The 288358-nt window shown below is 39.4% G+C and overlaps 4 protein-coding genes and 1 pseudogene across 6 annotated transcripts; 2 read left to right on the forward strand and 3 right to left on the reverse strand.

The window, feature by feature from the left end:
• Positions 1-43156: 43156 nt before the first annotated feature.
• LOC141498763 (protein regulator of cytokinesis 1-like) lies at positions 43157-68250 on the forward strand (annotated as a pseudogene).
• On the reverse strand, positions 44034-44227 carry LOC141500444 (large ribosomal subunit protein eL39). Its single transcript, XM_074203611.1, has one exon. It carries the CDS (start codon positions 44225-44227, stop codon positions 44072-44074), a length of 156 nt encoding a protein of 51 aa, XP_074059712.1. The 3' UTR covers positions 44034-44071.
• An 8981-nt stretch (positions 68251-77231) lies between the features above and the next one.
• LOC141500443 (protein regulator of cytokinesis 1-like) lies at positions 77232-119886 on the forward strand. Of its 3 annotated transcripts, none has more exons than XM_074203609.1 (13): positions 77232-77343; positions 90436-90556; positions 91745-91867; positions 92031-92264; positions 92809-92979; positions 93970-94119; positions 95037-95184; positions 100482-100618; positions 102396-102491; positions 103825-103971; positions 107203-107313; positions 111627-111785; positions 115477-119886. In XM_074203609.1, the coding sequence occupies exons 1-13, from the start codon at positions 77339-77341 to the stop codon at positions 115549-115551; spliced, it is 1677 nt and encodes a 558-aa protein (XP_074059710.1). In that variant the 5' UTR covers positions 77232-77338; the 3' UTR covers positions 115552-119886. The 3 variants fall into 3 exon arrangements, with proteins under 3 accessions (XP_074059710.1, XP_074059711.1, XP_074059709.1); XM_074203610.1 differs by having other exon boundaries at positions 115480-119886; XM_074203608.1 differs by lacking the exon at positions 115477-119886 and having other exon boundaries at positions 111627-112070.
• Positions 119887-130294: 10408 nt separating this feature from the next.
• On the reverse strand, positions 130295-151652 carry LOC141500445 (alpha-mannosidase 2x-like). The gene is given in 23 exon segments (XM_074203612.1): positions 130295-131289; positions 132066-132176; positions 132356-132550; positions 132954-133031; positions 133297-133430; positions 139103-139244; positions 140792-140925; positions 141358-141472; positions 142203-142325; positions 142608-142844; positions 143150-143315; positions 143503-143570; positions 144084-144198; positions 144327-144509; positions 144859-145061; positions 145392-145569; positions 146299-146485; positions 147356-147529; positions 148063-148190; positions 148768-148939; positions 149409-149553; positions 149630-149887; positions 150614-151652. Coding segments are annotated over 23 exon segments (3585 nt in total). The 5' UTR covers positions 150800-151652; the 3' UTR covers positions 130295-131136.
• A 4371-nt stretch (positions 151653-156023) lies between these two features.
• LOC141498764 (tyrosine-protein kinase Fes/Fps-like) lies at positions 156024-201341 on the reverse strand. Its single transcript, XM_074201889.1, is given in 18 exon segments — positions 156024-156576; positions 157341-157463; positions 157941-158098; positions 158249-158372; positions 159463-159557; positions 160137-160255; positions 162032-162085; positions 162396-162518; positions 163044-163253; positions 164426-164509; positions 164684-164850; positions 164853-164869; positions 164984-165057; positions 182368-182605; positions 182718-182892; positions 182982-183123; positions 195183-195374; positions 201195-201341. Coding segments are annotated over 18 exon segments (2385 nt in total). The 3' UTR covers positions 156024-156433.
• Between the last annotated feature and the right edge of the window lie 87017 nt (positions 201342-288358).

A 288358-nucleotide genomic window follows, 5' to 3' on the forward strand; every position in this document is an offset into this window, starting at 1 on the left:
AGTCCAGAGGAGATCAGGGATATGACCAAGGTCACACAGCCAGTAAGGGGCAGGCCCGGGCCTTGATCTTTGCCCTCTCTTGCCTACCAGGCTAGCTGACTTCTATTGTGAACCTTTCTTCCTCTGACAGCTAAACTTCATGATTTGATTACTCCTTGGGAGATACTTACAGGGAGTAGTTCTGGGGGGCTTCAGTTCAAAATGTGGGTCAAACTGACAACCTCTTCACCACCCCACCCCCAACTGCTCTAAAAACTTTGGGTCAGCCTGAGATGCATATGAAGAAGGGAGAGACTGAGCAAGTCCAATGACTTCCCTGAAAGGGTTTCTTCCTATTGTGAAATTAGGGCAATGATCCCTAGCTGCTTCACTCAGAGCTCTCCTTGAACAAGTTCCTGGGGCCTGGAGGTGTTAATTTGCATAAGGTGACTTGTTTCCAGCCTGTAGAGAACTGCTGGTTAAGGGGTTAATAGTGTGCACTGGAATAGAAACACTGAAACATATACAATTACTTCTACTTATGCCCTTCTGGTATAATAATTTCATTAAAATTATTTAATCTCTATGATTTGGTAATCCTGGTGAGGAGACAAAAGGGGATCTCTAAGGGTGTCTTCAAAAAGGTCTGATTGACCTGAGAAGTGGAGAGGTCACCCAGAGAAAGGCAAATGAGCTGAGAACCTTAAGGGAAGACTCCTGGAACAAGATGGTGAACCCTTTGGATGTAACTCCTTTTAGATGAGCATTCCTCTCTTCCTTGTCTATTTTGCCATGTATCAGTAATCACCTCTTTTCTCACTGCATCTATACCTTTGAGTGTTGATATGGCTACTTTATGTATGAATATTCCTCCTCCTTTGTTAGTGTTCACCTCTCAGTACTTATATATTCTCTCTCTAAATGAATCAATTCATATGTCTTCCTCGATATACTCTAGAGCATTATGTATATGTGTATATGTCTCCACATGTACATATAAATGAACAAACATATTCAGCATATATTAATATACAATCTTATTTCTTGTGACTTGGGAAATTATTCCTATATTTCTCTATGTTGGTCTATATGTGCATTCCTCAAGCCTTCCTGTATTCCTTTATGAGTGCTTCTTTTGTGAGTAATCATTCATTTCACATTTCTGTAATTATAAATACCCTTAATTACTGTCTATTTTCCAATACAAGATTATCTTACACTCTGTATGTAGAGAGGAAAAAAATTTATATATATTCTCTTAATGTGAGAGTCGTGGAATAATTTTAGAACTATAGTACGGCTATAGAAGAATTGATATATTTTAATAGAGATGACTACATATATACATATAAATAAAATCAAATGAATAGAGAAAATATGGGTAGAGACCTAATATGTGATTATTTATTATACAAAATAATGATTAGTAACCTGAAGAGATAAAATATGTTATATGAATGGATTGATAGAAAAATAAATGATTTTATATACATAATAATGAAGGACAAAAGCATTTATGAACATGAATATATTCTCTTATCTTCAAGTGTATGAATTATGTTATTGATATATTCATTTACACAAATATGAAGTAATATTTTATAGAAGAGCCTCTCAGTAGCTATATATAAACATAGATAAAGAATATAAATGAAATATATGAGTCCTTTTCTATAAAGAATATATATATAAATGAAATGCATGTGTTCTTTCCTATATATAGGATCATATAATCATAAGTATATACCTATATTAATTTATATATAAAGACACAATAACATATACATCATTATAAAGACAATTCCTCAAAAATCAAAAAGAGGGGCGTGGCTAGGTGGTGCAGTGGATAGAGCACCAGCCCTGGAGTCAGGAGTACCTTAGTTCAAATTTGTCCTCAGACACTTAATAATTACCTAGCTGTGTGGCCTTGGGCAAGCCACTTAACCCCATTGTCTTGCAAAAATCTAAAACACAATAATAATCAAAGAGAGGAGCAGAGAGAATGGAATGTTTTCCCCTTAGTGAAAATAGAGAAGAAACATTTGCACCCTCCTGGATATGAATATGCAAAGCAGAGTGGATTTGCAGAGGGGATGTGGGTCCTTCTGGACAGACACAGCAGGGTGCTGGACATCCATCCTGATACATAGGGTGCCCTTTATCCAGGCCCTGCTCTCAGAATGCCAACATGCAGGGGTAGCCTCAGTTGCTGCTCAAGCCACTTTGAGCTGCTGTGAGAGGACAGGGAGGGAGGAAAGAAGGAAATAGAAGGGGGTGAGAGAAGACATAAATGTCTTAGGGGAGGTAATAAGATGAGAGTGCCTGAGGGGAGGGGAGAGAAATGAGTCATAGAGTGGGGGTGGACATGGGAGGGACCTCCATCCTCAGGATGGTCAGAGCTGAAGTCATGGTGGTCCATTGACTCTCTGGAGAGGGGGAGGGGGCATGAAGCCCCAACTCAGCTTCCCTTGGTTGGTGGCTCCCTGAGGCCCCCGAGGGCTGGGAGGGAATATCTGAGAGGGCAAAGAGATGTCCAGGCCCCTCCCAAGGACCACCCGAGGCTCAGGTGCTTGAGGAGGGGAGATAAGAAGCTGCCGGGTTTTTATTTACAACGCCGGCTTCTTTATGCTAGTCCGTCCTCTTACTCACCAGTCCAACACGTGATGAGTCTTCGGGGTACCTCCGGCCCCCACTCTTTGATGGGGGAACTTGCCGGGTTTTTATTTACAACGCCGGCTTCTTTATGCTAGTCCGTCCTCTTACTCACCAGTCCAACGCGTGATGAGTCTTCGGGGTACCTCCGGCCCCCACTCTTTGATGGGGGAAGAACCAGACAGAGCGCCTGAGGTGGATAATGAGTCTTTATTCTTCTGTGATCACATTCCCGCTCCCCCCCCCACCTCTCAGCAGACACTTTTATCCCTTCTGTCCTCCCTCCCATGAACTCTTAAACAATGAGGGGCCGAGTTCTGTAACATTCCTTTATAAGGGGATTATTTTATCCCTTCTGTCCTCCCTCCCATGAACTCTTAAACAATGAGGGGCCGAGTTCTGTAACATTCCTTTATAAGGGGATTATGTTTCCCCCTCTAAGCGACCACCAAGCCTCTTCCCCCCGCCCCCAACATCTCCCCCTTTCTGTTTTACAAGGTTATCACTTGGTGTGACCTTAAGCGGTGCTGAGGTTAGTCTTAAGCGGTGTCATTTCTACTGGCCTCTGATAGCCGGGGGCGAGGAACCCTGTCTTAGGTCATCTCCTTCAACCCAGGACCTTGCCCGTCCTAGGCGCCCGACACCCTCAGGGCCTGTCTTAGGTGGCTGGGTTAGGAGAGGTTGCCCGTCTTGGGGTTTACCTCGTCTTACCCCTAGATGTCACATGTCATGCATGGCGGCTAGCCAGACTTGGGGATCCTCCCCCGTCTCCATGGCCATGAAGGCTTTCTGAGTAAGAAGCATATAGCCCCTCTGTCGCCTAGCTAGGCGGCAGAAACAGACAACAAGTAGGGTGATTCCCAGAATCAGCGTCCTTGTTCACCCTCAAGGGGGTACCCTCCCGCCATCTGGCAATCCCTCCATGGTATGGGATCCTCGATGTCTTCCCCTGTGGCCACACATGAGGGGCCCCACCGAGGAATCGTGAAGTCCTGTTGAGTTTGATTCACCAGGGGTCGCCAATCCAGAAGGCCTCGGAGCTGGGTCCCCTTTTTTGTCCCTGCTGGGCTGACAGTCGTCTGCGGGAAAAGGCCGACGCAGGGGTCAGTCGGGGCAGTGCTATAGTTAAAATCGTTCTGCCCTGTGGAGTTGAAGTTCCAGGACCGATTTTCTTCCCCGATGTCGAAACATAGGGAGTTGTTCAGGTCCCAGCAGAAGGAGTTCTGGACCGGTGCTTCAGCGGGGTCCATATATGCAGAAGGGAGCCCCATCGATGTATTGGTCACTAGCAGGCGAGGGTAGATCGGGGAGTTCCGTGCTACCGGAAGGGGAGAGGGAATAACTCGGAGTATTCCCCATGTCGGATTTCCTTCAGATGGAGCACCTCCAAGGATCCCTACGACGATCAGAAGGCCTGAAAAAGGAAGAAATTCCTCTCACCCCGTAGGGTTGGGCATTAATCAAGGTCTCTTTAACCTCGTTCACAAATGAGAGGGGTGTCTGATCTGCTCTCTGCTTCAGCCCAACCAACTTCTGTGTGGCTCTCCCCCCTTTCATGGCTCCAATCTTATCCCAAGCTGCAACATGTGTTTCTTTAACAGTCTCTAGCTCAAACTGGCCATACCGGGCCTGAACAGCAGGGTCAGTATAGGCTCCAGTTCCACACAGGAGGTCAATGGCTAAATCCAGGGGAGTATAACCCCGGGATTTTGCCAGCTTAGAGGCCTCTCTGCGGGCCTGAGCCTTAAAAGCTAAATATGAGGAGGCATCCAGGCACGCGGCTGCAATTTCGTCAAAGTCAGCAGGGGTCCAAGGGTGCGTAGCAAAGAGGTTTTGCATCAGTCTTTTTACATAAGGGGAGCTTGGGCCGTATTTAGTCACAGCCTCCTTAAGTTCCTCAAGCATCTTAAAAGGGACAGGGCGGTAGTCTTGGGCTCCGGTAAGGGGGTCCGTAAATACCGGGTAGAGGCCCCAGTCATCCCAGTCCACCTCCTCCCCTTTCTCTATTGCTATGGAGGCACTGGTGGCAAGTAGGCCGGATGGGCGGAGCCCTTGAGGGGATCTCTGAAGGGCGGACAAGGAACACGGGGGATTTTTTGCCTCTGTTTCCTGGCTGGGCCGCCAAGCCTGGGGTGCGGCAGCTGTCCAATCAGCGCGGACTTCTCCCTCCTCGTCAGCAGCCTCCCGGTCCCACCTACTCACGCTCCTCTTCCTGCCACCCCTGAGGACTGTTTGCACCCCTCCCTTCCCGCGCTCGAAAACTTCCGGCCCTGAATCTCTAAGTGTGTCACATTCATCGCCCTCCCCCTTTTCATTCTGTATCGGTAAGGAGGGGCATGCGGCATTTTCTTCTCCCTGGGGGCCCCTTGTTCCCCCATTGTTTCTTCTAAGTTCCTCCCATGGATACAGGGGAGGGGGTGGCCTTCCCTCTTCCTCTGGGCCCTCTGAATCCGATCCCGCCAACGAGCTACCCACCTGAGTGCTAATTGGTCGTGCCAAAGTCACCTTCTGGGGATGCAGGGCTGCATCCACTATCTTATACACTGTAAAATCCTCAGGGGTCAGTTTTCCCGGGCAGGTGTCATCATAGGAGGCCATCTGCTGCCCTACCACCTTCCATTTATCTGGTTGGATCCCACTATGTTGCACCCAAGGGCAGATGTTCCAGATATTCTCAACAAAAGCACGGCACGTCTTGATAGGTAATTTACAGCCATGCTTAGCGCAGAGTTTATAAAGCTGCCCTGCAACGACCTCTTTTTCCTCCGGCTCAAAGGCGGGAATACTATTCCGGCCCCCCATGCTGTCTACTAGCCGAGGCTGCAATCCTAACAGGTGGCAGAACTGGAAAGTTCCCGTTTGGCAAAAGAGAAGGAGGCAGCAGGGCACAATCAGACAGGCCAGCACGGCAAGGAGCGTGATTAGAGTAGAAGGAGAAAGGGAAGAGAAAGGAAGCATAGTCAACACAATAGGGATATGTCCCTCAGGCAATATCTGAGAGTAAACGCCCTCTCCTTCCTCCCGGTCGGAAACGACCGAGGCTGTCTGGAGAATCCGACCAGCGGATTCAGACGTTCCCTAGCAAAATCAGGTCCCTGTTCCGGGTGCCACTTGCCGGGTTTTTATTTACAACGCCGGCTTCTTTATGCTAGTCCGTCCTCTTACTCACCAGTCCAACACGTGATGAGTCTTCGGGGTACCTCCGGCCCCCACTCTTTGATGGGGGAAGAACCAGACAGAGCGCCTGAGGTGGATAATGAGTCTTTATTCTTCTGTGATCACATTCCCGCTCCCCCCCCACCTCTCAGCAGACACTTTTATCCCTTCTGTCCTCCCTCCCATGAACTCTTAAACAATGAGGGGCCGAGTTCTGTAACATTCCTTTATAAGGGGATTATGTTTCCCCCTCTAAGCGACCACCAAGCCTCTTCCCCCCGCCCCCAACAAGAAGCCAGGAAACAGAGGCTTCAGAGCACAGGGCTGCTGTCCATGGTAGGAAAATGGTCCCCTACCAGTCACTAGTGATTTTGTCTTTAAAGTCCCTGGCTCTGACTTCTGACAAACTCCTTGGTTGGGGGAGGAGCTCCTTTGGTCTGGAGGCAGGGCATGGAAAAAATCATGAACTTCAATTCAAGATTTAGGGTGAGAAATGGGAAGATATTTTTGATTGGGGGCTGTCCAAAAGGAAAGCATTTGACTTGCTGGTTTTTTTCAGCTGGGGGAGTGTTGGGGTAAATCTGCTAACTTTGAGGAGGTGATAAGGATGTATGGGTAGAATCTGAATGGGTTTGTAGGTTTGAAGGTTTTTTGAAGGTTAAAAGAGAACTCAGAGGTCATCTGGCCAAATCTCATCAGTACTCATATAGGAGAAGAGAGATTGGATGCTAATGTTGAAGCCCATCCTTTTAAATTTTTTTGTTATTCTTTTCTTCCTTCTTCCACCCATTTTTTGTTTCTTCCTTCCTTCCTGCTTCTCTCCTTCCTTCCTTCCTTCCTTCCTTCCTTCCTTCCTTCCTTCCTTCCTTCCTTCCTTCCTTCCTTCCTTCCTTTATTTCTTTCTTCGGTTTTTCCATCCTTTTTTCAATTATTATTTTTCTTTTACATCATGACTACTATGGATAAATGATTTGCATGACTACACATGTCTAACCTATATCAGACTGATTGCCTTCGAAATTAGGGTGCAATGAGGGTAGATAGGAGAGAATTTGGAACTCAAATTTTTAAACCTGAATGTTCAAAGCTGTTTTTACATGTAATTTGGTAAAAGATAAATGCTAAATATTTTCAAAAAGGAAGAGACCACCGAGTCGAGTAAGTACCAGCCAATAAACAAAAACATTATTCTCTTTTGTTTTTGCAAGGCAATGAAGTTAATTGTCTTGCCCAAGGCCACACAGCTATATAATTATTAAGTGTCTGAGGCCGCATTTGATCTCAGGTACTCCTGACTCCAGGGCTGGTGCTCTATCCACAGCACCACCTTGCTGTCCCCATCAAAAATATTATTCTCAAGATGATACTTGACAAAGCTTCTCAAATGAACTTGCCCTGAAAACCAAGACCAAAAGAAATGTAGTAAATTGGGAAACAATCTTTACAACCATTGATTCTGACAAAGGACTCATTTCTAAAATATACAGAGAACTGAGTCGTATTTTTAAAAACAAAAAGCCATTCCCCAATTGACAAACGGTCAAAGGACATGCAAAGGCAATTTACAGATGAGGAGACCAAAGCTATTCATAGCCATATGAAAAAAATGCTCTAAATTATTAATTATTAGAGAAATAAAAATTAAAGCTTCTCTGAGGTACCACTTCACACCTCTCAGATTGGCCAATATGACCAGGAAGGATAATGATCACTGTTGGAAGGGCTGTGGGAAATCTGGGACACTACTACACTCTTGGTGGAGCTGTGAACTCATCCAACCCTTCTGGAGAGCTATTTGGAACTATTCCCAAAGGACAACCAAAATGTGCATACCCTTTGACCCAGCAATACCACTACTGGGTCCATACCCTGAAGAGATGATGAAAAAGGGTAAAAACATTACTTGTACAAAAATATTTATAGCAGCCCTGTTTGTGGTGGCAAAGAATTGGAAATCAAGTAAATGTCCTTCAATTGGGGAATGGCTTAGCAAACTGTGGTATATGTATATCATGGAACACTATTGTTCTATTAGAAACCAGGAAGGACGGGATTTCAGGGAAGCCTGGAAGGATTTGCATGAACTGATGCTGTGTGAGATGAGCAGAACAATAAAAATACTGTACACCCTAACAGCAACATGGGAGTGATGTTCAACCTTGAAGGACTTGCTCATTCCATCAGTGCAACAATTGGGAACAAAAATGAGCTGTCTGCAAAGGAGAGTGCCATCTGTATCCAGAAAAGGAGCTGTGGAGTTTGAACAAAGTGCAAGGACTATTCCCTTTAATTTAGGGAAAAAAACAGATATCTTATAGTCTTGTTACCTCTTAGACTTCTCTTCTTTAAGGATATGATTTCTCTCTCATCACACCCAATTTGGATCAAGGTACAACATGGAAACAAAGTAAAGACTGACAGAGTGCTTTCCATGGGGGGGGGGGGGGGAAGCGAGATTGGGGAGAAAATTGTAAAACTGAAATAATATCTTTAATAAAAATAAATTTAAAAAGAATATTAGAAAAGTTGGTGACTAGGTGGCGCAGTGAATAGAGCACCAGCCTGGACTCACGAGTACTTGACACTTTAATAATTACCTAGATTTGTGGCCTTGGGCAGGCCACTTAACCCCATTTGCCTTGCAAACAATTAAAAAAAGAATATTAGAATAGAGAGTACAGCATGGGAAAGACTGGCACAGGACGGCCCTGACTGGCATGCCCTCCTCAGAGAGGCTGCTGTGCTCTATGAGGAAGGCAGACTGGTGGCTGCTCAAAGGAAACATGTGACATATATAAGTTTAGAGTGAACATTCCAGTTGTTTACATGGATTATTTTTGCCTGACCTCTGGTAGAACATTCAGAGCGCCTACTGGCCTGATTGGCCACAGTCAGGCACATTGTCATTTGTCTCCATGATAGTGATGAAATTTTGGTCTTCTTTGATAAAGAAGGACAAGAACCAACCAACCAAACAACCTCCCTGAGCTGCCCTCTGAAATCCTGGAGTAGTCTATTCACTCTCACCAGCTCCTGCTCAGCTTCCTCTACTAAAAGTTAACAATGGTTAACTTTTCTTTGAATCTCTTAATAAGCATGGGAGCTGAGTTCCATTGTTATCTTTCTTATATAGGTGAAGAAATTCAGGCAGATAAGAATTTACTGAATTGTGCAAGGTCAAACAAGTGTTTGATTAGTGGGTGTCTCAGTCTGGTTGAAAACTCAGTTCTCTTCCCTCCACCAGGTCTAGGGTTTTAGTCCTTGTATCACTTGACTAATTTTAAACACTGCCCCGACCCGCGGGGCAGAAAAGTGGGGTGTCGAGGAGGACCCAGCCTGAAATGGAATGGGTGAGAATAAGGAGAGTGAGACCCAAGGATGGTGGATAAGGTCTGAGTTTATTTTAGAAAAGGTACATGCTTATATTGTAGAGAAGGAACAAGGGGATTAGCTTAGGGGTGGAGTTGGTATGCCTTGGCCTGAGAGAAGGGATAGTCTGTGATCTGTTTGTTCTTGATAATGGAGGGTGAGGCCTCTTTTCTTTGTCTTGGCCCTTGGTATGCCTGGAATTTTGTTTGCTCCTTTTATCTTATCTGACAGGGGGCTTCTTGGCTCCTGGTATGTCTGGAATTTATTTGCTCTTTTTATGGGGGCTTCTTGGCCCCTGGCATGTCCCCCTTTTTTTATTTTAAATTTATGGGCAGGATCCCTGTCTTAGGCTGTGCAACTTGATTTTCATGCTTGGTATCCGTGACCAGGAGGGGACCTTAGCAAGGTCCTTGTTATCTCCTGTAGGATCTGATGTTCCCAAGTCATGGAGTTGCACTAAATCCCGTCATTGGGTATCACTGCAGCCCTTAGGGGGTGCCTTTCCTTGAGCAGATGCGCGCATACCAAGGTGGGCGAGGTATAAGAGCAGCGAACCTCAAGGGTTCCATTTGGGGGTCCTCACAGGACCCTTGGCTTTTCAATTGGTGATATAAGACCGAAACTGGTTTTCCAAGGGCTGAGTCAATTTGGGATTTGATAAAGTTGGTCAGTCTCCTGAAGGCCAATGGTCCAAAAGAAATTAGAATTAGGAAGCCAATTAATGGGCCTAGAAGGCTTGGGAGCAGAGTAGAGAGCCAGGGGGATGTGGAAAACCAATTTTTATACCATGCCTCACCTTTCTCTCTCTCCCTTTTTCTTTTTTCCAGGCTATCCTTAACCCTTTGCAGACTGTCTTCTACCAGGCCAAGTTTATCCTTAAAAATCAGCATTCTTCCTTTAGTGCCGCGCAGAGTCCCCCCTGTTGTAAAAATAACAAATCAAGACCGTGTCTATTTTGTAATGCTACTTCAGCTAGAGAGGCAACAGAATCTTTTAGGTGTTCTAACCCTGCTTGAAGTTCTGAGAGATCCTTATCAATAGCAGAGCTAAGCTGGGTGTACTGTGCATTGGAGGAGACTAAGGAGGCAATACCTGTACCAGAGCCAACAAACCCAAGTCCAATCAGGACTGCGAGTGTAACTGCTGTCAGGGGTTCTCTTTTGTCTCTGATAAGGGTACCCCTTCCATGTTCCCAAAATTGGAGGAATTCCTCCGGGTAGTGGACAGTTAGGTGAGGAAAAAGGGAGACAAGGACGCAATAGTCCTTTTTCTCAAGGAATTGTTTGGTGTCCACAAAGGTGGTTAGTCCTGATGAGCAGGCAAGATAGGTATTAGGAGGGGCTACAGCATATCTATAGGAAGTATTAATAAGGGTACTTTGGTTACATACTGTGTCTAGCTGAAGAGGGGGGAGCATTTGCGGGCCAAGGAGACAATTTCCCTGACCGGAGATTTTTGCAAGAGTGAGGCCTTGGGATTCCCCAGTGCCCCATCTGAGATCATCTGTTCTGTTGGAGTGTGTGATGTTCCCGAATTGAGCAATACCTTCATAGAAGGGAGGGGAAGAGGAATAGCAGATCCAGCATTCTTCCAATGAAGAATTCTGTATCTGGGTCAAAGCTTGCACAGAGGCATTAATGAGGGTAAGTATGATATGGGCAGTAGAGGGACCGCTAGCCTGGAGAGTGGGTCTATAAGGGACGGTGTCAAGGGAGACAGGGGTGCTGGGAGTAGGTTGGTCCAAGGGTCTGGTATTATAGATGTTAGCATTAGGCCCAATGGCCACCGGTTGGGAGGGTGTGGGGATGGTTTGGGTGAGTTTGATGGTGAATATAGTTCCAGGGTTATATTTAGACTTATATAATCAGAGTCCCCAGGTATATCCCTTTTCCCATCCGCGCGCCTCTTTCCCTTTCGCAGTAAACTGAATTTCCAGGGGGTTGCACCATTGGTTGTTAGTCTGGCAAGAATTCTGAGTGAGGCTATAGTTGGCGGCGACTGTTATAAAGTCTGTTTCTGAGTGTTTTATCCAGTACCCAGTACCTGTTGTTTCACAACCCCACTGTTTGCAGAAATAATCTTCCGGTCGGCCGCAACGTGGGTGGGTCTGTGCATATCTGGGGCATACATAGAAGGATAGGCTGGCAAGCTTTCCTCTTCGGTCTTTAGTGAGGCATCCAGTGGGTCCCGCATATGGGCCCCACATCACACTCCATCCTGAATCGTATTGCGAGAGTTGACAAAGGTCGGGGTATAGAGGGGGCCATGGGGTGGTTGAATCTACTTTAGATGTGCTCCAAACACGGGAGCCTCGGGAGTCTTCAACGGACCAGGTATAGTTGAGTAGTCTGTATGAGCAGGATAGCGGTAAGAGCAGGCATAAGACAAGGGCCTTCATGCTGGATCCCTTATCTACAAGAGAGCACAGAGGGAGATTTCTCAGGGGGTTCCCTGGGTGGATTATGTAGTTTTACTAGACACTCGGGCAGCCATCTAGCATTTTGAGCTGATGAATCGTAAATACAGGCATGTCCTTTACCCCAGATAAGTACTGGGTCAGGTCCTTGCCATTTGTTGGAGATGGGATCTCTCCACATGGCCTGTGCATAGTTGTGTTCACTAGTGGGGTGCCAAAGGCGATCTGCTGCAGATTTGGCATTAGCATCAAGGGAGAGGAAATTGAGGACAAAGAGGGCATGGTTAAGAATGGTTTTAGCATTATTAATCTTGGGGTAGAGTGTCTCTGACCCTTTCTGTAATTTAGTAATCATGTTTTTGAGCGTTTGGTGGGCTCTTTCTACAATGCCCTGTCCTTGAGGGTTATAAGGAATTCCTGTAATATGTTTGATACCTAAACTCTGACAGAAGTTACGGAAGGAGGTGCTTGCATATCCGGGGCCATTGTCTGTTTTAATGATCTTAGGGTTGGGGAGTGTAGCCAAGGTGGCCAGAACATGGTTAATAACATGGCGGGTAGCTTCACCGCTCTGGGGGGTGGCAAAAATAAACCCACTGAAGGTGTCGATAGAAACATGGATGTACTTAAGCTTTCCAAAAGGTGCATAGTGGGTGACATCCATCTGCCAGACTTCACCAGGAACCAACCCCCGGGGATTGATGCCGAGGTATGGCTCTGGGAGCAGGACAAGACACCCTGGGCACTGTTTGACAATTTGTCTTGCTTGTTCCCTGGTTATGCCAAATTTAAGCCTGAGTGTCTGTGAGTTTAGGTGGTGCAGCTTGTGGGCCCGCGTGGCAGCCTCTAGGGGACACAGCAACACAGGCTCATAAGCTACCCCACAGAAACCTGTTCCTTTTCCTAAAAATGGATCTTGAGTTGCCCGGTCCACTTGTGCATTCCCTTCTGTCAGGGGACCTGGGAGGTCAGAATGGGCACGAATATGACCAATGAAAAAGGGTTGACTTCTGGAAAGTATGAGCGACTGTAACTTGGCAAAGAGAGGGGAGGCATTGGTAGATGGTCGTATATAAGGGACAGTTTCTAAAAGGGGTACCGAGTGGACAACGTAGGCACTATCTGTGTACAGATTTAAAGGATCAGGGACTGCCTCAAAAGCCCAGATGATCGCAGCAAGCTCTACAAGTTGTGCTGAGGTGTATGGGAAGGTGAGGGAGGTGATCTTCCCATTTACACTCACTGCGGCTTTCCCAGATGCTGAGCCATCTGTGAAGATGAGATGGGCCTCCTTGAGGGGTGTCCTTTTAGTTATTTTGGGGAAGACTACAGGTGTTATTTGCAGGAACTGAATAAGTTTGTCAGGGGGGTAGTGATTGTCTATGACTCCCGGGAATGAGATACAGCTCACAGCCCAGTCATCATCGTTCAATAGGAGCCAATTTATTTGTGATGCTGTGTATGGGCAAATGATGCGATCAGGTTCTTTGCCAAAGAGTCTTACTGCAGCTTCTCTTCCTCCTTTAAGGAGGTCAGCAGTGAGGTGTGGGTATGATGGGAGAATTTTGGTGGGGGTGGCTGGCATGTGTATCCAGAAAAGTGGATGATTTTGCCAAAGCAGGCCAGTGGGAGAGAGATTTGTGGGAAAGAGCAAAAGCCAGAGAGGCTTTTCAGGGCTATAATATCCTATGTGTTGGTTTTTTATGGCTTGCTCGACTAGCATCAGGGCTGAGCGGGCTTCTGGTGTCAAGGAGCGTGGGGAGGTGGGCTCTGGGTCTCCCTTTAAGATGTCAAATAATGGCTTTAATTCCCCTGTTGTTAGTTTTAAATAGGGTCGGAGCCAATTGATGTCTCCTAGTAATTTCTGAAAATCATTGAGGGAATTCAAATGATCAATACGAATATGGGTTTTCTGGGTCAAGATTTTGTTAGTAAAAAGTTCAAATCCAAGAAATAACTGGGGGGGTCGGGTCTGAACTTTTTCCGGGGAGATCCGGAGTCCTCTTTTTTCTAGTGCCTCTATAAGTTTCTGAGAGATAGTTACCAATTCTTTTTCCGTAGGTCCCGCAAGGAGGATATCATCCATATAATGGATGATATAGAGTGAGGGATATTGTATCCTAAAGGGGTCAATAGTCTGGGCTATGTACTTTTGGCAGAGTGTAGGGCTATTGGTCATGCCCTGGGGTAAGACTTTCCATTGAAAGCGTGGGAATGGGCCACGGCAATTGGTGATGGGCAGGCTAAAGGCAAAGCGTTTACAGTCAGCGGGATGGAGAGGCATTGAGAAAAAACAATCTTTGAGGTCAATAACTACCTTGGTAAAACCTTCAGGGATGGCTACAGGCGAGGGAAGACCAGGTTGCATTGCCCCCATGGGGATCATAGTTTTATTAACCGCTCTGAGGTCATGTAAAAGTCGCCATTTACCTGAGCGTTTTCGGATGACAAAAAATGGGGGTGTTCCAGGGGGACACAGAAGGTTCGATGTGTCGTGCATCTAATTGTTCCTGCACTAATCTAAAGGCTGCATCCAATTTAGCCTTAGGAAGGGGCCACTGGTCAATCCAGACGGGATGGTTATCTTTCCATGATATTTTTTCCGCCTGTAGTGCAGGGGGACCAGTGGCCCTTATAAAAAATGGTTTTCAAACCCTAATCCCGAGCGCCCTGTTTTTCCTGTAATTTGCAAAGGGAGCGGTTGACCTTGCTTTTCTTTTCCAAGGCCTTGTCCAGGGAGAAATCCTTGAGCAAGCATCTGGCTGGTTACTGTAAAATTAGGGCTGAACATAATGACTCCCATTTGGGAGAGAATGTCTCTTCCCCAGAGGTTAACAGGGAGGCCAGGGACTACATAGGGTCGAACAGTACCTACATTTCCTTCCTCATCTTTCCAGGGGAGCCATTGAGAACTTTGTAGGGCATTTTGAGATTGTCCTATTCCTTGTAGGTGGGTCATAGAGGGCTGAAGAGGCCAGGAGGGTGGCCAACTTTCTTTGGAGAGGACTGTGGAGTCTGCCCCAGAATCTAGTATGCCGGAAAAGATCCGGCCCTGAATGGCCAACTTAAGTGTAGGGTGTTCCTGTGAAATGGTTGAGCCCAAAAAACATCTGAAGACCCTGGGTTGGAAGCTCCCCTCCTTTGTGTTACTGTTGAATATTGGGTTTGCAGGGGGAGCGGGAGTGCTTGGGCAAGGCGTTGTCCTTTCTGAATAGTGATGGAGTTATTAAGAGCGGACGCCATTATTCTAATTTCTCCCATATAATCATTGTCTACAAGAGAGGGGTGGACAATAAGGTCACCCAAGGTGGAGGAGGCGTGGCCAATTATAAGAAAAAGGAATCCCTGAGGGGGGGGGGGCATAGACGCCAGTGGGGATCATACTGGGACCATCCTCAGGGTTTAATATTGTACAGGAGGAGGAACACAAGTCCACCCCTGCGCTCCCTGTGGTGGCTCTGCGTAATGGTAGGTGGGCAAGCTGCTCCCTGAGGCTTGCGGGTTGGGGGTTGTTTGAGGGGCCCGGGGCTGGCCCCTCTTGCCATTTCCCAGAAACGGGACAATGGGTTGGCCTTCAGCGTTGGTGGTGGATCGACGGGTGTTGGCCTAGTGCTTTCCTTTCCTGCATCTGGGGCAGAGGGTCTGTGGTTGATTAGGTCTTTGGTAAGAACCTCCTATGTTGGTGTTGGTAATTGGGCATTGGTGGGCAAAGTGGCCTTCCTGGCCACACCTAAAACAGGTCTTAGATTGGTCAGAGTGCTGAAGGGCTGCCCCAACAGCTAAATGGACTGCCTGCGTAAGGGGGTCTATGTCTCTACAGAGCCTTATCATTTCATCTAAGGTTTTGTCTCTCCATTTTCCCCGTAAAATGGAGCGGCAAGTGGCATTGGCATTCTCGTAGGCTAAGCGTCTAACAAGCTGGTCATCAGCCGCTTCCTGCCCTAGGGTCCTCTCTGTGGCTTCCAGGAGCCTACTTACATATTCTGAGAATTCCTCCTGGTTTCCTTGGACGATTTTATTGAGGGGTGCAAAAGGGGAGCCAGTGTTGGGAAGGGCCCGCCAGGCAGAAATGGCAGCACTAGCTGCCTGAGCAAGCAATCCAATCGGGAGACGGGACTGCCGGGTTTCACTAGCGTACTTGCCCTGCCCTGTGAGTTTTTCATAAGCTCCCTTAGAAGTTTTATAGGTAGTTGAAGCAATGGTTTGACAACGATCAAAAAAATCAGCCTTCCAGGTGAGGAACTGTCCTCGTGTAAGTACTGCCTGGATGACCCTGAGCCACTCAGAGGGGAGAAGATGTCCCCCACGGGGGATGGCTTCTAGTGCGGAGAGAGTAAAGGGGGCATTAGGCCCATAGGTCTTAACAGCTGTATGTAAGTCTTTCAAACTTTTGAAGTGGATTTTTCTATAATTTAGTGATTTTTGTTCCCCTAGACTATCTGCCACTTCCCTTTCATCTTTCCTGTTCCTATTCTCCTCTTCCTCTTCTCCTTCGCTATGGGAAGACTCGGGGGGCTCAGCCTCTCCTGCATCGGGGTCACTATCATCTCGGCGGGATCTTGTCATGACAGGGAATGCCATCTGTTTTTTATAATTCATGGCAGCTCCTGCCTTAGAGTGTCTCTGTTTTGTTTTGCTTTCGCTTCTGGTTTTTGAATTAAACTGGTTTTTTAAGAGGGGGATTTTAAGGGACCTTTGTAATGAATCCTGTAGGGCAGACAACTCACCGGAGAGCTGCGCATATTGCGTTTGGAGATCTAAAACCTCACGGAGTTCTTTTACTTGCGCGGATAGTTGCTCCCGTGCCTTATTGAGTGTGATCATATTAGGTCCCAGGGGCAGGAAGGCAGGGGCAGTTAGGTATGGAGGGGGAGCGGAGGCTAGGGGCCAGTCTGGGTTATTATATCTAGCAGCTTCTTCCTCAAGTTCTGCCTCATTGCCTGGGTCTAGAGGCTCTGAATCTGGGTCCATCTCTGGACTGGGCTGGAGATTCTTATTTCTTGTAAACACTGGGCAGGTTATGGGCTCCTCTGCTGGTGTTATCTCAGAAGGGAGAGGAGGATAGAGGGATTTGCTTGGGGGGATTTCAATAGCTGCTGAGGGAGATCTAGCTGGAGTTTTAGGGGGTTTCGCTTCCTCTTCTTTCAAAGACTTTATAGAGGCTGTACGCGAAAGAGGGCGAAGGCAGGACTCTACAACTGAAAGAAGCTGTTTTTTTGTGGGGTCCCTGGTTGCGCTTTCCACTATGTCTCTTATAAGACCCCAGTAAGAAAGGGCTGAAACAGGGACGGCATCGGGTCCTTCTATTTTCAATTTCTGATTAAGATCTCTTCCTACTTTCTGCCATTTGCCTGGGTGGATCTCAGGTCCTGTTACCAGAAACCACGGGCATACTTCATCTATAAAAAGGAAGAATCTAACAAGATCCTTTTTCTTTACTTTAACTCCCCTGTCTTTAAGTGCCAGTTTAAGGTCCCGTATAAAGACCTGTTCTTTAGACAGCTTGGAACCCATGAGAAAAGAATGAGGCAGACGTCACTTACCTGTTCGTGGAGCTCTCTGGAGCGATCAGAGGGGGTCACGATCAGAGGGGGTCACGACGATTCTTCTTTACGGGGTCTGCCTGGCAAGAGTCCGTGCCTCGAGCCACACGATGGGCGCCACGTGCCCCGACCCACGGGGCAGAAAAGTGGGGTGTCGAGGAGGACCCAGCCTGAAATGGAATGGGTGAGAATAAGGAGAGTGAGACCCAAGGATGGTGGATAAGGTCTGAGTTTATTTTAGAAAAGGTACATGCTTATATTGTAGAGAAGGAACAAGGGGATTAGCTTAGGGGTGGAGTTGGTATGCCTTGGCCTGAGAGAAGGGATAGTCTGTGATCTGTTTGTTCTTGATAATGGAGGGTGAGGCCTCTTTTCTTTGTCTTGGCCCTTGGTATGCCTGGAATTTTGTTTGCTCCTTTTATCTTATCTGACAGGGGGCTTCTTGGCTCCTGGTATGTCTGGAATTTATTTGCTCTTTTTATGGGGGCTTCTTGGCCCCTGGCAAAACACATGTATTTTATGCAATTAAAACATGACCTGAGATTGGGTTGATGAGTATCACCAATCCTCTAAGGAGTCAGTGACACATCTGTGAAGAAGGAATCCTAAATCTATTACTTTAGGAGGAGTAGCTCATTACTGATTCTCTATCGTCAACATTCCCCACCAATCCTTGCAGATTTCCCATAGCATATTCATCCTGTCCCAAACAGGATGTATATTTTCTCTCCCCAAACTTTCTCAACTTCTTCCCATGGTACAGAAACAAACACTAGGCCTTCCTGTCACTCCAGTTTTTAATTTCCAAGTTATCATTGCCTCCTCTCTCAACCTGTTTTCCAATCAAATCCATGAATTATTCATTTGAGCAGTATCTCTTCCTTGTTTCTTGGTTTCTAGGCTCACAGAACCTCTAGCATAACATATATAGTCTTTAAATATCAAATGAATAATTTCAATACTGATTTCAATAATCTCCCAATAGGATTTCTGATCTGAAGTTTCTTCTTTGCTTAATCTATCCTGCCCATAGCAGTCAAATTCTATTTCTAAAGCATCCATTGGATTATTCCCTTGGTCAAGTGTGCCTCCTTAACACCTCTCAAAGAGTTCTTAAAACTCTTCTGTTTGATATTTGAAGCTTTTGGGAATCTGAATCAAAGTTCATTATAGCATAAACTCTGTGACCCAGTGGGAACCGGTTGGGTCTCTGGAAGTTATGAGCTCTTTCTCAATTCAGGTTTCTTTAAGAGGGAGGAGGAGGAGGAATAGAAGGCAAAGGACTTTCTACCTTCATCATAGTGCCTCTCCTATAATGATCAGCTAATATAAATTAGTCAACTAGAAATAATTACCTGTTAAGGTGGTAGACTAAGTTTGAGATACTTTCTCCATAAGTATATACAAAGGTAGACCAAGGGAAAGTCATCCCACATGTAGAGTGCATGAAAAAGGGGATAACTCACAGATCCTCCTGAATTCACTTTTCTGGAGTCCTCAAAAATATTCTCCTTAGGTAAAATGTGACTTTCTTCTGATGTTCCCAGGGAGTCCTGAATGGTCTTCCCCAATATAGAGACATTATCTTTGTTTATTAGTATTATGCTGCTGTCAGTAATCACTATGGTCTGGGGGTGCCAGGGAGGTTTGAGTTGTTGGACCCTCTGAACCTCACAAAGTCCTTCTCCTTTGAGGACAGAGAGGCAGAGACTCCCTCAAGCCCCCATCGATACATGTCCTTCTCACAGCGGATTCATTAGAACTCACTCCTCTCTGGAATCTGTTCTATCTTAACAACTGAAAGAGGTCGCCAAACCGCCTTGCTGTTTTATATTAAACCCATAGGACAAACTTGTTGTTTTCCTTCAGCCAATTATATTGTTCTGCAGTGATTGATTATCAAAATAACAACACTTGGGTCTCATTCATATTGAGGTGACATGTGTGAGTGAGTGAGTAAATAGTGAATCCCATGTGAGTCTAACTCCTAACAGGTCCATCAAGGTTGATTTTCCTCTTTTCCCAAGTACACTGACTTCCAGCCACACTTCTCTTTCACTGTTCTACCCACAGCTGGACCAGCTCCTGTCATTTTTACTTCAGATATTACCCCTTTTCACCTGTAAAATATGAAACATTTCTTCCTTCAAGGCTTGTGAAATTTTGCTCACGTGTGGCTTTTGCTTATCCTGAGTAGTTAGTCCTGCCACACCTAGGGAAATGCTTTGGAATTTCTTTGTAAAGGTTTGCCTTTGGTGACTTTGTGAGCATTTTTCCTCCAGTACACTTTAAGGTCCTTTTGGATAGAGATTCCTTTATATGCACCACCCAGGAAAAAATTACCTATACCTGAGAATTGTAGAATTGTTCTTTTCTCCAGTGATCTAAAACATTAGTATTTAATTTTCTTTCTTTCAATATTTTGCCTTTATTGTTTTAAATACAGACAAAAAGAAGCAACCTCTGAATTCCTAATGAATGGTGTCTTCATAAAATCTTTCTTCTACCCATTTGAAAGGTAGTTAGTTCTAGTGATCAGAAGGGAACTGAACTGCATTGAACTATTTCCAGGCAGCAATATCAACATTCCTATAAACTGATCTCCTTTTCTGCCTCCATTGACTGGCACCATATATGGAGTATCCCATAAGAACTCTATATTTCAGCTGTAAAAGTAATGCTTTATGAAATGAGTTTTCCTTCAGTTGCTAAGATTAGGCTTCCCTAAAGACCAATGGAAATCCAAATTGCTGCTTTACAGTTCAATAGGCTGATATTACTATGGATACTTGCACTCTTGTAAAGACATATTTAATGCAAAATATATGAGGAATTTTAGCTTCTGATGCCTAGAAAATGAAGATTTCCCCCCCAAAACAAAATTCTTATGTGATTTAAGGTTTAAAATTTAAGCTGTGTGACACATTAAGAACATCATTTGCATCTACTGTCCTTTACTAACAGAACTTTCACATGTGGCAGAACGACTGTCTCCAAGATAAGAACAGTTCAAAGATGAGAGATCATGGTTTTCTTAGGGTTTCCAAAACTGAATAGGGCAGAATTCTGTCACAGAATCTTGGAGTTGGCAAGAAACAGACAGAGAGAGAAGTTGGTACAAATGATATCACAATGAGGATTCCCTGTACAAAGTAACCATATTCTGTTTAAGATGAGAGTTCCAGAACAAAATAACTCAGTGAGGGTGACAGGCCAGTCCACGTTTAGGTAGCACTAATCATTCCAGATTAGCCCTTCACTCAAACCTAGGTTCATCATTATGTAACATTTCCCCACTTCTTCTACTTCTTGGTTTTGATTAGAACAGAACAGGTAGGCATAAGTCTCTGCACCTGACATTGAAGCTGCAAAGCTGTGAACACCAACGTGTGCTGTTAGTAGTTGGCTAGGACACACACAGGGTGCCTCCCCTCCCCTCCTTTCTGAAGTTAAACTGTCGAATATTCCAATACTACTGGAGAGAGCTCAATGACAATGGACTACCATGTTGTTAGAATGCCAGAAACACTCTTCCCAAAAAGACTATTTTATGGAGAACTCACACAGGGTACACATTCATAAGGCAGCATAAGCAATGCCTGGACACCCAAGGACTATCTTAAAAACATAAGAATTGTGTGTATAACATGTGAGACACTGACCCAGGACCTCCAAGCATGGTATACTCTCCTCAGAGATAGTGTTGTGCATTATGTTTTGGGCAGAAGGGCAGCAGCTCAAAGGAAACATGACATATATGTTCTAGGGGGAGTACCATGAATTTTCACATGGGTGATTTCTGCCTGAACTCTGGATGAGTATTCTGAGCTTCTATTGGTCTGATCAGCCATAATTGGACAGTCTGGGATCAGTCTCAAGTTTAATGAAATCTCTTTTTCTTCAATAATGAAGGACAAGGACCAACTGACCACTCAACCAACCTGCATTTCTCTGCAGCACTCTGTTGAGTTCTGCTGTTCCCTGCTGCCCTCTGCTGTTCCCTGTTCCTGCTTCCCTCTTCTGTCCTCTGCAGTACTCTGCAATCCTGTGCTGCCCTCTGCTATTTCTTGCTGCCCTCTGCAGTTCTCTAATCTTCTGCCTCCCTCTACTGCACTCTGCAGTTCTCTGCTGCTCTCTGCTGTTCCCTGCTGCTCTATCCCGTTCTCTATTGCCCTCTGCAGCTTGCTGTAGTCCCCTGATGGCCCTCTACTGCCCTCTGTTGTTCTCCTCTGTCTTCTGCTGGCCTCTGCTGTTCTCTGCAGGCCTCTACTGCCCTTTGCAGGCCCCTGCAGTCCTCTTCTGTCCTCTCCTGTTCCCTACAGCACTCTGATATTCCCTGCTGCTCCTGCCGTTCTCTGCTTTCCTGCCCTCTGCAGTCCTCTGCTCTTCTGCCTCCCTCTACTGCCCTCTACTATACTCTGTAGTACTCAGCTACCAACTGATGCCCTCTTTGTACACTCTGCTCATCTCTGCTGCTCTCTACTCTTTTGCTTTCTGGAGAGATGTAGAATTTCCTCGTGGAGAACTAGTGTGAGGGCTACTGAGCTCTTTCCAAGGCTATTTCCACCTTTGATGTCCACCTGAGTCACCTAACTCTCACCTGGGGCTCTAAGAAGTAGTGGGAGTCACAGTGGCCACTCTGGCAGTTTCAGCACTTGGGTTAAAACAATCTTAGGATAACCAAGGGTATCTCAGACTCTTTCTGGACTTTGGGAAGTTTGTCTAATCCAAGCTTATGAAATTTTCCACTAATGGAATGGGTGGATGAGTACACTTTGCTACACCAACCATGAAGCAGCCACCTGAAGCAGATATCAGGGAACACTTAGAGTTTGGTCAGACATCACTGCATCTAGAGCCATCCCTAGATGTCTTGACTCTGTCTTGCCACACTGAATCATGGGCACACATTCATAGACAACACAAGATCCCATAGATATATCTATATGTTTTACATCTCTAAGGGTAAAGGGAATAGATTGTTCTGTGACAATAACAGGGGTGGTTCTCTTTTAGTCATTGCTGGTAAGATTCTTGCCAGATTCCTTGTCATTGTGTTGATTCTTCACCAGGATGACAGACACCTACCTGAGAGCCAGTGTGGCTTCAGAAAGGGTGGAAGATCAGTAGACATGATGCTTGCTGCCCAACAACTCCAGGGGTCTGTATACAACATCTGTGGATCTGACCAAGACCTTTGATGTTGTCAGTCATTTGAGACCATCAGAGTTTAGGGAAGTGTATGCCAAAATTGGGTTCATCAGTATTGTCTGTCAGTGTCATGATGGCATGTGAATTCTGGACAGTCTCCCAGGCCCATGTCAGGAAACTGAAGCGCTTCCATTTAGAATGTCGTAGGAAGATTCTGAAGACCACGTCTTAGGAGAAGTGAAGAGACACTGAGATCCTTTCTCAGCTAAACTGCCAATGATAGAAATGTTACTAAAAATAGTACAGCTATGGTGAACTGGGCATGATGGTGGAATGCCAGAAATATACTTGCAAAAAAAGACTCTTTTAGAGAGAAATCACACAGGACAAGTACAGACAAGGGGGTAAGAAGCAACAATATTGGGATGCTTTGAAGGTCTCTCTTTTTGGTGTGATTAAAATGCAGTGTCTGCCATTTTACAAGACCTTTGACCGGAACAATTTCTGGTCCTCAGTTTTCCAATATGTAAAAACACAGAGGAGACCTAAGTGCCCTCAAGAGGTTTCTTCTCAATATATAAAATCTATAATCAAACCATAGGTGGGTCATATCGTTGTTCTGTGAAGCTGAAAAGAATATGATTGCAAGCAAAGGACTCTAATGCAGAACTGATGCTGAGTGAAGTGAGACTTACCAGGACTACACTGTACACAGCAACATGAACCTTGTGTGATGATCAACTATGATAAATTTAACTTTTCTTAGGAAGGCAGTGATCAACTTCAATTCTAAACTAACTGGGGATGGAAAATGTCATCCAAATACAGAGGATGATGGAGTTTGTATGCCGAGCAAAACGTGCTATAGTACGATTTAACACGTTTTTTAAAGTTTTATGTTTTGATTTAGTAAATGATTTTATTTACCCTTTTGTCCTGATTCTTATGTCACAACATAAGTTACATGGAAATGTGTTTAATACTGTACCTCAAGTATGTCTTATATCACTTGCTTTCAAGGGGAGGTAAGAGAGAAGTGAGGAAGGGAGAAAATGCGACATTCAAAATCTTCCAAAAGAGAATATTCAAAAACTATCCATCCATTGAATTGGTAAAGCAGACTTATTTAAAAAAGAGAAGGTGAAAATTATCTTGGCATGTAATTGGAAAGTAAAAGAAACAAGGCAAGAATAAAAAAAATGCAGCCAATCCCAAAAAGAGGGGCATCACAAAGGAACTCATGTAATTTACATTTGAAGTTTTAGAAAAAAAATTGACTATTTTAGTTAATAGTATGTTCTAGGAAAAGATAGGGTAGAAAAAGTAATAGGAAGAAGAAGGGTACACTAAAGAGTCATATACTCACTGATTTTAAAAATTAATCTCCTCCAGAGTTTTAAAAGGAAAATCCTTCTACCAGCAAGTCATTGGGTGTGATCAGCTGCTCCTATAGTTCCCAAATCATCAGGTCTCTCTGTCCCTAATATTTTTTCAGCTCCATTTTTCAGCCCAGAGAAATCACAGTAATCTCTCTATTTCAGCTTCTCAAAACTCATATTTGAAACTTAGCACAGCTCTCTGTTCAATACTGGTGAACCATGATGGTGGACTGGGGGTCATCACAGGCTAGGGAAAGCAAAAGTCCCCACCTCAACTTTTCATTGTATATCCCTTTGAAACAAAGAAGAGTAGCAGAGAGAAAGGTAAAGGGATTGGGAGAAGAAAAACTCAGAATTTTCTAAAGTTTCTGATATGTTAATAAGGTTCAAATAGAAGGCCTATTTCCTCTTCAGATAAAAGAAAAAGATGTCAACAGTTCCATCTTGTTGTTTGAGAAGATGGTGACCTAGAATACCAAGATGTCATAGAATGTTAGAATTCAAAGAGCCCTCATTGTTGCTTTAGAAATTGCAGTTCTACAATACACCCAAGTGATTACCACACTTTGCCTTATGGTTTGTGAGTGAGGAGTAATCAACTATTTATCCTGAGGGAGTAAACCCACCAATAGAACAGGAATAATTTTTGAGGTTGGTTTTGACTTCATAACCTTTTTCTCTTTGAAGGCTGCCCTTTTTTATTGTTTCTATTTTGTGTATTGGGTCCAAACACTGCCAAACACTCTTCCACATGCCAGCCTAGCAAACTACATAAAAATAGTTGTCACAAATTCTCCTGTATTCTCCAATCTAGACTCAATTTCTAAGATTCTTTCCTCTGACCATTAATGGTACATCCTCATGGACCACTTTGGGCTGGCCACATTGTTAGAGTTCCAGAAGTACACTTGCCAAAAAGACTATTTTATGGAGAGCTCACACAGGGAAAGAGCTCACAAGAGGGTCAGAAGGAGTAATTCCTGGATACCCTGAAGGTGTCTCTTAAGAATATTAGAAAATGGGGTGCCTAGGTGGTGTAGTGGATAGAGCACCATCCTGGACTCAGGAGTACCTGAGTACCAATCCAGCCTCAGATACTTAATAATTACCTAGATTTGTCACCTTGGGCAAGACACTTAACCCCATTTGCCTTGAAAAAAACTAAAAAAAAGAATATTGGAATAGAGTATACAGCATGGGAAAGATTGACACAGGATGGCACAACCTGACATGCCCTCATCAGAGAGGCTGCTTTGCTCTATGAGGAGGGCAGACTGATGGCAGCTCAAAAGCAATATGGGACATATATAATTTTAGAGTAAACATGCCACTTGTTTACATGGATTATTTTTACCTGACCTGTGATAAAACATTGAGTTCCTATTTGCCTGATCAGCCACAGTCAAACACACTGTCATTTGTCTCCAAGATAGTGATGAAATTTTGGTCTTTTTTGATAAAGAAGGACAAGAACCAACCACCCAACCAACCTCCCTGAGCTTCCCTCTGAAATCTTGGAATAGTCAATTCACTCTCACTAGCCCCTGCTCACCTTCCTCTACAGCCTGTACTCCATCCTTCCTTCATTCCTTCGTTCCTTCGTTCCTTCGTTCCTTTCTTCCTTATTTCCATTCTGTATTCACTTATTATTTTTTTTTGTATTTATTTAGTCTAGGTTTTCTTTTACATCAAGAATACTATGGGTAAATGATTTGCATGACTACACATGTCTAACTAATATCAGACTGAATGCCCTAGAAATGAGGGTGTGATGAGGGTAGGTAGGAGAGAATTTGGAAGTCAAATTTTTAAACTGAATGTTCAGAGCTGTTTTTACATGTAATTTGGTAAATAAAAAAAGATAAATATTTTTTTTCAAAAAGGAAGAGACCCCAGAGTAGAGTAAGTACCAGCCAAGACTCAAAAATATTATTCTCTGGTTTTTTTTGCAAGGCAATGAGGTTAAGTGACTTGCCCAAGGCCACACAGCTAGGTAAGTATTAATTGTCTGAGGCCTTATTTGAACTCAGGTATTGCTGAATCCAGAGCCTGTGCTCTATCCACTGCACCACCTTGCTGTCCCCAGCAAAAATATTATTCTCAAGTCGATACTTGACAAATTGTCATTCAAAGTTTGTATTTTAAAAAGTTCCATTAATTTAATCAACTTGATAATAAAATTAAAATTATGCATGAAAACAAAAATATAATTAAGATAGATTCCATAATTTAACAGGAAAACAGACTTTTTTGGCATCTTCTAAATGAGATAAAGAAAGCATTTACAAGTCTCTAAGCACAACATGAAAATTTTAAATTTATCTATGTATCTGTTCACAAAGATATTGCACACAGAGAATCAAGGAATAAATACTGAATCTATTCTTTTTAGATCCATAAAGCAATAAAATATTCATTAGTTCTAGGATTACATGCAAAAAATTAACCAAAATTAAGATTTAATAATGAAATAAAACACTAAAATTGGAATTTTTCAAAGTAAAGTAAGAGTAAGCAAGTTATTATTATGTGAAAGAAAGTGATAATGTTGATGACAAGATATAACCAAATATCTGGAATACTGTTAAAGTACTTTTAAGAAAGGAAATGATATTTCTACAAAAAACCATGGTCAAAATAGAATGAGAAAAGTCAGAGGACAGCATATGCAGGAAAACATTAAAATTAAATAAAAAATTGACCAAAATAAGCATAAGGGAATAACTTGAAATTAGAAGAAAATTAGGAAAATTCAGGGTTAAAATAAGCATCAAATGAAATTTAAGGCTGTTTCTTCAAAAAGACAGATAAAATTGACAAATCATTAACTGATCTGACATTTAAAAGGCAATAATTCATATCAGATAACAAATGAATGACCTGAAAATATAACAAAACTAGAAGAAAAAAGGATGATTATGGCATAATATAAACAGTTTCATGATAATACAACTACAAACTAAAAAAGAACTAAAGGAATCATTGTGAGGACATGAAATACCCAAATTATAAAAAGGCAAGACTGAAATAATAAAGAAATTTCAAAAATTTCAGAATTTCAGAAAGCAAAATATATCTAGCTATAAATTAACATTCACAAAAAAATTTCCAGGTCATGATGAATTCATAGAAGAGTTCTACCAATATTTTTTAAGTTTCTGCAAGGCAATGGGGTTAAGTGACTTGCCCAAGGCCCCACAGATAGGTAATTATTAAGTGTCTGAGGCTGAATTTGTACTCAGATACTCTTGACTCCAGAGATGGTGCTCTATCCACTTCACCACCTAGGTGCCCCTATAAAAATTTTTTTTAAAAAAATTTAAATCCCTTTGAAAAGACTTATATGAACTGAAGCAAATGGAAATGAGTAGACTAAAATAATACTGTTCACAGTAAGAGAAATATTGTATGATACTTAGCTGTCAATGACTTCGCTATTTTGAGCAATATAAAGATTCAAGACAACACTAAAGGACTTATGATGAAAAACATTATTCATCCCCAGAGAAAAAAACTGAATACAGATTGAAGCACATCTTTTTAAATTTTCTTGCTTATTCTTTTCTTCTTTCCTCCTTCCGTCCATTTTTTGTTTTTTCCTTCCTTCCTGCTTCTCTCCTTCCATCATCCCTCCCGCCTTCCTTGCCTCCCTCTCTTCCTCCCTTCCTCTCTTCCTTCCTCACTCTCTCCTTCTCTTCTTCCCTCCTTCCTCCATTCCTTCCTTCCTTCCTTCCTTTCTTTAGCATCAATGACATTTAAAGCTGTTTCTTCAAAAAGACAGATAAAATTAATAAATCATTGACTAATCTAACATTTAAAAGGCAGAAATTCATATCAAATAACAAATGAATAAACTGAAAATGTAACAAAACTAGAAGAAAAAGAATAAATACAGCATAATATATACATTTCATGATAACACAACCACGATCAAAAAAAAAATAAAGGAATAAATGTGAGGGTATGAAATACCCAAATTATAAAAAAGGCAAGTCTGAAATAATAAAGAAATTTCAACAATTTCTGAATTTCACAAAGCAAAATAGATCTAGCAATAAAGGAACTTTCAAAGAAAAATGTCCAGGTCCTGGTGAATTCACAAAAGAGTTCTACCAATGTTTATTAAGTTTTTGCAAGGCAAAGGGGTTAAGTGACTTTCCCAAGGCCACACAGCTAGGTAATTTTTCAGTGTCTGAGGCTGGATTTGAACTCAGATACTGATGACTCCAGAGCTGGTGCTCTATCCACTGTACCACATAGGTGCCCCAATAAATATTTTTTGCTAAAATATATTAAATCCAATTAAAAAGACTTATATGAACTGAAGTAAAGGGAAATGAGTAGACCAAAAGAATATAGTTCACAGTATGAGAAATATTGTATGATAAATGGCTGTGAATGACTTCGCTATTTTCAGCAATGTAAAGATACAAGACAACTCTAAAGGACTTATGATGAAAAATATTATCCATCACCAGAGAAAAAATTGAATACAGATTGAAGAGCAACTTTTTAAATTTTCTTTCTTATCCTTTTCTTCTTTCCTTCTTTCTTCCATTTTTTGTTTCTTGCTTCCTTCCTGCTTCTCTTCTTCAATCCTCCCTCCCTCCTTCCTTCCCTCCCTCTCTTCATGCCTTCCTCCCTTCTTTCCTCCCTCTCTCTTTCTGTCCTTCACTCCTTCCTTCCTTCATTCATTCCCTTCTTCCTTCCTTCCTTCCTTCCTTCCTTCCTTCCTTCCTTCCTTCCTTCCTTCCTTCCTTCCTTCCTTCCTTCCTTCATTCCTGCATTTCTTCATTTTCCATTCTGTATTCACTTATTATTTTTCTTCTATTTATTTAGTCTACATTTTCTTTTACATGATGACTACTATGGGTAAATGATTTGCATGACTACACATGTCTAACCTATATCAGACAGATTGCCTTCGAAATTACAGAACGATGACGGTAGGTAGGAGAGGGTTTGGAACTTAAATTTTTAACACTGAATGTTCAACACTCTTTTTACATTTAATTTGGTAAAAAATGAATGGTAAATAATTTTTTTCAGAAAGTAAGAGAACCCAAATTAGAGTAAGTACTACCCAAGACTCAAAAATATTATTCTCTTTTTTTATTTTTCAAGGCAATGAGGTCAAGTGACTTTCCCGAGGCCACACAGCTTAGGTAATCATTAAGTGTCTGAGGCCGGATTTGAACTCAGGTAACCCTGACTGCAGGGTCGCTGCTCTATCCACTGCGCCCCCTTGCTGTCCCCATCAAAAATATTATTCTCAAGATGATACTTGACAAGTTATCATTCAAACTTTGTATTTTAATAATTTCCCTTAATTTAATCAACTTGATGATAAAATTAAAATCATGCATGAAATAATAATAATAATAATTGTGATAAATTCCATAGTTTAAGAAGAAAACAGATGTTTTTGGCATCTTCTAAATGAGATAGATAAAGCATTTATAAGTTTCTTACCACAACATGAAAATTTTCAAATTATCTATGTATCTGTTCACAAAGATACTGCACAAAGAGAAACAAGTAACAAATACTTAATCCATCCTTTGTAGATCCATAAAGCAATAAAATATTCCTTACTTCAAGGATTACATGCAAAAAAATTAAAGAAAATTAAGATTTAATAATGAAATAAAACCCTAAAATTTAAATTTGTCAAAGTAATAGGAAGCAATTTATAATTATGTGAAAGAAAGTGATAACGTTGAAGAAATTATATGCCCAAATATCTGGAATACTGTTAAAGTAACCCTAAGAAAGGAAATGATATCACTACAAACAACCATGAACAAAATAGAATAAGAAAAGTCAAAGAACAGAATATGCAAGTAAAACATTAAAAAGACATAAAGAATTGACCTAAATAGAAGAAAAGTAGACAAATTCGTGGAAAAAATAAGCATTAAAAAATTTAAAGCTGTTTCATCAAAAAGATAAAATTGATAAATCGTTACCTAATCTAACATTTAAAAGGCAGAAATTCATATCAAATACCAAAAGAATGAACTAAAAATATCACTAAAGTAGAAGAAAAAGGAACAATTACAGCATAATATATACAGTTTCATGATCACACAACTACAAACAAAAAAAGAAATAAAGGAATCAATGTGAGGATATGAAATACCCAAATTGTAAAAAGAGGCAAGAATGAGATAATGAAGAAATTTCAAATATTTCAGAATTTCAGAAAACAAAATAAATCTACCTATAAAGGAATATTCAAAGAAAAATGTCCAGATCCTGATGAATTCATAGAAGAGTTCTACCAATTTTTTTAAAGTTTTTGCAAGGCAATGGGTTTAAGTGACTTGCCCAAGGCCACAACATCTATGTAATTAATGAGTGTCTGAGTCTGGATTTGAACTCAGACACTAATGACACCACAGCTGGTGCTCTATCCACTGCACCACCTAGATGCCCCAATAAATATTTTTTCAAATATAATTTTAAATCCCTTTAAAAAGACTTTTATGAACTGAAGCAAAGGGAAATGAGTAGACCAAAAGAATATTGTTCACAGTAAGCGAAATATGGTATAATAATTAGCTGTGAATGACTTCGGTATTTTCAGCAATATAAAGATTCAAGACAACTCTAAAGGACCTATGATGAAAAACATTATCCATCCCCAGAGAAAAAACTGAATACAGATTGAAGCACATCTTTTTCAATTTTCTTTCTTATCCTGTTATTTCCTTCTTTCATCCACTTTTGTTCCTTCCTTCCTGCTTCTCTCCTTCCTTCCTCCCTCCCTCCTTCCTTCCCTCCATCTATTCCTGCCTTTCTCCCTTCCTTCCTCCCTCTCTCCTTCATTCATTCCCTCCTTCCTTCCTTCCTTCCTACCTTCCTTCCTTCCTTCTATTCTGTATTCACTTATTATTTTTCTTCTGTTTATTTAGTCTAGGTATCCTTTTGCATCATCATGACTACTGTGGGTAAATGATTTGCATGACTACCCTTGTCTAACCTATATCAGACTGATTGCCTTCGAAATTAGGGTGCGATGATGGTAGGTAAGAGAGTGTTTGGAACTCAAATTTTTAACACTGAATGTTCGATCCCTTTTTTACAGCATAATATATGCAGTTTCATGATAACACAAAAACAAACAAAAAAAGAAATAAAGGAATTAAAGCGAGGTTGTGAAATACTGAAATTATAAAAAGGCAAGACTGAAATAATTTAGAAATTTCAAAAATTTCAGAATTCCAGAAAGCAAAATAGATCAAGATATAAAGGAACATTCCAAGAAAAATGTCCAGGTCCTGATGAATTCATAGAAATGTTCCACCATTTTTTTTAAGTTTTTGCAAGGCAATGGGGTTAAGTGACTTGCCCAAGGCCACAAAGCTAAGTAATTATTAAGTGTCTGAGGCTGGATTTGACCTCATATACTCCTGACTGCAGAGCTGGTGCTGTATCCACTGAACCACCTAGCTGTCCTAATGAATATTTTTTTAAAAAAATTTAAATCCCTTTAAAAGACTTATAGGAACTGAAGCAACCAGAAATGAGTAGACCAAAAGAATATTGTTCACAGTAAGAAAAATATTATGTGATAATTACTCATGACTGCTGTTTTTAGCAATATAAAGATTCAAGACAACTCTAAAGGACTTATAATGAAAAAGATTACGCATCCTCAGAAAAAAACTGTATACACATCCTTCTAAATTTTCTTTCTTCTTTTCTTCTTTACTTCTTCCATCCATTTTTTTGTTTCTTCCTTCCTCCCTGCTTCTCTCCTTCCTTCTGCCTTCCCTCCTTCCTTCCCTCCCTCACTTCCTCCCTTGCTCCCTTCCTCCATTTCTCCTTCCCTCCTTCCTTCCTAACTTCCTTCCTTCCCTCCTTCCTTCCTTCTTTCCATTTTGTATTCACTTATTAATTTTCTTGTATTTATTTAATCTAGGTTTTCTTGTACATCCTGAGTACTATGGGTAAATGATTTGCATGACTACACATGTCTAACCTATATCAGACTGATTGCCCTCGAAATGAGGGTGTGATTAGGGTAGGTAGGAGAGAATTTGGAACTCAAATTTTTAAAACTTAATGTTCATAGAAGTTTTTACATATAATTTGGTAAAAAAAATAAATGCTAAATAATTTTTTTTAAAAAAGGAAGAGAACTCAGAGTAGAGTAAGTACTAGCCAAGACTCAAAAACATTAATGTCTTTTTTTAAGACAATGAGGTTAAGGAGTTCCCCAAGGCCACACACCTAAGTAACTATTAAGTGTCTGAGTCCAGATTTGACCTCAGATTTTGACTCCAGGGCCCATGCTCTGTCCACTGCATCACCTAGCTGTCCCCATCAAAAATATTGTTCTCAAGATGATATTTGAGAAGTTATCATTCAAACTTTGTATTTTAAAAATTTCCAATAACTTAATCAACTTTATAATAAAATTAAACTCATGCATGAAACTAAAATAATAATTGTGATAAATTCAATAGTTTAACAGGAAAACAGAGTTTTGGCATCATCTATATGAGATAAAGCATTTACAAGTTTCTTTGCACCACATGAAAATTTTAAAATTATCTATGTATCTGTTCACAAAGATATTGCACAAAGAGAAATAGGGAACAAATACTTAATCCATCATTTGTAGATCCATAAAGCAATAAAATACTCGCTAATTCAAGGATTACATGCAAAAAACTTACCAAAAATTAAGATTTAGTAATGAAATAAAATCATAAAATTTGAATTTTTCAAAGTAAGGTAATAGGAAGCAAGTTGTAATTATGCGAATGAAAGTGATAATTTTGATGAAATGATATGCCAAAACATCTGGAATACTGTTAAAGTAATCCTAAGAAAGGAAATATTTCCACAAACAACCATGACCAAAATAGAATAAGAAATGTCAAAGAACAGAATATGCAAGTAAAACGTTGAAAATTAAATAAAGAATTGACCTAAATAAGCATAAGCGAATAATCTGAAATTAGAAGATTAGTAGACAAATTTGGGGAAAAACAAACACTGAATGAAATTTAAAACTGTTTCTTGAAAAGGACAGGTAAAATTGAGAAATCATTAACTAATCTAAGATTAAAAAGGCAGAAATTTATGTTAAATAACAAATGAATGAACCAAAAATAGAACAACCCTACAAGAAAAAAGAATGATTACAGCACAATATATACAATTTCATGATAACAGAACTATGAACAAAAAAAGAAATAAAGGAATCAACGTGAGGTTATGAAATACCCAAATTATAAAAAGGCAAGACTGAAATAATAAAGAAATTTTAAAAATTTCAGAATTTCAGAAAGCTAAATATATGTAGCTATAAACATTCAAAGAAAAATGTCCAGGCCTTGATGAATTCATAGAAGAGTTTTACCAATTTTTTTTTAAGTTTTTGCAAGGCAAAGGTGTTAAGTGACTTGCCCAAGGCCACACAGCTAGGTGATTATTAAGTGTCTGAGGCTGGATTTGAACTCAGATATTCCTGAATCAAAGCTGGTGCTCTATCCAATGCACCACCTCGCTACCCCAATAAATATTTTTTTAAAAAAATTTTAAATCCCTTTAAAAAGACTTTTATGAACTGAAGCAAAGGGAAATGAGTAGACCAAAAGAATATTGTTCACAGTAAGAGATATATTTTATGATAATTAGCTGTGACTGACTTAGCTATTTTCAGCAATATAAAGAGTCAAGACAACTCTAAATGACTTATGATGAAAAACATTTTTGCATCCCAGGAGAAAAAACTGAATACAGATTGAAGCACATTTTTAAAATTTTCTTTCTTATCATTTTCTTCTTTCCTTCTTCCATCAATTTTTTTTGTTTCTTCCTCCCTTGCTGCTTCTCTCCTTCCTTCCTTCCTTCCTTCCTTGCTTCCTTCGTTCTTTCCTTCCTTCCTTCGTTTCTTCCTTCTTTCCATTCTGTATTCATTTATTATTTTTCTTGTATTTATTTAGTCTAGGTTTTCTTTTACATAATGACTACTATGGGTAAATGATTTGCTTGACTACACATGTCTAACCTATATCAGACTGATTGCCCTCGAAATGCGGATGCAATGAGGGTAGGGAGGAGAAAATTTGGAACTCAAAATTTTAAAACTGAATGTTCAAAGCTGTTTCTACATGTAATTTAGTAAAAAAAATAAATGCTAAATATTTTTTTTCTAAAAGGAAGGGACCCCAAAGGAGAGTAAGTACTAGCCAAGACTCAAAAATTTTATAATCTTATTTTTTGCAAGGCAATGTGGTTAAGTGACTTGACTGAGGCCACACAGCTAGGTAAGTATTAAGTGTCTGAGGTCGGATTTGAACTCAGGTACTGCTGTATCCAGATCCTGTGCTCTATCCACTGCACCACCTTGCTGTCCCCCGCAAAAATATTATTCTCAAGTCGATACTTGATAAATTGTCATTCAAAGTTTGTATTTTATAAAGTTCCATCAATTTAATCAACTTGATAATAAAATTAAAATTATGCATGAAAACAAAATTATAATTGAGATAAATTCCATAGTTTAACAGGAAAACAGACTTTTTTGGCATCTTCTAAATAAGATAGATAAAGCATTTACAAGTTTCTAAGCACCACATGAAAATTTTAAATTTATGTATCTGTTCACAAAGATATTCCACACAGAGAATCAAGGAACAAATACTGAATCCATTCTTTTTTAGATCCATAAAGCAATAAAATATTCATTAGTTCTAGGATTACATACAAAAAAAAAATAACCAAAATTAAGATTTCATAATGAAATAAAACACTCATTCACAAAGTCTTATCTGCTAGTTAGGGTTTCTTATATTCAACTCATTGACTACTTCAGAAGGGAAAACCTGATTTGAGTCCTATGATCACAGGGAATCAAGAAAAGGCAATTGTCCCCACCCCCATCATATTGCTGTGAGACAGTACAAACACCAGATTGTATGCTACGCAGGACTAGGCTATAATTTGCTGTTATTTAGTCATCTTTCAGTTATATCTGACTCATCATGATCCCATTTGAGATTTTCTTGGCAAGACACTGGAGGGGTTTGCCATTTTCTTCTCCACCTTATTTTACAGATGAGGAAACTGAAGTGAACAGAGTGAAATGAAAACTATAGAACAATTTTGTGGTAGGGGAAGAGAATTTCTTAACTCCATCCATCTCCTAAGAAGCTATGTAATAATTATGGAGCAGCTGAATTTCATCAAGGCTTGCAAACCTATCCTATCAGGGACCAATTTAAATCAATTAGATCAAGTTAACTCCTCTTGTAGGTGTGTTAAAGCTGCAGATTCCCTTAAAGCAAAACTTTTAGTGATTGAAAAATGTTACTGTCCTAGAATTTTCAAAAGCATCACATAATTACAAGCATGACATGTTTTCTCAAAGAGTGAAGACATGGGCATGGACTTAACAATTTTTTAATAGTTCTATCATCTTTTTTGTACAATTAAAACCATAGGATTCCCTTATATTTATGACCGGTGGGTAGAGCTTTTTCTAAGGAAACATTAGATCTTTATGCAAAATATAATTTATTCTATGATATATTAATAGATTACTAGGTTAGAATTTATTTCATGTATAATGTTTTATACAGTATATAATTATTAGTTATACTTGTTTTAATATATCAGATATTATTACATGTTATATATAGCATAACATTATTATATGTTATATATACCATTTTCTTATCAGAATCAACCTACATACCAAATTTTACTTAGAATATGACATACTATTAAAGATTTTTTTGAGTTTTTCTTTTTTTCTTTTTTTTGTTTTTGCATGGCAGTGGGGTTAAGTGGCTTGCCCAAGGCCACACAGCTAGGTCATTATTAAGTTTCTGAGGCCGGATTTGAACTCAGGTGAGTTTTTAAAATATTTTCTTTTTTTCCAATGACACATAAAGGAAATTCTTAACATTGAATTATTAAATAAAATTTTGAGTTTCGAATTTTCTTCTCTCTCTCTGTCTCCTTCCCCATCCCTCCCCCAAGACAGCAAGCAATTTGATATGGGTTATATATGTGCAATCGTAAAACATTTTCATATCGTTATGTTGTGAAAGAAGAAACAGAACAAAAGGGGGGAGAAACATGAAAAAAATAAAGTGAAAATAGATTGCTTTGATCTACATGTCAGACTTGGAGGGAGGTAGCATTTTCCATCATGACGCTTTTGAGACGGGGTTGCATCACTGTAATGCTGAAGAGAGTTGTCGCCCTGGCTCTCTGAGCTGCAAGGAGGCGCTGCATGCATCCCAGCGGCCTTGACCGCGTGTGCAGTGTTCTTAGTTCTGCTCCCGCCTGAGCATCAGTGTGGTCCCCATTTTGTGAGTCAATCTGACAGGTTGTTTGCATTCTCAGCACACTCTTGAACAATGTGAAGCCGCCCCTCAGAACAGCTATAAGTTGTGTTTTTTTTTTTTTAGTTTGTCAAGGCAATGGGGTTAAGTGGCTTGCCCAAGGCCACACAGCTAGGTCATAGTGAAGGGAAAAATCAGTTTACCTATTTTATAAGATCATTTCAAATACTAACCATCCAAGGCCTGATTGACTGATCCATGAACTCTACTGATTATCGGCAGCTGTAATTCCAGGAACTAGCCATTCCAGGAGCTGTTTATCCTTGAAAGAAGTTGGCTACCTCCTTCAGGATAAACGATTTAATTAAGAATATGCCCTTTACGAGTACATGGCCTTCAGCAGGTCACACAATCTACAGATGGTTTTTTAAAATTTATTACTGAATACTGGAACTTAGCCCAAGCCTTGGCTTTATGCCTTCTTTGTCCTCTAATGTATAAAAATCACTTTTGGGTTGAAAAACACCGAAGCCTCTCCCATGGAGCTGACGAGTTGCCTGGGATTCTCCCCTTCGGTCTCATGCTGGACTGATCCAGGGCTTCCCCAGCATTGACTTGGAGAGACGGTGTTCCCCCGAAGTGGTGATGTTTTCTTTTTCTTTTTCTTTTTCCTCTATCTTAATAATTATTGTCATAGTTTGAATACTCTGTGTAATTTTGTATTGTTTGTGTCGGTGTCGTTCGTCTTATTGTCCTATGCCTTATTTAGTTTAATAAATCCCTATTAAAATTTGTTGTATGAGCGTGTCATTTTGTGGGAGCAGATCCATGAACACTTAAAATCACAATACAGTAACTTATAAATATGCAGTGAATGAATGTTGAAAAACTTTCTTAACATGGAATTGGGAAAATTTCTTAAATAAATATGCATAAAAAGACCTGACAGGCAACTAGTTCATAATTAGAATGTTTCCAGTTGAAGACATAATTCCATGATAGAAAAATGATTTTTGTCTGATCTATCAAATGGAAATTTTTAAAGTGGACAGTACATGAATTTATTTGTCAATATTTAAATAATGAAGTGCCTGGGTACAAGTCCTGCCTTTGATTATCACCTTTATGACCTTGGGCAAATCATTTAATTCCTGGTCTCCATTTTTTTCATGGGGAAAATGAGGGCTCTTTCCCACTCTAGATATGATTCCCATGCTAAATAAACATTCTAGGTAGGGGTCGCGTGATACAAAGTAATGAAGACATGGTTCCCATCCTCATTAAGATTTTGAACAATAAAGTTTGCTTTATGTAGATGGATGTATCTATAGACTAACTCAATGGGCTATTGGTTTGACAAAAAATCACAATTTGGAAATTAAGTGTTCGTCCATGTGTCTTTTTTTCTATGTGGATTGATAGACCAATCCTTACATTAAAATTAAAATATGCTTGGATCTGTCATTTCCTTTTCTCCTAATAGTATGTAACCCAGTAGTTAACATAGGCTTTGCACTGTGTTTAGGAGATGAATTTGGGTTTTGATATGTTGAAATTGAGGTGCTTGTAGACTAGCTAAGTCAAAATGGCCAGTAGTAGGAGTTGGAAATTTGGGGAGAAGAAAGCTATGAGTAATGAGGAAATGGAGATAGAAATGGTATCTTAAACAAAAGGAAGACCTGAATCTGTGAAGAGAAGGGAAAAGATCCAGTAAAATAGAATAAAAGCTATGAGAGTAAAGATGACTGGGCAGTTGGATAGCAAAAGTATTCAGTGAGGCAGGTAGGAGGGGGTTAGCTTTGGTAAGAGGGGATTTTGGCTCTGATAAAGGAAGAAAAGGATATGGGGGAGCATCTAAGAAGTTATTTCTTATCCTAAGCTGGGGAAGGAAAATTTTGAAGACATTGGCGAATTTTGAGGAGCAGAGTTTAGGGAAGCTCAGATTGCATGATCTTCTCTTTTTCTGAGTCTCTTGACTCAGGCAATGCCTTGTATAGGATTATGGAGAAGGGAAAAAACCTGATTTGTAACCTAGTTGTCAGAATTCTGGATCGATGTGGCTTTGCTTTACTGGTATTTCCTTGATTCCTCTCTTACCTCAGTCTACCGAGATCAGATTTGAAATTGAAAGTATAGAATTCTGTTACTCTGACAGATACCTATCTACATGACTGTGGATTCCTGTAATCTCTTCTGGGTGTCCCATCTATAAATTGGGGATAATATTTGCATTACCTTCCTCACAGATTTATGAGGAATAGTTGAGATAATTTAAATATTTTGGTAGTGGCTATTATGCATTTCTTTTCATTTTTAGGTTTTTTTTTTGTTTGTTTGTTTTGCAAGGCAATGGGGTTAAGTGGCTTGCCCAAGACCACACAGCTAGACAATTAAGTGTCTAAGGCTGGATTTGAACTCAGGTACTCCTGACTCCAGGGCTGGTGCTCTGCGCCACCTAGCTGCCTCCCTATTATGTGTTTCTTTAAAAAAAAAGATTAAGAATTGGAATATTCATTTTATTTGATTTTTATAAGTTGGTAAAAATAAAACAAGTGGATTAGTTTGGTATCCCAAAGAGATGATGAAAAAAATGGAAAAGGACTGATATGTACAAAAATATTAACAGCACCTCTTTTTGTGGTGGCAAAGAACTATAAGCTAAAGGGATGCCCATAAACTGGGAAATGGCTTAACAAGTTGTGGTATAATGGAATGGTATTCTATTAGAAATAATGGACAGATTTCAGAAAAACATGAAAAGATTCGCATGAACTGATGCTAAGTGAAATGAGCAGAGCTAGGGTAACATATACCATGTTAATAGCAACACTGTATGATGAATGACTTGGCTCTACTCAGCAATACAGTGATCAGTCAATTCTGAAAGATTTATAAATCGAAAATGCCATCCACATCCAGAGAAGGAACTGCAATCTGAATACAGATTGATGCATACTATTTCACTTTAGTTTTGTTTCACCTTTTTGTTCTAATTCTTTCACAATAGGATTATGGAAATAATGTTTGACATAATTGTACATGTATAACCTATGTCATATTGCTTGCCAACTTGGGAAGGGGGGGACAAGGAAAAAAATTTGGAACTTAAAATCTTTTCTCTACCCCCTTGCAGTCGTATTTATTCCAACTACATGTAGTAGCTTTCAATAATCATTTTTTTGTTAGTTTTGATTTACATTTTTCTCCCTTCCCCTGACAGAAAGCAGTCTAATAGGCTATAAATATATAACCATGCTAAATGTATATCCAATGAAATCAAAATGGGGAGGGGGGAGGGGGGAAATAACCCTCATAATACTTAAGACAGCTCTTTAAAAATTGAAGATTAGTAAGTTCTTGTCTGCATTTAAACTCCACAGTTCCTTATCTGGATATGGATGGTATTTTCTATCACAAGTCTTTTAAAATTATCTTTGATTATTGTATAAGTCCATCATAGTTCATCATCACCCAATGCTTATATGTGTACAATGTTCTTCTGGTTCTGTTCCCTTCACTCTCATCAGATGTTCCTGAAAGTCTTTCCAGGCTGCTCTGAAGTCCTGTCCCTTATGATTTCTTATAAAACATAGTATAGGAGCTTAAAATCTTACAAAAGTGAATATTGGGGCAGAGCCAAGATGGTGACATGAAGGGATCGAGTCTTAGGAGCTCTCTGATAAAAACTCATAAACTATAAGGACTCTAACTAAACTTTCGAGAGACAGAACCCACAAAGGGACCCAGTGAGGCAGTTCTCCTACTCAAGGTAACCTGGAAAAGAGCAGAAAGGCTCTGCTCCCGGGGTTGGAGGGCGGCAAGCCAGAGGGGTGGCCCGCCAGAGCCAAAGAACTTCAGCCTCCTGGAGGCAGCCCCACGGTGCTTGGGAGACGTGGCTCACAGCAGCGGGGGAGTCTCCTGAGCTGCACCCCAGGGAGCACCGGCACAAAGTGGGGGAACAGTGGGGGACCTCTGCTAGAGCAAGCAGGTGGAGCCCAGCCCTCAGGGCACACAGCAAGCATCTTGGTCTTTCTGCAGCCTAGACCTGGAAACAGAAGCAGGCGGAGCCTGTAAGCAGGAGCCCCCAGGGCATGAGCCCATTGAGCTGAGGGAGGGGAGTGAAGAGAAAGAGACTGCTGAGCTCTGTCCTCTGCCCCTGGAACAGGACTCTGGGGTTCTGATCACATTCAGATCCCGATCCCAGTCTACGCCCCCCCCATAGAACAACAGGGCCCCCCACCCCAGCCCCGTGGCAGAGGGGGGCGCTTATGTTCATTCACAGACCAGGAGAGAGGACAGAACCTCACACACTGAGACCCCTGTGGGAGTGTCCCAAAAGCGCAGGAAGCACCCCAAAAACCAGGCTTAGGCTGGGAAAATGAAGAAGCAAAGAAACCAGAGGAAGACCATTGAGAAATATTTTGCAAATGAGCCCAAGAAGGATCAAAATACTCAGTCTGAAGATGAGGAAGCACAAGCTCCTGCATCTAAAGACTCCAAGAAAAACAGAAATTGGGCTCAGGCTATGACAGAGCTCAAAAAGACTTTGAAAATCAAATGAGAGAGTTGGAAGAAAAACTGGGAAAAGAAAGGAGAGAGATGCAGGAAAAACATGAAAATGAAGTCAGCAGCTTAGTCAAGGAAATCCAAAAAAATGCTGAAGAAAATAGCATGCTAAAAAACAGCTTAGGTCAAATGGATAAAACAGTTCAAAAAGTTATTGAGGAGAAGAATGCTTTAAAAAGCAAAATTGGCCAGATGGAAAAAGAGATAAGAAAACTCTCTGAGGAGAACAAATCCTTCAGACAAAGAATAGAATTCAGGGAGATTGATGAATTTACCAGAAATCAGGAATCAATACTTCAAAACCAAAAACATGAAAAATTAGAAGAAAATGTGAAATATCTCATTGAAAAAACAACTGATATGGAAAACAGACTTAGGAAAGATAATTTGAAAATTATTGGAATACCTGAAAGTCATGATCAGGAAAATGGCCTTGACATCATTTTCAAAGAATTACTACAGGAAAATTGCCCTGATATTCTAGAAGCAGAGGGCAAAATAGAAATGGAGAGAATCCACCCATCCCCCCGAGAAAGAGATCCCAAAAAACCAAACCACAGGAATATTATAGCCAAGTTCCAGAACTCCCAAGTCAAAGAGAAAATATTACAAGCAGCCAGAAGGACACAGTTCAAATATTGTGGAGCTGCAGTCAGGATCACACAGGACTTAGCAGCAGCTACATTGGAAGCTCATAGGACTTGGAATACAATATACCAGAAGGCAAAAGAGCTTAGAATGCAGCCAAGAATGAACTACCCAACAAGGCTGAATGTCCTCTTCCAGAGAAAAAGATGGACTTTCAATGAACCAGGGGAATTTCAAAGGTTCCTTTTGGAATGGCCAGAGCTGAACAGAAGGTTTCATCTTCAGATACAGGACTCAGGTGAAGCATGGAGATTGGAGGAGAGGGGGGAAATATGAGGGATTTAATGAGGATGAACTGCATGTATAGAAAAATGATACTGATAATATTCATATGAACCATCTCAGTTAATAGAGCAGGTAGAGGGAGCTTTTATAGTTGAAGCACAGGAGAAAGCTGAATTTGAAGATAAAATATAGTGTAAAAATGGAGTCAATAGGATAAAAGGGAAATGGAATGGGAGAAAGAAAAAGGAGAGGGGGAATAGTCCAAGATATATCACATAATGATACTTTTTTATTACAATGAGCTATTGCAATGATATGGAAGGGGGGAGGCAAGGGGAAATGAGGGAACCTTTGCTCTCATCAGAGATGGCTAGGAGATGAAACAGCAAATATACTCAATGGGGTATAGACAACTGGAGTAAGAAGGGGGGGAGCAGGGGGAAGGTGTGGGGATGTGAATAAAGGAGGAGAGGATGGACCATGGGGGGAGAGTGGTCAGATATAACACATTTTCTTTTTTACTTCTTGCAAGGGGCTGGGATTGGATGGCCTGCCCAGGACCATAGGGCCAGGTGGATGTTGGGCCTAAGGGGTGGTATGGGGGCTCAGGGCTTCTTGGCCCCAGGACCAGGGATCTGTCTGCTGCGCCACTCAGCGACCCTACAGCAGAGTCAGAGTGAAAGGAGAGAGAAAATATAGTACATAGTAGTGGAGAAATAAGAAAGGAGGGAGTTGCGATCAGCAATGGCAACATTGGAAAAATATGGAAGTAACTTTTGTGATGGACTTATCATAAAGAATGTGATCCACTCATGACAGAGTTGATGGTGTTGGAACAAAGACTGAAGCACATTTTTTGTTATTATTATTTGGGGGAGGGTGCAGGGCAAGTGGGGCTGGGTGGCCTGCCTGGGGCCGCAGAGCAGGGTGATCTTTGGGTGTCTGGGGCCGGATTCGGACCCAGGTGCTCCTGGCTCAAGGGCCAATGCTCTGTCTGTCACCCAGCCACCCCTACTATTATTACTATTTTATTTTATTTGGGTCTTTTTTTTTTCTTCTTTTTGGTTTTTGCAGGGCAGTGGGGATCGGGTGGCTTGCATGTCACCTGGCTGGGTGATTATTGGGTTTACAAGGCTGGATATGGACTCGGGTGCTCATGGGTCCAGGGCTGGTGCTTCGTCCATTGCACCACCTGGCCATCCCTACAATTATTGCTATTATTTTTTTAATTTTAATTTTTTTTCTCTCCCCTTTACTTTTTTGCCCAAGCAAGTCTATGTATATTCATGGGAGGAGGGGTATTTTGTTTACTTGTAAACAAGTATATTTTATCAATGTAAAAAAAAACTTGTACAAAATGAGAATAAAAAATAAAAAAGCGAATATTGAAAACTGTCTTTACATGTGATTAGAAGAGAAATAAATTAAAATAAAATAAAAGTGAGTGGATTAAAAAAGATCAAATGTTTACTGGCTAAACACTGGTGGTACAAATACAAATTTACAAATGTAAACATGACTTTTAGTCTTGGAGTTTCTCAGATTTATGTCCTTTTTCTTGCAAGGCAGTGTGGTTAAATGACTTCCCCAAGGTCACACAGTCAGGGATTAAGTGCCTCAGGTCCTCCTGATTCCAGGGCTAGTACTGATTGATTTATGTCCTTCTTTAGTGAAGTGCTGGCCGAGGAATCAGTTGCATGTCTTCAAAAAGCCCTAAACCATCTTCAAAAAATCTGGGAAATAATTGGAATTCCAGAGGACCAGAGCCTCCAGAGGATGGAGGTTGTGAAGAAGTACATAAAGTTATGTAGCTTTGTTTTTATTTGTTCTTCTTTTTTATTTTTGTAGAAGCCCTTTATTAGCAAAATTGCATCTTCAGAAAATTATGAAGCCATTCACCTGGACCAGGTCTAGTTCCTAACAAAAAAGTTGGGCTTTCCCAAACACACAAATAACCGACAACTTTTAAGAAAGTTGCCAACACTTAATTTACCACCTCCCAACAAGGAACAAAGACGGCTTATTGCATGAAATAAGCAGGGGGTCAAACAGGCTACTTCTCTGACTGTGAGTTAGAGAAATGCACACAGTCAGCTGCGCATAATCTGGCTGAGACAGCTCCGGGTTAGCAGCACTGGAGGCTTCTGCTGAAGGCTTGCAAATCTTAGATCCCCACAACAACCCTATGAGGTAGGTGCTCTCTTCTAACTCCTTAGAACACAAAACAAAACGTAGAGAGGTTATTGTGAAGGCTTGTTTGAGGCAGGGCTTGAGCTTGGTTTTTCTTGACAGGAATAACTTGTTGCGGGATGATCTCTGCCTCTTAAGCATAACCTCAAACAGACAAATGCCACACAGAGATGGAGAGAACAGTAATTTAAACTATATCACAATACACAGTTTACTGAACGAATGGATGCAAGAGATGAAGACATTCAAGGGCAAGACAAGTCGAATACTTTGCTGGGGGTTTTCTTTGACATCTGCACTTTGGCAGACAGGTTTCCAAAATGGGAGGGGCAGCAGTAGTAATTACTTCTTATTGGGGGCAATGAGGCGATTTAAGTGATAGATGGCTGGATGGCTGGATGAATGAATGGGTGGATGTATGGGTGCAATGGTAGGGAGGGGTAGGTGGTCTTGGTGTAGAATGTCTTTCATTTCCCTGGCCATTCTTTATAACCCGAGCTTGGTCCTTCTCCAGTGTCTCCTCTTTGAGTTGTACCTGATCTTATTGCCAGTTTTCATCCGAATCCACTGGGGAATGGGACGATTCTGCTTCTGTTTCTTGGCCAGGAACCTCTTGATTCTAAATGTTTTATGAGAGGACATGATGAGATGACAGCCGAGCTTCCACCACAATGGCTGGACGGGCGAAAAAGGCTATTTGTTGTTCTTGTTGGTTATTTGTTGTCCTCTCATAAATGGTTGGGTGAACCTATTGTAGGGGACCTGCCAGCTCCCCTAATCCTTCTTTGGGTGACTCTTTTGCTCTAGGATCTATTGCACCTGATGATGGCAGAAGAAGAGAGTCTAAAGCAGAGGCTCTTAAAAAGGATCAGCTTTTGTCGAAAAGAGCTTGATACCCTGTGTGGGGAATTGAGCCGGGAAGCCTTTGAAGTAAGTTTTCTGAGCTTGTTCTGGAGAGCTGTTTGTCAGAAGTTGAGCCTCAGCTCTGAGAAGTGGCCACAGCTTGTAGAATGAGGGACAAAACAGTAATGGTCTGGGTGGGAGGAGTGTTAGACCATCTAGGAACCTGCCCATGGGACCCCTGCCAATAAACAGTTCACCCAGTACCCCTTCAAGCCAACAAAAAGACTACTAGTTCCCCTTGAGAAGCTCCCATTGGACTGAGTGGATATAGCTGAATGATAAAACCAGTTCTATGATAGAATCTTTGACTTTAGCCAAGTTGACCCTCATCCAGCAGACTAAACTGTGTGTTCCTCAAAATCTTGCTTGATTTTGAGGAAAGTCATTGGGGACCTTACACCTCTTTTGATGCAGGAGAAAGAAGAGAGCACCATCTTACAGCTGGAAAAGGATTTGTGCACTCAGGTTGAAGTCATGCTCAAGAAGAAGAAGGAGATAATGCAAGAATTGAAGCTGCTTCAAGAACGAGACCAAGACTTTTGTGAGTTTCTTTGTATGACACCCTATAGCATTGATGCTACTTGTGTCCCCAGCTTGGAGCAGCTGGACCAGTTCAGGCAGTACCTGAAGGCCCTGGCTGAAACGAAGGTACCACACCCTCCCCCCCCCCCCATCTGGCTGGGCAGCTCACCTGTGCACAGCCTCATTACTGCTTTACTTTTTCCTAGGCAAGCAGACAGGAGGAATTTATCAGCACAAAGAGGCAAATCATTCTCTGTATGGAAGAAGTAGACCACACCCCCGACACCAGCTTTGAGAGAGATGTGGTGTGTGAAGAGGAAGATGCATTCTGCCTGTCACTGGAGAACATTAGCTGCGCTCCAAACACTACTCTGACAGGTAAATAAGCTCCTTTGTGGATTGTATTTGGTTTCCCCCCATCCCAGTCAAATCTTCCACGATTTACTATACCTGAAAACAAGTAAAATAACAAAATTTTAATGTGTACATTATGCTAGGTTTTTTTGTCTGTTAAGAAAAGTCATGTTTGTTATTGGTTACATTATTGCCAATATTATTCAAGATTTTTATCTGACTTTTGTTGCCATTTAAAGTTACCTTGATTTACATAGCTGTTGCAATTACCTAGCTGTGCTATCAGGAGAGAGAAGGAGAATTTTGGTTCTTTTCTCCTCTGAATTATTTCATCTATGTCTCTAGAATTCTTTGGATTATTCGCTTTTGTTAGTCCCCTGTATTCATAATCAAAATGCATTAAGTTATTTCTCAATGGGTACACAGTTTGTTTCAATTTTTTCCCTACACAAGTAGCTAGGAATATTTTGGGGCAGGTGATAGTTCTTTTCTTATTGTGATTAATCTCTGAGAGACACACACCCAATAGAGTCCTACTGCAAAGGCCAGAACAATTTTATGACATTGCTCTTTGATTCCAAATTGCTTTCTGTAATGATTGGACCAATTTACAGCTTTAGTGATTCAGCAGTAAGTCTATTTTTCCTCATTGCCATCAACATTACATCTTTCCATTTTTACTAATTTTATGGGTGGGAGATGGTATATTGGCATTGTTCATTTACATCAAGTTGCTTTCAAATTGAGTATATAACATAAGTGCTGGAGGAGTTTATGGTCATTGGCTTTGAAACTTTTGTTTTTAGAATTAGGATTCTGAGCTCTGACTTGGGAAGTTCTTGATAAACTTGTACACTTCAGAAAATTCCCTTTTTTGATGTTTTTGTTTAAGGTTGCTAAGAAAATATGTAGGCAGTGGAAGAAGGAAAAGTTAAACAAAAGTAAACAAAACTATCAGTAACGTTTATATTCCAGTTTTCCAAAAATTGACTAAAACGTAAATATACAAATATGGAATTGAAAGTTGGAGTTCAAGAGGTGGAGCGAAGCTTGTGAAGTAAAGTTTGAGCTCTCCCCCCATATCCCCCCCCAATACCTTTAAATAATGACTCTAAAAATATTCTAAAGCAACAGAGCCCATAAAAAAGACAAGTGAAACAATTTTCCAAACCCAAGACAACAATGAGGTCTGCAAGAAATGCTGTTGCAGCCAGGTGAGAGAGTGGCACAGGCCTTGCCAGCCTGACAGGGCTCTGTCAGAGCAGGAGCAGCCTTGGGATGATTGAATTGGGCAGCAGTGACCTCTTAATCTAGAACACAGATCCAGATACAATTTAGAAGGTCAGCAGGAAAGAACTGTCTCGCCTGCGACCAGTGCAGACGGGCATTAGCAAATCCAGAGCAGGCTTTGAGAGCCACTGAATCATCTGAGGCCAAAGCTGCTTCCCAAGCTCTTAGCCCATAGAAAGTGAGGGGTTTAAACAACTGGTCAGAAGGAGATTATGGGAGAGGGAGTCCTCTTTGCTAGCTTTGAGGCAAAGGACTCTATTGCTTTGCCCATTCTCAGATCTTGGCTGTGGTCCTTGGGTGGCAATCCCAAGGTGGGGATGGGGGGAGCAATAGCAAACTTTTGACTAAGGGGAGTGGGGACCCTCCTTGCACTTAGAGTAGAACAGAGTGCTTGTGGTCACTCACAGCCCAGAGCATTGGCCAGGAAAGAAGTTAGCACCTCTCCTTAGATCCTACCACCTTGGAAGATCTGAGAACTTACAGATCCCTAGAAATGTTTCTGAAAACAGTGGCACAAAACTCCCTGAAGCTTGGGGCAATGGGCCTTCCACCCTGGAGACAGAGCCCTACTTTAACTTAAAGTCAAGTAATAGGCTGGAAAAATTAGCAAACAGAAAAAAAATCTGACCATAAAAAATTACTATGGTGACAAGATCAAAAGATAACAAAGTCAAAGCTCCTATAACTAAAGCCTCCAAGAAAAATATGAATTGGTGTCAGGCTGTGGAATAGTTCAAAAAAGATTTTAAGAGAAGTAGAGTAAAAATTGGGAAGAGAAAATGAGTGATGTCAAGAAAATAATGAAAGGTGAGTGAACAGCTTAGTAATTATTAAAGAAAATAACATCTCAAAAAAGATTCTGTAGTTTTTTTTTTCATTCACTATGTATAGTGTAATCCCTAATAGGTCTCCTAGGGTTATCCTAGCTCTCTGAACTGCTGAGAGGAAGGATCTGCATCTATCAAGGTTTATCAGCTCACAATGTTGTTAATGTTCTCTTGGATCTGCTCCCTTCACTCAATATCAGTTGGTGAATTCTTTCCATACTTCTCTAGAGTCTGACTACTTATAGAACAATAGCACTCCATAACATTCATGTACAGTTATTTGTTCACTCATTTCCCAATTGATGGGTATCCCCTCAATTTCCAATTCTTTGCCACTACAAAAAGAGCTGCTATAAGTATTTTTGGATCATGTAGGCCTTTTCCCATTTTTCATAATTTCTTCTGGATGTTGGCCTAATATTGGTATTGCTCAGTCGAAGGATATGATCATGATCAGTTTTATTGCTCTTTGGGCCTAGTTCCATATTGCTCTCCAGAAGGATTGGATTAGTTCCCAACTCCACCAACAGTGTATTAATGCCCCATTCTTTCCACAACTTCTGCAACATTGATCATTTTCCCTTTTTTGTCATTTTAGCCAATCTCTTAGGTGTGAGGTGGTATATCTCATGTTTTAATTTGCATTTTTCCAGTCAATAATGATTTGAAGCATTTTTTCATATGATTATATATAGCTTTCATTCCTTTGATGTAAAACTACCTGTTCATATCTATGATTATTTATCAAGTGGGGAACAACTTTGTAACCTTATAAATTTGATTCAATTCTCTATTTTAGAAACGAGATCTTTATCAGAGACACTGATTTTCTTCTAATCTTGAAATCATTGGTTTTATTAGTGCAAAAATTTTTTAATTAATATAGGAAAAATCATCCATTTTGCAATTTATAACATACTCTTATTTCTTGTACTCATAAATTTCTCCCCCTTCCATAGATCTGATAGAGTATTTCTTGATTTGTTAATTGGTCTATGGTATTTCCCTTTATATATAAATCCTGTACCACTTTTGACCTTATTTTGGTAAAGCATTATGAGATGGGGTCTATGCCTTATTTTTACCATATTATTTTCAGTTTTCCCAACAAATTTTGTCAATGGTGAGTTCTTGTCCCAGAAGCTAATGATCTTGGATCTGTCAAACAGTAGATCATTGTTTCTTTTGTGCACCTTTAACTTTCAAAAAAATAACTTGGGACTATATGACTCAATCAGCTTAATAAGATGTATTTGAAAGTTGAAATACAATATTATAAGTTGTTTTTCTTTGGGAAGGTGTAAGACTTAGGTGGCTTTGCTTTGTATCATTTTTTACTTTTTCCTGCTTTAGTTGGAAATGCAGAAAGCTCAGAATGAAACCCTGTGTGAGGGCCTGCGATCTCGAATCAGAGAACTCTGGGACCGGTTACAGATACCCCCTGTGGAGAGAGAAGCACTGCCCATGTTCATGACCAGGTCAAAGGCTAATATAAGGAAATCGGTAAGGGGGAGTTAGACACCTCTTAAAAATGATGTGCTGAGGGTGACATAGTGGGGCTGAGCTATTTTCTCAGAAAATAGTGGTCATTCCAAGTGTTGGTGTGGGTGTACGCATGAGTATGCTGTGGATTTTCAAAATCACATTTAACTTTCATAGATTTTGAATCCTCATCCCAGAATATAAAACTCCATTACTGTTAAAGCTATTTTAGACACGTCTGTAATTCCTTAATAGCATGTGCAAGATGTAGGGAATATCCTTCACACCTTCATCGTGGAAATTCCCACCGTGCATTCTGGCTCTCCTCCCTGGGTGTGGTGTGGCTGCTGCCCTCTGCTCAATGCGCTGCTGCTGTTCAGGCAGGACCTTGGGTGTATAGGAAGGCAAAGGATGCTTAGAGATGGCAACACAGTGCTGCCAGACGCTGGAGGTGCTGGGTGCATTGCCGGATGCTGGGAGGCAATGGGCTCTTGGTGAGTGGAGGAGGGGTCCCCTTGTGCTCCAAATTAAGGTGAGCATTTTCTGGTATTTCTTCCTTTTGCAGCTGCAATCAGAAGTGGATCGATTGGAGGAGCTAAGGATGCAGAACATGAAAAAAGTGGTTGAAGCAGTCTGCGTGGAACTGGCTCTCTATTGGGAAAAAGTGCTTCTATAGCCAGGAGTAGAGAAAAGCCTTTGCTCCCTAATTGATGGTTGCTATGGGGCACATAATTTTGTAGATAAGCATGAGAAACTTGGATGCTCAGTATTTTTACAGTATTTTTAAAAAATACCCTTTACAAAGCATTAATCTTTTTTTAATTGCTGCTTTTTGACACTGCCTCTTCCAAAGAGTCATCCCATATGACAACTTTTTTTTTTTTTACAAAAGAGGAAAATAAAAAAATCTACAAAATTGTTCAATGCGTTCTTTTTTTTAGGGTTTTTTTTTGCAAGGCAAATGGAGTTAAGTGGCTTGCCCAAGGCCACCCAGCTAGGTAATTATTAAGTGTCTGTGGCCAGATTTGAACTCAGGTACTCCTAACTCCTAGCTCTATCCATTGTGCCAACCAGCCGCCCCTGTTCAATGCATTCAAAAAATATAATCTGACTCTATGCAGGGTTCCATACCTGTAAGACCAGTCCACCACCACTGCTACAGAAGAATGCAGGGAGGTGACAAAAGTATTTAAAAAAATATTTTGTTGGGGCATTGGAGTCAGGAGAACCCAAATGCAAATCCAGCTTCAGACATTTACTGGCTGTGGCCTTGGGCATAACACTTGACCTTGATTGCCTCCAAAAAAATTTCAAATTAATCAAAAATAACTTTTTATTTGATGTATTTTTGGCTTTTTTACAGTCTTTCCTTGTCAGAGAGCCAGCCTATGTAACAAATAACATTTTTGAAAGGGTTTCAAAAATATTCTTAAAGACAAAAGTAGATACAATTAGAGTTTAAGGTTTTCTTTTCTTTTTTCCTTTTTTTTAATTTAAGGCAGTGGGGTTTAGTGACTTGCCCAAGGCCCCACAGCTAGGTAATTGTTAAGTGTCTGAGGCCAGCTTTGAACTCAGGTACTCCTGACTCCAGGGCAGATGCTCTATCTACTGTGCCACCTAGCTGCCCCTACAATTAGAGTGTAAATATGACATAAGTAAGGCATATCCTGCTCTTAGTTTAGTAGGGAAGATGTAACATTATTTACAAATAATAAATATATACATTTGTGTGTGTGTTATGGTACAGAGTGCTTTGTGAGGTCTGAAATGTGATATTACTACTGTACAATATTATGTCTCTATTAGAGAGATCAAGAAAGATTTTCTTTAAAAAAAATGACAATTGATTGGACTTTTTTTCACTATTACAGTGAATTTCTGGGAATTTCTAAGCACAGGGAATGAGCCAGGATAGACACACAGGGAATGAGCTAGGGTACTAGTCCACTTTGTCTGGAACATAAAGTAGAAAGATGAGACTGGAATAGAGTGGTTGGTACCACATTGTAGAGAGCCTTTAAACACAGACCAAGGAGAACAAGCTCCTAAGAGGATGACAGGAGAAAGTTAAAGTGAAGGGTTTGGAGCAGAGTATTGATGGAATAACCAAATCTGGGTTGAAGAAGTTTGAAATGTTAGCAGTGTGAAGACTTGGCCATCTGTTTCTCATCCATCTTTGCAGTCACTTTAAGCAGCCACTTTTCCTTATATCCTACCTTCCATCATCTCTGCCTCTGCATCTGTGTGTCTTCATCCTCTTTCCTGTAAAGCTCAGAGCAGGTTCCACCTCTTCCCTAACATCTTCACTGGCTTTTTGAAATAGCTTCATGGCTATTTCTTTGTTTATACTTCCCTTTCTCCCATCCCCAGAATAACTTCAGAAACAAACAACTTGTTCCCAGAGTTCACACAGGACATTGGCACAGTTTGAGGGTTGGCAGAAGGGTGGAAAAGCAGGCAGGTCCTGAGTTATTTCATTCATTTGGGGGAGCTTCATGAACTAGAAAATTTTCCTTCTCCCCCTTGCAATATTTTTGCCACTTAGTCAGAATTGCCTGGATCATCATCCAGTTTATGTCTGAAGAAGGGCTTGTGAATCCAGGTCGTTTCCTTTGAATCTGGGTCTCTGTGCCTCTTATAGTAGGAGGTCGTGTTTCTTGCACATAGTAGGTGCTTGATAAACATTTGTTGAATTGTTGAACCTGTTTGGAAGCTGTTGTAGTTCAGATATTTTAAGTGAGGATTTGTACTAAGGAGATAGCAAGAGTGATGAATAGCGAGAAGAGATGACAGAGATGTGACAGGGTGCTCTCCAATAGGTTTTGCTAATTAGATAGGTGAGAACCTGTTAACCCTAATTCCAACATGAGATGAGGCAAATGGTAGTGTCATTAATAGAAAAGATGGACCCAAGTAAAGGAGCAGGTTTTGGAGGAGAAAGTAAGTTAAAGCTGAAGGTATATATGTCCTGTAGGCCACTGAAGAGAAGGTAGAGCTGAAAATAGGGAGTTAAGGTATGGAAGAGATTCCTGAAACTATCCATGTGAAGGGCAAGACCATAAAGGAAGGTACTTCTCTTCAGAGATTGAGGAGCTGGCAGCAGAGAATGAATATTTGGGGGGGGAGAAGAACCAAGAAAACAATTTAAAATGTCTGGTAAGCCCCTGAAGCTGAGAAGAGAGAGAATCGCAAAAGATTTGGTAAGCGCTGAGATGTCAAGGACCTTCATAAGAGGAGAGGTGGGAAGTGTACCCCGAGTGAGCAGATAAGGAAAGGCATAGAAGACTCTTTTAGGGTTTGGGAGGCCTTGGTGCATTTGTAGGGCAATACCAAAGAAATAGTGAAGGAGTGATTAAAGATGAATGAGAGACAAGGAATGATAAGAGCAAGACCTTAAAGAAAGATGTAGGAGTCATTGGCATCAAGGTTAAAGTTGGAAGGATTACCCATAACAAGGAGCAAGGCTATTGTCCTTCAAATGGAGGAAAGATGATGCAAAAATGCTGTTGAAGATTGTCAGATGTTCTGAATCTCCTTGGTGAAATGACCAAGTCATCATAGGAAAAGGAAAGGGGTGTGATTAGAGGCATGAAATGAGCATAGTTTCTGAGGAATGAAAAAGGAAATTGCACACATTTTCTAGTTTTAACAAATATTTTGTATTGATTACTTTTCCTTTTTTCACATTAATACATAGTTATTAAATAAAACATTTCCATAACAGTATGATAAGAAAGATGCTTCTGTATGAATCTTAAGATCTATGAACAATTTGCTATTTCTTTCAAACATAAACACAATTATGTAATTTTTTTCTATCTTCTCCCCTATCCTAGAAATTGACAAATATGTGTGTATGCATATAAAATTCTTTTTCTGCGGATAGAATCTGTCTTCATATGTTCTTTATAGTTAATTTGGGTTCATATAAGTAATTAAAATAACTTAGTCAAAGTTGTTCTTAAAATAATATTGCTCTTACTATATACAATGTGTTTTTCATTCTCTGTTCAGTTGCTCTTCGTTATTTCATATGCAACTTTCTCATTTTTCCAAGAACACTTATCTCATCATTCTTATAGCACAGTAGTATTTCATCATATACAACTTATTCAGTCATTCCCCAATTGATGCATATTCCTGCAATTTCCAGTTCTTTGCCAGAAAAGAGAGCTACTAAAAAGATTTTAAAACATAAAGATTATTGGTATTGCTGGGTCAGGGTATATATAGGCAGTTTATAATAACTCTTTGGGAAAAATTCCAAATCACTCTCCAAAACGATTGGATCAGTTAAAAATTCCATCATAATGAATTAGTGTCCCAATTTTTCCATGATCTCTCCAACATTTATTACTTTCCCATTCAATCATTTTAGCCAAGATGTAAAACAATATATTGAGGTGGTTTGAATTTTTTTTCTCTAAGGATTTAGAACATTTTTTCATATGAATATAAATTGTTTTCATTTCTGAGTTGCAAAATTGCCTGTTTAGATCTTTTGACCACTTATCAAATGGGAATGGCTTATATTCTAATAGATTTCAGTACTTTATGTATTTTTGTTGTGAGATCTTTATCTCATACTCTTGTGGCTTGCTTCCTTGGGTCCCACAGTGGTGACCTCCCTCCAGTAGGGGAGCTGAGAATAAGGAGTCAAGCCACTACTGCCTTATGCCTCCAGTTCAATTTTATTATTGCTTAGCTATTACATATATACTGTTAAGTCTTCAGGGGTAGAGCAAAGAAAAATGAGGTAGTTTGGGGGAAGTGCAAGAGGTGTGTACATGCAGCTTCTTGCATTACAAGATGGGGGGTACTTTAGGGAGATGATAAGGCACAGCTGTGTCTAGTGCCCTTGGTCAGTGGGACGGAATGTCTAGCTACCAAGGACTCTGGCTCACCTTATCTCTCAGGGCTGCAAGCCAACTCCTGAGACTGTCCAGGTGGCGGTTTATTTGGAGATGATTTGTGTCATGGCTGTTAGAATAGCCTGTGTACCCACATCTCCCCCCCCCCATTTTTCATTTAGGACCTGGAGGGCCTGGATAGTCATGACACAGCCGATGAGGGCTTTTACAGCTCCGCGCCGGTTAATCAAAGAACAGAGAAGGAGTAATAGACAAATAATAATGAGAACCCCAAGAATAATTTTGGTTTGGGAAGTCCAGCTAAAAAAATCATGCAAGAGCATGTCTACGGAAACACTATCTAGTCGTGGTCGGATGACCATGTCATTGAAGTCCAGGACCTTATATGCCACGTTGGGAAGCAGGGATTGCAAGTGGGAGTCCCAGTGGGAGGAAGGCTGCCTATTGAGAGTTTGAGCATGGGAAAGGTTTTTTACAAGGAATGGTGTCACACAAAAGGAGGTATATCTTCGATCACACATGGTCCTAATTTGCTGTTCCACAAAAGAGATTTGCTAATAAATGAGGGCTAGCTGTTGGTTTAGGTTAAGGATAGCTCCTCTCAGGAGATTACTAACCTCATTTTGCTGGTGAAAGATTCTAGCCATTTGTCTGACCATGTGCTCTATATCCTCCGGCCGTGGGGTGGTGGCAAGGGTGGTGGCTGCAGAAGCTATAAATGTAATAAGTGATGTTATGAGCAGGGCAAGTAGACCAATGGCTTGGGATTCCCTGTGATAGATTGTAACTTGCTGACTCCACCCATCAGTGGTCACAGGTATCCATAGATACCTGAGTGTATGGACCAGGACATGTGTGTCAGCATCAGGCAGGGTGCAGGAGGTAAGATAGCAAGAATTATTACTGGAGCAGTTCAGGATATCAGAGTGGTCAGGGGTCAGATTGGTAGCTACCCAGAAAAATGGGGGTGTGAGACAGACCTGACTGTGTAAAATATACTTATTTTTCTGGCTGTATTTTAGGTTCAACCAGTGCTAGCTTGGACCGCCTAGGGTCCATTTTCCCCCAAGTTCCATTATACCAGACAAGCCCTCTCATGAAAAAAGAGGTCTAATGTCTGTGCAGGCTGAAGGGCAGCACAGAGGGGCCTGAGACAGGGCGGTGTATTTTGTATATGAGGGGGTCTATATCTGAATGGGGGTGCCCCACCCTCATCTAAATCAGAATAGATACTGAGCTGGGAATGGATGCAGAAGGCAAAGGGGCCCATGGGGCCCGGGGGATCTGTGGAGACCAGAACCGGGGGGAATGTCCAATGTTAGGGAGAAAAGGGCAGGGAGGAGAGTGTGGAATTTGGGGTGGTCTAGTATTCTCAGGTCCATAGTACAATATTCTAAAATCCTTGGGCCAGCACACACCAGTATCATTGTATCCCCATAGACTTCCAGATAGGAATCTTATGTCAGAAGAGTCAAAGGCAAAAAAGTCCCCTTGAAATGAGCGGGTGAGCGGGACCCATTATGGGTGTGCAAAGGACCAGTTAAAGGTGAAACCAACAGAATTGGAAATGTTAAGAGTCCCGGGAAATGGTGTGGCTGCTTGTTCTTCTTGTGAGAGTGTGGGGAGACCCACAGTTCCACCACTGGCAAAGAGCACAGGGAAGAGAGATGCATCATAACCTACAGGTGAAAAGAAATGGGGGGGGGGAATAAGTGCCCATCAGGGGGTGGCCTGTACTTTGGGGGGTATTCAGCATGAACAACATAGTAATGAGGAATTGGTGAAGATACAAGTGTCCTCTGGGTTTAACGTTCATTGCTCTTTTTGCCAAGGTGAGCTGGTGCTGGAGCACTGTGGGAGGTTGGGGAAATTGCCTCCTCCCCCTCGGTCCTCTGCATCTTGGGTCTCATCTACTGTTGTTCTGCAACATTCTCTGCATCTCTGGTGAGGGCTGCGATGTGGGGCGTCATCTCGAGAGGCAAGCCGGATCAAAGGCTTGGGAATCCACAGCAGGTCAGTGCAATCTGTGGGAAAAACACAAGCAAACCCTCTCCCTTTTGTTAGAGTAGGGTCAGGTCCCCTCCATTTGTTAGAAATAGGATCCTTCCAGTGAACCATGGGCAAAGGCGTGGCCAGGAAAAGGGCCCCCCAGTGTTTAAAGGTGGGGGAAAACCCTTCAGAATCAAAAGTCAGGAAGTTCATAGTAAAGAGGGTCCCGTGCAGGGCAATTGTTGGGCCACACCAGGTGTGGGCATCACTGTCTTTTTGTTTTAGGAGAGTGTTTTTAACATGCCGTGAATCCGTTCAAGAACTGCCTGGCCTTGTGGGTTGTGAGGGATTCCCGTGACATGTTTAATTCTCCACTGGGAACAAAATGTGGCAAAGGGGGAAGAGGTAAAGCAGGGGCCATTATCTATTTTTATAGTGTGAGGGACCGCTAGGGTGCAGAAGGCGGCCATCAAAGCAGTGACAACTGCTCTGGAAGTTTTAGAAGTCATGTCTTCAGGAAAAAGAAAGTGAGAAAAAGTGTCAATACAAGTAAATATGTATTTGTGCCAGCCAAAAGGCACAAAATGAGTGACATCAGCCTGCCACAAAGAGGTGGGTCTGAGCCCGTGAGGGTTGACTCCTGTCCTAGTGAGTGGGCTGAGGGGTAAAAAGGGTGCACACTTACTGCACTGTCGAGAGAGGTGTTTGCATGCTTCAATGGTTAAATCAGGGTAAAGACAGTGTAGGGATGCTGGGGAGAAATGAAACCTGCGGTGGAGCTCCTTTGCCTGCTGTAGAGGGTCAGAGGGGGCAGTTAACAAGATAAGACTGTCCAGGAGACATTTGCCTGCAGACAAGGGGCCTGGCAGCCAGGTATGTAAGCGGATGTGGGAAAGGAACCATGGTGCTGCTCTGCTGTGTAGAAGTGACTGGCAGTAATGCATCAGAGTGGAGATAAGGTTGGCCTATTCTGGGGGCAGGGATGCAAAGGGGAGGCTAGAAAGCGTCTGCACAGCGTAAGCACTGTCACTGAAAATATTGATGGGATCAGAGGGGAACCAGGCAAGGACCAAGGCTAGGGCCTGCAGTTCTCCCCAGTGCACCAACTGGCTGTGAGCGCTCTTAGGAGTGAACAAAACAGAGCAATTTTTGTAGATGACATAGCTTGGGTGCTTTCTGTTTGCATCTGTAAAGACTACATAAGCCTATGCAATGGGTTGAGAGGAGGGAAATGAGAAGGGGAGTGTGCTGATGGGGAGTGCTGAAATCCCCTTGAGACGGGCAGGTGGGTAATGGTTACCAACAGAGCCTTCAAAGCCCAGGAGTGCCAAGGCAAGATTAGGGGAGTCAGAAAAGCAGTGACGGATATGGTGAAGGGGTATGGGGAGGACAAGTTCGTCAGGGTCGGTTGAAATGAACTTTGGCAGCCTTCCGACCCTTTAGGATGAGATGAGCCAAGGACAACACCAGTGAGGCTATACTGGGAAGGGAGGACCGTGATAGGTGTACCCAAAGCAGGGGTGCACTCTGCCAGAGGAGGGCAACGTGTGGAAAGACAATCAGGGAGAAGGGTTTGTGAGGGTCCCTATGGGAGATGGTAGCTAGGCGTAAAGCCGAGTTAACTTTGTCAATGGCTGCCACGACATCGCTGATTAGCACAAGGGGGCTAAAGGGATCAGGGGAGCCTCTAAGGCAGTTAAAAAGAGGCTGCAAATCTTTAGTGGAGACAGGCGGGGAGGGGCAAAGCCAGTAAATGTTCCCACAAATCTCCTGGAGGGAAGTAAGAGTGAGGGTCTTTGGAATGGTAATGACTGGCTGGCCTAAGAGGGCTGAGGAAGAATGCACCATAAAGCCCAGGTAGGTAAATGGGGGGAGGTGCCTCTGAATCTTATTCGGAGCTATTTTCAGGCCAAAATTAGAAAGGCTCTCTATAACCCAGGTGTCTATGGTCTTAAGGGTAGCCGGAGAGGGGTGGGAAAATAATATATCATCCATGTAGTGGATGCAGGTTAGATGTGGGTAGGCACGGATGGGTTTGAGGGCTGCAGCAAAGTAAGTCTGACAAAGGATGGGGCTATTTGCCATGCCCTGAAGCAGAACCACCCAATGAAAGCGGTCATTTGAAGATTCATAGTATCTACCAGGAATGGAAAAAGCAAAGCAGGGAGCATCCTGAGGATGCAGGGTAATGCTGTAAAAGCAGTCTTTAATGTCTCTTACAAAAATGGTTTGGTTTTTGGGTATAGCCAATGGGTGAGGGAGACCTGGCTGTAATGGGCCCGTGGGTATGAGCCGGCTGTTGGGTCCCCGGAGGTCATGTAAGAGACAGTATTTTCCAGGTGTCTCTTTTGGAATAACAAAAATCGGGGAGTTCCAGGGACTGGTGGAATGAACAATGTGTCCCAAGGAAAGCTGCTCCGAGACAAGGAAGCGAAGAGTAGTCAATTTAATAGTAGATAAAGGCCACTGATCTGTCCATAAAAGGGTCTCAACCTTCCATTGCATTGGGGTAGGCAAGGGGCAAGGAGGGAAGGACGGCAGGGGCAGAGCAGTGGCCTCTAGAATTGGGGGTGACCGGTAGAGACATCAGTGGATATGTGGAGACCCATCTGTTTCTAGAGGTCCCTTCCCCAAAGGACATGGGGAGCACCTGGTACCAGGAGGGGTCGGATGGATCCTAAATGACCTTCCCAGTCCTCCCATCGGAGTTCTCTGGATAGCATGCGAGTGGATGTTTCCCCACAGACCCCCATGATGGTGGGTCCTTTTTCAGTGGGCCATTCACTGGGGGCCTGATTGGCAGGGATAATGGTGGTGTCAGCTCCTGTGTCAATGACCCCAGTCCAGCCTGACCCAGCCAATTTTAGGGACATTCTGGGCTGCCCAAGTTGAATGGGTGCTGTCCAGAGGATGTCCTTCCCTCTTAGGTGCAGGGCTGAGGGTTGCCCCACATCCCGTTTCCCGAGGGGGAAGGAGGAGGGAGAGCGAGATCCAAACGACAGTCTTTAGCCCAATGAAGGCCTTTCTTACATTTGAGGCAGGGTGTCCGTGGCTTCCTTGTCTGTGAGGGCTGGGGCCCATGGCTGGGGGCAGCACCAGGGAATTGGCGCTGCCGATTAGCACATTCTCCTGCTAGGTGGCCAGTTCCCCCATATGCATAACATTTCCTGTCTTGGTTCCCTGTCTTTGCACTCTGAACTTGTATCTGCAAGGTCTCTAGGGCTTGGGTTAGGGCAGAGGCTTGATGGGTCATAGACCCCACATCCAGGCAGGCTAAAACCCAATCTTCTAAGTGAGTGGATTTAGAAAGATCAATCAGCCTCCAGCATTCCTGGGAGCAGCCTTCCTTAATGAGTTCTTTAGTAAGGGCATTGGCTGCTCCTGTATGAGTGACTTTAAATTCAACAGCCTCTTGAACCAGAGCAAGGAAATCAGAAAAGGGCTCTGTCCGTCCTTGGATGAGTTTGCACAAGGGCTCTTTAGAGGGGCCTGATCGTGGTGTGCGACTCCAGGCCCATAGTGCACAGAGCCTGACCTGATCAAAGTCCTTGGGGTGGGGGGGCTGGGACTGGATGTTCGTAGTACTAAAGGTCCCTTCCCCTGCCAGCATGTTAAAGGTTAGCTGGACACCAGTGCAACTATTGCGCTCGGCCTGTTCACATTCATCATAAAAGGCTGCATTCCACATGAGAAAGTCCCCAGGGGTTAAAAGGGTCCACATGAGTTGTTTATAGTCCCCTGGGCAATTAAGGTCAATGCTCCAAGTGTCTAACATGCTTTGCAAGTAGGGGCTATTAAGGCCTTCTTCCCTGGTGACCTTCCTTATTCTTTCCAGGACCTTAGCATCTGTGGGATAGCACCTTAAGTGTCTTTGTGGGGTAGGGTTAATGTTAACTGGGAAAGCCTGAGCAAAAGGTCCTGGCTTGGGGGAAAATGCACCCCAGCAGGAATCTCTCATCTGGCTGGCTTCTGTGAAGTCATTTGTAGGTGGTGAGGGGGCAGGGGAAGCATCTTGAAGTTTCAGGCCCCAGGGATTATCATCCATGGGCTTGTCAGGGATTTTACTGTGTGTCCAGGGTGGCTCTGGGGGACAGTGTTGGGGGAGTTGGATCCAGTCATCTCCCCGAGGCAACTCAGGGTAGAGACGAGGAGGCTTTGGGGGGGGTTTGTCTGTCAGAGCATCTGGGGAGGGCTTAGGAGGAGGGGGGCAAGTGGATTTCTCATCAGTTTGAGTGCCCTAATCTCGGACCTCAGTGAGGTGGCACGGGCTCTCTGCTCCGGCCTTTTCTGCATCTAAAGCTGCCTGTAAGTTATCTTGAGGCTTTTTCTCTCTCCCTGAAAGGCAGGCATGTATTGCAGTGACAATAGGATAGAAGGGCAGCGGGGGAGAAAAGTCACCACGAACATCAGCTCTGCAAGCAAGTGTCAAAACACGCCCCCAAACATCAGGATCCAGGATGTGACCAGCTTCAATCCAGGGGGCCAAAGCAAAAACCACCTGGAGCGTTATCTTACATTCTTTTTCAGTGCATTTCAGGGGACAGGAACTTAGGAGTTGCTTAAGAACCCGTACTTGCGTATCTTGGGAAGAAGGGGGAAGATTTTCCCATTAGGATAAGGTACTACAAGGGGCTCTAATAGCCGTGGGGCCACTGGGGCAGTGGGGGCCATCGAGAGACAGGCCCAAATGGGGCACTTACCTTGGCCAGCAAGGAGGAGTTCGAGTCTGAAGAGCCCTTCAGTGGGGGATCCCGGGTTTCGGCACCATTTGTTGTGGCTTGCTTCCTTGGGGCCCACAGTGGTGACCTCCCTCCAGGAGGGGAGCTGAGAATAAGGAGTCAAGCCACTGCTCCCAAGGACTCCGGCTCACCTTATCTCTCAGGGCAGCAAGCCAGCTCCTGAGACTGTCCAGGTGGCGGTTTACTTGGAGATGATTTGTCTCATGGCTTTTAGAATAGCCTGTGTACCCACATCAAACCATCTGCTTTCCTCCTCATATTGGCTATATTTATTTGTACAAATTTTTTTTTATCTTTTTAAACTTAAATACAAAGTAAGAAAAGTTGTCATGCAAGCAAAACAAGAGATGATCCAAAGTATAAACAATGAATTTACATTTCAAGAACGCCTATCTAATACTACAATACTGGTTCAAAACTGTCCATCTTTTCTTTCCTTCCTTGTTTTCTTTTGTTCTCCACTGGACACTGTTTCCTGAACCCCCCCCCCCCCCGCCAGATCTGCTTATCATGATTACAATTAAGGTTAGATATGCACACACACATACATGCATTTATGTGTGTGTGTATTATATATATATATATATATATGTAATCTATAATCTTATGCATATATACCCTTATACATTTATAGACAAATGTAAAGACTGTACTATGTTTATTTCCACTTATTCTCAGTTTCTCTGAAGTTCGATAGCATCCTTCGTAAGTTAAAATATTTTCACATTTTTCTAAATCTACCAGCATAGCAATGTTTCTAATTATTTTAAAGTCTAAAACAATGATTGATATTGCTGACATATAGTATAGTTTTCCTATTTTTCTCTTTTGAGTAACTCTGGTTAGCCTTTTATGTTTCTAAGCTATAATAATTACTATTTCCCTTTTTTAACATAATTTTACACTTGATCTATATCTCTGATTTTTATAACATTTCTTGAAAGCAACAACCTCACTCCTGCTTTACTTCTTCTTGGTACCTTGCCCTCCTATTCCTTAATTGACCACCGTTCCAAGAATTCCTTCTCTAATTCAGTACCTTCCCTTATCTCCTCTTATTTCTTTCTGAATTTAAAAAGTCTCTTATAACCTTCTAGATTTTATATAGATGTGTGTGTATGTGTTTATAGTTACCTCTTTAATCCCAATGAGAGTAGGTTTCTAAAACTACCAACACTACTTCCCTATCTATTTACTCCTTATCAATTCTTTTTTCCACCTCTTTTGTAATAGAAATTTTTTTCTTTTCCCACATCATTATACTTTTTAGAGTTTCATCCTACTCGGCTTTACCCCTGTCTTAACTTCGAACTAACTAATTACTAATAATAACTTGGACATATGGCTTACATTTCCAATATAAAGAGTAGATTTGTCTTTATTGAGTGCCATGGCATTAATTTTTTATTGTCTACCTAATCTTTGTTTCGTATCCTTTATTTTCTATGAAGTATATATAGGTCTTTTTGCAATAAAAAATTCTGAAAGTCTGGCTGTTCATTTTGTTGTTGTTTATGATTATTCTTAACTTTGCTAGGTATGATAGGCTGCAACTCCATTTCTTTTGCTCTATAACACATAGTATTCGAAGACTAATGGTCTTTTTTGGGGGGAACGGGTTTGCAAGGCAGTGGGATTAAGTTACTTACCCAAGATCACACAGCTAGGTGATTATTAAGTTTCTGAGGGTGGATTTGAAAACTCAGGTCCTTCTGCCTCCAGAGCTATGATCTATCCAACTGTGCCACCTAGCTGCCCCCTGCTAATGGTCTTTTAATGTAGCCATTGATAGATCTTGAAATTCTAATTGTGACTCCACCATATGTGAATTTTTTTTTCTTGTTACTCTGAATATTTTATCCTTAAACTGGAGGTTTTAGAATGTAACTATGACATTCCTGTTAGTTTTCCTCCTAGGATCCCTCATATGAATGATGGGTGAATTTTTTTCTATTTCTACTTTTTTTGTTATAAATCAGGACAATTTTCTTTAATTAATTACTGTATTATTGTAACAATATTCCTTTCTTGAGCATAGTTTTCAGGTAGTTCAATTATTTTCGATTTCTCTTCTTGATCTTGCTTTTCTTTTGAGATGTTTCACATTTTCTTCTTTCTTTATTCTTTATATTTTGTTTTATCATTTCTTGGTCTCATAACTTGCCCAATTATAATTTTCAAGGAATCCTTATCTAAGCCTTGGGGGCTCTCCTATTTTGTCAACTGTCTGTTAGACAATTTAAAGTGCATATTCCAGATGCCTCTCCATCTAAACATATCCATTCCCATCATCCTCCTTATTTTTGTCAAAAGCTTCCTCTTCTCCTGGGTGTGTCATCTCGACACATTACCCTTGAATTCTCTCAGTCTTGCAGACCCCTTTCTTCCTCATTCATTCCACTCTGTCTCCTAGCTCTGGGGTTTTTGTATTTGACTCTCCTTGAGACATAGCTCAAGCTTCCTTCCAGATGATGTGTCCAGATCCTTCCCAGCTGCTGGGCCTCTCTCCCTCCCTCAAGTTCTGTTTGAGTTTATTCTGTTGATGCTCATTGCTCCAGGGCTCTTTCATCTGATGCAAATATAGATTGACATTATTTGTAGTACATAGGGACACATAGCCTGAGCACCCATAGTAAGCCCTTAGTAAATGCTTATTGATGAATTAAAAGTGAGGAATGGAAGCCATTGAATTCTTTTAGATTGTTTTAGTAGATGGAGGCCAGATGCCAGCGAGTCAAGGAAGAAATAGGCTTTATTTATTATGGGATGAATGGAAAGGCATAAATTGTTTTCAGAAATGGTGACTTTATTGTAATCCTATTGAAATGGTAAAGAGAATGATGGCACTTGGTTACTTTGACCTTTTTCCCAATGGCAGAGGATTATACAGAGACCCTTCTCCAACTCCATGATGTCGAACTTGTGTGATTGAAACATTACTACGAGGTCCACAAAGAACTGTTTGAAGGTGTTCAGAAGTGGGAAGAGAGCTGGAAGCTTTTCTTAGAGTTTAAGGTCATTTTTCAGATGAAGGGAGATTGAGCTTCCTACAAACTGAGTCTCCCCACTCCTGGGGGCCTGCTGGGCTTCCGAACCAGCCTGGCTAAGGGATCTGCCAGAATGGGGAATACTTTACATTTCTTTTCTTACAGATAACTTTAGTATGGGGAAAGAGCCTCATTGGCCCTTCTTTTCTGTCTTCTGAAGAGTATGGTTTGGAAGGATCAAAGAGCTTTTGAGAAATGACTTCTTGCTGTGCTGGCTAGTAACTGACCCCAGCTTCTAACAGAAGTCTTTTGTCCTCAGAGAAAAGCTTCAGACCCAAGCTGGTTTACAGACAGAGGTGGAAATCTCCTGAAGGAAGAAAAGCAAAGAGCCAAGCTCCCAAAAAACTCTCCCTAAGGTATGTAGGCTTCTTGGGTCTTCAGCGAAAATCGTGGAGTAGATTCTTCCTGCCAGAAAACTGGCCACTGGACTCTCTTTGTCCAAGAATTAACTCACTTCATGCAAATGCCCTACCTAGGGAGAGCTGGTAGAATGCGAATTTTTTTGTTTTAAATAATTGGATTCATTAATAAATCTTAACTGAACCATGTCCAACCTAATGGAAAACTTGTTTAGCTTTATTCCTCTGGAATTAACTGGTTGCAAGCCCACAAAGTTTGCCTAATAACCCTTCCTTCACCAGAGACAGCCTGTTCTGTTGTTCCTGGGGCAGCGCCAACCCAGACCTTGGTTGCTTTACCAAGGCTGACTTGCATCACCATACACCTCCCAAATGGAGCCAGGGAGGAGACTGGGGGTCTTGTTGATCCAACCCTTCTTCCTCAGATGTAAATGAAGCGATGAGGGCTCTGGGTCCCTCAGGAAGGCAGGGCTGACACCCACTGCAATGTGGCTCTTGTACAGCCAGACTGCTCACTTGGGGTCTCCATTATGGGAGAGAGGCTGGAGAGCAATCCTGGGGTCTGTCTCTGTGGTCCCAGCTGGAAGAAGAGCTGAAGGCCCGGAATGAACTGTGCGAACAAGAGCAGTCAAAGACCTTTGTGGTGAGTGGGCAAAACTTCATGGAGTATGTGATGGTAGCAGTAGGAGCTGCATCATCTGGAGAAGGAGAATGCAAAACAGGAAAGAGTAAGTGAAGAAGGAGAAGGAGGGCAGTACTAGTGGTTATCCCTGGTCTGCCCTCTGTGATGCGAGATTTCTACTGACCTGTGGCCCATCTGTCCATCCCCTCCCCGTGCCTGCCCACCCCATGGGGTCAGTGGAGCTGACCACTTGTTTTGATGACTTTCATGCAGCAACTCAAGAAAACCAAGCAAAAAGAAACTGAGATGCTCTACGGCAGTACCTGCAGGACACCCAACAAGAGACGTGTCCTGGGCTCCAACATGCCGGGCAAAGTCCGCAAGGTAAGAGGAGACTGCTTTCTGTGAGGGTGGGGGTAGACTCCCTAAATTTCTTGAAAGGTGAATTGCTTTCCCAGATTTGATTCAGAATTGTTTTTCTTCACTTGGTCATAACTTGCAGTTGCTCTGTGCTAGCCGAACATTAGGCCTTGCAGAATCCCCAGGTGATTGAGCTATGGTCCTTCATTAGACCTCACCTGCTCCTCTGGAGAGAGGAGACTGATGTCCAGAAATGTTGGTGGGGGTTAATGCATTGCGGCCCTAGATGTGCCACTAACCAACCTCCCTGCTCTTGCCTTTCAGCTTAAGTCCACCGTAGTCTGCACCGCCACCCCCAATAGCACCAGGGGCTCTGCCTTCCCTGGGACTGTCTACCACTCCCCAGGGTCCCACCCTCCCCTTGCTGGAGGAAAGGTCAGTCACTGTTAATGCAGGAACCTATGCGACAGCCTAACTCCCTGATGTTCCAGTTGTCAAAATAGTGACTCCTACAATTGTTCACTTTGAATCAAGATGCTGATGGAGTGTAGCCAGACTGAACTGGACCCTTACTGTGGTGACCCCAGGAGGGTGGTGCCGTGCCTGGGTGATGAGGGTGATAAGGTTTTGGGGATGTTATCTCAGGGGATTCTGGGAGCAGAGCTTGTTCTGGGATGTTCCAAGGGTCCTTTCATTCCCAGCTTTGAGTCCTCAAGGGGAGAAGGATTGGGAAGGAGAGCTTGTCAGATATTTGTGGAATGCTCTGCAGAGCACATTCAGTAAGCACTCCCCATCTGAATAAATGACTCTCCAGAACATTCCTGCTCCAGGGGGCCTTGGGCTAAAGGAATACAAGTCTGGCAAAGTGGTTAGGCAACTCTCAGAGGACATCCAGTAAGTTATAGAAGGGCTGCAATCTGTATTAGTGGGAGAACCCACCAATGAAATCATAGATCCTCAAAATATTTTAGTATAAGATCACAATATCTAGAATATATGACAATCACCTTGAACTTTTTTGATGACTTTAGACATTGTAACATTAATAGTTTTTTCACTTAACTTCCTTTTTTTTCTTTCTTTTTACTTACTTTGGCCAGCCATCCAAGAGAACATTGAGTTGAGTGGCAGCATTCTGACTGGTGGGTGTCCCAACTCAGCCCCTCTCCAGGTTAACCTCGCCATTAATTCTGTAGCCAGCACTTATTCTGAGTTTGTGGTAAATTTCCTTTTCTAAAATCTACCAATCCCTGGGGAGCACACAGTCAGGGTGGAATGGGGAAATTCCCAGGGGGCACATAGGATATTAGACAAGGACAGGGTCAGCTTTGGGGGCTATGAAGCTATTCTTCCCTTGATGGGAAGTCCTGTACAAGAGGGAAGTTGACTGTTGATTGGACATCTAAATTGAATCCCTCTGAGACGAACTATTCCTTAGTTGCAGAAGGACATTCCCCTTAAACTCTATCATTCATGCATTGACCATCTTAGTATTCTCTTGGTGGAGTTCTTGTTAACTGTCTCAGTTCTTTATTCTGTAGAAGGACACTTTCCTCTCTGACTGCTCATCTGTTGGGTATCAGGTTTGTGTGTCCCTGCATGCCCCTTCTTCTCCAAACCCAACTAATCTCTACCAGCTTCATTACCTGCGAAAAGCTTTTGTACTAACCCATGGGCTCAGCCACATTTCCCAAAGAATCCTTTGGTAAGGGAAAAGGAAGGCATCCTGAATAGACTTTTAAACTTGGGAGTCTCAGGCTTCACATTATGAAAACTTGCCATAACTTCCCAGCTCCAGAACCCAGGCAGGTCTCTTGACAACTGGAATGCTTGGTGCACCTGCGCTGGTGTGAGCCCCCGCCGTAGAAGACAGCACTAACCAACTAGTCACCACTTGGGGAGTGAAGGGATGCAACCCTGACTGTGTGCTTCCAGAATGTCATTCCTTTGGTCCTGTGTGCTGGTTGTTTCATGGAGTATATGCCTCACTAACCCCTGTCACTCTAGACTGTTTCATTCCCGTTGACTCTAAGCCAGTTAACGCTCCTTTGCCTGCTTTCCCTATCTCCGCTGCATGAAGCTGCTTAGAGATTTTGAGGCAGTGAAGCGCCAAGATTCTTCAGCCTAGCTTGGCTGCTGGTCACAGTTCATCCTACTTCGAGAACCTGGTGTCTTGGTTTGATATTCACCTCCCTCTCTAATATCTAATGCTAGCCATTAACACCTTTAACAGTGAACCAGGCATGGAAAGCACCTTGCAAACATGCGAGTACTGCCTGGTTTCAGTTGTGATTTACTATCCTCATTCATTCGGCACCTTCTGTTCAGCTAAAAGTCTCCCAGGCCCCAGTGGAGACTAGAGGTTAAAGTCTGGGAAGCAGCATATGATGGGTCGATAGATGGCTCAGGCTGCCATGACCAGGGGGAAGAGCTCCTGCATGATGTCATGACAATGGCATCATGGAGGAGGGGGTGGCTTGGATGGTTTTTCCAGCACCATCATATTCCATTCTATAGTGGCTCCAGTTACAGAACAATGAGCATTGTGGCTGTGATGTGAAGGGTCACCCTCTGGTTCTCTCTGCCAGTCCAGGCCCGACTTCTCCATAGCCCTGGCCTTCTCTGGAAGGGGTCCCCGGGAGCCTCCCACACAGCTTGTCTTCCCAGCTCTAGCCCTGCTTCTTTCAATCTAACCTCCACTAACATCTTCCTGTAACTCACCCTTTCCCTATTTTCCCTTCTCATACCATGTGCTCCAGCATGAGATCAAATCATCTGCAGGTCACAGGACCTTCACCCCCAGGGATTGGTAGATCTGCCCAGGCTAGGGTCTACAGAGGGGGCAGGTCTGGCCGCTAGCTCTGGCTTCTCAGGTACTACTAGCTCTCTCGGCCCAGGGAGACTTGGGGGAGACATGCGGACACCCCAGCTAAGTCATGTCCTTGGGATTGATGACTACAATCTGACCCATGTCCAAATTAAGGCAACATCACTGCTCTCTGCTTGTTATCATGAGAAGCTTGATTGTCTCCTGCTGTTGGGACTTCCCAGAGCTGCTGTGCTGGGAGGGGAAAAGAGGAGCCCCTCATTGAGCTGAACCCCCAACCCCCAGTCTCCCCCACCTTGGCCTCGCTGACTTATTTTCTCTTCCAACAGTGAGAACTTTCAAAGGCTTCCAGATCTGATGTCCCTTCTCCAATCCTCAATTCTACCAACATCCAGTCCTGAGAAGATCCCCAGCATACTCCCCACTGTGGTTTCCCCTGTGCCAACACTGGACAGAAAGACATTGGGGTGGCTTCTGTATATATATTTATATGTAAGTCTACATGTTTTTATTATCATTTATTTCAGACTTATTCTCATTTAAGGAATGTTTAAACCAATGCCTGGATCCAAAGCTCAGGGACTGATAAAAGTTTACAGCAACAGTGCATAAGCCTTTTATAGGTCCAGTTGGTTCTAGGGACTTGTTTTAATCAGTAATTCTTCCTCATTGACTCTAAATAAAGTAGTAAACCTAGTTTAATTGTAAATAGCTCAAAGTCTAAATTTGAATGTTTCAAAAGACCTATAATTTTACCCTGGACTTGGCTAACTTAAATCCGTTTAAGGGTGTCATTTTTATTCCTTTTTAGAGGAAAAGAAGATGGCTGGTTGAATCCCTCCTTTGTATAGGTTCTACCTTTTCACAGTGTAACTTTAGGTCCTAGACTAATGATTAAAATGTTTTAATTTTGTGGATTAACCCATTATTTTAGCTTTGTTTTTTCCCCTCAAAGGAATATCCCCTTCAATACCACATTAGGACAGTCTACTAAAAGTACAGTACATAATCTGCTTCTTTATTTGCAACTGTAATATAGTGTATGTGTAAGGAAAACACAAACTACAGTCAAAGAACTGACTAGGAAGATTAGGCTGAATCCCTGGAAGGAAGAGAACTTGTCCTTGTCCCTCCCTTTCCTCCCCCTCCCACTTCTTTCCTCTATTTATGTTGTCTTTAGTTATGTTGATTAAGTCTCTTTCCTTTTAGTAAAAATATGGAATTCTTTTATTTTTCTGGTGCTAGGGAACTGCCTTGATTACTGTTTTGAATACTGAAGAATCATGCTTATGTACTTTATCACTCTGGCTCTGCCCAAAGCACTCTTACTGGAGCTTTCTAAAGTTTGCACAACTAAAGCACATGCTGCTATGTTCCAATCACATTAAATGGTTCTCCAAAAGTCAGTGTGTGAATTTGTTCTGTATGTATCTAGTCCAACAATATATTCTCCAGCTCTTCTAGAACTCAGTATTCATACTAATGTATCATATATATGCATAGGATTCTATATATATAGCCAGGAAGAATCTCTAGTTCAGCTCCCTCTCGCAGGTAAATCCCACTTCCAAGGGATTTGCCTGCTACTTACAATGACTTAATCGCTACCTCATCTTATAAAGGTGAAGCTGTGATTTGAATCCCAGTCTCTCTCCCATTGTATACCATGCTGCTTTCTGATGAAAGATAATAAATTATTACATTACAAAAGTTGACTATATAAAACAAAGTTTTTTTCTAGGAATGATATAAATTGGGATACCTTTATATTTTACAAATCAGAATTGAAATTAGAAAAAAGTAGAGCCTTTTACAAGAAACTATCAGTATTTGCAATGTGGGAGAAAATGAATGCTCTCCTTCAGGCCCTGAAATAGTCATCCCCTTTGTCATGTAGGATCTCCTTTTAAAGATGAAAAAATTAAGACCAAGAGAATTGTGAGATAGAATGCTCAGCTGACAAACAGGAGGACCAAGGTGCAGTGCCACACTTTCCATTTTGTAGTTCAATGAACAAGAACTTTAATATCTTTGGGACCCTTGTGGCTTTCTTGGTATCTAAAGAAAACCACTACCAAAAAAGGTGATCACCATGCTTGCTTTTTTTTCCTAAACTTGACAAAAATGCCTCACTTAAATCATTAAAAAATGATTTTTTAGGTTGGGGGAATTAAAAATAGTAGGAAGTATCAAGGTTTTTGTTTTTCTGAAGAGTGCTCTTCCTTTTTCTCCCAGAGAGTCTTCACCATGAGTTTGATAATCTGAATTTTAGGATGAAAATTAAGCCTGTATTGATACATAAGAAGTAAACAATTGACTAAAAATAAGAATGAGTTGAGTCTTTCAAGTCTTCCTTTGCCTGAGTTCACTTGGTTTTCCCCATGAATACTTTTGCAAGGTAATGGAATTAAGTGACTTGCCAAAGGTCACCCAGCTAAGTTATTTAGTGTCTGAGTAGAGATTTGAACAGCTGCCCCCCATGAATATTTTCTACCCTTTTCCCAACATTTCAGAAGGAAAGGCAAACATCTTCTTATACAATGGGACATTGTTCTTGCACAGACCCCTCTCTCATGGGAGGTGATCAGAAAGAAGGCAAGCCTCAACAGCTTCTACACAGCTGTGAAAAGTTTTGAAAACTGGTATCAGAGAGGATGCATCACCAGAGGCTTAGGTTATAAAATCCCCTGAAACTATCCAGTTATACAGAATTATTCACAGCTTTTGAATGCGAAAGTTAAAAGGTATACATATTTGTCATTAGCATTTTAAAACTGTCATATCTAGGAGGTAACTTTGGAAGACCTGAATTATTTGACCTAAAAGTTTATTTTCAAGATTTTTAATGAAACAAATTTTAGGGTTGGTGTTAGAGGTAACTTGGCTTAGGGCATCTCTAGTTCTAAGGAATCTTAAGAACCTGTTGATTGCTTGGCTTGCTAGCAATTGCCAATATCAATACAGATATAAACAAGGGCAAGGTTTTCCACCCTTTTCCCCTTAATTTGTTTTCTACACCTCCGAAGACATGGGTACACATAATTGACCCGGATTCTTCAGCTCCACTGTGGTTTTGTCCAGTTGGCTAAATCAAGTCTTCCCTTCTTCAGCATACACATAGGTGTTCCACGGGCCACAGATCACAGCTTCCACGTGGAGCAGATTGTCTGTGAAATAGTCCACATGTTGGGGCCGATCCAAACTGGCTGTATTCTTGTGACTAAGTTGTCCATATTTACCTGGAGTATAAAACAAAAGTGCTTTGCCACTCCCTCTCATTAGCCTCTGAGCCCCTGTTGCCACCTCCCCACCCCGATCCCGTAACAGGAGAGGGAGTTAGTACAAGTTACCACTGATAACCCTGAGTAAGTACCATAGGTAAGCCTAGCACCCAGTGGTTAGAGGTACTTGAAAACCCCTGGGAAAAGCCAAGATGTTCCTCTAGTTCTCTTTAAGACAGATCCACATGGAAGTGCCTCCTGGCTCTGAGGTTCCTGCCTTTTCTTGGACATTTGTCTTTGGTGCTCCTGGGGACTGACCAGTCTTGAGCAGAGAACTTGGCTACAGACCTCCTGGCTCCCCCTCCCGAGTAATGACCACTGGTCTTCAGGGCCTTCCCATTTGTTATTATGGGCATGAACTCTTCCAACACTTCTTCCCTGGCTTTCCTCAGGTGAGGTTTACTTACCCCAGCCCCAAGTGTAGAGTTCACTATCTCCTACAATCAAACACCAAAAGTGAGGTGGTCACCACACCCTCTCCTATAGAGGCATGTAACAGTCAACCAATAGTTGGTCCCCTTTTGAAGAATCGTGTACATGGACAAGATGTCCAGAGGCTATGGAGGAGGGGAATTTTCACTGGTCAACAGTGAACAGACCAAGCCTGGGCTCAGGCCTATAAGAGGGCCTCCCAGCTCAGCCTGGGGTTGATGAAGCCTGCTAGGGCCACGGTCACCGACCTCTCCCGGAGCCAGTCTTACGGGTCACCACTGAAGTGTGGCGGGATCCACAGCTGGCCTGGCTGACCTCTGAGCCACCAGGAAGATCCAGGAAAGTGGGGAAAGGCTGGATTGATATGAACTGAGCAGAGTCTCCGTCCCTATCCTTGGCTGGCAGTTTTCCTTCAAGACTGCATGGGCAGAGCCCCAGAAGCTCAGGGACAAACAGACAATCTTCAGTATAATGAGTCAGTCAATGTCAAAGGCAGGTTCAGTGTCTGCCATGGACTCATAAACAGTCTGGGTGAATTTTGTGGTGGTGCAAGGATGACTAGGGATGCCACGGTGACAGGCATTATGGGGGATCGGAATGAAAGAAACAAAGCAAAGGGGCCAATCATAAAATATAGCCTCTTACCACCCTCCACTGTCTTCTCTCTTTCTACAAGGGCTCTGGAAGGCAGTGCCAGTTGCCCAGATTCATTCCAGCCCCAGACATAGAGATCACCAGACTCTGGGGGGAAAAAATTCTGGAGGTAAAAGGAAGTCAATGGAGCTTAGGGGATCCTCCAGGGACCTCAGGAGCAGCTGAGTGAAGGCTAGACTTGAGGGGGTAGAGACCTAAGGCAAGGAGACAAGCAGAAAGCTTTTATAATAGTATAGATAAGTCTCTTGATTACACAAATTCAAATTAAAACAACTCTGAGGTATCAGCTCACATCAAGTCAAATTGGTCAATATGACAAAAAAGGAAAATGATCAATGTTGGAGAGGTTGTGTGTGGGTAAACTGGGACACTAATGCACTGATGGAGGAGCTGTGAACTGACCCAGAACTGTGCTCAAAGAGCTATAAAACTGCATACTCTGGGGGCAGCTAGGTGGCACAGTAGATAGAGCACTGGCCCTGGAGTCAGGAGGACCTGAGTTCAAATTTGACCTCAGACACTCAATGATTACCCAGCTGTGTGGCCTGGGGCAAGCCACTTAACCCCACTGCCTTGCAAAAAAGCCTAAAAAAAATGCATACTCTGACCCAGCAATAGCACTACTACTTTTGATCTCAGCTTAGAGAAATCAAAGAAAAGGGGAAATGGCTCACATGCACAAGATTCATAGCAGCTATTTTTGTGGTAAAAAAAAATTGGAAACTGAGGGTATGCCCATCAACTGAGGAATGGCTGAACAAGTGGATGTGATAGAGTCCTACTGTCCTGTAAGAAATCATGAGTCACTGAATTTCAGTAAAACTTGTACTTAGTGAACTGATGCTGAGTGAAGTGAGCAGAACCAAGAGCAACACTGTGTGATGACAGACAACTTTTCTCAGCAATACAGTGTTCAAAGACAGCTCAAAAAAACCTGTGATGCAAAAGACATTCAAAGAAAGAACTATGCAGACCAAGGAATACCATTTTCACTTTTTAAAATTTATTTTTGTTTTTTCCTCCTCATGATTTTTTCCCTTTTGTTTTTATTTGTTTTTAGGTTTTTGCAAGGCAGATGGGGTTAAGTGGCTTGCCCCAGGCCACACAGCTGGGTAATCATTGAGTGTCTGAGACCAGATTTGAACCCAGGTACTCCTGACTCCAGGGCCAATGCTTTATCCACTACGCCACCTAGCCGACCCCGAAATGTTACTTTCAAAGATGTCCTGTTTGTCTGTGATTCCTCTGGCTTCATTTCTGTACTTTTAAAAAACATGATTCAATGATTCATTTCTTCCCTCCCTCCTAACCTCCTACCTTCTTTCTTTCCTTCCTTCCTCCTTCTATCTCTTTCACTTCAATCACTACTTCCTCCTCCTCTTCCAAATTGAGAAAAATGAACAATAAAATATTTGTAACAAAAATTAATAATAAAAATATATCACCACATTTTGCCTGGAAATGTCTCATTCTGCTACTTGATTCCATTATATTTTTGTCAGGAAATAGATAGCATATTTAATTACTCTAAAATTATATTTGGTCTTTGCAATGATTAGTCAAAATTGTTCGTATTTACAATGTTATTGAGTACATACATAACTAGTAAAAGTTGGAGTATTTTGCATGAAATTGTCCTAATTGAGAGAATGCTAATGCTGGGAAGTAGACTTGTATGAGATGCGAGGTAAAATTTGTATTGGAGAGGAGAGAGAGAGAGAGAGAGAGAGAGAGAGAGAGAGAGAGAGAGAGAGAGAGAGAGAGAGAGAGAAGAGAGAGAGAGAGAGAGAGAGAGCTGTATGTATATTGGGGGAATATGGCTTTTCAACAAATGTTCCTGATTTTCATCCCCCTCCCCTGAAGAACTGGGAAATTTCCTTTGGGTGAGATTTAGTCTTTTTCTTGGTTTGAGATAACTCATTACCAACAAGAGAGTTCATTCACTATTCTGTATTTTTTGATATATTCTATTTTATAACATCTCCAATTTATGTTTGCTGTTTGATTTGATAGTTTTATTTGATATTTGCGATTTGTGTAACCAGCAGTCCTTTTGTTTGCTTATATTTATTCTTATGAGGGTTTTTTCCTTTCAGTTTTTAATTGAGGGAAACATTAATCATCTCCCAATTGTATAGAAAGATAATTTTCAATTCATTTAAAAATATTTTATTTATTTATAGTTTTCTTCCCTCCCCTTAGGATAGCAAGCAATCTAATATAGGTTATACATGTACAATGGTGGTACACATATTTCCATATTAGTCACGATATGAAAGAAGAATCAGAAAAGTGGAAAACCACAGAAGGAAAAAAGTGAATATAATATGCTTTGATCTACATTTATATTTCATAATTCCTTCTCTGCATGTGGATGTGAATGATATCTTCTGTTGAGTCTTTTGGAATTATCTGGAATTGTGCTGAGAAGAGCTACATCTATAATAGTTTATCATCACACAATGTTGTTGTTACTGTGTACAGTGTTTACTTGGTTCTGCTCACTTCACTCAGCTTCAGTTCATGTAAGTCCAGGTTTTTCCTGAAATTTGCTTGCTCATCATTTCTCACAGAGCCATAATGTTCCATTATACAACTTGTTCAGCCATTCCCCAGTTGATGGGCATCCTGAGGGAAGACTTTAGAAAGGGAGATTTTAGACATAGAGATGCAAGAAAAGGGGGGGGGGAGATTGATACTCTTCAAAAAAACACAGAAAGGAAAAGAATGTAAGATTGTTCAGAAGGAAGCAAAGACATGGAGATTAATACTTTTTATATACAACCCCCATTTTTTGTGCTTCTGTATATTTGGAATTGCACCTTTTTGAAAATTTAAGTTCCTAATAAAAAGTGAAGAAAAAACTGATATTGTCATATTTAAATGCAGATAGAATATAATAGCAAAATGCTATTTTGAGCAAAAAATCATTATCTAGATGCTTGTAGAGAAATTTTAATAGGTTAATATTTCCTCCTTTTTTCATGGTTTTAGAATAGTGCTGCAATGTTAATGAAGTTTATTAAACATTTCAAAAGATTATTTCAAGCAGAAACTAAAATAATGATAATTCTGAAATGCTGGCTAATTAGGTTCTGGTGGTACCACTATTTACTGGTCAGTCTGTTTCAGATTTCAGGAGGGCCATACTCAAAATCATAGTGATGATGAACTTGACCCAGAGGACAGGAGAGGAAGAAGCATTTTATTATGATATCTTTCTTAGCATTACAAGCAGGCAAAATAAAGCAGAACAAGTCAGAAATAACAATAACCTGCCAGTGGAAATGATTTAGTGCCATTAGTGCTGACCACAAAAATGGTTGTCCTACAAGAAAATATGAAAGGTTACAAAATCATGAATGCTTTCATTAAACATCAGTACCATATCATAAAAATAGAACTGATCTTAACAGTTTTAGGTAAAGGATTCCTACTGCTTTCTTCATTAGTATTTTTAGATTTGTCACATGTCAGCTGACCAATACAGGGAAATACTAAGAAATAACTTCATCCTTGAATCTAGATTAGATGAAATCAAGGATTTACTAAAACTGAAGAGGAAGAAGTACATGGGGTCACTGAAAACTTTCATTTAATACATTCCAGAAATTTTATTTAAAAATGAAATGCTTAGGGGTGGTTAGGTGGGGCAGTGGATAAAGCACCGACCCTGGAGTCAGGAGGACCTGAATTCAAATCCAGCCTCAGACACTTAATAATTACCTAGCTGTGTGGCCTTGGGCAAGCCACTTAACCCCATTGCCTTGCAAAAACCTAAAAATGAAATGTTTGACAGAAACAATCCAGATAACTCAAATGGTTTTGAAAGGAGACTGGATCATTAGGACACTCCTCTGGAGATCTTTTAGAATCATAGATTTAGAGTTGAAAGAGGGGTAAGTCCAATTTTTTGTTTTTGTTTTTGTGGGGTGATGGGGTTGACTTATCCAAGGCTAGTATCTGAGACTGCATTTGAACTCAGGTCCTCCTGACTCCATTCACTATTCACTGTACCAACTGGTTGCCTCAAACCCCAAATTTTACAGATGAAGAAACTGAGTTAAGGAAAGAAATATTTATTGGCCCAAGGTTACGCATTTAGTAAAGTGTAGCTCCTCTCTCAATATTGACATCAATTCCACAAATTCAGCAACTATTTATTTAAATGCCTACTGCATACAGAGGGACCGTGTTAGGGAGTAAAATACACAGTTTAGAAAAGACAGTAGGAACAATGAAGTACAGGTTAAAAAAGTGTCACATATAAGGATAATACATAATAATATATAAATGCTTTAGAGGTGTAAAACAATTGAAATCTGAGGGTGGAAATATTTGATAATCAGCCACTGGGATGCCGTTAAAGGTCCTTTAAAAAGCATATGGGGTGGGTACGAATTTCACAATGGGAGAGAAGACCCCTGAACAAAGCCATGGACTTGTGGGAGCTCTGGGTGTATTTAGGGAACGAATAAGTCCATTTTGCTTGAGTGCAGAGAGAGCACCGTGAAGAGGTATGGGATTTTGTGGGAAAGGTATCGTGGAAGGCAGGAGGAAGGTTTAGAACTGTACTTGGTGGACGACAGCGAAGCTCTCAGAACTCTAGAATGGCAGGGCCGTCAGGGTGCCAAAGAAGCCGCCCTAGCAGGGCTATAGAGGCCCCACACGCGGAGGAGCGGGGCGCCCGGGGCCTTTGTTAAAGAGCTAGTTGCAGGACCCTTTTCTGAGGGGTTAAAAAGTCCGCACGTTTTGTAGAGGGGAAGGAGTTCAATCTCTTGCACCTTGGGTGAAGAAGTTGGGTTCCTAACTCCCAGGTCCCTATGGTTCCTGGGGCGCCTCCCTCTCCTCCCCCGCCCTGCCAAAGTCCTCTTTCTCCAATCCCCGGGCCGAAGGCCCTGTGATCCCTCCCAGCCTGGGTCTGGGCCCCTTTCCCCAGGCTCAGCTGGGGCCGGGGCTGGGCTTCCCGGCCAAGGGGAGGGGCGTCGTCGCCCTCCGACCAATGGCAGCGCGGCTCCTCCCAGGCGTCCTGATTGAAATTTGCGCCCTAGGACTGTGCGGGGAAATTGAGCCAGTGTGAGGACTGGGCGGGCCAGGCTGGGCTCGCTGCGCCGGGCCGGGACCGACCCGCCTGCACCCCGGGCTCCACCGGGACCAGCCCAGCGTGCCGAGGGAGCGGCCCCGAACGGCAGCCATGAGGTGCGGGGCCGCGGAGGGCGCAGGGCTCGGGGGGCGGCTTGCTCAGCAGCTGGGCTGGGTCACTTGCCCCGGCCCTGGGAGGTTGCACCCGCATCTTTCCTTCTTCCTCCCCTCTAGCTATTGGTCTTAATTTTAAGCAAACATTCAGAGACTTTGGCGGTTGCCTAGGGATAACACTAGCGACAGCGTGGGAAAGTGTTTGACTTGGAGTCTGTATCACCTGGTTGAGTCCGGAGTTGGGCCATCCGAAGGTGACTGAACTTTTCTGAGGCTCGGTTTCCTTACCTAGGAAATGGAACTAATAGTTACAATTAAGTAACTGAGTTGCGAGGCTCAAGTGAGACAAACAATGCTGTGAACCCGCTTGTTGGAGCCCTTTGGTAATTACCCCCGGGGCCCCTCGGAGTTGAGGTTGGAGCTGGAGCTTTGGGTTTAGGAAGAAGGCGTGAAGAAACATCAAGTGCTTAAGAGAAACGGGGGCAGATCCTAAGCGATGCCAAAGCCAATGAGCAAGCTGCGACCCCGGCCCTCTAGAAGCTTCCATCTTACTAGGGAGGGAGGTGAGGAGGACCGGGGCCGAGGGCTAGAGCCTCTTTTTATGGACAGCCTTTTCCAGGGATGGTAGCTAGGGTGGATTACTGCTTCTGGAGCCAGAGGTGCTGGTGGAGGATTGATTTGATCATTTTTTTTATTTAGGTTTTTGCAAGGCAAATGGGGTTAAGTGGCTTGCGCAAGGCCACACAGCTAGGTAATTAGTAAGTGTCTGAGGCCGGATTTGAACCCAGGTACTCCTGACTCCAGGGCCGGTGCTTTATCCGGTGCTTTATCCACTGCGACACCCAGCCGCCCCTGTTCTGGGCATTTTTTGGTTTGTTTTAATCTCTCTAGATCAGATTAGAAATGGTTAAGATTGACCAATCAGAAGCAGAATCCCCACGGCTGGAGATGGAGGCTGAAGTGCAAGAAAAGAGTGGGGGTGGGAGTAACTTCATGAGCAACTAATACTCAACAAACATCTCTTAAGAGTCAACTTTTTTTTTTAGGTTTTTTTTTTTTTTTTTTTTTTTTTTTGGCAAGGCAAACAGGGTTAAGTGGCTTGCCTAAGGCCACACAGCTAGGTAATTATTAAGTGTCCGAGACCGAATTTGAAACCAGGTGCTCCTGAAAGAGTCAACTTTTGAGAATAAAAGAAACAAATGGAATATTTTCTGCCCACAAAGAACTATGCACTACCGGACCTCAGCAATATTTAGAAACTGTGGTGGTGTGGAAAACAGTTTAGACTTGGAGTTGAGAGAGAGACCTGGATTCAAATCCGGTGGTTAATGCTGCACCTGCAGGTGCTTAATAAATGTTTATTGCTTGAAGTCCTACCCAAATCCTGACTGTGGGGAAGTAGTCAACTGACCAGAGCCTCATAGGATCATAAATTTAATATCTAAAAGGAATCCTAGAGATCTGTCTTCTGTCAAATGGGTTAACCCCCAAGTCCTGTATTAACTCCTTTACAGGGTTGTGAGGTCAAGTGAGAGAGAGTATATGTAGAACAAAAACTAAAAAACCGTTAGCTTTTATCTTTATCTTTGGTGTCCCGGTTGTTAAAGCCACAGATCTTGAGCGTGAGAAAGTGGGGCAGGGAGCTCAAGGATATTTTTCATTTCCAGTATTTCTATTGGTCAAGAGCAAGGCAAACATCGGTGGACATAGAAAGCAGGTGCCATGAAAATCTTAGAAATGGTCTGGCTGGTTTGCATTACCAGCCCATTTGTTGACCTCAGACTGTTCATAAAGTTGGAGAAAAGTGACTGAAGTAAGGAAAATTCACTAGTATTATTTGTCATGAGGAACCTGCAATTCAAATGACTACTTTGAACTTTAGTCCCCTAGAGAGTTTTGTTTGTTTGGTTTTGGTTTTTGCTAGGCTATGGGGCTAAGTGACTTGCCCAGAGTTCTATAGCTAGATACTTTTTAAATAAATGTCTGAGGTCACATCTGAACTCAGATCCTCCCAACTCCATCCACTGGGTCACCTAGCTGCCCCATTTTGTTTATTTTTTTAAAAATGCATGTTTTTAAAGATGTGACCCCTCTACCTGATAGACTGGGACATCTTAAAATGCAATGAAAATGAGAAGAGAAACAACAAACATACTTGTTTGTATGTTTTTTTTAAAAGAAGGCAATATTAAATACCATATCCTTAAGTTATAGTTCCCAAAGACTTCTTTATCTAGAAATGAGGTCATAAAGAGTCCCCTAAATATTTAAGATATAACTTTGGTCTAGAGCAGATGGACATTCTTTAAAACAAGATTTGGTAACTATTCCAGTATAATTAATTTCCTTTGTAATTGTGTGTATTTTGTTTTGTACAGTTAAAAGCATTATTCAGAGAAGGGGTCCATAGATTTGACCACCTTGCCAAAGCAGACCATGACATAAAAATGATTAGGAACCCTTGGTGTAGAAAGTAGCCCCTCCCCAAAACTGAGCAACCAAGGCATGTCAAAACCCATGCTATTTATTAAGCTCCTTTTACTGATAGGTTAACCCCTCATTTCAACACTTAGAATGACTTTCTTTTATTTTAACACAATTCGAACAAGCCATCTTTTTAAGTCAGTAAATAGATTTCTTGGTTTAGATGATGAAGCTGCAAATTTGATAAGGGTAGATGGAGTTTGGTTGCTCAGTACTGCTAATAGCTATTATTCTAACATCCAGTGGAGAGATAGAAAGGAAGCAGGCAGTTCCTGAAGTTTTACTCTCAGAGGACTTTGAGTGTATTGACCAATAGCCTTAGATCTGGATTCTTCACTTTTGTGTGTCAAAGATCCCTCTGACAGTCTGGTGAAGCCTATGAATCTCTTCTCAGAATCATGTTTTTTTAAATGAAGTAAATTATAAATTTCAGTTAGTGGAAATAAAGATATATATATCTCCCTCCCCCCACACACCCACATGTATATTTTTCCATTGAATTTCACAGATCCTTAATCGTAATCTGTGGATCCTTAGAACTCCTCCTTTGTCCTACTAAAGCAAGAATTTGTTTCCCTTAACTTTGCTTATTTATGTGTTACAAGATTTTTTTTGTCTCGTTTTATTTTAAATGGAAAGTGGGGGGGGAATGAAAATAAATGAAAATATTTTTGTTCATTGAAAAGACTAAAATTAAAAATTATTTAAAATTTTTAATAAAATTAAAATTAAAAACCTGCCCTAGATGTTTTAATTTAGGTTAAACACTGAAGATAACTCTACTTTATTATCTTCTCTTTCGTTTGCTTTGTTAGGGTGATGCTTTTCACAGCTAGGTAAAGTTAACCAAGATTCTTGGAAGAAGTAGTTAGCAACTCAGTCTTAGGTAGTTTTATGGTTCTGACTTGATGTTGAAGAGAACTAGAAATGTGACTTTTATATATTTTCCTCCAAAGTTGAATATTAGAACTGACTTGTTAAGTATTTCCCTCCTGGAATAAATATTTATTGAATTGAGTTGAATCCTGGAGGAAGGCTTGGTTCTATTAAGAATAGCAAAAAGAAGCTTTATTTCTCCAATCCTGCTCCTGGTATGTCAGTGTGTGTCTCCCCCTACCCTTCCTCATGAAGGTTTTAAATTCTAGTAATTTCAATCACCATGGTTGCTTAATTTTCTTACCACTTGTTTCCTGCTACTGGTATTAGATAGTTCTTGGCTCAACTTCTATAAGTAGTCTGAACTTTCTTAGGGGAGTGGCTACTGAATAGTCAAACAAAATGGTTGGGAAATGAGGTCATTCAAATTCTGGATGGGAATACTAGAGCTCTTGCTGAAAGTTTGGTGACAGAAGAGGAATACAAAAGCAAGGCTTTTTTGTACAGACTTAACTGTAAGAATAAGTTCAAGAATACTAAAAGCTTAGAAAGTCGAGGCTGCTGATAAACCTAAGGCTTAAAAAAAAGATTTTCAAAGTATTTGGGGGGAAAAGGACAATCAAATAAGGGAAAAGCCTATTGTTTTGGGATTTTTTTTTTAGTTTTTACGAGGCAGTGGGGTTAAGTGACTTGCCCAAGGTCACATAGCTAGGCAATTACGTGTTTGAGACCATATTTGAACTCAGGTCTTCCTGACTCCAGGGCTGGTGCTCTTCCACTGTGGACCTAGCTGTCCCTAGCCTTTTGTTTTAGGAGGAAAGTAGTAATGAAAACTGGTGCCAGAACTTTTCGATGCTTTTCTTGTTTCTGTTTTCTCTGATGAGAATGATTTTTGAATTGGAAAGGACAGAGTGAAGATTACTATTAGGGATTTAATACTCAAAGTAGTCGTAAAGTGTCCTCCGTGAGTTCAGAGTTATCTAGCACAGATGAATTATCTAGTGGAGTGTTGAAATATCTTGGACATGCTCTTGCTGAGGTTCTCAGTGATTTTTTGAAAGACCACAGAGAATTGGAGAGAATAGAATTGGGAGGGTCAATTGTTGTCCTGATTTTCCCAAAAGGGGAAGAGAATGGAGTCTTCTGTAGGTCATTGAGCTTGACTTTGTTTCTCTCAAAATTCCAGAACTTACTAAAGGGATTGTTATTGATTATCCAGAAAAGGAAGCAGAGATCCCAAAGAACCAGTTTGCTTTGATGAAGAATGTTATTTTTGAGTGGTGTCTGACTTTTCATGGTTCCCATTTGAGGTTTTCTTGGTAAAAATCATGAAGTAGTTTGCTAGTTCTTTTTTTATAGATGAGGAAAATGAAGCAAACAAGGTTAAATGACTTGCCCAGGGTATTACACAGCTAGTTCTTTGATTTGAATTCACAAAGGTGAAAGGGCTTGTCTTCCAGGCTCAATACTATCTGTCTAGCTAACCTTTTTTTTTTTTTTTTTTTTTGGCAAGGCAATGATGTTAAATGATTTGCCCAAGGTCACACAGCTAGGTAATTGTTTTAAGTGTCCGAGGATGGATTTGAACTCAGGTCCTCCTGACTTCAGGGCCTGTCTTCTATTCACTGCACCACCTAGCTATTCCTAACTTACCTTTTTTTTTTAAGAAAGATTTTATTTATTTTGAGTTTTATAATTTTTCCTCCATTCTTGCTTCCCTCCCCCCATCCCCCACAGAAGGCAGTCTGTTTTGATCTCAGTTGAATGTGATGACAGAGAAATAGTCCTTTGTCTTTGTTCAAAGTCCATAATTCTTTCTCTGGATACAGATGGTATTCTCCATTACAGATAGCCCAAAATTTTCCCTGGTTGTTGCACTGAAGGCATGAGCGAGTCCATCAAGATTGATCATCACCCCTATGTTGCTGGTTAGGGTGTACAGTGTTTTTTCTGGTTCTGCTCATCTCATTCAACATCAGTTCATGCAAGATCTTTCCAGGCTTTCTTGAATTCCCATCCCTTCTGGTTTCTAAGAGAACAATAGTGTTCCATGACATACATATACCACAGTTTGTGAAGCCATTCTCCAATGGAAGGATATTCACTTAATTTCCAATTTTTTGCCACCACAAACAGGGCTGCTATAAATATTTTTGTACAAGTGATGTTTTTACCCTTTTTCATCATCTCTTTAGAGTATAGGCCCAGTAGTGGTATTGCTGGGTCAAAGGGTATGCATTTTTGTTGTCCTGACAAATTCTCCTACCAAATACCAAGACAATGTCCCAAATAGGTGAGTAATATAAACAAATTAGAGGAGCAGAACAGATCATGTCAGATAAATATTTAATTTTTTTGACAAGGTTACTGTTTAAAAGGAAATAATTCTGGCCTGATCTATTCATTCTGCTTAATGAGGCAAAACTCAGGAAAAAGACAATTAAAGGAAATTTATTTAAAAACAAGTCAAACAAATACAAAGGAAAATTTTAATTCACATCAAGATAAAGAATTGATGGATTCTGAATTCAGATCAAAGTATATTTTTTTTAAACTTTACTCTTTTTCATGTTCTTTTCTTTTGATCTTGTGTGGGATAAAAATCCCCTAAGAATATCTACAGACTGATTCTGAGCAAAATGAAGGTTTTAATTGTTTTTCTGGAGAAAAAGGACAGACTCACAATCTCACAAAGTGGTGAAAGTTTATGCACCTCCCCCAAAAGTCCCCTCCCTTTCAACTCATTGGCTAAGTTTTTCAGGGTTACATTTTATTCGTGAAAATCTATCCCAGCAACAAAGAAAAGAATAAAAGGTTTTTATAAAATATTACCTCATGATCCAGATGGTGAGAATACCCCCCCAAAAAAGATTTCAATGACCTTCATACCTATACTATCTAAAGTAAAGTAATGTCTAAGTCTAGTAAAAATAGTCATCGTAAAGCAGGTGGCTCATGAGCTTCTCTTTTGCAGCAAGGTCTTTCTAGGAATAGTCTAATAATAATAATAATAATAATAATAATAATTTGTTTTTTTAATATTGCTCAACCCTGAGAGGATTTCATTGGGAATATTAACTCTGTGAGAGTTTTACTAGGAATATTCCACTCAGTCTCTTCTTTTACAACTGTGACTAATATGGAAATGTTTCACATGATAGCACATGTATAACCTATATCAAATTGCCTACCATTTTAGAAAGAGGAGAGGGGATGGATGGAGGGAGAAATATTTAGGACTCAAAATCTTGTAAAAATGAATCCTAAAATTGTTTTGACATATAATTGGGAAAAATACTATTAAAAATGTCAAAGTAGCAACATGTTTAAGGGCTAATCTCTAGTGATCAGTAAAGGATTCAAAATGAAGCAAGCTTTTATTGATAATTTTCATACTGAGATAGACAATGCGAATGGGTCCATGGCAACAAAAGGGGGTGGGCCATGGTGTCTCAGCTCTTCTTCAATTGCTGGTACTTGATAGCTAACAAATAGGGGATGTCGAGGTATATATGGTGGATAGTAGGTAATAATGAAAGTTGCACACTGGGCAGCATTCCTTCTATACAGATTGACAAGCATAACTGGGAACAGTGGTTTCACTGAGTCAGCATAACTTTTAGTACTACCAGATTAGTAGACTTGAGAAATATTATCAATATAGCTTATATAGATTTTAGTGAAATATGAGAGCTAATTCTAATGTTCTTTTTGTGGAAAAGACAGATAAAGAATATACCAGTTAGGTGCTGATTGAATAAACTTAAATATATATTCATAGTTTGATGTCTTCTTAGAAGGGGTGTCATTGCAAGAACCAGTGCTTGGCATTTGCTATTTAACATTTTTACTAGTAATTTTAAATAAAGGCATAAAAAGGATGCTTATGAAATTTCTAGGTAATAAAATTGCTAATAGCTGCACAAAAGGTTTAGTATTACAAACTATCTTTACAAATCAGAATATTATGCCAAATATCATTAGATAAAATTTTAAATGGATAAATTTGGGTTCTAAACACCAATCTTACAAGTACAAAATGAGATCAATGTGACTGGAAAACAGATTGTTGGGAAAAGATCTGTGAGTTTAAATGATCTGTAAACTCAACATATGACATGACAACCCAAACAAACAAAAGTACAAAAACCACTAATGCAGTCTGAGGCTATATTAGAAGAGGGAAAAGGATCCAGGTACCCCATTTGTCCTGGGTATCCCATTTATTTATTTGACTTTTCTCTTAAACAGTTTTTTTTTAGATTTTTTTTTTCAAGGCAGTGAGATTAAGTGGCTTGCCCAAGGCCACACAGCTAGGTAATTATTAAGTGTCTGAGGTCGGATTTGAACCCAGGTACTCCTGACTCCAAGGCCAGTGCTCTGTGCCACCTAGCCACCCCCCTTAAACAGTTTTAAAAGTACATTTTATTGATCTTTTTTTTTACTTTAGAGTCATTTCTTGATCAGATTGATCCCTCTCTTATAACTACGAAAAACAATTCAGCTCAAACATCTAATATAATCTGATTTCACAGTGCATACAAGCTCTTCTCCCCCTCCCCCCCAGCTTCTCTGCTGTGAGGAGGGAAGAATGTTTCATTATCTGCTCTCTGACACCATGATGGTCTTTTCATGACCCAGAGCTCAGCTTTTCTTTGTGATCTTCTTATTTACATGGCTTTAGTTCTTGTATATGTTATTCTTTTGGTTCTGTTTATTTCACCTGGCTTAGTTGCTAGATCTCTATCATGTTCTGAGGACTCATTTGTTTCTGCTTATTTATTATGTTTTTCTAAACTCCTCTAATAGTCTCTTATGTGCTTCTGACCACATTTCTCCCTTCTCCAAACTGTCTTCCAGATAGCTGCTAAAGTGATCTTCCTAAAGTGCAGGTCTGACTATGCCACTATTTATCCAATTCAGTGTATTGATTTTAAGATCAAATATAAACTCTGTTGTGTATTTAAAAGACCATCATAAGCTGATCTCAAACTAAAGAGGCAATCTCAGGTAGCTAGGTGATAAAATGGATTACTGGAATCAGGAAGATCTGAGTTCAAATCCAGCCTTAACACTTCTAGTTTTTGACCTGGGCAAGTCACTTAAACCTCTGCTTACTTCAGTTTCCTTAATTGTAAAATGGAGGTACAAGAGTACTTATGTGAGACTCAGATATTATCTTAGCATAGTTCCTACCTGGTACATGGTATCAGACTTGATAAATGCTTTTTACTTTTTTTCTTTCTTTCAAACATGTTACAAGTTTATTTTCCTTTCCATACTTGAGGGTTTAGACCATGCTGATCCTCATGTGGGTCCCTTCCAACACTGATTCTGTGATTGCTGAGAGGAAGGAGATAAATTCTGGGGCACATAGCAAACTACAGTTTAGACATGTAGGTGTGACTACATATATCACACATATGTACATGAATTCATATTTATGTGTAGTAAGAATAATTGGCAATGAAAATTCTGAAATCTGATTGCATGTTCCTATTTGAAACTTGCTCACATAGGTAAGACTGAAGTATGACTGAAGATAGAAAGATGCTGGGAATTTGAAGAAAGAAGTTGATGAGAACTGAACACATATCAAACAAAATTTTGATTACTTTCTTTCCACTTAGTTTCTTGAGATGAATGGGTGACATTCCAGTAAGCTGATCTTGGACTGACATTTCCTTATAGAACTTCAGGAAATAAGTCAACATATTAATAAGCATTTACTAAAATGATAACTAAGTACCAGACCTTTAGGTCCTGGGGATACAAAGAAAGTCAAAAGACAGTCCCTGCTCTCAAGGAACTAATATTTTATTTTATTATTTTTAATAGATTCTTTTAAAAATTATTATTATATTTCATTTTTTAAAGATTTTATTTATTTTGAGTTTTATAATTTTTCCTCCAATCTTACTTCCCTCTTCCTCACTCCCCACAGAAGGCAATTTACCAGTCTTTACATTGTTTCCATGGTATACATTGATCCAAATTGAGTGTGATGAGAGAGAAATCATATCCTTAAGGAAGAAACAAAAAAAAGAGAGAAAAGGAAGAAACATAAAGTATAAGAGATAGCAAGTTCATACAATAAGATATCATTTTTTTTTCTAAATTAAAGGTAATAGTCCTTGGTCTTTGTTCAAACTCCATGGTTCTTTATCTGGATACAGATGGTATTCTCCATTGCAGAGAGCCCCAAATCGTCCCTGATTGTTGCACTGATGGAATGAGCAAGTCCATCAAGATTGATTTTCACCCCCATGTTGCTGTTAGGGTATTTAGAGTGTTTTTCTGGTTCTGCTCATCTCGCTCAGCATCAGTTCATGCAATCCCTCCAGGCTTCCCTGAATACCCATCCCTCCTGGTTTCTAATAGAACAATAGTGTTCCATGACATACATATACCACAGTTTGTTAAGCCATTCCCCAATTGAAGGACATTTGATTTCTAATTCTTTGCCACCACAAACAGGGCTGCTATGAATATTTTGGAACAAGTGATGTTTTTACCCTTTTTCATCATCACTTCAGGGAATAGACCCAGGAGTGGTATGTCCTTTGGGCATAAGGAACTAATATTTTAATGGGAGATACAACATGTAAACAGCTCTGTACAATGGGATATGTCCAAGATAATATCAGAGAAAAGACACCAGCATTATGGAGGAGGGGACCAGGAAAGATTTCTTGCAGAAGGTAGGATTTTAGCTGAGATTTTAAGGAAGCTCAGAGATAGACAGGGAACTAGAGAATTCTAGACATGGGATCCGCCCAGTGAAAAATGTATAGCCAGGAAATAGATTGTCTTATTTGAGAAATAACCTCTAGACCGGTGTCATTTGATGGTAGAATACAAGGAAGGGAGTCAAGTAAGGAGACTGGAGAGTAGGAAGAGGTCTGATTTCAAAGGCTTTAGAAGCCAAACCTGAAGATTACGGGGAGCCCCTGGAGTTAGTTGATTACAGGGTGCCACTATCAGATGTGGGCTTAAGGAAGATAACTTTGACAGGGAAGAGGGGGATGGACTGGAGTGGGGAGGTACTTAAGACAGGTAAATCAACTAGAGGATGATTGCAGTAGTCCAGATATGAAGTGATGACAGCCTGCACCAGGGTGATGGCAGTGTCAGAGGAGAGAAGGGGCATTGTATCTTAAGGGGAAAATATAACATTGTTATTTTCTCATGGATTTTCTGTTCACATAACATGGAACAACCAGGCTTCCAGGGAACACTTTGTGAAAAATAATGATCTAGGGGGAAGCTAGGTGGTGCAGGTAATAGAGTACTGGCCCTGGAGTCAGAAGTATCTGAGTTCAAATCCTGCCTCAGACACTTCATAATTACCTAGCTGTGTGACCTTGGGCAAGCCACTTAACCCCATTGTCTTGTTAAAAAAAAATAATGATCTTTAGAATTCATGTGTTAATCAATTATGGCCTGCCTTATGATGTCCCTTCATCATTTTAAAACTTTTAATTTTTACTTGCTTCATCATTTCTCCCAATTTATAAAAAGTTTCCTTTAGGGCAGAGGCTGGTTTATACTTCTTTTTGGAAGCCTACAGTCTTTTGAATAACAGGAAATTAATTAATATTGTTAGTTCCATGAATGGCAAAGAATCAATGGGGACCCTCTATATATCCCAGCTGTACAGGATGATCATTGCCTATATCTCTTATTTAGGAATCCAGTGGTTTGTTGTGAATTAAGTCAGTGTGAGAAAAGAACCATGGCTCAAAGTTCTTGGAGTTTTCTGATAACTATTTTCATGCATTATTCACTATCTGCCCCCTAGAGGTGGAATTGTAGATGAAGAAAAGATAACTTTGCATGATTTAAATTAGTGTTTTTCTTTTCTGCCAAGTTGGAAAATATGAATCTAGAAGTTTTTTGTTTTGGTGAGAGAAGAAAGGCATTATAAAAGGCATCATGGTGTGAATTGGGAGTCTGTAGGCATAGATATGGATATAGGTATTAGATATAGATATATAGATTATATATAGATATAGATGTTGGGAGACTTGGCAGAGGACCATTAGGCATGGTGTGCCCTTATCAGAGAAGGCACTATGGTCTATGAGCAAAGCAGAATTGGTAGTAACTCAGGGGAAATGTTAGATGTGTGTAAATTTTAGAGAATCCACCCCAAATGTTCATGTGGCCTATTTGTGCTCCACTTGTGGTAGAGCATTCCAACTTTGTATTGGTCTGATGAGTCATAGTCAGACACACTGTACACTGACTCTAATATTGTGATGCTGTTTTGGTCCTCTTTGAGAATAGACAACAACCAACCAAGATTTTTAGAAAGATATGGCTGGCTGTGTCACTAAATAATAGTGTGGCATAGGGCAAATCACTTAAGTTTTTTAGGCCATAGTTTCTTTTCTTTTATATTTTATGGTTGCTTTAAAAAGATTTACTTCTCAGTAATCTCCACCAATATAGTAGCACTTTTTCTTATAATAAAGAAATATAATAAGCAAAATAAATGCATACATTTACATCATCTGATAATGTAGACTTCGTTGCGAACCCATCACCTTTCTACGAGAAAGAGGGAGATATATTTCATCATCAGTAGACTACATCTCAGTTTCCTTATTTATAAAACTAGAGTTTTAGCTATCTTTGTGCCCCTTCCTATTCTGACATGCTATGATTTTATGAAATGAGGATTGATAAGGAAGAAAGGTTTTTCTATTTTACTTTAAAGTGACAATTTTGCAAAGATGTCCTGTATTCTACAACATGATCACTTTCTATACCTTCCATTTGGAAACCCTATGGTTTGTTGGATCTATAGCAGAGTAAAAAGGACTCTGAATCTAGGAGTCAGGAAACTAGAGTTCTAGATAGGGCATCCCCCCAAGAAGGGACATAATCTTTTATACAATATTTAATTTTTCTGTGTCTGCTTCTTCAACTATAATTATATATACATATATATTTTTATGGTTATTATAAGCATCAAATTAGATGATTTGAAAATATTTTGAAATATATAAAACTGAGTTAAAATGTACAGGTTATTTGAAAGGGCTTTTTTTTTAGTTTTTTTTTCTTTTTTTGCAAGGCAAATGGGATTAAGTGACTTGCACAAGGCCACACAGCTAGGTAGTTATCAAGTGTCTATGGCCGAATTTGAACTCGGGTACTCCTGACTCCAGGGCCAGTACTCTATCCACTGCACCATATAGCTGCCCCTTGAAAGGGCTTTTTAACGTTTTTTTGGTTTTTATGGTACAACCTCCCAAAAAACCTTTTCTTTTTCACTCTAAGTACTACATTGTAAAAATAAATGAATAAACAAACAAACAAACAAATAAATAAATAGATAACCCAAACAACCTCTTCCAGTATATACAATATTTTGGTTTCGTAGTCCCTCACATCTACCAAGAGAAAAGAAATGCGTTTTACTGTTTTCTCAGGCTGAGAATGATAACTGCAGTTATTTTGAGTTTGGCCACCTTTTAAGAGTGTGGCTTTGATTTACCTAACTGTAGTTGTGCATATTCTCTTAGTTCTGCCTACTTTATTCTATAGTGGTTCACAGAAATCTTCCTTTGCATCTCTGAATTATTCATATTCATTATGTCATATTTTTATGACAATCATATTCAATTATAACCCAATCTGTTCAATCTTTCTCCCTCAGCTCAGAGGGTACCCGCTTTCCACATGTTTTTATTTCCTTATTCATTTTTACCTACTAATTTCCTTCAGTGAAGTGCTGTCCATGGAGTCAATGGCACATCTACACAAAACCCTGAGCTTCCTTCAGGATCTCTTTGAATCAGTGGGGATTCCAGAAGACCAAAGACTGGAGAGGATGGAAGTAGTGAAAGTGAGTATAACTTTGACCATGCTGGTGATGTTCATGGTCTTCAGAGTTCATAAACGTGTTTTATTTTAGTGTTTATATTTCAGTGTAATTGGTACTTTTGCATATTTTTATGCATTTGAATTTATATATATTTGTAAATGTGTGTGTGTGTGTGTGTGTGTGTGTGTGTATTTGGTTTTTGCCAAGGCAAAAGTTAAGTGACTTGTTCAAGGTCACACAGCTAAGTAATTATTAAGTATCTGAGGCTGAATTTAAACTCAGGTCCTCCTGACCCCAGGGTCAGTGCTGTATTCACTGTGCCACCTAGCTTCCCTTGAATTTATATTTTTATAATAATTATAATGTTATGGTTTATATTTTTTATGCATTTAAAAATAATTCTGAAAAGGGATCCATGGCATAAAAGCATTAGGGAATTTCTGCTCTTTTTTTTTTTGCAAGGCAATGGGGTTGAGTGGCTTGCCCACTAGATAATTATTAAGTGTCTGAGGCTGGATTTGAACTTGGGTACTCCTGACTCCAGGGCCGGTGCTCTATCCATTGCACCACCTAGCCACCCTAGAATCTCTGCTCTTGAACGTGGTGCTAGCTGAAACAAGAATGTTCCAAAGATAAGTCAAACATGCCATTGGCACATTAGATAGTGAGAATTTCCACACAACCAGCACTTCTTAATGAGCCATGAGCCAGACACCATGTTAATGCAGTGGAGAAAGAAATATAAAAATGAAACAGCCGCTGCCTTCAAGAAGCTTATATTCTGTTGGAGAAATAATTTGTACACAGATAAAGGTAGAATAAATACAAAGTAATTCCAGGAGACTGTGGGGAAAGTATTGCCTAGTAAATAGCATCTAGCACTAGACTTTGGATTTGAGGGTTTGGGAGAATATTTGCTTATTTGAAATTAGCTGGGGGAAGGACAACGAGGTGACTCAGGGAAGAGAGCACTGGCCCTGGAGTCAGGAGAACCCGAGTTCAAATTTAGCCTCAGATACTTCCTAGTTCTATGACCCTGGGCAAGTCACTTAATCCTGATTTCTGACCCTACTCCAGAAAGAAAAAAAAATAGGTATAGGATGTCAAATCAAGATGCTTAAATCTGAGCAGCCCTCTTGCCAGCACTGGGTTTTCATATTTCCAAGAATCCGACATTGGATTGCTAATTTTTCCCTTTTCATGCCATAGAACCTTTTGGACATGATAACTGCAGAGGAAGAAGATAAGAGGACAAGGCTTCTGGAAAGCATAGCATTACATCGAAAACAACTAGACAGTCTATGCTTTGAACTAAATGTAGAACATTTTAAAGTAAGTTTTGAACTAATTGGAATAGTTTCCCAATCATCCTCAGCATCCCAGTCCCCAGATTTCTCTTTTATGTAATAATCTTCATTGTGTGTGTGTGGGGGGGGGACTGGGAGAGGGTGGTTAGCTGTGTTTGAGCAGCACTATTCGTTTTCCTCCTGTTCAGGAGGAAGAGGGCCTCACAATGCTGCAGCTGGAGAAGGACCTAGGCATCCAACTGGAAGTCAGATTAAAGCAGAAGGAGGATAGGATGCATGAGCTGAAAAGGCTTCAAGAGCAAGACCAGGCCTTCTGTGAGGTTCTCCACACGTCCCCCTACAGCATGGACAGAGGCTCTGTGCCCAGTCTGGAGGAGCTGGACCAGTTCAGAGGCTACCTGGCAACTTTGGCTGAAACAAAGGTGGTGTCAGAGACTCCTGGCACTTCAGGTGTCTTTGTTTTAATCAGCAGGAGGTCTTTCCTTGGCACAGTTCATAAGCTCTCTGTTGAACCATAGTAGCATCAGGAGTGGTGGCAGCAGTAGGAGCAGGAGTAGCAGCAGTTGTAGCCATAGGAGGAGCAGCAGTAACAGCTCAGAGCCATAGAGGCAACATCCCAGGTGAACAAACCTGTCCAGGGCTCTTCCCAGCATACCACATTGCCTTTCCTGATGGGTTGCTGTGGTTCAAAAGTTCCTCACCTTGTGACCATCCTACTAATGATAAGCTCCGCCCAGCTCAGGTTAGCTTCTTCAAAGTAGATGTGTATGTAGTTCATTGCCAGGTTTGTATTTGTGGCCTTTTTGGCTTTCAGGCTTGCACCTGCTGCCGTGGCTTTCAAGAACCAGTGTTACATCCGTGTCAGGCTGAAGTTTTAGAGTAGAAGCTCAGAACACAGAGGCACCTTTTCTAAAAGTCACTTTGACTCACTCTGAATGGGCACACATAATTTCTATGTTCTTCTAGGCATGCAGACAGGAGGAATTTATCAGTGCAAAGAAGCAGATCCTACTCCTTATGGAAGAGTTAGATTATACCTCAGACACAAGTGCTGTAAAAGACATATTATGTGAAGATGAAGATATTTCTGATCTGTCACTGGAAAAACTTGCAGCTCTGCATGACTTACTTCATCAGGTATGGAGACCCTGGCCCAAATTCCTATTTGGAAGTCTTATTGTTGCTGAGGGAGTGCTAGGATCAGAACCTTGAGATTATCCTGGGAGTTGGGATACTTGGCCAAAGTTTTAAGTGAGCCTCTGTATTCTTTCTTTCTTTTTTTTAAAGGCAGTGGGGTTAAGTGACTTGCCCAAGGCCACATAGATAGGCAATTATTAAGTGTCTGAGGTTGCATTTGAACTCAGGTTTTCCTGACTCCAGGGCTGGTGCTCTATCCACTGCACCACCTAGCTGCCCCAGAGCCTCAGTATTCTTTAGTGACTTGGCTACTGTCTTATTTCTAATAGGGAGAGAAAATGTTATTTGCAAATACAGTGTGCTAAGAAATGAGGAAAAATAGGAAAGAAGTATTGAAAAGCTCTAGTTTTGAATTCAAATTTATAAAACTGATTTTTTAATGAATGAAAGATATTTAACTAATAAAGATGACAGATAATTATGGGGAGGAGTTGGGGGTGGTGGTGTTTGAACAACACTGAATGAGTTTTTCCTCCTGTGGGGAGGAAGAGGGCATCATTGTCTTGCTTAGGTTGGGAATGGTCTATATTACTGGCAGTTCCTCCACTAGAAATATAAACTCCTTGAGGGCAGGGACTGTCTTTTGCTTCTTTTTGTGTTCCCAGGGCTTGGCACAGGGCCTGCCATATAACAGGTGCTTTATAAATGTTTATTGATTGACTCCTTTTATCAGTCTAGCTTTTGATGAGAATTTATGATCTGGAATGCAGAGATTTTATTTTGTAGTTTTTCCTTGAAGTGATGATTTCTGGATAGACTATGCTGAAAAATTGATAAATACTAGTTTAATCCAAAAATTCATTTGCTCTCCCTCTCCCTACAAGTTGGTATATTTCAGGCATCTTCTTTGGCAAGGTGAATGGTTTATTTTGAAAAGATGCTTTTCTCTTAAACTTTGCTATTTTTTTTTTTTTTTTTGGTAAATAACAGTTAGAGGTGCTGAGAGCTGAGAATGAGATTGTATGTGAAGAACTATACTCTCAAATCCAAAACTTCTGGGACAAGTTACAAGTTCCTTATGAGGAAAGAGAAGCCCTGGCTAAACTCATGACTGGGTCAATGCTCAAAAGGAGAAAAGTGGTAAGCATAGTAGGAGCTCACACAAGTGACTGGCAAGAAGCATCTTTTGGCTCTTTGAGCTTGTTTTCTCCCATGCCCTCTCACTTCTTTGATATAGGTACTCCCTTCTAACCTGGTTTTCTCCCCATACTCATAACTTTCTGGTTATTTTACATACAATTATTTATGTACATGCCATTTCCCCTGATAGAAAATAAGCTTCTTAAAGGCAGGGACTGTTTTATTTTTCTCTCTGGTAGTTTTTGGCACAAAGTAGGTGCTAGATAAAGGCTTGTATATTGATTGACTGGGCCAGCATCTAGAGTCTGTGATGATCTGATTCCTGAGCTCCAGTTTGCATAACTTTTTTTTTGGGGGGGGGAGAACTTCTGTGGTTTTACTCTTGGAATCCATAATGGAAGAGAGGTTTGAGTAGTTAGCATTTTGAAAAATGGTCCAATGTCTACTACTATGTACCCTGCCCAGCTGGTCAATAAGATGATATCCACAAAATCCATCCTATAGGACAATTCTTTCTTAGTACCCTAAACTAAGACTGGTCCATTAAAAGGTGAAAAGAGATGTAGATGTGAATATTCAGTGTATGATTGTGATGGAATACAACTATACTTTAAGTAATGATGAGCTTAATGATATTGGAAAAACGAGCAAAATAATGAATGAAATGAGCCTATTTGTGTTTAATAGCAGCCATATCTAGTCAGGGGGAAAGGAAGGGAAAAAAAGGAAAAATGAAATAGACATGATACCTGTATTATATTTTTAAAAGCTGTACATAGTAGCAGTCATCTTTTTATTATACTGCATTTTATGGAAATGGTGGTTTTGTTTCATAAATTAAAAATAAATATATAAAATTAAACCTACAAACAAAGAACAACAGCTTTTTTTTGGTTGCTTCCTCCCCCTTTTGACAGCTTCAATCAGAAGCAGATCGATTGGAAGAGCTGAAGATTAAGAACCTGAAAAAAGTGATTGAAACTGTCAGAGAAGAGCTGGCTTTGTATTGGGAAAAGTGCTTCTACAGCCAGGAGCAGAGAGAAGCCTTTGCCCCCTACTATGTTGGTTGGTGTGAGAGATATCAACATAGCCCCATAGATAAACTTGTCTGCTCACTCTTTTGTGTTCTTTTATTTATTTTTTTCTGTGTTCTTTTATTTGTCTTAACAACAAGTATACCCATTTCTAAGAGGACATTAGACACTTCCTGCCTTTTCTAGTTCACGGGATTACTGGCTTAGAGTTGGAAGGGACTTAGAAGATAAGCTAATTTGGTCTTCCCATTTTATAGATGAGGAAAAATGAGGCTTTGGTTCAGTGATTGGGCATAGAACCACAAAGGAAGTGATTTATTTTGGGGGTTGGGATGGAGCAAAAGGGTACCAGGACCTGTGATTTCAGTAGTCTAGGAAACTTCCAGTGAAGAAACTCCTTCTACCTTGGCAGATTGATATCAACTCATAATTTATAATCTTAGATGCACCTCAGAATACTGACAGATTTAATGACTTATGTAGGGTCCCAAAGCCAGTATTTATCAGAGGCAGGATTTTCAAACAGGTCTTATTGCTATCAGCTCACTTTACACAATACCACATTACTTCTCAAATCAGTTTGTAAAGGTTTTGGTGGGAAGGAAACACAGGCAATGTGATAGGTCTTTAAATATTGGGAGGTTTGTGATTGTGAAAAGGAATTAGAAAATCTAATAATTAGAGCTATCCAAAACTTAAAATGGAATGTCCAGGGAGATTTGTTTTTCCTTGCTGAAAGTCTTCAAGGGGAGGTGGTATGAGGACTAGTCAAAGATTGTGTCATAGAGGAAATTCTTTTTAAAATTGCTTGCAAAGGTAGTTTTCAATATTCATTCATTTGCAAGTTTGAGTTCCAGATTTTTCTGCCACCCTTCCTTTCCTTCCACTTCTCCATGGCAGGAAACAATCTGATAAAAAGTTGTACGTGGACAATTGTGTGTATGATATTTTCATATTAGTCATGTTGTGAAGAATTAGAACTAAGGAAAGAAGATCTAACATAAGAAAGAAAAAACAAAAAAAAGTTTTTAGAAGTGAACATAGTATGCTTTGTTCATAGAGAAAATTCTTACTTGTAGTAATAGATAACTTCTGAGGTTCCTTCTAGCAATGGGATTTTGTGAATATTTTTAGTAATGGAAAGTTTTCTGCCCCATAAGGTAGTCTATTGGCAGATGTCTATAGCAGATTTTCTCATAAGCGAAAATCTAACTCCTTCTTCCTGCTAGTCCTAGTTATATCACCTGAAAGAGCACTGATACAATTCTGACTATCTAGGAATAAATGAAATACCCAAGGGATGTGGATTAGACCTGTGATTTTATTGATATACAGAATTCCTAGGTGTCACAAGTTCCTTTATCAAGACAGGCTAGAATGTTTTCTGCAACTTATACTCTTAGCAAGCATTGAGAGGTCAAGTGTTTGGCTTGAGGTCACACTGTTGGATTTATGCTATCTACAAATTTTTTTTAATTATTATACCTTCTATGAATGGCCAAGGAAAGAGCTCTGAAAAAAATTTGTATTTTGAGAGAGAGGGAGAGGGAGAAGAAGGGAACAGTTGGGTTGTGTCTTGTCTGATTAAACTCAGATTTGTGGATAGGTCACCCTGGGTAGCACCATGCTCTTTGGAATGCATTATTCCATTCCCTCTTCTAGTGGATACAGAAAAGTCTTGCATTATTCAACTGTCCTTTCCTTTGTATTTGAAGGTCTTTCTCCTGATGGCTTGAAGAATTTGTTTCTGAATTGAATTATTATTTTTAACCATGGTAACTTGGAGTTTGCAGTGTTGGATTTTTTTTTTCTGAAGGCAATCTATGAATTCTTTCAAATGGAATTTCATTTTCTGTGTTTAGAAGTTCTAGGTATTATAGTGTTAACATTTTTTGTATCTGTTGTATTCTTCAGGGAGACCTTTGGTGCTTAGGTTGTCTCTGTGCATCCTCTTCAATGTTAATAATGTTTGGCTTGTATAGTGAGCATATTTTCTTTAAATGTTCATTATTTTTTGACTTTTTTATTATAGGTTGTCCTTCAGTTTGTATATTTATATTACCAATCTATTGTTTTCCCTTTTTGTTTCTTTGGTAAGGCTTGAAAATTCAAAATTCAAGTTTTTCTACTCTCCTCATTATTTTATTGTGCAGTCCACTGTTTTCCTTTTAACCCACTCAGAGGGCAGCTAGGTGGTGCAGTGGATAGAGCACTGGCCTTGGAGTCAGGAGTACCTGGGTTCAAATGTGACTTCAGACACTTAATAATTACCTAGCCGTGTGGCCTTGGGCAAGCCACTTAACTCCATTGCCTTCAAAAAATCTAAAAAAAAATAAATTAGCCCACTTAGAAATAGCAGCTTGAGCTTCCATATTCACCTCAAGTTCTACATGGACCACTTGTCTCCCCAAGTGTTGAGTCATTTGCATTCATTTTGCAGTATTTACTCATTGATGCTGAAACTTATTCACTAGATCCAGAGACCATATTTCCTTCTGTTGTTATAGTTTTTCCTATTTATTATCTGTGTGTGTGTGTGTGTGTGTACAAGGTCTTAGAGTTTTCTTCTTGAAATCTTTAGTACTTTCTGTCTTTTTTCTCTCCTTATTTTCCTTATCACTTACTTTTTACTCTTTCCCCTCTAATTATAATTTTCTTGGGCATTAGATTTCAAAGTGGCTCAGCCTCCTCCCACATAAGGTTATTCATTGTTCACCAGACCAGGTTTCTGCTCTCTATGTGATTTTTGGGTGATCAGAACCAGGCTTTGCTGGGTGCTTTCTTTGTCCTTTGTCTCAGGCTTGTTGTAGAGTACTGCATTCTCTCCATAAATACAATGTCCTGTCTTGGTGATCTGAACTGGAACCAGCAATTCAGAACTCTGTAACATTGATGCTTCTGGGTTACAGCCTCCAACTGACTTTTGCTTGTGAAGGGTTCTGGCCAAGTTGGCACTCAAGTTCTAAGAACTTCTATAGCCAGGCCGCTGCAGCATTGGAAAAGAGTGAGGGTCCAGGTGCTGGGGTGGATTTTGATTTAAGTTTGTGTCATGTTCTTGGGTCTGTTAGTGCAGGTAGCATGGGAGCTAGGGATTGGGTCCTGAGTGAGCTCAGTGTCAGTGAGAGTCGGTTTGATTTGGGTTTGGGAGAATATTTTTTATACCTTTGTGGAGATTCTGGGTGCTTTAGTTTATGAAATTAGAGGAAGTTGTTTATCTTTGGTACATAATTTCTATTTTAGAGTTTAAGAGGTCTTGAGGATCAGAGAAAATGGCTAGTCTACCATCTTATTGTTCAGTTCACCCATAAGTCCCATTAGCTTTTATTCTTATTAATAACAATCTGGTGATAGGATAATTGGGAAGTGTAGAAAGGGGCAGGCATAGTAGATTATACTAATTATGAGGTCATTAGTAAGAGGTTAGGGGCAAACCTAGTAGATTATACTAATTGTGAGGTCATCAGTAAGAGGTTGAGGCCTAGCCTAGGTGGGTGATAATAGAAATGGAAAGGAAGTAATGTGTAAAAGAGACATTTCAGAAGAAGAATTAGTAGGATTTGACCACTAACTGAGAGGGAGGAGGTTAAAATGCCTTTGAGGTTTTTAGCCTAGGTGGTGTCATCTATAGAAATAGAAACAAATGCAAATAGGGGAGATATGTTTCCAGTAGGAAAATTGTTCACTTCTGGATGTCCTAAATCAGGGCTGATGATAGAATGTTGAAATGGAAATGTAGGCACTTGTGGATATAGGATTAGAACTTGAGTTGGTTTTACCCTAAGGGAGGGGATTTTTTTCGTCCCCATTGTATAGCATAGTTGCTTGCATATGGTTGCTACTTAATAAATGTTTGAGTAAAATTGAATGTCACTTGAGGGTCATCCAGATAGATTACAGTTGAAGGTGCCTGGAGTGGATTTTCAGGGAGGAAAGTATAGCTATGATATTATTATAAGCCTTGTCTGTTCAGGGGATATGTCATGCACACTGATAACTGTGAGAAGAGAAATAATAATAATAATAATAATAATAATAATAATAGCTTATATTCATAGGAAGCTTTAAGATTTGCAAATCCCTTTATGTATATTATCTCATACAATCCTATGAAGTATCCCCATTTTACAGATGAGGTAACTTAGACTGAGAGAGCTTAAATAACTTGCTTAGGAATACATAGTAAGTCTTGGGGTAGGTTTTGAATTCAGGTTTTTCTGACTCCAAGTCTAGTACTCTGTCCACTGTGATAGGGTAAAAGGAGAAAGCTGAAATGATCTAGAAATAGTTGAGGAGAGGAGAGAATCACTGTGAGCTGAAGAATCGGGGAAGGCATCATGAAGGGCATGACAATTGAGCTAAAATCTTGACATTGAAAAAGGGAAGCATTTCAGTAGGCGGACTTGAAAAAATGCATTTCAGTGATGGGAGACATTTATATAAATGTACAGAGACAGGAGAGTTCAGGATAAGGCTGGGGAACATCAGGCAATCTAGTTTATCTGTATTGTAAGATTCACAAAGGGAAATAAGATGAAATGAGGATATCAAAGTAAGTTGGAGCCAAAATAGAGTGGTCCTTAAATTCTAGGCTAAAGAGTTTGTGTTTTGTCTTCTAGAGCTTAGATAATAGAGAACCATTGGAAGTCTGGAGGCTTTGGGCTGTTACAATAAGACCTATGCATTAAAGGATTATTTTGGCAGCTGTCTGAAGGATGTATTGGGAAAGGAAGAGATAGCATGGAGCTGGTGTGTAGAATCTTTTGCTCAGTAAAATTTTATGGAGCTGACTGGAAAAGCATTAAGGGATGACATCTTCATTTATGTCCATAGTTACTTAAATACAATGTGACTTTAAAGTTATTAGAGGCAATCTACTCCCTGGGCTAAAGGTGGTGATGTTACTCCATGAAAATCTGTGTGTCTTTTGTATGAGTCACTGTCTTTTTCTCATCTTTCCGTGTCTGCTTTTCTGTCTTTCTGTCCTTTAAGAAGCCATGTATGGTGAAAAAATTAATGAATAATTAAAAATAAACTTAAGCATAGTCCAAAAATGCTTCATTTTCAAAAAGTGAACAGAAATTTAATTTTGTATTATAGCAAATGAGCAGCATTGTCTTTAGAGATGTGAAGGGGTCAGTGGAGGAAAATTTATATGGAAAAATAAGAATAATTCTTTCTCATCAGAACTGCATTAAAAATGAGTAGAAAAGCAAAGGGGTACAGGGAAAATGGGATCATGACCATTTAGGAGCATTGAAATATTAATGGAAATAAATGTGGACTTTCTCCCCCTCACCATTCTTCTGTGGGATCATGACTATCATGCAGAAAACTACTCAGAGACTTTGCTCCAGCTCCATGATGCTGAGGTGGTGCAGTTGAAACACTACTACGAAGTGCACAGAGAGCTCTTTGAAAGCGTCCACAAGTGGAAAGAAAACTGGAAGCTCTTCTTGGAGTTTGAGGTACTGTCCTGCTATTTGCAGATCAAGAGGAAGGCAAAGGGAAAGGAAGTCAAAAAAACAAGGATGAGGAATGGATCTAGGATTCTCTGCAGCTTACAGTCCCCGAGAGTTAGACATTGAGAAGTCAAGTTAATTATCCAGGATTATACAGCCAGTGAATGCTTCTGTGGCCAGCTCTCAGTTCACTATGCCAAGTATGTCAAATTGCTGCCTTGTTCACAGATGCATATCTTTGGCAGTATGAAATTTCTGAGACTTGTGTATTGTCCAAGGAATTGTGGATAGGTACTTCTGTCAGTCACACCAGTGTGTAGGAACATATAAATACTGTTTGGTTATGTGCTCAGAGTATAGACCCACAGGATATAAATACCAGTGGGCCTTGAGCAGCAGGTTCAGCAACCTTAGACAGGACTTAGTTACATTGGAAGGGCACAGTGGAATTTTACAGAAGGTAGAAACAAAGATTTACTAATCCAACAACTTAATAGAAGGGGAAGATTTCATCAGCTTAAATAATTAACTAGTCAGTAAACATCGGGGAATATAGCTAGACTTTGCAGACTGACCATTAACACTGGAGTGACAGTTAGTTACATAACTTTCTGATCTTAAGTAAATAGAGTTAATAAAACTTGAGCTAGAAATTCTCATATTGCTAACAGGTTAATAATTAGAGCTATAGTTAGATATCTTAATTTGATTTTGTGGAGCCTAGATTTTGTGTCTTGCTGACTTAAGCAAATGACAATAATAATTACCAGAAAAATTTTATTATAACACTTGACTTTGCCACCTAAGTCTCCTAATTTTCATAAACTCTTTTCCTCTTCCAACATCTCATAAAACTGCCTGAAGTATCAATTTTAGTTTGGGATCCATTTGGATACCTTTTCAGGTAGTATAGCTTTAGTGTGAAGAGATAATCTCAAACTTTCCTACCTGCCAGCTCTTGTTGGGCATTTGAAAATAAGAAACAGAGATAGGCAGTCAGCAAGCATGTATTAAAGCATTTCCAATGTACTAAAAACACTGTGCTAAGCCCTGGGGATACAAAGAAAGCCAAAACTTCCTCCCTCCCTCAAACTTGACTATCCTGCCATTGGGGAGCTTACATTCCAGTGGGAGAAACATATATTTAACTTTATACAGGCTATATAGGAAGTAAACTTACTAGGGAAGTCACCAGTAGCAGAAGGAACAAGGAAGTTCTATTTTAAAAGATGACTGGAACTGGAGTTTGAGGGAAACCAGGGAGTCTAAGAAGTAAAAGTGAGAGGGTAGGTAGGTGGCAAAGTGGATAGAGCACCAGCCCTGGAGTCAGGAGTACTGGAGTTCAAATCCAACCTCAGACATTTAATAATTACCTAGCTGTGTGGCCTTGGGCAAGTCACTTAACCCCATTGCCTTATAAAAAAAAAGACATAGAAGTGAGAGGAGAGGGCATTCCAGGCCTGGAGAATCAGCTCAGCAGTTCTGGGTTTGATGTAATTTAAACAAAGTAATCAGACGAAGAGGACAACTATCATTACCTCAATCAATTTTTCATTTTGTCAGTCTGTCAAAGTTTGAAATGTCTTTTCAGCTCTGATTTAGTCTTTTTTTTTTAATACTGGACTTCATTTTTATCACAACTTACCTGGGGAGAAATCATCAGCTTTCCTTTCTTTCTAGCTCCTAAGTATAGCTCTTTGAGATTAAGGGGCTTCCAAAGAACTATTTATACTGAGACCTACTGGTTCAACTGGCCCTAATTGAAGTGTAATTGTTTCCACAGAGAAAAGCTTCAGATCCACGTCGTTTTACTAACCGAGGTGGAAACCTCCTGAAGGAGGAAAAACAAAGAGCCAAGCTCCAAAAAACTTTCCTTAAGGTAGTGTCATTTCTTTGACTGATTGACCCCTAATTCTAGAAAATCTACACTTGAAGGTTTTGCTCTATAACTAATGGATTCTACATACTAATCTAATAATGCTGATGAACATTTGGAGCCTGTAATGTAATTTCTGTGCCTAGCTCAGGGACAAGCCTTTGTAGCTTTGTGAGAGTCTTGGATTTACTCATTCTTTTCTAATTTATATAAATGACTCATATTAAGGTTTCTTCTCTTCAATTGTACTTCAGGGTAGTATCTCAAAGTGTAATGGAGGAGACCATCTGCAAACTATTATGTGCAAATGAGATTTATATAGGATAACTTGTAGGTAATTGCAGAAAGGCATGATCATTAAGGAAGATCAGACTTTTTGTAGAAATGGAATTTTAGCAAAGACTTGAAGGAAACTAGGGCAGCTAGATGTCACAATGGATAGAGCACTGTGAGTCAGAAGGATGAGAGTTTGCATCTGGCCTCAGTCACTCAACATTTACTTAAAGGGCAAGTCCCTTAAACCTGACTGCCTCACATCCAGGGCCATCTCCACTTGTCCTGATTCTTATCTGGTCACTGGACCCAGATGGCTCTGGAGGAGAAAGTGAGGCTGATGACTTAGCACAACACTCCCTCACTCAAATTCACTTCCTATGCTTGTCATGGCATCACTTTCCCTGATGTCATGGTCTTCTTTGAGAATGAAGGACAAACATCATCATCATAAAGGAAGCCAGCAAAGCCAGGAAGTAGAGAAAACTTTGATAGAGAAGTTGAGGATGAACTATAGTGAAAAGGATTTGAGGCTGAACGTATAATAAATACAAAAGACTCAGATAAATTTTAATTATGAGGACATTTTACCCTCCAAAATATTAACTGTGAAATTATGCATATATCAAAAATAGTTATATACATCTTTGGGGTGAGATGTTAAGATAGAGTTTTTAGCTCCAAAATTTTCCTCATCCCTCCATTCTTTAAAAATCTGTGCTCCCAGGATTCTTGGAGCTCAAAATGCATTTTAGTTTCATGAGATTAAAAAATAATGGGTGCTGTAGCATGGGTAACCCAAGCAGGAACTTCTTAGATAAAGTGAAGAGTTTTGGATTTTTCTTCCTTCTCACTCTGTTGTGAATGAATAAGGCCTTTAAATTTTTTAGTGTCTGAACACTTCAGTCACTGATAAGCACATTCTTTGCTATGAGTTACATCTTCTTGTTAGAGATACCACAAGGAAGCTCCTGAATAGAAGTTTTCATTTGGAGAGATCTCTGGGATTTTCATTGTGATAAAAGAGTTGGTGACAATAACTATTCTTTTTTTTTTACCTCAGCTTGAAGAGGAGTTGAAAGCACAAATTGAACTGTGGGAACACAAATATTCAAAGGACTTTGTGGTGAATGGGCAAAAATTCATGGAATATGTGATGGAACAGTGGGAGATGCATCGTTTGGAAAAAGAAAAAGCAAAGCAGGAGAGAGTAAGTCTAATAAAGGGAAAGAAGAAAAGTAGTAAGGTTTTTAAAAAAATAATGAAGTGTATTATAATATTTCTGCTAGTGTCACTATAGGTGGGAAGAAACCAGCCCATGTCTGCACTTTGCTTTCAGTTGTTTCTAGTTTTTATTACTGCAAAAGTGCTGCTATGATTATTTTTTAAAATTTATACATTACTAAAATTGTCTTGTTGTAAAAGTAAACATAACCCCCCCAAGATAAAAAAAACTTCACGAGAAATAAAGTGAAAGGGGAAAAAAAGGTGCTTCAGTCTGTGTTTTGATGCCATCATCTCTGTCTCATGGTGGATCGCATTCTCTATCATTAGTCCATCAGAGAAGTTACTTCCACAGTTGATGTTGCTGATTGTAATTTACTCCATCCATTTCTTCCTACTACCAGTTTTTAAATTTTCCCTCTCCTTTCACTCTGTCCCTCATCAAAAGTGTGCTGTGGGACAGCTGAGTGGCATGACTGACAGAGTGCTGGCCCTGGGGCCAAGAATCCCCAAGCCAACTTCCCATCCCAGAGACCCAGCACCCACTCATCCCTGTGGTCCTGTACAGGCTACCCAATCCCACACCTTAACAAAAGTAAAAAAGAAAATGTGTTATATCTGACTATCCTCTCCCATGATACACCCTCTTCTCTATCCCCTATCTCTCCCCCCTTCCCCCGTCCCTTTTCCTCCCATCCCCTTTCTCTTCTTTTTCTTCTAAATTTCAGTGCCCTTAAGTATTAAATATATATGTTGTTTCTTTACTGAGCCATTTCTGATGAGAGTTTTTGACCCCAAAAATCATTCTCCCTCACCTTCTCCCCTTCCATACCATTGCAAAAGTTATTTCTTGACTCTTTTACATGAAATATCTTAGACTGTTCTACCTCTCCTTTCCCTTTCTCCCAGTACATTTTCTTTTCACTCATTGGCTCCATTTTTAAAATATATTATACCTTCAAATTCGGCTCTCTCTTGACTATAAAAGCTCCTGCTAACTGCTCTAATAAATGAGAAGATTCATAAGAGTATTATCTATATCTTCCCATTCATTATATTCAAGTCCTACAAGCCCTTAATGTGCATGCTGCTAAATCCTGTGTGTTCCTGACCTGCAGTTCCATGATATTTGAATTTTTCTATTCTGGCTGCTTGTATTATTTTCTCTTTGACTTGGGAGCTCTGGAACTTGGCTATAATATTCCTGGTAATTATTTTTTTTGGATCTTTTTCAGTAGGACATCAGTGGATTCTCTCAATTTCTATCTTACCTTCTGCTTCTAGGATATCAGGACAATTTTCCTGTAGAAATTCTTGAAAAATGAAGTCAAGGCTCTAATTGATCATGACTTTCAGGGAGCCCAATAATTTTTAAATTGTCTCTCCTGTATCTGTTTTCCAGATCTGGTTTTTTTTGTTTGTTTGTTTTTAGGGTTTTTTTTTTTGCAAGGCAATGGGGTTAAGTGGCTTTCCCAAGGCCACACAGCTAGGCAATTACTAAGTGCCTGAGGCCAGATCTGAACTCAGGTACTCCTGACTCCAGGGCTGGTGCTCTATCCACTGCACCACCTAGTCACCCCCTGTTTTTTTTTCCAATAAGATATTTCACATTTTCTTCTAGTTTTTCATTCTTTTGATATTATTTTATTGTGTCTTGATTCTTTGCAAAGTCCTCAGCTTCCTTTAGCTCCATTCTACATTTGAAAGATTTGTTTTCTTCAGAGAATTCTCTTACTTCCTTTTTCATCTGGCCAGTTCTGCACTTTTTTTTTTAGGTTTTTTCAAGGCAAATGGGGTTAAGTGGCTTGCCCAAGGCCACACAGCTAGGTAATTATTAAGTGTCTGAGACCGGATTTGAACCCAGGTACTCCTGACTCCAAGGCCAGTGCTTTATCCACTACGCCACCTAGCCGCCCCTAGTTTTGCTTTTTTAAGGTATTTTTCTCCTCATTAACTTTTTGAACTGTTTTTTTCCATTTGACGTAAACTTGTTTTTAACATGTTATTTTCTTCAGCATTTTTTTTTTGGATCTCTTTGAGTAAGCTTCTGACTTGGTTTTCATGTTTTTCCTACATCTCCCTCATTTCTCTTCCTAATTTTTCCTCGCCCTCCCTTACTTGATTTTCATATCTTTTTTGAGCTCTGAAGTAGCCTGAGACCAACTTCTATATTTCTTGGAGGATTTAGATGCAAAAGCTGGAACTTTCTTGTCTTCTGGGTGTGCGTTTTGGTCCTCCATGGGACCAAAGTAATTGTCTATGGGCAGGTTCCTTTTTTCTTTCTGTTTACTCATTTCCCCAGCCTACGCCTAGTTTTGAGGTGCTTCCTGAGCTTTTTATGATGATGATGATGATGATGATGATGATGATGATGATGATGATTATTATTATGAGACCCTCTCAAGAACTTCAGCACTTGAGGCTCTGACTGCTCTCCTGCCTGTGCTGTGGACTGTGGATGGCAATGGGGGACTCCCAGACTGCAACCAGGGTCTGAATGTGGACAAAACACAAGAGTCCTGTCCCAGGGCCAGAGGAGAAGCCTCAACAGTCTCCCCCTACCCCCTTACCTTCTGTGGGCTGAGCGCTCTGGTCGCAGCTGATGGCCGGCTCTGTGCTCTTGCTTCCATTTCCTGGGATCTGGGCTGTGCTGAGGGCCACGCTGGCTTCCACTCACTCTGGCAGAGGTTTCCCCGCTGATCATCCAAGGTGTGCTTGGTGTTCCCTGGGTTGCCAGGTCAGGAAATTGCTTCTGCTGAGGGGAGCCAGCACTCCCCATGACCTAGGCATCTAGGCATCCTGTAGACTATTCAGGGAAGACTAGAGCTCCTTCTCTCCAGTGTGATAGTCCTGGCTGTGCTGCTGCCCCCTCCACTGCTGTGAAACAGAGTTTTCTCATGATTTTCCAGGCTAGCTTGGGTGGGAGAACTGCCTCACTGGATCTTTTTGTGGAATCTATCTCTTGAAAATTTAGTTGAAGCCATTATTTTAAGATTTTTGAAATCTTTTTGAGTGAGCTCCTAGGAAAGGCTGTTCTCATGCCATCTTGAGTCCACCCCCCCCCATGACTTTTTATGGGTTTTTTTTAATGGGCTCAGTGTTTGGTACATAATAAGCACTTAAAATGCTTTATCTATCTTGAATCAGTCTTGTTTCATTTTCCCCTCCTATCTCTATCTAACCTTCTTATATTTTAATTGTGATTATCTGTTTTTAGCATCTAAAGAAGAACCAGCAGATAGAAGTGGAAATGTTTTATGGCAGTACATCTGGAATTCCTAGCAAGAAGGAAGGCTCGGGATCCAAAATAACAGGCAAAGTTCTCAAGGTAACATGAGATTACAAAGGGTTTGGGGGATAGGGTTCTTGACTATTGAACCATAGACTAAAAAGGATTCCTTTTTTTTTTTTTTTTTTCTGAATAGGATCTTAATTGCTTTGGAATGATGGCAATGATGAGTAGGCCTTCTGTAGCTTCCATTCAGCTAAATTCCAGTTGAGATGCTGCATAAAAGAACTTTAAATTAATATAATAAACATGGGGGGTGGCTAGGTGGTACAGTGGATAGAGCACCGGCCCTGGAGTCAGGAGTACCTGAGTTCAAATCTGACCTTAGACACTTAATAATTACCTAGCTGTGTGGCCTTGGGCAAGCCACTTAACCCTATTTGATATATATATATATATATATATATATATATATATATATATATATATATATATATGTATATATATATATATATATAGTCATTATAAAATAATCATTTTTCCACTTTGATGTGTGCTGATCTTGGCATTTGGGGAATAGATAATAAATAAATAAATTTTAACAGTGATGGATGGCATAGCAGCTGATTTCAGGAAATAATGAGTTGGGTGGTGCTGACAGTAGCTGAGTTGTTTTTTCCCCTCCTACTTTAGGCTTCTGCTGTTGAGTTCTTTCCATCCCCACGTGACTGAGTGGTGTTAGGAGAAATTGCTTTTGAAAATGTTATTGGCATTTCTCATAATTACCAATTAATGGTACTTTAATTTGATTAGAAATAGACAAAAGTCCTTACAGACTTTTAATATTTTTTGCTAGTTAGACTTTTTCTAATTACATTAATACTGAAAGAACAGTTGCTTCTTCCAGCTGGATTCCAGGATAGATTTTGAAATGGCTTTTGTCTGTGTTAGTTGAATACACCACTGTTTTCCATGATGTCTTGTCACTGACCAAGACCTAGGAGGGTTTTTTCTCTCCCAACCTTTTGGTCTGTTTAGCTATTTCTTCACTTATCTTTTTGACTGTGCATGAAGGTATGCTTATACATACATTCACCAGAGACCTTTCTCCTCTCTCTTTCCTTCCCTTAAAAAAAAAAAAGACTCAAACAACTGGAAAAGCATGCTATCATATACCCAGATTCCATGTACTGGAATCAAAACATTCTAATACATCACTAGAATGCAACTGAGGCAAATGCTGAGTGTTAAAGTTCTGGATTTAGAACCAGGAAAGACCTGGATTCCATTTCTCTCTCAAGCACTTTTTTCTTTTAATTTTTAGGTTTTTGCAAGGCAAATGGGGTTAAGTGGCTTGCCCAAGGCCACACAGCTAGGTAATTATTAAGTGTCTGAGACCGGATTTGAACCCAGGTACTCCTGACTCCAGGGCCGGTGCTTTAACTACTGCGCCACCTAGCTGCCCCTCAAGCACTTTTTAAGCTAGATGACCATGGGCAAGATATTTAATGTCTCTGAGCCTCAGTTTCCTTATCTGTAAAATGAAGGGCTTGGACTAGATGATCTCAGAGGTCCCTTCCAGCTGATAAACTAGTCCACTGCAGTTTTGAAAACATAGTTTAGGTCTATTATGAGCTATGTTTCATGGGGCCTGATACATTTTTGTCAGATTCTCCTGTCTTACTTTTGCCATTCCTTAAAATCTGTCTGTTTCTATATAAAAAGATGGTTGGTTTAGGAAAATTACCACCAATAATTGTCCTTTGTATTTATTCACTTTCCTTGTGACTGTAGACCCAGATACCTTCCAGGGCCACCATACCCCTATGTTTGCTGTTTTCCTATCTTAGAATATAAGCTTCTCTAGAGCAGAGAGGTTCTTGCCTTTTTTATTCCTGGATATTGGCCCAATACTTTGGTCCATTACCCCCATTGGACTATTATAGATTGTCTAATAACTAATAGTTATATGGCACTCTGTGGTTTATAAATCACTTGATTATTTCATTTGATATCAGGAGGCATGTAGGTAAAAATTATTATTATTGAGAGTTGCCTGGGACCCTTAGAGGTTAATTGACTTGCCATTGGTCAAACAATTGGGGCATATTAGACAAAGGACCTGCATCTAGGTCTTCCAACTTCAAGACTAGTCCTTCCTCTCTGAGCATATCAACTTTTACAAAGGAGGATAGTGAGGCTCTTGAAAGTTAAGTGACTTGTCCAAGGTGACACAAATAGTAAACATTGGAGGTTGGATTTAAATGAAGCTCTCTCCTGATTCCAAGTCCAGTATCTTTTCTACCACCATACTGTGTGGCTTCCATCGCTGGTCTTTGTCCTCTCCATCTCTACCTGAGGAAACCTTTCTCATTTGCCAGTGTCTCATTCTTGGACCACCATGTCTATGAAGGTTTTCCTGATTTAACACTCCTTATCAAAAATCTAGGAAAAAAATTTGCCTTTGCTGAGATGTTTCACAGTACTTTTTGTCTTTGCTATACACTTAGCATGTTGCAATTTGTATTACAAGTACTTTTTGTGTTACTGCCCCTGCTGAGTTGTAACCTGCTTTTGGACAATACCTGCATCCTCTGCATCTTTGTGGCCCTAGCAGGATGTCCACCTAGCAGAGCACTTTGAATGAAGTAGGCATTAAGTAAATGTTGAGTGAATCTACTTGAGGTGACCACAGAGTTCATCTGATAGAATTTCCTAATTTCCTAGGTGAGGAAACTGAGGCTAAGAAAAGAAGTTGTTTGCTTGAGACCATGCAGCGAGTTAGTGATAGAATTAAGACTAAATCTCAGGTCTTAATTTCAGATACTCTTCTTCCTACTATATTATACTGCCTCCCATAGCATAAGCAAAGTTAAAAAGTTTAAACTTTAAAAAAATAGTGGGGGAGCCGCTAGGTGGCGCAGTGGATAGAGCACCGGCCCTGGAGTCAGGAGTACCTGGGTTCAAATCTGGTCTCAGACACTTAATAATTACCTAGCTGTGTGGCCTTGGGCAAGCCACTTAACCCCATTTGCCTTGCAACAAAGGAAAAAAAGGGCGGCTAGGTGGCATAGTGGATAAAGCACCGGCCTTGGAGTCAGGAGTACCTGGGTTCAAATCTGGTCTCAGACACTTAATAATTACCTAGCTGTGTGGCCTTGCGCAAGCCACGTAACCCCATTTGCCTTTCAAAAAAAAAACACTAAAAAAAAGGAAAAAAAATAAAGAAAATAGTGGGGAGGCATTTAAAAGTATTTACATTGTCTTGGTCTGATTGAAGAGGTAGGAGGAGGTAGGCCTCAGATAAAATCGTGAGAATAAGTGGACAAAGAATCCCCCAGGGACAGCTAGGTGGTGCAGTGAATAGAGTACCAGTTCTGGAATCAGGAGGACCTGAGTTCAAATTTGGTCTCCTACACTTACTAATTACCTAGTTGTGTGACCTTGGGTAAGTCATTTAACCCCATTGCCTCACCAAAAAACCCCCTAAAAACAAAAAAACCCAAAGAATTCTACAGATGGAGACTTAAGAGGAAATTCATTAAAAGGTAAATTATTTTCAAGCAACCTTGGTTGTTTATGTTGATGCTTAATGTTAAATTCATTCATTCATTTTTCCCAGGCAGTAGGATTAAGTGACTTACCCAAGTTCACATAGCTAGGTAATTAAGTTGTCTGAAGTTGGATTTGGGTTTTTTTTTTTTTAGATTTTTGCAAGGCAAATGGGGTTAAGTGGCTTGCCCAAGGCCACACAGCTAGGTAATTATTAAGTGTCTGAGACCAGATTTGAACCCAGGTACTCCTGACTCCAAAGCCGGTGCTTTATCCACTACGCCACCTAGCATCCCCCTGAAGTTGGATTTGAACTCAGGTACTCCTGACTTCAGGGCCAATGCTCTATCCACTATACCACCTCCCTGTCCCTAATGTTAAATTAAAAAAAAAAGATTTAATTTAAAAAAAAATGATGAAATTGAGGACATACAACAAAGACTAAAAAGCCTAGAATGAACCAATGCTGGTTTAATGGACAGATGAGGAAAAAGAACAATTTGCTTCTTTTCCATGAGGGAACAGATCAGTGAAATAGGAAAGCACAAATAAAGCTAAAGAATGTTGGTATGGTGGAGGTAGTCAAATAATACTACATTTAATAATAAAATTATACTACATTTAACAAATAGTGCTAAAGTATTATTTACTTGTTTCTCAAATTGCTGCCTACCAGTACCTTCCATTAATAGAAAGGGGAATAGGATGATAAAAATATCTTTCATTAATATTTTCACCTTTTATCCTCTTTTGAGCAATACAAATTCCCTGTGGCTGAAGGGGAGGCAGGCTGGCAGTTTTCTCTTTAAATGTTTTAGTCATACTCACCTGTCTTTCATTCTTCTGCTTCCTTTGGCCAGTCATACTGGAATATTGGTTCCCTTGGACAAAAGATGCTGAATACCAGCCAAGGGGAGCACAACAGAACCATTGACTTGAACAATGGATATTCTCAGCCGACCCTACTCCAGAGAAGCTTCCAGATTCATTCTGTTGCCAGCACCTATTCTGAATTTGTGGTAATCTACCTTTGTGTAACATCTCCTGCCCTTGGGAAAACATGCAGAGACACAGGCAGGATGGGTTGTCTCAGAGGTGGAAAAACTGAATGTGCAGGAGGGAAGCTGGCAGTTTAACTTCTGAGGGAAAAAAATGGAAAATGAATGCTGTGTAATTGCAATGCTCATGCTTGCCTGAAGAAGAGATGAGAAAAGATACCTCCCTCCCTTCTTTGCAAAGTCAGGGCCACTCTATGTATAGGATCCTGGCAGCTTCAATTAATTCGTTTTGCTGAACTGCTATTCTTACCTCTTTTCTTTATTTTAAGGCATGGTTATTTTGGTAGAGGAAGGGTGAAGGATATATTTAGACATGACACTGATATAAAAACAGAAGGTATCAAAAAATTAAAAAGGGGGAAAACTGCTGAACTTCACAGTTTGGCTTGTAGGAAGAAAACCTGCATCCCTTTTCCACCTGGTGTTTTTTTGGTAATGTTCTTTGGTCACCATCTCAGTTCGTTCGTTCTTTCTTTCTTTCTTTCTTTCTTTCTTTCTTTCTTTCTTTCTTTCTTTCTTTCTTTCTTTCTTTCTTTCTTTTTTAGAAGGAACTCATTTTCCCTCTAGCTTTTCATCTGTCAGATCTCAAGACAACCTTTGCATGTCCCTTCTTTAATATTGACCTAATAACATCTGCTGATTTCATTATAATTTCTTCATAAGAGCCCTCTCTGAGGACTCCTAAGATTAGGAAAGCAAAGGTTTTTTTCCTGGGCTTTTAATACTTAAAAATCTAATTTTCTTTGAAAATACATTGCTCTAATTTTTTGTAAATTTTTAGATGTGCCAAAGCATTTTAAGATAAGCTTTATTTAGTAACTGTGACTGAATTTCATCAAAAGAATAGCATTAAAACTTAATTAAGGATAGTTATCTTTTTTTTTTTTAAGTTTTTGCAAGGCAATGGGGTTAAGTGGCTTGCCCAAGGCCACACAGCTAGGTACTTATTAAGTGTCTGAGGCCGGATTTGAACTCAGGTACTCCTGACTCCAAGGCCAGTGCTCTATCCACTGCGCCACCTAGCCACTCCTAGTTATCATTTTCTAATGGAAATATGCTTTCTTTCTCATAGCAGAGAGGTAGAAGACTACTAGGACAGAATATTGCATACCCTGCCAGATATGAACTTTGAAACAGGTAGTTTTACTTAATTATTTTGTCATACAGGAGGGAGTATTCCATCTGGAAAAATGGGGTTGACTGAATTGACTCTGATACAAGGACAAAGGGCACCCATTAAACTAAAAAAACAGGATAGGATCATTGAGTCATTCTTTTTGATGTTGTGAGGGAGCCCTGACTTTGTTATCAGGTTCCCATTTCTTTTATAGCTTTATGGTATTTTGCATTACACTGAGCTAATGCCATCTGGTATGACTTAGTCATTGTCATGTTCCTGACTGGCTTTCTAGGAAGTTCCAGCTCTATAGATTAATATATATTAAATGGCATACATTTCAGCCCTAGATGATGCTTCTGCTTAAAACGAACAATGATACCTCTTGCCTCATCATTTCATTTTCTTGATTGTTCTAATACTATTGATCTGTGAGTCTATCCTCACATGAGTGCTAGAGTAAAATTCTAGGAGAAACTTAGCATTATTCTTTCTTCCCTCAGTTTTGGTTGTACTCTTCTTGTTCTCTTTGCAGCTGACTGACCACTTCTCAGTTTTGTATGTTAGAAACGCATGGAGAACCTCTTTTTTGCCATGGATCATTTGAATATTTATAATATCACTTGTGGGTCATACAAAATTAACAACTAAAAATTAGTCTGTTATATTTGGTCAAACATTTAATTCACCCCTAAAAAACTCCTAGATTTATTGAATTTTGAGTCCTACCTGTGGTTGCTGTGGCAGCAGCAGACCAAATTATTTCATGGACCTTAACCTGTGGGTTGGATGTTTCCTATTCTTGTGTTATATCATCACCTACAACAGGACCCCTGACTATGAATATGCCCTATGATTTTATCCTGAATCTTTTCTTCTTTCTCTCTATTCTTTTTTTCTTGTTGATCTCATCAGAAAAGTTTATTTATCATATCTATACGAATGACTTCAAAAATTTATATATTAAGCCCTATTATCTATCCTAAACTCCAATGTTCTATCATCGACTGCCTGCTGGAAATCTCTACTTGGATATCTCAGATTTAATACATTCAAAACCAGAACTAATTTCTTTACTCCTAAATTCACCTTTCTTCCAGATTTCTCTATTTTTGTTGAGGGTCCAACTCTTCTTCTAGTCATCTAGGTTTATATCCTCAGTCATTTCTTGACCCTTCCCTTTTTATTCTCATGTCTAATTTATTGCTTAATTTTTATTTCTTATATACATTCTCTCTTCTACACTCAAAATAGTGGTCACAGTTTCTTAACTTTGACCTTGAATTCCTAGTGCCCACTATTTAATAAACACCGCTCATTGCATTAGAATCACCAAAAAGTCACAACAATGGGGTACAGATATTTGTCTGAGTTAGTCTGAGTTTTTAAGAAATGGTTGCTTCTTTAGTAAAACCATTATTTGTTTAATTTGATAATGACAGAACTGACCCTATGGTTTCATGGATGGAGGAATCTCCTTTTACCAATTCAGCCACACCTTCTCGGCAACTTTTAGATAGGTGCCTAGAACCCCGACAACTCAAGTGATTTACTTGGGTCACACAGTCAGCATGACTTGAATGCAGGCTCTGAGGCCAGCTCCATCTGTTTCTGGCAGTGATACCTGTCTTATTTACCGTCTGATTGATATGTAAGAGGTTGATCATGGTCACTTGTTGCTTTAAGGTCCAGTCAAATCCAAACACATTCAATTAATTATTCCACTGGGCTATGCTAGGTTATCTTTGATCCTCATCTCACATGTTTATGTTTATGGGGTCTCATGCTTCCTATTTAAGTTGAACATTGGCACTTTCTAAGCTCATTCTTTGTTGTTTGGTATGAGATCAAGTCAGAGGGCTCTTAGTTCCAAAGACTGGCATCTGGTCTGTGGTATGTGGATATCTCAAGATGCCAATATGCCAATATTTGTTGCTTCCCTGAACACTAAGTAATTTTTTAATTAGAAATTCCACTAGTAGTTTGGTGAATATTTAGCCTTTCTGTTCTATAGAATCTGTCTCCTTTATAACCTATTAACCTATTATGGTTTGGAGTGTGTGTGTGTACACACACACACACACACACACACACACACACACACACACATGATTCTTTTCTGTACCTGACTGAAGGCACCAACGTGGTGCCTTTGGATGGAGCCTAGTAACTGACACTTGACCTATGTCTGATCAGGGCGACATCATTGCCCTCTGCTTGTGGGTTGAAAGGTTTAGACCAGGGTGGCTAGGTGGCGCAGTAGATAGAGCACCAGTCCTAGAGTCAGGAAGATCTGAGTTCAAATATGATCTCAGACACTTAATAATTACCTAGCTGTGTGGCCTTCAGCAAGCCACTTAACCCCATTTGCCTTGCAAAAAAATACTTAAAAAAAAGGTTTAGACCTCCAAGAGAATCTGCTGTGCTGTGAGGGAGGGACAAGTATGGTGACTTAACTAAGTTGCCAGATCCCTATATTGAGCCAGGAATGAGCTTACTATTCACTTTGATCAACTGACTTTTTTTCTCTCCCAGCAGCAAGAATTTTCAGAGGTTTCCAAATCGGATGACAATTCAGAAACTTTGAATTCTACCAGTATTGAGTCCTGAAAAGAATCCCCTTCATCTGCCAAGTTGTGGGCCTCTCTGTCTTCACTGGGGTGGTTTTTGATAACCCTTTAGTTCAGGTTTGTTATAAGAAAATGTTTAATCCAGTGATTGGATTTCACAGAATGTTTGTATCTACTTATTCTAGGGACATAATTCTCAATAATAACATTTACTTTGACTGTGATGTAGTAGATAAAGCCTTGGACTCAGAGTCAAAAGATCTGGGTTCAAATCCTCCCTCTGCCACTTAAGGTTTTGGAACAGAGGAAGTCGATTTAACTCCTCTGAGCCTTCAATAACAATATTCGTTAAATGGAAATAAGGGTTATAAAGTTACCATATAACTACTTGTTGATGAAAAAGTGAATTCTTTTTATAAATATAAAGCTAGTTAAAAGTTTATTGAAAGAGCAAATGTTTATATTTTCTGTAAATATGGTATACATTAATATATTCAGGGTGGAAATGTTGATCTTTAATTCATAGATTTGTTAGCTTTTTTTCTTTAGTTATAGAGATCCTTAAACAGGGATTTTGAAATATTTTGATAAAATTATAATTATTGATAATAAGAACTTTTATGTAGGACTTGGCAGTTTGTAAAGTGCTTTACGTACATTATTTCATTTGACCCCTACTACAAATATATGCTATTATGGCTATTTTTATAGATGAAGAAACTAAGGCTGAGAGGTTAAGGGACTTGCTCAAGGTCACAGAGATAGCAAATGACTAGAAAAGATTTGAACTCTGGTTTACCTCATTCTAAGTATGACTGTACTATTAAGTATTCACTGCACTATAATTTGCTTCCTTTGGAATCTTTTGTATTATATACATTTAAAAATGTTTTGAGAGGATCCATTGTTGTCATCCCCTGCTGTTGTATTTTTACTACTTCTTTCTCCTTTCTCCTCTGCTCCAACTATGACAGCTCCATATTTTTCTAGCTGATCATGGGCATGTAAACCATCTCTTGCTCCTAATTAAAAATTGGGAATGGCTGAGAGAAATACAGTTCAGTCACTTTTTCCTCTTCCCTGGTGTGTAAATTATAGATTCTGTCTAGATCTGCTGACTTGAACTCCTCATACTTGCTTGGGAAGAAGAGAGGAGGCCAAGCTAAGTCACTGATGGAGACAGGAAGAGACCATTTTCCAGACTGTAATAGGTGTAACTTGGTTTACCACTGTTTACTGAAGACAGCTATAAGCAGAACTTGCTTCTCAATTAAGTGGGGTCTCTGTTTTTTCGTTTCAATTCCTTTAACAAAAGAGCTTTTTATATGCAAGACACTATGGTAGGTGTCAGGGACCTAGAGAGAAAATGACAGCAATATCATGCAGGCATTATAGGGTGGGGAATAAGCCTCCCCCACAAATAACTGTAAAATAAGGTAGTGACTAGGGCAAAAGAAAGATCAAGGTAAAGGTTGAGGAATGAAAGAACATTTTACCTGGTGGTTTGGGGGGTGGGAGCATCATTAAAGGGGTAATACCTGAGCTGAACTTTGAACAAAGAAAAAGACTCTTAAAAGTATAGAAGACTAGGGAGTGTGAGGTAGGTAATGGGTGCAATCAGTGAAAAATAGGCATCATTACCAAATTGTATTGAAGCAAGAATATGGGACAAGTTTAGGTAACAGCAAGTAATCCAGTTTGGCTGGAGTACAGTGTGTGTGTGTGTGTGTGTGTGTGTGTAGAGTACTAATATGAAGTGAAGTTGGAAAAGTGGGGTGAACCAGACAGTGGAGAACCTTAAATGTTTGGCCAAGGAGTTGGTACGTTATCATTGTAGGTGATAAGGAGTTACCACTGAAGATTTTTGAGCAGGGAAAACATGATTTCTTAGGATTTTATTTTGGTTCCTTTGGGAAGGATGGTTTGGAGAGGGGGAGAGATTGGAGGCAAAGGAGATCATTATCTCCTACACTGTGGTACTTCTGCAATTCATATCAGTTCAAATGATATAAGACCACTCAATGAGGGAAAATTTAACATCAGATAATGAAGAAATTAAGAGAAGTACATGGAACAACTATATTGAATTTCATAGAAATAGAGTTCAATACCAATAGAAAATGGATTGATAATTTCATCTAAGACAATTACAATAATGGGATATAGCCAAAGTAGTTATTAGGGGAAATTTTAAATCTAAATGCTTAGATGAAAAAAAGGTAGATAAAAAGGAAATCAATGAATTGGGCATGCAGCTGGAAAAAAAAAAAACTAGAAAAAAGAACAAAATAAAAATCCCCGATTAAATACCAAAGTACAAATTCTGAAAATCAAAGAAGAAATTAATAAAATTGAAAGTAAAAAAAATATTAAACTGGGGCGGCTAGGTGACACAGTGGATAGAGCACTGACCCTGGAGTTCAAATCCTGTCTCAGACATGTAATAATTACCTAGCTGTGTGGCCTTGGGCAAGCCACTTAACCCCATTGCCTTGCAAAAAAAAAAAAACAAACCTAAAAAAAATATTAAACGGGCGGCTAGGTGGTGTAGTATAAGAAAGGGAGTAGTGTGTGGCATAAGGGCAGGAATCCCCAAAAGCTCCAAAAGCCATAAAATTATGACTAGCCAAAATTTAGAGGGCAGAATCCACAGAAAGACTGAGTGATACAATTTCCCAGTTCAAGACACCTTGGAAGATCCATGGGAAAGGTCTGGGACTGGGATTTGGAAAGAATTGCAGCACAGCCAGGCTACAGTCATACCACACCAGAGCAAACCAACTCCAGCCTTCCAGGAACAGCGTGTGGTGTACCTGAGTCCCAGGGGTTGCCTGGCTTTGTGGCCCTGGGGGCAATTTCCAGACTTCTTGACATAGGGGATCCCAGAGAGAACTCTGCCACAAGAGAGTGAGCACAGAGCCTGGGCCAGTGCTGGCCTTGGAGCAGCCCTGCAGCAGGAACCTGAGGAGTGCTCAGCCCACAGTGGTAAGAGGTTGGGGAGAGACCATGAAAGTCTCTCTGCTCTCCCTGGGGCAGGATTCTGCTGCTTCATCCACATTCAGACTCTAGTCGCAATCTGGGGCCTCTATTTTTCATAGAGCAGGGACCCTACTCACAGCTCCAGGGCAAAGGCCAGGAGAGCAGTCAGAACTTCTCATAAGACCTTGGAGGAATTAGGGCCCCGGGTTGTCCCCCAAACCTCCCCCAAAGCTTTGGAAGTATGGTAAATCAGTCATAGACTGAGAAAAATGAGCAAACAATAGGAAAAAGAACATGAGTATAGAAAATTACTTTGGTTCCATGGAGGATCAAAATATACACTCAGAAGATGACAAAGTTCAAACTTCTGAATCCAAAGCCTTTAAGAGAGAAATGGAAGTTGGGCTTAGGTTATAGAAGTGCTCAAGAAAGATTTTGAAAAACAAGGAAGGAATAGGAAAATTTGAGAAGAAAAATGAGAACGATGTGGGAAAATCTTGAAAACCAAGTCAGCAGCTTGATGAAGGTGATAAAAAACACTGAAGAAAATAACATCTTAAAAACCAGTTTAGATCAAATGGAAAAAGCAGTCCAAAAGGCCAGTGAGAAGAATGACTTAAAAAATGGAATTGGCCAGTTAGAAAAGGTGATAAAAAATCTCTTGACAAAAATAACTCCTTCAAATTTAGAATGGAACTATGAGAAGCTGGTGACTTTGTGAGAAATCAAGAAAAATAAAACAAACCCAAAAGAATGAAAAACCTAGAAGAAAATAGGAAATAGCTTATTGGAAAACCAACTGACCTAGAAAACAGATCCAGGAGAGAGAATTTAAAAATTTTTGGGCTACTTGAAAGTCATGACCATACTTGTACAAAAATATTTATAGCAGCCCTGTTTGTGGTGACAAAGAACTGGAAATCCAGTAAATGTCCTTCAATTGGGGAATGGCTTAGCAAACTGTGGTATATGTATGGTATGGAACACTATTGTTCTATTAGAAACCAGGAGCGATGGGATTTCAGGGAAACCTGGAGGGATTTGCATGAACTGATGCTGAGTGAGATGAGCAGAACCAGAAAAACACTGTACACCCTAACAGCAACATGGGAGTGATGTTCAACCTGGAAGGACTTGCTCATTCCATCAGTGCAACAATTGGGAACAATTTTGGGCTCTCTGCAAAGGAGAGTACCATCTGTATCCAGATAAGAAGCTGTGGAGTTTGAACAAAGTACAAGGACTATTCCCTTTAATTTGGAAAAAAAAAAAACCAGATATCTTATTGTCCGATCTTGTTACCTCTGAGACTTGTCTTCTCTTTAAGGATATGATTTCTCTCTCATCACACCCAATTTGGATCAAGGTACAACATGGAAACAAAGTAAAGACTGATGGAGTGCTATCTGTGGGGTGGGGGGAGGGAAGCAAGATTGGGGGGAAAATTGTAAAACTCAAATAATATCTTTAATAAAAATAAAAAAATTTTAAAAAAAGTCATGACCAGGAAAAGAGCCTAGACTTCATTTTTCAAGAAATAAGAAATAATTGCCCTGAGATCCTAGAAACAGAGCACAAAATAAAGATTGAGGGAATTCACTGATCACCTCCTGAAAGAGATCCCAAAATGAAAACTCCTAGGAATACTATAACCAAATTCCAGAACTCTCAAGAGAAAATACTACATGGAGCCAGAAATAAACAATTCAACTACTGAGTCTCTACAGTCAGGATTACACAGGATTTATCAGCATCTCCATTTCATAGGCCTTGGAATGATACTCTGGAAGGCAAAAGAGCTTGGAATGCAACTGAGAATCAACTATCCAACAAAATTGAACATCATCTTCCAGGGGAAAAGATGGGCTTTCAATGAAATGTGAACTTCAGATATTCCAGTTGAAACAGCCAGAGCTGAACAGAAAGTCTGATCTCCAAGTACAGGATTCTGGTGAACCATAGAGGGGGTAAATGAAAACAACTAATTATGAGAAACTTAGTGATGTTTAACTGTTTGCATTCCTGCATGGGAAGAAGATACTAATAACACATGAACCTTTTCATTTATAAGAGCAGTTAGAAGGAGCATATAAGGCCAAGGCACAGGAGGGAGTTGAATTTAATGGCATAATAAAGTATAAAGGTGGAGTCCATGAGTGATAAAGGAAAGTACTGGGAGAAAGGGAAAAGAGAGGAAGAAGGGGCTAAGATATCACATAAAAGTGTCAGGAAAAAGCTTTTGTAATGGAATGGAAGTGGAAAATGTGAGGGGTAATGAGTGAGTCTTTGTTCTCATCAGAAATGCCTCAGAGAGGAAATAACATACACACTTAATAGTTTATAGAAATCTATCCTGTCAGAAAAATGAGAAGAAAGGGGAAATGGGGAGGGGAGAATAGGTGATAGAAGAGAGGGAAGGTGATGGGAGAGGGTAGTCAGATACAACACACTTCTGAGAAGGGACAGGGTGAAAGGAGAGAGAAATAGAATATATGAGAGTGGAGAGGAATAGAATGGAGGGAAATACAGTTAGCAATAGCAACTGTGGGAAAAAGATATTGAAGCAACTTCTCTGAAGGACTTATGATAAAGAAGGCAACTCACCCCAGAGACAGAGCTGATGGAGTCTGAATACAGACTGAAGTACACTTCTTTTTGTCCCCTTTCACTTCATTTTTCTTGAGACGTTCTATCTTTTTTGGGGGGAGGGAGCTTTATGTTTACTTTCACAAGAAGATTATAGGGGCAGGTAGGTGGTGCAGAGGATAGAGTACCAGCCCTGGAGTCAGGAGGACCTGAGTTCAAATTTGGCCTCAGACATTTAGTAATGACCTAGCTGTGTGACCTTGGGCAAATCACTTAATCCCCCATTGCCTTAAATACAATCTTAAAAAATTAAAAAAAAATATTATTCCACATGAATAGAATAATGTAAATAAAAAAGATTGAAATAATATGAAAATAAATTAAATCATAAAAAAGAAAATAAAATAGATAAACCTTTGATTAATTTGACCAAAAAAATAGTAGAAAACCAAATTACCAGTATCAAAAAATGAAAAGGATGAATTTACCCCCAATGAGGAGTAAATTAAAATATTAATTCAGAGTTATTTTGCTCAAATATTTGGCAGTAAATCTGACAATCTAAGTGAAATGGATATAGAAATTGCCCAGATTAACAAAAGAGGAAATAAAATATTTAAATAACCCCATTTCAGCAAAATAATAAGCTGCCAGTAAACTTACTAAGAAAAAAATCTCCAAGGCCAGATGGATTCACAAGTGAATTCTATCACTCATTAATTAATTTCAATACTATATAAACTGTTTGGAAAAATAAGTGAAGTAGTCCTGCCAAGTTGGTTCTGATAGCTAACCCAGAAGAGCCAAAACAGAGGAAAAAAATTCTAGACCAATTTCCCTAAAGATTATGATAAAGGGGTGGCTAGGTGGCGCAGTGGATAGAGCACCGGCCCTCGAGTCAGGAGTACCTGAGTTCAAATCCGGCCTCAGACACTTAATAATTACCTAGCTGTATGGCTTTGGGCAAGCCACTTAACCCCATTTGCCTTGCAAAAAAAAAAAAAAAACTAAAAAAATAGAATATGATACAAAAATTTTAAATAAATTATTAGTAAAAAAATTATAGGATGCCCATATCACCATTTTTATTCCATCCTATACTTGAAATGTTAGCTTTAACAGTAAGAGGAAAAAAATTGAAGGAATTAGAATAGGTAATGAGGAAACAAAACTCATCCTTTGCAGTTATGTTGGTATACTTGGAGAATCCTAGAAAATCAGCTAAAAAACTACTTTAAATAACAACAAAGTTGCAAGATATATAACAAACTCACACAAATCATCAGCATTTCTATTTATTACCAACAAAAGGTAAGAGGTAGAAAGAGAAAAATAATAACAAAATTCATCTGGAGTAACAAAAGATCAAGAATAGCAAGGGAATTAATGGAAAAAAAACTGGAAGCTGGCTTATTCATACTAGCTCTCAAACTATAATATAAAGTGGCAGTCATCAAAACTGATTGGTACTGGCTAAGAAATAGAGAGGTGGATCAGTGGAGTAGAATACCATACTATATACATTTGTTTACTACTTTTTCCTGCTATTTGATAAACCCAAAGACTCCAGTTTCTGGGATAAGAACTCATTATTTTAACACAAACTGCTGGGAAAACTGGAAGATGGTGTGACAAAAACTTGGCATAGACCCACATCTCAAACCCTAGACAAAAATGGTGATACCATAAGCCAATTAGGAGAATAAAGAATTGTTTATTAGATCTTTGAAGAGGGGAGAAGTTTATTACCAAAAAAGAGATAGTGTTATAAAATGCAAAATGGATTTTGATTGCATTAAATTAAAACATTTTTGCACAAATAAAACCAATGTAATTAAGATCAGAAGGAATGCAGAAAGCTGGGAAACGATTTTTACAACTAGTTGATAAAGGACTTCTTTCTAAAATATATATAGAGAACTGAGTCAAATGTATAAGAATACAAGTATTCTACTATTGATAAATGGTAAAAGGATATGAATTGACAGCTTTCAGATGAAGAAATTAAAGTTATCTATAGTTATATGAAAAAATGCCTTAAATCATTATTAATTAGGTAAAGGCAAAATAACTGAGACTATTACATTGGCTAATATACATAATATTACATTGACTAAAAAGAAAAATAATGTCAGAGGGGATGTGGGAATACTGGGACATTAATTGTAGTGTTGGTAGTGTTGTGAAGTGATCCAACCAATTTGGAATTGTGTCTAAAGGACTATAAAACTGTGCATATCCTTTGATTCAGCACTAGGTCTATATCCCCCCAAAAATCATAAAAGTGGGGAAAGCCCATGAATACAAAAATATAGTAGCTCTGTAGTGACAAAGAATTGGAAATTCAGAGAATGCCCATCAATTGGGAAATGACTGAACACGTTATGATATATGAATGTGATACAATACTTTTGTTCTATGAGAAATCATGATTAGATGGATTTCAGAAAAGCTTAGAAAGACTTGTATGAACTGATGATGAGTGAAGTGAGTAGAAGCAGAACATTGTACATAATAACAGCAATTTTGGTAATCATCTATTATGACAGACTGAGCTCTTCCCAGCAGTTCAATGAGTAAAGATAATTCTAAAAGACTTGTGATGGAAAATGCCATTTGTGTCCAGAGAAAAAGCCATGGAGTCTGAATGCAGATCAGGACATACTATTTTCACTTTTTAAAATTAGTTCTTTTTTTCTTTAACATGATCTTTTGTCCCCCTTTGTTCTGAGTCTTCTTTCACAGCATGACTAATATGGAAATATATTAAACATGACTGTACGTATACAACTTATCAGGTTACATCCCCGCATGGGGAGGGGAGAATGAAGGAAGAAAGAAAAATGTGAAACTCAAATTCTTACAAAAAATCAATGTAATTGTTCCAATTATATGTAATTGGAAACTTTTAAAATAAAATATAAAAAAGAAAATTAATAGCTACAAAAATATAAAATACTAAAATTAGCAAACTAATAATTAGATCATTTAATAACCTTATCAGACAAAAGGAATGAGCCCTAAATTACTTCAGAAAGTACTCCATATATAAATATTCCATATTTAGTTACAAAAATAAAGAAAGCAACCTTACTAGCAAACTCTTTCTGAAACCAAAACTGTATTGATTGACAAAACAGGAAGGAATAAATCAGAAAAAGAGAATGAGGTCAATATAATTAATAAACATTAATATCTCCCTCAGCATATGTTTTCTAACCATGAATTTTTCTGTCTTTGCTAATATGGTAATCAACAAGACCATCTAGTTCACCAGACCCTGAATCAGAATTACTCTTTACAATATAGGTTTTTACAAAATAGGTTATTCAGCCTTCGTTTGAAAACCTTGAAATGAGAGAACTCACTCTTTCTCAGGGTAGCCCATTCCACTTTTGTATAAAGTTCAGCCTGTTAGGAAGATTTTTCTTAAACCTGTCTACCTCCTTGCAGTTTTTACTATTGTATCTAGTTCTGTCCTTTGAAGTAAAGTAGAACAAGTATAATTCCTGTTCCACATGTTAACCCTTTAAATATATGAAGGCAATTATATCTCTGTTAAATCTTCTCCTGCTAAACATCCCCATTTCTTTCAATTGATTTTCCATGACCAGAAATCCTTTGCAAATCTGGTTGACATATTCTGAATGAGCGCTAGTTTGTTCATACCTTTTCTACATGACTCCCAAAATTAAACACAAGAGCATAGCAGCATTATCATTTTCCTAGTCTTAGATAGTGTTCCTTTCTTTATTTAAATTTTTTTTCTTAATTAGTACATCCTAATATTGCATTAGTTTTCTTAGCTTCTGTGTCACTGCTAACTCATGTTGAGCTTTCAGTTTGGAATCCCAAGAACTCTTCCATTTGGACTCCTGCCTAATTATACCTTCCCTAACTTATACCAGTAAATTTTTAAAACTTAAGTGGGAGATTTAAAATTCCTATTATATTTCAAGTTGTTCAATTTGGCCCAATGTTTTATCCCACTTGAAAGCTTTTTGAATTCAGATTGTTGTTCATTATATTGTTTTTCTCAGCTTTGTGTCACGAGCAAATTTGATGCATATCATCTTTGTCTTTGACCAAGTCATTGATATTTCATCTTGCTAAGGCATACTCCAGAATGATATTGAACTAACTACCCTTTGGGGTTTTCTGATTCTAATTGTTCTGAAACATTCTTTTTTTGCATTGTCATCTAACCCACATCTCTTCGTCTTTCCAAGAGAATAGTATTAGGAACTTTGCTAAGATCTAGGTAATGCATAACCAAAGAAATGGTCTGGCCTGCCAGTCTGGTGATCTTGCCTAAAAAAAGAAATGGTAATGAGGTTAGAATGATATGACCTGATCTTGAGGAAACCTTGTTGGATCTCTCTGTGATGACTGCTTCTGTTTCTATATATGTATTCACAGTTTTAAAAAATACATTCTAGAATATTGCCAAGAATTTGTTGGGTTTCCTGTATGATAGTTGGCAAATTCCATTCTCATTTTTTAAAAAATTGGAATATTTTTCCTTATCTAAGATTGACACTTACCTTGCTTTTCAAAATCATTCACAAATCACCATTAGTGGTTCAGACTACCAAAAGCAACTGTGACATACAAACTAACCATTCTGGCTTGCTCTAAACCCTTTGAATCTGTTCTCTCAAAGTCTTTTTTCCCTCCAAGTCTTAATGGGCACATTAGACTATAACCACTTTTTACTCTTCCCTTTCTACAATGAATTTTAAGCTTAAAGTTCACCCCACCCCCGAGTTCCTCTTATTTTTACTTCATCTATTACATCCTCCTTAGTGCATTGTCATTCCCCATCTTCCACTTTTTGAAGACTAATTCACATTAAATAACAAATTTGTGAAGTCGTCTTCTTTTGGAAGAGAGCTCCAGCACATGTCCTATCATATCCCTATATCAGGTTTTTGTCTTTTTCCCACACTTATAATTGTTGTTTCCTCACTTCCTCCTCCTCACTGGATAAAAGCCCCCCCCCCCCCCGCAAAATTATCGCTTTTATTTTATTTCCACTCAAATAACCTCAGGTTTTCGATCCTAGATTTTATTGCATGGATTATGTTCTTAGAAAATAATGCTTCTTCACTATCCCAGTTATTGATTCCTTCCCTCTTATATGAGATATGCCCTTCCAGAGACAGTCATGAGAGCCATTCCACAAACTCCATGATACCTATGAAGTCTAATTTATTAGTATTTCTAGGGACAGCTAGCTGAGCAGTAGATAAGAGTATTGGGCTGGAGTCAGGAAGACTCATCCTCCTGAATTCAAATCTGGCCTCAGACATTTTCTAGCTTTGTGTCCCTGGATAAGTCATTTAATCTTCTCAGTTTCCTCATCTGCAAAATGAGCTGGAGAAAGAAATGGCAAACCACTAGGGAATCTGCCAAAAAACAAAAACACAGCAAAGCCCAAATGGGGTCATGAAGAGTTGTTTTAAGATTGAAAACAACTGATCAACAACAAAAAATCAGTATCTTTACCCTGTTTCTTTTCTGTACTTTATACATTTATATAGACATCTGAAACTAGGTCTGGTCATTGTTCCTCCTGGTATTATCTCCTACACATCGTTGGTCCTCTCTTCCATTATTTTTCTAGATTATTCTTGTTTCTCTCAGTATTTGATTTGACATTTTCATTTAAAGCCTTCTAAAGCCCCTTTCACTGTAAGCAGTGAGAAAACAGTATCCCTAGTTTTCAATCCTTAGCTCTCTAAATTTCATCTGGTGGCATCATTTGTCATTTGGTCACTTGTGTGTGTTTTTTTTTAAACAATTGGGGTTGTGACTTGCCCAGGGTCACAGAACTACTTAGTGTGTGAGGCCAGAATTGAATGTGTCCTGACACCAGGGCCACTGTTCTATCCACTACACCACCAGTAGCCTTTCACTAGGTAAGTGGATTGTAGTAGTTGGGTTTGAGTTTTTTTTTTTGTTTTTTTTGCAAGGCAAATGGGGTTAAGTGGCTTGCCCAAGGCCACACAGCTAGTGTCTGAGACTGGATTTGAACCCAGGTACTCCTGACTCCAAGGCCGGTGCTTTATCCACTATGCCACCTAGCCACCCCTGGAGAGAACTTTTTAATATGCCAGGTAAATGGATCAAGTCAAATATGGCAACCTTGGTATTCTTTAGTAGTTGGGTACAGCTTCTACCTTATGTAGCTTCACAATTTTTACATAGTAACCTAATAATTATTACATAGTTCCATTCTTCCAACCTCTTTATACGAGTAAAGCTTCCCCTTGTCCCTTTCAGATTATTTTTACTTTGAAGCACTTCTTTTATCATTTTAAAGAATTCTTCATTCTTCCAGCCCTTTTATGTTTCGAGGATACCAGATTGCACTGGCAGATTGATCACTGTGCAAGTTTCTAAAAAAAATTCACCTTCCTTCTCACGTTTGATTTTCTGGCCCCCAGGTGGCTCACCTTATCTATTCATTGTAGTGGAGATAGATACCAGCATTTAAGACTTCTGGATAAGATGTTATCTATATTAGGATTTTTTTACATTTTCCCTTGTATATGCAGACCCATCCATACTCATTTTTATATGCTTGTGTGGACATATACATGTTCATGGACATATACATGTATTTGTGTAAAATTATGTAGTTTTTCTTGCTTGCTGACCTGCAATTAGTCTAATTCCGAGATTTCTACCAAAGCCTTCATATAGATGCTGGGTTCAGCTATCTACTTGTTTCTTTTTCTCTCCTCCTGCCCTCTGGGATGATGCAGTGCCTTACTATTGGCTTTGGAGACACTGAGAGACTATAATGTAAGAATCTTTATGTGGCGTATTGGATAAAGCACCAGCCCTGGAGTCAGGAGTACCTGGTCTCAGACACTAGCTGTGTGGCCTTGGGCAAGCCACTTAACCCCATTTGCCTTGCAAAAAAAACCAAACCTAAGAATCTTTAACATCTGGATATTAAAATTGAAGGCAGAGAGAAGGAAGTCTCATCCTCAGATCAGGAAGCAGAGACTATCTTAGAGGTGTTGATTAACCAGGATAGCAAGAGGGAAAATAACATGATGGCATTAACTTCCAAGGCTAGATGGTTGATAGCAACAAACTAATGGTCTGGAAATGGCAAAGGGAAGGGAGAAGCATGCCAATCCTCTGGTCTTCTGCATTGAAGATGATCAGTTTTCATTTGGTCAGTACCACTTAGTACTAAGAGGTGGAGGAGGCAATCAAGAAAACATCTGGAAACTGGAGGGGTTTGTTTCTAACAGAGCAGTTCTAAAGTGCCAGTGGCAGAAGTTCTGTGGAAGAGCAGATGGTGAGGAAATGGGACCATACCCAGAGCAAGCATTTATGTTTCCAGACTGACAAAGTTATTTTTAAAAATTGTCATTTGCTATCAGTCCCCATTTTACAGGAAAAGAAACTGAACATAGTTTAATGATTTTGCCCAGGGTCACAGAGTGTTTGAAGCTAGATTGGAATTCAGGTTTTTCCAGCCCTAGATCCTGCTACCTAGCTGCCTCTGATTAGTAAGGTGGAAGGGCCAGGCAAAGAAGAGACTTAAGTCTGGTAGGATAGACACAGCAAGGGAAGAGTTTTCAGTTAAAATGGACCAGGAAAGGGTGGCTAGGTGGCGCAGTGAATAGAGCACAGGCCCTGGAGTCAGGAGTACCTGAGTTCAAATTCGGCCTCAAACACTTAAATTAGCTGTGTGCCCTTGGGGAAGCCACTTAACCCCGTTGTCTAGCAAAAACCTAAAAAAAAAACCCCAATAATAAATGCATCCACAGATGGTCACAGAACTGATGGTGGACGTGACTTCTGTTAAGAGGGAGAGGTGAAGTCTTGCCCTAGGTGGTCAGAAAGCCGATGACAGACACAACTTCTGATGGAGGAGGGATCTCAAAGCAATGATTCCTGCCTGGGTCTTCAGGTGTTGGGAGACCAGTGCTTTCTTGATCATAGGGCATGGAGGCCAATCTGGTGAAACCCAGTTCAAGCCTGAATCTCTCTTCTCCAAGGACCAATTTTTTGTAATCTAAGTCTTACTAAGAGATAATTAAGTATTGAAATGGTCGCATATAATGAATCTCAAGTATGGCTATTTTGTACTTAGGTTCATGAAGTCCAAAGTTTGATGTGATAGCAGTGGTCTGTTAGGACCTGGTGAGAGGAATGAACCTTGCCAGCCCACTTTAGGGGGTTATCAAATGTATAGTTCCTCAAGGAACTATAAACATGCTAGTTGTTATGAACAGCTGTGTTATCTTTATCTTTGCTGTGGAGTACGCCCCAGGGTAGATGTGAATGTAGTGAGGTGAAATAGTTAAGCTAAATGACTGGCTGAGGTATTTTATGTTTCTGGGATTAGGGAGCTGTCTGTGGGTTTTGTTACTTACCATGATGGAATATTAGGCTCTCTCCAAAACAGTTATTTATTTTGTGGCAAAGTTCCTGCACTTGATAAATTTTCTTGGCTGGCAGCCTGAACAGATGTTGCTGTTCTCATCACCTCAAATAAATCTCAAAAGTTTATGTTTTCTGCCTTAGTCACCATAGCCCTATTCATGGCCTCTTAGAATTCTTAACTTTCTTCAAAATTATGGCTAAGGTGCCACCTTCTACACAAGACCTTTCTTGAATTTGCTTGTTACTTCTGTACCTAGAAAGAGTCATTCCTTAGATAAGAGTATAACATAGCCACTCCAATTCAGGGTATAGATCAGGGCTTTTTGCTATTCAAACTTTTCTCAGCCTGAAATTTAGAAGAAAGATCAATCTCCTAACAAACTGAAAGAATTGTTTTTCAAGATCTCCCATTGTTACTGGTCCTGGGGAATCAAACAAAGGATCTGCCTCTTGAAACTTATCACCAGGGAGGAAATGGTCTACTTGCTGTGATTATGTCCATCCCTAGGCTGTCCCAATGTTTTTTCCCATCTGTTTCTAGATCAGCTATTTCCTACAACCAGGGAAACTCTGTAATGATCATTTAATGCATTTCTGGGGTTGAGAAGGAAAGGGGAGAAAGGGAGATTAAAAGTTTCCTCTCTGGAAAAAACATCACCTCTATTATGACCCTCATCTGCTAGTATAAGGTACTGCCTCTTTTGTTAAAAAAATACATCAACCAAAATGGAAAACCATGAATAGACAAGTAGGGCAAAGGCAACCCACCACCACCAGATCCCAAAGCAACACACAGACCAAGTCACTAGTTTAAAATGAATTTTGTTACCTGAAGGGTCCTGTGAATTCTGGCAAAGTCACAGTTTCTAGTTCCATACAAAGAATTCTTACTGCTACAAAATCACCTGCTTGATGCAGATCCCCTCGGCCAGGGTGGCACCTAGTGTAGCCAGGCCTAGCAACTAGCAGATCACCTAGAGATTCCATTTCCAAGGAGAGAGAAATCTTTCCTTTATCCCCTTATTTCTCCTTTTCTTCCAAGTTAAAACTGTTCTGATTCCTGATCTTAGACTTCTATAGACCTGGTTAACACACCAAAATGTTTCTGCTCTATAGAATCACTGTACTTCATTTCAGAGCCTGCTCTGACCGAAGGAGGGATCATGATTCCCTTTTTCTTGCATACCTGCCTCAACTAGCCTCCTGAATCAGGGCAGCAAGACAGGAGCAGAGATTCCATCTCACTCCTTGCTGCCCCACTCAGTTCTTTGTACTTCTGCTCTAGGGTCTTCCAAATCCCAAAAGCTAACAGAAGGGAGATAGAATAGGAACTGGGAGTAAGAACCTCATGTCCAGGTGGGCAGCCACTCATGCACTTCAAGGTGCTGCCCAGTCCCATCTGCTCCAGCATCTAGGGCCAGCCTCTCATTCCTGAGCCTACCTGCATTTTTGGCCCATCTGTTTAATTCTGGGCTTCTGGGCAGCCCCCCAAGCATAGGAGCAACAATAAATAAAGGGCAACGGGGCAGAGCTCAGTCTGTTAGTTGGGGAAGGTGGAGTAGGTTGGGGCACCCAGTGTAGCTGTCCAGCCCAGCCTTAGTCTGAAAGGTGGTCTATATGGATGTACTACTTCTGGCCACGAAGAACACTAGCCCAGATGGAGGTGAAAGGTAGAAATCTCCATGGGCTCCAGGTGGATGTCCATGCTGTTTGAAGGTGAGCCCAGTGCGTATAGTAATGTCAGTGAGGTGGGCTGCAGGAAGCCCACATTCAGCCTTTGGAAAAGGCTCCCCAGGGCCACCTGTTGAAAAAATGATTATAAGCCAAGCACCCAAATTGACAGACAGCATCATACACTTGAGAGAACACTGGATTTGGAGCTGGAGAAAGTGGGGTTAAATTCTGGCTCTGCCACTTAGTACTTGTGTGACCTGGCTCACAAGTCAGTTTAACCTTTGGGCCTTAGTTTCTCATTCTGTAAAATGAAGGGCCTGGATAAGATGATTTCTAAGATTCCTTCCCGCCACAGTTCTTCTGATCAATTCTAGATACCCATGATGTAAATTTCAGCATAAAACATTTTCAAATATAAACTGCTCTTTTGTTCATGGGTCTTTTAAAACTTGTTTTACGTATTTCTCATGCTTTTATATGTCACGTTTGTTTCTGAATGTATCTTTCTCCCATCTACCCAGCAAACCACAAGTTTTGGGGTTCTTTTGTTTTTAATTTTGATAAGGATCTTATATAAAAGTATCTATGGACTCTGAGTCCATGTTCCACATTTCTGGTCTGTGAAAGCTTCCTGTGTGAGTCTATTTTGGGGGTTAAGTTGGAAGGATTTAAAGAACAATGGAATATTGTTCATACCTTAACTTTCAAAGAAGACTTGGAACATGGGCCTCCATTTCATACTCCATCATCCTACTTCATCTCTATCCAATTGTCCTCTGCCTTGCTATTCCTCAAGTCATCCCTGGGCTATCTCTTGGTTTTTCTCAAAATGAGTTGTTTGCTATTCCAAATAGCAGACAAAGACCCATATGTCATGTCTATTTGATACTGTCCCATGCTCACCTTGCTTTGACTTGTGGTACAGTTGAAACCCAAGTTCTTGGCCTCCAGACCACAGTCAAAGCCCTTTCGATGTAGAATGAGTGCAGTCTCAGATGAGGGGAGTTTGTCATCCTATGAAATGGAGGAGATGGTAAGAGTGTGAATATTGCAAAAGCATTTGGACCACTGCACACAAATCTTTCAGCTTGAGGATCTTCTGTCTACATAGGACGGCACTTCTGAGACAGAATCCAGAAGACTGGTTTAAGAAGTGCAGATAAGAGGCTGAAGAGTGGTACAAGGGCACTCACCTCAGCTTGGAGGGTTCCCAAGTTGAGCAGGTGAATGTCACAGGGAAGTGAGGAGGCCAAGGGCTGGAAGGAACGTAAGGTAGGGCCTCCAGGCTGCTCCTGGGCCACAGGTAGGGCCATCACTGTTGTGTTTAGGTGCATGGAAGTCAGGTGGCTAAGAAGAGATGGGAAGCTGGTTGAGCAACCATCTTGCACCTGCAATGTTAGTACCAAGAACTGGGTGAGGCAACTCAAGAGCAACTGAAGTGATGGGTAGGTGGGAGAGGAGATACAGCTATCTCCTATAAAATAACCTTGCCTTTCCCCCGATCCAAACATAACTTCAAGACATTCTAGCCTGACTCTAGCACAATTTGTAGTACATGCTATGATGCTGAATAATACTTACTGATTAATATCTGATATCCCGCCCCCCGCAAGCCCATCTAGTGACTACGATCCCTAGACAAAAATGGTACTACTATCTAGGCATCCTCTCTAGTGATCTCCTCTACACATAGACACGAGGGACTCTGCTACAGGGTCTGGACTTGACAGGGCTCCAGATACAATTACCACTGGCTAGTACTAGACAAAAGCTACCTTTACTGGGCTTTACCTCTTGGTTGCTGCTCCTGCTGCTGGGAAAGATCAAATGCCTAAATGCAGAGGCCAGTTTGGAAAAGAAGCTAAGTGGCTGATGGCAAAGTAAATTATGAAATGAAGAAAGATGGATAATCAGATGAAGCATGTAAGAGAGCAAGATGATGGTTAGCAGAGTGAAGATTCAGACAGCAGTGGGATGGATGAGAAATTGCCCCCTCCACACAACCCAGAAACACTAGGTCCCACTCCTCAGTTCACTCAAATGTATTAACTTCATTCCTTCCTCCCCAGGCTGAGACCCTAAAGTGGCAAGCTGATTTGGAGCACTTTCATGACCCATACCCCAGGAATGGTACCTTATTAGCAGTGGTACATTGTTCCAGTAGGAGGTGAAACCGGTTGCAGGTTCTCTTGTTATCTTTTAGTTCTTGGCCTAAGCCCCGGTTGTCATCCTGCATCAAACGTCTGTCTAGGATAACTTCCAGTTGGCCTGAAGAAATGAAAACAATAAATCTCCAGGGGCAAATCTATTCACCTGCCCTGCAAAACCTCAATCAGAATGGTAGGAAAAATGTCAAACTTTTGCCCTTTAAAGGGATGAATAAGATGGGATGAGATGTTGAAAGGTCCCTCCCAGCATTAGAGCCGTGTAACCTTATGCCCCTCAACTTGCAGAGGAGGAAACTGAGGGACAGAGAAGGTGTCACCTGTCCCAAGTCACACAACTATTCGATGGCAGAGCCAAGACCCCAAACTCCCCAAGTCTAGTATTGATTCCACTGTAGCACGAGTTAGTAAAGATGACATGTCCTCAGGTACTTTAATGAAAACTCATGTGTTAATGAAAAGCAATTTAGATAGCTTGACTAGAAAAGAAAACCTATTTTTGACAACAGGTGAAGTAGAAAAACTTTTCCATTTAAAAGGTTACAAGCTACTTTCTCAACACAGGAGACAGTGGGCTGAGGAGACCCCTTGTAGCTTGCTCCTTGCAAGTAGACTGCCTGCTCAGAAGTACGAGTAACACAGCAGATGCCCTAATTGGCCAAGGAGCAGAGCTGCTTCTCTAGTCTCTAAAACACTACCTCCAGATCATCTTTTAACTACTAAATCCAATGACCTTTACTCAGTCCTTATGATATTCAATCCTCTTTGGTGCTGTTGATTATGCTCCTTAATCTAGATTCTCTTTTTTATTCTTTTGGCTTTCTTTTTACCTGTCTAATGACTTACTTTTTAGCTTAATTTTCTGGATCATCATGTATTTTCTGCCCTTGTTTACTATGGTGACCCTGAAGTCTCAGTCCTCAGTCTTCTCTCTCCTCTGATACACCCTTATGCTCCCAAGAATTATATTATCATCACTATGCAGCTGATTCCTAAATATTTTTCCAACCTGTAGTCTCTCCTGAATTTTTGTCTTGAACATCTTTACTAAGAATGTCTAAATGACATTTTAGACTCAATACATACAAAGCATTTCATTTTTGTTTCTGTGATCGCAACAGCGTAGGAAGAGTCTGGTGCAAACTCCTGCTGTTACTGAAGAGTGCTTAAGCATTCTGTAATTTGGAGAATTGCTCAGGGTCACATTGATGATAGAACTTGAACCAGGGTCCCAAACAGTTATTTTTCCTAAATCTTTCTCATCCTTTCAGACTTTCTGATCTCTGCTACTACAATGCTTCTAGTAACCTCCCTTCACAGCCTGCAAAGCACCCTTGCTTCTCTCCTTTTGCACACAGTTCCATAGTAAACCAGTTGCCAAGTCTCATGATTCAACTTCCACAACATCCCCTCCATTCATACTTCTTTCCCCTCCCAGAGCCACCAGTATAGTTCAGGTTGCCTGAACTATTACAAATATTCTCCTAATCCTTTTCTCTTCTAGTTTTTCTTTCTTTCCTCCTCCTCCTCCTCCTCCTCCTCCTCCTTCTGCTTCTTCTTCTTCTTCTTCTTCTTCTTCTTCTTCTTCTTCTTCTTCTCTCTCTCTCTCTCTCTCTCTCTCTCTCTCTCTCTCTCTCTCTCTCTCTCTCTCTCTCTTGCAAGGCAATAGGTTTAAGTGATTTGCCCAAGGGCACACAGCTAGGTAATTATAAAGTGTCTGAGGTTAAATTTGAACTCAGGTCCTTCTGGCTCCAGGGTTGGTGCTTTATCTACTGTGCTACCTAGCTGCCCCTCTCTTCTAGTTTTTGCCAGTCTCTCTAACCCATCCTCCACATGGGTTAGACCCAGGTCTAATTGCAGGTCTGACTCAGTGGTTTGGGGCAGCTAGTTAGAATGCTGGGCCTGATGTCCAGTCAGGAAGATTGGAGTTAAAATCCAGTCTTAGACACTTCACTAGCTGTGTGACCCTGGGCAAGTCATTTAACCTGACTGCTTCAATTTCCTCATCCATAAAATAGGGGTGATAATAAAGAGCACCTATCACCCAGGATTGTTATGAGGAACAAAAAAGGTGATAATTATAAAGTGCTTAGCAAGGTGCCTAGCTCACAGAAAGTGCTATATAAAACCAACTATTATTATTATTTACAGTGGAAAGAGTGTTGATTCTGGTGTCTTGAGGACCAGTGTTCAAATCTTACTTCTGAGGCTTACTATCCATGTGACTTTGAGCAAGTTACTTATATTTCCTGGACCCTCAGTTTCTTTGTCTGCAAAATGAAGAGGTTGGACTAGATGGCCCCTGAGGTCCTTTCTATGATTTTGCCACTTAAAAAAATTCAATGTCATCAAGGGTAAAATGCAAACTCTTCAGTCTGTCATTGAAAGTCCTAATTAATCTGGCTCCCACCTACTTTCCCATACTCATTTAAAAAAATTAGGATTATACTTTAGGTAAATAGGTATTTTCCCTGAGAATAAAGTATTTATTTATTTTTTGGAGGCTGATACACTCAGGCACAAGAGGACATTTAGGAAATTACATGCATTGTCCTTAGTCTAAAAAGATGGTGCTATTGGCAATATTTGCTATCCATTTCTACGAGTGGAATTGTAAAGTCCAAGATAAAATAATATTTCACTGAGTTGCAAATAGGGACCTTATACTATAACTTCTTTTGCAAATATAGTTTCTTTTCATTAGGGAGTTGTTGAAGTTTCATTACCTGCTACAGTTGGTAACATTCACCCACTTAAGAGAGAAATCTGTAAGATAGCCTAATGATTAACAGAAAGGATTATACTTTATGTGACCAAACTCAATTTCCAGAGTGACTGCATCTTCTCCCTGATGCTTTTGCTCAAAGTTAATCTCTATATTATTAGGTTGCTACAGGTAGTCTCATTAAAAGTTTTTTGCTGTCATTCCTTGCATCAAATTGCTTCAGGTTTTCCTTCATATTGTCCTTCAGGTGTGGCTTTTGTCGGCCATGTTTTTGATTGTCAGATGTCAGCCCACCTCACATCAGGTCAAATATTTTGCTAGAATGTAAGGCTCAAATTACATCAGCTATTAAATAGTCATCCTTGTTAGCTTTTCAGACTTACATTTTCCAAATATCTTGATTAAATTTATTTTATGAGGCCATTATTCATTGTGCTCTTTGGATGTAAGAACCTGATAGCTTTTTGATCTTATCAATGAATTTCTTTGGCCACATCTAAGATGTTTTTTTAAATAGGTTTTAGGTTAATCATGAATGCTTCATTCTGAACTGTTCATAATATCAGTTGGCTGCTTATGATACCAGGAGGCCAGATATATATATATATATATATATATATATATATATATATATATATATATAATATTTAATATATATAATTTAAAATTTAAAAAGAAATTTTCAAGTGTATTACAAACTAGAAAATTTTCTAGAAACATTGTAAGTTAACATTAATTTCCATATGTTTTGTTAAATCTCAGTTATAGCTTTTTAAACTGAGTTAACCAAAACTGTACCTGTACCAGGTGATTACTGTCAGAGTGGATCAGAATTCTCCTGAATATGGTACCACAGTGAATGGAAAAAAATTAATACATAGGCAACTTACTTTCAAGAAGATTCAAGATCATTATGCCATTGTACCATTGTACAAGTAATACTTTTCTAGAAAATTTGCATTTATTTCTTCTGACTGTATGAAATCAATCACTTTTGCATATTCCATTACCATTGTTTCACACTGTATTATATTACATTATATTTACATATCTAAGTATAAATATATATATACATTAACAGGGATTTTTTTTTGGTTTAATTATTAAATGTCTGAGGCCAGATTTGAATTCAGGTACTCCTGACTCCAGGGCCAGTGCTCTATCCACTGTACCACCTAGCTGCCCCCATTCAACAGGGCTATTCTTTAGAAAATTTAATATAGTATATGTTTTCATGCTAAAAAAAAAAAGGAACTTTCCAGGTTGGGGGAAGTATCTGTTCTTCATACCCAAACTGCTGTCTCTTTGGCACAGACTGTTCCTTCTGCCTAATGCATTCTCTCCTTATCTCTACCTCTTAAGAGTCCTGAGCTTCCCTCCAAGGCTCAGCTTGGGCACTATCTTCTTAGAGGAAGCCTTTCCTTATCTCTCCAGTGGGTGTTCTCTCCCAGCTTTCATTTTCAGATTGGAACACTGAGTACAATGGAATTAGAATTCTGGCCTATTATCTCACAGTCCATATTCCTTCCTTTAATTACGTAACTGTACCGTTCATGAAGATGACTATGTTGTTACTAGTGAAGCTATGGTACAATTAGTACAAACATTTTGGGAAGCAAAGCAGTATTACATAAATTTAGTGACTAAAATATGATGCCCTTTGATCCAGAGATTAAATTATCAGGCATTGGCCCCCAGAAGGTCATTAATAATAAGAAAGTTCCCAAATGCACCAAAATATGTTATGGTAGCAAAGAACTAGAAAGATTAAACATTAGGGTATGTGAAAGCAATAGAATATGACAATGCTGTAAGGAACAGGATGAATGCAACATGGAAAGACATGTAAACTGTGCAAAGTGAAATAAGCAAACATAGGGAAAATATAAACAATGACTATAATAATGTAAATGGAAAATTAAGTTGAATGTTGCAAAATTAAAAAGAGCAAACTTAGCCCCAAAGAAGAGATAAGACATCTCCCTCCCATTTCCTTTGTACAGGTCATGTTAAACATTGCATATAACATCAGGTTTTTTTCAATGTGTTGATCAGTTTTGCTGAATTTTTTTCCTTCTTTCTATTTTTTGGTCAATTCTTTAATAATATAACTCTTTGGAAGGGGAACATCACTGCATATATATCCTTTTTCTATCTGATGTGGATCTGACCCTCATCTTTTTTTTTCTATTATATCCCTGAAAGAGAAAAGAAGTCTAAAAAAGTAGATTATCCTGTACAAAAATCTAGATATCTAGATGCTATATAATTAAAATGTATGTTCACATCCCAGAAGGAGCAGAGAAATGGATCATGCTCATTATAAATTAGGTCCACTCCCATTTGTTGTAGTAAAACAAGCTCCCAAATAACTGCTCAAAACAGACAAAGGGATAGGATTTTTGAAAGGCAGCTGGTCACTGGGCTTGGGACACCTGACTCTTCCAAGTCATAAAAGTACTGAAGCCAATGGGGGCTAGGATCATACCTCATGACAAAATCAGCTGCTGTCCTTAACAGTACCTTACTATGGAGGCTTGTGGTTATAGCCTATTACTTGAATGGATTCAACTCCTTACTTAGATTATAGATCACAAAATTTTAGAACTGGATCCACTGAACCTTCAGTCCAGGGCAAATGGTTAATTTTTTTATATGGAAACCCAGTGAGGTTAAGTGATTTTTCCTTCAGTCCAGGGCAACTGATTAATCTTTTATAGGAAACTCAGAAAGCTTAAGTGATTTTTTCCAAAATAAAGCAGCTAGTTAGTAGCAAAGACAAGACCAAAACCCAGATATACTGATTTTCAGGGTTTTTTTTAATCTTATCTTGCCCGATTGAAAAGCGAGCATCCCAGCCTCCTTCCCATCCCTTGTGGATCTGCTTCCTGCCAATAGCTGGATGGGTGGTGATACAATGATACAACATAATCTTTTCTTCCTTCTTTGTACCAACCCTCTATGTGAAAAAGTTCCCCCAGTTAGAAGCAAATGAGAAGATATATCCCCTTCATCCTGTACCACACTGCCCCAAGGGCATGCCCACTCACCATTGTTCAGGCTGGAGACTCCTAGGGCTTGTGCAGTGTGCAGGGTGAGGCGGCTCTGGCTATCCTGGATATAGGCCATGGCTGGCATGGGGTAGAAATTGGCTTGCAGTGGCAGCTTCTTCAAATACCGACAGGGCTGTATCTGGAGAGGTGGTAACACACAACACATGAGAGGCAGCTGGGTGTATTTCTGGAACACAGACTCAATTTGGCTCCAGGTGTCCTTTATCTCCTATATCCTCATACAAGGCTCTTCAGCCTTTCTTATGGGATCCCTTTGGTGGGCTGGTGAAGCCCATAAACTCTTTCTAAGAATCAGGCATACAGTTAAAATATACAGAATTATAAAGGAAACTGATTATAGTGAAATAGTTGATCAGATTTTTTTTTAAAAAAGCTCACTAGTTGGCTAATACAGAAATATGTTTTAAATGACTTCACATGTATAATTCATATATTATCTTCTTAGGGAATGGAGGAAGGGCTCTGGTGAGGATTTTGGATCTCAATATTTTAAAAAATGAATGCTTAAAAATAAATAATAAATAATGGATTGAAATAAAAGCTCACTGCAGAACCAGGGAATATTGTACACATTAATGACAACATTATGTGATGATCACCTATGATATACTTAGCTCCTCTCTAAAGGATTCGTGATGAAAAAATGCCATCACATCCAGAGGAAAAAATGAGTCTGAATGCAGACCAAAGCACATTATTTTCACTTTCAAAAACTGGTTTGTGTTTTTCTTTCTTATTTTTTTCTGATTCTTTTTTCACAACTTGATTAATAAAAAGGGTGCTAAACATGATTGTACATATATAACTTATCAGATTACTTGCTGCCTTGGGAGAATGGTGAAGGGAAGAAAGAAGCAGAAAAATATGGAACTCAAAATCTTACAAAAAATGTCAATGTTGGAAGGACAACTCTAAAAGGACTTGTGATGGAAAATGCCATCTATAGCCAAAGCAAAAACTATGCAATCTGAATGCAGTCTCCAACATACTATTTTCATTTTTAAAAATTGGCTTTATGTTTTTTCTTTCTCATGGTTTTTCTCCTTTTGTTCTGATTCTTTTACAATATGACAAATGTGGAAATATATTAAACATGATTGTACACATATAATCTATATCAGATTATTCAGCTGTCATGGGGTGGGGAGGGAAGAAAGGGAGGCAGAAACTGGTACTCAATTTTTTTTTTTTGCAAGGCAATGGGGTTAAGTGGCTTGCCCAAGGCCACACAGCTAGGTAATTATTGAGTGTCTGAGGCCAGATTTGAACTCAGGTACTCCTGACTCCAGGGTCGGTGCTCTTATTCACTGTACCACCTAGCCACCTGGAACTCAAAATCTTACAAAAAATCAATGTTGAAGATTATTTTTTACACATAATTGGAAAAAAATTAAAAAAGGAAAAACAAATCAGTGTTGAAAAGTATCTTTACATGGAACTGAAAAAATTAAAATTTAAAAAGAAAATGAATCAATGTTGAAATTTTTTAATATATGTAATTAGAAAAGAATTAAATTTAAAAAAAAATAAAAGCTCACAGACCCCAAATTAGAAACTCTTTGCGTGCCCCCTCCTCTTCCTTAAACTAGTACCTTCAATAGGAGTAGGTGAGATGGAGGGCCCTGTCTAGAAGGACTCCCAAAGTCCTATTCCCAGGCATCATACCTGGAAGCCATTGAGGTCTGTGAAGAAGGTGCCTTCACTTTCAATGTCTGTCTGGATACGAAGTGCCAACTCCTTATTTATATGATCTCGGATGTCCACAAGGGAGGAGATATCTAAGGAGAGACCCTCGACCCCTGGGGGAGGTGAGGTAAGGCAAACAGATAGGGAAATGAGTTGGAAGAGGAAGGGAATGACTTTTCAGTCATGAAAAATATGACCTGCATGGTCACTGTGTGAATTATTTTGCTTGACTCTTGTTTATTTGTTATGAGTTTTTTAATTTGTTAATTATGCCCCCCCCCTTTGCACTCTTCTCCCTACATACATTCCTGCTGCCTTTTTCTTCATTAAAGGAGAAGAGGTATAGAAAGTGATTCCCCTCCCATCCCATGTCCAAAAAAAAAAAAGTCATTGCAACACTTTCAGAATAAAATTTAGAAAAGTTTTGGAAGGCATGTCCTGGGAAGGAGCATAGGACCAGGAAGCAGTAGACCTCCCTTGGCAGGGCCTCTCTCCCTAGGGACTACTTCTAATCTCAGGGCAAACATTTCTCCTTTGAGACTCACCTGGCAGGTTGTAGAGCCGAACCACTTGCTGCATATGCTGGTAATAGGCAACGACCTCTGAGAAGAAGGGGCCTTCAGTGACCCGAAGAACAGGGGGCTCCTTGGGGACATAGGGCTAGGAACAGAGCAGGCAGGTGCTGAGCATCACAGCACAGTGAATAAACTAAGAGGAATGGACCCTTAACCTGGTTAATAATAACAATAACAACAGCTGACATTTATTTAGAACATTATATATGTTCTCTAATTGCATCCTGATAATACCTATGTGAGACTGACAGCACATGCATTATTATCTTTCCAATACAGATAAGTAAATAGAAGACTCATAAAGCTAATCAGGGGCAGGAGAAATTAGAACCTGAATCTTATGATTGAAAATCCAGTCCTCTTCCCCCCAGACCACACCATCTTTAGCTGTAATCAATAAGACTGTTCTCCCATAAGGAAAAAGGTAGAAAAAGGTTAATTAAATGAGTCCCAAGTGTTATCTCATTTGATCCTCACAGTTATCCTATGAGTTAGGTCCTATTTTTATCCCTATTTTACAGATGAGGAAACTGAGGCTAAGAAAGGATACAAATGGCTCATCTAGGGTCACACAGCTTGTCATTAGCTGAGGCAGGATTTGAATTCAGGTCTTTCTGATTCCCAGTCCGATACTCTTGTCTACTGAACCCTCTAACTTGGGCCTGCGACCACCACTTGGACGGGGCCTCTCCATGTATATTTCCTAATCAGACCACCCAAGGTCAGCCTGAAGGTGAGGTGGTTTGAGCAAGGAGCAAGATGCTTAGAACTCAACATCTCACTGACTCAGACCTAAGGCTGCTCTGCACCTGTACCTTGGCCTCGCCATCAGGCAGGAAGAGATAGGCGCCGCTCTTGTCTTTGGAGGTTCGTGTGCCGTAGATGAGGAACTCGGTATTTAATCGATGCTCCTGTGCTTCATCCGCCCTTTTGACGCTCTGCCAACAAACACAGCCCTGACCCTGGCCCCATCCCAGAATATCAGACCTGCCCACCCAGGGAATAGGCTGGCAATCACCTTAAAGGGATTGCATTCCAGGTATTCCCTAGCACACTGCAGTCATTCTATCTCTCTCTTGATCAGTCAGGACACCCCCCTTTCCTAATCCTGGTTACCTTTGGAGGCTGCTGACTTCTCCCACTTAAGTTTACTAATCCTGCCCCATTCTCCCCACTCTCCTTCCCCTCCCTTCCCCTCTTCCCCTGGTGCTCTCTTTTACCTTGAGGAGCCCAGTTTGGCCTGAGAACCAGACTTGCATGTAGCGATTACTGAGGGCGAAGTCACTGGACCCAGCCTCATCGACACGCATGGGGAAGATCTCATGCTTGCTGACAGAGAGCTGGCGGCCATGGAGGTGAATACGCACGGAAGAGGGCAGAGTGCGGTGACCATCTAGGCCTGGATGTAACTGCAGGATGCTGAGACCCAGGGCAGGTAAGCAAGCTGGCACAGATACCTGCTCATTGCAAAGTACAAAGTGAGACCAGAGCAGGCTCCTCATACAGCTTCAGGAGCTGATAAGCTCTCAGCCTTCTACAAAGGGACCAGGCAATGCAACAGGAAAAAAGAGGGATGAATAGTGACAGAAGACTCATGTTGATGGACACAATGAGGTACTGGTGTAGGCAGAGGTTGGGGACTCCAGGAAGAGAGTGTTTATCAAAATCACAAGATTCAAACTTCAAGATGACAGCATCCCAACTTGTAGCTTACACTCCAGATCCCCCACTGCCACTTTGGACCCTTCCCCTTGGCACCTACCTGGTAGACATCAGGTACAATGTCAATGCCAGAGCTCCAGTGGGCACTGAGCTGCACGGCCAAGGGCTGGCCCTCCTCAGAGAGGACCCGGATCCGGGGAGAGTTAATAAGTAAAGAGACAACACTGAGTCTCTCCTGATCCAGGGGGTTGAACAGTACCACAAACCTGCCAGGCAGATGGGTAAAGCTAGACTAGAGAAGGTGTAGAGGAAAAGGTAAAGAAGGTAAGGGGCTTTCCAAAGGGAGTTAAACATGAAAATGCGTCTTTGAAGATGGGAAAGGGCTGGACACAATGGGTTGGGGTGTTACAGAGTAAAAAAGAATTCTGAGAGAAGCCTCATCTAACTGCTCACCGGGGTGAGGAATCAATCCGAATCACTGTTTGCTCGGGCAGGGCATCCTGGGTTAAGCGTGTATCATCCTGCAAGAGAGCTATGTATTTATTTCATATATAGCTATGTATACAGGTCTCTCCCAATAGAATGTAAGTTACTTGAGGGCAAGGGACTTTTCATTTTATCTTTGTTTTCTTTTTTTAGATTTTTCAAGGCAAATGGGGTAAAGTGGCTTGCCCAAGGCCACATAGCTAGTTAATTATTAAGTGTCTGAGGCCAAATTTGAACTCAGGTACTCCTGACTCCAAGGCCAGTGTTCTATCCACTGCACCACCTAGCCGCCCCTTTTTCATTTTTATCTTTGCAACCCCAGTAACTTATCACAGGGTCTAAAGATATTAAGGATGAGAAAATGACAACAGGTCCCTGTAACTATTCTACAACTATTTTCCTACCAGACTTTGCAGCTGTTCACCCAGGCAAAGACACAGGATACCTATTCTATACTTAGGACTCAAAGCTCTGAGCAAGTATGATGAGGGTAGAACAGGATTCCCAATGGTAGAAATAGGTAATAGCAGCCAAGGGGTATCTCTCACCATGCTGAGAAAAAGTGTATTGGGATCAAACTGGTAGGTTCCTTTGTCCCCCAATACAAGGTAGTGAGCGGCATTGGTGATGACCTGTTTCAAGCTCACAAGAGAACGCAGGAGCCTATAAGGTGGAGGTAGGACAGACAAAGAAGGAAATGAGTTCGGGGAAATGTCTGGTTCTCATTCCCCTCTGAACCCATCTATTAAGGATGTTTGCCCCCCCCTAAAGAAAAGGAATTGTGGTCCCACCTGACCCCATAGTCCACTACCACTGCCTCCTTGGCAGTACCAGTGATGGCATCATGATGCTGGAAGAGACCTAGGGTGCGACGGGCATCAGTCAGCAGGGTGTAGTCTGAGAGTGGGTACTGATTGGTCAAGCCAGAGTGCCGAGTATGAGCAAGTGCCAGACTGAACAGGATCTCTGCACCCCTGCCCCAGAGAGAGATGTTACCATTTCCTTCTTTGATACCACCCACACAAGTTCCTGGTTTCTTCCACCTTTCCAGTTAACCTGAACCCTCCTCCCCAAACACTAACCTTGATGGATTTCCACATCCTTAGGAACTGTATTTCCTTATGCTTAGGGACCTCACTGACTATTTAAATGGCCACAGAGGTCCTTTCCAACTCAGAAATCCTGTGATCCATCTCTCAGTTAGCCCACCTTGCCTTAACCTCCTTCCTATTCCCTTCTACTTCCTCATGTCCACCTGGCCCCCAGGCCTTTTGCCTTCTTTGAATCCCAAGCCCCAATCATGTCTTTATTGCTAAATCTCACCGCAGATGGGCTTCTAAGACCCAGTCCAAACTCTTGTAGAAAGGCCTGGAGGTATAATAGCCTGTCCAGTAGTGATCCTCCCGGTCAGCGTAAGAGAAGAAATCTCCACTCAACACAGGAAAACCTGGAGGCTGGACACCAGGCTCCACCCCTATCTTCTTGTATAGAGCACCAAAATAGTCAGATAGAGTGCCAAACTGGGCCTGGGAAGACAGAATCCCAGCTTCCATCAGCATGGTAGGTAGCAGAGCTCCATAGGAATTCTAACCACCAACAAATAGCTACAGGTAGAGAAGTTTTGTTCTGCCATTCTAAACAGAACAACTCAACCTAGTCCAGCTATTTCCAGGGGAATATTTGGATATTTGTTAAACTGGGAAACCTAAACTGGAAGATCTTCTTTTTGAGTCAATAGTAGGGTGTGCTCCCCCTATAACAGGACTGTAACAATGCTAAACTACCTTTTACACTACTCCAAACCTTGCTTTCTCCTTGTCAACCCTGACCCCAACTCTTAGTTGCAGCTATCACACCTGCACATGGAGGTCAGGTTGGCTATTGAGGAAGTCAAAGAGGCGCTGGTAATTGAAGAACTCAGCATCCCATTCTTGGGGCTTATCATAACGGAAGTCATCACCAAGGGGCACTAGTAATACATTGCCTCGAAACAGCTTGGATTTCTTTCGGTACTGGTCCAGAAGCAGGGCTGCCCTGTGGAGAGGTGAAGATAAAACTGTATAGTATCATTGCAGAGGCCCAGAGTATTAAGAGGAAGGTTACAATTGGGAGAAAATATGGAAACACCAATGGGTGCGTTACAGAAATCCTAAAATAAAAGGCTGCTTAATTTGCTACATTCATTTTACATCTGGTGAAGTCCAGGTATCCTTTCTCAGAATAATTCTTTAAATGCATAAAATAAAATATAGGTTTATAAAGGAAATCAGATAGATTGAAATACAGTCATCAAAATATTTTTTTAACAAGTTCACAGAGCCCATGTTAAGAACATTCTAGTGGTTGTTCTAGTTCTGGCAAAAACCACTTGGGTTTGTGTTTGGACCAGTCCCAAGAAGTTTCCGTAAAAGGTCTGGTTCCATTAAAAATGACCCTGGTTTCAAAGCTTTCCATTTCCATTTCTGAGGAAATCCATTCTAGGAGTACAATCCTAGAATAAATAAATAAAACCCCTAGTTCTGCTGAATACTGAGAACCCTATGATCCAGGTTCCCTGAGAGGTGGTTTGGGATGACTAGAAATTTCTAAGGCTGTATACCAGCTTTGGAAATATTTTGTCTCAGTGTTAGTCAGTAGGCTCTGCCAGCTTCTTAAGAGCCCTTAGGGTTGTTGGCAGAAAAAGCACTCTGGAAATGGTCTTCTAGAGCTATTTCAGAGACCCTTAGCAGCCCCCTGAAGGTATACGCTACAGATGACAGGTACCTCTCAGCCACATTGGTCTCTGTGATTGCTCGGGGTGGCACCTTCCAGGGACAGTTGATTCATCCACCAGGCAAACGCTTGAAATCCAACTGGCAGCAGATCTTGGGGTCAGGGCCACAAGTATGTGGCACATCATAGCTGTAGAAGAGCATCATGTGGCAGAAGATGTCTGTGCTGGCATCTGGGTCTGCAGAAGGCATAACCAATAAGTGTTTATGAAGCATTTAATTGTATGACAAGCACTGTGCAAGTGGGAGGCAAGGAATAAGCATTCATAAGGTTGCCCACAGGCAAAGTAAGACCTAGAAGAAAGCAAAGCTTCCCAAGATGAGTGATCAACAAGAAGTCATGAGTACATGGACTAGGATCCAGGACACAAATATTAAGGCAACAAGAGAAATGGAGACTGGGGAGCAATTATTTCCTCAGTTGCAGTGGACTAGCACAGGTAAGAATCATTTTCAGGTCTTGGTAAAAGACAATGCTTTAATTCATCACCCAGCAATTTGCTTTCCGTAGTGGGTCAGATATGTTTGCCAAGACTAATCTTTTGGAAAGAAGATCATGAGATAGCTGGGTGGCCTAGTGAATAAAAACACTGGACTTGAAATCAGGAAGAATCTTAAAACACTAACTCGTGTGAACTTGAGCAAGCTGCTTAATTTCTCTTAGCCTCTGTTTCCTTATCTATCAAATGAGATCCATAACAGTTCCTACCTCATAATGTTGTGAGGATCAAATGAAATAATATATGTACAGCATATAAAGCAAAAACTATACAAATGCTTTACAAATAAATTATTAGTATTTAAATTTTCGGGAAATTGAGGGTGGAAGGAAGACTATATGGAGGCCAGGAAGATGAAGAAAAGTCAACATAATAGCAGTTGCCCTCCATGCTGCAGATAGCCTGCTCCCAGGAACAGCTGAGAGAGGTATCTACATCTTTGCTACCCTTTTTTTTCTGAACTCATACTTTTTTTTTTGTCCTAGCCACAGGAAAAAAAAATGCCAGTAATGCCCTGTTCTCAAGATTTAACTCCATACTAACTCTTACCCCAAGTTTGTCTCCACATGAACTCCAAGCTGTGGGTAGCAGCAAAGTGTTTCTTCACAGCATAATGCACTCTCTGGATTAACATGCTGGTTAGGTTTGAGCGGTGGAGCAGGTAAGGCATGGTTGAGCTGTGTCCAAAAGGGTCCACGGCCCAGCCAGAGCGTGGGGTCACACCTAAGCAGGAAAAGGTGAAGACCAGAGGTGCTAAGTGTCTTGCTGAATTTTGGCTATTCCATTTTGGACACTCTCCCCTCCCCACCCTCACCCTCTACCCTTTACTCTTATATAAAGTGCTAAATCAAATCTAACTCTCTGAAAATGGTATGATGGAATGGTACCCTAAAAACTGATAGCTACTGAAAGGCACTCCTAACCTGGGCACACTGTCCACCCTTAACTCCTTTACCATCAGTACCCATACCTAACACAATCATGCTTTCCTCGGGCTTAGAAGGTCTTTAGAAAAACTGATGAGAGGTGATGGATTCAAGATGCAGAATGAGACATACAATTTTGGATAAGGCAATGTGAAAATTGGTTTTGCGACTACTTGTTTTTCTTTTTTTTCCCGTGTGTGTGTGTGTGTGTGTGTGTGTGTGTGTGTGTGTGTGTGCTGGGAGGAGATGGGAAGAAGAGAAAATAAACTTTTAATGGAAAAGTAGTTTAATTTAATCTATAAAAAGTGAATACCCCAATCTGGGTTTAACCAAGGTTTTTCTCTAGCCATTGGTGCTCTTCAATGAGCTGGTTAATCAATGCGAAGCAGTGGGAATTGGCTTCATCAGGCATCACCCAGCCTCCGGTTGCTATCTCCAGTTGTCCATTTCCCACTAACCTGTGGGCCAACAGTTTCCACTCAGGATGGTTCAAGGTCCTAGTGTCCATCCCTACTCTAACACTGCCTGCCAGAGCCAGAGAGAATGAACACCTTGGCCTACAAAAAGCCAAGTCACATCAACCTACTTCAGATATGGACAAGTGGGGGGTGGAAAAGGGGAATTCACATCTGCACTGATACCAAAGTCACTCATTTTCCCCTTCCTCCCAGCTTCTCCTCTCTAATCAAGGTTTCCTTCAACCTCCAACCCTATGGTTTCCACTCCATCTCCCTAGTTCCTTGATGTCAATTTTTCTGATATATTCTTTTGCTTTACATTCATTCAACCTCTGATTCCTCTCTTTCCATAGGTGACCTATGCCTTCTTGGCCAAATCTTCTCCAAAATTCTCCTTGGTTACCACTATACCATTTCACCTTTCTTTTGGTATTCTTCCACCCCCTGTCTTCTGAAGCACAATGTTTAGGGAAATCTCTTTCCACATTCCCTCTCCCTTGATCTTTTTACAACCTGCTCTCCTTTCTGCTACCTCTGTGAATGCTAAGCCCTTCTGGCTACCAACATGTCTACTTGCCTTCATACTGCCACCCTCTTCTGAGCATTGACATTCTCCCACCACTTAGCAAAGAAGGAGACCTCAGCCCAGAGGAAGCGTCGCCGGGGGTCTTCCTGCAGCTTGGGCACCATGCTATTAAGGATATGTTGTGTCTGTTCTGTGTAATACTTGTCAAAGGTCTTGATCCAGCCTGTGAAAAACAAGAGAGAAGCCCCAGAAGAGAGAACCACTGAAGACTATTCTCAAAGAATAAGGCAGCCTTGCTGTAGTGGTTAGAAGAATGGATGTGGAAGAAGAGGACCTTGGTCTGAGTCCTGGTTCTGACAATTACCAGATGTACAATCTTGAACAAACTAATTTCTTCATTTATAAAATGGAGATAATAATGGCTGCCCTCTCTAATTCACAGGATTGTGAAGAATGAATAAAAAATAATACATGTAAAATGATTTATAGTGTAGAATCCCATTTAAGTGTCAGATACTTCTATTATTATTATTATTATTATAAAAAGGATTATTTCTAACATAAGGAAGCTTTCTCGTATAATTACTGACAGGGGTGGGGGAGAAGACTTAGGTCTAAGTGGTTAAATAAGTTATACAAGGCCTTGGGAAGAATAATTCCCCCTCTTCCCCACCCAGAGGCTTCATCCTTACCTGGGTCATTATGGGAATGGGGTACCACAAACACCTGAAGATTTTCTGAGTCCCAGTCATGGGGGCTGTAGGGGATATCAAATCCCTGCTTCCACACACCACCATCCACATTGTCAAAGGGCAGCTCCTCTGATACTGTAAGCATCTGCTGAGGAAGGGAATGGCTAAGTATCTTATACTCGTGATCACTCTCCCAACCATCATACTACCCATGATCTCACCTGGAGCTCTGTCTTCTGACCCTGACCCCTAAGAGCAAACTGGCAGTCTTGGGGGAAAATGGAAAAGAAGCTAGGGCGGGGCTCTGGGGGTACCACCCAGGAGCCATTGGGAGTGTGGTAAGGGAGCAAAGCCGGAGGGCCATCGGCATTGGCTGTCAGTTCCAACACTGAGTCCTTGATGTGGCTGATGATCTCATGATTCTCCTCTAGCAGCTGTTCCAGTTGTTCAATTCGGTTCTGCAGTACTGAGATCTGGCTCTGCCAATCAGTGACAATGGGCAATCAGTTACCACATCCTAAGCCAGGAATAAGAAATTACTTCATGGCAACCACTTGGGACTTGGCCATGATTCTTTCTGCTCTAGCAAGGACACAGAAACACAAGGATATGGGGAAAGATGTACTCTTTTCAGAATGAAGGGTAAATTCAAGATGAATCCTGCTTGAGGCCTACAAACCATGAAATTCACGGAACCTTTTATTTTGGGGTCTTCTGGCCTAAAACCAGTATCGAACAGACTGGGTAGTGGGTGATGCTGCACATGGGCTAGGATCTCCTTTTGGGGACCTAACCCACAGATCTCTTTAATACCTTCCTGCTAGGAATATTTCCTTTACCAGGATAAGCTGAAACCCTACAAGGCTTTGGGGAGACGGACTTTGGGAATTACTATAGCCTCAAAAAAGTAATCAATCTGGCATGGGATTCTCCAAACTTAACTTTCCTGGCCCTTGAACAACTATTAGCAGTGCCAATTTGTGAGGATTTATGTTCCACCAAAATAAGAGTCACTTCTGGGCACTAGAAGGACATCAGTATAGGTGTTAGACATACCTAATAGGGAACCAGCCTGATAGTACTGACCTAGTTGGGTGGTAGAATCACCAGCTCTGGCAATTATATAAGTGTCCATCATTGTAAAAATTATTTGAACCTAGAGAACCTGGACAATAAAGATACTAGTAATCAGGGGCAAGACTCACCCGAGTAAAGTTGCCACCATTCTGGTGCCGGGTAGGATCATGCTGAACTCGATCTAGCATGAGGTAGAGGGAGAAGACTGCCACGCAGAAGATGGCTGCCCCACACACTGTCACTTGCTTCTTCAACTTCATACCGATCCCCCTGAATATACCTGTGAAAGGAGCAACATGTTTTATATGCCTCATGTCTTCCCATCAAGTGACATCATGAGAAATCAGCCCCACAAGTCTGTTCTGCCCTGGCACCGAGAAGAGCAGTTCCTGAAGGCCAAAGAAAGAAAGCATCACTTCCCAAGGTGGCCTGGGAATGTTGTTCTCTGTTGGTTCTGTTGTCACGGACAGCGTGTGGCATCATTCTTAGTGGAAGCCTAATCAGGAACTCTTTGCTTCCCCATCCAGGGGATGAGGAGCTGGAAGGAAAAGAGGGAAGTCTTTTCTGCAAGCTCAGCGCTAGTTAAGGTCGTGCAAATTAGAGCCTCAGGTCTCACCTGAGCTCTCTGCACTTTTTGATACTCTGCTGGCTCCTTTGAAAATACCGGACAAGCAGTTTTGTGCACTGCCAGGCCAAAGCATGTCTATTGTCATTTCCTTCTACAATGTGATGCCAAAAGCCCAGATGAAGTCTGACACAGTTCTAGGAAAAACTGTGATGAGTCCTAGGTAGGAAAGACTTCTGTGGCCTCCCAGGTCACCATCAATGAAACTGGAAGCAAACCTGATCTCCCGGAAGCCTAGAGCTTCCTCAGGGGAGAGGGTGAGCCAAACCCAACTTTTCTGGAGTGAGATCTGACATAGCAGACCCCTCCCGGGGATCATGGTGTACATCCTTTGGGTGGGGGACGACAGGCCAGGGCTCTGCTCCATCAGGCCTGGGCCCGGAAGCCTGGAAGGGCTGGAGCCTTGCAGGAGGAGGGAGGAGCTGTGTCCTACTTAATCTAATCCCGGTTTGGAGCCTTATTTTTAGCCGGAGGAGTCTGGGCGGGGGCGGGGGCCCGAGCTGGAGGGGTGCAGGGTGGAGCTCCCGTAATCCCCCCATCGCACCGGCCCCCCCAGGCCGGGGTCCGCGCGCAGCCCCTCGCAGAGCCCGCCGTGCCCCGCTTCTGCCCGCCGCCCCCTCCTCGGGCCGCCCCGACCCCCGGGAGCCCCGGGCCCGCCCCCGGGCCCCGCGCGCCGGCACCTTACCGCGCCGGCACCTTACCGCGCCGGGGCTCCGGCCTCCTGCTCGGCGCCTCTCCGGGCCCCGGGCCGGCCCGCTCCGCCGCCTCTCACAACCCAGCCCCGGCCCAGCGGCCTCCGTCCGGGCAGGGAGGAAGCAGGGGCGGGGGAGCGCCGCCTCCGCCGGCCTCCGGAGCCGCCAGGCCGGGGCAGGGAGCTGCGTGCGGGGCGGGGACAGCGCGGCCGCCCCCCGCCCCCAGGCCCGGCCCGCCCGCCGCTGCCCCGCCCCGCCCCGCCGGGGCGCCTGCCCTCAGGAGGCTCGCGCTGAGCGGCCCCGGCGCCCCCTCTTACCCTCCCCGGGCCCACTGGTCTGAAGCCCGCCTCTGGCCCCCTTACTTCGCCACGGCCCCCCGAGCCCGCTGCAGAGGAGGCTCAGGAGGACTGTGACGACCGCCGGGCGATAGGACTTGTGGGGCCCGGGTCAAATCCCTGCCCCACTGCCCGCTGAGGCCTGACATCCAGAGAGGCCTTCCGTCCCCCAAACTTCGGAGTCCAATTAACATGCAAATAAAATACGGCACAATCGCTCATTAATTATATTGTTTGTTTGTTATGTGGAGCGTGTTTGTGTTGGTTAAACTAATCCCTCCAGCTGAGCTGGAAATTTCTTGAGAGCAGGATCAGCTCAGTCTTCCCTTGTAAATCCGATAGAATTTAGGACAATGCCGAGGATATGGCAGTCAATAAATAATCCTTAATTGCCGGACTCCTCTGGGAAGGAGAATACTTTTAACCTATCAGTCACTAGCATCTTGGCAGAGATACATTTTCTATTCTTTTATGAGATCAAGGATTTAAGCAGCTGTGGGAGGGTGGGATGATAGTTTCCAAAGGGAAATAAGATAGGGCTGCAAAATGGAAACTGTTTCACTGCTAGTTCTCCCAGCACTCATTTTTCTGTTGTATCACACTCTCCCTCTCTTGTCAGAACTACTCCTTGGGCCATCTTCTCTTCTTTCTTTACACTCTGCTTTATTGCTCTCACTCGCTCCAAGATTGTAGTTCTATTCCATAAATTCCTAACTCTGGGCATCTAGCTCTAATTCCTTTTCTGACCTTGCATCACCAGCTCCAAATCTCTACCACAGATCTCAATTTCAGTGAGTCAAAAAATGGAACTCATTGGGTCGTCTCCCTCTTCCCCTTTCCTCATCCTTCCTCTATAGCCTTTCTCATTTCTTTTCTTTTTTTAAGGTTTTTGCAAGGCAAATTGGGTTAAGTGGCTTGCCCAAGGCCACACAGCTAGGTCTTTAAGTGTCTGAGACCGAATTTGAACCCAGGTACTCCTGACTCCAAGGCCGGTGTTTTATCCACTACGCCACCTAGCTGCCCCTCCTCATTTCTCTTAATGTCACCTCTAGGCTTCCAGTCACTTGGGTTCACAGCCCTGGATTTTTCTTTCTCCTTCAAACCCTATGTATCCATTCAGTTACCAAAATGAAATAAAATCTTGCATCCGTTTCATTCACTCTACGAATCTAGTTCAGGCTCTCATGATTTTGCACCCCTCTAGATGACTTCCTTGTTTCCATTTTCTCTCCTTTCTGATTCATTCTCAAGTTTCCGAATTAATATTCCTAGAACACATTTCTGTACATATTATCCTCTTCCTCTCTCTAAAAAAACCCTAAATGACTTTCCATTGCCACCAGGATGTGAATTTCTCAGACTGGCATTTAAAGGTTTATATAATCTGGTTTCCATATACCTTATCAATTTTATTTCATATTAAATTCCTTTAACTACTCTTTTTTGGTAATTAAATCTAACTCTTCTCTGAAAAAAAAAAAAAAACCCCAAACCTAAACAAACCAAAAAACGCCATTTTTTATCTCTGTGCCTTTGCTTTGCATAAATGGCTTTTGATATCTGAAATGGACTTCCATCTCTTCTCCTCATTGTAGAAGCTCTGACTGTCTTCAAAATGTACCTGAGACTCTTGTTCCTCTACAATTGTAGTTTTGGGGCTTTCTTGTTCACCTGAAATTATTTGTATGTATTTTACATTTACTTCCCTGGTTAAGTGTTGACTCCTACCAGTAGAATATAAACCCCTTGAGGGCAGGATTTAATTTCTGTCTCTGTATTCCTTAGTAGTTGGTGTTTAATAAATTTTTGTTTAACCAAAAAAGAAAAATTTCACAATTTTGGCTTTCTGTGTGTGTGTGTGTGTGTGTGTGTGTGTGTGTGTGTGTGTGTCTCTGTGTGTGTGTGTGTCTTGGTGCAGTGAGGGAGGGAGGTGTTATTACAGCCTTTGGATTCTGCTGCTAGTGTACCAAATATAGAATAAAGTGAGATACTTAGTAAACGGTATTCAATGATGATGAAATAAAAGGGCAATTGAGGTTAGACTTGCTCAGAGGATTAGCATTATAGAGCTGAAAGGGACCTTGGAAATCATCTAGTCTAGCCCCATCTAGTGGAAGGACCCTTGCATTTGGAATTAAAAGACCTGGATTTCACATTTGTCTCTGCACTTTAGAACTAGAATGTCTTTTGGTATATCACTTTACCTCTCCAGGTGATAGTTTCCTCTTCTGTAAAATGAGGGGGTTGGATTAGATATACATTAAGGTCCCAATCAGTTCTAAATCTTAAGGATCTACATGATTCTCTGCATTCTGCCTAAATCTCTGCAACCAAATTCAAAGTCCTGCAATCACTCTCAATGTTTTGGAGTCATTCCCAGGACTCAGCTTCCACCTTTTCTTACTCAAGATGTTGAAGGTTTGGTCTGACAGAACCAGGCCCAGCATACTACCTACTGAGCCACCTAGCTGCCCATCATAATATTAAAAAGAAACTAAACCCAAGCTTTGGGGCTTGGAACTATCTTTTCAGATGGATAGTTTTGCTCCAGAAGTCAGAACTTAGAAGCAACGAGGAAGAAGATTTTGGCTCAATATAAGGGAGAAATTTCTAAAAATTAGAGTTGTTAAAAAATCAATCAGCCTACTTCACTAAATGAAAGTGCTCAGTCAAGGGTTTGCTTTGAGAGTATATACACTAAAATTGGAATTGGAGATTAGCAAGAAAGATATATACATTCATAAGTTATATCAGATATATTTTTAAAATGTCTACCATTTGACCCAGAGATCCCACATTAGGGATATATACCCAAGTAGTCCATTTATGAAAACAAAGCTCCAAAATAAACCAAAAATACTTATAGGAATACTTTTTTTTTGGTAGCAAAGAATTGGAAACAAAGTAAATGCTATTGATTAGGGGGAGCTTGACCAACCCATGGCATATGAATAGAATGGAGTATTACTATGCTGTAAGAATGATAAATATGATGAATCCAAAAAATCATGGAGAGACAACTGGTGCAAAGTAAGATGAGCATAACCAAGGGATCAATATACATAATGACTACAACAATATAAATGGAAAGGAAAATCACATAGCCATCAAAAAATGGATCTTTCACAAATTACTCAGAATAAAGTCTTTAAAAAAAAAAGATATGAGGGGGCAGCTAGGTGGTGCAGTAGATAGAGCACCAGCCCTGGAGTCAAGAGTATCTGAGTTCAAATTTGACCTCAGACACTTAATAATTACCTGGCTGTGTGGCCTTGGGCTCCCCATGTAACCCCATTGCCTTGCAAAAACCTTAAAAAAAAAGATATGAAAAGATACCTTTCCCACTCTTTTGCAGAGGTGGGAGGTCCAAAAGTATGGATCATTATGTAAAGTTTCGCAGTAGTTTTTCTCAACATGTTGATCAGTTTTGCTGGTTGGTTTTTTCCACTTCCTCCTTTTCATTAAAAAAAAAAATCTTTTGTTATTTGAGATGACTTTCTAGGAGGGGGAGGAAGGATAATACTGGGGAAATTTAGGCAATTTAGTAACAAAAGAGCGATAAAATATTTTTGTCATAATACAAAGAAAGTTCTCAGAGATACTTGCTAGTACAGTATATACAATGGATTCTTGCACTGGGTAAGAGACTAGACTATATGACTTCTAAGGTCCTTTCCACTTCTAAGACTCTATATAACTTTCCAGGCAGGCAAATTTCTTTTGTTCTCTAGTGTCTTTTGTTCAGATCAGGCTGCCTGCCAAATGGGCCCTAGCCTCAGGGCTCTGCCATCTCTCCTTTGTTCTCAGTGATTTGTAAATGAGGTCTGATGACTCCCACAGGATTCAGGGCCCCCTCCACTCCCACCCCACCTCAACATCCCCCACATGTATCTCAGAGTCCCTAAAACACATTTTTTTCCACTGTTATAAGTACTAGAAAATCTAGCCTCTCCAAATAAGCTGCATCCAAAGTATCCAGAATAAGGATAAGTAGCTTTATTATTTCTCACAGAAGGAAGCAGCTTGTACCCTAGAAGCACATTAGGGTACAGAACAGAACCAGTACAGAAACATGTCCCTGCACTGATTTTGGCAGTGTGAACTATGGGCCTAGGGGGAATACTTGGCTCCAACCAGAGAGATTGAGGGCTCCTGCTGGTACCTACCAGGCTGGTACCTGTCCAGCCCTGGGGCTTTGAAAAAGCTGAGGCTAGGGAGAAGGCATGTTCTCCCAATCAGAATAACTCCTTGGGGGTAGGGGTGGAGAGGCAGAAACTGGGGTCCCTGTTCTTGGTATCACCTATGCCGTTTTCGGATCCCCTCTAGTTCCTGGTGAATGACACTGAAGCTGGGTCTCTGGCCTGGATCATAGGCCCAGCACTGCTCCATCAACCGGAACACAGCATCAGGACACAGGTCTGGGCAGGGCAGGCGCCTACCTGGGGAGTAATATGATGAACAAGAGAATGAGAAAATAGGAGGAGTCCAATAACAATCAGTGGTCATTTATCTTTTCCAGGATCTCTTATTTCCTAATATAATTCTTACCATCTTGAGATAAATTAGATCAGAATTTCTTAATTTTCATGTGTATTATGAATCTCTTTGGCACTCTGGGGAGGCTTCTATTATTTTTCAGAATAATGCTTTTAAATGCATAAAATGACCTCTATAAAGTACTTTCAAATGCTTAAGAATTAAATAAATGCTGGCTATTATGAAATGTATAAAATAAAATTTATAGTATTACAGCAGAAATCAATTAAATAAAGATGTAATTTTTTTTTATCCAATTTCATGTATCTCTTTGAAATCTGTTCATGAACCTTATAGACCCAAAGTTAAAAAATTTCTGGCTGAGACAATTGCTAAATTTCCTTCTAGTCCTACATTTTTTGAAATTTTTGCTGAAGTGAAGAGTCTTAGGGATCAATAAGAATCCAGTTGTCAACAAGACCTGAATTCAAATGCTGCCTCAGACACTAGTTATATGACAGTGGGAAGTCACTTAACTATTCTTAGCCTCATTTTCCTCATCTGTAAAAGTAAGGATAATAAGGAGTTTTTATGAGAACTGAATGAGACAAAAACATATAGTGATATAAATAAAAATTAGCTATTGAGGAAGAAAAGTGGATATTCAACTTCCCTGATGAAGTTGGAACTTATAGCTTATCAGAGGGAAGTTAGTCACCCTTCTTACCCTTTTCTACAAGCTCCTGAGTTTGCTGGTTGCTGAGGTTGGAGTAGGGAGATGCCCCCAGGCTGAAGGTCTCCCAAAGCAAGATTCCAAAGCTCCATACATCACTCTCAGAGGAATAGCGCCCTGTGAGGAGAACCAAATTGGGAGGAAAGAGAAGCCAGTGAGCTGGTTCTTGGTCTTCTGATCAAAGTAAAGGGACAAGAAAAAAGGAGTGCCAGCTTCCTTGGTGACACCCTCTAGACTCTGGCTGGGAGCATGGCATCGACCTGGGTGTAGCAGACGATAGATTAGACTGGGCTAAGTTAATTGTAGAAGGGGAAGAGGCGCACGCGCGCACGTGTGTGTGTGTGTGTGTGTGTGTGTGTGTGTGTGTGTGTGTGTGTGTGTTTGTGTGTGTGTTTGTGTCTATAAGAAGTTGGGTGAATGGATGAAAGCAGGAATGCTGGAAATAAACTCCAACCCAACTACATGGTACAAGGTAGGTAGAGAGCCACTTTCAGGTTCAGATGTCACCCCCATAAAGAGGATACCCTGCATTGACCTAGGTTAGGGACCAGGGGCCAGGTAGGGCTAGTGTGATTTGAGAAAAAGAGTTGGTACCATAGTTAAGAGCTTCAGGTGCTGTCCATTTGACAGGGACCTGTCTGAGACCCCCTGAAGCTGCATAGATTCCATCTGCCCCTTCTCTAGACATTCCAAAACCACTGATCTTTAGCACATTCTTCTCTGTTACCAAGCAATTCCAAGCAGCCAAGTCCCTGGGGAAGGCAGTAGCAAAAAAATTAAGTCCATAATACCTCCAACCCAAGGTCAATCCTGATGACCCCAGCCCCTCAACCTCAGCAAAGGGTCAGGGTTTCATCCACCATCATCTTGACTGAAGGGCATCACGTTCTGTGAGCACTCACCGATGGATACAGTGCTTGCTCTCCAAGTATTCCATGCCAGCAGCTGCATCACCCACCATCTGCAACAGCAACTTAACCCGCAGCCAGGCACCCTCTGTCCGAAGAAAGGTCAGGAAGTCCCCACCTGAGGAAGGAATGAAGGGAACACAAAGGATTGGAGAATCTTGGACATTATTTAATTACCAAGTATTGGAGAATCTTGGACATTATTTCATTACCAAGTATTGGAAAAAAATCACCAGGACCAGTCAGAAGACCTGGTTTCAAGTTATGCATTTGACACCTCTTATCAAATGAGATAATTTATGCAAAGTGCTTCTAAAAGTGCAATATCAATCAATCAATATTTATTAAGCACACACTATGTGCTACAGCTCCCTCCTGAATCACTGCCTAGTTGCTGCATAGGGGTTTGCATAACTCAATGAAACTATGAGCTAGGTCAAGCAGGTGGTACAGGTCATAGTAGAGAGTTCTGACAAAATGATCCACTGGAGAAGGGAATGGCAAATCCCTCCAGGATCTCTGCCAAGGAAAACCCCATGGACAGAAAGTTCTGGTATGTATGGCCCATGGAGTCACAATGAGACAGACATCATTGAACCACAACAAAAATTTGCTCATTTCAGGGTTAGAGAAATATGGATTATAATTGTTGTTGTTGTTGTTATAATCCTAAGTGACTATTGGCAAGTCTAGATAATGTTGTGGATGGAGTTCTGGGCCTGGAATCAAGAAGACCTGGGTTTGAAATCTAGTTTTGGATACTTAACTGTGGCCTGAATAAGTCACTTAATCTCTGTTTGTCTTATGGAGCATAATGGGAATAATAATAGAATTACCTCCCAGGGCTTTTGTGAGGATCAAATGAATTAATAATTGTAAAGCGCTGGCTATGGTAGGTGTTACATGAATATTAGCTATTGTTATTTTTTATTAACTCAGTTTCCTCATCTGTAAGGTGGAGATAATAATTCTTGTTCTAGGCTACTGTGAGGAAAGCACTTTCTAAACAATGAGGTGCTGTATAATTATCTTACAATGATTATTAGTTTTCTTCAATACTTCTCATATGTTTTAAGCCTTCAACAATGTAACTGGAAACTCCTAAGGAACTAGAAGTCTTGGAAGTGAAGAAGTTGGCTGGGTACTTTTGACACTGCCACAGGAAGCTGCTTTGACTAGACTATCTTCTCTAACTTGGAGACACTCACCTTGCACCAGCTCCATGACAATGTAGATAGGTTGTTTCTGGGTACAGACACCAATGAGTCGAACAATGTTGGGATGACTGTATTGCTTCAAGATTCTGTGAGAGAATCACCAGGGAAGGGGATTAGGGCCAGATTCAGAACCTTACTTTAATATAACACAATCTATGTTCTCTCTTCCTCAACTGAAGGAAGGCAGACAGTATATTTAGGTAAGTCGAGAAGACAGGAGGCAAAGCAGGCAGCTACCTAGGCCCAATATAAAGGGGACTTCTAGGGATCTTTTTTAATGTTACTTCTATAAATGTATATATATTGTTAATGAACTCTGCTCTCAGTGGCATGGAAGGATATATTTTGTTTTATCAAGTCAAAGATATTATAGAGAAGATTTCAAATCTATAACAAACAATAAGTATTGGTAATGAATAAAGGATTTAATTTTCACATGCTGAGGAATACAATTTTCAAAATTTATTGGGTGATTCAACTGTCTTTTCTAGGCCCTGCTAGGATCTTCTTGTGACATGAGCCATGAAGGACTATGTCTTGCCTAAACTTCATATCTTTCCCCGGGTGCTTGACATAAGTAAACTGAATAGGAACCAGTCAACTAGAAAATGAACTAGGGCAGTCTAGGAGCTGGATGAAGAATTTATACTACTACTACTTCTCACCTGGCTTCTTGCAGAAATTTGGCTTTGAGATCTGGTGGGAGAATTTCTCGACAGGTCTTTACTGCCACCAGAGTGTTGTCAGCCCACAGACGGCCGCTGAACACCTCTCCAAAGTTCCCCTGGAAAAAAACTTAGATTCAAAGCAGAGTCCTCACCATTCAATCATCTTGTTTTCATCCTTCCCAATTACCCTTTTCCCTGGAACCTCAGCATTATATCAGTCAATCCATCTTTCTTTTGCAAACTCTCTCTCCAGAGAATGGAGCAAATCCAATGTCTCTCTTTTTTTTTTAAGTTTTTTTTTTCAAGGCAAAAAAATGGGGTTAAGTGACTTGCCCAAGGCCACACAGCTAGGCAATTACTGAGACCAGATTTGAACCCAGGTACTCCTGACTCCAGGGCCAGTGCTTTATCCACTGCGCTACCTAGCCACCAATGTCTCTTAAGGAGTTTAAATTAAGTTGAGGAATCAACTCAAGTACATATATAATAAGAAAATAAGCTCCAGTTTCCTAAGCTAATTGAGAGAAATGACATAGATAACCTTCTGTTTGGATTTGAAATGCCTTTATGTTTTTAGCAGATTTATCCTCCTAAATATGTTTCTGAGCCATTGTTAAAAACTACATACCCTGTTACCATACCTATCAGGCTGGCTAGTATGACAGAAAAGGAAAACTACAAACACTGAAAGGTATGTGGGAAAATAAGGAAACTAATGCACTCTAGTCGGGGTTGTACACTAGTCCAATCATTCTGGAGAACAATTTGGAACTATGTTCAAAGGGCTATAGAACTCTGCATACTCTTTGACCAGCAACCCTAGCTCTGCTTCCCAAAGAGACCAAAGATAAAGGAATAGGATCCATATGTATGTAAAAAAACATATTTATAGCACCTCTTTTTGTGGTGCTAAAGACTTGGGAATTAAGGAGATGTCCATCAACTGGAGCATGGCTGAATATGTTATGATATAGATTGTTATGGAATACTATTAGGCTATAAAAAATGACAAGAATTTCAGAAAACCTGGAAAGACTTATATAAACTGATGTAAAGTGAAGTGAACAGAACCAACACAACATTTTACAAAGTAAGAGCAATATTATAATGATTATCAGCTGTAAAAAACATAGATATTCTGATCAATATAATGATCTAATTCAATTACAAAGGACTCATTATGAAAAATGCTATCCACCTTCAGTGAGAGAATGGATAACTCTAAGTGTGGACTGAATCATATATTTTTTCACTCTATTTTTCTTTGCAACATGGCTAGTATAGAAAAAAAATTATATTTTGCATAATTTCACATGTACAAGGGATATCATATTGCTTGCTTCCTTAATGTGTGGGGAAGGAAGGAGAGAATTTGGAACTCTAAATTTAAAAAGAGAATATTAAAAAGCTCAAAAAAATTATAAACTTAAAAAAACCCAACCTATACACCCTGAAATTATACTAACCAACATTGACAAGTTTAATCTCCTTAGGACTCAGTCCCAATTGTAAAATAAGGAACTTGGCCTAGAGGGATTCTGAGTTCCTTTCAAATTCTCATATTAGGTTCCTCCAAATACAAATATAAGTGAATGTCATGGAGAAGTCATCTTTAAAGTGATCTGCTAGCCAGATAATAATTGGGGGTTGCCAGTGTCTAAAATGTATGCAATTACTTGGTTCAAACTAAAATTTAGTGACCAATTTGTAATCAAATAAAGCTTTGTATCTTAATAGGAGAAAATTAGGAAATAAGAGGGAGGCTATTTCATGTATATAGCTTAGGAGTTGAAAAAGGGGAGGTGAGGGTTGGGGTTAGGGAGGGGGAAATCAGTGGGGAGGCATGAGTGATTCAGACAGAGGATTCAAGCCAGCATAGCACTGACACTTACCCGTCCAATTCTTTCACCCAGCACTAGATCTTCATGGTTTAGGACCCATTTATCCTGGAGAAGTAGATTTGGAAAAACTGAGCTAATGTTACATAGAAAGGTTGTTGGACTATTTTCATGAGGTTTGGGCAGGCCAGGTCTACTGGAAAGGTTCTTTCCTACTTTGTGAGCTAAGTCCCCTTTAAAAATCTTTGCTTTTCTCCTTCCCTCCTCTGCCCTCCAGATTCTAGGACAAATATCTCTTGGATAAAGTATTAGATGCAAAAGGATGGGGGGGATGCAAAAGCCATTAGGGTGGGGACAGATGGACCAGTTTACCAAAGGATGAGGGAGGAAATCTAGAGGCACAGCTTGGGAAAATTACCTTTGGGACTGCCTTCTTCAGACTGATACCACTTTTTTTGGTGAGGGGCTCCTGGGAGTGGAGGAAGTGGTCAATAAGCAAGGGGATGCTAGGGAATCCATCCCATTCTAGCTGGTATAGGTTCTGTAAAGGGGATAAGAGCAAGAAATCAGCATACCTGAATTTGGGCTGGCCAGGCCTTTGTGAACAGCCTTGCACTGGAAAAAGGGACTGTGGTCTTCCTGGCTTAGTTGCTAAGGCATACTTTTGTAAGAAACAGATCAGATCCTATTCATATCAGTTGTCATATCCAGTCATACCATTCACATACTAATATGGTTTCCTCTCTGAATTTCTCTAGATGGAGATTCAGCATAGTTTAATAAAAAGAATAATGGATTAGAGTAGGAAGCCTTGGTTCTAAATCAATTTTGTCACTAACTAGACATATGATGTTAGATAGTCATTTAATCTTAGTCTTGGTTTCCCTATGTGTAAATTGAATAGGCTAAGTTGGATCATCTCTTAGATTTCTTATAACCTTAGAATTCTTATAGCCCCAATATTCCTCATCTATCCCTGCTCGGTATTTTTCTGACCCAAAGGGTTTGCCTGTAAAAGGGATAATGGATACAATAGTCCCATAATGCCCCTCCTCCCCAAACTCACATCTGAAGATTGGATGATGAAATGCCGAGGTTGCCCATCCCACAGGACAGATAGCACGTATTCCTGTTTTCCCTGGCTCTCTCGCACGAGAAAATCCCCAGAATTCACTAGTAACTCCTGCACCTCTGTTCGTGGGATAGCGCCATGATACCACACCTGGTCCTGTAGAGGCTTCTGTATATTTGGGATGAGCTGTAGTGGTGGAGGGAGCTGAGGGTAGAGGGGAAAACCCCAGATAAACATATGGAACTTCCCACTACCTCCTCCTTGATTCAGACTCATAATTTTTCCTTAGACTATTGTAATAACCTCCTATCTCCCCAACTCCAGTTTTTCACCCTTTAGTTTATTTCACACATGTTGCCAAAAGAACAGCTTGGATTATATAACTCTTACCTTCCCCTACCCTTCATGTCCCCCTCCCAATGCCCTTCAATAGAGCCCTACTTCCTTCCAAATTAAGTACAAACTTCTCAGTTTGACATTCAGAGTCCTTTACCATATGGCACTTTTATCTCTAGTCTTATCTCTCACTACCATAGCAAATGTTCCCTTTGCTTTAGCCAAAGCAGACTACCTGCTGTTCCCTGAACATGTTCCACACCTCTTCCACATCCATACCCTTATTCGTTCTATTCCCTCCACTTAGAATGCTCCTTCCCCTACCCCCATCCCTCCTGTCAAAATTCTACCAATTCTTTGTTTGCAAAGAAGAATTTGGTGAGGGGGTGAAGTGTTAAGGGGAAATAATGGTGGTGTAAAAACTAAAGGCAGTAATAACTTTTTAAAAATTCTACTTATCCTTTAAGGTCCACACTGGATGCCAGCTTCTTAATCTTCTACTATTCTCCCAATCATATATGATTTACTTCTGTTCAAAAACCCTGAAAAACTTCTCTTATGGCTCTTAGTAAAATACTGTATTGGGTTATAGTTATTTATGGATGTGTCCCCAATTGTAAGTACTCAAGGGCATGGAACACATCCAACTCATCTTTGATAACCCATATTGCCTACCACTGCATATGTTAGACTCAATAAATGTTTGTTCAATTGAGCCACATTCTTAATGTAAGGGGCTAATGTATAATCAAAGTCAAGGTCTGGATGGAGCTATTGAGGTCATAGTCAAGATTGGGGGTGGGGAGCTGTGGAGTAGGAGATTGGTGGTGAACACTGTGGCTTTGAAATCATAGGGGATATGTGACTAACCCAGCATAGGAACAGCTGCTCCCAAGGACAGCACTTTTTCCCCATAAGTGAAGGCCCAGACCACCCTGTCTGACAGGACATGAAAACTGATCAAGGAGAAAAGGAGGAAAACAAAGTGGGAGGAATATAGAGTGAATGGGTTTGGTACTTGAGTATCTAAACCTTCTTACTGAGAACTTAGGGCGGAAGATTCCTGAGATATGGTTCTTCAGAATTTCCAATGTGGGTGTCCTTCCACCCTCACGCTCCTGCTCCTGCGATCAAAGATAGATTTCAGGGCATGACTGAGTTTTCAGTAAAGGGGAAAAAGCATAATAAGGGTCTACTAAATGCTGAAGGAAGCAGAAATGGAGTTAGGCAGACAACATTGTCTCTGGCCAGGGCATGGTCAGGGGGTCAGAACAGTGAGGTAGGAGAAACAGACGTACTGTGGAGGAGGTGGAGTGCTGGTCATCCTGGAGCACGAGGACAGGGGGTGGCTCCCCAGGACCCAGTTGCTCCAACTTGCTCTGCAGCAGGTCCTGCTGGGCCTTCAGTTTGGCTTGGCTGCAAAGGGATACCTGGAAGTCCTGGAGTGCCTCCTGTAGAGCCTGGCCTTCCCTAGGAGCTGTACTCTGTTGGATGGACCAGATGGCCAGATAGAGAAGATCACCCCATCCTATTCTTTTTCCTCTTTTCTTCACAAACTATCATCTATCCAGACCCTCGGATTGCTCCTTTGGTCTCACCTTTCCCTTGGGTGAATGCTTTCTTCTTCCCTCTGAATCTCCCTCTGCATCTGGGTGACAATCAGATCGAAGAGCTCAATTTAACTCTTTATCCCAATAACTTTTCATCAACTACTTTGCTTTCAAAATTCAACTAATTTTGTTTGCTTGTGGAAAAGTTTTATCACTTTCCTTCATTATAATTCCTTTATTATGCCTCTGACTTACCAAAACAAAATATCCCTACCTAACCATGACATGACTTGAGTTTTCTCCATTACTTCTTCATGATGCCCCTCCTATCTAACTGACCACTTCTGTCTTTGCTGAATCCTCATCCACCCAGAAGATTCTGTCCCAAGCCCTCTTCTCTTCTTCATCTATCCTATTATCTCATCAGATCCCATGGATTTCATTATCATCTTTATGCTGATGATTCTTAAATCTTCCTACCCAGCTCTAACTTCCCTGTTTTCCTCTAATTTTGCATCTTCATTTGGCTTTTCAGATACCTCAAACTGAAAGTCCAGTAGACATCTTAAAGTAAATTTCCCTCAAACCAAACATTTTCCCCCTAAACCATCTTGACCCACAACCTTCACTATTACTGTGGACGGCAGTCATCCCTCTAAGCAACCCCCATCCCCAAATTTAATTTGTTGCCAGGTCTATTTATTTCACTTTTGCATTATTTCTTGAATATATTTCCTTCTGTCCTCAGACATTGTCACCACTTTAGTGCAGACCCTCATCGTTTCAAAACTGGGCAATTGCAGTAATTTAATGGTGGGTCTGCCTGCCTCTAACTCATCCTGCTAAAGTGATTTTTTTAAAGTACAGGTTTGGGGTGGCTAGGTGGCGTAGTGGATAAAGCACTGGCCCTGGAGTCAGGAATACCTGGGTTCAAATCGGGTCTCAGACACTTAATAATTACCGAGCTGTGTGGCATTGGGCAAGCCACTTAACCCCATTTACCTTACAAAAAACCTAAAAAAATAAAAATAAAAAATAAAGTACAGGTTTGATCATCTTTCTCTCTTTCTTGCTCTCTCCACCCTCCCCAACCCTTTCTCATGCACGTGCATACACAGTTCCCTATTGTTTTTTCAGGTTCAAATACAAAATTCTCTGTTTGACATTCAAAGCCCTTTACAATGTAGCCCTCTTCTGCTTTTCCAGTCTTCTTGTGTATTAATACCCAACATATACTCTTCGATTCAATGACAGTAACCTCCTGGCTATCCTACAAATAAGACATTTAATCTTCTGGCTCTTGACATTTATTATGACTGTCCCCTATGCATGTAACATTCCACTTACTGTCTTCACTGACTTTCTTTATATCCCACCTAAAAATCTCACTTGTAAAGGAAGTCCTTCCCAACATCTTAATTCTAGTGAACTCCTCTTATTTACTTCATTTTTATCTTGTATATAACTTCTATACATATTTATTTATTTGTTGTTTTGCCCATTAGATTTTGAGCTCCCTGTGAACAGAGTCTGTCTTCTGCCTCCAGTGTTTAGCATAGTGCCTGGTACAAGGATAGGCAATTAATATTTTTTGTCTGATTGATCATATGGCATAATATTCCCAGCACCACTTTTTCTGTCACAAAGGTACTCTGAAACAAAATGGGTGTCATGGATTGGGAAATGACTAAAAAAAACTGAGGTATATAAATGTAATGAAATACTATTGTAACATTACAATTTACAAATTGAAGGACCTTGAAAGACCATGAATGATTTGATGCAAAAGGAAGTAACCATTATAAATGATAATTCCTGGAAAGCAAGAGAAAACATTCCTTTTTAAAGAAAGATTTTATTTATTTTGAATTTTACAATTTTTCCCCCAATCTTGCTTCCCCTCTCTGCCACAGAAGTCAGTCTGTTAGTCTTTACATTGTTTCCGTGGTATAAATTGATCTAAGTTGAATGTAATGAGAGAGAAATCATACCCTTAAGGAAGAAAAATAAAGTATAAGAGATAGAAAAATTACAGAATAAGATAATGGCTTTTTTTTAATAAATTGAAGGTAATACTCTTTGATCTTTGTTCAAACTCCACAATTCATTCTCTGGGTACAGATGGTATTCTTCATTGCAGATACCCCAAAATTGAGTCTGATTGTTACACTGATGGAATGAACAAGTCCATCAATGTTGATCCTCACCCTCATGTTGCTGTTAGGGTGTACAATGTTCTTCTAGTTCTGCTCATGTTGCTCAGCATGAGTTCATGCAAATACTTTCAAGCTTCCCTGAATTCCCATCGCTCCTAGTTTCTAACAACACAATAGTGCTCCATCACATACATATACCACAGTTTATTAAACCATTCCCTATTTGAAAGGCATTCACTTAATTTCCAATTATTTGCCACAACAAACAGGGTAGCTATGAATATTTTTGTACAAATGATGTTTTTACCCTTTTTCATCATCTCTTCAGGTTATAGACCCAGTAGTGTTATTGCTGGATCAAAGGGTATGCACATTTTTGTTGTCTTTTGGCCATTTTTCTAGATTGCTCTCCAGAAAGGTTGGATGAGTTCAAAGCTCCACCAAAAATGTAATAATTGATTTTCCACATCCCTTCCAATATTGATCATTGCCCTTTCTGGTCATATTGGCCAGTGTGAGAGGTGTGAGGTGGTACCACAGAGATGCTTTAATTTGCATTAGAGAAAACATTCCTAAGTCATCCTGATTTAAATCAATGTCATGAACAATCTTATTTGCAGAGGAGTGATGATGAAACATGCCTTTCTTCTTTTTGGTAAAGAGATGTAATGGGTACCAGAGAATAAAGCAATGTAATAGTCATTGTACTAGTATGTTTTGCCTAAATTTCCTTTGTTAATATGGGATGCCATAGTTACTGAGTGGAGGTGGTATATTGATTGTGTAGTATTTTTTCTAAAGAATATAAAACCTTTTGTTTAAATGATGGGTCAACAATAATTATAAAATCGCTGAAGCTACTTAGTGTTTTCAGTACTTCTTGGTACACATACCACAATGGGTTAATCACACACTCCTTTTTGGATACTTTGTCTTTTCAAAACCCCTTCATTTATTGTTCCCACTTACATTTCCTCAACTAAAAGACAGTAGAACTACATGGCCTCTTGACTTCTCTTCCTGCTCAGAATCTCTATTCAAATGCTCTTCTCCCTGAGTTCACCTGCTCTCTCTTTAACTGTTGCTACTATCTTTTTTTTTGCTAAGCAATTCATCATTTTCTAAGATGCTGTCTTTCCATTCCCTTTATTCATTCTTGGCTTCAACTCTCAAATCTGCAAAGAGGCAGCATGGGCTTCTACTTAAGAGAGCTGGACCTGGAACTGAAGATCCAAGCTCACATCTTAAATTTAATAGTAGAATGATTGTGAACAAATATCTCTCAGAGCTTCAGTTAACTCTTCAATAAAATGGGAATAATATCAATATACTTACTGTTTTAAACCTTATTTAAGGTGATGCATATAAACCTTTTTGCAAGCTTTATAGATCTATATAAGTATGTTTTTCTGTTATTATTACTGATCCTAGAAAGATAGCTTCTGAATCTTTTTCTGTTTCCCAGTTGCCCAGAGTGCAGCTTGAACTTAGAATATTCAAAACTAAACTTCTCCTCTTAAACCTGAACTATTTTTGGTAGTTGTACTACAATTCAACCCAGGCTTCCATGTTTGAAATGTTATTGCCTGAATCTTTCTTTCCTGTTAACATTTTCCTGATATTCAACATGTCCCATGACCAGACGGCCATATCACAAGACTTATTACTCTTGTTCTATTCCCCATATTTCATGCTCCAGCAAGCTGGGCAAATCTCTATTTCCGGAATATACTTTATGCTGTTCCATATTTGCCCCTTTTGGTCATACTGCACTTGGAAGGTTCTTTTTTCACCAGTTTAGTCTTTTAAGTCTTTTCTGTTCATCCTTTCTACTCAAATATTACTTTTCACATTAATCTTTTCCTGAATCTTTCTCATCAGTAATACTCTTCCAGTATCGAAGGATTTGCATGAACTGATGCAGAGCGAGATGATCAGAACCAGAAAAACATTGTACAACCTATCAAACTTTATGGACTAGCTCATTCCATAAGTGCAACAATCAGGGACAATTTTGGGACATCTGCAATGGAGAATACCATCTGTATCCAGAGAAAGAATTATGGAGTTTGAACAAAGAACAACAAGTATTACCTTCAATTTAAAAAAAAAAAAACCATTGTCTTATTCTGTAATTTTGCAATCTATTATACTTTATTTTTCTTCCTTAAGGATATGATTTCTCTCTCATCACATTCAACTGAGATCAATGTATATCATGGAAACAATGTAAGGACTAACAGACTGCCTTCTGTGGAGGGTGGGGGAGAGAAGCAAAAATAGGGGAAAAATTCTGAAACTCAAAGTAAATAAAATCTTTCTTTAAAAAAATATTCTTGGGGGCAGCTAGGTGGTGCAGTGGATAAAGCACCGGCCCAGGAGTCAGGAGTATCTGGGTTCAAATCCAGTCTCAGACACTTAATGATTGCCTAGCTGTGTGACCTCAGGCAAGCCACTTAAGCCCATTTAGCCTGCAAAAACCTAAAAATTATATATATTCTTCCCACCTATACATCCCATCTAGTTTCACAAATCACTTTTGTTTTGGATCAAAATAATAATACAGCTAGATGTATTTTATGTACTTTTTTGTTTGTTATGTAGAGGGAAAGAGGAATAAGAAACAGCTTTGTTCTAATTAAACTTTATATTGGCTTTGGCTGCTGTACAATAGCAGTATTTCCCTGAAATCATGTGATTTATAGGAGACTAAGACTTAGCCCCAGTAGCTAAGTATCAGTGATGATAGAAGATGGAGTTAGTTTGGTTCTCTCACTTGGAATGTAGGATTTTCAAAAGAGAATAGGAGGAGATAAGCTGGAAAAAGTTGTGGAAATGCTTAAGATAAATGACAATAGAACTTAGGAGAAAGCAGAGAGCTTCTGATGCCTTTCAACAGTGTTGATAGTACTAAGACCTTCTTCACATGGGAAGGAAGAATTGGTCCAACTAAATTTGTGATAGCCAGTTTAGTTCTCTACATCAAGAAAGCCTCACAGCACTATGAAGGACAGAATGGAGTGGAGATAAGATCTTTGAGATGGCTGCTTCAGTTTCTTCCTTTCCCTACTGGAGTTTTATCAGTAATACTAGAGAGCAAGGGATCGATAGGTAGCAGCAACCAAACTGTCAAAATATGTGTTACTACCTGGAAATGAGAGATACAGAATTAGAAGAGTAGATAATTAGTATTACCACTGACAAAGAGAAGTCAGAATACAAGAGTAAGTTTAGGGGAAAAGAATAAGTTCACTTTTAGATATTGAATTTAAGGTGTGTGGATTGTTGAAGTTGTAGAACTGGAACACTTAAAAGACTGGTGATGTTGATCAATGTGAGAGTCATCTAGCACAAGAAGTGGTCATTGAAACTTGTAGCAAATGAGTTCTCTTGGAACAAGGGAGTACCTGAGTAGAAAAGGACAATGTAGAGAAGATGGTAGGTATCATTGAAACTATGAGAGAAATCATCGTCTGTTTGAGGTTAATGGTACTGTTTTATTTCTTTGACTCTGCATTGCACCTCCTCTCCCAAAGCAGCTAGCATATAAAACATTTTGTTGCTCAAATGTATTCATTCATCAAACACATTGCTTTAAAGCCACTCAGGGGATCTAATGTATGGAATCTAGTGGGGAGACAAGGTGGAAGAATATAAAATGTATACACTTGCAGCCTTGCTCTCCTGTTATCTATTGAGAGGATTTTGAAATTTTGTCTAAAAAGTGTTATGAATCTTTGTGCTTCTGATGTTACTTTAATACTGGCCTAGGAACAGAGCCAAAAGATCTAAAATAAACTTGGTTTGCTAGACTGAAGTCTTTACACAATTTAAACAGGGCCCCTAGTTGTTATGGACTTTTCCTTTGCCTAACAGAGATGCTCTGCTTTATTATAGGTTTAGCTTTTGTTTCTATGTTTATGTATTTGAAAACAGACATTTAAGTGTATTTCAGTTAAGAAGGGTACCTTTTGAAAGTTAAGTTGAAAATTGTTTCAATAATAAACTCTGATTCATATATCCAGTTATTTTCTCCAAGTTCTATCTAGGTCACCAAACAAATTTTAATTTATATTTCTAAGTTCAAATTGGAAAAGCCTGGATCAGGAGGGCTTTTGTACTTTTTTGGTAGTAATGCATTTATATGCATTTTCCTCTTTGTTTTTCTGTGAGTACTGATTGTTAGGGAAATGTTGACTTATGAATAGAATCAACATTCAGAGTATATATGGAGAGAATTTTTTATTTTTCCCTATGTCAGTCATTTTTTCCTAGTGAGTCCTATTAATTTTCCTCCATTCTTTCCTTCCCTTCTCTAAATATATCCTTTATCCAGCTGCCAAAATAACCTTCCTAATGCATACATTTTACCATATCACCTCCCCAGTTATTGGCTATTTGCTTACAGAATATAATATAAATAGGAGAAAATGAGGCAGCTAGGTGACTCCCCAGAGTCTAGAGGTCCTGAATTCAAATTCAGCCTCAGAGAGGCAATTTACAGGTGAGGAAATCAAAGCAATCCATACTCTTATGATAAATTGCTCTAAAATATTACTGATTAGAGAAAAGCAAATTAAAGCATCTCCAAGGTACCACCTCTCACTTCTCAGACTGGCCAATATGACCAGAAAGGACAATGATCAATTTTGGGAAGGGATTTAGGAAATTTGGGACCCTCTTGCATTTTTGGTGGAGCTGTGAACTGATCCAGCCTTTGCCGGAGAACAATTTGAAATTATGCTTAAAGGGTAATAAAAATGTGCATACCCCTTGATCCAGCAATACCACTACTGGGTTTATACCATGAAAAGATTATGAAAAGGGGTGAAAACATCACTTGTACAAAAATATTCATAGCAGCCCTGTTTGGCAAAGAATTGGAAATTGAGTGAATGTCCATCATTGGGGAATGGCTGAACAAATTGTGGTGTGTGTGTGTATATATATATATATATATATATATATATATATATATATATATATATATATATGTTATGGAACACTGCTGTTCTAGTAGGAAACCAGGAGGGATGGGAATTCAGAGAAGCCCGGAAGAATTTACATGAAATGATGATGAGTGAGATGAGCAGAACCAGAAGAACACTGTACACCCTAACAGCAACATGGGGATGACGATCAACCTTAATGGTCTTGCTCATTTCATCATTGCAACAATCAGGAACAATTTTAGGTTATCTGTGATGGAGAATACCATCTGTAACCAGAGAATGAACGGAAGATTTTAAAGAAAGAGCAAATACTATAACTTTAATTTTTTAAAAACCCCTTATCTTATTATGCAATTTTGCTATCTCTTATGTTTTGGCTTTTCCTTAAGGATATGAATTCTCTCACAATGCATTTGATTTTGGTCAGTATGTACCATGGAAATAATGTAAAGACTATCAGACTGCCTTCTGTGTGGGGGAGAGAAGCAAGATAAGGGGGGAAATTGTAAAATTTAAAAAAATTTAAAAAGTTAATTAAATTCAGCCTCAGACACTTAATTGTTACATCGCTATGTGAGCTTGGGCAAGTCTCTTAGCCCTACTCTTAGAAAAACCAAAAAAAAAGAAAAAAAATAGAATATAAATCTTTTCATCTGATCTTAAAAGCCTTATATAGGGGCAACTAGGTGACATAGATAGAGCACCAGTCTGGGAGTTAGAAGGACCTGAGTTCAAATCTACTAAGTCTTAATATACTTAATAAACTTGCTTAGGTGTGTGACCTTATGCAAGTCACTTAATCCTATTGCCTTGTAGAAAAAAATCCAAAAAAATCCCCACCTTATATAGTATAACTGCAACCTAGCTTTCTAGCTTGATTTTCCCCTCTTTTACTTAGTGTATTATACAATTCTGCTACTGAGAACATGCTCTAAAATTCAACTCCATTCACTCATGTAACTTATCCTGAGAGGCATTCCTCCCTTCTTTCTATGTACTGAAACTTTCCCTTTACTTCAAAGCCTAGATCAGATGCTACCTGCCTTTATGAAATCTTTCTAATATTCACCATCCTGAGGCAAAGTGCCAACTTCATCATATTTCTTATAGCACTCTTTTATCTAGATCATATTCTATCTACCTAATTTGGGCAGAAACCTTATCCCCTTTATTAACTTGTAAACACTTTGATGGTAGGATTTTTTATGTTTCCTATCTTTGTATCCTTGGCATCTATTACAATTCTTTATAAATACTAAATGCCCCATATATGTATATTGACTGAATAGAACAGGAAGTTGCTTAATTCAATAAAACCCACCACCTCTATTATTTAATACGTTGAAGGGAAGAAAAAGAGGGTTGAGTGAACCATAAAATTTCTGATTTAGCATTTGTATATTAGCTATCTTCTCTTTTTAATATGCTGTTTTACCAATTGAACTTCAAGGAACTTGTCAGCTGAGCTGTTGTGTGGTCTTTTTTTTTTTTTTTAACACTATAAAGCAATACTGAAATAATCTGGAGATAGAATCCTGTGGTTTTGTAGCCCTAGTTTGATTTGGAACTCATCTCTAAATGATGTTTTTATCTTTTTATAGTGATCTGTGTCTTAGCCTATCATTAGTCTTTAAGTCATTTCCCTGAGCCTCTTTCTTCCATAACCAGTATTATATCTTAGAGTTAAGGTATTGGTTATGGCTAAAATTTGAAAATGGTCGCCGTTGCATTATCTTGTGGGAAGAGAGATTGTTTTGAGGACCACAGATATAAATCTGAACTGAATTCATTTAAAATTTGTTTCTTAGGATATAAAATATTTCCTTCAAAAATCAGTTATATTTCTTCACCATTAGATAATTTAAATTTCAATGGTAACGTTTTTTAATGGTAATATATATGAGTATGTGCGTATGCACAAGCAGTATCTTTTATGTCTTGCTAATGTTTTTCGAGGATACACTTTCTGAATTTAAATTGCAGTATTTTGTTCTGATACCGATTTTTTCAAGGCTGATTAGTCCTAGTCTATAGCTGGGGCGTTGTTTTTGTTTTAAGTGCTTTCTTTACAACTCTAAAACATTTTATACTGAATGTCAGTGTTATTTTTTTCTAATGTCTCTTCTCTTGATGTACATACTTGAAGGTAATTAAAACTGTAATTCTTTCTTTCTTTAGCATCAAACAACAGTCAGCATTTTCGAGAAACCTGTTTTGCATTTGCATTGACTCCACAAGTGCAACAAATCAGTAGTTCCATGTAAATTGTTTTCCAATATCACTTACAATCTGGCATATGAACTCAGTATTGACTATAAGATGTAATTACAGTGTGCTAGATATTGTATGCATTTCAAGTACACTTATCCCAACCTCCTGCTGCAGAGAGTATAAAAGCCATCATTTCTGTTTATTTTCATTCAACAAACTTTTACTGAAATAAGTGCCCTTGCTTAAAATTTTCCCTTTCATATGCATATACTATAATATTTCTATTTATGTCCTGTATTTCTAGGGATATTTCTGGGACTAAATGTGACTTCACAGTACAGGTCCAGCCCAGGTACAGTCTTGATTATAGTGTAAAATACTTTGACACTTTAAAAGACAATGCATAAAGTAAAAATGTGTAAATGAAGTTTCTTAGGCGTATTTACCAGTCCGTTAATAATTATACTGAAAGTAGGGTTAAAAGAAGTTATTTGTATACCTGGTTTCCCCCATTCTTAATAGTTTCTTTGTGGTTATGAATTAATGGGAACAAATCTTCCCAATTATTTCCTAACTTTGCTAATTTATACTCAAGATTTCAAAACACAGTCTTTACTAAACCGAATTCCTCAATTTTATTCTATAGAGGTTTATCTTAAATATAAAGAAAAACTCTTAAAAAACAATATTACAATGATCAATTCTTTTAAAATACATACAAAATAACAAAAATACTCTTCATTTAGCTAAAGGAATGATTCTAGTTATCTAAGGGACCTATTAGTCTCAGCTATTAATCAAACCATTTGAGTTTGGTTTGTCATAAAAGGTACACAGTGTACGGTACATTTAAAAGACACCATGTGAAACTGTTGATTTTTTTAGCTATAACTTATAGGACATTTTCCTTTGTGTGGTGATAGTTTAATCTTCTTTGTAAAAAATATTTTTGTCCATATAAAGCACCTAATATGACAGATTTTCAGTCAATCAGTTATTCTTTACTAAGTCATAACCATATTGATAGTACAGTAGTAGATTCTCTAGAGAGCTGAAAAGAAAATGACATCTCTTTATGAAGCTTATTCCTGAGGCTCAAGAGTGAGACAAAACTGATATACAACATAATTAGAGATTAGGAAACAGCTCTTATGATCCATGCTTAAGTATTGTAGGTATTGGAGATTCAAAAGTGTTTTTGAGATCACTTTAAGTTAAAGAGTTGGGAAAATTCTCATGAAGCAGGTAGATGTGTGTCATGGAGGGGTTAAGTGGGATTTGGGGAGGTAAGGAAAGATATGATGGAGGGCATTCCAAACTGGAAAAATGTCATGGGCCTCCAAGGGTTTGGAGGCAAGAATGAGTGAAATATATGTTTGGAGTGTTGACCAGGAAATGAAAGGAAATGACTGGGGTTTCTCCTGCTCATCACCACTTTCTAGATTAATAATGCATATTTAGGTGAAACAGGAATGGATATATTCTGATTCTGGTCTTAGAAAATTATGTTAATATACATAACATTCCTAGAATAGTTCTTTATATCAGAGATAGGAAAAATCTTTAATGTTTATTCTAGTCTTGATCAGTTCAGATTTAAACAGTCTAATAGTAAAGGCTTATATGGAACACTCCACCCAGAAAACAGGTTTATTCTCTTAAGTAGTTAGTGTTTTGACATTTAATAAACTCATTAGTCTTTAGAATTGTTTTATAAGTCTTTTACTTTACATGTAAAACTAATAAAAATATCTCAAACGCACATTTTATCAGAAATTAACCCTTTGTTTTACCTGTTTTAACTCTCGCTTTTTACATCTATATACCAATATTTCTGTAAACTCCTTATGCTTTTAGACATTTTTCTACTTATTTCATTTCTTTTTTCTTTAGGGGTTTTTGTATTTTTTTGATTTTTTTGTTTTTGACCTAATTTAATAAGATTTGAATTGCCTCCTTTGGGAATAATCTTGTAAATTGTCTTAGCAGGGGCGGCTTGGTGGTGCAGTGGATAAAGCACTAACCTTGGAGTCAGGAGTACCTGAGTTCAACTCTGGCCTTAGACACTTAATAATTACCTAGCTGTGTGGCCTTAGGCAAGCCACTTAACCCATTTGCCTTGAAAAAAACTACAAAAAAAAAGAAGGTGGAAGAGGAAGAGGAGGGGGAGGAGGGGAGGAGGGGAGGAGGGGGAGGAGAACAACAACAAGAAGAAGATTGTCTTGGCAATGAAATTACTATGCTTTCACCCTCCAAGGGATTTGTTTTCCACATTTTTACATTAGTTAGATGATGCGTTGTATACTGCCTTTTTAGTTAAACCTAAGTTGAGTAGTTTCCAATTCACTTTGGTTTTTATGGTGATGATAATTGATCTGATAATATCTAAATAAATAAATAGAGGATCTTACTTTATATTGACCTTTTTTTGATAAATTTCATAGCTAGCTTGTAGAAAATCAAGATGTTGAGGGAAGGGCATAAGGAAAAAAAAGAAATCTTAAAAAAATGAAACTTGAGTTAGTTCCATAATATTCTATTAATATTTTGTAATGATGGAATGTCAGGCAAGTTTATGCTGTAGTTAGAAAGCGGGTAACTTATTATGACATGATATGACATTGGGGAGGCGAAGGCATGACAAGCACATGAATTGGATTTGAGTGAGGGGTTACTGTTCTAAGTCACCAACCTTACTTTCTACACAGAGCTGTGTGGGTCCAGTGGCCAGATATGAAATCAGGGCAAGTGGAGAAGACCCTGAATGTGAGGAATCAGGGTTAAGTGTCCAAGGTCACACAGTTAGTAGGTGACAAGTGTCTGAGGTGGCATTTGAACTCCCATCCTTCTGACGTCAAGGCCAGTGCTCATCCACTTCACCATCTAGCTGCTCAGTAACTTATAATGGACTGAAAAGGTCAACCTTATAGTTCATTTCTTAAATTTACAGAAAGAGCAGAGTTAGAGTTTTTTCCATTATGTAGCTATACTTAGTTTTTTTGGGAGGGGAGGGGTGGTTGCCAGAAAATTAAGTGCACAGTTAAGAGTTAAAGGATATTCAAGGGTGCTAAAATGTTTTGTTTCAATTTAAATAAGAATACAGTCCAAGTATTACTTAATTATACTTTATCATATAGAACAGCTTCCACTGCCAGTTTTTGAAATCACTGAGCCTACTTTGAGAATCAGTCTAAAAACTATTTTCTCAGATACCTGATTTTTTTCTTCCAAAATCTTTATCGAATTAGAAAACTGGAAATTCAAGAATATTATACTTGTCTCCTAAGTCTAAAGTAGTCACAGGAGGAAAATACACTGCAATAATCAGTTCACAGAAGGAAGGTGAGCACATAACCTTCATATACAGGATTTGCTTGATGAGAAGGGTTTTTTGGAGCTACCTGGTATAAATACTTTGTTTACAGGCTATACAGGGTGTCTAAAATAGTGTAGAAATTATTTCCATTAAGAAATTGATAGTATACGACTATGTGAATTATTGTGAAGATAACCAGGTAGATTCTTAGTAGTGTCACTGAAGCTAATGGGAATAAAATTATTTGTAAAACTTTTATCAAAACATCAATGAGAGATATTGAAAAAATATAATCAATACTTAATATGCTTAGCCAATTTTCTGAGTCATGAACATATTCTAAACACTTCTTAGTTATCGATTGAACAGAAATGTTAATAAACTCATCATTTTGAAAGATGACTGAATTTGTTATGTTTTTCACGTTTTCTTTATCAGAACTAATTGACTACAAGAACATCATTTTCGACCCCATCTTTGTGTGAAAGTTAATGGGAAAGATTGAGGGAAAATTTTAAAACTCAAATAATATCTTTAATAAAAAAAAATTAAAAAAAAGAAAGTTAATGGGAAAACTTGTAGCCTTCTAGTAAGTCTGGAATTCTCAAAATTAGCAACTTATCTGTCATAGTATAACCATCATAACTTTAATCAATAGTATGATTTTAAATATGTAAAGTTTAATTTAGTAATTTAAAGATTTGATGAGAATTACATATAGATAAAACATTTAACATAAGGTATTAAAAGGTATGCACTGAAGAAAAGCATTAGAGACAAAGGGCCAAGAGCAAGGATTTCAGGTTAGGTTGAATAAAACACTAGATTCCAGGTAAAGAAGATATACCCAAGGACTTCTTTTTATGAATGTTTGTGGGTGAATGAGTTTAAAGAAAAGAGAACCGTTTTCTATAGTTTTTTCAAATGATGTTTTTCTTAATTTCTGGTACATGATATCTTCTTAATTTTAAACTCTTATTGATTTCTTTGAAATGTAGTCACTAATATTTTCCTGCAGGTTTAACATACCAGGCCTGTAATCTTTCGAAAAAGAACATAAGATCTGCATATTAAGATGTGATTTTAAAAATTGATTCAATAGGACATCAAATTCAAGTAAATTCTTAAATCTTAATTCCAAAGAAACCCTTGCTTCTTTTGGCTTTAATGAAAACACCATATCTAATAAAAGTCAGTATACAAAGTTTTTATTAAAAGAATAATATTTCAAATTATGTTAAAGAATGTAGAGAAATTTTTAAATTTTAGTCTTAGGGCTATCTTCCACCTACCATAAATGGTGTGGAACCAAAGGGAGCTACCCAACCAATTAATATCACCTCACTTGTCCGATTGTACACAACTGAAGTTTGGGCACCAATTTATTATTAACTAACTGTAAGAAGTACGTAATACAAGTACAGGTCCTAGTTATAAACATGATCATCATTTTTTAAAATGAGAAGTCTGGGGTTCAAAAAGTTAAGTGACTTTTTAAACCTCAAACAGCTAGCAAATCTTAGTGCCCAAATTTATTAGTCATCTCTTAATTGCTAAATCCTTGATCTTTTCTCAATCATTATCTTGCTTGACTTCTCTGAAGCATATGACACTGTTAATCACCTTTTCCTCCTTGAGACTTTCTCCTCTTGGGATTTTCATGACTCTACCTTTTTTGACCCTACCTTTGGGACTACTCCTCAGTAAACTTTGCTAGATGACCATCCTTATACTGCCCCTCTAACTGTATATAGGCCTGAAGGCTTGGTCCTGGATCTCCTTCTCTCCAAATTCTTACTCTTGGAGAACTGCTCAGCTTCAGCAGGTTCAATTATTATCTCTGTGCAAATGATTCCCAGTTAAATATATTCGGCCTTAGTTTCACCCCTGAATTCCATTTGCTCATCACATGTTACTTACTTGAACCTAAATGTCTTTTTGTCCAACTGTATAAAAATATAGTTTTCAACATTCATTTTGAATTCTAAATTTTTCTCCCTTCCCATGACAGCAGACAGTCTTATATAAGTTACACATGTGCAAGCATGTTAAACATATTTCATATAAGTTATATTGTGAAGGAAGAAACAAAATAAAAAGGAAAAACCATTTAGAAAGAAAAAAAAACATGAAAATAATTTTCTTCTATCAATGGGATTTTTCCATCACAAGTCTTTGATCATTGTACTGCTGAGCAGAGCTAAGTCTGTCATAGTTGATCATCATACAACATTGCTGTTGATGTGCTGTTAATGTTTTAATGTTCTCCTGGTTCCGTTCACTTTGTTTAGCATTAATTCATAGAAGGTTTTTCAGGTTTTTCTGAAATCTGCCTCCTCATCATTCTTTTTAGTTTTTCCAAGGCAACGGGGTTACGTAGCTTGTTCAAGGCCACACAAGCAGGTAATTATTAGGTGTCTAAGGCTGGATTTGAACTCAGGTACTCCTGACTCCAGGGCCGCTGCTCTATCACCTGTGCCACCTAGCTGCCCCTCCTTATCATTTTTTAAAGATAATAATATTATCTTACATGCATATACCACAGGGGCAGCTAGATTGAGGAGTGGATAAATGCACTGACCCTGGGGTCAGGAGGACTGATTTCAAATTTGGTCTCCAGATTCTTAATGCTTCTAGCTATGTGACCTTGGGCAAGTCACTTAACCCAATGGCATCTCATGAAAAAGCAAACAAACAAAAACAAGCATTCATATACCACAATTTATTCAGCTACTTCCCAATTGATTGGCAGCCCCTCAATCAAAAATTCAATCTAGATATCTTAAACTTAACTATTCACATTTCCCCAAAATCTGCCCACTTTTTCAAAGGTCTGAGTCATCATCCTTGATTTTTTTCTCTCCCCTACTCACTACTAATAGCCATTTCATTACCAGGCTTATTGATACATTGCCCACCAATCTAGTTTTCATCACTGCATATGTCTACTGCCCTAATTCCAATTCCCTGTTACCTTCTTGCAATGGGCTCCTAATTAGTCTCCCTGCCAAAAATCTCTAGACGATATACACTTGCCAAAGGGATTTTCCCCAAGTGTGGATCTAATCATGTCACTGTCCTGCTCCAGTGACTCCCTCTTTCCTCTGGATTCAAATAATAAACTTCTCTGAAGACATCATTGAAAACTTCCACAGTCCAAATGCCACCTGCCAGTCTTGTTAAGCATATCAGGCAGGACTCTTCTGCATATACTTCTGCATTCTAGCCAAATTGGCCTTCTGGCTCTTCATCCTATAAGATGTTATATTTCCCATCACTGCCTCATAAAATGTCTCATTTTCTTCAAGGCTCGGCTTAAACTCTACTGCCTACGTGAGGTCTTTTTCTTATTCATCCCAGCTGCTAATACATCTTGTCCTTGAAATGACTTTGTATATATTTTCTAGATGTTGTTGTGGTTTTTTACGGGTGGGTTGCAAGGTAATGGGGTTAAGTGATTTGTCCATGGTCACACAGCTAGATAATTATCAAGTGTCTGAGACCAAATTTGAATTCAAGCCTTCCAGACTCCAGGATCGGTGCTCTCTCTACTGTGTCACCTAGCTGCCCCATATGTTTGGAGAGTGGAGAGAGAGGTTGTGGGGAAAGGAAGCTTTTGCCTCACGAAAGGGGTACTGATGTCAATGCCCAGACTCAATTCTTCTTGATTGGTGGCTCAACTAAGGACCCAGCAGCCTCAGGATGGATGTGTAAGAAGGAAGAGATGACTGGGCCCAGCCTAAAGTCCACCTGAAGCTCAGGTTCCTGTGTATGGGAGACAAAGGGTGGAGAAATGTAGACTCTGGAGCAGAGGTCTGTTGTTCCTGGTAGGCAAAGAGTCCTCAAATAGTCCTTAGGGACCCTTGTCCTTGCCCTTACCTCTTGATGGGATGGGGTCTCTGAGGTGTAATAGTGCTTGTGAGATGGGGGTGGGGGTGGGGAGGGTGATAATACTCTGTGTGTTGACAGAGAAATGTCTTACTAACTTTTGTCACTGGGGGAGAACTGTGAAATCATTTTCTTTGGGGTTATTTTTAGTTTTTTTTTCATGGCAATGGAGTTAAGTGGCTTGCGCAAGGCCACACAGCTACTGACTGCAAGGCTGTTACTCTATTCCCTGTGCCACCTAGCTGCCCAGTGGAATCATTTTCAGACATAGTGAGAGCATTGTGACCACCTCATGTGTGAACAGACAGGATTTATGCACACATACAGAGAGAGTTAATATGTGGCCACTCATATGTAAAGGAGAAGAGAGGGACTACTAGTATTTTGAGGAGATAAAATGTCCTGTAAATGAATTTATAGAAAAGTGATTTTATATACATAGCAATGAAGAAAAGGATTTTAATATTTATATCCATGAATATATTGTTTTCATATATATATGAGTTGTAATATATTGTGCACATATTCATTTGCATAACTATGAAATAATATTTCTTGGAAGAGGCACTCAGGAGTATGATGTATGTAGTTTTGGAAGAGGAAATTTATACATATATATATATATACATATATATATATATATATATATATATATGAATATGCAATACATGAGCCCTTTCCTGTATGTGGACCCATGTAATCTCAAGTATATGTGTGTCTGTATCCTATGTATGCGCCCACACACTCAGACACACAGACACACAGACACACAGACAGACACACACACACACACACACACACACACACACACACACACACACACACACACACACACACATACAGTGTCATCATCCACATCCTCAGTACAGAGAGGAGGGCAGGTGCCCCCCCCCCCCCCCGCGCCCCGACACGGAAATAGAGGAAGCATGTGGGCCCCGGATAAGAACAGGCAAAGCAGAGTGGATTGGCAACGGGGGCCTGGCTCCTTGGGCACAGACACAGCTGGCTGCGGGACTCAAACTGGGGGCCCCTCCGCCCACGCCCTTCTAAGGCAATATCTACAGGAAGTAAACCCTGGTTACTGCTCAAGCCACTTCCGGCAGCGGTGACCCAGAAGTGAGGGGAAGAGGAGGGGAACCGGAAACCCCTTAAGGAGAGGAGGAAATGAGGCGGAGAGGGCTGTGGGGGAGGGGGGGATGAGCCAGAGGAGGTGGGGGCTGAGAGGGTCGGGGTGGGTACTGGACTGGCTTCCTGCTCACATTGTTGCCGCTGACATCACTGGCCCTTGACTGTCTGGCGGTGGGGGAGGGGATATTGAGTAGGGACTCAGTTGGGCATGGCTGGTGCTATCCTGAGACCCCCGGAGGGCTGGGAGGGGAGACCCGAGAGGGGAGATGCCCAGGGCCCTTCCAATGACCCCCTGGGGCTCAGGTGCTTGAGCAGGAGAGACCAGAGGCCAGGAAACAGAAGGCCCAAGGCTCCGGGCTGCTGTCCATGGTTGGGAAACGGTGCCAACCCGTCACCAGGGACTTCGTCTGCCACCCCCGGGCTCCGAGGTGGGGCGGGCCCGGCCAGCTGGCGGAGGGGCTCCTCTGAGTCTGCCGCCGGGACCCGAAGGACCACGGGCCGCGATCCAAGACTTGGGGGACAGATGGAGACACGTCTCTAGTGGGGGGCTGCCCCAGGGGAAAGCATTCCACTAATGGTGATTTGTCAGCTGCGGTGGAGGTCTGGGAGGCTTGTGGGCTAATTTGCTAACTTTGGGCATGTGCTGTGGGTGTGTGAGAAAGATCTTGTAGGTTTTATTAGCTTTGGAGGTTACAAGACATATCAGAGATCATCTGGCCCAACCTCCTCCACTGCCAAAAAGGATAACTGAGGCCAAAAGGAGGACAGGAACGTGGCCACGGTCACACAACAAGAAAGGGGTAGACCCAGACCTTGAACCCAAGTCTCTCTTGCCTGCCAGACTGACTGACTTCCACCCTGGCTTCTCCCTCCTCTGCCAGCAACTGCTCATGGGCCCACGGTCCCTAGGAATGCTCTCCCTAGCAGCAGCTGGGCAAGTTCCCCATAGAGCTCTAGAGATTTCTCAGTCATGAGTTAAGTCTGTGGGGTTAAATAAAAAGGAAAACAAGACATTCTCTCTCTCTCTCTCTCTCTCTCTCTCTCTCTCTCTCTCTCTCTCTCACACACACACACACACACACACACACGCACACACGCACACACACAAACACACTTCACCCTCAGTTTATAGCCAGCCAGGGATACACACCAGAGATATACTTAGAAAACTCTCAGCCTTCTCTGAAGTGATTTCTTCAGTTTGATAAATAAGGGGCATGACCCCCAGCTGTTTCACTCAGAACCCTGAAAGAATTTGTAGTCTGGTAAGGGAAAGAAGTGCATTGGACATGCCAAACATGGTAGCAATAACAAAGCCTTGGCCAAAGGGGACAAGATCTGGAGGGGCACAGATCAAGAACTTCTGGGTGGAGATGGGTGGGTGGCTGGGGGCACAGCTTGGCTTTCACTGATGGGAAGGAAGGTGCAGATTATTCATAGAACAGAGGTGGAAATTTTCAGCTGTGCAAAAGAACTTTCTTGGACTGAAGAATGGAGTTCTGAGAATTATGGTGGGCAAAGAAGCCAGAATAATCCCAGGACTAGAACTCATGTGCTCCTTCCTTACCTTCCCCCTCCACCCCAAGCAGGTCAAAGAAGTTCTGTCCACCAGGGAAAGGGGTAGAACAGGCTCATGTACCATGGCCTGAAGAGGCCAGAAGCAGTAGTCACATTCCATAATTTGTCAAAATGAAGCTAGAAATATGAGTGCAAGTTCACCAGAACCATACTGCCTCAATTGACCCAAACTGATTAGAGGAAATAATGTAATTTATAGAGACTTAAAGGAAGGCACAGCACATAGTAATGTGGTGTCCATCAAAATACACTCAGATGTGATCTATTCAAGTGTGTTACAAACAAATAAACAATGGGATAGAAGTCAGGACAAAAATATACACATTAAGGGAAACAGAAACACATTCCAATACTTCCCCATACACACATACAACTATAAACACATATCTGGCAATCAATGATCAAGCACTGGATGGCATTTAACTTAGTTTATACACACAGACATGGACAGACATAAACAGGCAAACACCCCACACACACATACACACTGTTGACCAATGATCCAATAGATGATGGGATGGAAGTTAGGATGTTAATAGAGATTCAGAAACACAAATGCTCCCACACTTACACAGACACACATGTACAAAAATACTTGTGAAAACTGAGAAGAATTTTCAGGACTCAGGTACAATTCTACACTGATTATATATAGATTTCACTTAACAGGTTCTCAAGCCTGTCAGAAACATCTAGTTGACCTGTCCATACATCCTGAGTACTGATATGTTCCCTTAAGTATGCATATTCCTTCATCATCCCTGCGTGCTCATATTTCAGTACTCATCTATCCTCTCTGCAAATGAATCAATGTATGCATTTTCACTCACTCTATATATTCACATATATGTTTTTGTGAGGTATCATGTATTTTATGTATAAACAAAATAACACTATTTCTTGAGACTCATCTGTGAATATTCACATAACCTCTCAATTCAGTGGCATATATGAATATTTATGTGGATCCTATATTCCTATATGTGAGCTTAATCTGTGAATACTCACCTAATCCATAGGCCTCCAGGTTTATATTCTTATATAAGAACACAAATATACTCTATTTACTGTCAGGAGACATCGCTCATGTAAAAAAAGAGTAGGAATCTTTTAGAAATAAGGAGATATTTTTGGAGACCTAATATAAGTGAATAGAAAGAGAGGAAATATACTTATGTATATGTGGATATAAAGAAAGGAATAAGAAAATATAAGTGACTATATGGGTGCTCCAAAAATAGAAATCGGAAGAATAATGACTATTATTTAGGCATAGCTAAAAGGATATCATCTAATGAATTTATAGAAAGAATAAATTATTTTTTTGTACATAGGAGTGAAGAGAAAGAACCTGAGAACTTGCTTCTAGGAATATATTCTCATATATATGACTTGATTTTATTTTCATTAAGCAGGGAATTCTAATTTGTGGGAGAGACATTGTAATCTTATAAATGAGCACATATAGATGAAAATAGAGAATAATTATGAATGAAATACACAGGATTTTTTTCATATAAATGATGAGATAATTTATGATTATTTCCTGTATATAGGATAATGTAATCCTCCTCTGTCTCTCATTCCCTATTTATATGTGTGCATGTATTCTGTCTGGACAGACAATAGAGGGATGTGTAGACATGTGTCTGTTTCCTTCATCAGTTTCCAGATGACAATGGCAAGGTGACCTGATTAGTAGCTCCAGTTTTTAGGAACAGCAATGGGGAAAGGGAAAGTGAGCAAGAAAGAGAGGGGGAGGGGAAAATGAGGCCAGGAGGGGAGAGATACAGACCACATAGAGATATGTACGATGTCAGATGAGGGCCAGCTGAAAAAGGATGAGTAGGCAGCAAGGGAACTCCTGCCCCACCCAAGGTAGACACTGACTTAATTACTCATCAGAGACTTAGGTGTTCTGCAGGGAGTCCACTTTGTCCATACTCTGGTTGTCTTTGCTGAGGACCCTTAAGCTCAGGAATGAGTATTTGAGAGGGGAGACAAGCCAGGAGACCAGCCCAAAATACTATGGAGGCCCAGGGGCCTGTGTATGGTAGAAACATGATCAGGAAACATAAGCCCCAGATCCCTGGACATGTGCCCATGGCAGAAAAACAATCCCTAGCTGGTCACTACAGGATCTTCTCTGTCTACCATCTGGTTTCTGAGATCTGACACTGCCTTGTGAGATAGAGGATTACATCAAGGGTAGCTTTGTCATCTGGTGTTTGGAAGCTAGTTTGCTAAGGAGAAGATAGGGAAGGGTGTACGCATTAGGGCGTAGAGTCTGAAAGGGCATATAGGTTTGAATAAATTGGAGGGCTAAAAGAGACCTCAGATTTTATCTGGTGCAAATTCCTCATTTGAGAGAAAGAGTAACTGAGACCTAGAGGAGCAAGGACATAACCAGGGTCACACAGTTAGATAAGGACAGACCCAGACCTTGAACCAGTCTCTCCTTCCTACTAGGTTGGTTTCTCCAACTTTTGACAGCCAAGCATCATGAGACAATGGAAAGGTTCCTCAAAGAGCTGAGAGTTCTGGGAGTTATCAGTTATAAATGTAGGGGTTAAGTGAAGGGTAAACTGAAGGCCACTAGCTCCCACAATTTGAGGCAGATTGGAATAACCGGTGAGGAATTCTTTACCTTTCCTGAATGGGTTTCTTCCATTTGCGAAATAAGAGGGATGACTCTCAGCTATTTTATTCAGAGTCCTATTTTAACACTCTCTTGGGGCTTGGAGATGTTAGCCCAGGCAAAGGCCCTGTATCTCATCCTCAGTGTATTCCCAGTCGAGAGAAAAGGTGTGCCTTTGATATGCCCAATATATTAGTGGTGGCAAAGCCTTGGCCATTAACTTGTCCACAAAGGAGGAAAGACTTGGAGAGGCAGAGATCAAGAACTGAAAGGAAGATCCAGATAATCAATAGAACTGAGGCTGCAGAAGAAGGGTGGGAAAGAAGTCAGAGTAACCCCTATTCCTTTTCCACCCTGGGCAGCTCAGTGGGCCCTGCCCACTAGGGAAAGAGGGCTTCTCCCACATCTGCAGAGGTCAAACTCACAAACATCTATTACTCAAATTACCACCTGCTGCACACAACCTGAAGAGGCCATAAGCAGGAGCCAAATCCAATTGTTTGTCAAAATGAGGTCAGAAATAAAGACTGAAACTTCATTCATTAGGAGATCTTGAAACATTTCCTCAACAGGTCCAAAGTGATTGGAGCAAATACTGCAATTAATAGACATCTATTAGAAGACAAAACCCAGAAAATGTGTCCTCCATTAAAATGCATTCCAATGTGATCTATTTCAATGAGTTAGAAATGATTGAAAAGGGAGTTGGATGGAATTTAGGACATAAACACACATATGAAGGAAATACAGAGACATATTCCCACATTTCCTATACCCCCCCCACACATACATAGACATACACATTTGTGAATCAGTGATCATGCACTGGATAGAATTTAACTTAGTGCATACATACAGACACAGACATCCAGAAACAGACAAACTCCTAAACTTACACACACTGGTGACCAATGATCCAGCAGATGATAGGCAAGAAGTTAGATCATGAACACACACAGAAGCAGAAACACAGATGCTCCCAAAGTTATACACACACACACACTTATACACACACACAGGTACAAAAAATACTTGTGAACACTGAAACTCTATTAAGAAGATGACCTTTCAGGATTCAGACACAATTAACAGAATCACAAAAGCCCCTTTAGAAACATCTATTTGATTTGGGACTAGAGAAATTCAGTAGATAGAGACTGAAAAACTTAACTCAAAAGGAAAAAATAGTGGAATGTTTGGACATAATACCTCAAAGATGAATGTTCCTCAATTCGGTGTGTATTTTCAAGTGCATAAGTAATCAGTTTTTCTCTCACGGCATACATTTGAGTACTAATATGTTCTCTTCTGTATTAATAGTCCTTCTTCATCCCTGGCTGTTCATATTTCCATACTCATATATCCTCTCTATAAATGAATCAATATGCATAGGTTTGTTCATATACTGTAGAGATTATCACATATATGTTTATGTGAGCTATCACATATTTACAAAAATATTTTTATTTCTTGTGACTCATATTCTTTAAGTTGGCATATATGTGTAATTTATATAGACTTTCTTTTTTTTTTAGGTTTTTTTGCAAGGCAAACAGGGTTAAGTGGCTTGCCCAAGGCCACACAGCTAGGTAAGTATTAAGTGTCTGAGACCGGATTTGAACCCAGGTACTCCTGACTCCAAGGCCGGGGCTTTATCCACTATGCCACCTAGCCGCCCCTATATAGACTTTCTATATTCCTTTGGGTATTTCATTTGAGAATAGTCATTCAAGCCAAATTTCTGTATGGCTACACCACTACATATGAGTACTGATATGCTCTGTGTATTGATAGATAGGAGTCTTCTCATATTCCCTTATAAGGAGAGAAACAGTGGAATAATATTGGAATAGTGAGAGCATTTAGGACACCTAATATATGTGAATAAAAAGAGAAGGTATACTTATGTATATATGTAGGTAAAAATAAAGGTAGTGGAAATTATGGATCGGAAAATATGGATCCTCAGATATGAACTGAAAGTGAATATGTGGGGCAGCTAGATGGCACAGTGGATAGAGCACTGGTCTTGGAGTCAGGAGTACCTGAGTTCAAATCCGACCTCAGACAATTACCTAGCTGTGGGGCCTTGGGCAAGCCAACCCCCATTGCCTTGCAAAAAAAAAACAAACTAAAAAAAAAGAAAGTGAATATGTGAGTACACATATATAAGTAGGAATAGGGAGAATGATTACTAATATTTATGAGGATATAAAATGTACAAGTCATCTAATGGATTTATAGAATGAATAAATTACTTTCTGTATATAAAAGTGATGAGAAAGAACCCTAGCATCTCGCCTATATTAATATATCCTCTATACTATCTTTATATTTATATACACCATTCAGGAAGTTATGATCCATAGGAAAAACTCAAATATGAATACATACAGATGAGGATGAAACATACATAAAAATGAAATATGAAAGATTCTTCACATACCGGATGAACTTAGACTTATTTCCTGTATACAGGATGATATAATCCTCTTTCTCTCTGCCTCTCTATCTCTGTCTCTGTCTCTGTCTCTGTCCCTTCTCTCTCACCACATATGTTTTGGATCTGTGTGTGTTTGTCTTTATATATCTGTTTATGTGTGGATATGCCAACTGGACAGATAGCAAGAAGATAGATGGGCATCCTCCTCTTCTTTCACTAACTCTGGGATTAAGGTATCCCCAGAGGCAGCTCCAGCCCCTCTGCGTGGGGAAGGGCAACGTGAGAAGGAGAGAGATTGGGGGAGGGTGAAATGAGCCTGAGAGGATGTGGGGGAGGGATGTTGACCACTTAGAGCTATGTGAATGGGGTGCTTAATGAGGACCTGTGGAAACAGGGGCAGTTTGGTAAGAAGGAGACTCCTGCCTCAAGAAAGTAAATATTGATGTCATCTGCCATGGGTGTTTAGCACACAGCAGGGCCCCACTTTGTCCAGACTGGTTGACTTTAGTGATGAATCCTTGAGATACTTGAGTCCCAGCATTGGATATATAAGAGGAGAACAGAGCCAGGGGAGCAGCCCAAAAGACCTCTGTGTTCCAATAGCCTGAGCACAGATGAAAAGTGGCCAAGAAACCATAAACCATAGATATCAGAACTGCAGCACATAGTAGGAAAATGATCAGCAACTGGTCACTATGGGATCTTTTCTGTCCATTCCCCATACTTTGAGATTTTCTAGTGCCTGTCAGATAGAGGGTTAAATACACAAAATGTGATCGTTTGGAAGTGGAGAGGTCAGGCAGAGAAAGACAAAACAAACTGAGAATCTTTAGGGAAGTCTCATAGAAAAAGATGGTGGAATTTTTGGACATAACTCCTCTCAGATGGGCATTCTATCTTCCTTGCCTATTTTGACATGTATCTATAATCACCTCTACTCTCAATATATTTGTGTGTCTGAGTATTGATATATTCTTTTTGGGTATGAATATTTCTCCATAGTCCCTTAATGTTCACAAATCAGTACTCATTTATTTTCTCTAAAAACAAAGAGCTATCTATCGGTTACTCCATGTACTCTAAATAATTATGTATGTATTTTATGTATATACATATATGTATATATATGAGCAAACATATAGTAGGCTATATTAATATACTGTGTTTTCTTTTGTGACTGGAATAGAAGAAGGTATATATGTTGTCTGATGTCAGTTTTCACAAAGCCTTCTTATATTTTATTATGAAAACTCATTTACTCCTTATTTGTCTTTTTACAAATATCCTTATCCTCTCTTTATATTTCTATTTTTCTGATTTACTCTGTGTATAAACAGACAAGAGTTTTTTATGCATTTTCTTAAAGGGATTGAAGTAGTGGAGAACTTTTAGGATTATATATAGTATAAAGTAGAATTAATATATGTGAACAGAGAGAGAGAATGTATGCCTGCATATGGATTTCTATATAAATAAATGGAGTAAATATGGATATCCATAAATATGAATCGAGAGTTAATATGTCAGTACTAAAGTATGTAGGAGAAGAGAGATTGGTTGCTAATGTTCTTGAGGAGATAAAATGTATTCAATATAAATGAATTTATAGAAAAATATATGATTTCATGTATATAACAATGAAGGGAAAATAATTTGAGAGTTATAAAAAGAATATATTATGTATTATCATATATTGGAGTAATAATATATTCATTTATTGAAGTATGTAGTTATAATTTATAGGAGAGAAACTCAGTAGTCATATAGAAATTATATACACAGATGAAGAAAGGAGATATATATATATATAATATGTATGAATGAAGTATACACATTCCTTCCTATATAGAGAAAGATCTAATCATAAATTTATAAATAGATATAGATATGTATGTGTTTCTCTATATGCACACCCACACAATCCCACATTCAGCATTGTAAAGAGAATCATACAATACTCATAAAGAGAAATTGAGAACATGGAAGATTACTCCCTTACATGAATATACAGAAGAAGAATGAGCACTTGTGGAAATGTAAAGCACAGTGGCGTTGAACAAAAGGATACAGAACCTTCTGGACAGACACAGAGGGTTGCTGGACATCAGTCCTGGCACAGATGATCTTCTCCATCTGTGTCCTGCTTCCCGAACAGTAACAGGTAACCACACTGAATGGTCAAAATCACTTTGGATAGCAGTGAGGGCAGGAATAAAAAGTCAGAGAAAGACTTCAGGGGTGGGGAAAATTAGCCTGAAAGGGCTGTGCAGGAGGGGACAGTAAACCAGACTAAGGTAGGAGGCAGCAAGAATGAGGCTGAGAGAATAGGTGAAGTGCACAGGAGATAAGGCTCTTCTATCAACAAGGTGGATTCTGATGTCACCAACCTCTGGGGCTCAGCATGGCCATGAGTGTGTGTCCATTGGGAAGTTGGGGGGGTTGAATGGGCACCATGCTCAAGCTCATATAAGTTTGGTTGCTGGCTCCCTGAGGACCCCTAGGGCTGAGAGGGAGGATCAGAGTCTTGAGGCTTGGCCTTCGGGCTTAGGAGACAGGGATCCAGGGAAGTTGAGCCACCTCCCCCCTCAGAAATCTTGTCCTGGGAGGGAAATGGTTCACAAGGACTTTGTCTTTCACACTCTGAAATCAGAGAACTGACAGCCCCTGTGAAGGGGGAAATGGGGTTGGGAGGGAACCCCTGCTTCAGGAAAACTTTAGTGTTGCTATGAGGGTAGGACTGGTTGGTGGTGGGCAGCCACAAGGAAAAACATTCAACTTGCTGGGTCATACAGTATGAGGGTGGAGGTGTGAATATGGTAGTACTGTTCATTGAAGAGAAGAGTTGCCTGTGGGGAGGGAGAGACTAAGTTAATTATTAGAATTCTGACTTCCAGAGAAAGAGAGGTTTCCCACAAACTGCAGAGGTTGGCATCATGGGCATCTTACATAAGATTGTCCCAGGCTGCAAACATACTGTCCAAGGTAGGAAATTGTCATAAAATAGTTCTTGGGAGATCTTGTCTTTCCTAATTACTAATATTCCTGAGGAGATAAAATGTCTGTCTGTCAGCGAAAGAATTTATAGAAAGAATAATTTACTTTCTGAACCTAGGAATGAAGAAAAGAAAACCAAGAACTTCCCTATATGAATACATTTTCTGTCTTCATATAGTGCAGTTATCTTGTATTACCTTTATTTTTTATACATTAAGCTGGAGAGACAACCTGTTGGCTTATATATGAATACATATGGGTAAAAATAAAGCATATAAATATCCTAGATTGTTCATGTATTGAATAATATAATTTAGAGTTATTTTCTGTTTATAGAATGATATAATCCTCCCTTTCTCTCTAACTTTCTCTCCATATATGTCTGTCTGCCTGTATATGTGTATTTGCTTGTTTGTGTGTGTAGGTGTGGATTTGTGTATGCTGTCTGGACAAATCATAAAGGGTCACTGGCTTTACTTCTCATCACCTATTCTCTCCTTCCTCCACTGGCTCCCAGAATGACAACCACAAGGAAACACCATTGTCAGCTCCAGTCACTTCTACCAGTAGTAGGGGAGGGGGAAATAAGGTCCAGAAGGATGGTGGTAAAAGCAAAGATGAGCTATAGAGAATATTAGGGTGAGGGATGGTGATCATATGGTGACAGGAGAGTGGGATGTCTAATGTGGTCCAGTGCAGAGAGAAGTGGGGTTGGAAGGAAGGGGACTCCTGCCTTATCAAGGGAGACACTGCTATCATCAGCTATCAGTGAACGGCGCTCTGCAGGGGTTCCACTTTGTCCAGATTTTGATTGGCTGGGTGGTGACTCCTTGGGATGGAGGGCAGTACAGAAACACACACACACATACAGAGATACACAGAAATGTGTGCTCCCACCCTTTCACACACATTGATCTACCAGGAGATAGGATGGAGGTTAGAACAAGTAGTGCAATGGAAACCATCTTCTCCCCCTTTCACAAACACACTGGGAAAACTCCCTTACAATCATCTGATAAAGAATTTTAATACACATCAATTAGTAATGTAGGTGAGGAGACAAAAGAGGTTCTCTAAAGTGCCTTCAGAAATATCTCCTTGGTTTTGGACAAGGAGGAACAGAGCAGCCCATGGTCAAATGTACCTCCTAAAGAAAATCCTAATGAAAAATGAGGATGGAAGATTTGACAATATCCCCCTACAAATGAGCATTGTATTCTTCCATGTTGATTTGGTCCTGTATGAGTACTCATTGCCTCTTTTATCCATCTGAGCATCTATATGGTCTGTTTATAGATTGATTATATAAATTCGTATCATGGATCCTCTAGACCACTTTGTATTTCTTATTTCTGTCATCATAAGGCCTCTATTAATCTATATATGTGAATTCCTTCATATTCTCACTATAGTGACATTAATATGAGTAATACTATATTTAATATATAGTCTATCTTGTTTCTTGTGTCAGATCTATAATTGGTCATCCATTCTTTTTTATGTTGATTTAAGTGAACATTCATAGAACCTTTCTATATTCTCATATGATTGTTCAAACTATGGGGACTCATCCTTAATCCTCTACATTTTTTAATCTCAGTCACTATTCCTCTGCTTGAATTCTGAATACTTTGTGTATAAAGACTGAAGATTTTATATATTGTCTCATAGGGAGAGAAGCAGTGTAATATTTTCAGAAGTATCAGGGGATATAGTAATACTATTATCCATGTATAGAATGAATACATACAGAGGCCTTTATTCTCTGCCTATATTCCTCCCCATGAATCGTAATATATTCTGTATTTATAAATACAGGAGTTTTCAATATATCCTCTCCTGATGAGAAACATTGTGTAATTCTTTTAGGAATATCAAGAAGAATAGTAATACTTTTATCTGTGTGAAGAAATAGTATATATACATACATACATATATACATACATATGAATACAGGAGCTCATAAATATGAATAGAGTAGATTCATGAATATTAATTTCTGTAGAAATAGAGAGAAATATTACAAATGTTTATTAGAAGATAGGAGTTACAAATCATATAAATGAATATGTAGAAAGAACAAGTGTCTTCCTACACATAGCAATGAAGAGAAATGCCCTGAGTACACATTATATATGAATATATATACATATTGATAGTTTATATGTCATATATATGAATTGTCACATTTTGCCTCAATATTTCATATTCATAAGTATGCAATTATAGCTTATAAAAGAGACCCTGCATTATTATATGACTATAAATAGATGAAAATAGAGAATTTTTTTAAAAATGAGTTCTTATTATAGATGAGTGAAAAAATCTATATACATAGGATTATTAGGTCAGTATGCACAGAGAAGAATAGAGAAAATATGGAAGATAGAAACAATGAATTCACTAAAAACAATTGAGCCTTCTTTCATAAGAATATGCAAAATATAGAAATAGTCAGTGGTTTTGAAGGAAGGGGGGAACAGAGAAAGGTCTGAACAGACAGCAGGGAGTTGCCATGCCTCAATCACTGACTGTGGGTTCCTCTATTACCCTGCCCTGCTCCTGGAATGTCCAGTAAGGAAAGCCCACTGGGAGCTGAAGCTATATATTGTAGTGCTGGGGGGAGGGACCATGAGGTAGAAAAGGTTTTAGGGATAAGGAAAAATGAACAGGATAGGGATGAGGTAGTTAAAAAAATGAATGGGAGAGGTGGTGAGGGAGGGGGTAAATGAGCAAGAAAAGGTCTTTCAAAGAAGGGACAATGAGCACTTGGTGGTGGTGGGGGAGCAGTAAAGGGAATGAGAAAATGTTCGGGAAGGAAAAAATGAATCCAAAAGGGTTTGTGAAGGAGAGATGCTGTCTGCAGAGACAAAGGTGAATGGGATGCCTGATGAGGGCCAGTGGAGGGAGGGGGGTTGAGTGGGTGGGGGACTTCTGTCTCACCAAGCTGGACACTGCTGTCACCATCCATCGGCCCTCAGCTCGTAGCCCATCTGACCCAGACCTAGTTCTTCTTGCCTGGTGACTCCCTAAGGACCCCTCAGAGTGCATGTCAATGAAAACATGAGATGCCAGGGCCCCCCTGAGGCTCAGGCTCTTAAACATGGGAATTGAGGTGCCCAGAATTGTTGAATCCTGAACACAGGTACATGGCAGCAAAATAATCCCAAGTAGTCCTTAGGAAACCTTGTCTTTTTCCCCCAAATCCCTCCACACTCTGAGGCTCTAAGGGGTAGCAGTTCTCATGAAATGGGGGGCGGGTTATATTACTCTAAGTTGACAGAAGCCTTCCTCTGTTTGCCAACAAGGAGAGAAGTATTGGAATACTTTTCAAAATACAGCATTTAGAAGACCTGATACATGTGAATGGAAAGGGAGTATTTACATCTGTATATTAGATAGATAGATAGATAGATAGATAGATAGATAGATAGATAGATAGATAGATAGACATTTGTGAATCAGTGATCAAGCCTAGGATGGGATTTAATTTAGTTCATTCACACAGACACAGAGAAGCATGCAAACTCCCACATGTACACATACACTGGTGACCAATGATACAAAAGACAATGGGATAGAAGTTAGGACATAGGCTCAGAAAGAGACAGAAACACATGTTCCCACACTTACCCACATAGAAAGGAACAAAAACATATATGAACACCGAAACTCTTTTAAGAAGATGAACTTTCAGGACTCACACCCAATACTATTTAGACAAAAAAAATAGATTTTATTACAGCATCTCACGAATGTCCATAAAGACGTTTACTTGACTTAGGAACTGGAGATTTTCAGCAGACAGAGGCAAGAGAGGCTGAGTAGCATAAATCCTAAGGAAAATCTCAAGGAAAAACTTATTTTATTTAGGCATGTTTTCTCATAGATGAGCATTCTGATTTTCTGCGTGTATGTTCACATGCATTAATAATCAGCTCTTCTCAAACTCCATCCATTCATCTGAGAACTGATCTATTTTCTTGGGGTATAAATATTCCTTCATCCTTTCTGGATGTTCATATTTCAGTTCTCTTATATCCTCTCTATAAACAGATCATATATTGATATATGTATATATGTATATATACTCTAGATCATCCTATACATATATTTGTGTGAGCTATCAAGTTTATATCTATATATACACAAAGCATGTTGTTTCTTGTAACTCAAACATATGAATATTCATATATTTTTCTATATGTTAGCATTTGGGAGCATTGATATAGACTTTCTCTATTCCTTCTTCTGTGAATACTCATTCAACTTATATTCCTGTAGGTTTATATTCTTCTATATGCCTACTGATACATCTGTGTGGACACAGCAGTCATCCTATCTTTTCTCACAGGAAGAGAATAATTAGTAACTTAGAAATAGAGCATTTAGAAGACTCAACATATGTGAATAGAGAGAAGGTATAGTTAGTATATAGAGAAATATATAGAAATAAAGGCATTGAAAAAATATGGGTCCTCAGATAGGAATTGAGATTGAATATATGAGCATTCCTATAAGTAGGAATAGGCAGAACAAAAACTAATATTCATGAGGTGATAAAAGGATGTCATCTAATGAATTTATAGAAAGAATAAATTATTTTCTGTTCATACAAATGAAGAGAATGGACTCAAGTATTTACCTATATGAATAATTGCCTTCATATATATGAGAAGTCTTATATTATCTAAATCTTTATATATATATATATTAAGCAAGAAATTGTAATCTATAGGAAAGACATCTTATATAAGACTACATATAGATGAAGATAAAGAACATATAAAATGAAATATTTATTTTCAAATTTCAAATACTTTTCTCTCTCTGTCTCTCTGTCTCTCTCTGTCTCTCTGTCTCTCTGTCTCTCTGTCTCTCTGTCTCTCTCTCTCTCTCTCCATATATATTTTTGCCTGTGTCTGTCTATATTTAGGTGTGTCTATTTGTATATGTATATGCCATCAGGACAGAGAGAGGGGGATGAAGGGGCATCATCTTCCTCTTTCTTCAAGAATTTGAAAATAACAACTGTCATGGAACCCCTCTAGCAGTTCCAGAAACTTGGCAGTGAGGAATGCCAAAATGAAAGGGAGAGAGATTTGGGGAGGGGGAAATGAGCCTGAGAGGATGTGAAGGGAGGGATTCTGATCACATGGAGACAGGTGAAGTGGGATGCATGACGAGGGCCAGTGGAAAAAGCTGCAGGATTGGCAGGAAGGGGGTTCCTGCCCCACCAAGGTAGACACTGATGTCATCAGCCATCAGTGTTTGGCACCCATCAGGGGATCATCTTTATCCAGACGCTGACTCTGATTGGCTTTGTTGGTAACTTTCTGGGGCTTTAAGCCCCAGGAGTGGATATCTGAGAGGAGAGAGAGACCAAGGCACCAGTCCAAAGGAGAATGGAGGTCAGGGTGCCTGAACACAGGGGAAAAATGACCCAGCTAATAGGACTGCTGCTTATGGTAGGAAAACAGTCCTCAGCTGTCACTCCAGGACCTTGTTTTTCCATCCCCCAACTCTGAGGTCTGGCAGAGCCTGTGACACAGAGGGTTAGAACAAGAGCAGAGCTTGCTGACTAGGGGCTGTCCCAAACGAAAGCATTAGACTAGTAAGGTTTTCTCATGTGGCACTAGTGTGGGAGTACAATGGGTTTCTAGGTTTGACTAGGATGGAGAATTAAAAGAGACCTTAGAGCTCATTGGGCCCAGTCTCCTCATTAGAGAAAAGGGATAACTGGTAAGGACATGCCAAATATGATAGACTCAATCACAGGAGACATTCCCTGGAGAGGCAGAGATCAAGAACTGCTTGGTGGAGGTGGGTTGGGTGCCAGGTGAATTTTCATTGATGGGGAGGAAGTTTTAGATGATTGGAACAGAGACTGCAGAAGGGGATTCTGAGATTCAAGGTAGGAAAGAACAGAAACCCCTTGAGAAGAGCTTAGGAACCCAGTCCTTTAACACTCTAGACAAATTAGTGGGCCTCTACTCAGCAGGCAAAGAGGGCTTCTCCCCCAACTTGCAAAGATCATTCTCATAGACATCACTTAAATTACCTCCTGCTTCAAACAGCCTGAAAAAGGCCAGGAACAGGAGCCAAATACAATTGTTTGTCAAAATGAGCCCAGAAATGTAAGAGAGCAAGTTTACCAGGAGAGCTAGGAGAGCTACTTTACTCAATAGGCCCCAAATGATGGGAGCAAATGTTATAAATAAACTAAACAAAGACACAACACAGAAAGCTGTGACCTACATTAAAATATACTCCAGTATGATCTAGTCCAACATGTTAAAAATGCACAGGGAGTGGTATGGAATACGAGTAGATAGAAAGAAACAGATATGCAGAAAGTGATGTTCTCACACTTAGATACATACATTCCTGCATCAATGATTCTGTGGCTTTAATTTGGTAATCCTGGTGTGGAGACAAAATGGGCTCTCAAATGTGTCTTCAGAAAGCACTAATTGACATGGGAAGTGGAGAGGTCAGTTAGAGGAAGGCAAACAAACTGGGAACCTTAAGGGAAGTCTCATGGAGCAAGAAGATGGTACATTTGGACATTTCTCATCTTTGATGAACATTCCTATCTTCCTTGTCTATTTTAATATGTATCTATAATCACCTCTTTCACTATATCCAAACCTCTCAGTACTGTTATGGTCACATTATGTATGAATGTTCCTCCATAGTCCCTTGTTGCTAATAGATTAGTACTCATGTGTTCTCTCTTCAAATGAATCAGCATATGGGTTTTTCCATATGCTCTATATAGTTATATATATATATATGTGCACAGTATATATGTATATATATACATACATATGTATAGATAGAGAAATATATATATATATATAGAAATAGGAATAGATATAGATATAGATATAGATGATATAGATATAGATACACACACACACACACACACACATATATATATTAAAATGTCTTTGGTGCCTCATACATAAACTGATTCTTACATTCTCTCTATCTGTTGGCCTATATGAGATTTAATAAAGTCTTCCTATATTCCTTTCTGGGTACTTCATTTGTGAGTACGCATTTCCTCCGTGTTTCTGTACTCATAGATACACTTATTTCCTACTTGTATTACTATACAAGATTGCTGATATATACTGTGTATAAATTGACAAGAGTTTTTATAATTCCCTTAAAGGGAATGAAGAAGATAAATACTTTTAGGAATATAAAAAGGATATAGATGAAATTGAAATATTTTTAATAGAAAGAATGTATACATGTTTTAAGAAATAACTGAATAGAAGCAGCTAGGTGATGCAGTAGATAGAGCACTGGCCCTGGAGTCAGGAGTACCTGAGTTCAAATCCGGCCTCAGACACTTAATAATTACCTAGCTATGTGTGGCCTTGGGCAAGCCACTTAACCCCATTGCCTTGCAAAAAAAAAAAGAAATAATTGAATAGAGAAAATATGGGTAGTCACAGAAATGAATGAATAATTATTATGTGGTTACTCTTTTAGATAGGAGGAGAAAGTTATTTCTAATATTATGGAGAGAAAATATGTCATATTAATGAATTATAGAAAAATAAATTATTTCATTTATGTTGCAATGAAGAAAAACGAATTTAATGTTTGTAAACATGAAGATATTTTCTGTCTTTATATATGAGTCATATGATATTGTCTATATAATCATTTATATAAGTATGAAATAATATTTTATAGAAGAGACACTCAGGAAAATTATAGAATTAGAATTAGATGAAGAAAGAATATATATGTAAATGAAATTCATGAGTTATTTTCTTTATGTAGGATTATGTAATCATGAGTATGTGTATATACATATATAGAAATATGTACATATACAGAAAGCCACAATGCCATATACATCATTATAAAGTGCATTATTCAGTACTCAAAAACAGGAACTGAGAGAATGGTTACCCCTTTCATGAAAATGGAAAGAAAATATTTGGGGATTCCTGGATAAGAATTTGCAAAGGAGAGAAGATTTGCAGAGGAGGACATGGGTCCTTCTGGACAGACATAGGAGTTTGCAGTACAAACTGTCTTGATACATAGGGTCCCCTCTGTCCACAATATGTTCCCTGAATGCCAACAGGCATGGAACCCCTATTGCTGCTGGTTGGGGAACTAGAAACCTCTTAAGAGTTGGGAGGAATGAGGCTGAGAGGGCTGTAGGGGGAAAGGGAAGTGAGTCAGAGGGGGATTGGGGGACTGAGAGGGTGGGGGTTGGCACGGGAAGGGGCCCCCTGCCACAGGATGGTTGGTGCTGACTTCGCCAACCATTGACTCTAGGGAGGGAGTTGAATGTAGCCCTGGTTCTGCTTGACTGGTGGATCTCTGAGGACTCCAAGGACTGCGAGAGGATATCTGAGAGGGGAGAGATGCACAGGGATGTTCCCAAATGTCATCTGAGGATCAAGTGCTTGAACAGGGGAGAAAAGAGGCCAGGAAACAGAAGTCCCAGAGCACAGGGCTGCTGTGCATTGTAGGGAAATGGTCACCAACTTGTCACTAGTGGCTTTGTCTTTCCACCCCCTGACACTGAGGACTGATAAACCCAGTACTTCTCTTGGTCAAGAGGCAGGTTCTGGAAGAACCATGAGCTTCAATTGAAGCTCATGTTGAGCTTCAATTCATTATGTTGAGAAATGGGTAGATGTTTGTGACTGGGGTCTGCCCAAGGGAAAGCATTCGATTTTCTGGGATTTGTCAGGTGGATGGGGGGGGTGTTGGGGACTAATTTGTTAATTTTGTGGAGGTGACATGGATGTGTGGGTAGAATCTGAATGATCTTGTGGTTTGATTTACTTTGAAGGTTAAAAGAAACTTCAGATATCATTGAGCCAACCTCCTCTTTTTGGGAAAAGGGTAACTGAGATTAAGAGGTGGACAGGGACATGGCCAAAGTCACATAGCCAGGAAGGGACAGAGTCTTACCTTGATCCGGGTCTCTCTTGACTGACAGCCTGTCTGGCTTCCAACTTGTCCTTTTCCCTCCTCTGACAGCAAAGCTTCATGGGTCCAAGGTCTCTGGAGAGCTACTTCCCAGAAGCAACTGGGCAAGTTCCCCATAGAACTAGGCATTCTCTTAGGTTTCAGTTATGTCTATGGGGTTAAGCAAAAAGAAAAGCAAAGGGAAGCTAGGTGACACAGTGGATAGAGCACTGACCCTGGAGTCAGGAATACCTGAGTTCAAATCCAGCCTCATGCACTTAATAATTACCTAACTGTGTGACCTCGGGCAAGTCACTTAACCCCATTGCCTTGTTAAAAAAAAGAAAAGAAAACCACTCTCATACACATAATTTACCCACAACTTAGGGATACACACTTACCAGAGTGACCCTTTAAACTGTGAGCCTTCCCTGAAGTAGTTTTTTCAGTTTGTAAAATAAGGGGGAATGACCCCCAACTGCTTCACTCAGAGCTCTGTAAGAACTCCCAGTCTGGTGAGGAAAAAATTGCCTTGGACATGTCAGACATGGTAACAATGACAAAGTCTTGGCCAAAGGGGTCAAACCCTGGAGAGGCAGGGGTCAAGGACTGCTGGGGGAAGGTGGGCTGGCTGGCAGCTGGACTTTCACTGCTGGGAAGGAAGGTACTGATTATCCACAGAACAGAGGTGGGGATTTCAAGCTGTGCAAAGGAAACTCCTTGGGTTGCAGAAGGGGCTCTGGAAGCAAAGTTGGAAAGAAAGCAAAATAAACATTTGACCAGAGTTCATGTGTCCTTTCCTTGCTCTCCTTGGGCAGGTCAATGGGGTTCTACCCACCAGGAAAAGAGGGTTTCTCCTGCAGCCAGCAAAGGTCACTTGCTGATAACTGAAAATTTCTGAAACAAGGAGCCAAATTATTAGGAGCACACGTTCTTTCACAGGAAGAGAAGCATGGGATCCTTTTAGGAATATAGAGAAGATACAGGGGTACTCTTATTGGTAAATAAAGAAAGAGAATCTAAGGACACACAGACACATATCTGTATCTACCTATATATACATGTGTATATATATATATATATATATATATATATATATATATATAGAGAGAGAGAGAGAGAGAGAGAGAGAGAGAGGAGAGAGAGAGAGAGAGAGAGAGAGAGAGAGAGAGAGAGAGAGAGAGAGAGAGAGAGAGAGAGAGAATATGGGTATTCCTTTGGATGCAGAGTGAAGATGTGAATACTCATTCATGTAAGAATGGAAAAACTGATTACTGATGTTTTTGAGAAGAAAGAATTTCTTTAGGACATATGCACACAGACATTTATGAATGTGTTCTCAGACTTCATGTATCATATGTTGTCCTATGTCATCAATATATCCATTGACATAGGTAGAAAGTTATACTCTATAGGATGTACACTGTAGTCTTTTATATGAATATGTAAACATCAAATATACAAGATTTTCTTATATAGATATTATTTTATATATATCACCATATAAATACAATTATATAGACAGTTATTCAGGACTCATATAGAGGAATAGGGATGTGATGGGAGATTCCTCCCTTATATGAATATACAGAGTAAATATGTGCGTATTCCTGGATAAGAACAAAACCCAGTGGTTTGGAAGAGGAGAAATGAGGAACCTTGGGTATGATGTGGGGGAGCATCCTGTGAGTATCAGTCCTGGTCCCTGGAGTTCTCTCCCTCCCTGACCATCTCCAAGAATGGCAATACTCAGGAAAACCCCAGGAGAATTGAACAACTTCTAGTAGTAGTGAGGTGGGGGAAAAGTTATAATCTATATGAGAGACTCTGTTATATTTGAGTACCTATAGATGACATTAAGGAATATATAAAAGTAAAACACAGAATTTTTCATATATATATATATATATATATATATATATATGATGACATAATTTTGGGTTATTTCCTATATATATATAGGATAATATAATCCTCTCCCTCTCCATCAATGTTTATATGTCTCTCTGTGTGTATGTGTTTGTGTGTGTCTTTGCCATCTGGACAAGCACAAGATAACCTGGCATCATTCTCTCCTTACATCCCTGGAACTAGGAATGACAAGAGCCAAATAACTTCTGTGGCAGCTCCAGTCACTTCTATCAGAGGTGGGGGAGGAGAAAGTGGGTGGGAGGGTGTTTGGGGGAGGGATGGATCCAAGCATGTGTTTTGCCTGATGAGGGTCAGTAGAGAGGAGGGTGTAAGGCAGGAAGAGGTTTCCTTGTCACCAAGGAAGACACTAAAGTCATCATTCATCAATGCTTGGTGCTGAATAGGAGGTCCACTTTGTTCAGACTCTGGTTGGTCTTAATGGTGGAGCCCTGAGGACCAGAGGTCCTGGAGTGAGCATTTGAGAGTAGAGAGAGGCCAGGAGACTAGTCTAAATGCATCTAGGGGACAAGTAGTCAGGAAACATAAACCCTTGATCCCAGGACTGCTGCCTATGGTAGGGAAACTAAAGAAAGACACAACTCATAAACTTGTGACTTCCATTATAACACATTCCAGTCTGACCTATTTCAACATGTTAGCAATGCACAGGGAGTGGGGTGGGATCCGGGCAGAAAGAGAGACAGATATTCAGAAGCACTAGGTCTCACACTTATACAAAAACAGAAATCCTACATCAATGTTTATGTATCAGTACTCATGTATCTTCTCTCTGTGTGTAACAATATATACATGGGATTCCCCATAGTCTTTCAATATTCACCTGTAGGTAAGTAACCAGGTATTCACTGCTTATAAATAAATTATTAACTGGTGACTCATGTATATATATATATATATATATATATTATATATATATTATATATATATATAATTATTCATGTATTCTCTTTATATTTTGGCATATAGAATCATTGATAGAGCCTTTCTGTATTCCCATAAGATGACTTCATTTGTAAGGACTCAGTCACTTCCTCTTCCTCCACATAAGGATATCCTTGTTCTCTGTCTTTACTCCTCTATGTAGATCCAGATATAGTCTGTGTACTTACAGACCAGAGTCTGTCTGTTCTCACAGGGAGAGAAGTAGGGGGATACTGTGAGGTATATAGAGAGGATGTCGGGATGCCCTTATTCTTATATAGAGGAGATACATAGCAACTTCTCTCTCTCTCTCTCCCTCCCTCCATATATTCACATATATATGTAAAGAGAGAAGTTATGGGTACTTATAAATATAAATATAGAGTGAATGTGTTATACTCATTAACATAGTGATTGAGTGATTACTACTGTTTATGAGGAGATACAGAGTATAAATCATATAAAAGAATTTGTATAAAGAATAAAGAACATGAGTAATAGATACATACAGACATCTTTGCCTTAATGCCATGCATTCTCAAATATTTCTATATTCATTTACATAAGTATGAAAGTTATTCTTTAGATGAAACTCTAGTCTTATTCAAAGCTTAGATGATAACTTCTTTCCTTTCTAGAAAATATAATCATATTTATGTACCATCCTAATATAGAGATCTTTACAGGATCATGCAGCCTTGTAACTAGGAAGAGAGAGAGAAACTGGATAAACACAAGAACTGTATATACAGTGCACAAATCTGCACTCTCATGAATAAAAGTATCCAGAGCCCAGTGTTTCTGAAGAGGGGGGCCCAGGGCCTTCTCGACAGAGAGCAAGGAGTCCCTGGACAACAGCCCCGATCCCTGGGGTCCTCTGCCACCCCCATCCCAGAGGGACCACAGTCAGGAAACCCCGCTGCGGGCTCGAGCCCCTGGTAGCAGCGGTGGGGGAGGCGGAGTGAGGCTGCGAAGGTCGTTAGAAGAAGGGAAAATGAGGCGGAGGAGGTGGGGGCAGAAGGGAAACTGAGACTGCTGAGGCTTGTGGGGGGGATGCCGACTGCGGGGAGGCTGAAGAGGGGACTGGGGGGCAGTGGAGGAGGAGCAGTGTCGGGGTGGGGGAGGGCTCCACCAGCCTTACCAAGGTAGGCACTGAGATCACCGGCCATAGACTCTCGGGGTGGGAGGGGGCGGGAGGGAAGGGCCTTACCCACCCAGCTCTATTTGATTCATGGCTCGCTGAGGACGCCTAGGACTGGGAGAAAAGACACCGAAGATTTCAGGCCCCACCCAAAGTCCATTTGAATCTAGGTCTCCTGAGCTTGGGAGATAGAGATCCAGGGAATCTGCGTTGCAATCCCTCCGCAGGAATCTTGTTCCTGGGAAGGAAACAGTCCCCAAGGGGTCTCTCCTGAACCTTTGAATTCCACACCCTGAAATCAGAGATCTGACAGCCGCAGTGATGGGGAAAAATAGGGTGAGGAAAGCCCTGCTTCAGGAGACCGGCCCCAAACTTTAGTGTTAGCATGGGGGTAGGACGAGCGGGTGGTGGGCGGCCACAAGAGAAAGCATTCGCCTAGTGGGCTCATCCTGCGGGGGTTGGGGGCCGATATGTGGACCTATGAAGGGAGGGGGATGCCTGGGGGGAAGATTCTAAACGAGCATTTAGGTTTCTACCCTCGAGGGAAACTGCAGAGGTTGGCATCATGGGCATCTATCACTAGGATTGTCCCTAGCTTCAAACACGCTGTCCATGGTAGGAAATTGTCAAAAGTAAACCTTAGAAGACTGACCTTGTTCTTCCCAATTACTAATATTCATGAGGAGAAAAAATGTCTTAAGGAAGCTAATAAATTTATAGAAAGAATAAATTATATTCTGTACATGGAAATGAGGAGAAAAAACCAAGTACGTACTATATGAATACATTTTTGTCATCATATAGAGGAGTTATCTTGTATCATCTATATATTTATATACATTAAGCAGGAAGTTATAATCAATAGGAAGAGATCAAACAGTAGTCTTATATATTACAATGTTTACATATAGATGAAGATAAAGTTTATAAATATACAAGATTATTCATGTATTAGATAACATAATTTAGGATTCTTTCCTGTATATAGAATGATATAATCCACCTTTTCTCTCTCTCTCTCTTTCTGTACATACATGTTTGTCTGTCTGTAAATATATGTTTGCTTGTTTGTGTATGTAGGAATGGGTTCATGTATGCTGTCTGGACAAATAGCATTACGTGAGATGGCGATTAGGATGAGGAAATAACTCATATTTGCTAAAAACCATCTGCTGACCCCTTTCAAATACACACTGGAAAATTCTCCTTACAAGCTTCTAATAAAGAGTTTGAATTTACATCAATTAGCAATCCAGGTGAGGAGACAAAAGAAGATCTTAAAAATTCCTTCAGAAATATCTTTTTCGTTTTGGACATAGAAGATCAGGGCAGCCCAAGGCCCAACAGTCTGAGATCCTTACCTTCAAAGAACAATCCAAATGAAAAGGGAGGATGGAAAGGTCAACAATTTCTCACTACAGATGTTCTACTCTTCCATGTTTACTTAGTCCTGTAGAGTACTCATTTTCCTCTTTGATCCATCTGTCTGTGCATCTATATGTTTTCTTTGTAAATTAAGTGTATGAATTCATAACATGGATCCTCTAGTCACTTTAATTTTCATATTTCTGTCATCATAAACCCTCTATGAATCAATATTTGTTGATTCCTCCATATTCTCTCCATAGTCACATGTGAGTAATACTAATTTAGTGTGTATAGACACTCTTGTTTTTTGGAACATACCTATAAGTAGTTATCTATTCTCTTTCTTTGTTGACATGAATGAGCATTAATAGAGTCTTTCTATATTCCCAAATGATTATTTAAAATATGGGAACTCATTCACTCCTTATTCTTCTGCATCCCAATACCTTTATTCACTATCACTATTGTTCTCTATGAATCCTGATATACTTTGTGTATACAGACCAGACTTTTTATATTTTTTCTCACAGTGTACTATTTTCAGAAGTTTCAGAGGACATAGTAATGCTCTTATCCAGGTATAGAATGTATGCATTCAGATGCCTTTATTCTCTGTCTATGTTCCTCCCCTATGAATCCTGATATATTCTGTATTTATGAAGACAGGAGTTTTTATATATTTTCTCATACTGAGAAACATAGTTTAATACTTTTAGGAATATAGAGAGGAATAGCAATATGCTTATCTGCATGTAGAGATAATTTTAAATAGATGCTTATATGTATATGAATACAGGGACTCATACATATGAATAGAGTGAATACATAAATACTCATTTATATAACAATATAAAGATTATTAATGTTTATGAGAAGATAGGAGATATAAATCATATAAATAAATTTGTAGAAAGAACAAGTGTCTTTTTGCACTTAGACATAAAGAGAAAGGACACAAGTACACATTTTACATATATATATATTCATATCTCCGAGTTTCACATATTCCCTCTATATTCCATTTATATAAATATATATTTATATCTTATGGAAGAGACCAAATCTTCTTATATGACTATACATAGATAAAGATAGCAAATATAAAGAAAAAATGAATTCTTACAATACTATATATAAGTTTAAAAATTCTATATTCATATGATTATTAGGAATCATTCAGTACTCAGAGAGAACAAAGAGAAAAAATGGAAGATACAGAGACAATGAATGCGCCAAAAAATTGAGCCCTCTTTGATAAGAATATACAAAATAAACAGGTCAATGATTTTGAAGGGAAGGGGAACAGAGGGAGGTCTGAACATACAGCAGGGGATCTCTGGGCATCAGTCCCATCCCCTGGAGTTCTCTCCATCTCTGCCCTCCTCCCAGAATGGCCACAGTCAGGAAAGCTCACTGGGAATTCCAGTCCCTTGTAGCAGCAGTTGGGGAGGGGACATGAAGCAGCAAAGGTCTTTGGGACAAAGGAAAATGAACAGGACAGAGGGGGAGGGGAAATGTGAGAGAGAAAATATTTGGGAAAGGAAAAAATGAGCCCAAAAGATTTTGATGGAGGGATGCTGCCTAAAGAGAGAAAGGTGAGTGGGATGCCTAACAACAGACAGAGCAGAGAGGGGGTCAAGTGGGTGGGGGACTTCTGCCTCATCAAGGTGGGCACAGATTTTACTGGCAATCTGGCCTAGATTCAGTTCTTCTTAATTGGAGGCACCCTAAGGACCCTTCAGAGTGAATGTCAAAGAAGCATGAGATGCCAGTGTCCACCTGAGGCTCAGACTTCTGAGCATGGGAGATGAGGGACCTGGAAATGTAGGCCCTTGACCAGAGGTCCATCATAGGAAAATGTTCTCAAGTAGTCCTTTAGGGAACCCTATCTGTTCCCCACCAAACCCTACCAAAACCCTAGCCTTTGAGGGATAACAGTTCATGTGAAATGGGGGGCAGGTTACATTACACTATGTTGACAGATCAAAGTCTTCCTATCTTTTCTCACAAGGAGAGAAGTAGTAGCAAACTCTTCAAAATAGAGCATCTAGGAGACCTAATATATGTGAATAGAAAAAGAGAATTTGCATCCTTAATGTATGTAGATATAAATAAATCAACAAAATATGGGCCCAAAGATATGAATTGAGAATGAATATGTGAGGACTCCTATGAATAGGAATAGGGAGAATGATGACTAATATTCATGAGATAAAACTATGACATAGAGTGAATTTATAGAAAGAATAAATGACTTTAAGTAAATAGAAATGAAGGGAAAGAACCTGAGTACTTACCTATATAAATATATTCCCTGACATCATATAAATGAAGATAACGTAAATATTAAAATGAAATATACAATATTTTTATATATAAGATGAGATGATTTAGGGTTATTTCCTGTCCACAGAACGATTTATGTAATCCTCTCTCTCTCTCTCTCTCTCTCTCTCTCTCTCTCTCTCTCTGTCTCTCTCTGTCTCTCTCTCTCTCTCTCTCTCTGTATATATATGTCTTCCTGTGTGTATGTGTGTGTGTGTGTGTGTGTGTGTGTGTGTGTGCATGTGTGCAACCTGGACATACAGGACAGGATTGCTTGACATCATTTCATTCCTTCACTGGATCCATGAATAATATCTCCAGTCATTTTTAGCAACAGTTGGGGAGGGGGAAATGAGTCTAGGAGAATGTGGGGGAAAGGACGGTGATCACATTGTGACAGGTGAGTGGTTTCCCTGATCAGGACCAGTGGAGAAAGGGACAGAGTTGGCAGGAAGGAGACCTCTGGCCCACCAAGGTAGACATGAAAGTCATCAGCCATCAGTGCTCTGACTCAGGAATCATAATGGTTTCCTGAGGACCCCATGGACCAAGAGTGAATATTTGAGCAGCGAGAGAGAGAGAGAGAGAGAGAGAGAGAGAGAGAGAGAGAGAGAGAGAGAGTAAAGCACCAGCCCAAAGTCCTCTGGAGTTGCAGGGCCCTGAGCATGGGAGTCATGGGTCCGAGAAATATAAGCCCTAGATCCCAGGACTCCTGCTTATGGCAAGGAAACAATCCTGATGGGATCATTCCAGGACCTTATCTTTCCACCCCCAAGGACATTGAAGTCTGATACAAGGACCCAACTTGCTTACTGGGGGCTGCACCAGGATAAAGGACTAGAACAAGCAGGGTTTTCTAATCTGGAAATTGGGAGCTAGTTTGCTAATATGGGTGTCAGTGAGGGTGTATGGATGTGGAAGTAGAGCCTGAATGGGCTTCCAAGTTTAGTGAAGATGGAGGGATAAGATAGACCTCAGAGCTCATCTAACCCAATCTCCTCATTTGTGAAAAGTGATACTAAGTTCTTGAGGAGGGAAAGGACATGGACAAGTCAAAAATAGTAACATATCGATCCAGACCTTGATCCCTGGTCTCTCTTGCCTGTCAGATTGGCTGGCTTCCATACTGGCCCTTTCCTCCTGACAATTAAGCTTCATGGGTTGATTATTCCTTGGAAGAAACTCTAAGGGGGCAGGATCCCTATACAATTAGGGTTGCTGGGGGTCTTTAGTTAGGACTGTAGGGAAAACTCACATCCTCTGCCCCACTCCACCCCTGAGCAACTTTGGATCAGCTTGGGGGAGAATGAGCAAATCCCATGCATTCCCAGAATGTGTTTTGTCCCCTTGTGAAATAATAGGACTGACTGGAATGCTTCACAGTCCTCCTTGAACATTTTCCTGGGGTTTAGAGGGTTAGCCTAGCAAGGTCCATGTTTATTACTCTCAGAGAATTCCCAAACTAATGAGGAAAAATATGCCACTTAGACATTAACTTTGTGAAAGTGATGGCAAAACTTTGGCCAAAAGAAAGAAGCCCTGGAGAGGCAGGGTCAGAAACTCCTTGGTGTCGGTGGACTGGTTGACAGTTGGGTTTTACCAGATTGGAAGCAAAGTGAAGATTCTCCACGGAGGACAGAGGAGAAAATTTTCATCTGTCTAGAGGGTCCTTCTTGGGCTGCAGAAGAGTGTTCTGGGAATCATGGGGGGAAATAACAACTAAATAACCCCTTGAATAGAGCCCATGTGCCTTTTGCTTTCCCACTAATCCCAGGTTAGAGGGATTCTATTCCTTAGAGAAAAAGGTCTTCTCCCCCAACCTGAACAGTTCCACCTCAAGGACATCTATTATTAATCTTGTCTCATACTGCAAACAGTATGAAGAGGCCAGATGAAATGGAAGGTAAGAAACACACACACACACACACACACACACACACACACACACACACACACAAAGCATATGTGAAAAAATGAAAATCTTTTAAGAAGATGAACTTTTAGGATTCAGATACAATTCTATACAGATTATATATACATACATATACATATATATATATATATATTTCATTTAACAATCTCCCAAGAGTGACCATAGAAACATGTTTGACATGGGAATTAGAGAGATCCCACAAACAGAGGAAAAGAATAGTGGAATATTTGGACATGATTCCTCATAGGTGACCATTCCTATTTTTCACCTGTATTTTCACATGTATGAGTAATCACCTCTTATCTCACTATATATCCATACATCTGAATAGTGATATATTCTCTTTAGATTTGAATATTCCTTCATCCTCCCTGGGTGTTCATATTTCAGTACTCATATATCCTCTCTGTGAATGAATCAACAAATGTAGCTTCCTCCATATGCTCTAGCAATAGTCACATATATGTTTTTGTGAGTTATTGTATAATCTATGTATACAGATAAAACATGTTGTTCCTTTTGAATAATCTACATAAATGGTCATATATTTCTCTAAGTTAGCATGGATGAACATTTACTTAGCCTTTCAATATTCCTATATGGTTACTTCATCTGTGAATGCTTATTTAATCCATATTTCTGTATATGAATACTGATGTACTCTGTGTGTATATTGACAGAAGTCTTCCTTTTCTCACAGAAAGAGAAGCAAAGGAATACTTTTAGAAACAGAGATAGCATTTTGGAGATCTAATATGTGTGAATAGAAAGAGAGAAGATATACTTACCTATAGATAGATAGAGATAAATAGACAGATATGAATAAAGGTATAAGAAAAATATGGATCCTCAGATATGAATTGAAAATGAATATGTGAGTACTCATATAGGTAGCAATAGGGAGAATGATTTGTTCATAATAACATAAAATTTATAAGTCACTTAATGAATTTTTAGAAAGAATACTTTCTGAAACTAAGAATGAAGAGAAAGAACTCAATTAGTTACATATATAAAAATAAGCATTGCATTATTTTGACTTTATAATTATATACATTTAACAATAAGTTATCATTTATAGGCTGTCTGGCTTCCATTTTGGACCTTTCTTCCTCTGATAGTTAAATTTCATGGGTTGATCATTCCTTGAAAAAAGAACACCCAGGGGTCAGGAGCTAGGGTTCCTGGGAATCTTTGGTTAGGACTATGGGGCAAATCGACATTCTCTGTCCCACTCCACCTCTGAACAAGTTTAGGTCAGTCTGGGGTAGAATGAGAAAACCCCATGCATTCGCTGAATGGGTTTCTTCCGTTTGTTACATAAGGGAATTACCCCCAGTTGCTTCAGAGTCCTTCTTGAACATTTTCATGATGATGGAGATTTTACTCTAGCAAACTCCTCATTTCCTGCCCTCAGAGAACTCCTAGTACAGTGAGGGAATATGGATCCCCTAGGCATTTGCATTGTAATGGTGTGCACCTTGTACAAAGGAAGCCGGCCTGTGAGAGGCAAGGTCAAGAACTCATTGGTGTTGGTGGGCTGGGTGGTAGTTGGGCATTCACTGATGGGAAGGAAAGTGAAGATTCTCCACAGAACAGAGTAGAGAATTTTCAGCTGTCTAGAGGGTTGCAATTGGACTGCAGAAGGGTATTCAGGAAATAATGGAGGGAAAAAACAAGCAAATCACCCCTTGAATAGAGCTCATACACCTTTCCCTTTCTCACACAGGTCAGAAGGATTCTGTCCACAAGAGGAAAAGGGTTTCTCCCCCAACCTGTAGATATCTGTCTCAAGGACATCTATTACTAACACAATCTCTTGCTGCAAATAGCCTAAAGAGGCCACATGAAATGGAAGGCAGGACACAGAAACATATGCACACACACACACACACACATACACACACATACACACACACAGAAAAGAAAATCACACATGTACACAAAAACATATACTCATAAAAAGATATGAAAAATCAAAATCTTTTCAGAAGATGAACTTTCAGAACTCATACACATGTCTATATAGATCACATATGGATGTCCCTTAATAGTCTCTCTAGAGCGCCCTCAGAAACATCTACTTAACTTGGGAACTGTAGATTTCCAGCAGACAGCGACAAGAGAAACTGAGAAGTTTAACTCCTAAGGAAAATCTCATGGAAGGAAATAGTGGAATAGATGGATGTAACAGCTCAAAAGTGAGCAATCCTATTTTCCATGTGGATTATCACATGCATGAATAATCCAATCTTTTCTCATAGCATCTATACCTCTGAGTACTGACATGTTTCTCTTTAGATCTAAATAGACCTTCATTCTCCCTGATCATTCATATTTCAACACTCATATCATCTCTTTAAATGAAGTAATATATGTATATTTGCTTATAGGCTTTATATAGTCACCTTGATGCAGAGAATCATGGTCATAAGCAGTGTTGAGGCCAGTTGGAGACAAATTTTGTAGACCTTTTGGTTGCACTATTAAGGAAATCTTCCTTCTTCCTTTATCACTGTCAAAATGCTCCTTTAGTCTAATTTAGGTGACAGCCTGACATTTTAATCCAATCTAAATTGCATCCTCTTTTGGTTTGGGACAGCCAGGTCGCAAAGTCACTTGAAACATACCTGAGACCACCGATACCGGAATCCAAGACCTTCAAGCCCTTCCCCTAAAAGACAAAATCTCCTTTGTGGAACTTGGGCCACTCTCAGGTCACCACCTCTTCCCAGAGACCTCAGGGGGAATTTAAGGCGATTTCGGGAGGGGCTCAGCCTCTATTCCTTTCCAGACTTCTGCTAAGCCAACTGGCCTGCCGAGATTAAATAGCAATCCATATGGCTTTTCCTTAATTTCTTCTTAACTTTCTTATTACTTTCTTTTGTATTGTAACTTCTTTTATTAAATCTCTATTTTGTTTTTACACCTGCATTCCTGGGTCAGAGTGACTCTTCACAGCAGATAATCGAACACAATCAGCAACAACTGTATGTTGTTGTGAGCTATCATGTATTCTACACAGATACACAAAAATGTTGTTACTCCTAACACATAAATATGAATATTCATTATTCTCTGTATATGTTGCCTTATATAAGCATTTATGTAAACTATCTGAATTCCTATATGGGTATTTCCTTTGTGAATACTCATTCGGTTCATATTTCCATAGATTAATATTCCTATTTTTCAGTCATGATGTACTTTCCTGGTTTCAAAAGAACAATAGTGTTCCATATCATACATGTACCACAAATTTGTTCAGCCTTTCCTCAATTGATGGACATTCAACTGATTTCCAGTTCTTTGTTATTACAAACAGGGCTGGTACGAATATTTTTGTACCAGTTATGTGTTTACCATTTTGCATCATCTCTTCAGGGTCTAGACCTAGTAGTGGTATTGCTAGATCAAAGGGTATCCACATTCTTGTTGCCCTTTGGGAAATTGCTCTCCAGAAAGATTGGATGAGTACACAGTTCCATCAGCAATGTATTAGCGTCCCAGATTTCCCACATCCCTTCCATCATTAAACATTGTCCTTTCTGGGCATATTGGCCAATCTCATAGGTGTGAGATGGTACGTTAGAGCTATTTTAATTTGCATTTCTCTGATCAGTAATGATTTAGAACAATTTTTCATATGGATAGCTTTGATTTCCTCACCTGTAAATTACCTTTGCCTATCCTTTGTCCATTTGTCAGTTGGTGAATGGCTTGCTTTTTAAAAATTTGGCTTGGTTCTATATGTAGTTTAGAAATGAGTCCTTTATCAGAAATACTAGTTGAAAAATTGATTCTCAATTAAGAACATTTCTTTTTATCTTGGTTATAGTGCTTTTATTTGTGCAAAAGCCTTTTAATTTAATGTAATCAAAATAACCTAATTTGTTTTTAATAATGTTCTCCATCTTTTCCTTGCTGCTTCCCTTTCCCTAGATCTGACAAGTAAAGTATTCCTTGATCTCCTAGTTTCCTTATAATATTGTTTTTTTATAGCAAAATTCTGCACCAATTTCGATTTTATCTTTGTGTAGGGTATGAGATATTGATCTAATCCCAGTTTCTGCCATGCTCAAATCCAATGTTCCCAACAGATTTTATTGAAGAAAGAGTTCTTATTCCAGAAGGTGGATTGTTTGGGTTTAATCAAAACAGCAGATTACTATAATCATTTCCTGATGTCTCTTTGGCACCTAATCTATTCCACTGATCCACCAATCTATTTTTTTAGGTGAAGATGGAACTCTGCCTAATTCTTTCTATGACACGATTATGGTCTTAAAACCTTATCCAGAAAGAGTCAAAAAAGAGAAAGAAAATTATAGACCAATTTCCCTTATGAATATGGTTACAAAATTCTTAGATAAACATTTAGCAAAGTGTTTACAGCAAGTTATCAATAGTATAATACACTTTGACCAAGCAGGATTTATTGCAGGAATGCAGGAATAGTTCAATATTAGGAAAACTGCTAGTATAATTGGCTATATCCATAACAAGCCTAAGAGAAATCATATGATTATCTCAAAAATGCTGGAAAAGCCTTCGACAAAATACAATGCTCATTTCTACTAAAGACAGTAGAGAGTATAGGAATAAATGAATGGTTCCTTAGAATGATTGCAGTATCTATCTGAAACCATAAACAAGCATTATATGGAATGTGGATAAACTAGAGGCATTCCCAGTAAGATTAGGGGTGAAAAAAGGATGCCCATCATCACTACTATTTAATATTGTGTTAGAAATGTTGTCTTCAGCAATAAGAGAAGTAAAAGAAATTGAAGGAATTAGAATTGGGAAGAAAGAAATAAAACTTTCACTCTTTGCAGATGACATGATGGTATACCTAGAAAATGTATATTTTTGTAAATATTCATCTATTTTTTCTTGGATGGACTACTATATTGGCATATAATTGGACAAAACACCCTTAAATTATAACTTTAATTTCCCCATCTTTGGTGACGAATTCATTCTTTTAATATTTGATCCAGCTAGCTTCATTTCTTTCTTTCTTTCTTAAAATCAAATTAACTAAAAGTTTATCCATTTTATTGATTTCTGTATATAAACAATTCTTAATTTTACTGATTAGATCAACAATTTTCTTTTGATTTTAATAAGCTCTCCTTTGATGTTCAAAATTTCTAATTTTCATTTAATTAGGGATTTTTATTTTGTTCTGTTCGTAGCTTTTAAATTGCTAGTTCAATTCATTGCTCTCCTCTTTCTCTTTTTTATTCTTGTATTTTATTCCTGTAAGTATTTACAGATAAAACATTTACTCCATTAACTGCTTTCATTGCATCAGAAAAAGAATTTCATATGCTGTCTCTTTATTGTCATTTTCTTTTATTTTTAGTTTTTTGCAAGGCAAATGGGGTTAAGTGGCTTGGCCAAGGCCACACAGCTAGGTAATTATTATGTGTCTGAGACCGAATTTGAACCCAGGTACTCTAGACTCCAGGGCTGGTGCTTTATCCACTGCGCCACCTAGCCACCCCTACTTGTCATTTTCTTAAATGAAATTATTGGCTATTTGTATGATCTTTTGTTTGATATACTTGTTCTGTAAAATTACCTTATGAAGTTACCAATTAATTTGTAGTCTGTCTTTCCATGGCTCTTCATTACCCTCATTTTTGTTGCAACATAATCTAAAAAGGATATATTTAACATATCTGGCTTTCTGCATTTACTTTGTGGTTTTTATGTTCTAATATACAATTAGTTTTTGTGTAGGTGCCATGAACCACTCAGAACAAGCTATATTTGTTCATATCTCCATTCAATTTTGTCCAGAATTCTTTCATATCTAACTTTTTTAAAAATGTTATTCACCTCCTTCACCTCTTGTCATTCACTTCTTGTTTATTTTGTTTATTCACCTTTTGTTTATGTTTTTAATCGGATTTACCTAATTGTGAGAGAAGGATTTCAAGGTCCTATAAGTTTTGTTATGCTGTTTCATTATAATCATTATCCAGGATGAAATCTTTAATTCTTTCTATAATTTGTTGTTTGATCCATTCATTCTTTAAAATGAGGTTATTTTGTTTCCAATTAGTTTTAGGTCCATTTCTCCCTGGGCCATTATTGCACTTCTGGCCAAGAGGGTGGAGAGAAGACAAGCACTTGTGCTATGGTTTCCAGTTCTTCCCTTATATATAATATGAAACAAATGTCTTAACAGAAATTCAAGGGACACTACCCAGAAAGAGAAGCTAGGAGAAGCACACCTTCCACAAAATCTGTCTGCTGGATCACGGGTGAGCCAGGGGAAGAGAACAGAGGGCCAGTGATGGTGGGGTGAGAGCCATACAAATGTAAGATCAACTGCAGAGGCTTCGAATGTGGGACCTGGGGTCTAAGACTGCAAAGTCTTTGACTGTGGGAGTGGAAGTTGAGGAGATGTGCCAGCAGGACTGGTGGGTCTGTTCCAGTACACAGAGCTGCAAAGAAAAGCTGAACATCAATCCACTAGGGTTGGCTGGTCTAGGTCTACTTTCAATTCAATGGAGTCCTCTTCCTAGAACAAACATAGTAGTAGCCCACCTAACCCCCACCACCCTCTGTCTCTGGTGTGGGCAGCAGAGCTCCCTCAGCTAAATATAGAGATTAACGTTCTTGAGCTAGGGCCCAGCCCACATTTTTCAAGGATAAAAGTAGCCAGCAGCACCACACATGCCTTCCAGGTTTAGGGAGAAGGCCTCAAATTAAGGTCACAGAAACTCCAAAGAATGCACCCACTACTTGCCAGTCCATTTGAAGTTATTAAGTCAAGTGAGCGAAGCCTCTAGTACCTCCTATGGGCCCCACTTAGAATTACTGAATCCAGTGAGCAAAGCCTCTAGGGATCTCAACATGAAATCTCAGTGAACCAGCCCCTCCCCCAAGAGAAGATTTAGCAAAATGAAAAAAGGCCAGCGGAACAGGGGTTCATAGAAAACTACCTAGGAGGTAAAGACCCTAACTTAGAGAGATCTAGAACCTCTAAGGTGAATGAGATTTGATCTATGGAAAAGAAAGACTTCCCTGAGGAAATCAGGAAGAAGTTTAAAAATCAACTGGAAAATTTGGGAAGAGAAACCCAAGAGAAAATTTACACCTTGCGATAAGAAAAAAGATTCTTGGATAATTCTGTTGGACAAATGTAAAAAGAAAATAATTCTCTCCAAACCTCAACAAGTCTAATGCAAAAAAATATTGCTCTAAAAACTGCAATTGGACAAATCTAAAACTCCTTCAGATACAGAATTTAACAACTGGAAGAGGAGTTGCGAAATGTAAATAAAGAAAATTCTTCTCTTAAAAAAGTGAATGGAGTCTGTGGAAATGAATAACTACTTGAGACAACAGGATTCTGTTTAAAAAAGAGCAAAATATCAAAAATAGAAGAAAATGTAAAATGCTTCATCAGAAAACCATTGACCTTGAGAATAGAACGAGGAGAAACAGCTTAAGAATCACTGGGCTCCCTGAAAATATTGAAGAGAAAAAAAACATGGATTTATTGCAGGATTTGGTGATGGAAAATTGCCCTGAAATCATGGAACCAGGTCAAATTCCAGAACTATCAGATAAAAGAGAAAATTGATCAAGCAGCCAGAAAGAAACAATTTAGATACCATGGAACAACAGTAAGGATAAAAGAGGACCTGGCTGCATCAATATTAAGGGATGGAAGGGCCTGGAATGATATATTCCTTTTTTCCTTTTTTTATCTTTTATTAAAGATTTTATTTGAGTTTAACAATTTTCCTCCCAATCTTATTTCCCTCACTCCACCCCTCCACAGAAAGCAATCTGTCAGTGTTTACTTTGCTTTCATGTTGGACATTGATCCAAAATGAGTGTCATGAGAGAAAAATCATATCCTTAAGGAAGAAACAAAAAGTATAAGAGATAACAAGATCAGACAATAAGATATCTGTTTTTTTTCTAAATTAAAGGGAATATTCCGTGAACTTTGTTCAAACTCCACAGTTCTATATCTGGATACAGATGCTATTCTCCATCGCAGACAGCCCAAAATTGTCCCTGATTGTTTCACTGATGGAACGAGCAAGTCCATCAAGGTCGACCATCACCCCCATGTTGCTGTTAGGGTGTACAGTGTTTTTCTGGTTCTACTCATCTCACTCAGGATCAGTTCATGCAAATCCCACCAGGCTTCCCTGAATTCCCATCCCTCCTGGTTTCTAAGAGAACAATAGTGTTCCATGACATACATATACCACAGTTTGCTAAGCCATTCCCCAATTGAAGGACATTTGCTTGATTTCCAATTCTTTGCCACCACAGACAGGGCTGCTATGAATATTTTTGTACAAGTGATGTTTTTACCCTTTTTCATCATCTCTTCAGGGTATAGACACAGTAGTGATATTGCTGGATCAAAGGGTATGCTCATTTATGTTGGCCTTTAGGCATGGTTCCAAATTCCTCTCCAGAAAGGTTGGATGAATTCACAGCTTCATCAACAGTGTAACAGTGACCCAGATTGGAATGAGATATTCCAAAGAGCAAGGGAGCTTGTAATGCAGCCTAGAATTCACTATCCAGCAAAACCGAGACTTCTCCTCTAGGGGAAAACATGGCCATTTGTTGAAATAGGAAACTTTGAACTTTTCTTGATGAAAAGACCAATGCTAAATAGAAAATTTGGATTTCAAACCAGGCAACTCAAGAGACACATGAAAATGTAAAAAAAAGGTAAAGAAAAAATTCTTCTATACAATGAGGTGAAACTGCCTATATCTCCATCTGTGAGAAAGACTCATAATTCCCAAGCATTGTAACTATTAGGGAGAATATAACCAACAAGAAATAATGGACACTTGTGAATTAACAGTGATTGTGATAGAATGATTTAAAACAATATCCCCTTAAAAAGGGGACAGAGAAGGGATAGGAGGATAGAGAAGATTGAATGGGGTAAATCACATTAAATAAAGAGGTACAAAAGACCTATTGCAATAGAGGGGAAGAAGGGAGGAGGTGGGAACCACCTGAATCTTACTCTGTTCTGATTTGGCTTAAAGTTGGCATCTGCACTCTCACTTAAATTAAGAAACTTATCTTAATGTTCAAGCATTAAAAGGGGAAAGGGGGAAGGGGGAGGAATAAAGGAACTAACAGAAGGAAGGGGAGGCAAAGGGAAAGGGGAGATAGAGAAGAGGTTTGTTGGATATAAGGGGGCAAACACACTGAAGCTGGTGGTATTCAGAAACAAAATACTGAGGAATGTGGATAAAGTGGGAAAAAGAGAAAAATACAAACAGAGGGAAGATAGCATGGAGGGCAATAAAGAGTTAGTAATTATAACTTTGAATACAAATGGGAGGAATTCTCCCATAAAATGTAAGTGAATAGCAAAGTGGATTAAAAAGCAGAATCCTACAATATGCTGATTACAAGAAACTCATTTGAAGCAGCAAGATACATAAAGGTAAAAGGTTGGAGTAAAATCTCTGAGGCAACACCTCATACCTATTAGATTGACTTATTTGATAGAAAAGGGAAATGATAAATGTTGGGGCATATGCCAGAAAAATAGGACATTAATGCTTTGTTAGTGAAGTTGTGAACTGATTCAGAGATTCTGGAGAGCAATTTGGATTTATCCCCAAAGGGGAGTAAAACTGCATACCTTTTGACCCAGAAAGACTACTACTAGCTCATATCCCAAAAAGATCACAAAAAGGTTGGAAAGACCTAAAACTACAAGAACATTCATGGCAGCTCCTCTTGTGGTGGCAAAGAAACAGAAGATCAAAAGGTGCACATCAATCAGTGAATCACTGAACAAATTGTGGCATATGAATCCTATGGCATATTGCTGTTGTAAAAGAAAAAAACATGAGCAGGTAGATTTCAGAAAAACCTGGAAAGATTTATATGAACTGATACTGAGTGAAATGAACAGAGTCAGGATAACAATGTACACCTTCACTGCAACATTATATGATCATCAGCTATTATGGACTTAGCTCTTCTCAGCAAAACATCAATCAAACACAATTCTAAAAGATCTGAGATCATAAATACCATTCATATCCAGGAAAAGAAAGTTGGAATTTGAACACAGATCAAACTAGAAAATCTTCATTTATTTAATTTTGCCTTTTGCTTTGCCCTTCTTGTGCTTTCCCCCCCTTTTTCCTGATTTTTCTTTCATAATGTGGCTCATATGGAAATATGTATAACATGATTATACATGTATGCATTATATGAATCTACTTGCCATTCTAGGGGGAGGTGAATGAAGAATTGGAGGGAGAAAAATTTGCAAAAATGAATGTTGAAAATATTTTCTGAACAACATTGGGAAAATTTATTAATAAAATAAGAAAAAATAGAACAAGACGTTGAAAACACATAAGCAGAGTTTTCAAGTGGCTTTCCCTATTTAAGATCATTGGATGGATTACCCTCTTCCCTGGGGAGCAGGTTGTCAAGCCTTCCATACTTCTCTTTAACTGGATTCCCTCATGAGCAGCCCAAATGTTGTCCAGAGGACAAACAAGTACCTCCCTTTGTGATTGAGCACATTTATGAGGAGTAGATCTGTCCACTAAGGAACCAGAAAAATTTTAGAGATACCTTAGGGATTTGCTGCCAGGAAGGCAATATCTCTACAGGACCTCATTAATGAGTGAGTGACAGACAGAAGTGTCCATGCAGTGAGCTACAAGACACTGGAAATTCTAGGGTGCTAATAATATGCCCAGCAATGCTGTAAGTTCTGTGTGGTGGAGTTAGAGATGTCTCTAGTGGAGTGTTCTAGGGATCTGTCCTTGACACTCAGCTATATTACATTTATAACATTTACTTTATTGAAGGCATAGAAGAGATGTTTGCTATATTTGCAGATGACACAATGTTGGGAAGGATATTTAATATTTTATATGACAGACAGGACCTAAAAATATATTAACAGTTCTGGACCAAATTTAGTAAGATAAATTGCAATAGGGACAATGTAAAAGTCCTACACTTGGTGCCAGGAAGTCAACTTCAGAGGTCAACTTAAGGAAGAATGGTTAAGCAGCAATTTGGATGAACAAGCCCTTGCTGGGAGGGGTTAGTGAACTATAAGCTCACAGAGAGTCAACAGTACAATGTGGTCATGAACAAAGTACCTATTATTCTGTTAGACTTTTAACTAAAAGTGGGGTGCAGGGCTTAGGACTAGGGAAGTCATAGTTCCAATTCATTCTACCTTAGTCAAATCATGGCAGGAATGTTGCATTCATTTCAGGATGACAAAATAATGGCAGTGTCCAGTGTCCACCAGTGTCCACCATCTTCACAGATGGTAAAGCATCTCAAATCTTGTCATAGGAGGATGCACTGAAAGAACTGGGCTTGTTGAACCTGGTGAAAAGAAAACATAGAGGGGAAATGTCATTTAAAATGTGTCTCAAGAAAATGTGATTAGCCTTGCTCTGTTTGGCCCCAGAAGGCAGAAATGACTTATTGGATGGAAGTGGACAATTTAAGTGTCCCACCAGTTCTAAAATGGTCACTTTGGAAGAGAAAGTGGAGATCTTCAAGTGATGGCCAGGTTTCTACTTTTCAGAGATACTACAGGAGGAATTCTTGTGCAAGTATGGGTTGGACCAAATAGGCTTTTAGTTTCCTTACTAGGCTAAGAGTCTCTGCTTTGAATATCACTGGAGAATGCCATCTTCCTTAGAGGGAGGATGGTATAGTGGAAGGAGTACAGAACAGGAAGTTAGGGAGCTTTGGTTGAATACTGGCTCTGCCACTTCTTGATCTTGATCTCTCTCTTCAACATCACCTCACTTCGACTAAGTCCCAGTTTCCTCAACTGTAAAATGGGATCATCATACCTCTACTACCTATTTCATAGGGCATTAAAAGAAATCGGATGGCATGATTCTTGTGCTTTCTTCTTCCTGTTATTTTCTATGTTGTTTATTATATGTTGCTTTTGTTTTGTTTTGTTTTGTTTTCCTGTGGATGTGGATGCCGCTGTCCATTAAAGGTTTCCCAGGGTTTTCCTAGATCTCTGAACTGCTGAGAGAAGCTTATATCCAGGATAGTGGATCAACTCACAAAGTTGTTGTTAATGTGTACAGTTCTCTCTTGGTTCTGCTCCCTTCATTCAGCATCAATTCATGTAGTTTTTTTCTATGCTTCTCTAATGTCTGACCATTCACAGTTAGTTATAGAACAACAGTACTCCATAAATTCATATACCAGAACTTGTTCAACATTTCCTCAATTGATGGGCATCCCCTCAAATTCCTGTTCTTTGCCACTACAAAAAGAGCTGCTATGAAAATTTTTGAACTTGTGGGGCTTTTTTCTATTTTTGTGATTTCTTTTGAATATAGGCTTAGTATTGCTATTGCTGGGTCACAGGGTATTATCAGTTTGACTACTCTTTGGGCATAGTTCCATATCACTCTTTATAATGATTGGATTAGTTCACAACTCCACCAACAGTACATTAATGTCCCAATCTTCCCACAACCTCTCCAACACTGAACATTTTCCCTTTTAGTCATCTTAACCATCTGCCAGGTATGAGGTGGTACCTCATAGTTGTTTTAATTTGCATTTTTCTAGTCAATAATGCTTTCGAGTATTTTTTTCAAATGATTAAATACAGTTTTAATTTCATTGTTTGGAAACTGCCTGAACATAATCTTTGACAATTTTTAAATTGGGGAATGAGTTGTAACCTTATAAATTTGATTCAATTCTCTTTATATTTTAGATATGGAAATTTTATCAGAGCACCTATCTGTGAAAATTGTTTCCCAGTTTTCTGTTTTCTTTCCTATCTTGGGAGCATTGGTTTTATTAGGGCAAAAACTTTTTAATATGATATGGTCAAAAATCATTCATTCTGCAGTTTATAATGTACTCTATTTCTTGTTTGGTTATCAGTTTCTCCCCTTTCCTTAAATCTGACCGATAGAGTATTTCTTGATCTGTTAATTGGCCTATGGCATCACCTTTTATGTCTAAATCCTGTACCTATTTTAACCTTATTCTGGTAAAGAATTTGAGATGTGAATCTATGCCTAGCTTTTGCTATACTCTTTTCCAGTTTTCACCATTCCACTATTTTTGTGGTATAGTGATTTCTTATCCTGGAAGTTAATGTCTTTGGGTTTAACAAACTATCGATTACTATAGTCAATTATTCATGTTTCTTTTGTACTTCTTCTAATCCACTGATCCATTGGTCTCTATCTTAACCAGTAGCAGGCAGTTTTGATGACTGATGCTTTATGGTTTGGTTTTAGATCTGATCCACCTAAGTCACTTTCATTTGCATTGTTTTAAATCATTTCCCCATGATATTTTTGACCTTTTCTTGCTCAGATGAATTTTGTTATTATTTTTCTAGCTATGCAAAATGAGGTTTTGGTAGTTTTGTATTGCACTGAATAAATCATTTAATTTGAATAGAATTGTCATTGTTATTATTTTATCTTGGCCTAACCATGAACAATTGATATTTATCAATTTTTTTTAGATCTGACTTTAGTTGTGTGAAAAGTATTTTACAATTAAGTTCATCCACCCAGTCACCACTGCTCCTTTATTGCTTTTCTTAAACTGGACCAGATTCTGTATACAGGTACCTGAGCACTCCAATTATGTTTAAAGCACTTCCTTGCAGAGTGAATCCTGGTAAACCAAGGGTTCCTAGTAGACTTGGAATACCTTAATATTGGTTTTCACTTAGAAGCTCACTTTAATTCTCTGTATCCTTGCTTGTTGGAAGGTGATGAACAGATCTCTTCAACAAAGTGCCTGTGATCAGAATACTGCACAAATCTTTACATTGGTTCACTTCCATCTGACTTTGATTATGGGGCAGAGTAAATACAATCTACTCAGAACAGTAAATTCAAGATTTATGCAAAATTGTAGGCACTAGTAACTGAAGGGATCAGGAAGGACATCCTGTAGGAAGTGAAACAGAAGTTGTGTTTGAATAAGAGTTTCTACAATTCAGAGATGAGAAGGAAACAGAATCCAGGCATGAAAAATAGCCTGTACAAAGACCTGAATATGTCAAAGAATATACCTGGAAGGAGCAAACTCGTAGGACAGTTTGAATGAAACAGAGAGGATGTAAGGGGGGAGTAATGTGAAATAAATCTGGAAAGGAAGGCAAACCATAGAGTATTGTAAATACCATGTTGAGAAATTTGTACATTTTTCTAAATAAAAATAGAGCTACTGAAGATTTCTGAGAAGGGGAGTGACACAGTCAGATCTATATTTTCACCATATTAATTTATCAGCTATATGGAAAATGGAATAGAAAATTGAGAGATTGGTGAATTTTTTAGTAAAGAATCATCTCCAACCATATCTTCCTTATAAATCAGGAATATTTTCCATTATATTTGTTTGAAGATATGGCAATGCCTCTTTACCTTATGATAGCGAGAGGAATAAAGGAACCATATGTATGTAGAATAATCCAGAATAAGTAGAGGGTATTATACGACACTTCCTCTTTCAGAAGAGGCCTATACTACACTTATACTTCTTCTCTTCTTAATTCTCTATAGTCTGGCTTTTGTTCTTTTCAACCAAACTAGAAATTGATCTCTCAATTTAAAAAAAAATCAAAAAATGATTTAAATTGAAGGAGAGAAAGAACATATGTAAATAAGAACATCCAAGAAAAAAGTGGAGCAGATAGAAAATAACCTTAGATAAGACATTGCTAGTACATGGTGGGGCCAAGAAAGGCTTCCTAGAATGAGGGGGAGGGGGCTCAGGGGTACTTGTGCTAAGTCCAGAAAGAAGCCAGGAATCCGAGGAGTCAGGGTTTGGAAGAGAGAGCATTCTAGGCATGAAGAAGTAGCTGTGCAAAGAAATAGAGATGGGAGATTGTTTGTTCCAGAAACAGCATATTCTCTGGTGAGATAGAAATAAGAATGCTGGAATTACAGAAAGGTGCCAGGACGTGAAGGACTTTAAATACCAAAGCACTTTTTTTGATCCCATAGGTAATAGGGAGTCAGTGGAATTTATTGAGTAGGGGTGACACGGTCAGACTTTTGGCCTAAGAAAATCAATTGGCCACTAAGTGTAGGTTATATTGTTGGAGTGATGAACAGATTGAGGAAGAGATCAAGCAGAAGATTATGGCAATAACCCATTCAACAGGTGATGAGGACATGAATAGCTAGTGACTGTATGAATGTATCACCTCTTGTAAGTGACAGGACGATGACAATGATCTTTCAAACATGGTTGACCTGAAGGATGGTGATGTTTTGGTTTTCTTTTTATAAATATTATTTTTCCAAATTGACATAAATGCAGTTTCCAACATTCATTTTTTATCATATTTTGAGTTCCAACTTATTCTCCCATTCATCCCTTCCTTCCATCCCACAGCTTCCCCAGGACAGCAAGCAATCTGATATAGGCATCAAACATATTTCCATCATACCAAAATCATGGGAAAACTATGGAGGAAAAACACAACAAAAGAGAAATGAAATAGTGAAAAACAGTATACTCTGATCTGCATTGAAACTCTATAGTTGGGGTGGCTAGGTGGCACAGTGGATAAAGCACCAGCCCTAGAGTCAGCAGTACCTGAGTTCAAATCTGACCTCATACACTTAATAATTACCTTGCTGTGTGGCCTTGGGCAAGCCACTTAACTCCACTGCCTTGCATAAAAAAGGAATAAAATGAGACTCCATAATCCTTTCTCTGTTTATGAGTGGTATTTTCCATCATACGTCTTTCAGAATTGCCTTTGATCAGTGCATTGCTGAAAAGAGTTACTCTATCATAGTTGATCATTATACAATGCTTCTGTTAAGGTGTACAACCTTCTCCTGGTTCTGCTCACTTCACTCAGAATCAGTTCACATAAGTGATTCTAGGTTTTTCTGAAATCTGCTCATTCAACATTTTTATAGAATAAGAATACTGATTTCATATACCAATTGCTGGGCATTCACTCAGTTTCTAATTCTTTGCCACCAAAGAAAGAGATGTCATGAATATTTTTGAACTTGTGGGTCCTTTTTCCATTTTTATGATCTCATGTTGTTAGAGACCTATTATTGGTATTGCTGGTTAAAAGGGTATGTGCAGTTTCATAGCTTTTTGGGCACAGTTGCAAATTGCTCTCCAGAATGATTGGATCAGTTCACAACTCCACCAGGAGTGCATTAATGTCCCAGTTTTCACACAAAACCACCATTATCCTTTTCCGTAATATTAATCAGTCTAATAAGTGTGGGGTGATACCTCAGACTTGTTTAATTTGAATTTCCTTTAAACAATAGTGATTAAGAGCATTTTTTCATAAGACTATAGCGAGCGATAATTTCTTCATTTTCATTTTTAAAATTTATTTTTATCCATATGAACATATATATTTTTAAGTTACAGAATTTCCTTCCATTTCCCCCCCACCCTTCCCACCCTCCTCCCTTTAGTGACAAATAATCAGCTTAGCATTGTACATACATATTTTGATAAACATGTTGACAGATTAGTTACTTTCCATATGAGGAATTTGGATTAAGGGAAAGAGATATGTAAGAGATAATTTTTGTAATGTGTTCATCAGATTCTGAAGGGTTATTTGTGAGTGTCTGTGTGTGTATGTGTGTGAGTGTGTGTGTGTGTCTGTCTGTGTTTGGTTTTTTATTTTCTTCCTCTGCATGGGGATAGTATCCTCTATAGCTAGTGAAATGCAGTTCTCCTAGCTCTTTGGACTGAGGAGAGGAGGTTCTTCCATCAAGGGTTTTTTTGGTCTCACAATGTTGTTGTTGATGTGTATATTGTTCTCTTGGTTTTATTCCCTTTGCTCAGCATCAGATCATGTAAGTCACTCCTTGCTTCTGTAGAGTCCAACCATTTATGGTTTCTGGTAGAACAATAGTATTCCATAGGATTCATGTATCATAACTTCTTTAACCATTCCCCAACTGATGGGCATCCCTTCAATTTCCAATTCTTTGCCACTGCAAAAAGGGCTACTATGACTGTTTGGGAACATATAGCGCTTTTGCCTTTTTATAATTTCTTCTGGCTATAGAATTAGAAATTGAATTCCTGGGTCAAAGGATATGAACATCTTTATTGCTCTTTGGGAATAGTTCCATATTGCTCTGAAGAAAGGTTGGATCTGTTCACAGCTCCACCAGAAATGCATCAGTGCCCCAATCCTCCCACAACCTCCCTATCATTGATCATTTTCTCTTTTTCTCATCTTGACCCATCTAATAGGTGTAAGATGATAGATCACTGCTGTTTTAATTTGCATTTCTGTAATCAATAAAGATTTGGAGCATTTTTTCATATGTTTATATATAGCTTTAATTTCTTCATTTGAAAACTATACCTATCCTTTGACCATTTATCAGTTACGGGATTACTTGTGACCTTATAAGTTTGATGCCATTCACTATATCTTTTAGAAATGAGACCTTTACTATAACTTCTAATTAGGAAGATTGTTTCCCATGTTTCTGCTTTCTTTCTAATTTTGGTAGCATTGGTTTTATTAGTGCAAAACCTTTTTAATTACTATAGTCAAATTACTCTCTAGAATAATTGGATCAGTTCACAACTCCACCAAAAGTGCATTAGTTTCCCAATTTCCCCACAAAATCTCCTACATTTTCCTTTTCTGTCATAATAATCAATCTGAGAAGTATGGGATTTACCTCAGACTTGTTTTAATTTCAATTTCTCTAAGCCATAGTGATTAAGGGAATTTTATTCATAAGACTAGAGATACCTATAATTTCTACATCTGAAAATAGTCTGTTCAAACCATTAGAACATTTATCAAGTGGAGGATGGCTTGAATTCTTATAAATTTGACTCAGTTCTCTATACATTTGAGCAATGAGACCTTTATCAGAAGTATTTGTTATGAAAATTAACTTCCAGCTTTCTGTTTTCCTTCTGATCTTAGTCTCACTGGTTTTCTTTGTAGGAAAACTTTTTAGTTTAATGTAATCACAAATTATCCATTTTAGATTTCACATTATTCTCTGTTTCTTGTTTGGTCGTAAGTATTTCCTTTCTCCATAAGTCAAACAAATAGCCTATTCCTTGTCCTCTGAACTTGCTTATGGTATCAGATGGTGCAGGTTTTTAACAGTCATGGGGGGCTCAGAAGAGGGGAAGTCATGGTTCAAGAGATAAGAAGTTCTTCTTCAGACGTGTGTTTGTCAGATGACATCAGAATATCCTGTTTGAAATGGGACTTGCTTTAGTTACTGTAAAAGGAAGGGGTAAGCTATGTGACCTGGTGAGTTATTTTACTCTCCATCTAAGATTCTATGTATGACCCTGAACACGTAAACATCCATAACCTTAGTTTCTTTTATTGTAAAATGAGGGAAACTTGAACTGAAAGGATTCTAAGATCCTTTGCAGTTATAGATCTAGAAACCAGGGTGAGACTCCACCTCCCTGAGGCTCAATTTCTTCCTTTGTAAAGGCAGGGTTTGGATTAGATGACCTTTATTAAGCCCTAACTCTAGGATAACATAGTTCAGAATACAAGGTTCACAGAGAAAGTTGTTAGAGGGAAGGTTCAGGCCTCAGAGAGAGGGGAGGGGGGCTGATCTGGACTTGGAAGGAGAGGAATCCATTTTGGGGAAATGAATGATGCAGGAGAGAATTCAAGAGATGACTCCTCAGCTCTGGCCATGAAGGGAGCTTGGCCCTCACCCTTTGGCAGTTATAACAACTCCTAGATGACTGCTGCCCTGGCAAGGGACTTGAGGAATCTCTGTGGTTCATGGAGGTCTCTAAGGAAAGTGCCCTTTCTGTGGCTTGTCAACAGACTGGATGCCAAGGCCTTGGCAGGTCTTCCATGAGGGACCTGTTTCCTGGGGCCCTCTCAGAATCCTCCTCTGCCTGCTAAGGTGATATCTTTCCAGTGTCCTCTAGCCTCTAGATTGGCACAACCCAATGCTCCTGCCCAGGGAGGCGGCTCCACTCTCGTCCCACCCCTTTTGGTCTCATTATGCTGGCAAAGGAGGTACAGTCTAAGCAAAGGAAGCTGGGACTTGTATTTCTCAGCCCCAGCCTGGTCATGTAGAAACAGTTCCAGGAATTCAGGCCCATTGTTAGGATCTAGAAGATGCTTGGGCTACTGCTGGTAGAGTACTCCCTGAAGATCTTCCAAAGGTAAGGCTCAGAATGTGTACGATTCTCCTAAAGACATATATTTCCCCCATTTTTTAGAGTTCTCAAAATAATGATTTCTTTTGAAAAAAATACCCCCACCAATTAATTTTATCCTAATGTATGAATGGTCCAGGGATTTCATTCCTCATAGAAATAGAGAGTTGGAAGGTATCCAAGGAGTGATGGAAAAGTGTGGAAAACCCAGCAAGTTGTCTCCCAAAAGGAGGGGCAATCTGGCTGTTCAGGACAGCTCCTTGAATAGTATGTGAGATTTCTTCTAGCTCGAGATCTGAAATTTTGTTTTTCCAAGTTGCTTTGCATCCTGGGTTCTCATTTTTCCCCTCTTTGATACAAGGATGTTGCCTGGCTTCTAGAACCACTTTAAGCTCTAAATCTGGGCCCATAGTATCTTTTTTTTTTGTTTTTTTCAAGGCAATGGGGTTAAGTGGCTTGCCCAAGGCCACACAGCTAAGTAATCATTAAGTGTCTGAGGTCAGATTTGAACTCAGGTCCTCCTGACTCCAGGGCCTGTGCTCTATCCACTGAGCCACCAAGCCACCCCCAGGCCCCTATTATCTTAAGGATCTTCACCACCAGGGAGCCTCAGTTTTCTTATATGTAAAATAAAAGGTTTGGATTGTTTAACACTTAAGAGTTGAATTCCTTACCATGTAACTTCCCTGGTCCTCAGTTTTCTCATGTGTAAAAAGAAGGTCTGGATTTTCTAACTCTTATGGCTTGAGTTCTTTAGGATGTGACATCTCTGGATCTCAGTTTTCTCATCTGGAAAATAAGATGGTTGATCTAGGTAACCTCGGAGGTCCCTTTCAGTTCTAGATCTAAGTCCTCATTATGGTAAATCCTTTTCTCTCTTTGGGGCTCAGATTCATCATTTGCAAAAGAAAAGGGATGAGCTTGATGGCCTGTGAAAATTGTTAAGGCCACAGTTGTAGACTCCTTTTATTCTATTTCATTTTGCTTCCTTGGGTTTTAATTTCCTTATTTAGAAAATGAAGATATTGTAAATAATATATTTGGTCTCTTTTAGCTGTAGTAAGATTTTGATTATCTTCAATTACTTCCTCACCCTTGGTCTCAGTTTGTTGATCTGAAAAATGATGGTGTTGGATCAAAAATGCTCTAAGATCCTTTCCAGCTGGAGAGCAAGTCTACAAAGATATTAAGCCACTGTCCCTTTTAGGGTCTCACTTTGATCCCCTGTAAAATGAAAGGTTCGGGGAAAAAAGTCTCTGAGACTACCTCTAGATGGGGATTTAAAATATGATCACACTCAATCCTTTTTCTTCCCCTACTAATAATTTCTTCCCCTGTAAAAGGAGGGTAATGAATTAGATATGTCTTTGAAGCAACTCTTTGGGCTTAGACAAGGATTCTATTCTACAAAGTCACTTCCCTTCCTGGGGGTCTATAACTACTTACAGCTGAAAAGAAGTGGTTGAAAAAAAGCCTCCAGTAATCCTTCCAGCTTTTGATCCAGTTTCCAGATTAGTTGTATTCATTGATCTTCCCTAGGTCTTACTTCAGCCAGGTTGTGAAATGAAGGGCCTGTACAAAATGGCCTCTAGGGTTCCTTCCAGCTCAAAATCCAGGTGTCAGCATTTGGCAAATTCATTTTCTCTTCCTGATCTTGTAAAATATGGAGGTTGAATAAAATGGTCTGTCAGGTAGCTCCAGATCTGGATTCTGAGATTAGCTATATGCATTGACATTCTCTGGGCCTGACTTTACTAGATTGTACACTAAATAGTTGAATAAAATTGCCTCAAGGTCCATTGAGATCTGGGTTCTTTGTTTAGATATATTCACTGCCCTTTCCTGGACCTACCTTTGCAACACTGTAAAATGTAAGCATTATACAAAATATCCTCCAGGGCCCTTCTAATATTTTATCCAAGTTCCTGGATTCAGCATATTTATTATCCCTCCTAAGGGATCAATTTCTTTCTCTCTAAAGTGAAGGGTTGACTAGATGGCCACTGAGATTCCTCTCAGCTCCAGATCTGGAATGCTATTATGCTCAGTCTTTTCCTCTGCCTGAACTTCATTTTTCTCACTTCCATCTTGAAATAAAGGTTCCTGTTATTTCTATTTTCCCTCTGAGGAGACTGAGCTTCTGGGTGGTGGAGTGATTTGACCTGGGCCTGGAATTTACCCTAGCTCTTGACCAGGTTTTCTGTCATGTGTAGCTCCAAAGATTTTGAGAAGGTTTCCTGCTTTACTTCTGACTTACACTTGCTACAATTTCTATTTCAGTATTTATTTTCTGAAAATGGTTATTCCCTAATATGCCACTGTTTGGAATTTGCTTGTAGTCAGTCACATTTGAACTGGGTTTAAAAATGTTCTTTCAGTCTCTCTCTTCTCTTTGTTAATGGGAGGTTTTTGCAGAGAGGAAGGAATTATCAGCATACTGTTTTCTTTTTGTTCAATTTCAAAGTCTCTTATCACTCAAGCAGAGTTAAAGCAAGTGAATTGGGAAAAAAAATCATCCATGCTGGGAGCTGTCTAGCGTTCTGAGTGCTGTCATCCAAAGTACTCACGGGAAGGATCCTGAATGTTCAGGTCATTCTTTTTCCTCCTGTATCTAATCTAAAGCTCTCTGCCTGCCTTGCAGCTTGCACTTTCCCTGCCCTAGGACTGACTTCCAGATAAAAAAGTCTATGGTGGTTTGGTACTCAGGAGAGTCAAATTGACCATTCAATGAACCCAAATTAATTATGCACTAAATAGAGGACAAGAAGCCTGGTTAATTGGATGGAGAGCTTGTTTCAGGAAGTCAGGAAACCATGTGTTCTAGTTCCTTCTGTGACCCACAGTGAGTGTGTGACCCTGGACAAACCAGCTAACTTCTTTGTAAACTGGGTAACCCTTTAAGTCTTGAGAGCCAAATGCTACTGTATTGCATTGGAAGAGGAAAACTCCTTCTCTGTAAGTTTCCTATGCTAATGAAATCCTAGATCTAATCTATTCTTTAGTGCCAGATGATATGCTGATGATGAGTAGCAAAAGGTGCAGGGCCTTTACAGTCTAAGGGAGGGAGGGACATAATGGTTCCAAAAGGAGACCACACTGAGAGGTGGGGGAACCAGAAGTCCTCCTTGCCAAAAGTGAGATTTTAAAGACTTTAGAAGGAAGCCAATGATTCTATGAACTGGCAATGAATAAGGAATCCATGTCAGACATGAAAGGCAGGTAGTGCAAAATCATGGAGGTAAAAACATGGGAGGAATAAGCTTTGATATTTGATAGCTATAGAACTTTCATAGCCTCAGTTTTCTCATCAACCACATGGCTATAATATTTTCCCTGATTCCTCTCTCCTAGGGGTATTTTGAGAAAATGACTTTGCAAAGTGCTCAAACAAAGGAAGTTAGTATTGTTTCGGCCCACTAGTCTCCTTTGGCTCTTCTCCTCAGATTATACTGAGACTCCTTGATAGCACCTTAACTCAGAGCATTGAAATATATTCCTAATGCAGCTACTTACCACCTGTGTGGTTCTAGGTAAGCCACAGGATCATGGATTTTTTTGTTGAAGGAAACTTGGAGGTCATCTGGTCAAGGCTTCTCATTTTATAGATAAAGACATGAAAATCCCAAGAGGTAATGGTACTGACGGGAGATTATACAGGGAGTAGCCATTAAAAATGCCATTCAAAACCATGTGCTCTGACTCAAGGGCAATTAGTCCTTTCACTGTTCTGGTCAGTTATCCCCTCTTAGACTGAGATTACTCTTCTGTAAAATGGGATAGTAACATGCCTAAGAAACATAGCTATTGTGTAATTAAAATCAGATAAAATATATTAAATGCTTTACACATTCTAAGCTACTGTGCTTATTTTCTTCTCTCTATTGGGTACCTAATCTATTCATTGATCAACTGCTCTGTTTCTTTTTCAGGACCAGATGGTTACGACAATTATCCCTTAGTTGCATAATTTGACATCTGATACTAATGGACTCCCTTCCCCTCCCTCCCCCTTTAATATAAGTTCCAAGTTATTCTTGATTTATTCTTGATCCTGAGTGTGGTGTTGGGGGGGGGGTGGAGGCATGACTTCTCTTTTATGGTAATATTTATAACTGTATAATTGTTCTCAGGTGGAGTCATGCCTGAATTTAACATGGAATGAATCAAAGGGCCTGTCTTGGAACCAGAAAGTCAGTGGATTTAGTTTTCTTGACCTTCAGACTCTAAAGAAATGCAGGGTTGAGATGTTCTGTCTGCACATTATTAGTACCTAGGAAATAGCTGGCTAAGTGTGAGATCAGCAAGGAAATCTCACCAGATTGAAGTTTCATCAGAGGGTTGTTTGCTTTCCCCTGAGCAATTGACTGAAGATTTAACTAACATTTGTAGCCCAAAGAGGAAGCCCTCACAGTTCAGGAAAGGGGAGAGGATAAGAACACTCTTTTGCTGCATCTCAGATAAACTTTAGTTGATGATGACTTTGATTTCCACAGTAGCTTAGCATCTATGTATGGTCCTTAACTCCTTTTGCCCTCTTTTTGATACTGCCTTTCACTGTTCCTGGATGAGATGCGTTGAAGTCTGCCCCATGGCCCCATTTACCATTGTTATAACCTTATGATCGAAGTACCTCTCTCTAGCTAGCCTTCTTCTCTCCCTCCAGGAGAATGCAAGCACTTTGAGGACAGGGACTATTCTTTTGTATGCGCATCTCCAGTGCTAAGGACAGTTCTCAGTACATAGTAAGTGCTTAATAAATGATATTCATCAATCAATTAATGAATCAGTTAATTTGAGACTCGGAATGTATGCAGGACAAGACACTGGTGATTCTCAAATAGCCTCCTGACAATTTCAGTCCTAACCTGGTTATGGCTCCCATTCTCTCTGCTTCTACCCGGGCACCCTCATTTAACTGTCTCCCTGCTGTTCAGCCAAAGATGTTTGAGCCCTGCCCCTTGCAGAACCTAACAGGGAGGTGAAGAAATCTGTCTTGTGGAGCAGCTAGGAGGCCCAGAGGATAGAGCATAGACCCTGCAATCAGGAGAAATGGCGTTCAAATACAGTCTCAGACAGTTACCAATTACTTAATTGTTTGATCTTAGGCAAGTCACTTAACCCATTGCCTTGTAAACCCCCCCCCCCAAAAAGGAATCTGTCTTGAAACCAAAATATTACTCACTGTTGCTTCTTTTCATTCTCCTGTGAGGTACAATAGGGGCAAGAGGCCCCAAGAACTGGAATGTTTAGGGAAAGTTTTACATAGGAATTGGCAGCTGACTTGGTCTGTGAAGGAATCCTGTGATTCTGTGAGGCTCAGGAAAGGAGAGAGACCAGTATGAGGCATAGGGCCAACACTGGAAAAGACACACAAATTAGATTGAGATACCTATCAGATATATATTTGGTAATGTTCCTCATTAGTGGATGAAATAGGGCAACAGAAATTTGTCCTTGATTATATGTAAAACTGAGAATTGCTGTTGTTAATCATAGGATTTAAAGTGGAATTATTGGATCATCTAATAAAAAAGTTACATTCCTTTAAACATATATTTCTGATCGAAAATGTTTTTTTCAGCCTCTAATTATAGTTTATAAGTTTCAATGTTAGCCTCTGCTCTCCTCAGGTTCTGTGTCTCTTCAGCTATCAATCTGAAGCCTTACTCTCTATATGAAACAACCTAGTCCCCCTCTAATTGTATCTACAAGTTTGGCTGTCACACTTGTGTCAAAAATTAGACAAAGGCCATCCAGAGAAAGCAGGAGACTGATTTTCTTACCTCCATCAGAGACTTCAACTAATTTATATTTATGGTATTTTGGAAAGGGAGAAATTCCAATGTTTTATATGTCTGTAACATATCTGATAACAACATAAAATATCAAGTCAAAATAGTAGACAGTAGTCTTGTTGCTCTTGGATCTTTCAGTTCTGTCATATAACAGACTCAGTGAATGAGTAAGAGAATCATAAAGTAATCAATGTCATTTTTATGTACTAATGTATAACCTGATTGGTTGGTTGCCAAAATTTTATGACTCTTTGAATGATTTTTATTAATACTTTCCCCTCATTAAGCTCTAATGATGTCTTTCACTTAAAGATTTCTAGGTAAGATCATAGAAAATAAAACTTCATGTCTGACCTTAACTTTTTATTATTTTATTTTTACCCCAAAATAATTAAGGCTGATTTAGTTCAATCTCTTCTTCATCAGATGAAGAAACTGAAGTGTAGAGAAGGTAAATGACTTATCTCAGGTCCCATGGCTGAGAAATTTCAGAGCTAGCATTGAAATCCAGGGGTCCCACCTCCTAATTAGGTTCTCTTCCTCCTTTTCCCTATTGCCTGGTTGCTTTGTTCCCTTTCTTAAGCAAATTTTCTTTTAAGGAGTAAGCCAGATGATGAATTTTATTTTAGTAATCGTGTTTAGAACCATCATGAGATCGTAATTACAAAGACCAATAATTTGCCTGGTTGGACTGCAGACCATTTTCTTGGAGATATACATATGGCTGGTACTGGCATGCCTTTGTTCCAGTTCCATACCAAACCAGGGATTTCCTTTAATGGATCTGAAACCACTAGTCTAAGTTCTTAAGAACATGTCCTAATACAAATGAAGGCTGAATGTCTTGGGATTAGCTCTTATAGAAGCCCTTAGCTATCACTTCCACATGTTCTGATCTTTTGGATGCTAAATATATGAATAAACATGATTATTTCTCCTCTTTAGGTCAGATAGATCTTTTGTAGTCTGCAAATATGCTGAAGATCCTTTAGAAAGACTTGGGAGTTGTCTCAAACACGAAGACTATTCTCAGTAAATCAATAGTCATTTTGCTATGCCTTTAAGTGTCTGGAAGGTAATATCATAGAAAATGAAACTTCATGAATGACCTAACTTTTTTGTTATTTCATTTTCCCCCTAAATAATTAAAGCTGGCATAGTTCAATCCCTTCATTCAGTTGGCCCAATAAATAATAAAAAATGTTTTTAATTTAAAAAAATCCCATAGACTATTTCCTCTAATAAATATTGATGGAAATTTTTAAGATAAAATAATAGCGAGGGGATTGAAGCAATATATCACAAAGATCATATTTTATGATGAAACTGGGTTCGAACTAGGATTGCATGACAGTTCAACATTAGGATAACTATAAGTATTAATGATCATATCAATAAGGAAAGCCCCCCCAAATTATTTTTTTTACATTTTTTTTTTCACAAGACAAATGGGGTTAAATAGCTTGCCCAAGGCCACACAGCTAGGTAATTATTAACTGTCTGAGGACACATTTGAACTCAGGTACTCCTGACTCCAGGGCCGGTGCTCTATCCATTGTACTACCCAGCCACCCCTAAAGACCCACAAATTATATGGCTAGTGACAGTCAGTGTCAGCATGCACCTCCTTTTGTTTCCTCCCACTGTCCCTCACTGACTCTCACCTCTGATGTTGAAAAGGGGTTTAAAAAGGAAAAATAATAGTCTTGTAGTAACTGGTGCTTCCAGTATGCTTCATTTGTAATTAGTGTTGCAGATGATAAAGACAACAAGGGTTCAGGCAAAGATGAAAGGATTCACTTAAAAGACCCTTGAGGGGCGGCTGGGTGGTACAGTGGATAAAACAACGGCCCTGGAATCAGGAGTACCTGGGTTCAAATCCGGTCTCAGACACTTAATAATTACCTAGCTGTGTGGCCTTGGGCAAGCCACTTAACCCCATTTGCCTTGCAAAAACCTAAAAAAAAGACCCTCGACCTAGAGGTATTGCTGATGTATTTTTTTAATTTGTTTTTATTTTTAAAGATTTTATTTGAGTTTTACAATTTTTCTCCCAGTCTTACTTCCCTCCCCCTACTCCAGCCCCTTGGAAAGCAATCTGTCAGTCTTCATTTTGTTTCCATGTTGTACATTAATCCAAATTGAGTGTGGTGAGAGAGAAATCCCATCCTTAAGGAAGAAACAAAAAGTGTAAGAGATAGCAAGATCAGACAATAAGATAACGGTTTTTTTTTCAAAATTAAAGGGAATACTTCTTGAAATTTGTTCAAATTCCACAACTCTGGATACAGATGGTTTTCTCCATTGCAGACAGCCGAAAATTGTCCCTGATTGTTGCACTGATGGAATGAGTAAGTCCATCAAGGCTGATCATCACCTCCATGTTGCTGTTAGGGTGTACAGAGTTTTGCTGGTTCTGCTCATCTCATTCAGCATCAGTTCATGCAAATCCCTCCAGGTTTCCCTGAATTCCCATCCCTCCTGGTTTCTAATAAAACAATAGTGTTCCATGACATACTGTATTGCTGATATAAAAGCTCATTCTGTTAAGTTAACTAAGCAAAGGGATGAAACATTAATACAGGCTAAAATTCTTAGGGAAATTGAGGAAAGTTTTTACTGTAAGAACAGTTTGCTACATTCTTACAACTGGGCTGATCCCTAAGGAGGAGCAGTCTGTCAGAGAGAAAGTTAAGAACATTTCATGGTAAGGATGACCTGGTGGCTGTTCAGGGAGGAGTTGTTAGAGGAGTTAGGGAAGTGCTAGGGAAGGACTAAGGAGTTAACACATAGACCAAGACTAAGTTTCCTGTGCATATCATGAGGGATCAATTTAATATTCTGGTTCTAGTTAGTGTCCGTTATCTCAGTGGACTTGTGTGAAATTTGCAGGACCAAAGATACTGGATGGGTTCCCCCACCTAGCCTCCCTTTTTGGTAAGATAGCTTTGCTGATGTGTGGGACAAATGCCACTTAAATGAATTTCAGAGATCTCTCAAGGTATGAAGAGAAAGTTTTATTGGTTTCTGAAGAAACAGTCCCCAGTCAATTAGAGAGAGAGAGAGACTGAGGCAAAAACAAAAGACCCAAGAATCACATTTATCCTAATGTGATTCCAGCTCCCCCCCCAAAAAAAACATTAGATAAGAATGGAGTATTTTCAATCTAAGTCTGTAAGATAATTTAAATAATCCAGTCAGAGAATGCCTCTCCTTCCTGAAGACTCAGTAGATGAGGAACAAAAGGCACTTTACCCTTCACATTCTAGTCCTAATAACACTCACTGGTGTCTCCGGTGTTGTCAGTCAGGGGAAGAGGCTCAAAAGAGACAGAGTTGGAATCTATAATATTCTGGAAGAAATCTCAGACTTTATCCCACTCAGCGTTCAGCTCTCAGGTGGCTTCTGTCAGAATGAGAGTTATTTATCCAGATAAGTGGGATGGGAATCAGACACACAAGAGAATACCTTCTTAATGCAAGACCAGCCCAAGAAGAGAGCCATGAACTATTTAGCAATTATACCTTGTTTATACAAGGCTGGCACAAGAGGATATAGGTTCTAGCAAGGGAAGGAATAGGTCCATTTTGTGACAGGGTCAGCACATGAAGCAGAATACCTATTTACTGTCATAAGATTTGTTTCTGCTAGGATTACCTCTGCTATGACAGCATAGTAATGTCTGCTTTCCATAGATTCTCTTGTCTGCGCTTGTGAGGAAGGAGATTAGAAGTATTATAGTACTAGAGCCTTTTCTATGATGATGATGATTATTAACCATTTGGAATCATTTATTTTTAAATTTTATTCTTTAAGTTCTGAATTTCATGAACTGCCAAAATGAAAACATTCCTAAATGTAAAGTAAAATAGAAAAAGAGAATTATATTTGAAACCCTAAAATTCTATGGAATTTATAATTTGTGGGGAAAGAGAGAACTGAGCTTGCCTATTGTACCCATGTTGCACATACAGTGGCCGCTCACAGTTCCCCTCAGCATGGAAACTTTTTTCTGCTTCATTCCCAACTTGAGTCAATTACCCCTTCCTTAGTCAATCTATTATTCCCCTTATCTTGGCAGCTTGACATACATTGGTGACACTGTTAGTCTTAGAGTACATGGAAAGGAGTAAGGTGGAAAAAGGTTATGGAGGGTTCCTCTTTCTGAGATGAATTTTTAATTCTACTGTGACCAGAGTACTCCATGACTCTACACTTGTAGACTGTTGGTATTCAACATGAGTTTTAGGGATCCATTGGGGCCATTAAAAGGACTTTCTAGGTTCTTGGATGAGATTCAGTCAGCTTGCTTTTTCCTGTTCCATTCTTGGCCCAATTCATTTTACATTTACACTATATGATACCATGAATATGTACTACAATGAATATGTACTATTTAGACATGCATATACTCACAGAGATACACATATATGCACAGGGTGTCTCAAACCTCTTAGTGCCACTTTTATCTTACTACATGTTTTATAAAGTAATTATTTAAAATTTTTCATACTTTTCAAAATGTTGTGTGTTTTGAGTAATTCAGTTTAAATTTTATTTCTCCATAAAAGGGCATACTGACCTCATATTACAAATGTTTTCCTTTCAGTCAGTGATTTTCAGGTGATGAAATTTCACACCTTAACTAAAAGGATGTATCACACAAGATGGGGTTATTTTGAATTTTAATAATAAATATCAATATTTAAACATTTAAAATAATTAACCTGTTCCTTTTTTTGTAAATTTGTAGCATTTATATTTCTGAAGTTATTAAAACTTAACAACTGTCCTTTTTAAACACCCTGCAAACACACACACACACAAATATACAAACTCACAAACAATGACAAACATATATTTATGCAATGGACAAAATTTATAGGTTGGCCTTCCAACTGCATAGCATACTCTTGATAATTGGCATTCACTATCTACTCAGCTTTTCCTTTGTGAATGGTTAGATCATACTCCTCTGAGCACTTAGTGATCTCTTGCAGGAGTTTCAAAAGAATTCCAATGCAACATGCAGCAAAGTCATCTTCAAGTGAGAAGCAGAAGACCATGTCATGTATAGAAAATTCTTCTTTGCCTCAGAGCCTGTGGAACATCCTGAAACCCAGCAGTGGCAACCACCTTTGGACAGCATCCATCTCTCTGTTTTATACTTTGCCTGTTATTTATCATCTGAGAGTTGTTGAACAAAGTTATTTATGTTGTTCTGGTTTCAAGTAACCTTGCCTCTCTTTGATAAACTCCCATTTGAAGAAGAGATTTTTCAGGCAGTGTTTGGCTATATAAAATCAAATGCTCTTTTATATTAAATAAACAATAAATACAGTGGGATTTTGTATTCTCTTTGTTTCAGCCCTTAGAGTGAAGCTAACAGTGTAGTCACTATAGAATCATATTTCCAGAAGCCTGACTATTCCTTACAGACACCTTCATCAAAGATGCCTCTTATGAATCCATAGATGGAGTTCCTTAAAAAATATTATGTAAATGGGAGAAGAGAAATGTGAGTTGGTGGGTGTTGTTTTCCTTTTCATAGACATCATTTCTTGCTCTTTAGGAGTATTCTTATGCCATAATTTTTTCAGCCATTTGCTTATTTGTAGTCAACTGTTTTGTTTCTTTTTTCTGCAACATCAGAAAGTGCTAACTTGATATTTTCTTATGTATGGTGCCTTTCTTTGTGCCTTTGACCTCCTCAGGGGATATGTCCAGTATGGGAATCTCTAGTTCAAAAGGCATGAGCAATTTTGTATATTGTATGGCATAATCCCAAATGATTTTCCAAAGGGATGAAAACAATTCATAGCTGCACTAAGAGTGTATTAATAAGTGTGTTTCTCAAGCTCCTCCAGCAGAGATCATTTCTGTTTTTCATAATTCTGGAAATTAATGAACTATGGGTAGAAAACTAAATTGTGTCCTTTTCTATCCACCCTGAGTTTGACTTATGATGTCTTTCCTAAAATGTGGTTCCCTGAATTGAGGGCAGCATTCTAGATGTAAGTTTTAGAGGAATAACAACAACAACAAGTGTCATTTACCTACTCTAATCCAGGCATGGTAATAAGTCCATTACAGTTATTCTCTCATTAGATCTAGGACAAGATATGGTGGGTCTCCAAGTATTTCATAGTGGAGCAAGACAAAGACTAGTGCAAGAAGACCCAAGATTCTAAAGTCCTTGACATGACACCTCTCTTAATGCAGTCCAAGACATCATTGGCTCTGAGTGCCATATCACACCCCCTCCATTTTCAGAAGAAGAAAGAGAGGATCTGAGAGAGAGGTTTGCTCATTTTCCTAGAATCACTGTCATAGTAAGGACTGGGAAGCAAGCCCAGGGCTTGACTCTGAATCCAATCCCTTTTCACTCCTCCTCCTTCTCACTGCCACTCCTTGGAACCGTTCACCTTCCCCTTCCATTTGCCATGGTCTTTGTCAATAGCCCAACTTGGCAGAACTCTGCCACAGTATGTGTATCCTAAAGCCCTGATTTACTCCTGCCTAATCAATGTGTATTGTTGCTAATGCTCAGGAAATGGGCCATGAATGTCCTGCTTTATTAGAAAGCAGCTTGGGGTCTAAAAAAGGGAGAATTGGCAGGGGAATAAGTAGCAGATACCTAGAGAGAAAGGTGGAGGGGGAAAGCAAGAAAGAAGGCAAATGTTTGCCTTGGATGGTGGAAGAACAGGTCTAGGTCTTCATTTCCCTAGTTTATTTATTTAGTTAAAGGTGGATTTGTCCTTATTCACTGGATCCTGGGCTCAAAGCTTTTCATGTAATAGAGGACAAGGAAATGACCTGGAGATGAAAATGGCTTTGTCTAAGGTCAAAGAGTGAATCTAGGGAATTAGAACCCTTACTATGTTGACAAAACAACCCATCACCAAGTTTTTACTAAGTGCATTCAATGCTCTCCCCTTAGAGTTTGAGCTCTTTGAGGGGAAGGATTGCTTTTTATATTTCTCTGTCTCCCCAATGTATAGCAGAGGACCTAAGATGCAGTAGGTACTTACTTGTTGAGTTATAGGTATATGTAAAGGGAAATGACATAGCCACACCTGTGCTTTAGGAATGACACTGTTTGGTTGGTTGTGTTGGAGAGGAGAGACTTGAGGCAGGGGCAAGCAATGAAACTCTTCTGAGGGCATAAACTTCTGCTCAGGGAATCATGGCAAACCATCAATTTAAAGGATCTTAGAAAGTCTCTGAAATAAGTCATATATATTGGAGATTACTTCTATGATGATATTCCTAACAAGTGATCATCCAATCTTTGCTCAAATAAGCCTTCAGGGAAAGAAAAGCCTTTCCCTTCCTCTTGGTTTTCTGACCGCCTCTGAATCTGTCCCCCTCAGATATCTGAGTGTTTGTCACTACTTTTTCAAAATCCACTTCTGTCCTGGTCAGCCTAGTCCACTCCTTGCCATACTCCTTGCTTCTGACCCCAGTTCCCCCTTTTGTCCAGGTCTCAGTGTTTTCCCCTACCTTTAAGAATAGACTCTCCATTTTCTGTTCTCCTGCTACTATATTATTCTGCATTGCTCAAAACTTTTCCATCAGGTAACTCAATCCCTTACTTCTGGCTCTCTTTAAAACCAATTCATATTAAATTGACAGAGGATGGTATAAGCTATAATGTATTTAACCTTAGTTGCATTTACCCAAATTTATGAGCAATGTGCTAAAGTTAAGGCCCATAGAAGTTTGGTGGAAGAGATATTTTTGGGAAAGAAGTGACTTTTGTGACTGTTTGCATAATACACCTTGGACAGCTCCCTCCTCAGTCTATAGATAGTTCTGTGTCTTTCATTTAGTCCTAATTCTCCTTCCCTGTTCATACATCATATGGTAGATATGTATAACTATCTTATTTGTTGGAACTGTAAAGGATTGTACCTCTGAGAGAGTGAAGAGCAGGAATGGGATGGCTGGTGGGGCCGGGGAGGGCTATCTTTGAAACAGAATGTGAACATAGCACATTTGCACTGCTGGGAATGGTGCAACCCTTATTTAACTTGGAGGCTGACATTCAACTGATCTTAAAATATTGGACCGCTTAACGGATTCTAATATTGTGTCATAGAGAATGCTCATTCTTACCTGGTGCCCAGTTAGATAAGAAGTGTCCTTTTATGAGTCTTGTGTACAACTATAAATTCATTCAAGAATCAGGGCTATGCAATTCATTTCATCCTTGATTCAATCTTGCTTTTAGAAAACTGTGAAAGAGTACTGGATATCAAATCCAAAAGAATACCTTATGTTATAAGGTCCTTTCCAGTTCTCATATTTCATGGTCTCCATTCTAAAGACCTTGCCATGTTTGCAGTTCCATGGTCTCTGTTCAAAGATGCCTTCTATGGTCCAATAAGGAAAGGAGAAACAGAGGAGGATGAGGATAAAAGAAAGTGAGAAGATACAAAAGGAAGGAACCATTGAGGAAGAAAGATTGGGAAAATAAACAAAGGAAAGGTGCTACTGGAGAGAGAGAGAAAAGACAGAAGGAAAGACCACTGGAAGGGGCAATAATGGGAGGGAAAAGACCTCTGGGGATGGCAAATAGCCACCCTGGCTCAGACATGTTCATCTGTGTGATCTCAGATAAATCTTTTAGCCTTACTCAGTCTTAGTTTCCTCTAAAATGAAGTGATGGGGTGTGACAACCTCTCAGGTACTATCCAGCTCCCTGATGCTTTGAATGACAGAAAGGCCAGGAAAAGCCCCCATGAGAATGTGTTGGAGGAATGACAGATACAAAGTGGAAAAGTTGGTAGAGGAGGGAAGGGAGACACAAGGAAAGAATCATTGGGGATAAGACATGGGTGACTAGGGAGTGAGGCCGTAAGATTCCATGTGGAAAAAGGACTTGAAGTAATTATGAACTGATGTACTTCTTGATTCAAATCAACTGGCTATGTTACTCTGGGCAACTCACTGAAACTCTCTCTGCCTCAGCTACTCTCCTTCTAAAATGATGAAGTTCGGTTCAATGACCTTTCAGGTGTCTTCAAACTCCTAATCTATTATTCGTTGAAAATGATACGGTAAAATATGGTATGCACAAAAGGAAATATCTTAGGTGTGGTGTGGAGAAAGAGAGAGAGAGAGAGCGACTGAAACAGAGGAAAACATATTTGAGGAGGGCTGAGGGAAAGTGTTAGTGTGGACAGAAGCAAGAGAGAAAAATCAAAGGGAAAGACAATTGGGGATAGAGCAGAGATGAAAAAAAGTTTATGCAGAGAGACAAAGAGACTGAATGAGATGAAGAGGGAGAGAAAATGTCACAAAAAAGAGAGGACAAAGAAATAGGGACAGAAAAAGAGAGACAGGTGGAGAGGAGGAGAGAATACACCCGGGAAAAGAATGCTTGCTTGCATTGATATTCAGACCTTTTCATCACACTTTGATCAGATCTGCTTGAATTCATATGAATGTAACAGAATTTTCAAAGAAACAACTTTTAGTTTTATTTATATTTCCTATCACTTTTTTCCCTGTACTATATCTTATTTGCTCTGATGATTTCTAATATTGGACTTGTTTAAGATTGTTTATTTTTTATTTTTCTATTTTTAAAAATGAATATTGATCTAACTAATTTTCTGTTTTCATTTTTATTAATGTAGGGGTTTGGAATACACTTTTTACCATGTGGACTGCTTTTGCTGCTTCCCACAAATTTAGGTATGCTGTTTCACCATTATCATTTATCTTCATGGAAATATAATTTGTCCCTTTAATTGATCCTTTGATCAAATTACTATTTAGAATTTCATTTTCAAGTTTTTACATGGGTTTGTGTAGAAAAGACCACTAGGTAAAGGAAGTATGGGAAAGAGAGAAGAGACTACTGTGGAGTAGGGAAAGAGAGCATTTGTGAAAGAAGTCAGAAACAGTAGAAGGAGAGTTATAAAAGAAATGGGCAATGGAAGATGGTAGCAAGATAGTGGGGGTCATTAGGTTGTATAGTGCATAGGGTATTAGGTCTTGAGTTTGGAAAGACACTCTTCCTGAGCTGAAATTCAGCCTTGGAAACTTAGCTCTGTGACTCTGGTCCAGTCATCTAACTCTATTTGCCTCAGTTTCCTCATAGGTAAAAAGAGCTGGAGAAGAAAATGGCAAACACCTCTATTTTCTTTCCCAAAAAAACCCCAAATGGGGTCAGAAAGCATCTGACATAGCTGAATAACAACAGGTGTTATTGTACAGAGATTTCTTTAGAAGGAGATAGGAAGGTCTGAGTTTGAATCCTGCTTCAGAAATGCTCTAGCTATGAACTTCTAGTTGCTTAGGGACAGTCTCAGAGTTTCTTGGCAACCCAGAATGACTCTTGGGGTCCTATTACAGAGCCAGGGTGATAAGAGAACTCACTCAAATGTGAATCTCCTTAGGCAAAGTTTTTATTGACACTATAAAGCTAAGGAATCAAGAAGCAGGGTAAAGCTGATTAACAACCTATGAGTATGGGGGCGAGGTTAAGAATGTGGTTTTGGGGTGGGGTTTTATTGGGAAATTTTGGACCTCTGTCAAATGGTCGAATGCTCAGGGAATTCTTCATTTGCAAATGCTTCAAAGAGTATCCACCAGGTGACTGTGGATAGACATTATTCAAGTTTATCCCATGTCTGGGGAGGCGATTTCCCATACTGAGGTCAGTTTGCAAAAATATACTTATGTCAGTAATTTCTACCTGGGCCCTGTTTTGACATAATGCCAAAGTTCAACCTTAAAATTCACATTTACGTGTATCATTTCAAAGTCTAAGTTAGGTACTTATACTATTGGATCTAACCTTATCCTAGCCAAGTCACTTAAACTGTCTACATTTCAGTCTGTTCTAAAACATTGGTAATGAACCCAATGACCACTGCAAGTAATGGATAATATTAGTAACAGAGAGAAAAGGAAAAGAGCATTTGGTATTTGAGGAGAAGGAAAGAGGTTGAGAAACATAAACTTCTAAGGAGAAAAGGAGGCAGGGAGATGTAAGAGAAAAGGAGAAAAGAGAAAAAGAGAGAGAGATGATGGGGAGATGGGAAGGGAGAGAGCACATACATGATTAGAAGGGAGGGAAAGAGGAGACCTTTTTAAAGGAAAGTGTCAAAAGGAGATCAGAGTTTACAGGTGAGGAAGAGATTCAAAGGGAAGGGACACCATTCATCTGTAGAACAAGCCAGGTAAGTGCAGTTATGGTTATGTTTATGGTTACCCTTATGGTTACGCACTCTACTTGGCTATGGTTATGCACTCTGCTTGTGGTATCTCAGCCACTGACACACTTTGGTCCTCTGGAGAAGCCACTTAACTACTGTCAGCCTCAATTTACTCTGCCTTCAATTTACTGGACTGGGCTTGATGATGTCCAGAGAAGCTCCAGCTCTCTGATCCTCTTGGTGTCTGATAGAGAAAAAGATGTCCAGTTTTAATGATGTTTGGAATAAAGAGATAGAATGAGAAAGAATCAGGCATTGAGCATGAAAAGAAGGCAGAAACAGGAAATCTAAATTTGTGGATATCTAGAGCAAAAGAGCGAGGTCCCCTAGTGGATGGACTCTTCTGAGTATTCTGAATGACTTGAGTCCAAATGCTATTTTACATTTTTAATAAATATTGGATGGTGGGCAATTCTGAGAAAGTGTCTAAGCCTGTGTTCTCTATCATAATATAATAGAATAGTAGTTAAGTTACCCTGAACATCTTTCAAGCTCTAAATTTTTTATCATATTGATAATATGGGGAAAAAATAGATTACACACCAAGGAGGGAAGATTAGAGGAAGAAAAAAGCTTTTGAGGAGACTAAAGAGAAAAGGAGGGAAAAGAGAGGGATTGAGAGAGACAGAGAAATAGAATAAGACAGACACAGATTATTGACATATAAGTGTATATTGTATATGTAGTATTTAGAGAATGTCAATGATGTTTACTGTAGATTAATCTTGAAATAGATAGAGTTAGGAGGAATCAATCATTGAGGAAGAGGAGACAGAGGCAAGTATCCACAGGAAATGGAAGTATGGGAATTGAGGGGAATATGTTGAGGAAAATAACCAGGTCTCATCATGGACACTGTAAGTCAGAATGACCTGAGTTCAATTCTAAGCTCACATTGAAGATAAAGGTGTGACCCTTGGCAATTCAGTAAGCATATCTAAGCTTTCTGCTGTTTTAATGCAATAGATTTGGACCAATGGTCCCTAGAGTTCCTTCCAGCATTAAGTTATGATTTTAGGCATAATGGGGAAAAGAAAAGACCATTTGTTTAAAGGTGGGAATTAGAGTAAGGAGAAAAACTTGAGGAGGTGATAGAAGGAGGAGAGGGAAGGAGAGAGAGAAAGTAAGAGAGACAGAAAGAGAGAAGCAGAGACAGGAAACAGAGATAGAGCTAGAGTGAGCCTTGTGGACAGGGTGACATAGGGAGGCATGAGACCACAGGCAGGGAAGACATCTAAAAGTAAAGTATCCCTGAGGAGGAAAGTGGAGATTAATGGAAAGAGTTCTGTCCATGGAGTCAGAAACCAAACACACAATGACTAACAGGATGATCCTCATCAATTCATGTAATCTCTCTCAGACTCAGTGTTCTCCTCTGTAAAAAAGATGACTGTGGCTTTCATGGTCTCTGAGGTCCTTCTAGCTCCATGATGTTTTGGATGAGATGGTAAGAAAGGAAAATCCAATTGAAATCACAGTGGGAAGAGAGTAGGGGATTTAGGGTGAATTTTTGATTGAGCAGGAGAGAGATATAGAGGAAATCGCCTTTGAGGGTTATTTGTAAAACTGATGCAATGAAGTCTCCATATTTATACTCTTGAGACTCAGTATAACCTGAGATTAAACACTTTCTCACACATGCTCTTACCGGATGGGTGACCCTGGGCAAATCATTTAGTGACTAAGAATTTTTTTTCTTCTATCCTAAAATGATAGTCTTGGACTCAATGGCTCCTGGAGTTCCTTCCACTTCTGAGTCTAAATCTGTACAGCCAGGTGATTGCTAAGGGTGGAGGGAAGCAGGGGTATGTTCCCACAATGAAGACAGATGTAGAAAAGGAAATTGGAAACTTAGACCTGGGAGGTGTCTGGGAGCAGCTCAGGGTCTTTTGACAAAGTCCTCTGGTTGGGTTGAGAACTACATGTGTTTATATGTGAGCTCACAGAGTGCATAATTGTTTCACCCACATGAGTCACTTCACTGTTCGGAGGCAGTTTTTCTTCTTTCAACTGTTGTATTGGACCTGATGCTCCCATTTTCCTCCAGCTGTGTAGTGCTGTGAGGGCTAGAGGGAATAAAGCCCTGGGCTTCTGATGTTATGTGTGTGTTGCAATAGGAGCCACACTCATTTTGCAACATCTTGTTGGCCTAAAATGTAGAATTCTGCAAAGCCCCTATTGGCCTAATATTAGAGAATCCCCAACTTCTCTGAAAGGACACAGGTAACATCTTATTCACTACCATAACATGTACTTCCTGCCCTTAGATAAGAGACCATGCATGCTTGTCCACAATGACTTCTTTGTTGCGTTTAATACTACTAAGTCCCTTCCTCTTATCTCCAGCCCTTGCAGAGAGAATGTGCCAGTCAACATTCATTAACCATCCTCTACCTGTCTGGCATCACACCCTATAACACTGGTGATGTAGAGACAGGTAAAAAGGTAATCCTATGCTCTCATGGAGCTCCCTGTCTAGCAGTACAGACAACATGTCACCAACTAAGAACTAGCTACATATATACATGGTACATTTTTAAATGGAAGGCATCAGAATAAAGGGTTTTGGGGGAAAAGCTTTCTGCAGAAAATTGAATTTCAGTTGATACTTGAAGGAAGCCAGGAAAGCCTTGATGAGAATAAAGATCATTACAACCTGGGAATCAGACAACAGTCAACCAGAAGATGGAGCACTTTGTTCTGGGAACAAGAAGAAGGCCGATGTCACTGGATCATAGCATATGTGGATAGAAGAGAGAACACTGAAAAGGGTCCAGTGAGAAAGCATTTGCATACCATCCAGTCAGTTTTAGATTTCAGCCTGTAGACATAGGAGGTCATTGAGTAGTGGAGCTCTATTGTAGGACTTGATTCTTTAGACAGTTGAATGGAAGATGGAGTGGAATAGGGTGAGAATGGAGGCTGGAGGAGCAAAAAATGCTCTTTCAGTAATTCCGGTATCAGATGATGAGGAAATGACCCAAAGTGATGTCAGTGTCAGAGGACACAGAGATGTGAAGAAGGGAAAATGAATAAGCCTTGCCAACAGATAATAAATCCTTGGATTTCCTTTGAAATATTTCCTCTTTGGTTCATCGACTTTGTTTTCTCCCTCTCCCTCTCTTGTGAAATGCCTGTAGAATGTTGCTCACTGGCTTTGTGCTATGAGTACTTTGAAGTTTATGAAATGTAAATTTGTTCTTTTGAAAGCTAGAGTTTATTTTATGGAGAGCAGCCTTCCTTAGCAGGTTGGTAATAGTAGTGTGCTACTCCAGTTGGAGGGTAACTGGCAGGATTCATGCCTGCTGTACACGGGGGTATGTCTACCCCAAACGTGTGAAGATTTCCCTCCACAGAATGAGTGGTTGAGAAGAATTTGTTCCACTGCCTATGAAGGTGACTGAAGTAGCCACTGAGTAGAGCTTTGAGTTTGGGCAGACATCAAAGACACCAAGGTCCTTCACTGCATCCCAGGCCATCACTAGCTCTTCTGCTTTTATCCTTCCACTGGACATCAGTGACTCTGGAAGAGAGACTGAGTCTGCCTTGTTGTATAAGACTACCTCACTTAACATGAATACAAGTCAAGATATCACCCTTCATTGACTATTTCACTGCAATAACATAACTGGAGGGCTTCTTGCAAGAGGTCAATGGAATTAGACAACAGTCTGAGGTTAGATGAATGACTTCTGAATTACCCTCCAACTCTTTGGGTGGTAACCGTCAGTTTATCGAAATATCAGTGATTCAAAGAAGACCAGAATGAAACATGTGAATTTACAGAAACAAGAATTCTGTGTTAGGGAATCATCTTATTTATAAGCATCATCCAAAGCTGGGACTATCCATCTTGGTAGGGACATCTACTTCCAAAGATTTCTCTTTGGGAAGGTATCAAGCAAGGTTTGAGTATGAGAACCTCATGCCTCCACAGGAGACACCACATTTATCTGTTCAGCAGGACCAAGACTTCACATGGAACCTCCTGCTCTGTGGCCTTTAGGAAAATCATTCATTCCCTCATGAAACTAACAGAAGAAGATGTTGTTTGGTTGGGCTGCTAGTGTGTATGAATGGAGATGGCCAGTGATTGTGTGAGTTAATGTATAAGGCAGACATTAGGGGAAAACCCCATGAAGCCGTGATTGAGGCCTGTTTATAGATCTCCTCCCAGCAAGAATCCAGGACTATTGCTACTTCCAGACCTAGCCCAAGGCTCATATATTATATGGAGAATTCTACAGTCTGTAAAGTCTCAAGTAGAACAGCCCTTGTGGAATGAAGCCCCAGTTCAGCCTGTGGGGAGACTGGAACAAATAAGAAATTTTCAACATCACCATGATCATAGGACATCTCTGAACTTAGTATTGTCCCTTGTCAATTCCTCTTATGCATTGGAATGGGAAGTTAGAGCCTTCACAAAAGATTTTGAGTCCTGAGACCTAGGGAGAACAGAGTTTTGTTTATGCTTGGTTGTTCTGTATAATATAGAGTATATGTTGAGAACATTGTATTTTGTGTCTTTGTATATAGAGCTGACCTTTTTCCTGTGGTCTGATCAGCCAAAGTAAAAAGGGTGAAAAGAGGGAGAGCTTTCCACTGAAAAATGCCAAACTTACAAAAATTATAATCTTATCTCTCTATTCCTAATTCTGGCCAAGTTAGGAATACCAGAGATGGAAAGTTCATGTGTGTATCTCTGTGTTTGTCTATGTGTTTGTATGGCTGCTTGTCTGTGTGTGTGTGTGTGTGTGTGTGTGTGTGTGTGTGTGTGTGTGTGAGAGAGAGAGAGAGAGAGACAGAGAGACAGAGAGACAGAGAGACAGAGAGAGAGAGAGAATTCTTTGCAAATCAAATAGCAGTTTCATAAGGAGTAAACACTGTTTAATGTCTACTTCCAAATTGTGAGGAAACTGGTTTGAACATTCTCATAAATGCTTCAAAATCTTGTTGACTCTTTAGGGGTATGTCTCTGTATAACTGCCAAAAATTGGAGAGTTGGTGGAAATTACACACAAAATTTTCCCCTCCCTGGAGACATGCCTATAAAGTAGGGAAGGTGATTTCACTTAGTAGAAAATTTTGCAGTTCTTAATATAATAAAAAATATTTTACAAACTTTGTCTTCAGTGATTCCAAAATTAACTTGGGCTGGTATTTTTGGAATTTGAAATTTTAAAGATTATCTGGCCCTTTGAAATGTCTATAGCATTCTTGCTTGGAAAGAAAGAGACTTGTTTAACAAGAAAGAACAATGGAATAAGGCAATAAACAAATTGCTTTTCAGAAAGTAGTTTATCTGTGAATATTCTTCTGGGAATCATTTAGCTGAATATAATTGATAAAATCAATAAGAGGTAAAGTTACCTGAAAGAAATTAAGGTGGACCATGCCTTTCTAAGTTTTCCAAACTCGAAGCTGTAAACCTTGAAGCTTCCACTTTGATCAGGGAAGAACAAAGTTTTGCATTTAATTTTAGAAGCATGAGAAAAAAGTGCTAAATTTGCAGAGGAGAGATTCAGTGGATTAAAGGCAACTAGTCCTGGGGTTCCTGAGACAAGACTTAGAGGGACATGATGGAGCAAGTAGCAGTGAAGGGAGGAAGGGGAAGTAGTACATCCTGTGTGGAGAGAGAGACATTTCTGTGATTTGCAGGAATCAGTCCAGATCAGTCTAAGTCAGAAAAGAGAGAAGGGATTGTGCCTTCCTAACATCTCTTGAATTCACCTACTTTTCTGCTTTGACACTGCCCCTACTCTGGTGAAGGGCCCCATTACCTCATACCTAAGCTATGGCCAGTGTGAGCCTACCTTCCTCAAGTCTCAGCACTCAAATCCACACTCCACTGGGACCATACCTTCCTTTTCCTAAAACACAAATCCAATCCATCCTCAGACCTCCCCAATAAACTTCAGTGATTCCCTATTGCCTCCAGTGTCAAATAGAAAATAATCTCTTTAAAAATCAAATCTCCCTCGCAGCTTTTCCTTCCTGCATTGCCAGTCAAGTGGAAATGGAAGTGTGGGGATTAAAGTGAACATGTAGAGTAAAAGAGTTGCATAATTCTAATGAACTCTTCTTGGAAGTCTAGAGGATCTGAGTACAAATATACAAAATATACCAAATATATACATTATCCAACTGCAGCTCCCATACTAACTCTGGGATGCAGACATTGTCCTCTTTCCTATTCCTCGAATAGGATGCTATCTCCCAACTATATATGCCTTTTCATTGGTTTTTCACCAAGGCCATACTAGCTCCTTACTCAAGTTTCCTAGAGAATGGGGGACTGGCCTTGGAGTCCATATTATTTTAATTCTCATCCTTATGCACACACTGATAAGCTTTGTCACGAGATGAGACAGTGGATGAGAGAAAGAGAAGAAAGAAAATGCCCTGCAAATTTATGTGAGCTAACAATGAAGAAGAGACAGAGAGAAGGGGCCACTAGCAATGAGGGTTGTGGGAAGTGTGTGAAATAACACAGACCAGTGTCCTAGAGTATAAAACACTGTCCTGAACAGTCATGAGGCCCTGAATTCCAATTCTGTTTCAAAACATACTTACTCACTATGTGGTTAAGCCACTGAAAGCTGGTTAGTCACTGAAATTCTCTAAGCTGTTTTCTTCTATTTAAAAATGATGGGGGGGCAGCTAGGTGGCATAGTGGATAAAGTACCAGCCTTGGAGTCAGGAGTACCTGGGTTCAAATCCGGTCTCAAGACACTTAATAATGACCTAGCTGTGTGGCCTTGGGAAAGCCACTTAACCCCATTTGCCTTGCAGAAACCTAAAAAAAAATAAAAATGATGGAGTTGGACTCAGTAGCCCTTCTGCTTCATTCTAACTCTAAATATCTGATACTATCAGTGACATTAAGAACATAAAAAATAAAAGCTAGTTATCTTGTAATTGGAAGGCTCACAGGGCAAAAAGCTTCTCCTCAGCTGAGAGAGAGAAGGGGAAGGGTTTCTGTGGACAGTGAAGTTACTGAAGGTACTGTTCTCAGAAATCAGCATAAAGTGAGTTCATGTAGAGTATTTTCATCTTTATTTTTTCTCAGAACAGAGGAACATAGAAATGAAAGTCCCTAAGATTCCTCCCAGTTCTAAATCTATGACTACATGATTCATAGTAAAAAGAGAAGAATACATTTTGTTGGGTGCGAAAGAGAAGGGAAAAAACTGATGGAGAGAGAGAGAGAGAGAGAGAGAGAGAGAGAGAGAGAGAGAGGCAGAGAGAGCATGACATTTTAGCAAGTGAGGAAAGAGAACATTATGGTAGAAAATGTGGAACAGGGAAGAAAGACCCAGGAGAGGGGGAGATTTAAAGGGACTAGACACCTTGTAGATGTAGTGCAATACAGCCTGGTTCCTAATGGTACTTCTCAGAGGTGGCTTATTGAGTTTCAGTCTCACCTCAGTTGTTGAAAGCTTTGTTCTTCTGATTAAGGAACTTAATCACGTCAACTGCTGTTATTTTCTTATTTTATATTTATTGGCCTGGATGTGATGGTGTGTAAAGACACTGCCACTCCCTGAACCTCTGGGTGGCAGAGAGAACAGTACATCAAACTAGTCAATTCTTCTAGAGGACTGTTCTTAAAGTCAGAAGGTCCTGAGTTCACATCCTAGTGAACATTCAGAATTGCTGTCCCTGGAAATTCAGCTAGAGTGACTAAGCTACCTCTTTTTACTATAGCATAATAGAATTCGACTCAATGACTCTTATAGGTAATTCCAGCTTTAATTTTATAAACATTGTTATGGAAGGAAACAAGAAAAGAGCAGTTATTATTTGGTAGAAAAAAGTCTAAAGAGAAAAAGCTTTGAGGAGGAAATAGAAAGAAGGAGAGACAGAGAGTGAGAGACTCAGTGAAACACACTCACACGCAGACAGAGAGACAGAGAAAGAGTCAGACAGACAGAGAGAAGAGACAGAGTAAAGAGAGAGAGACAGTGACAAAGAGAGAGAGAGAGAGAGAGAGAGAGAGAGAGAGAGAGAGAGAGAGAACAGTCCCTAACCTTTAGTCATTGAGATTAAATCCCACCAGAGCTGTGACAAACTGGATTATTCTGGAAAAGTCTGATTATCAATGTCAGCCTAATTTTTCTCTTAGTAAATTGATGAGGCTCTATTTGATGTTTTCTAAATATGTTCCAGTTCTATCATCTTCTGGTAATGAAAGAGTGAAAAGGATGTCCACTTGGGATTAAGCTTGAGGAGAGAGACAAATAGTTGGTGGGAATCTGGTACTAAGGATGAGAAGGAGTCAGAAGAAAACCTCCACAGCAAATGGACTTGAGAGGATTGAGAGGAAAATGCATAGGAAAAGAAGGCAGTAAGCTAGGGGACTCTGCTTGGAGGTCTATATGATCTGACCTGAAATCCTATCTAGCTTTTTTACTAAATGTTTTACCCTTGTCAGTTCAGTTCGAATTTCAGCCTCTGTCCTCTGTTATAATTCAGTAAGACTGGATGGTCCTTAGAGAGGCCTTTCAAGCTCTAAACTTATGATTCTATTATGATGGGGTAAATAAAAACAACAGTTTTAGAGAGGGATTAGAATAAGGAGAAAAATTTCTGAGGTGGAGATAGAGAGAAAGGAGAAGGAAAGGAAGGATATATATATACATCTGTATGTATATATATATATATATATATATATATATATATATATATATATATATATACAGAGAGAGAGAGAGAGAGAGAGAGAGAGAGAGAGAGGTAAATAGAGAGATAAACACAGAATAATGAATATCAAACAGAAGGAAGAACCAAATATGAAGGAAAATGCTGATGAGAAAAGATGTCAAGGGAAGAGGAACCTGGCAAGTGTAGAACAAGTCATCTAGGTGCCACAATAGGTAGAAGACCATCCTTGGAGGTGATTCAGTGAATTAAATCTCACCACAGCTGTGAAAAAGCTATGTTCCTCTGGAGAAGACTCTTAACAGCTTCAATTTTCTCCTCATTATTTACTTATTGAGCTGGATTTGACTGAAGACTCTCCAGCTATCTGATCCTCTGGATGCTAGAGAAAGAAAAGTATGTCTGCCTGCAATTAAGCTTGAAATAGGCAGAGGGAGAGTTGGGGGTACTAGAGATACGAAGGTAGAAGCATCCAGAAGAAATTTAAGTTTTTGAATTGGAGGGAATATGTAGAATAAAAGAGTGAAGTCATCTCATAGGCTTCTGAGTAGATCACATGACTTGAATTAAAATCCTTCTAATGCATTTTATTAGTATTTGGCTCTTTTTAATTCAGATACCAAGTTTAAACCTCTGTTCTCCAATATCATATAATGGAGAAGCACCCAATGACCCTGAGGTTTTTTGAGATCCAAATCTGATTATATTGATGACCAAGAGCAAAGGAATAATGCCCATATTACTGGGCAGGTATTAGAAGAAGAAAGAAAATCTTTCAGGAGATAGAAGAAAAGGAAAAGGGAGGATTAGAGGTATTGAGGGAGACAGAGAGAAATTGTTGAAATAAGATAGCTACAAAGAGCAAGAGAGATATATAGGAAAAAAGTAGAGAGTAGTTGAAATGTAGAAACAGAAAACAGAGACAGCAAAAGAGATGGCTTGTCAGTGACAGACATGTGTATGTAAACACATAAGTGAGCAAGTAACAACTTACCTAGTAGTGATCAGGAGAATGAAGGAAGAGACTATTATGGAGCAAAGTGAGACAGAGGGATAGGAGACAAAGGTGAGGGAGAGAGGCAAAGGGAAGAGATCCCTGGCAAATATAGATGTGGCCAACTGGGACTCACAGTGAATAGAGCACTACACTCGGATTTGATTCATTGAGTTTAAATCCCAACAGAGCTGCTCACAAGCTCTGTTCCTCTGGAGGTCACTTAATCTCTCTCAGTCTCAATGTTCTCCTTAGAAGCTTATGGGGCTGAACTTAATATCTAATGATGCTCCACTTTCACGATGCTTTGTTTGCCAGAAAGTACAAAGAAGGTCCACTTGGGGTTGAGGTCAGAGGATAGGAAATAGGATACGCAGGAGGAGCCGTAACCAGAGATGGAAACACCGAGAAGGGGAATAGGAGGAATGTACATGTCTCACAGCTACGTTTCTTAATGAACTGCTCTGGGTTGGCCTGAGTTCAAATTCTTTTTCCCAGTTTGAATAAATGTTTGACCCTGCACAATTAAATTAAACACTCTAAGGCTCTGTCTGTTTTTATCATACAATGGAGTTGGACACAAAGGCCCCTAGGTTTCCTTGCTCTTCCAAATCAGTGATCCTATTGATGATAAAGAGAAAAAGACAAGACCAGTGATTAATGAGAAATAAATGGATGAAGGGGAAAAAGTAAGGGGCCTATATGAAAAAAGGTAGAAACAAGACAGAAAGAGAATAAAAAGTAAAGATAGGAAAAGAAAAGATCCCTTATTACTGATTGGAATAGGACCAAGGAATAAGTTGGATGGAAACAAAGCAAGAATGGGATGGAAAGAGAGAAGGGTTCAGGATGAAGAAGAGAGACACACTCAGAAAGAGAGAGAGGGAGAAAGGGGGGCAGAGACTGAGACAGAAACACATAGACAAAAATCAGAGACAAACAAAGAGAGAACAAGAGACAGAAATGGACAAAAGGTGTTATAGTGGATAAAGCATGATACTTTTCTTTTTCATTTTCTTTCAATTTAAATTCTACATTATCTGTGGACACCCAGTTCTTGAAGAAGTCACTTAAGTTCTTACTGTTAAAAGTCTTGCTTTTCTCTTCAGTACAGCCATGGAATTAGATTTAATAGAATCCATGTCCAGTTCCATGATCATGTGGTACTAGAGAGTGAAAAGGATGTCTCCTTGAGATAAAAATAGGCAGAGAGAGTTGCAAGAAATCCTGGATTGGTGAGGACAAAGACCCAGAGAAGGGACTTCTGAAAAGGATACTGGGTAGAAGGTGAGTTCCACAGAGCTATGTCTCTTGCTGAACTCTTGTTGGAAGGCATTACCCGAGGACAAATAGTGCCTTGCACAAACGTTTGGTACCTCTTTGTTGCCAGCTGTTGTTCAGTCATTTCAGGTGTGTCTGACTCTTTGTGACTGTATTTGAGGTTGTCATAGTAGAGAGACTGGAGTGCTGCATGGGTACTTCAATTATCCCCTGCTCTGCAATACTAGGGTTCTAGTCCATAACCCAAAAAGATACCTTCTAGCCTCTAATGTCTGAAAATCAGAGAAAAGACCATATGTTGTTCTCTAAGATTAATAATAATGCAATAGGGTTTTAGGAGGACAGAGAACCAGGGAGCAGGGTTTTCCCCCCCTAGAGATCGGAAAAATAAGGATGAAAAAGAAGAGAGAAAAGGGCTTGTGGAACATGACAGAAATATAGGTGGTTAGAGTCAAAGGGAGAGGGAGATACAAAGCTGAAATTGAGACAGGAAGAGAAATAAAGATATAGAATCGGCAAGAAAGGGTCTCTTTTTAATTGGCAAGGAGTGTGCAAGAGACCAGAATATAAGGAGGTGAGAGACAGAGGCAGAGACCCAAAGGTGAGGGGGGCAGAGGGAGGGCCAACTTCAGTAGTGGGGACTGGGGGAGAAACAGCTCAGGGACAGAGTGCGTAGAGTTAGCCAGTTATTCACCAAGCTTTTATTGAGCTTGTCATATGTAGAAGGCAGCATACTATTGTGTGGGATGAGTTTACCCACTTAAATAAAACTCGGAGACTTCTCAAGGTATGAAGAGAAAAGTGTGATTCAGTTCTCGAGAACTGGACCCCCTTGCTCCATCTTAAACATGGAGAGAGAGAAAAGTGGGTAAAGAGCAGGAAATCCAAGATCCATTTATCCAAGTGAGATCCCCCCCCACTGACCCATCCTCATTAGTGAGGAATGTGGTCTTCACAATCTATAAACGTAAATTACTCTAAAGAATAAGCATATAATTCAAACAGAGACAGGTTTTCCCCCTCCAGGACAAGGAATGTAGAACCATCTGGACTTGTCTAGATAAGACAGGGTCAATTTATTCTTTACATTCTGCTCAAGGTAACATAAAATTGCTTATCAGGGGAGAAAGGACGGGAGGGACATAACACACAACTTTAACTATTTCTAATCTATAATATTCTACTGAAGAAATCTCAGACTTTATCCCATTCACTATGCCCTGAGAAGACAAAGAGAAGCAAACCAAGATAGAACCCCTGATGGCAGGGATGACCGTCCTAGGGCTGGAAGCCAGTTTAGGAAACGAAATGTAAGGTAAGTGTGACTGGAGGAAGGTACTAAGGATGGATCTAAGATGAAGCTGTCCTGAGTGTATCCTGGTAGGAAATGTAGGCACGGGTGCCCTCCATAATGTGAGTTACTGGCAGGAGCCACTCATTCAGAGAGAGATGTCACAGGGCTTGATGGTTTTTCTAAGGTGTGAATTCCAGGTCTACAGAGATCTTCTAGGGAGAAGATGCTCCTAGGGCTGAAGAGAAGCCCAGAAAGCAACTTGATGAGAAATGAAGAGCACTGGAGCTTGGAGTTATAAGTACCTGAGTTTAAATCCAGCCTCAGGCAGGTTTCCTAGGTAAGGTCTTTAATCTCTTCCAGATGGTTTCTTTCCCTGAAAATGACTCCTTCCAATTGGATAGCCCATGGTGTCCTTCCAGCTCAATATGCCCAGGAATGACAAAGGGTAAAATAATTCCTTTTGGATTCTGGAGATAGAAGGATAAACAAGGAATAGGCCAGTGGATAGAGGAGAGATATAGAAAAGCAAGACCAGTGAGGAAGTGGCCAGGTTTGGGGAGAGGGAGCTAGTTGTCCCATAGAACCAGAGAGTGAGCCAGAGCCTCACGAGAAAAATCAGAGAAAGAGACTTCCATGCTAATGAGCAAATAAAAGGAAAAGGAGTTAGTGAGTGATTGAGGAAGGAGCCTACAAGAATGGACACTTCTCAACTATAGGGTGAGCCAGTCAAGAGTCTTATTAGATACAGCATTATACTTGCCGTGGACTGATTTTAAATCCACCAGCAACTGCTGACTAGACTTGTTGTTCTGGAGAAACCACCTTCAGCTTCAGTTTTCTGTTTAGTAAAATCATGGGACTTTACTTGGTGATGTCTAATGATGCCAAAATTCTATGATCTCCTGGATGTTAGAGAGAGTATATGTACTTGAGATAGGAGAAGCCCATAAGAGTTAGAGGGAATAGAGTCTAAAAGAGAACTGAGAGAAAAAAAAGAAGGAACACCTGGGAAGCATGTGTGTATGTCACACAGCATATATCCCTTTGTGGTCTGATTTTTGAAATCTTGTTAACCTTGAGTTCAAATCCTACTTCACACTCTGTCTTATTATTTGAGAGATGAGACCATTGTGGAGTCTGGTGAGTAACTGAGGAAAGAAACCTCAGGCAAGCAAGGGACACCTCTCAATTGTAGGGCAATCCAGCTACGAGTCAAAGTGTAATGCCTAAAGCATTATACTCACTGTTGGAAATTTGATTTGAAAGCCCACATAGAGTGCTTTGTTTCTTTGGAGAAGCATTTAAACAGGGTCAGTCTCTGGTTTCCCCTCATTAAGTGTATTAAATAGAATTTGATGGTGTCTAATGACAGACCAGTTCTATGATCCTTGGGATTCCAGAGAGAGAAAAGGGTGAGCACTTGGCATTATGCTTGGAATGAACAGAGAGAGATTTAGAGAGAATCTGGAATTGAGGATGAGAATGAGAAAGAAAGAAAATAGGAAAAGAAGTAAATGCATGCAGTGGGGCAAATATGTAGATCCAAACAGCCACATCTCCTAGCCAACTCTTCTTGGAAGTGAGAATGCTCTGAATTCAAATTCTCCTTCACATTTTAATTTATGGTTGACTTCGGGAAATTCTGTTAGAATGTCTAACCCTCTGGACTCTAGTACATTCTCATGGAATTGGACAAAATGACCCTTTGATTTCTTTCCAGCTCTACATCTATGATCGGAATGATTATCGGAATCAAAAGGAAAGGTCCATTATACTGACTAGATACTGGAGCAAAGAACAAAATCTTCTGAGGAAGGGACAGAGAGAAGTTGACACAGATGAGATAATGGAGAGCAAGAAGGAGAGAAACATGGAAAGAGAAATAGAGTTAAAAATAGAGAATGACAGTGAAACATTAAAAGAAACTCAGAGAAAGATATAAAGAATCACAGAGATAAAGAGAGAGAGTCACATGCCAATGTGCAAGGGAGTGATGGAAGAAGCAGTCATGTTGGAAAAGGAAGAGAGCTAAGAGACCAAAGATGAGGGAGCAGTGAAAAGGCAAGAAAGTTGTTCCTCTACTATCATAGCACCAACCAGCTCATTTTCCTGTTGGATAGAACATTATTTTTGGAATGAAGTACTTTAGAGGTCAAATACCTTGTTATGAACTAAGGGCAAGCTTTTTACTCTGGAGAAGTCACTTAACCACTGACAGCTTCAGTTTTCCATTTAGTGAAATGATGAGTTTGAACTTAATGGTATATAATTATGTTTAAGATCAATGATCTTATGGGGGTGAGAGAGCAAAGTCAGCCCTTGTTGACTTGGGTAGAGGAAAGAGAGGGAATAGGGTATTGAGGAGGGAAAGATACAAAGAAGAGACAGACCCCTGGCAAAGCATGACCCACAGCTACCTTCCTTAGTGGAATGACCTTGGGCTCCTGAGTTTCATTCCTATTTCATATCCTTGATAATGTCTGAAACTCATCAGTTCACTTAGAGTGTTGAAACTTCTACTTCTTCTATTATAATTATGTGAATTTGAACTTCAGGGCCCCTAAGCCAGTGCTAAATCCATAATCATATTGATAATAAGAGAAAAGGAATAGAGTCTTTATCTATGAGTGTGATTTTCAATGAGAAAAACAATTCTGTTGAGAAACGAGACAAAGAAATGGAGGGAGGGAGAGTGAGAATGAGAGAGACAGACAGACAGACAGACAGACGAATAGACAGGGGATCAAAAGAGATAACAAAGACAGAATATTTAAGGACAGATCATGGCAGTGAGAAATCTAGAGATAAATACAGGAAGAGAAAGGGAACACACTCAGAGATGAAAAGAAAGAGAGAGAGTCACTTGATAATAAACAGTGGAATGAGGGAGATAATTTATTTAGGAAAATGAAGAATAAAAAGAGGTCTGAAGAGATTTTCAAGGAAGAAGTGGCCACTGGAGTCTGATGGAGAAGTCCAGAAGAGAGTCTGATGAGAAATGAGGGACCTGAGAATTTGGAGTCATGTAGCAGGGTTCAAATCTTGCCCCAGGTAGTTTACCTAGGTGAGGTATTTTTTCTCTTCTGGACAGAGTTTCCTTCAGGTGTTGGAGAGAAGCCCAGGTAAGAGACACTTTGCTGTGTGTTGAACAGGACAGATAGGTGTCCTACTAGATAGAGCTCACAACTTGGAACTGGCATTTTGGGTTTAAATAGCACCAGAATGACTGACAAGCTCTGCCCCTCTGGAGAAGTCATTTAACCATAGTCTGCCTTAGACATTAAATTTATGGGGCTGAATTTGTTGGTGCCTAATGAACCTTCAGTTAAGATGATCCCCTGGATTCCTGAAAGAAACTTTTAGCACTGGACTTAACAAGTCCACTCGAGATTATGCTTGAATAAAGATATAGAGTTAGAAAGAATAAGGTCTTGAGGACCAGAGGGAGGCACATTGAAACATCCCCAGGAAATAGGAGTGTGTGTGGTGGGAAGAATTTGTAAAAGAAAACAGCCAGATCTTCCAATGAACTTTTCTAGGAAGTCAAAATAACCTGAATTCAAATCCTAATTAACTTTAGGAATATTTGTCACTGAACAATTCCATTAGTGTCTAAACTTCTGTTTTCTGTAGCACTGTAATAGAACTCAACTCACTGGCTCCTTGTGGTAATTCATGCTCAAAACATATGATCATATCATATCATGAAAGGAGATATAAAAAGACCACTTATTTATGGGAGGAAATTAGAATAAGGAGGAAAAGAATTAAAAATGATAGAGGCATAGATAGAAAGAGACAGAGATTATAATGAGATAAAGTAGGAGAGTGACAGGGAAATGTTTAGAAAAGTCCAGAGGGGAGAGCAGAGTGGCACAGTGGATAGAGCACTAGCCCTGGAGACCAGAGGACCTGACTTCCAATCCAGTCTCAGACACTAAATAATAACCAGGCTGTGCGACCTTGGGCCTAACACCATTGCTTTGCAAAAACCTAAAAAAAGAGAAGGGACACTTAGGTCAGAATGCTCAACTACAAAGTGATTATTGGAGTTTCAATCCCAAATCAACTGCTGAAGACATGGTTACCCTGCAGAAGTCTGATAACCTGCATCACCTTCAGGTTTTTTGTTTAGTAAATTAGGGGGCTGGACTTCAGGGAGTCTTATGATACTGAAACTCAGTGATATTCAGGATGGAAAGGAGAATCAAGAAAGGGGCAGCTAGAGGTAGTATGATGGATAGAGCACTAACCCTGGAGTCAGGAGGATCTGAGGTCAATTCCAGCCTCAGACACTTAATAATGACCTAGTTGTGTGACATTGGGCAAGTCACTTAACATCATTGCCTTGCTATGAGAGGAAATGGGAGGGGAGGGGAGGGGAGGGGAGGGGAGGGGAGGGGAGAGGAGAGGAGAGGAGAGGAGAGGAGAGGGGAGGATAGGGGAGGATAGGGGAGGGGAGGGGAGGGGAGAGGAGAGGAGAGGAGAGGAGAGGAGAGGAGAGGATTGACTATTTGAAGTTAAGCTGGCAACACTGTTTCTCTGAAGAAATCATTTAATCATTCTCAGTCTCAATGTTTGATTTAGTAAGTCATGGCCCTGGACTTGATGATATCTAAGCAGTGATCTTATGTCAGAAAGAGCAAAGAAAGCCCTTGTGGCTTTGGGGTAGGAGAAGGAAGTTAGAGTTGGAGGGAATAGGGCATCAGAGTAGGATACAAGGATACAAAGAAGGAACTCCTGGATGGATACTAGGTGCATGCCACAGAACTAAGTCTCTTAGTATTCTGATCTTTGAAATCTTGGGGACCCACGTTTAAATCTTGCATACCATTCCTCTTAATTGTTTGAAACTAGCCTCTATTTTTTAAATAATTATATTGATTTGGCCTTAATAGCCCCCAATATTCCTTCCAGCTCTGAATCTGATGATCTTTGTAATAGAAATACTTTAAAGTCACTCATTTTGGGCTAAGAATGAGAACAAGGAAAAGAAGAGTTTTTAAGGAGGAAGGAGAGTGAGGGAAAGTGAAAATGAAAGGGGTTGGACAGAGAAAGGCAGAAAGTCAAAAATAAGATAATACAATCAGAGAGAAAGAGAACTGAAGTCAGAGAGACACAGCAAAACAATAAAGACTTTGTTAATAAACAAAGGAACAAGGGAAGAGATAATTTGAATGACAGTTAACAGTAGAGCAAGAAATCTACAGGAGATGGAGAAATTTAATAGAAAAAGACCCTGTGCATATGTAGGACAAACACTATGAATGTTACTGTAGTCAGAACATCCTCCTGGGAGGTAACTTCTTGATATTAGTGTCAACATAGCCACTGACAAGCTTCCCTCTGGAAAAGTCACTTCAGTTTTGGATGCTTCAGGTTTCTCTTCAGTAAGTTTATCAGACTGGTTTTTATGGGGACTAAAAGTGCTCCACTCCCATGATCTTCTGGATTACAGAGGAAGAAAATGATGTCTACCAGTAATTAAGTTTTGAATCGAGCATTAAAATTAGAGAGAGGAGAATTGGACACTGAAGGAGAGAAAAAGGCAGAGACAACTTTCCACAAGTAATGTAGTTTTGAGGATGTTGGAAATGTACACAGCAAAAGAGCAAGGTTACTTAATAGGGTCTTCTGAGTAGTCCAAATGCCCTGAGTTTATATCTTGATTCATATTTTTATTCTTTTTAAGTTAAAAAGGGACTTTTCTTATTTTTAATAAATGTTTAATTCTGTAAAAATATTGATGATAGGAATCAAAACAACTGTCCTCTTATTGCTGAGGGGAAATGAGAAGAAGGAAAAAAATCATATGAGGAGGAGATAGAGAGAAGGAGAGAAAAAGAGATGATTTGAGAGACAGAACCAGTGAGAGAAAATGATGGGATGAGATAGTTAGGGTCAGCGAGATATATGGAGATAAAATTTAATCCTGGCAACGATGTAGAAAAAGAAAGCCAGAGAGAGATCCAGCAAGAGAGGCAGTGACAGTAACTTACAAACACAAACACACACATTTATAAACCCAGGAGACAGTGAGAACCATTGTAAAGAAAATTGAGAAGTAGAGCTAAGAGACCAAGTGAGGAACAGATGCCAACTGAAGAGGTACCTGTCAAGGGTAGAGCATGCTAGCTGGGTGTCATTGATTAGAACAGTCTCTGTGGAATTCCGTCATTGAGTTTATATCCCACCATAGCCACTGTCAAGCTGTTACTCTGGAGAGTGCTCTGGCTGAATTTGCCAGTGCCTAATGATGATCCAGCTCTCTGGTCCTCTGGTAACCTTAGAGAGAAGGATGTCCACTTGGGACTAGTCTTGCAATAGACAGAGACAGAGATATGGGGAATTGGGAAATCAGCACAAGACAGAGTCCTCCACAGTAAATAGAAGTGTCTTCAGTGTGGGAATATATGAAAGCAGCCAAGGTCTCCTGGTGGACTGTTCTTTAAAGCCAGAAGCGATTTAGTCAGAATGTCATCAAAGACTCTATTGTTTTACTCTAATAGTGTTGTATCCAATGCCCCTAAGCTTCCTTCAAACTTTAAATCTATAATCATAGTCAGAATAGAGAAAAAGAAATGAACACTTATTTTTAGAGCGGGAATTAAAGCAAGGAGACAAAGGTTTGAGGATGACATAGAAGGAAAAGGAGAAGAGGGCAAGAGAGACATAGACACAAACATGAGCCAGAGATATAGAGAGAATGAGAGGAAGCATTATGGAAAGGCTAGAGATTCCAGGATGGAGAGATTGAAAAGTAAAGTGGGAACTGGTAGCATGATAGAAAGGGACCAGACTGTGACATAAAAATAGTTGAGCTAAAATCCTGATGTTCAATGACTATGTTATCCTGGCAATTGATGTTGTCTTTCTCAGTCTCAGTATCCTCCTCTGTAAAATGTTAGCACTGTCCTTGATGGCCTCTAAGATTCCCTCAGCTTTATGAGTTTAAAACTGAGGCAGAGACAAAGGAGAGCCCTGAGTCTAAATATGGGCAGTAGGGTGATTTTGGAGGGTGGGGAGTGGAAGGGGCATATTACTACAAGGGAGAGAGAGCTAGGAAGGAAAGTTAGAACTTCATATCTGGGAGGTGTCTGGGAGGCAGCTCAGCTTCATTAGAGTTCTCAGCTTGAAGTGAGAACTAATGAGTTTTTGTCTGAACTCAGAGAGGGCAAAGTTGTTTTCCTGTGGGGAGTCATTTCACTTGTTCCAATTTGGTTTCTCTTCTCTCAAATGCTGGTATTGGATTTGATCCTCTCCCATTTTCCTCCAGTTTTATAGGGTTGTGAGGACCAGAGAGAAAGAAAGCCCAAGCCATCTGGTGTCATGTGTGTGTGTGTGTGTGTGTGTGTGTAGGAAGAGTAACCACAATCACTCTGCCACATCTTGTTGGCCTAAAACTGTAATAATCCCCAACATGCCTAATAATCGAAAATCTCTGAACCCTCTGCAAGGAAACAGTCAAAGTCTTCTCCACTCTTCTAACAAGTACTTGCTGTCCTTGGATAAGAGACCTTGCATGTTTATCCCAAATGACTTCTTCCTCAGTTTTGGCCCTTTTCCTTATCCTCTCATCGCCTACATGGTGAATAAAGAATATATTCTTCTTTCCTTCAGTCGATCAGTCAACATTGATTGATCACCTGTTAGAGATCATGCTAAGCCCCAGAGATGTGAAGTCAGATCACAAGTAGTCTCTGCTCTCAAGGAGCTCCCATTCTAATGGCAGAGACAACAGACCAACAATTCAACCACAGGGTTTTAGATTTCTTCCTGGAGTTGCTGGAGATCATTACCTAGTTGAGGTCCATCACTGGACTTGATCCTTTAGACAACTGGATGGAGGAAGGAGTGGAGTAGGCTGAGAATGGAGACTGGAGGAGCACAGAAATGGCTCTTTCAATAGTGCAGGTATGAGATGATGAGGAATTGCCTCAAAGTGGTGGCAGTGTCAGAGGACAGAGGTGGCCTATGTGAGAGATGTAAAAGGATAAAATGGACAAACTTGGTGACATAAAATAAATCCTTTGGTTTACCTTCCACTTATTCACTCTTTTCTCCTTTGACTCATCTCCTTAATTTTCTCTCTTTCTCCCTCTATCTTGAAAAGCCTGTGGAATGCTGCGTTTTGTTGTTCTATCCAAAGTGCCTGATAGATTAAAAAATTCAAATTTGTTTCTTAGAAAGCCGTTGTTGTTTCGATGCCTTGAGCATAATCTGTTTTAGTCTGTCTACAGATAGGCTAAATCAGGTAGAAGTTACCTCATGGAACTCAAACCCAGTGTACATTGGGAAAATATCTACCATAAGCATGTGAAGACTTCCCCTGGTAGAATGGGCAGATGGGAAAAATTTATTCCTATGGTTATGGAGCAACTGATATGGAAAACTTGGAGCCTGCTCAGGTATTGAAGACACCAAGGTCATTCTCTTCATCCTGGACCACAACTGGTCCTCCTGACTTGGTCTTACAACTGGACTGAGAGAAAACTCAGGAAGAGAGAGTGAAACTGATGACTTTCTGCAGCTCTATCTCACTTCAACTCAATTGTAAGTCAAGACATCACCCATCATATGGTATTTTATCCCAACATCATGATTCCATTGGTTGTCTTTGAGAATGAAGTTCAAACAACAATAAGATCAACTCTCATTGCTTCTCTTTGACTTCATATCTTTGATCCAGGAGAACTGTCTTCTGGCTAATTTAATTCTACCAAAAGGTTGATAGAATTATCCGACATTTTGAGGTTACATGAATGATTAGTGTGATTCATTCTGAGCTGGTGAAGAGATAGGACATCTGGGACTGCTGGAGTGCACACACTGTAAAATATTTACCTACCTTATCAGTCTTCTGGTGTTCTGTTATTCTCCAACTTTTTTGGTTCAATGTAGACCAGAGTGACAGCCATAGAAAGGGTCATACTTCTGTTGTTTATTTGTTATGGCTTTAGAGGAAGACCAGTTCTGTTCTAGGGAATTGTCTTATTTATAATCATTGACCAAGGTTGGGACTATCTATCTTGAGAGGCACTTCCCAAGATTTTCCTTAGTGAAGGTAGATATGGAATATTTGGACCTCAACATGAAGGGCACCTCATTTGTCTGATCAGCACCAAGACTTCAGATGGCACATCTTGTGCCTTGAATGTGAGAAAAATTCTTCATTCCCCTGTGAAATGGAAGAAGACATTTGGTTGTGTTGCAAGTGTGTATGAATGGAGATGGCTGATGATTGTGTAAGTGAATGTGTAAGCCCAAACCTGTTGTGAATGGAAAACCCTGTGAAGACCTGAATGAGACTGTGAATAGATCTCCTACCAGGTGGGAGTCCTTGATAATCACTGCTTCCTGACGTAACCCATGGATGTATCTATATGGAGAATCCTACACACTGTGAAGTCTCAAGTAGGGCAGGCCAAGTGGAGTGAAGCATCAGTTCAACCTGTTGAGAGATCAGATCAAATAAGGAACCACCAAAGCTACCATAATCCTAGGTCATCTCTCATGGCTCAATATTTCCTCTTATGCCTTTGAAAAGGGAGCTTAGAGTCATAGAAAATGAACTTATATCCTAAGACTTTTGATAGGAAGAAATATTTTGCTTCCTTTTTGTAAAAGGGTGTATGTGTTGTCCTCAAGGTCTGTATTTTGGGCCTTATGAGTTGAGCTGACCTTTTTACCTGTGGTCTGATCAGTCAAAGGAAGAAGGGTGAAAAGAGGGAGAGCTTTCCTATGAAAATTTCCAAGCTTTCAAAGGATAATATTTTATCACATAATTCCTAATTCTCTGGGTTGTCATGGAGAGAGAGAGAGAGAGAGAGAGAGAGAGAGAGAGAGAGAGAGAGAGAGATTCTTATTCCATTTGCAGAAACTGATGGATTTCATACTAATCAGAAAAGAAATTTGAAAATAATATGTAGTCTGTTTAGTACGTATTTCCAAATTCTGATGAGATTGCAGTTTGAAAAGTTGTGTATATACCGCAAACTCTGCTTTTTTGGAAGTGCAGTTCTTTAGAAGTTCTCAAAATGGGGAATTGGTGGAATTTATACACAGAAGGTACCCCAACCACTGTAGCATTCTCTTCCTTCTATGAAGATTGAACTATTTATTCCTTTAATGTAGGAAAGGGAGTTTCACTCAGTAGAATATTTCCAACACTTAATTGGATTGAAACTAGTTTACAAGATTATATCTTCAGTGATTCCAAAGTTATGATAAAATAAACCCATAATTTTTGCAGCTTGAGGTTCTCTAGCATTATTTGTTGCTTAAGAAAACTCTAGTGCATTGCTGCTTGGAAAGAAACAGGCTTCTTTAAATCATAGAGCAGAATGAAATCAAGTTTAGATGACAAGGCCTATGTCCTTGTGAAGTTTACATCTAGTAGGGGAATATCACTAAAACCCAACAACCTTTTTTGGTACTTACGGTGTATCCACATCTAAAGCAGAGGTGCCTTTTCCATCAATGTAGATTGTGTTCTCTCCTCCTGTATCTTTTGTTATCGGGGTGTTCCGATGAGTTAATTAATATAAAACACTTTGCAAACAAATTCTTTATTATCTACTCTTATAAACACCCGATTATATATTTCTCTGATTCTTGTGCTACCTCAATAAGATCGCAAAACTGGAACTAAAACATTCACTTCTGTGGTCATGAATACTTTTGATTTACTAAAAGCTAAGGTACAAAGTACACATGACATGTGTTAATATTTTAATCATGAGAATGGTGTAACCAAAGTTTACTGTAAGATCTGACCTAGAGGGAAAGTTAGGGTAGATAAGGTGTTGTTGTCAGAGGTGGGAAGTCTTCAGGAAAGATGTGGCACAGAGAAGGTTTTCAGTACTTGGTGGCCCACAGACAGGTAGACTTAGAATTGAAAGAGATATAAAGAAAGAAAATACTTGTACTAAATTGAAATCATTTTGCTGTTTATTTCAAAGATCAGCAAGTCTCAAACTATTCCATATTTGTCCATATTTGCAGTTATTACATATGAAGATTCCTTTATGATCAAGATGAATTGGCACTAGTAAAAAAGCGCTATTGTGGTATAGGTAGATTTGTGCTCTCTCCCAAGTCATAAAGAGGACAGATTGTTTAACAACTTCTCTATTCATATTATCGCTACAAAGATTGATACAGAAAATAACAATTTCATCCCAAAGTAGCTCATTAGTTCCTTTAAAAAAGTGAAATTTAAAGACATTTAAAGCAATACAATTATGCTAAATAGAATGGATATATGCATAATTTTGTTTCTTGGAAACTTTTGTGTTTCTCCTTTCTTTATGGGTATTGACTTCTGGTAGCAGTTAAACTTTATGGTGATTACTGCATAACAACTTGTGAGAAAGTTATTTTTTAGATTTGTATAAGTAGAAAAGAAAATAGCATTGAATTTCCTCTTGCCTAAAACTAGCAGAGTTTAAAGAAATACCTGCAAAATGTGTATGGCAGGATATTTCTATTTGATATAGAATCATAGTGTAACCAAAGGTATATTCTAAAACCACAATGTTTGGAAAGAATGTACAGGGATATTATTTTATTTCTTTAGTGTTAGTAACTGTTTTAAAATATGCACACATATTTGTGCATAAATATGTATTATGATCTGTGAAGTGTATTACAACTTTTAAAATGCTCATGGATAAATACTGCTAATGATCTGACAAACTATTCATTAGTACCTTTGAATTGGGTATTTTTCACTTTAAATGATTTCAACAGATTTCCAAACCTTTCTTCTGAGATTTTATTTTCTTTATTTCTCCCCCCCGCCTTCTACCCCAAAATATAGCTCTTCTTTGAGAAAATAACTACATGAACCATTTCCTCATTTCTTCAGGGATTGGTTGGGTTCACAATAGTCTACACCAATGCTGTCCAACCTTACTTTTAAATGTTTTTATTGAAACAATAGACAATATATTTTGATTTGCCATTTTAGTGAAAACTCTGAGGTAGCTCAGCATTTAGTAAACCCACAGGGAGCTGCATAAAATCACATTGTGGGTGCATGTGGCCCACATTTTGGAAAGCCCTGGTCTTTTTTTTTTGGCAATGGGGTTAAGAGTGACTTGCCCAAGGCTACAGTCTCGGCAATTATTAAGTGTCTGAGGTCAGATTTGAAGTCAGGTACTCCTGACTCCAGGCCCAGGGCTCTATGCACTATGCCACCTAGCTTCCCCTAGCCCTGGTCTTATACAACAGATCTATCTAATATCAGATTTGAAACTGTGAAATAAAAATGCATGATCATGTAACTCCAAGTTACTAAAATGGATTAGCAGTTGACAGGAGAACTCAGTCTAATGGGCTGATTGTTCTTGTATGCCCTTGAATTTAAAGAAATCTGCCACGAATTAAAGGGAAGCACATCAAAATGAATGCAATAAAATACTTTTTCCATTTCCAACCCCTGTGACAGACTCTTTTTCCAGTGTGATATATATATATATATATATATATATATGTGTGTGTGTGTATGTATATATATATATATGTGCGTGTGTGTGTGTGTGTGTGTAAATATATTACAGAAATTTCGAATACCTTTCTGTCACCATACCAGATTGACATTTCAATTTTTTTCTTTTTAATCCATAAGTACTATCATCAGAGGAGTTATCTAATGGGAAAAAGTTGCTTGTGATAGACCAAGGAGGTCTATCACAATTTTCTCATCAGACACTATGTTTTTTGCTTCATCTGCAATTCATAAAAATGTTGTAAAGTCTATAACTAAGATTCTTTTCCTGGAAACAAAGAATAATTGGCCAGGAAAAGAATCTTACATAATAGCTTGTACTACTGAAATTGTATTGCTTTATACCCCTGTATCATCAAGTTAGATGACATTATTGAGGTAGTACTTTTCTTTCTTTGTTCAAATTACTCTGGCTCCATCATAGCTTTGGTTAAGTTTACACTTTTTTTCTTCTTAAAACTTTGACTAATATTCTACCCCTCTTTTTAATTAACCTCTGGTGTAAGGGAACAGGATGAGGGGGACCTCTTATCATTCAACCATTTAAATTCTTATCGTTTATTTTTCTCCTTTTCTTCTAATTGTTGGACCCTTAATTCTCTTTTTCCATCATCCTTCAGTGTTTGCTGATTTTCATACTCTCATGGCTGCTAAGCATTCATTTGTTACTTTCACAAAGTCTTGGTTTCAGTTTTTTTTTTTTTTTACAAAAATGTGTTTTATGCAAGAAATAATTTCCACTAAGGGGCAGCTAGATGTTACAGTGGATAGAGTGGCAGACCTGGAAATAAAAGTATCTAAATTCAAAGCTGGCCCACATTTTCAAGCTGTGTAACCTTGAGCAACTAACTCACTTAATTCTGTTAGCCTCAGTTTTCTCTTCTGTACAATGAGTTGGAGAAGGAAATGACAAACACTCCAGAGTCTATGCAAGAAAATCACACCTGGAGTCACAAAGATCAAACAAATCAACTAAACAACTACTTTCTTAGCTACTAAGTCTGATTTCATGTCCCAAAATTTATTTCTAACCTTAATGTTTTTTGCTGACTACCCCATGGAGACATCACACAATTGCATTTTCCCTTGTCTGCTTTTAAGTGTATAAGTCCTGCTTTTTTTTAAATATCTGTTCAGCGGCGTCTATGAATGCTTATCACTAGAACTATAATGTGGCCAAGGCAATAGAGGCCCTTGCTTTAAGTGCACAAAATAAAGGGACCTAGAAAAGCAAGATTTTAGCTTCTATTTTCCAAGAATGGTGTGATGGAAGATGATGCCAGTTGATATTCCTGCCTTGGGCACGAAGTACAATGCTATTGATTACCCCTGTATCTTTCTCCCTACAATGTCTGAAGTACTGTAGAGTTTATTGAATTAGATTACAAAGCAAAAGGAGCTTATATTTCAGGATATCCATGATCTACAGGAAATTTAAGTGATTGGAACTATGGAAAATTTTCTTTCTTTTAGTATTTTAAATATGCCTCATCAAGCATCTCCTGTGACAAGAACACCAAGCCTTCCTGCTGTAGATACAAGCTATATTAATAGATCCCTCATACAAGACTACAGGCATCCATTCCATATGACTCCCATGCCTTATGACTTGCAAGGTAGGTTATACCTCTATTTACAAATAATATTGTGGATAAAGTAAATCAAAATAATCTTTTCTGAATGAGTTGAAGGAACAATAGGAAAGTTGCAAAATATTTAGATCAAATGAACCAACAAGTTTCTGCATTTCTACTATAAATTGGGCATGTGTACATTTCTTTAGCATCCATCAAGTGCTGGCCACTATCACCAACACTAAAACTAGCAAGACGACTTCTGGGTATTGTGAACAGCCATATTTTTGAAAGAAATAGTTATTTGCAGTTCCTCAAAGGGTCAGCAAGCTTTATATAGTCATCAAATCTGAATGTTCAGTCACCCAGTTTAGATAATGTTTCTATAGGTTGTTACTTTTTTGTAATTGTGTAGGATGTCATTTTTAACGATCACTAGAATAAATGATTTTTCACTGTGATTTTATTCCATGTGACTGATCTGCCTTTCATTCTGAAGAAATTTTAAACAGTTTCCACAGCTACATTTTGATTTTATAAAAAAATATTTAAATTATTAAATAGCACCTGGCACATTCTTTCCTTTTTAAGTGATTGGGATTATTAGATTAATAGCATTGCTGTAATCTTTCTGATTTCTAGAACTGCAGATTAAAAAAGATCAAGCTAAATAATTTATTTCAATTAGGATTCTATCAAAAAAAAACTATCCTCCTAGCTATTTTAATGTTACTTTTGGAAAGGTTAATATAGTTCATAGAGTAAAAAAAAAAAAAAAACCCAAACACTTAAAAAAGTGTCTTCTTCCAAAGCTTATAATGACTTTTATTTAAAAATTAAGACTTTGATGCCTGTTAAAAGAAACATCAGAATGCTATATTTATCAATATTTCTGTTTATTTTCCAAAGTAAAACTGGGGTCTTTACTTAGTTGAGAGCATTGTTCTTAACAATTTTGTATGGCTACCTTTTACTAATCAACCCTAGAGACATATTACTTTAATGCCTCGACTATACGGAAAATATTGGGGATTATAAGGAGGAAAAGTGATGTACATTGTATCTTTGTCACATTTTATATGTAGAGTCTTTCATATGTCTGTCATATATGTCAACAACAAAAAGAAATCCTGGTTTTCTGGAAAACTTTGTCAGTTATTTTGGATCTGCCCCTGCCCTTTCTCCCCAAAATTATGATTTCAGTATTTTATATTTAAGGAATGTTTGTTTATTTGTTCTTCAATTGCTATCTTTTCAATTCCAAATTAGGGTGAGAATAGGTGTGAAGATATCCCAGTTAGTCAGCGAGGCCCTATTGGGCAGGCAGTGACCTTTTGTAGGTAGTCCTGACATTATTTTGAACCTGTACAAGAGTAAGGTAGCTAGTGCAACACAAGTTTTCTTGTATAAAACTTAATGTAACCTTGATGCTCTTTTCTCACCTGCTCTGGATAACTACTTGGAATAGTATTTGCTTTAAGTACCCAGAAACAGACCAAGAAAAGGAACGTATATAGGTAGAAGATGCTTTTGGTTTTTTGTTTGCTTTGTTTGTTCTCTTAAATTCGTTAATTTGCCCTGAAGCCTGGTGACTTTTAACAGCCTTTTAAACAATAAGATGATAAAGTCTTATACAATATATTTACTCACATTTGTACAAAGTACTCCAAAGTCTTGGTGTAGTTTTAAGTTTTAATATCTTCTAACTGTACTAAAATTTATTGGATACCCTGTATATTATTATGATGTTATTTATTGAAGCGCTTGAGTATATTAAGTTTTTTTTAAGTTAAGGACATTTAAAAATTTTAAATTTTACTGTCTTTAAAGATGCTAACATTATATTTTTATTCTTTTTTTTAGTTTTTTTTGTAAGGCAAACGGGGTTAAGTGGCTTGCTTAAGGCCACACAGCTAGGTAATTATTAAGTGTCTGAGATCAGATTTGAACCCAGGTACTCCTGACGCCAGGCCTGTGCTTTATCCACTATGCCACCTAGCTGCCCCTATATTTTTATTCTTAACAAGTTTAACTTTCTTTCCCTTCTTATCAGGAGACAATCAGGTTATGTTGAAGAAAAAAATTACATTCATTTCTATAGAAATTATTTCTTTTTAAAGTATAACTATTATATCAGAAGTAAAAATGTCTTTCTTGGAATGTTCTAAATCAGGGGCTTTCCAACCTTACTTTTAGGAGCTTTTATTGAAACAATAAACAATATATTTTGATTTGACATTTTAGTGAGAGCTCTGTGGTAGCTCAGCTTTGTTTATTAAAGCATTTAGTAAACCCATAATGGGGCCGTGTAAAATTGTCCTGTTGTTCGCATTTTGGACAACCTGTTCTAAATGGCAGTACCACATACCACACCCCTCATTTTTAAGGGACAATACTTCAAAATTGTTGTTTCAGTTGTGTTTACGTTTAGTAAAAGTATTTACTATTTACTGCCTTTTTCCAGTATTGCTTCTTGTCATGCCAATAGGTAGCAAATTATTTTTGCTGATAAAATTTCTTAGCCAATGAATGTCTCCTCACAAGGAGAAAGGATTAGAATTATCAGCATTATAATTTCACTTTTTGATTTGGTTGATTAATCCATTGGAATAAAGAGCATTAATACTTTTTATTAATACTTTTCTTTCTACTTTTCTTCTGGTTTCAGAAACCAAGGTCTCCAAAGGTAAATCATCCTAAATTCATTTGATTGTACCAATTGTCTTCCAAGGATTTACATGTAGAGATATTCAGTGTATTTCAATTTCCTGTTTCAAATTTGTATCGCTGGGATTAACTGAATAATGCAGAAGAACAATTATTAAATATTTGTCTTTTTTTCCTTATCATTACAACATCTCCCTTCTTGGCGCTGCAGTAGCAGCTGTCTCAGATGATTTAAGAACTTACATTCGTCTCATTTTTTTTCCATATGCCTCTTCACAGATGTTTCTGGATCAATTAAATGCGGGAGGTAGCACTGCCCTTCCAACCATGAATGGAAGCAGTACTGGCAGAAACAGCAGTCTTGTTTCCTCTAACAGCCTTCGAGAAAGTCATGGCCATGCAGTAGGCAATAGAAGTGGTACAGACACAGCATCAATCTCTGACATCATACCAGACATTATTTCAATGGACTGATTTCCCCTCTCCCTTCTTCCCCTCCCCCCAGACTCAATGAACTTTGAAGAAATAAGAGAACTGTGTGCTGTTTTTCTGTTGAGAAACTCACTCAAGTATTTTTTCCCTTTTTTAGGAAAAAAATTAAAATAAATATACAGATAACAAAAATATATTTTCAGTTTTATTTTGTATATAAACCTAAGACTGCCTGTCTGGTAAAAAATGCAAAAAAAAAATAGAAAAGGAAAAACACAGCTACCCACAAACCACCTTCTATTCATTTTACTGGATTCTGAAGATTGTTTTTCAACATCTACATTTGTCCTATGGTTTTATTTTTGTGGTTTGGACATAAAAGACATTATTTTCTTTGCAGTAACAGAAGAGGAATTGCATGTAGGAAGTTTTAAATTGTAGGCAGTTCTTTGTTGTTATAAAGGGGAAAAAACCTTTCAAAAATGCCATTTCCTGATGATGGCAGAAATGAGTTCTGTGTCTTGCATAGATTTTACCCAATCTTAAATTACTTAAATCTCACCTGTCCTGGTGCATTCATTCCCTCTGTGTTTTAGAATGTAGTTTGTATGGGAGTGCATGTTAGTATGTGTCCTGTCACTTCTAATTTCATCCAAGTCTGTATTCAGTTGGAATAACAAGTTTTCCATTTCCCCAAACATGTTAAAGATCTTAAAGTTGACATATAAGAATCTTCGTAGAATATTCTATTGCTTGTATTCCATCACATACTTATATCTGCTGCACATACCCTCAATATTTCCTTTTGAAAATATCAGGTTAAAGCTGTCTGGGGAAGTGGGGGTCAGGGGAGCGAGACTTTAGTGAGCATAAGAATGAAGAACATCTTAATCTGAAAAGGACTAAAAGGTTTGACATACTTTCATTCTAACTCTTAAGTTGGAATATAAGAAGTTGGAACTCTTCTAGGTTGCCAGAATGATTATGTATGTAGTCGGTGAACATTTGCTTTTGTTGAAAGGGTAATAAGTTTTCATGAAAAAAGTTTTCACCAGTCTAAGAAAGTGAACATAATTTAAAATGCTCTGTTGCTTGGTTTGTGCAGCTGAAGGAGGTCATTGTGCAGCAACAAAAAATAAAAAAAAAACTAAGAGAGCAATAATTCTAAAAGTAAATGCTCTTTGGAAAATAATTATGTAGTGCCCAATATGTCTCATCTTGTAGAAATCTTCTATTTGATAAGGGTTTGAAAAATATAATGTTTTTAATTTTGTTTTTAATTTCTGTCTATTAGTATGCTTATGTTCTTAAGCTTTGGGCCAAACTTATTGCCCACAATTTAAATTTTTTTCCAATTTTATTTTTTGGCTTTATTTCAGGCAAAAATTTAGATTTGGATCTATAATTTAATTTAAAAATTTGATCTTTGAAAAAAAGATATCAGACCATGCAATATGTACTGAATTCAGATTGCTACATCACACTTGCAAAAATGATATTTTATTGTCACGTCTTATATTGAACCATTTCCTCACAATATTCCCATGAAAATGAAAGGGAGACATCAAATGATTTGGTATGACATGATTATTAAACAAACAGAAATTGAACCTGGGAGATATTTAAGAACATAGATTAATTCCTGAAAGTAAATGATTAACTTTAAATTTTCTTTGGTGAATTAGGCTTGGGAAGGTAGAACGTGGGATGAGATTTTAAATTTGAATTTACCTTGACACATCATAAACGCTTTCACCTCATATAGTACCATCATATGTGGAATGTGATGATGGAGGAATGCTTAAACACAACTAATATTTGTAAACCAAACAATGTGGTGGACTCTCAGAGACCTCAATTTCCTAAGGGTATGCCTGTAGAAACAAAGAATTTCATTTCAGAAATGAGTCATAGACTTCAGATTTGTCTGTCACAATTCAATTTTTAAGGCTGGAATCACAAATGGAATCTCATTGAAAAAGATTGTGAGGACATGATTTTCGGTGATGAATTTAATTATCAACCCAGAAGGAGGAAAATGAAGGTTAATTCATACATCAAAAGTTACCCCTCAACTTTCGTTCAAATAAGTCATATTTGAAGCATAGCCTTTTAATATTGTGAAATGTTATGAGAATAATTGTTTGAACTCAGATTCATTTGCAGAATTGTGGCTCTGAATTAAAAATTTAATGGCAATGAGGAAATTTGAACTTCAGATTATTACATCACAAAAGTTTTATGACATAGTACTATCAATTCAGATACAGACTGGAGCAATCAGAATTTGCCAAGATAAAAAGAAATTAAGTGAATACAGCTTTTAGTTTGGCCAAACTTTCAGCAATGGTGTTTCTTGAAATGGAGGACATTTAATAATACATAATTTCTATCGGGAAATAGAATGAATAAAGATCATTATTCATGATTCTTATACCACCATTGCATGTGGAACACGAAGATGGGGGAATGAAAAAACAGACCAAAATTTTTTATACAAACAATTTGGCAGACCCTCCTTTCAGAGACCTCAGTTTCCTGTAGACACACAAAATTTCTTTTCTGAAATTGGCCATAGAATTCAGAATTTTTATCACAATTTATGTTTTGAGCATAGACTCTCAGATTAGAACACCAATAGAATTGCATTGAAAAATAATTATGACAAGATTTTAGGGCATGAATTTAATTTTATGCTCTGATTGAAGAAAATGAAGTGAAATTCATACATCAGAATTTTCCCCTCAACTTTAGTTCAAATAAGTCATATTTGAGACATAGCCTTTTAGTATTCAGAACATTTATGGGAATAATTGTTTCTTTGAAATCAGATTAATTTTCAAATTTGTGTTTCTGAAGAAAGAATGTCAACACTGAGGAAATTTGAACTTCAGATTACTTCATCACAAAAGCTAATGACATCGTACTGTCAAGTAAGATAAGGACTGCATAACTCTGAATGTACCAAGATACAAAGAAATTAAGTGAATACAGCTTCAGGTTTGGCCAAACTTTCAGCAATGATGTTTCGTGAAATGGAAGACTTTTAGTCATACATAGTTTCTATCAGGAAGTAGAACATATAACGATCATTATCCATGATTATTTTACCACCATCACATGTGGCATGTGATGACAGTGGAATGAGAAAACAGAGCAGAAACTTATAAACCAAATAATTTGACATACCCTTCTATCCAAGACCTCAGTTTCCTATACGCATGACTGTGGAAACACAAAATTTCATTTCAGAAATCAGTCATAAAATTCAGATTTTCTGTCACAATTTGATTTTGTAGCATGGACTCTCTTATAAGAACAGAAATGGAATTGCTTTGGAAATGAATTGTGATGACATGAATTTTAGGTCATGAATTTAATTGTAAACTCAGAATGAGGGAAATGAAGGGAAATTCATACATCAGAAATTTCCCCTAACCTTAAGTTCCAACAAGTCATTCTTGAAACATATCTTTTAGTGGCCAGAACTTCTACAAGAAAGACTGTTTCTTTGAATGAAGATTCAATTCCAGAATTGTTTCTCTGAGGAAAGAATATCATAGTATTGAGGTAATTTGAACATCAGATTACTGCATCACAAAAGCTATATGACATCGCACTGTCATGTAAGATAATGTAGGGAGAACTCTGAATGTAACAAGATAAAAGAAATAAAGTGAATAGAACTCCTGGTTTGGCCTAAATTTCAGCACCAATGTTTTTGAATTGGAAGACTTTTAGTAATACATAGTTTCTGCCAGGAAATTGAAAGCACAGTGATCATTTTTCATTACTATTTTTTCACCATCTCATGAGCCATATGATGATGGGTGAATGAGAAGACACACCAGAAATTTTAAGCCAATTAATTTGGCACACTTTCCATTCAGAGAACTCAGTTTCCTGTAATTATGACTACAGAAACACCAAATTTCATTTTGGAAATTGGTCATAGAATTCAGATTTTTCTGTCAAAATTCTAGCTTTGTACATGGACTCTTTGATAAGAACAGAAATAGAATTGCATTGAAAAAGAATTGTGATCACCTAATTTTAGGTCGTGTATTTAATTTCAAACAGAGAATGAGGAAAATGAATAGGAATTCAGAAATCTGATTTTTCCCTGACCTTTAATTCAAATTGGATATTTTTGAAATATAACATTTTAGTACTCAAAATTTTTAGAAGAAAAATTATTTATTTCAACTCAGATTCAATTTCAGTATTGTGTATCTGTAGAAAGAAGGTCATAGCATTGAGAAAATTTCAACTTCAGAATACTACATCACAAAGGATATATGACATTGTACTGTCATCTCAGATACAGACTGAAGAACAACTTTTCATTTGGCCTAAATTTCAGCCACCGTATTTTTTTTCATGGAAGTCAATTAGGAGCACACAGTTTCCTTACAGAAATACACTAAACAATGATCAATTACATTTCAGTATCAGTTATTGAAAATAGAATGTGAGATAAGATTTCATATTAGAATTCTAACTGTGGCATTCTAAATGTATTTTCACCCCACAAAGTACTTTCACTTACAGAACTCGAAGAAAGAATGATGAAACAGACTAGAAATTTCACAATCCAAGAGGTTGAGAAGCCTTCATTTGAGAGAACCTAATTTATTACAGGTTTTCTGGTTTAAACCGAAAACGTCATTGATAAAATCTTTTATAGTATTCAGATTTTCCTATAAGAAGTGGACTTTTGAGCAATGACTCTCTGATTCGAATGAAAGTATTTCCTTGGAAATGCATTTTGATCCCAATTTTCAAAAGTAAATGGAATTGCAAAGACCATAGGGGAAAATGAGAAGATATTTAGAAACCCCCAAATCCTCCTAAATTAACTGCAAATGTCATATTTTTTGGAACTCTGATTTCTTATCAGTATTTGATCTTTGAAAAAAGAATACCAGACCATGGAAGATGTTTTGAATTCATATTTCTACATAACAATTGCAATATGACATTATAATGTCATGTCTTATATTGACCCACAAACTCAGAATTTTCGAAGAAAAGGAAAGAGATACAGTAAATGATTTGCTATGATATTATTCTCAAACAAACAGAAAATGAAATTGGGAGATATTTAAGAAAACCTAGATTAATTCAGGAAATAAAATGATTAACTTCTAATTTTCTTTTGTGAAGTGAGTTTGGAAAGACAGAATATGAGAAGAGATTTTAAACTGGAATCTGCCTGGGCACATCATAAATGCATTGATCTCATAAAGTACCATCACATGTGGAATGTGATGACAGCGTAATAAGAAAACAGAGCAGAAATTTGTTAACAAAATAATTTGGCCCACCCTTCTATCAGAGACCTCAGTTTCCTATATGTATAAACGTGGAAACACAAAATTTCATATCAGAAATCAACCATAGAATTTAGATTTTCTGCAACAATTTGATTTTTGAGCATGGACTATCTGAGGAGAACAGAAATAGAATTTGCCTGAAAAAGAATTGTGATGACATGATTTTAGGTCATGAATTTAATTTCAGACTCAGAATGAGGAAAATGAATGGCTATTCAAAAATCAGAAGTGCCCCCTAACCTTAAATACAAATAAGTCATGTTTGAAACGTAGCCTCTTAGTACTCAGAAATTCTACAAGAAAGATTGTTTCTTTGAGACTCAATTCCAGAATTGTTTCTCTGAAGAAAGAATGCCATAGCATCGAGGAAATTCCAACTTTATAGTACTGCATCACAAAAGCTATATGACATCACACTGTCATAACAGATACAGACCAGAGAACTCTAAATGTAACAAGGGAAATAAAATTAGTGAAGAGTACTTCTGGTTTGTCCTAAATTTCAGCAATGATATTTATGAAATGCAAGACTTTTGGTAATACATAGTTTCTAACAGGAAATAGAATGCATAATGATCATATTCCTTTCTATTATACCATCATCCCATGATGACAGTGGAATGAGAAAACACCAGAAATTTGTAAACCAGATAATTTGGCACATTCTCTGTTCAAAGACCTCAGTTTCCTCTAGGTATGACTATAGAAACAGCAAATTTCATTTCATCTGTCATAGAATACAGATTGTCTGTTACAATTCTCGTTTTGAGCATGGACTCTCTGATTAGAACAGAATTAGAACTAAAAATGAAGAAGAATTGTGATGACTTCATTTTAGGTCATGAATTTAATTTAGAACCTAGAATGAGGAAAATAAATAGGAATTCAGAAATCTGAATATTCCCCTGACCTTTAATTCAAATAAGATATTTTTGAAATTTAGCCTTTAAGTACTCAGAATTTTGAGAAGAAAAATTGCTTGTTTGAACTCAGAATTTGTATTGTGTATCTGAAGAAAAAATGTCATAGCTTTGAGAAAATTTCAATTTCAGATTGCTATATCACAAATGATCTATGACATTGTATTGTCATCTCAGATACAGCCTGGAGAACAACTTCTTTTTTCGCCTAAATTTCACCCACCATATTTTTTTAATGTAAGTATATTTGAAATACACTGTTTCCTTCAAGAAATAGACTGAACAATGGTCATTTCCATTTCAGTATCAGTTGTTGAAAATAGAATGTCAGATAATATTTCTTATTAGAATTTTCACTGTGCTATTCTAAATGTATTATCACCTCACAAAGAACCTTCACTTGTGGAACTCTAAGGAAGAATGACACAGTTTCACTCTGCGCCAAACTGTTTGATTCACAAATGTCTGGTCTGTTTTCTCATTCCACTGTCATCCCATACCACATGTGATTGTATTTTATGAGGTCAATTCATTTATTATGTGCCAAGATAAATTCAAATTTAAAATCTCATCTCATACTCTGTCTTCCAAAACTCACTTAACCAAAGAAAATTAAAATTTAATCATTTTATTTCATGAATTAATTTATTTGTTCTTAAGTATCTCCCAATTTCATTTTCTGTTTGTTTGAGAATAACTTCATACCGAATTATTTGATATCTCCATTTCATTTTCTTGGAAAATTCTGATTTTTGTGGTCAATATAAGACATGACATTATAATTTCATATTGCACTTGTGATGTAGCAATCTGAATTCAAAACATGTTCCATGGTCTTATATCCTTTTTGCAAACATCAAAGTCTGAAAATTAATCAGAGTTCCAAAACTTAACTTTTGACTGACAATGTTGATTTCCTTCAATCTTCTGTCTGAAAATCATGACATTTGCACTTATGGTAGGAGGATATTGGGATCTCTAAGTTTCTTTTCATTTTCCTCCTATGGTCTTTGGAATTCCATATACTAATTAAAATTGGCATCATAATGCATTTTCAAGGAAATATTTCCTGTGGATCAGAGATTCATTGCTCAAAAGTCCACTACTTATAGGAAAATCAGAATTCTATAGAAGGTTTTATCAATGACAATTTGGGTTTAAACTGGCAAGCCTGTAAAAAATCCATTTCACTCAAACGAATGTTTCCCAAACTTCTGGATTTTGAAATTTATAGTCTGTTTTGTCATTCTTGTTTTGCATTCTACAAGTGAAGGTTCTTTGTGGGGTGATAATACATTTAGAATGCCACAGTTCAAATTCTTATTTGAAATCTTATCTCACATTCTATTTTCAAAACCTAATACTGAAATGGAAATGATCATTGTTCAGTCTATCTTGAAGGAAACTGTGTATTCCTAATTGACTTCCAATAAAAAAAATATGGCTGTTGAAATTTGGACCAAACAAGAAGTTGTTCTCCTGCCTTTTTCTGAGATGACAATACAATGTCAAATATCCTTTGTGATATAGTAATCTGAAGACTAAATTTTCTCAGTGCTATGTCATTCTTTCTTCAGATATACAATAATGAAATTGAATCTGATTTCAAATGAACAATTTTTCACCTAAAAATTCCTAGTACTAAAATGCTATATTTAAAAAATAATCTTATTTGAACTAAAGCTCAGGGGAAAATTCTGGTTTCTGAATTTCCCTTCATTTTCCTCATTCTCAGTTTCAAATTAAATTCGTGACCTATGCTCAAAACTAGAATTGTGACAGGAAATTTGAATTCTATGACCGATTTCTGAAATGAGATTTTCCATTTCTTCAGTTATACCTACAAGAAACTGAGGTTTATGAAAGGAGAGTCTGCCAAATTTTTTGGTTTATAAATTTCTGGTTGGTTTTCTCATTCCCTTGTCATCATGTTCCACAAGCAATGGTGCTATATAAAAATGAATAATGATCATCATTCATTCTATTTCTTGATAGAAACTATGTATGGCTAAAAGTCTTTCATTTAAAAACATTGCTGCTTAAATTTGGGCGAAACCAGATATTCTATTCACTTAATTTCTTTTATCTTGGAACATTCAGAGTTCTCCAGTCCATATCTGACATTACAGTATGATGTCATATAGTTTTTGTGATGTAGAAATATGAAGTTCAACTTTGCTCAGAGCTATGAGATTCTTTTTTAGAGACATATTCTGAAATCACAAAAGTTCTGAGTACTAAATCGTGATGTGCAATAATGACTTATTTGAATTCAAGGTTAGGGCAAACTTCTGGTTTACGAAATTTCCTTCAATGCTCTCATTCTGAGTTTAAAATTAAATTCATGACCTAAAAACATGTCATTACTTTTTCAGGAAAGTTCCATTGCTCTTCGAATCAGATAGTCCATGCTCAAAAACTGAATTGTGAAAGTAAATCTGAATTCTATGATTTATTTCTGAAATGAAATTTTGTGTTTCTTCAGGCGTACCTATAGGAAATTTAGGTCTCTGAAAGGAGAGTGTACCAATTTTTTGGAATACAAATTTGTGGTCTGTTTTCTCATTCCTCCATAATTGTGTTCCACAGGTGAGGGTGCTTTATGCATTTATGATGTGCCAAGGCGAATTCAAATTTAAAATGTCATCACACATTCTATTTTCCCAAACTCACTTCAAAAAGAAAATTACAAGTTAACAATTTTATTTTCTGAATTAATCTATGTGTTCTTAAATATCTCTCAATTTTAATTTGTGTTTGTTTGAGAATAACATCATACCAAAGCATTTGACATCTCCATTTCATTATCTTAGAATATTCTGAGTTTTTTGTCAATATAACACATGACTTTATAATGTCATATTGCAGTTGTGATGTAGCAATCTGAATTCAAAATGTCTTTCATGGTCTGATATTCTTTTTTTCAAAACTCAAATTCTGAAACAAAATTGGAATTCCAAAACTTTATTTTTGAATGAAAATGGTGAGTATCTACAATCCTATGTCTGATAATGGTGACATTTGTAGTTAAGGTAGGGGAAAGTTGAGATGTCAAAATTTCTTTTCATTTTCCTCCTATTGCATTTGCAATTCCATTTACTATTTAAAGTTGTCATCATAATGCAATTTCAAGGAAATATTTTCCATTGAACCCGAGATTCAGTCATCAAAAACCCACTTCTTTTTTTTTTAGGTTTTTTTTTTTTGCAAGGAAAATGGGGTTAAGTGGCTTGCCCAAGGCCACACAGCTAGGTAATTATTAAGGGTCTGAGACCAGATTTGAACCCAGGTACTCCAGACTCCAGGGCCGGTGCTTTATCCACTGCCACCTAGCTGCCCCAAAAACCCACTTCTGAAAGGAAAATCTGAATTCTATAAAAGGTTTTTCCAACAACATTTTGGGTTTCATCCGGCCAACCTGTATTGAATTCGAGTCTCTCAAATGAAGGTTTCCCAATTTACTGGATTTAGAAATTCCTAGTCTTTTTGTCATTCTTTCGAGTTCTACCAGAGAAGGTTCTTTGTGAGATGATCATTCATTTAGAATGGCTCAGTACAAATTCAAATTTATAATCTTATCCCACATTCTATTTCCAAATCTGATACTGAAATGGAAATGAACATTGTTCAGCCTATTTCCTAAAGAAAACTGTGTGTTCCTAATTGTCTTCCATTAAAAAAAAATATGGTTGCTTGCATTTAGGCCAAACCAGAAGTTGTTCTCCAGTCCATATCTAACATGACAATACAATGTAAAAAATCTTTTCTAATGTAGTAATCTAAACGTTAAATTTTCTCAATACTATGGCATTCTTTCTTCAGATACACAATTTTGAAATTAAATCTGAGTTCAAACAAACAATTTTTATTCTAAAAATTCTGAGTACTAAAAGACTACATTTCCAAAATGGCTCATTTGATCTTACAGTTAGGGGTAACTTCTGATTTATGAATTTCCCTTCATTTTCCTCATTCTGAGTTTAAATGTAATTTCAAAACCTAAAATCATGTCTTCACTATTCTTTTCCAATATATTCTATTTCTGTTCTAATCAGAGAGTCCATGCTCAAAAATTGAATTGTGACAAAAGAATCTGTATTCTAAGACTGATTTATGAATTTCTCATTTGTCTATTCTGAGTTTGAAATTAAATTCATGACCTAAAAATCATGTCATCACAATTCCTTTTCAAGGAAGTTCTATTTCCATTCTAGTAAGAGATTTCATGCTTAAATATCAGATTGTGACAAAAAACATTCTGAGTTCTATGACTGATTTTTAAAATGAAATTTTGTGTTTCTATGGGCATACCTACAGGAAATGGAGGTCTCTGAAAGGAGGGTTTGTCAAACTGTTTGGTTTACAAATTTCTGATCTGTTTTTTCATTCCACCATCATCATGTTCCACACGTGATGGTGCTTTATGAAATCAATGCATTTAGGATGTCCCAAAGCAAATTCAAGTTCTCATCTCACATTATATGTTTGAAATTCACTACACCAAAGAAAGTTAAAAGTTATTCTTTTATTTCCTGAATTAATCTATGTGTTCTTAAAAATCTCCAGATTTCAATTTCTGTTTGTTTGAGAATAACATCATACCAAATCATTTATAGCCTCTATTTCTTTTTCTTGGAATATTCTGAGTTCTTCAGTCAATATATGGCATGACATTATAACTTCACATTACAATTGGGGTGAAGCAATCTGAATTCAAAATATCTTCCATGGACTGACATTATTTTGTCAAAAATAAAATTCTGAAAACAAATCAGAGTTCCAAAAAGAATTTTTGACAGAAAATGTTGAGTTGCTTCAATCTTATGTTTGATATCACTGACAATCACAGTTTAAGGCAGGAGGAAATTTTCTTTTCATTTTCGTTCTACTGAAATTGAAATTCCTATCACTATTTAAAATTATGTCATTGTCAAGTATTTTCACTGGATGACTTTTCCTCAAATAAGAAATTCATTGGTCAAAAATTCACCTCTATTAGGAAAATCTACATAGAACCAATGGTTTTTCCAATGACATTTTGAGTTTCAACCAGGAAAACTGTTTCTAATTTGAGTGTCTGAACCAATGGATCCCCAAAATGTTGGATTTAGAAATTCCTCATCTGTTTTGTCATTGAGCCTTCAAGTTCTACACATGAAGGTTCTTTAGGAGGTGTTAAAACATTTAGGAAGACTGAGTGCAAATTCAAATGCAAAATCTCATCTCACATTCTATTTTCAAAGACTGATCCTGAAATAGAAATGAAAATTGTTCATTCTAATTCTTGCAGGAAACTGCATGTTAATAATTGTCTTCCAGTAAAAAAAAATGTTGCTGAAATTTAGGCCAAACCAGAAGTTTTAATCACTTAATTTCTTTCATCTTGGAACATTCAGAGATCTCCAGTCAGTATCTGACATGACAGTAGGATGTCATTTAGGTTTTGTGATGTAGTAATCTGAAGGTTAAATTTTCTCAATGCTATGACATTCTTTCTTTGGATACACAACTCTGAACTTGAATCTGAGCTCAAACAAACAATTTTTCTTCTAAAAATTGTGAGTACTAAAATGCTATGTTACAAAAATGACTTACTGGACCTAAAAGTCAGGGGGAAAATTCAGATTTCTGAATTTCTCTTCATATTCCTCATTCTGAGTTTG

This window comes from Macrotis lagotis, chromosome X (assembly GCF_037893015.1).
Source record: "Macrotis lagotis isolate mMagLag1 chromosome X, bilby.v1.9.chrom.fasta, whole genome shotgun sequence".
Taxonomy (NCBI): Eukaryota; Metazoa; Chordata; class Mammalia; order Peramelemorphia; family Peramelidae; genus Macrotis; species Macrotis lagotis.

Coding starts and splice junctions, on each gene's coding strand:
- LOC141500443 (XM_074203608.1), top strand. Junction 95,185..100,481: donor CTTTGCCCCCTACTATGTTG/GTTGGTGTGAGA, acceptor ACTATCATGCAG/AAAACTACTCAGAGACTTTG. Junction 100,619..102,395: donor AGCTCTTCTTGGAGTTTGAG/GTACTGTCCTGC, acceptor TTGTTTCCACAG/AGAAAAGCTTCAGATCCACG.
- LOC141500444 (XM_074203611.1), bottom strand. CDS start 44,227: ATGTCCTCTCATAAAACATTTAGAATCAAGAGGTTCCTGGCCAAGAAA.